The sequence below is a fragment of the Phoca vitulina genome, unplaced genomic scaffold, assembly GCF_004348235.1.
Source record: "Phoca vitulina isolate PV1807 unplaced genomic scaffold, GSC_HSeal_1.0 scaffold96, whole genome shotgun sequence".
Lineage (NCBI taxonomy): Eukaryota > Metazoa > Chordata > Mammalia > Carnivora > Phocidae > Phoca > Phoca vitulina.
Genome location: NW_022589799.1, coordinates 1,915,120 through 2,201,271, shown reverse-complemented (window position 1 = coordinate 2,201,271; position 286,152 = coordinate 1,915,120). Strand labels below are relative to the sequence as shown.

At 43.5% G+C, this 286,152-nt stretch overlaps 9 protein-coding genes across 17 annotated transcripts in view; 7 read left to right on the top strand and 2 right to left on the bottom strand.

Moving 5' to 3' along the window:
- The window catches only part of CIART (circadian associated repressor of transcription), a 3,568-nt gene extending 3,470 nt beyond the window's left edge, over positions 1-98 (top strand). For all 3 annotated transcript variants that reach the window (XM_032397064.1, XM_032397066.1, XM_032397065.1), the window contains one exon: positions 1-98. This exon is cut by the window's left edge. The gene's annotated coding sequence lies outside the window, so the exon portion shown is untranslated.
- Positions 99-5,600: 5,502 nt separating this feature from the next.
- On the top strand, positions 5,601-17,765 carry MRPS21 (mitochondrial ribosomal protein S21). The gene is made up of 3 exons (XM_032397127.1): positions 5,601-5,690; positions 6,117-6,232; positions 17,476-17,765. The coding sequence occupies exons 2-3, from the start codon at positions 6,150-6,152 to the stop codon at positions 17,654-17,656; spliced, it is 264 nt and encodes an 87-aa protein (XP_032253018.1). The 5' UTR covers positions 5,601-5,690; positions 6,117-6,149; the 3' UTR covers positions 17,657-17,765.
- A 10,046-nt stretch (positions 17,766-27,811) lies between these two features.
- Positions 27,812-50,410, top strand: PRPF3 (pre-mRNA processing factor 3). Of its 3 annotated transcripts, XM_032397082.1 has the most exons (17): positions 27,871-27,946; positions 29,108-29,198; positions 30,382-30,571; positions 31,713-31,843; positions 33,828-33,974; positions 37,111-37,194; positions 37,378-37,598; positions 38,273-38,579; positions 39,247-39,413; positions 40,361-40,440; positions 43,129-43,272; positions 43,954-44,053; positions 44,227-44,340; positions 45,391-45,509; positions 45,795-45,878; positions 46,894-46,955; positions 49,530-50,410. In XM_032397082.1, exons 3-17 carry the CDS (start codon positions 30,427-30,429, stop codon positions 49,674-49,676), a joined length of 2,052 nt encoding a protein of 683 aa, XP_032252973.1. In that variant the 5' UTR covers positions 27,871-27,946; positions 29,108-29,198; positions 30,382-30,426; the 3' UTR covers positions 49,677-50,410. The 3 variants fall into 3 exon arrangements, with proteins under 3 accessions (XP_032252972.1, XP_032252973.1, XP_032252974.1); XM_032397081.1 differs by lacking the exon at positions 29,108-29,198 and having other exon boundaries at positions 27,812-27,946; XM_032397083.1 differs by lacking the exons at positions 27,871-27,946; positions 29,108-29,198; positions 30,382-30,571; positions 31,713-31,843 and adding an exon at positions 31,867-33,193.
- Positions 50,411-60,118: 9,708 nt separating this feature from the next.
- Positions 60,119-157,407, top strand: RPRD2 (regulation of nuclear pre-mRNA domain containing 2). Of its 3 annotated transcripts, none has more exons than XM_032397014.1 (11): positions 60,119-61,338; positions 105,999-106,128; positions 126,102-126,202; positions 127,063-127,140; positions 128,417-128,469; positions 129,074-129,200; positions 131,205-131,380; positions 141,391-141,673; positions 143,231-143,491; positions 146,120-146,320; positions 150,459-157,407. In XM_032397014.1, exons 1-11 carry the CDS (start codon positions 61,134-61,136, stop codon positions 153,230-153,232), a joined length of 4,389 nt encoding a protein of 1,462 aa, XP_032252905.1. In that variant the 5' UTR covers positions 60,119-61,133; the 3' UTR covers positions 153,233-157,407. The 3 variants fall into 3 exon arrangements, with proteins under 3 accessions (XP_032252905.1, XP_032252907.1, XP_032252906.1); XM_032397016.1 differs by lacking the exon at positions 127,063-127,140 and having other exon boundaries at positions 150,459-151,640; positions 151,781-151,967; XM_032397015.1 differs by lacking the exon at positions 127,063-127,140.
- Positions 157,408-162,070: 4,663 nt separating this feature from the next.
- On the top strand, positions 162,071-177,621 carry TARS2 (threonyl-tRNA synthetase 2, mitochondrial). Of its 3 annotated transcripts, none has more exons than XR_004298472.1 (18): positions 162,071-162,605; positions 162,928-163,124; positions 163,448-163,571; positions 165,292-165,416; positions 166,444-166,561; positions 166,675-166,739; positions 167,003-167,081; positions 168,223-168,369; positions 168,529-168,627; positions 168,922-169,139; positions 169,615-169,777; positions 170,328-170,465; positions 170,638-170,715; positions 172,708-172,808; positions 173,021-173,118; positions 173,291-173,363; positions 173,973-174,087; positions 177,105-177,621. XR_004298472.1 is itself a non-coding variant. In XM_032397090.1 (18 exons), the coding sequence occupies exons 1-18, from the start codon at positions 162,540-162,542 to the stop codon at positions 177,251-177,253; spliced, it is 2,157 nt and encodes a 718-aa protein (XP_032252981.1). In that variant the 5' UTR covers positions 162,332-162,539; the 3' UTR covers positions 177,254-177,467. The 3 variants fall into 3 exon arrangements, 1 of the variants encoding a protein (XP_032252981.1); XM_032397090.1 differs by having other exon boundaries at positions 162,332-162,605; positions 173,017-173,118; positions 177,105-177,467; XR_004298471.1 differs by lacking the exon at positions 177,105-177,621 and having other exon boundaries at positions 162,359-162,605; positions 173,017-173,118; positions 173,291-173,638; positions 173,973-174,056.
- Positions 177,622-177,981: 360 nt separating this feature from the next.
- Positions 177,982-183,824, top strand: ECM1 (extracellular matrix protein 1). Its single transcript, XM_032397055.1, is given in 11 exon segments — positions 177,982-178,335; positions 179,540-179,602; positions 179,683-179,784; positions 179,935-180,012; positions 180,109-180,189; positions 180,871-181,193; positions 181,458-181,832; positions 182,342-182,562; positions 182,732-182,819; positions 183,230-183,407; positions 183,410-183,824. Coding segments are annotated over 11 exon segments (1,650 nt in total). The 5' UTR covers positions 177,982-178,244; the 3' UTR covers positions 183,460-183,824.
- Positions 183,825-219,767: 35,943 nt separating this feature from the next.
- ADAMTSL4 (ADAMTS like 4) lies at positions 219,768-230,934 on the top strand. The gene is made up of 18 exons (XM_032397136.1): positions 219,768-219,847; positions 222,323-222,428; positions 222,611-222,668; positions 222,972-223,327; positions 223,510-224,191; positions 224,440-224,542; positions 225,276-225,412; positions 225,756-225,960; positions 226,211-226,383; positions 226,534-226,645; positions 226,750-226,935; positions 227,131-227,260; positions 227,834-228,038; positions 228,356-228,532; positions 228,811-229,017; positions 229,130-229,309; positions 229,598-229,742; positions 229,889-230,934. Exons 2-18 carry the CDS (start codon positions 222,409-222,411, stop codon positions 230,023-230,025), a joined length of 3,213 nt encoding a protein of 1,070 aa, XP_032253027.1. The 5' UTR covers positions 219,768-219,847; positions 222,323-222,408; the 3' UTR covers positions 230,026-230,934.
- Positions 230,935-242,930: 11,996 nt separating this feature from the next.
- Positions 242,931-246,499, bottom strand: MCL1 (MCL1 apoptosis regulator, BCL2 family member). Its single transcript, XM_032397074.1, is given in 4 exon segments — positions 242,931-244,543; positions 245,082-245,329; positions 245,679-246,090; positions 246,092-246,499. Coding segments are annotated over 4 exon segments (1,053 nt in total). The 5' UTR covers positions 246,368-246,499; the 3' UTR covers positions 242,931-244,426.
- Positions 246,500-285,156: 38,657 nt separating this feature from the next.
- Positions 285,157-286,152, bottom strand: part of ENSA (endosulfine alpha) — a 7,179-nt gene continuing 6,183 nt past the window's right edge. Inside the window, exon 4 of the mRNA XM_032397021.1 lies at positions 285,157-285,928. Coding sequence (XP_032252912.1) covers positions 285,913-285,928 — 16 coding nt within the window. The 3' untranslated portion in view covers positions 285,157-285,912. The remainder of the gene's footprint in view (positions 285,929-286,152) is intronic.

Here is a 286,152-nt window from a genome sequence, read left to right as displayed (position 1 = left end):
ACTGTGGTTTCTAATTTGTGTAAATATATGTCTCTCTCATATATATTTTTTACTTTTAATGTGTGCATTTGTTTTGAGGGAAGAGAAGTCCTTTTTGATTAAAGAAATTTTATACCTAAAGAGTTTGTTGATTAAAGGAAGTTGAAACTTTCTGCTTGAAATACCAATATTGATCCTCTGAGCAGCAGAGAAGAAAGGGGATGGGAATGTTTGTGACAGTGAGCTCCAGCAAGTTAGAAGTCTGGATGGGATGATAGAAATCCTGTGGAGAGGGCGCCTGGGTGGCTCAGTTGGTTGGGCCACTGCCTTCGGCTCAGGTCATGATCCTGGAGTCCCGGGATCGAGTCCCGCATCGGACTCCCTGCTCGGCGGGGAGCCTGCTTCTCCCTCTGACCCTCCCCCTTCTCATGCTCTCTCTCAAATAAATAAATAAAATCTTTAAAAAAATAAAAAAATAAAAAAAAAATAATAAAAAAAAAGAAATCCTGTGGAGAGCAAATGAGACTCTGCTGCTGGCTTCCTAGGGACCAGTTACAGGGTTCAGAAAACTTCCTGGGACAGTTACAGGGTTCAGAATTGAGCTTGTGTTTTCATTTAGTCTCAGAGACTAGTACCTTTCCCTTTTGTACTCTTCCAGCTGGCCCAGACTAGCAGGTTCTTCTGCTCTGGGATAGCTCTTTGCTTTGATGGGAGCTGTTGATGCTTGTGGATAAATGCATATGTCATCTACTGTGGCCAGAGGAGGGACACAAGAGCCAGGACAGCCACTGTGGTTGCCAGTTTTGAAGAGGAAGGGGTGCCCTAGAACTGTCATAATGGGGAGTCTCCTCACATGCAGAGCCACATCTTGATTCAAAAAGCTGCAGGAGGGGCGCCAAGGTGGCTCAGTTGGTTAAGCTTAAGCATCTGACTCTTGATTTTGGCTCAGGGCATGGTCTCAGGGTTGTGAGATCAAACCCCATGCTGGGCATGGAGCCTACTTGAGATTCTCTCTCTCCCTCTCCCTCTGCCCCTCCCCCACTAAAATAAATAAATAAATCTTAAATTTAAAAAAAGCTTGCAGCTAAACGTGTGCAAGACTAAGGAAAGCTACCCAGTGTTATCGGGAGGCAAACATGAAAGTCTGTGAATTTATCTGCATCTGCCCTTCTCTGTATATCACTCTGACTTATTTGTCCCAGTTTCCACCAAAACTATGTCTTCTCCCATCCTAAGCCTTGGCAGTGTATCAGACTACTTGGTCATTTTAGTTACTGTTTATTGGCTACTTAGCATGTTTCTCACAGCTGGTTACACATCTTTCCCCTATTTCTCAAGTCTTCCGTTCTCAGGGAATAATTGTCTCTTGATTTCAGAGAACATGACCTCCTTTCTCTTCTATTTTATTTTATTTATTTGAGAGAGAGCATGAGCAGAGAGAGGGGCAGAGGGAGAGGGAGAAGCAGACTCCCTGCTGAGTAAAGAGCTGTGGGGCTCAATCCCAGGACCCCTGAGATCATGACCTAAGCCAAAGGCAGATGCTTGACCAACTGAGCCACCCAGGAGGCCCACATGACCTCCTTTCTAAGGCAAACCTCTCCATTTGTGCTCCTGATTACCTTTCTCCTCTGGAACTTTTGCTGTATCATTTATCCCTTCTTTATCTTGTAACTTCACATTGTTCTTGAATTATTTATTTATTTATTTATTTATTTCTCCTACAAATAATATTTATTCCTCCCACAAGTGGGATCAGGTCTCTCCCTTCAGGAAAACATCTCTTGAGTCTGATTGTCCTCTTTCTTATCTTTTCCTCATATTTTTGACAGTCTAATCTTTCTGACTCCTTTCTACCACTCAAGCCTTAGCCTCCTGCAGCTTATCTACTGTCACTCTAGTGCACCTTCCAGAGTCACTAATTATCACACAGAATCAGGTATTCTTTTTTTTTTTTTTTTTTTAAGATTTTATTTTTCGGGGGTGCCTGGGTGGCTCAGTCGGTTAAGCGTCTGCCTTATGCTCAGGTCATGATCTCGGGCTCTTGGAATCCAGCCCTGTGTCGGGCTCCCTGATCAGCCAGAAGTCCGCTTCTTCCTCTGCCCTTCCCCCTACTTCCCCCCACCCCCACCTGGCTCATGTTCTCTCTCTCTCAAATGAATAAATAAAATCTCTTTTAAAAATTAAAAAAAAAGATTTTATGTATCTACTGAGAGAGCGCACAAGCAGTGGGGAGGGGCAGAGGGAGAAGCCGACTCCCCACTGAGCAGGGAGCCCAATGCCAGGCCTTGATCCCAGGGTCCCGAGATTGTGACCCAAAGCTGAAGGCAGATGCTTAACAGACTGAGCCACCCAGGAGCCCCCAGGATCAGGTATTCTAATGTAGCTTCCACCTAATCAATAGCTAGATCCAAGCACAAAGGCTATGTGCTTCATGCCCTCTGTAGCATTTGACACTCTTGATGCTACCTACTGAAACTCTCCTCCCTTGGATCCCATGACAACACACTATCCTAATTCTCCTCTTACCTACCTGGCAGCAACTTCCATATCTCTTAATGGCCCCACTTCTGCCTGCTCTGGAGTGTGGGTGTTCCCTTAGGCTCAGTCCTTGATCCTTTACTCTTCTCTGACTACATTCTTTCACTTAAAGATTTCATCTTTCATGGCTTTATTGCCTCAACTTTGAAGACTTCTGAATCCCCATCTCTAGTCCCACTCTCTCCCCTAGAAGACGTACTGAAAGTTTACATTTCTGCTGAACAATTCTATTTACATGTTATTAACACCTAAATATTGTTGAAAATTTCAGCATTTTAAAGCCAAGAGGTATCATTCACCCCCCTAATTTTTTAGATGAGGAAATTTAGGTGGCTTGTGCAAGACAACACAATGTGGGTACAAAACTCTGGGTTTCCAGTCTGGTGCTTTTTCCGGTGGTCACCAATCAAAATATTATCTTTCCTTTAAAGATGTCCTGTTCTTCCTTTTTATACTCTTTTTCTTCTGTTAACACTGTCTAAGCTACCACTGTTTTTCTAGATAACTGAACTTAAAACTTGGTGCCATTCAGTCACCAAATCCTTTATATACATATATTTATATATATAATATAAATATATATATGTGTGTGTGTGTATATATATATATATTTTTTTTTTTTAAAGATTTTCTTTGTCAGAGGAGAGCACAAACAGAGGGAGAAGCAGGCTCCCTGCCAAGCAAGCAGCCTGATGTGGGACTCGATCCCAGGATCATGACCTGAACCAAAGGCAAACGCTCAACCTACTGAGCCACCCAGGTGTCTCACCAAATCCTTTTTATTCTGTATTTGGAATGTCTCTTAAAATCCATTTCTTCCTATCCATTTCATTGCCACATCTTTGGCCTAAACTTTAATTATAGCAATAGTCTCTCTTACCTCTAATCCCTTCTCACTGATACCAGATTACTTTTCCTAAAACAGTGTTTTGCATGTCATTTCCTATTCAAATCCTTCAAAGGCTCCTCAGTGCTTTGAGAAGTTCAAAGCCTTCACTCAAAGTCTTTGCTTCTCCTTCTGTTCCCCTACTTGATCCCTCTGTTCGCTTTTTTATTTGCCCTTGATGAACACTGTAAGACTTTTTAACTCTAAACTCTTGTTCACGCTATTCACCTTGCCCAGCCTTTCTTGCTTCTCTCAATTAAACCCTACCCTTCTTTAAGAGACTCACTCAAGTCCTTTTCCCAATTATTCTCTCCACTAAACATGATATATAAGCTGTCTTTGGCCCTTTACTCCATCAAATGAGATCATGCACATGAAGTGCCCATACAAGGTTTGGTATATAACAGATTCTCAAAAATGTTACTTTCCCTCTTCCTTTATTTCAAAAAGAATTTTATATTTTATCCCATTTGATTCCCATGACAAATTTTTTTCCCATGACAAGTTTTGTGTGATTGAGTGCAACTACCCAACTCTGCCATTGTTGCCCAGAGCAGCCATATCTAATAAGGCAAACAAATGAGCACAACTGTGTTCCAATAAGGTTTTATTTACAAAAACAGGAGTGGAACTGGATTTGACCTATAGGCAGTAGATTTCGGACTATGGGTTTAAGTGACATAAGACATATGAGTATCAGAATTTGGACAGAAATCAGATCTCTTAACTTCTAATCCAGTGCTTTTCCATCATATTATCCTTTTGCCTATATAATTTATTTTGCATTTATCATATGCTAACTTGTTTTACTATTTAAAGTTATGTCTACTGTACTGTCTTCTGGTGGTCCAAAGGGCACTGGAATGGTATCAAAACACCTAACAGGGGTGCCTGGGTGGCTCAGTCAGTTAAAGTTCTGCCTTCCGTTCAGGTCATGATCCCAGGGTCCTGGGTTCGAGCCTCACATTGGGCTTCCTGCTCAGCGGGAAGCCTGCTTCTCCCTCTGCCCCTCCCCTTGCTTGTGCATTCTCCCTCTCGCTCGCTCTCTCTCTCAAATAAATAAAATCTTAAAAAAACACCTAACAAAGAGTAGGCATTCAATAAAAGTTTGTTAATAAGCCTAATGATGTCCCAGTCTCGCTCTATTTTGGTACTTTGAACCTGGCTTAACTTATAACACAAGTACCTGCTTGTGTTTTGTTGGGTTTTTTTAAGATTTTATTTATTTGTCAGAGAGAGAGAGAGAGAGAGAGAGAAGGCGCACTAGCACAATCAGTGGGGAGCGGCAGGCAGAGGGAGGAAGCAGGCTCCCCGCTGAGCAAGGTGCCCTGTGCGGGACACTTGTGTATCTTTCTTCTTTTGAGCCTTTCTCTACTGTTTTCCAGTAGCCACTAGATCTGAATTTATGTGAATAACCACAGATGGATATGTAGAAGTAACATATGAATAAAAGAAAATCTGTTTCCACAGTGAAGAAGAAACAAAGGAGATATTTCTACTAGGTCTCACTGGGAGGCAAAGGGATAGAAGTTGTCATAAAAGTCTTCAATTCAGGGCGCCTGGCTGGCTCAGTCCGTGGAGCACGGGGCTCTTGATTTCGGGTGGTGGGTTCGAGCCCCACCTTGGGTGTGGAGATTGCTTAAGAACAAAAATCTTAAAAAAAAAAAAAGTCTTCAATTCTAAAACCTGCAGGCGTTTCCCAACTCTTTGTTTAGTAATTTCACTTTATTTAGTGAAATGCCTGGGCATATGATGTTATAGGAAACTCACGGTATGTTCATTTCGTTTCTTTTCCTTAGTTTTTAAGCAGATGAGGGGCGTGAAGCTGTTTTTTCCGGAGAGCAGATCTCAAAGAATCTGTGTCCTTTGAGAAAACAGGAAGCGTGTTCAGGAAGCTTTGCCTATTTCTCTCATTTTCCTTCCAGAAAAAGAAATGCCTTAAATATCTATTACAGATTTGATAGGATTAGGGGGTACGGAATCGCGCTGACCTTCTCAGAGACCGAAGGATGAGAAAACGAGAACCTGTTTTGGGCGAATTTAAGGCAACGAAAATCTTGCTTTGTCAGGTGTCGAGTCCGGGCTGGAGGCGTGGGGAGTCTGGCGGGGGGGCGTCGGGGAAGGGGGCGTGGAGAAGCCATCAACTGGAGCCAGGAAGAATGTTGCCATGGTTTCCAAGCAGTTTTTCTCCTTCCAGCCTGGATTTCTTCGCGCGGCGCAGGAGATGACGTCTTTCCGCTTCCGGCCGCGAGGTAGCTTTGTGGCGGCTGGTTCCTGAGGGAGTTGGGTGAGGATCTGGGGTTGGGGATGGGGAAAGCAAAGCGGGTATGGTGGGAGGGGAAGCTTGCGCGAGAAAGACTTCGTACCCAACTCCCACCCCCAAGCCCTCCTGGGGCGGTGAGCGGTAACTGGAGTACCCTGTGGCGTCCGGATCCTCCCGTGCCCGGCCACGTACATCCCCGTGATGACGCCCTGCTACCATCTCTTTTCTTCCCTATGCTAGGATTGTATTGGCAAAGAGAACTAGGCAGTCTTGATTATGATTAGCGTATGATCTCTAGGATATGAAGAATTCCACGTGCCCCTGTGTCCCTTGTTCCTGGGCACGTTGCTTTTCCAGACCCTGAGTAAGCCATGCGGTAGAGTGTGCATTCTGCGCTGTTTCTCTTTCTTACCTGGTCTCTATACTTTGCCTCTATCCATTATCCTTTAGGTCCTGCAGAGTGAAGATTTAAATTCCAAGGTCATGGCAAAACATCTGAAGTTCATTGCCAGGACTGTGATGGTACAGGAAGGGAACATAGAAGGTGCATACAGGACCCTAAACAGGTAACCAGAATCGTGCCTAGACAAGCTCTCTTGGGAAGTGCTTGGGTGGTTATTCTCTCCCTTCCCCTGTCATAGATTGTTCTCAAACCTCCGCCAGCCCAGGTATTCAGCCTCTTGAAACTTTTCAGCCCCTTAGTTTATTATCTTAAAAATGAAGTTTTTCCCCAAAACCTAACTGTATGGGGTTTGTATATACAGAGCCTGAATTCTCTCCCCCAAGACTTAAGGAACCCAAAGGGAAAATAAAAATATAAAGTTGCTGGGAAGCAGGAACGTAGTACATGATAAATAGAAGGTCGAGGGAAGGATTGGTGTAGGGCAAGGCTAATGGAAAGATGAATTGAGATTTGGGATCTTGGAGAAGGAAGCAAGAGATGGAAAAGTGTATCAGGTTTAAGGGAAGGTTACAGCAAAAGCAAAAACATAAAGGTGGAAATGAACTGGGAGTAGAAGACCTGTTTTGAAAGGTTTTGAATGCTAGACTAAGAGATATAGAAGGGCTGTAATAAAGAATACCTTAACGTCATACGTTCTCAGGCCAATAGTTCCTTAGTCTTCCCTTATCATTGGTTGTAAGGATTTTGACTTTCTGGCTTGCTTCATCATTTTCTGTCCCCAGTGTGAAAGAAACAAATGCTTGTTGAGTTGAATTATCAAAGAATTGTATGAAAGAGATCTTTTTTTTTTTTTAAAGATTTTATTTATTTGTCAGAGAGAGAGACAGAGCACAAGCAGGGGGAAAGGCAGAGGCAGAGAGAGAAGCAGGCTCCCCGCTGAGTAAGGAGCCCGATGTGGGACTCGATCCCAGGACCCCGGGACCATGACCTGAGCCGAAGGCAGCCGCTTAACTGACTGAGCCACCCAGGCGTCCCTGTATGAAAGAGATCTTAAGAGAATATATGAGCTGGCCTTCTGCCTTAAGGCCAGTAAGGTGGTAGCTTTATTACACAAGTAAGGGAAGCTTTGGACATGTAAATTATGTTTCTTGGATTACACAATTATTGAATGGTGGAGAGGAGCATAAAACACACCTTTCTACTACAGTGTTCTTTGCTTTTATGTCACTAGATTGTTTACTAGTTCCTGTGGAAATGTAGACACCTATGGCAGTCATTTTCCAGTTAAGAATCTTTATTTCATTGGATTTATTAGTGGGGTTCTTGGGGGCTGAGAGGATAAATGAAAGAGAAACTAGTTCTTAGCAAAGAGTTTTAGGTGTGGAGGGTTGGATGGCAGAAGACCATAGTTAATGAGGACAAAGATGCTGTCAGAAGCTGTAATTTTGAAGCAGTTGCAAGCTCAAGATGAATTGTGTCTTTTAAGGATCTGGTCTTAGGTCATCCCCATTACCTCATTCAATGTCTGTGCATACCAGTCATATCCTTACACAGAAGGTGTTCCCTAAAGATAATCAGTTAAGTACTATGTGGTAAGATACCCTATATCATTTTTTTCTATCGCTGCTCATTCCCAGCTCTTTCCTATTTCAGACCTAGTGGCATGTCTGTGAGAGGGTCAGAATGTCTAATGACCTTTCTCTGTCCCTATATTATAAGCACAAAAAGAATGTCTTTATAGACTCAGTAGTGAATTAGCTAGTGAGATGAAATGCTGAATTTGGGAAAAGGAAGTCTTGTAGATTTCTCCACCCTTTTTCTGATCTTTTCCTGTAAGTCTTTGTATGATTTTTTTGTGTGTGTGTGGATTTAGATGGGTCTGTTAGCCAGGGTGATTGAGATGTTTGTATTATTGAGGGATGTCAAAGGCCAGCTGTTACTTGATGGTAAAACAGATTTCCAAAGGTTTAGCTTTAGTTCCCCTAACCTCCCCTGTTCCTAAAGTGCAAATAACACAAAAGCAAAAATTTGATTTTTAAGAAATGAGCTACTTTGGCAAGGAATGAAAAAACAATTTATGGTGCAAGATTATTTATTAAACCATTTTTTATATTTGTATCAAGAAAGTAGCTACAACTTTAATACTTTTGACCAAAGCCATGGCTTGAATATAAGAGCACAGAACTCCCTTCCCCGGGTGTCTGGGTGGCTCAGTCAGTTGAATGACCGTCTCTTGATTTCAGCTCAGGTTATGATCTAAGTCTAAAAAAAAAAAAGAGCACAGACCCTTAAGCAGACTGCCCGGTTCAGATAGATCTCTGCTCTGCCATTTATTAGCTTCATGATCTATGGTACGATACTTAATGTCTCTCTGCCTCAGTTTCTTCATCTGTAAAGTGGAACTAGTAATAGTACCTGCCTCTTGGGGTTGATATGAGTATTAAATTAGTTAGTATGATTAAATTGCTTAGAACAGTGTTTGGCACATTGTACGTTAGCTATTATGATAAGTTGGAAGTCATTGTAAGGAAGTTTTTACCCTTTTGGTTTTGCTTGTGGGTGATTTATTTATCTATTTTGAATGGTTAAGTTTACTTTAGCTGTTTTTTCTCTATCTTCCTTGATCATTAGGTTATGCTCAAGGTGGCCTGGAGATGAAAAAATGAGAAAATTGAGCTTTATTTTTTTAGGACAATCCAGTTTGCTGCTAATACTGGAATGACTTTTTTTTTTTTTAAGATTTTATTTATTTGACACACAGAGACAGCGAGAAAGGGAACACAAGCAGGGGGACTGGGAGAGGGAGAAGCAGGCTTCCCGCTGAGCAGGGAGCCCAATGCGGGGCTCGATCCCAGGACCCTGAGATCATTACCTGAGCTGAAGGCAGACGCTTAATGACTGAGCCACCCAGGCGCCCCTGGAATGACTTTTCTTATAGACAGTGATACTTTCCAACCAAGTGTCTTCTATTTAGCCTATTGCTACTCTCATTTTGAAATAATAGCATTTATTCCCTCTGTATGCTCTGCTCTTTCATCTCTATTTCTAGTTATAAAAATTTAAAACCTGAAAAACAAAATATTCCTAATTTCCTGCCTGAAGGAGTTGATCCTCTTTCCATTGATGTCAGACCTGAAGAAAACATTAGACCTTCTACCTTCTGAGACACCTTTCTGATGTCTTTGTCTGGGATCATTCTAATTAACTTAGAATCAAACCTCTATATATCTGCATCTTCCAAAATGCAATATATTTTAATTTTAATCAACATTAGAGTTTTTCTTTTCCTGTTTTTTTTTTTTCTTTTTTTCATTTTATCTAAAAATCCTTCCTGATTCCAGATGCAAGTGGGTGGCAGGTGAAGGAAGAATAAATAAATGGCAGAAGATGAGGCATGTTTGGATTCTTTCTGCCATCTGGCCTGGCCTGGTACTATCTCAGTTCTTGTTCTTAGGAATCTGTTTTCATATCCCTCTCTGTCTCTCTTTTTTTTCCTCTCTCTTTCTTTCTTTTTTTTTTTTTTTTAATTCATTGCCATTGCATCTGTTCTAGGGCTAGCACCTCCACCCCTATTCAAGTTAAAATTGGTGCTCTGGGCAAATGCATCAAATTTATCCAGAGACTTTTGTCTCTGGATTATACCCTTGGCACACTGTCAAATATCCTAATTAAGAAACATGGCATTACTGGGGAGCCTGGGTGGCCTGGGTGGCTCGTTCGGTTAACTGGCAGACTCTTGATTTTGGCTCAGGTTATGGTCTTGGGGTTCTGAGATCAAGCCCCACGTCAGGCTCCTTGCTCATCGAAGAGTTGGCTTGAGGATTCTCTCTACCTCTTCCTCTGCCCCTCCCTCCACTTCTGGTGTCTCTTCCCACCCCACCCCCCCAAAATAAATAGATAAATCTTTACAGAAAAAAGAAACACGGCATTACTTTTTCTTCATTTCAGGGATTAAAACACCAATTTAGGAACAGCTTTTGGGGAAAAATTATATAGTACTTAAAAAGAAAGAATTTGATCAGAAAGAAGAGGAATGGTTGGAAAGAAAAATAGACAAAAAGATTCAAGTCCCAGAGACTCAGGGCCTCAGGTATGATGATCTCTTTTTGGCTTCCTTATGAATTTAGAAAATTCATACTTTGTGGCTGGGATTATCTAGGAAAGCAGTGCAAGATGCGCATGTTGTTGGGGTGCTTGGTGGTCCAGTCAGTTAAGCACCTGCCTTCGGCTCAGGTCATGATCTCAGGGTCCTGGGATCGAGCCCCATGTCGGGCTCCCTGCTCAGCGGAGAGCCTGCTTCTCCCTCTGCTTCTGCCCCTCCACCCGGCTTCTCTCTCTCTCCTCTCAAATAAATAAATAAAATCTTTGAAAAAAGAATTAAAAAAAAAAAAGAGCATGTTGTTAGAAGGTGCCAGGTTGGAGCAAGTGTTACAGTAGTAATTTTTATAGTCTTTCGGGAGGATACTTATTTTGTCAATTGGCGTTCAGTCTTTAGGAAGCTATATTTCTCTTCCTTTTAATCTTGGAGTATTAAATATATATGCTATAAATTGTATTTTAGCTTCAGGGGGAGAAAATGGGCAAATATTTTGCTCTTAGAATGATTCTCTAGGCAAGGAGTTTAAGCATGAAAATGTGAGCCAGCTGGTTCTGGGGTATCCCAGTCTTCCTGTCAAACACAGTATTTTCTGATGCACTTTTCTTATTTTTCTCTGCTTTTTCTTAATGACCTCTCTGGCCACCTTTTCTGTATTACACCTTTTCTGTACTCTGTATTCTGTATTACACCCCAGGCCTCTCCGTATCTCTTCCAGCTTTCTGATGGTTGGTAGTTTAAAAATGAGTTGCATGTCCTGTGGTCTAATTACAACAGTAGGCAGGAGAGCAAATGAGATAAGAGGGAGGTGGTTAAAGCTTTGGTGTGTTTGGAGCACAAAGGCAGTCTTACAAAGGAAACAGCCTATGTGTCTGTCCAGTGAGACCACCACAAAATGCTTGTTGTATAACCAAGAGCCCTGATTCCTGCCCTGAGATAAGGAGATGGAGAGTGGGGGTTGCTAGGAAGCCCTGTATGATTGGCTGGCCCCCAAGCAAGGAAAGGCAAGCACACTGGAAGTGTGCCTAGTTGACCTCTTTTATTCCCGGTAGGCAAGCTTCTGGGCCCAGTGAGTCCTTGTGCATACACGTTATCCTGGCGTAGGCTGGCTACGCTGACATGTGAGTTTGCCACTTCCAACCTCCCCCAGTCCGGGCAGCTCAGCTCCTTTTACATAATCTGATGAATTTAATTAAAATTGGCAGCAGATTTCTCCTTCAGTGTTAGGTTGCCAAGCGCCCAAACTCCAAGCTGATTTGTTTACTCTAAAGCCCTTGGTCTGCTCGTCCTTGAACTACCTTTGGAAGCAGAAGCATCATTAGTAACATCTCTCTATTTACTTCATTAGTTCTACAAAGCTCTTTCTGCATCCTTTTTTATTAGAAGTATATTGAGTAGATGCCTCTACTGTAGGGACTGGAGCTTTTGAAGGTAATCTGTGCTTTTTTAGGATAACTGGAAAGAACTGGGTAAGGCTTAGCTAGTGTAGTTAGAACCATCCAGGAACACCATTTAGCAACCCCGTGGACCATGATCTTTTCATTCTTTCCCTTCCTCCATTCTTAGATCATTTTACTTTTTTCTTATCTTGCTTTTTTTTGGCTAACCACACAGGCATTTACTTGGTAAGGTGATCACTTTTTTATTTTTTAAGATTTTATTTATTTGAGATAAAGAGTGAGAAAGAGAGCACGAGCAGGGGGGCAGAGGGAGAAGCAGGATCCCCACTGAGTAGGGAGCCCCGATACGGGGCTGGATCCCAGGACCCTGAGATCATGACCTGAGCCGAAGGCAGAGGCTTACCGGACTGAGCCACCCACGTGCCTGGTAAGGTGATCACTTCTGTTTCAAACCCTTTGAAACCCCAGTAGGATACCTGACTGAGTATATGTCTGAACTCCCTCTTCCTTTTGCAGTTTTCTTTCATCACACTTTTAAACTGTCTTTGTCAAAAATAAATAAACTGTCTTTGTCATTCCAGTAGGATCCTCTTCCTAGTGAAGTCATATCCAGTGTCCCTGTTTTTTTTTAATAGTCTCTCCTCAAACCCAGTTTCCGTGTCCTTTTTATATTATATATCCAATCTTTTTCTTTCAGAGAGTTTTCTGTTGTTTCTCTAATATACTAGACTAGTCCAAAATGTGGCCTTCATTAGACGGCAGCAAACAAGATCTAGACAAATTAAGGCTTAGATCTTTGGATCATTCCTTTCCCAACAGTGTGCCATGTCTTTGTGGCTCCGATCTTTTTTTTTTTTTTTTTTTTTTAAGATTTTATTTATTTATTTGACAGAGAGAGATGGCGAGAGAGGGAACACAAGCAGGGGGAGTGGGAGAGGGAGAAGCAGGCTTCCAGCCAAGCAGGAAGCCCGATGCGGGGCTCGATCCCAGGACCCTGGGATCATGACCTGAGCCGAAGGCAGACGCTTAACGACTGAGCCACCTAGGTGCCCCTCCCATCTTTTTATCTGGATTCTACTTCTAGCTCCATTTTGTGATCTTGGGCAGGTCATCCTCTCTGGACTGTTTCCTACTCTGTAAAAAGATGACATTGCCTGCTTCTTTAATTTTATAGGATTGTATTAGGATCATGGATGTGAAAATGCTGTCTAAACTCTAATGTGCCATCTTAGGAAAGGTAATATTATTGAGGCTTTCTGAGCTATTATTCCCAAGAACTGTGTCTATAATAAAGCCTCTTAATCCCCTGAGCTGTGGACATGTGTCAGTCACCTAGAAGATTCATTTTTATGAATTCATTTTATGAATCTTTACTGATAATATGCTCTTTGCCTAGCATTATGTTAAATATAAAAATGACTTCATTTTCAAAAATGAATACAAAAATAAATAATTTCTAACCTTAGAAAGCACACACCCCAATAAGAGAGATTTTATTTATTTATTTGAAAGAGAGAATGCGAGCAGGAGGAGAGGGAGAAGACCCCAAGCAGACTCTGTGCTGAGTGCAGAGCCCGACGCAGGGCCCCATCCCAGGACCCTGAGACCGGAGCCAAAATCAAGAGTCAGATGCTTAACCGACTGAGCCACTCAGGCGCCTCAGCAATCTATGTTTTAATGGGTTATCCAGGTGATGGCTGCAGGCTGAAGTTTGAGGACCACTGTGCTTTGGGAACAGAAGGAAGGAGTGATCACACTCTATTGTAATTCTTGTATAATTATCTTCTTTACTAGACTGCAAGGGTAGGGAACCATGTTTAAGCTTGTTTTCTGTCCTCAGCATTTAACACAATGTCTGGTACCAAGTTGGAATTCCATAAACATTTAGTGATTAAATGATCAGTTAGATGTTTATTTCTGTAGTCCAGGTATAAGATGGTAAGGACCATAATTAGAGCTGTGGCCATAGGAAAGGAGAGAAGAAAGAGATCTGAGGTTATAGAATTCTTGGGTTATAGAATTTATAGGATACGGTAAGTGTGGATGTGGGAAGTAAAAGAGAAGGCCTAGTCCAGGAACATGCTGAGATTTTTAGCTTGAGTAATTGCTGATGTCATTAATAGTATAGAGGAGGAAAAATAGATTTTAGGAGGAGACAGTAACTTTGGTCTTTGTAGGGTTTTTTGTGTGTTTTTTAAATGTACAGAACTTTATTACTCAAAAATGCGAACCATCATCTGAGCTTTCAGTGAGTCATAGTCACTGACCACAGATCATGGTCTTTATAGGTTTTGAGGCAATTGGAAATAACAGTCTAGCTCTAAGGTAAGATTGGGACTAGAGATAAAAAGATTCAGGAGTCGGGCGCCTGGGTGGCTCAGTCGTTAAGCGTCTGCCTTCAGCTCAGGTCATGATCCCAGGATCCCGGGATCGAGTCCCGCGTCGGGCTCCCTGCTCCATGGGAGGCCTGCTTCTCCCTCTCCCACTCCCCCTGCTTGTGTTCCCTCTCTCACTGTGTCTCTCTCTGTCAAATAAATAAATAAAATCTTTAAAAAAAAAAAAAAAAAGATTCAGGAGTCAACAGTATCTGTGTCAGTTCTCAGGTGGGGCTCTATATTAAAATTACCTGGGAGTTTTTTAAAACATTTCTAGTGCATAATTCCGTGCTAGACCACTTAAATCAGAATCTTTGAGGAATGGGGCCCAGGAATCAGTACTTTTTTTTTTTCCTTAACATTTAATTATTTGAGAGAGAGTGTATGAGCGCAAGCCCGTGAGGTCTGCGCAAGTCAGGGGAGGCGCAGAGGAAAGAATCTCTAAGCCGACTCCTGCTGAGCGTGGAGCCTCCTGCGGGGCTTGCTCCCAAGACCCTGAGATCATGATCCAAACTGAAACCAAGAGTCAGCTGCTCAACCAACTGAGCCATCCAGGCGCCCCAGGAATCAGAACTTTTTAAAAACCTTTTAGGGGATAATTCCATTGTGCATTAGTGTTGAGGCTCACTGGTAAAGGTTAAGGAAGTCATGTAGAACCAGAAAGAAGGAGGTTTTTAGTCAGAATCTGGAGGGGGGATACCAACATTTAAGAGTAAATTAAGGAAGGGGGGGAATCGGAGGGGGAGACGAACCATGAGAGACTATGGACTCTGAGAAACAAACTGAGGGTTCTAGAGGGGAGGGGGGTGGGGGGATGGGTTAGCCTGGTGATGGGTATTAAAGAGGGCACATATTGAATGGAGCACTGGGTGTTATACGCAAACAATGAATCATGGAACACTACATCAAAAACTAATGATGTAATGTATGGTGATTAACATAACATAGTAAAATTTAAAAAAAAGAGTAAATTAAGGAATAAGGGTAGCAAAGGAGACCCTTTGTGGGCCAGGATATGGAGTCTATTTTAGTTTTTGGTGCCTTACTTCTCTATTGTAAGATTCTAGTGTTGGATCCACATGACTTCTGGGCATGACTATGTTTCCAATAGAACCTGAATTATCTGCTTCTCCTGCTTCTGGGAATTTGCAGTAATTCCCTTGCCCCCATCTTCCTACCACTAACACCTAGACAAACTGATTTATACAAATAATGATTTTCTAGTAGCCTATAAAGCATTCTTGATATTAAACAGCAGCGGCCTGGGAGAGGATCCCATAGGACAGTGGTTCCCATGTCTATTCACATTTGTTATTTACCCAAAGCTCACATCTTTTCAAGTTCATGTTCGATCTATAGTTGTTATCTTGGGCTTTGTGGTATAACATAGCAGCAAGAAATAGGGCTTCCCACTGGGCAGAAGTAGCTGGTGGTTTCTTTTATTTTGATTTTCTTTTTCCTCTATTCCCCTTCTTCTACTTAACCTCCTTATCTCCAACTGTGTTTGTGACTTAACTTTTTACCTGTAATGAAAGAACAGGGTGAGCAGGAGAGGGCCCATGTAAACAATGCCAGAAATGGAGGGCAGCAGCAGCAGATGCCTCTAGACCTCCTTAGGACCGACTGGTGATGGATTGAGAGGGAGCAACAAATTACAGATCGGAGCCAGAGTTCTCAGGAGCCTAGGGATTGAGTAGTTTATAAAAGAAGCTCCAGTGTCTTTGTGGAAGAACAAAGAGGTAAGTTTGAGTTAGATGTGTTATTAATCCAACAAGAGTACCCTATGAGCCAGCAATTGCACTACTAGGTATTTACCCAAAGGATACAAAATATAGGTTCAAAGGGGTACGTGCACCCCTACGTTTATAGCAGCATAATCAACAATAGCCAAACTATGGAAAGAGCCCAAACGTCCATAGACTGGTGAATGGATAAAGAAGATGTGGGGTGTGTCTGTGTTACTCAACCATCAAAAAGAGTGAAATCTTGCCATTTGCAATGATGTGGATGGAGTATTATGCTAAGTGAAATAAGTCAGTCAGAGAAAGATAAATACCATATGATTTCACTCATATGTGGAATTTAAGAAGTAAAACATATGAACATATGGGAAGGGAGAAAAAAGAGAGAGGGAAGCAAACCATAAGAGACTTAACGATAGAGAACAAACTGAGGGTTGATGGAAGGAGGTGGGCAAGGAATGGGCTAAATGATGAGCACTGGGTGTTGTATGTAAGTAATGAATCATTAAATTCTACTTCTTTTTTTTTTTTTTTTTAAAGATTTTATTTATTTATTTGAGAGAGAGAAACACAGCGAGAGAGGGAACACAAGCAGGGGGAATGGGAGAGGGAGAAGCAGGCTTCCCGCCGAGCAGGGAGCCCGATGCGGGGCTCGATCCCAGGACCCTGGGATCATGACCTGAGCCGAAGGCAGACGCTTAACGACTGAGCCACCCAGGCGCCCCGCATTAAATTCTACTTCTGCAACCAATATTATACTATATGTTAACTAACTAGAATTTCAATAAAAATTTGAAAAGAAAAAAATATATATCCAACAAGAGGAACTGCATTGCAAGGAATTGGATGGGCAGGAAAAAACACATTGAGCTCAGTTTTACAGACCCTTAAAGAGTAATAAAACATAGTTTCTTCCTTCAGAGATTTTCAGTCTAATGAGGGAGACATTTGTATAAATAACAGAATGAAGGAATGAAATAATCGTTAAGTAGGTATACAGTAAAATAAATTATTTCCTCTAAGAAGATATTCTTTTTAGAGAGGTGGCATCTAAGTTTGGCATCAAAAAGATGAAGAAAATTTTACTCAGAAGGTTGGCAACTGGAGGTGAGGGTGGCATTCTAGATTGAGGAAGCAGCATGAATAAAGACTTGGTATTAGAGTGTGTTCAGTAGTCAGCAAAGTAGTGTGGTACATGGGGAAAATGATGGGTGAAGCTGTTACTTAATACTCCCATTTGTATCATTGGTGTGATGAAGGCCTCTTCTCTCCTTGTATTAAGTAGGCCCAGGGATATCTCAGGCCTACAGACTTCCCTCTCTCACTGTGTCAGTTGTGTCAGTTAAACTGTAGGGATGGGGTAGCATTTGTCACTAAGGACCAATTAGGAATCACCCCTAATGATTTGTTTTTCCTACTACAAATGACTCACCCCATCTGAAGATTCTGAAATGATCCCTTGGTTGAGAATCACTGCCATAGAGAGCCACTGTTCTTAAGGACTGTGTCACATCCCTCAGGTGTGCTGTGGGAGAATAAAGGTTGAAAATATGACCCTGACTATGAACCCCCCAAGAGCAAGGACTGTGTCATTAATTGCTTTGTTATTTCCCACAAATTCCTATTTGGGGATTGCCTCTATAAGTAGGCAGTTAAAGCTATATAACCACCATTTCACATCATAATTTTTATAGACACCAGTTGTTTGGTCAGTTGACTTCTGGCCATCTGTGAAATTGGAAAAGAATAATAATGAGCCCAGGTTTCTAACTTCATTGCCTGCCTTTATACAGAATCCTCACCATGGATGGGCTCATCGAGGACATTAAGCGACGGCGGTACTATGAAAAGCCTTGTCGCCAACGACGACGGGAAAGCTACGAAACCTGTCGGCGGATCTACAACATGGAAATGGCTCGCAAGATCAACTTCTTGATGCGAAAGAATCGGCTGGATCCATGGCAGGGCTGCTGAGGCCTGTGGATAGTAGGCCCAGTATGAAAATCCCTATCCAGGGGCGCCTGGGTGGCTCAGTTGGTTAAGCGACTGCCTTCGGCTCAGGTCATGATCCTGGAGTCCCGGGATCGAGTCCCGCATCGGGCTCCCTGCTCCGCAGGGAGTCTGCTTCTCCCTCTGACCCTCCTCCCTCTCATGCTCTCTGTCTCTCATTCTCTCTCTCAAATAAATAAATAAAATCTTTAAAAAAAAAAAGAAAATCCCTATCCAGCTGTCTCCTTTCTTTCTCCAATCCCATTTTCTCTTACCTTTCTTATAATAAATTCAATCACGTATGTGCAAGAAGGCCTGCATATATAGAAGCAATCCCATAGTCAGCAGTGGACCCTCTCTTTTATTATGTGAAGGAGAAACTAAGTCAAAAAGTAGTCTAGGAGTAGAGTGGTGGTTGCCAAGGGCTGGTTGGGAATGGGGATTTAGTGTTTAATGGGTACGGAATTTCAGTTGGGGAAGCTGAAAAAGTTCTAGAGACAGATGGTGGTGATACTTGCACAACAATGTGAATGTACTTAGTGCCACTGAACTGTACACTTGCATGGTGAAAATGGCAAATTCCATATATATTTAGCTATAATAAAAATTTTTTAAGTAGTCTAGGAGAGGTGAGGAACTTTTCTAAAATGTAGTGGAATATATCTACCATTTCCTACTCAATTCTTATGAAACCCAAAGCAAGACATTATTGGAAGAGCATCTGTTACTCTTTACTGAATTGTCCCCTCCTACCAACTGTTAGATAAAAGGGCAGGAGAGGAGGCATCTACGTATTTGGAATAAATTTTGCTACTGAAACACCCATCAACCAGACTAGAGTGCTGGAATCCTTATCCAGAGGAATCCTTTTTTTTAAAAAAAAGATTTTTATTTATTTATTTGACAGAGAGAGACACAGCGAGAGAGGGAACACAAGCAGGGGGAGTGGGAGAGGGAGAAGCAGGCTTCCCGCTGAGCAGGGAGCCCGATGCGGGGCTTGATACCAGGACCTCGGATCATGACCTGAGCCGAAGGCAGACGCTTAACGACTGAGCCACCCAGGTGCCCCTATCCAGGGGAATCCTTAAGACAAATCTAACATTCACTCCTGTTTCCTGTCTTTCCTTTAGTTTTCCTAAAGAAGGCTAATGAAGGGATAGTGGAGAAGAAATAAAGCAGTAGGTGGATGGTAGAAAAGAAGGAATGGGCGAGTATTAAGAGATATAAGGGCACAGAGCCAGAAATATCTACAGCAGTGATTCTCAAAAGTGTGGTCTTCAGATCAGCAGTATCAACATCACTCAGTTAATTGGTTGAAATGCAAATTCTAGGACCTACTTTAGACTTTCTGAATTGGAAATTGGGAGTTAGAGCCCAGTAATCTATTTTTACAAGCCCTGCAGGTGATTCTGATGCCTGCTAACATTTGAGAACCCCTGCCCCATCCTACTCCATTTCCAGGCAGAGGTCCCCACTATCACCCCTACTTCTGCTCAACAGGCATTCTTGGGTGTGTGATCTCTGTGGGAAGACTAGCAGCTCTGCTTCCTTTCCTGCGGTCTGTTTCCTTTGGCCTTGCTCCCGTGACAGCCACACTACTAGTATAAGGAGAGTTGGTGCCAGCCCCTGTAGGAGAACACAGTAGGTAGGTGGAGCGACTAGCCCATCTCTCCTCACCCAGGCTCCAGCCCTCAGTGTGGTGTTTAAAAAGGAGGTAAACAGCAGACTGCCAAGCACCCTGTCTCTCCAGATTACTAGTGTTCAAACACTGCCCCCTTGTGGTATAGCTGCATGAAATCGATTTCTCGGTCTTAATTTCAGTCTTTTCAATACTGCTTCTCCTTTTCACAATTACACTTATTGATTAGGCAGGCCTGCGTGAAGATATGCTGGAATCACTGTTCCTTGCCTTTCAGGGCTTGATCATCTTTCTTCCCCTCATCAGTAAAGCCCATGGTGAATAAGGCATATTATAGGGCACTGCATAGAAGTAGCTTAGAAATAGAAGATCTGGTCCTTGCCCTCCAGAAATTTACACTGTGGTTGGAGAAATTCTATATACAGACTGTGATCAATTTTGTTACCTTTGTACAACCTCATTTTCAAATTAGACATTGATCCTTCTGAATCCCTTTCCAGTCTCTGAATTTGGTCTTTATCACTTTTGAGTGATTTTGAGCCGTGGCATTGTTTCACCTCCTGCCAATTGCTGCTGCTGAAGAATAAAGGCCTGGCCTTTGCCAAAATGGTAGGATATGTTTGTGATAGGAGAGCCAGGCCTATTGGCAGTATTCCTCTGAGATTACAGTTGCTCTTGGGCTCCCTCCAAAATATCAAGGGCTGGCTTAAGAGCTGGAATTTCCTTCATCTCTGAAATTATCCCCTGCATGTTCTAGTCATTTTCCTGACCATTGCCCATGTCCCCCAGAGCAGTGAACAGTGATGGGTTTTAGCAGTTGGCCAGTTGAGAGGCTTCTTGTGTAAAGGGGGTAATTGGCTGGCTGCCTGAAGTCCGGTCAGTTTGTGCTGTCATGGCAGGGAAAAAGACCTTCCACTCCCTGCTCTGAGAAGGTAGAAGGTACCTCATGGTCATATAATGAATAGGAATTTCCCTAATCCTTTTATCCCTGCCTTGGGTTCAAGAGAGGGGTGGTTTGGTGTTTGACCCAGCTGCAGAGAGTCATAGATGCAGTACCTCCTATCCTGATCTTAGGCACCTGTGACATTTCTTAGGTGTCCACTGGATTTCCTCTGACAGGTCCATTCCAATCATAATTTAAGGATCTTACAATGTTTAGTGCTCTGGAAACAGTTACCCCTTTAAAATTGGGACTCTGTTGTGAAATTTGACATTGTACTTTAAAGTTTTCAGAAGTGCACTAAGTATGAAGTGAGAGTTTGCCTCTGTGTTAACCGAAAACATTAGGTAATAGTAACTCACTGAATACTAACAAGGTAAAGTAATAATGGAGTGATATGTTAAATGTAGGTGTTTGAAGGGAGAGGAAAATATTGGGACTATGTATCAGTTATCTTACATATGTAGTTTTTTACTTAGATCTGGATTTAATCATGATCTTGGCAAATTGTTTAACATAATATCTAGTTTCCCCTGTAAAATGAGAATAATTGTATATAGGGGTTTGTGGTGAGGATTAAATGAGATCATGCATGTCAAATGCTCAGCATGGTTTCTGGCACATAGAACTTAATAAATGTTAGTGATAATCCCTCAGTTGTGCCAGACAGAAGCCTGATCATTGAGTCTTCCTCCACACTCAACCATCGCTAGTATCCACTTGATCCCTGTCTTGAGGACTAAATGCCACAACCCGAGTCCCAGCTCCCTTCTGGATTACAACAGTCCATTAACCATTTTGCATCGGTGTTGCCTGGCCTTTAATCCCTCCACCCTTACTTAGGTCCGAATGATTGTTCTAAAATGCAACCTTTTTTTTTTTTTTTTAAAGATTTATTTATTTGACAGAGAGAGACAGCGAGAGAGGGAACACAAGCAGGGAGAGTGGGAGGGGGAGAAGCAGGCTTCCCGCGGAGCAGGGAGCCCAATGCAGGGCTTGATCCCAGGACCCTGGGATCATGACCTGAGCCGAAAGCAGACGCTTAACGACTAAGCCACCCAGGTGCCCCCTAAAATGCAACCTTGATCATTTCACTTTCCTGCTTAAGTAGGTAATTGGTTCCCATTGTTTTCAAGATAAAGTCCAAACTACTAGCATGGCATTTAAGGCCTTTCATGATTGAATTATTCTTTTCTGTCTAGCTACTTGTCCCATCCAGTGTACTTCTGGGACATGCTGTTTTCTCCTTCTGCCTGTTTACCAGCTCTCAGTTTGGATGTTCTCTGAGATGACTTCCCTATCTCTTTACCAACTTTTCTTCTTCTGTTCACTTTTTTGTGTCTTGAATTTATCTTTTTCAGCTTAACTCTGTAATAGTAGTTTCTTTCTTTCTTTCTTTCTTTTTTTAAGATTTATGTATTGTTTATTTGACACAGAGCGAGAGAGCGTGCGCGCACACGCAGAAGCAGGGGGAGCAGCAGGCAGAGGGAGGAGAAGCCGACTCCCCACTGAGCAGGGAGCTCGACATGGGGCTTGATCCCAGGACCCTAGGATCATGACCTGAGCCGAAGGCAGACGCTTAACTGACTGAGCCACCCAGGCTCAGTAGTAGTTTATTTCTATATTTGTTGTGATGTATTGCTTATTTGCCTTTCTCTCTCCATTAGATTTTCAGTTACCTGGAGGTTGGGTCTTTGTTGTTGGTTTTGTTTTGTTTTGTTTTTTTGAACCACTATATTCCCAGTGCCTAGTATTATGCCCAGCATTTACATGCTCAATAAATGGGACACCTGGGTGGCTCAGTGGTTGATCGTCTCACTCTTGATTTCGGCTCAGGTCATGATCATCAGGTCTTGGGATCGAGCTCCACGCTTGGCGGGGCGTCTGCTTGAAATTCTCTTCCTCTGCCCCCTCCCCTCCCCCCCAAATAAAGAAATCTTTAAAACAATAAATGCTCAAGAGACGCCTGGGTGGCTCATTCGGTTAAGCGTCTGCCTTTGGCTCAGGTCATGATCCCAGGGTCCTGGGATTGAGTCCCGCATGGGAGCCTGCTTCTCCCTCTGCATGCCGCTCCCCCTGCTTGTGTTCTTTTTCTCTCTGACAAATAAATAAAATCTTTTTATAAATAAATAAAATCTTTTTTAAAAAATGCTCATGGGGCGCCTGGGTGGCTCAGTTGGTTAAGCGACTGCCTTCGGCTCAGGTCATGATCCTGGAGTCCCTGGATCGAGTCCCGCATCGGGCTCCCTGCTCAGCAGGGAGCCTGCTTCTCCCTCTGACCCTCCCCCCCTCATGTGCTCTCTCTCATTCTCTCTCTCTCAAATAAATAAATAAAATCTTTAAAAAAAAAAAAATAAAAATAAAAAAAAATAAAAAATGCTCAATAAGTATTTTTTTTAAGGTTTTTTTTTTTTTTTTTTTTTAAAGATTTTATTTATTTATTTGACACAGAGAGAGAGAGAGGAATCACAAGCAGGCAGAGTGGCAGGGAGCGGCAGAGGGAGAAGCAGGCTTCCCGCGGAGCAGGGAGCCCGATGTGGGACTCGATCCCAGGACTCTGGGATTGTGACCTGAGCCGAAGGCAGACGCCCAACGACTGAGCCACCCAGGCGCCCCTTTTTTAAGGTTTTTATTAAGTCATTTCTACACCCAGTGTGGGGCTCAAAATTTAAAATCCCTAGATCAAGAGTCACATGCTGTACTGACAGGAGCCAGGAGCCCCTCAATAAATTTTTTTTTTTTTTAAAGATTTATTTATTTGACAGAGACACAGCGAGAGAGGGAACACAAGCAGGGGGAGTGGGAGAGGGAGAAGCAGGCTTCCCGCCGAGCAGGAAGCCTGATGCGGTGCTTGATCCCAGGACCCTGGGATCATGACCTGAGCCAAAGGCAGACACTTAACGACTGAGCCACCCAGGCGCCCCTCAATAAATATTTCTTGAAGGAACGTATCACAGTAGCAATGATCAATTGTGCCTGGCACTGTGCTAAATATTTCTTTATTGAAACAAAATATATATAACATGAAGTTTACCATTAAACCATATTTAAGTGTACAATTTAGTGGCATTAAGTATTTGCACAATGTTGTGTAACTATCACAACTATGTATCACAACTATTTCCAAGACTTTTTCATCACTCGAAACAAATTCAGTCATCATTAAGCAATAATTCCCCCCCACTCTCCTCTCCTCCTTGGTAGCCTCTACTCTTTATTTGTCTAATCTAGATACCTCATATATGTGCAATCATACAATATTTGTCCTTTTGTGTCTGGTTTATTTCACTTAGCATATTTTCAAGGTTTATCCATGTTGTAGCATGTATCAGAAGCCCATTCCTTTTAATGGCTGAATAATCCATTGTACATATGTACCACATTTTGTTTATCCATTCTTTTTTTTAAATATTTTATTTTTTTAGAGATTTTATTTATTTGAGAGAGAGAGAGCAAGAGAGAAAGCGCACGCATGAGCAGGGGTGGGGGAGGAGAGGAGCAGGAGAGGGAGAAGCAGGCTCCTCGCTGAGCAGGGAGCTGGATCCCTGGACTCCGAAGGCAGACACTTAACCAACTGAGCCATCCAGGCACCCTGTTTATCCATTCATCTGTCAGTGGACACTTGGGTTGCTTCTACTTTTTAGTTATTTTGAATAATGGGTGTGAACATGGGTGTTCAAAGATCTCTTTGACACCCTGCTTTCAGTTCTTTTGGGTGTTTACCCAGAAGGAAAATTGCTGGATCCTATGCTAATTCTATTTTTAATTTTTTGAGAAACCACCATACTGTGTTCCATGCAGCTGCACCATTTTACATGTCCACTACCAGGGCACAGGGTTCCAATGTCTTTTTTTACCCCCCAATTTCTTTATATCCTCACCAACACTTGTTATTTTCTGGGGGGCAGGGGGTGTTTGTTTTTAGTAGGCTCCACACCCAGTGTGGAGCTTGAACTCAGGACTCTGAGACCAAGAGTCAGACGCTTAACTGACTGAGCCACCCAGGTGCCCCTGTTTTTGTTTTGTTTTGTTTTGTTTTTAATTTTTTTGATAGTAGTCATTCCTAATGGGTGTGAGGTGATATCTCCTTGTACAGTTTTTTTTTCCTTGTGGGTTTTGATTTGCTTTTCTATGATGACTAATGATGTTGAGCATCTTTTCATGTGTTTATTGGCCATTTGTATATCTTTGCAGAAATGTGTATTCAAGTCCTTCACCCATTTTTGAATTGGGTTGGTTTTCGTAAGTTGTTGAATTATAGGAGTTCTTTATACACTCTGGGATATTAGTCCCTTATCAGATATATGACTCACAAATATTTTCTCCTGTGGATTGTCTTTTCAGTCTCTTGATAGTGTCTTTTGTTGCACAAAAGTTTTTAATTTTGATGAAGTCCAATTTATCTATTTTTTGTTATTGTTAAATGTGTTTTTGGTACCATAGCCAAGAAATCACTGCCAAATTTGATGTCATGAAGATTTTCCCATGTTTTCTTCTACAAATTTTATAGTTTTTATCTTTAAGTTTAGGCCTTTGATCCATTTTGTGTTAATTTTTGTATATGATGTGCAGAAGGGGTCCAACTTTATGCATGTGGATACCCAGTTTTTTCTGCACCATTTGTTGAACAGACTGTCCTTTCCCTATTGGATAGTCTTGGCACCTTCATCAAAAATCAACTGGCCATATATGTGAGGTTTATTTCTGTGCTCTCTATTCTGTTTTGTTGGTCTACATGGCTGTCCTTTATGCCGGTACCGCAGTAACTGTGTTTTATACATTGCATTTAATCCTCACAATAGTCTTTTGAAGTAGAGATTCTTACTTTATAACTGAGGGAACAACCTCAGAAAAGTTAATTACCTAAAGGAATCGTAACTGGGAGACTAAGGACTTAAAACCTATCCAATTCCAAGCATTAGAAATAAAATCAGTTCCTAGAAAAACATTTCCCTCTGGGGAATTGAACCCAGACAGTTAAAAGCACTCAAACTTACAACTCTGCAGAGATGGAATCATTAACCCATTCAGCAGACTTTGAGTGAATATTCTGTGAGACGTTGGTGTTAGATGCTATAGATACAATGGGGAAGCTGAGGCATGAATAACTTGAGTGACATGTTGGAGCTCCCTCCGTGTGTTCCTCAAAACCAAGCTTTATTCCATTATGTCATGCTGCACCATCAGAGAAGGTGGGTCTTGGTATGTATTTCTCATACTTCTTTAAAACAAATACTTACCTTCCCTGGGAAATTCTAATAACCTCCCTAGAGAATAACTGCATTTTTGTGATGAGCCTATCATCTAAGGAGACATCTTGGAATTTTAGTTTCTGTAGTTTGTAATCTGATAGAATAGTTTATTTCCCATATATGAAACTGTACCATAATATTGGATGTATTTTTTCCAAACTATACTTTGTCCACATACGTGCTTTTCAGAAGCAGTGGTTTAAAGGGTCAGTAAGGTTTAGAGCCTCATTTTGAAGGGGAAAATACAGGCTTACTGATAGAATGAGAAAACCAGTTCTGGCAGGTCTTACTCATTTATCATTTGTTGAGCCTTTACTTTATTTGATACTATCCTAGGTCCTGGAGATACAAAGACAATGTGACACAAAATGCCTTAAGGCATTTCCATTCCTTAGGTGAAAAACACTTTATAGCAGGTTCTGAGGCCTGCAAGATCTGCTGTTGAAAAATATTCATTCTAGGGGCGCCTGGGTGGCTCAGTCGTTAAGCGTCTGCCTTCGGCTCAGGTCGTGATCCCAGGACCCTGGGATCGAGCCCCACATCGGGCTCCCTGCTCCGCGGGGAGGCCTGCTTCTCCCTCTCCTACTCCTCCTGCTTGTGTTCCCTCTCTCGCTGTGTCTCTCTCTGTCAAATAAATAAATAAAATCTTTAAAAAAAAAAAAAAAAAAAGAAAAAGAAAAATATTCATTCTTTAGTTCAACAAATATTTAATTATACCAGGTGCTGCTGTAGGCATTTAGGATATGTCAATGACAATGATTCCTCTCTTTAAGGAGTTTATATTCTACCAGAGGGAGTCAAATGATAAGCAATAAACATAAACTAGTACTAGTATGGTAGGTGATGATAAGTACTATTGAAAAAGAAAAAAAGAAAATCGGGACTCCAGAGTGCCCGACAGCCTTCAGAATTGAATAGGGTGATCAGGGAAGGCTTCACTGAGGTCATATTTGAATAAAAATCTGAAGGGGATGGAGGAAGCAAATCCTATATCTGGATTAAGAGCAATCCAGGCAGAAAGCATCAAGTCCAGAGGCCTTGAGGTGAAATTATCCTTGGCATGTTCAAGGAACAGAAGGGATTAGGATTTTGGAGCTGAATGAGTGAAAGAGTGGTAGTAGATGAGATCACAGAGATAATGGAGTGGGGCATTTTGTAGGGCATTTTACTCAGTGATATGGAATGCCAAGGGATGGTTTTAAGCAGGGGGATAATAATGACCTTTCTGATGTGTTTACATGATCACTGTAGTACTTGCCATTACTTTGCTTATTGGCTTAGGTGATGAGACTAAAGGGCGGGGGGGGGGGGTTGCAGAGTGGAAGCAAGAGAGAAAGCAGGAGGCTACTAAAATAATCCAAGCATTAAAATGAGTAGTGGAGGTGGTAAGCAAATGGGTCTGTATATATTTGAAAGTAGGGCCAATGGAACAGAGGAGTCCAGGAGGGTTCCAAGATTATTGGCCTGCGTAACTCTTAAGAATACGGTTGCCATTAATTGAGGATGAAGACTAGGAGCTATTCTTTTGGTGGGGGGAGTAGGGGGTGGAATCAGGAGCTTAGTTTTCATCATGTAAATTTGAAATGTCTGTTACACATTTATGTAGGCAATCGACTATTATATATAACGTAGCTTTATTTAACTCTGAGGAGGCACTGTTTTAAATGCATTGCCCTCAGTCATTCTTGTGGTCCTCAGAGCAGCCCAATGAAGTGGATTTTTTGCAGGTGAGTAAACAGGGCTTAAGTAACTTGCCTAATGTCACAGCTAATGAGAGAGAGCTAGAATATAAATCTAGGCAGTCTGACTTTAAAGCCCATGGTCTTAAGCAATATCGATTCTCAGAGGATGCCCGGCACATAGTAGTAGGCAGTCAACAAGTATTACGTCAGTGAATGAATGAAACAATAAAAGGCACAGATGGGGGGCTGCTATCTTCAGAGTCCTCCTATGTTCGTCATTTTTCTTGGTGGTCTCTGACACCACGCTTAAGTAAGGGAGAAAGATTAAAGAGGGGTGGCTAATGCTAGTGACAACGACTCTCAGATGGTTTAGTTTCTACCAGAAAGGCCCCGTTTAACCCGAACGCAGAAGCTCGGCTTTTAGCGCATTTATTCATACTAGGAGTACTGCGAGCAGCCCAATTTCTGCTTCAGGCAACATTAACTTCGCAGTAATCTAGTTACCAGATTTCGCTGGAGAAACCTAAAGAGGTAGGAACTTTATGCGCAAACTTTACAGCTCTCGCACGCATGCGCTCCGCCGAGGGGAAAGTGGTTACTACGGCTGCGCGAATCGGTGGCCCGGCCCTTCCCCGTCACATGTCGGGGGACCGCGGCGTGGCGGCGGCTGTGGCGGTAGCGACGGCAGGCCGTAGGGCGGTCGGAGGGTTTCCGGTTCCGGTGTAACGTTCGGGCTCCGTCTCAGGGGCTGAAGTTTGTGAGGTGAGTAGTGGCCCCGGGCCCTGGGAGGGTATCTTTCTGACTGAGCGGCGAGGGCCAGGGCGCACCCCAAGGGGAGGACCGAGGCGGGAACGTTCAGTGGGAAGGAAGCCGAAAGAAGTACAAGGTTCTGAGGGAGAATGGGTTGGAGTGAGATTGTGGGGAGGAAAAGGGCGGGGGCGGGAAGGGGACGGGGTGGGGAGACCAGCTCTAAGATGAGTTTGGGGAGAACAAGGTGGGGTAGGGAGCCGGTCGGAGATAGGGAGAGAGCAAACAGAAGTATGGGGGTTGCAGGGGGGAAACTCAGGTTATAGCAAAGAAGAGCACGGAGTAAGGAAATTCTTCACAAGATTGGATTCTGCTACCTGCTCATTCAGACATCCTTCTGCCTTCCTCTTCTTCCACCCCCACCCCGCCGCGCCCCAGGCAGTTACTGTTGAACATTTGATTAGTGACAAAGCTGGTTACTGTTTGAAACTTATTTTTGCCCACCGGCTGTTTAGTTTCCTAGAGGATTGGGTAGAAGTTGAATACATTTGTTAGCATGGTACTTGGGCACACATTTCATCTGATAGAGTCGTACCTCATTTGTTGCTTTGGATTTTCAAATTGTTTACACTTTCTAGCCCATGATTCAATTCTAGTGGAATATAAGATCCATTAAGGCGAGAATTGTCTTTTATGTTCATTGTTGTATGTATCCTCAGCACACAGTACACTACTTGAGACCTAGTAAGTATGCAATAAGTATTTATTGAATGATTAAAGATGATTTAGATTTGGGAATTGGCCTCATTTTGTAAAATGAGTAAACTGAGGCACAGAGGAATTACTTGCCCCAAAGCTGGCACATAGAGTTCAGTGTTCCAGATGTTCAGCGTGAACTGTTTCTTCACTCTCTTTGGTCTGAGTATGCTTTTTTTGAGTAATGCACATTTAATATGTAGAGATTTATAGTCTATACTGCTATCTCATGAGAGGTGAGTAGAGCTGCCACAGAATTATTCATATAACATGTCCCTGAGTCACAAAATCTTTCACTCCTATTTTCATGACTAATCTAGCTTCCTATGGTTATACCAAAATTAAATATACTGTTTAGCAACAGGTCTTATAGAAGATAAACCTGCCAAGAAAGTAGAAATTAATCAGACTGTCTTTTAGGAGAAAAGATGTCTTAAAACATCTTGAAAGATTGACTCCCAAAGATCCTGATTTGTAGCACTGCTGGGAGGAAGTTTGCTTGGAAATTGAGGTCAGTGCTGTTTATTGACTTTAGGCACTTACAGAGAAAATCAGAGAAATAAAATTTTCTCTATGCTCATGAGCTTTGCTATTTAAGTAGGAGAGCAGAATGTAAACATGAATAATGTTGAAGAATTACAATAACTTGCATTAAATAATACAGATTTGTTGTAGAAGGTCCTTTATGATAGTGAAGGGAGAGAGGGAAAGTACATCCAAAATGAGGGTATTCTTTTCTGAGCTGAGGGATTAATCTTATGAAGTCTACTGACAGATCCTGTAGAACATGAGAGAAAATGATCTGGGTCCAGAATTTCCACAGGGATGAATATGACTACAGAGAAATGTGACAACATTCTTAAGGATTAGGAGCTAGCTTGCTTGCTTGCTTGCTTGCTTATTTATTTATTTATTTAAAGTAGGCTCCACACTCAATGTGGGGCTTGAACTCACAACCCTGAGATTGAGAGTTGCATGCTCTACCAACTGAGCCAGCCAGGCCCCCCAGGATTAAGAGCTTTTTTTTTTTTTTCTTAGCCGGGGGAAGGCCAGTGGGAAAGGGAGAAAGAATCTCTCAGGCTCCACACCCAGCGTGGAACCGGGTGTGGAGCTCAGTCCCATAACCCCAAGATCATGACCTGAGCCAAAATCAAGAGCCAGATGCTTGACTGACTGAGCCACCCAGGCACCCTGGATTATGAGCTTTAATACAGGATGACTGACCTGGATAAGGCCACCTTTTTTTTTTTTAATTCATCCCTTAAAAGAAGGGAAACCTACAGGTCAAGGCTGTGTTGAGGAATGCCTGCCTGGAAGCAGGAGGAATAGAAAAGCTGGTCTCTGGGTGGGCTTTTCAGTCTTGTTTTCAGGTTATATGTTTGCCAGTCCTTGTTATGACAGGATCAGAAAAGAAGCTAGAACTCATTTCTCAGACTACATTATTCCCAGGGTTTCCTTGTTTATTCCACAGATTTCACTGATCCACTGATACTTACTGAGTTAGGATTACAAACAGAATGTGGTTCTATCTGCTTTGAAGTATGGGTTTTAGGGAAAGTATTTGGCTTGAAATGAAGTGCAGGCACTTGGTTGATTGAGAATAGGGGTGGAGATGGCATTCCTGATATACTAAACATTGCCTGGAATGGTCTTTTCCTACCCTCTAACAGAGCTTTTTCCTGGTTTCTTTTTAGGTGCAGTACTGAATCCCATTTGAGCTACCCTCCTTTTCCTGAAGAATGGCACTGTCTAAGAGGGAGCTGGATGAGCTGAAACCATGGATAGAGAAGACAGTGAAGAGGGTGCTGGGCTTTTCAGAGCCCACAGTGGTCACAGCAGCACTGAACTGTGTGGGGAAGGGCATGGACAAGAAGAAGGCAGCTGGTATGTCCTTTTATGAATCTTTGGACTTAACATATAGCATGATCCTAAACACTGCTTTGAATTTCCCCAAGTTCTCTGTTGGGAGTATCTGAAAAAGATCAGGCCACATTTTATTTTCTCCTGCATTATAGTAGAAATAGCCTAAGTGACTAATTTTGCTTTTTTTCTTATTTTTTACACTACTCGTGACATACTTTTTTTTTTTTAAATGTAACCTCTACACCCAACGTGGGGCTTGAACTCATGACCCCGAGATCAAGATGCCTGTTCTACCAACTGAGCCAGCCAGGCACCCCATTTATGACCTATTTTGAATCTCCGACTGACTTCCTTTAACCAATGTATTGAATTAGCTAAGTTATATTTACTTAAGAAATATGCTAAAGTAGATAGGTATATTCAGATTCAGATTGACATCTAAATATATCGAATTCTCTGAAAAAAAAAAACATGAAAAAAGTTGAGGAAGGTAGAATTTGTTTATGGTAGTCTCCTATAGCTTGCTGTTTGGGAAGAGTTAGGATAACTCTTTTTTTTTTTTTTTTTTTTTTTAAGATTTTACTTATTTATGGGGCTCCTGGGTGGCTCAGATGGTTAAGCATCTGCCTTCGGGCTCCCTGCTTGGCGGGGAGCCTGCCTCTCACTCTCCCTCTACTGTTCCCCCTGCTTGTACTCTCTCTGTCAAATAAATAAATAAAATCTTTAAAAAAAAAGATTTTACTTGAGAGTGTATGAGCAGGGCGAAGGGTAGAGGGAGAGGGAAAAGCAGGCTTCCACCTGAGCAGGGGGCCTCCTGACCCGGGACTCGATCCCAGGTGCCTGGGATCATGACCTGAGCCCAAGGCAGACGCTTGACCGACTGAGCCACCCAGGCGCCCTATTCATCATAAACTTTGATACTCAACCTAAATAGGTTGCTCTGGCTATGCTACTTCCTACTGCAAAAAATTCTAACTGTACTTTTACCTCAAAAGGTAAGGTCATTCAATGTAAAAGGATTTATGGAAATCCTACAAAGAACTTAGGACAACATTTCCCTCCCTCCTGGGGATAAAATTTCAGTGTTGGTATCTGTTATATGCCTAGTATTGGACTAAGTACTCTTATTTTTCAACCCTATCACCCCTTTTTTTCCTGTCAGACCATCTGAAACCTTTTCTTGATGATTCTACTCTCCGATTTGTGGACAAACTGTTTGAGGCTGTGGAGGAAGGCCGAAGCTCTAGACATTCCAAGTCTAGCAGTGACAGGAGCAGAAAAAGAGAGCTGAAGGTAGGTTACAGTTAACTATCTGATGAGCTTAGGAGTGTTTTGAATGGTAACAAAGTTGCTGAGCTTACGTGGCTCACACTTTGATATCCACTGTTAGAATACATAATATTCAAGAGAGGTACTTAGACATTAAAGGAGAGGAGGTGAACTTGTATTATTACCATCTTGTGGTGATGAACTACCTAAGTTCATGGGTTGAAATACTCCAAGGAAACAGTTGGTAGCTTTGTCCTTTTTCATGTACAGTTAGGAGTTTTTGGTTCTTACGTTTCCCTATGTCTCCTCCACCCTCCCCCTTGCTACTACCTATGAATTGATTGCTCTAAGATTTTATTCTTCGGATTACTTGATAACTAATAGATTGATTCAGAACGTGACTCCACTGCTGTAGACCTCATTGTTGCTCCTTTTAGAGGTTTCTCTGGAATGGACCTGTAGATGGGATACCTAACAAAAATTATTATTTACTCTATGTCCTGAGAACCTACTGTTTGCTATATAGCAAATTGCTGGTCATCAGGCCCCATGAGTACTTAAAAGGACCATCATTACTGTCTTACCTCCTTCACTTTTTATTCGGTAATTGCTGATTTGTCATGCCTTCTTTTAATATTAGCAGCTTCAAGTGGCTGATTTCTCTATCTCTTTTCTGTCTCTTCCATTAAAAAAGTCTTTTCTGTGACTCCCATCAGACCTTCCAAAGTGCATTTGATATCTTGGCTATCCTATTGCTTTTCCTGAGGCACAAAGAGTGAATAAGCAACGTCTGCTTGGTCCCAGGCCAGGCTATGGTACCAAGAGAAATAGAGAATTGTGTGCCTTTTGTGTTTAAGGCATTGTAAGGTGTTCAGAGGAATGAGAAATAGTCCTTGCCTTAAAGGAATTTGCAATTTAAGGGAGGGGAACAACAAAATACAGTCACAAATTATAAAATCTAAGTAACAGTTTCATATAAATTTTAGAGTTGACTGTAGAGTCAGACTGACATTGAATTTGTTATGTTTGAGGGGGAATACTTGATCCACAATATACACAGATCTGTGGAGTGAAGTTAGTGCTATAATAGGACATGTGGCTGTGTAAGTAAGTGCTGAGGCATGCTGTGAATGAAGTGACTACATTGGGTGGGATTAATAAAAATGGTTTCTTGAAGGAGGTATCTAGATAGCCTTGGGATATGGGTCCCATTTTGGTCCATTCAAGTCCCCACCCCACACAATATATTATGGGAGAGTCCTTTTTCTTGAACTGTAGGAGTTCCAGGAAGCGCTCGCCCCTGGCCGAGGATATGTCCTTGCAAAACACGAGCCCTCCTAGTGAAGAGGGGATGTCACCCAAAGCCTACCACCGGTGTGTACATTTGCTTTTTCCCATTGTCCCTTCCAGTTGGCCACTCTTGGTCCTGTTAAATTCACCTTGCAAATTAGTCAACATATTTGAGTTCCCATTGTTTGATGAGAACAAGTGTTATTGGGGAATACTGAAGAAGAAAGAGAAAACCCCTGTCCTGGAAGAGCTTAGACTCTAATTGGGAGAAAGTACTAACATTGAAAGACTTAACACTTGGCAAGCAGAATATCAGCAATGTAATTTTATGTAGTATGAACCCAGGTCTTAAGTGCTAAGAGGATGTGAAACAACAGTTTGATCGGAGTGGGATGAGATTATTTATGAGGAAAACATCCTGGAGGAGGTGAGTTTCAGGCAGGATTTGGAATAGGGGTGTGGAAAAGTTGAGGGAAATCATTACAAATGTAGGAAGTAGCATTTATAAAGACCTTGAGATGGGAACCTTTATAAGGACGTGGAGATGAAATTTGCTTGACTGGAGTAGGAGAATGATGAAGTTGGGTGAGATGGTCCATTTGGTGGAGGGTCTAGAGGACTCTGGGAAAAGCCACAAAATGCTGATAGGGACTAGGATGATTCTTCCCTTCTCCCATGGGCAGGGAGACAACTCTTCTTTCGTCTTGGGTTTCCTTAGGAAGTGTTTGGTGATGACTCTGAGATCTCCAAGGAATCATCAGGAGTAAAGAAGCGACGGATACCCCGTTTTGAGGAGGTGGAAGAGGAACCTGAAGTGATCCCTGGGCCTCCCTCAGAGAGTCCTGGTATGCTAACTAAGCTCCAGGTGAGTAATTAGGAACTGAAAGCAGTGACTTTATGAGTTGAAGAAGCAAGAGATGCATGGGTCCAGATTTGTTGTGACCTTAATTTGAATTAGTGGTTAGCATCGGGGAAAACTATTGAAATGAGCACCTGTTATGTGGCGAACAAGGTATATTACATACATCATTTGCCCAGTTGTGTACCTCATTGGATCATTGAGAAAATTAGTGAAATAATCAGAACTTGGCTTGATGGCAGAGGAAAATTTCCAAATATAATGCAGAGATGAGATGATATAATCCACTAAAAATAATTTCAGGTTGACTTTGTTGGGATGTTGTGGGGTTTTTGTTTTTGTTTTTTCTTTAGATGTTATTTATTTAGAGAGAGAGCGCACAAGCAAGCAGAGAAGGGCAGAGGGAGAGAGTCCCAAGCAGACTCTGTGCTGAGCACAGAGCCCAGCACAGGGCTCGATCCAAGAGCCAAAACCAAGAGTCAGATGCTTGACCATCTGAGCCACCCAGATGCCCCGACTTTGTGTTGTTGTTTTTTTTAATAGGAATTACCTGGGGGCGCCTGGATGTCTCAGTCAGTTAAGCTTATGCTTTCAGCTCAGAACATGATCCCGGGGTACTGGGATCGAGCTCCGTGTCAGGCTCTCTGTTCAGCAGGGTGTCTGCTTCTCCCTCTCCCTCTTTTCCTCCCCCAACTCATGCTCTCTCTCTCACTCACTCTTTCTCCCAAATAAATAAATAAAGTCCTTAAAAAAAATTTTTTTTGATACCATTATAAACAGTAAATATTTCTTGTACCATTTAAAATTTCTTGGAAGGGAAATAGAATATATACATATATGTGTATGGATGGGTAGATGAATTTCTTTCTTTTTTTTTTTTTTTTTAAGGTAGGGAGGGGTAGAGGGAGCAAGAGAGAGAGAATCTTAAGCAGGCTCCACGCCCAGCACATAGCCTATCCTGGGGCTCGATCTCATGACCCTGAGATCATGGCCTGAGCTGAAATCAAGAGTTGAACACTTAACCGATTGAGCCACCCAGGTGCCCCTGAATTTGCTTATTTGTACCTATATATGATATTTCTGCAAGGAAAAAAACTGATACTGGTGCTTTATAGAGAAGAGGGGTGGAAGAAATCGTAATATACCCTTTTGTACTTTTTTTGCATTTTGAACTATGTAAATATATCACCTACTCAAAAAAAATGTTTAAAAAGTAAATTCTGAAGGGGCTCCTGGTGGGCTCAGTGAGAAAAGCATGCGACTCTTGATCTTGGGGTCGTGAGTTTGAGCTCCATGTTGGGTGTAGAGATTACTTAAATAAATAAAACTTCAAAAGAAATTAAAAATAAATTTTATTTATTTTTTTTTTTAAAGATTTTATTTATTTATTTATAGGACAGAGAGAGACACAGCGAGAAAGGGAACACAAGCAGGGGAAGAGGGAGAGGGAGAAGCAGGCTTCCCACCGAGCAGGGAGCCCAACGTGGGGCTCGATCCCAGGACCCTGGGATCATGACCTGAGCCGAAGGCAAACACTTAACGACTGAGCCACCCAGGCGCCCCTAAAAATAAATCTTAAAAAATACCTTGAAGCACCTTGGGAGCAAGGTCTCTTTTGGAAAATTAAAGAAGGGTTATTTGACTGTATTCTCAAAGCTTATCATTTTCATATTCTTTAGGACAAAAGAACGGTTTTACAGAGGCTAGGAAGCAGGTCTTTGCTTTGTTGTCTCCAGTTACCCAAAGCAGGCATTCATAAAAAGTATGATAATTTGGGGCACCTGGCTGGCTCAGTCGGGAGAGCATGCACTCTTGATCTCAGGGTCCTGAGTTCGAATCCCATGTTGGGTATAGAAATTCCAAAAAATAAATAAATACACTTAAAAAAAAGTATGATAATTTGTGTGGATTCTGTTAGGAGTTTTGTTGAAATGCTCATAATAGTCTTGTAGTGTAGGTACTGTTTTTACCCTTTTTAGACACTTGGAGTTTTAGAGATTAAATGCCATGTCCAAGGTCATACAAGCATTAAGTGTCAGAGTTAAAAGTCAAGCTTGGGTTTCTCTTAACCTGATTTTTTTTTTTTTTTTTAAAGATTTACTTACTTATTTTGAGAGAGGTAGGGGAGAAGTAGTGGGAGAGGGGGAATCCCAAGCAGACTCCATGCTGAGCATGGAGCCTGTCGCAGGGCTCCATCCCACAGAGATCATGACCTGAGCCAAAAATACGAGTCGGACACTTAACCTGAGTCTTTTTTTTTTTTTTTTTTTAAAGATTTTATTTATTTATTTGACAGAGAGATAGAGAGAGAACACAGGTAGGCAAAGAAGCAGGCAGAGGGAGAGGGAGAAGCAGGCACCCCGCAGAGCAGGGAGCCCGATGCGGGACTCGATCCCAGGACCCTGGGATCATGACCTGAGCCGAAGGCAGCCGCTTAACCGACTGAGCCACCCAGGTGCCCCTTAACCTGAGTCTTAACCATCAAGTTATGTTACTACCTAACATGCTAATCCTTCAATAGGATGATGGGTTGAAAAGTTTCAGTGCTTAACTATATAGCTTATCTTTACTAAATTTTCTAGCCAATCGTACAGGCCAGAATATGATGGGTTCATTCAAAAAATTTTAGTTCTCTAGACCTGAAAGCCTTTTGCATTTAGGAACCTATATAGGAGAAATAAAAAAGATGTTGAGGTGCCTGGGTGGCTCAGTTGGTTAACAGTCTGCCTTTGGGGGGCGCCTGGGTGGCTCAGATGGTTAAGCGTCTGCCGGCTCAGGTCATGATCCCAGGGTCCTGGGATCGAGCCCCACGTCGGGCTCCCTGCTCAGCGGGGAGCCTGCTTCTCCCTCTCCCTCTGCCTCTCCCCCTGCTCATGCTCTCTGTGTCTCTGTATCTCTATGTCTCAAATGAATAAATAAAATCTTAAAAAAAAAAAAAAGAGTCTGCCTTTGGCTCAGGTCATGATCCTGGGATCCTGGGATCGAGCCCCACATCGGGGGGCCTGAGGAGGGGGCCTGCTTCTCCTCCCTCTGCTGCTCCCCCTGCTTGTGCTCTCTCTGTCTCCCTCCACCAAATGAATAAAATCTTTTAAAAAAAGAGAGATGTTAACAGTTTTTTTAACTTCTCTCCCATCGAGAACAGATCAAACAGATGATGGAGGCAGCTACACGGCAAATCGAGGAGAGGAAAAAACAGCTGAGCTTCATTAGCCCCCCTACACCTCAGGTATTATGAAAAGAAGACTCTTTAGCAAAGAATTTCTTGCCGTCCACTCATTTGAGAGTCTGGAAGGTGACTGCATGTTCCACCCCACAATCTACCAGTGTGTGTGTGTGTCTGTGTATTTGTGTGTGACCTGTCTGCCTGTCTAATTCTTCTGATTCTGACTTCTTTTTCTCTGGCTCACAGCCAAAGACTCCTTCTTCCTCCCAACCAGAGCGACTTCCAATTGGCAACACTATTCAGCCCTCCCAGGCTGCCACTTTCATGAATGATGCCATTGAGAAGGCAAGGAAAGCAGCTGAACTACAAGCCCGCATCCAAGCCCAGCTGGCACTGAAGCCAGGGCTCATTGGCAATGCCAACATGGTGGGCCTGGCCAATCTCCATGCCATGGGCATTGCTCCCCCGTGAGTATCTATTTCATGGAACCTCTTGTTACTTCTGAACCTGGAGAAGCAATAATGAAAGTTAAAAAGAACAAACAAAAACCTGGAGCATTACTGATTCTCTTCTTCCAAAGAACCTACATCATTTCTTAGTTTTATATTTCTTACGTATGCTGAATAAATACCAGTTGAATTCTTTTAGCTTCCTTGTTGCAGAATTTATCTTCTTTTTACAATTGGTAGAACTGAGGTTAAGATTATTCATATATTGTTGGAGCTAGGAATAGAACCTGGTCTTCTGGTTCCTAACCCAGAGCCAAATCCATTAAATCACAGTGAGTGATACCAGATCTGAGCATTCTCTACACTGGGTAAAGATGATAGACTTTATTTTTAACACATACAATTGGTTTGGCATATTATGTCTGACTCAGAAATTCAGGAGTGAAATAGGATTGCGAATTCTTATCAATATAATATATATATAAATTCATTTCATCTGATTGTATTCTATACTCAAATATTTAGTTTGATGTTTTGAATCAAGGTGTTACTATTCACTGATGGGCTTATGTTCCCTAGAATTGTGTAACCTATTATCTTTGTTGGGTTTGATTTATTTTATTTTATTTTGGTTTTGTTTGCTTTATTTATTGTCCCATGTGATATTTTTTTCTTTGTGGGCTATTTCTCAGGAAGGTGGAGTTAAAAGATCAAACTAAACCTACACCACTGATTCTCGATGAGCAAGGTCGCACTGTAGATGCAACAGGCAAGGAGATTGAGCTGACACACCGCATGCCTACTCTGAAGGCCAATATTCGTGCTGTGAAAAGGGAACAATTCAAACAACAGCTAAAAGAAAAGCCATCAGAAGACATGGAGTCTAATACCTTTTTTGACCCCCGAGTCTCAATTGCCCCTTCCCAGCGCCAGAGACGCACTTTTAAATTCCATGACAAGGGCAAATTTGAGAAGATTGCCCAGCGATTACGGACAAAGGTACCTGGTTTAGAATATAACCTAGAACTTCGAAGAAGTTAGGAAGGGGACAAAGGAAATTTAATACAGTCCTAAAATACTATCAACCCAGTTCTCTAAGTTTTAGGCAATTAGAAACACAAGTAATAAAGCAATGACTAATTTTTAAAATACTTCATTTATTCCTGGAATACTTGATTTTTAGCTGATTTGTCTTCTTGATTACATTCTGCTTACGTGGAAATAAAACTGAGTTTGAAAACTCATATACAAAGAGTGGAAGGAAACAATTCAGAACACTATGAGTAACTGAGGAAAGCTAGCCTGGTATTAACATTTACTGCAGATAAATTAACTCCACACGTGGAGAGTTAAGAATTGACTGTATATTCAGTGAGTTTTGCTCTTGTTTTCATCCTCTAAGAATGGTGTTTTCATAAAATTCCATTTCCGTATATTTGCTGTAGGCACACACTGGAGTGAAGGGTGGTGATGAGAGTAGTTGTATGTAAATCAACTAAGGATAAAATAAAGTTGAAGGTTCTTCTGAGCTTTCAGAAATTATGAATTCTTTGCATTAGGCATAAAGAGTTCCAACAAGAGAGTGCTTTAAAATTTGGGGTTCTATCATGTCCCTGTTTTCTGTGGTTCCACTTTATCTTCATGTCTTGGTTTATTTTCTCTTCAGGCTCAACTGGAGAAGCTGCAGGCAGAAATCTCACAGGCAGCTCGAAAAACAGGCATCCATACTTCAACTAGGCTGGCCCTCATTGCTCCTAAAAAAGAGCTAAAGGAAGGAGATATCCCTGAAATTGAGTGGTGGGACTCTTACATCATCCCCAATGGCTTTGACCTGTGAGTTTGTTAGTTAATACCTTTTAATAAGGCTAGAGTTTTATTGGGAGAGTACTCATGCATTAAGTAAAATTTTTAAATCCTGGGGAAATAGGTAACCATACACAGACCATGTATTTGTGAAGAATATGTTGTATAGGTTTTTTTTTTAGTTTTTGGGGTTAACGTAGGAAGGAACAGGCACAAATAATCTAAAAGAGAAAGGATGTAAATTTTATATTTGCTTTGGTTATACATAATTATTTGTTTTCTTAATTACATTTTTCTGCTACTTACAGTAGGTTCTTATATTTCTTAAAGATCCAGTCTTAGAGGGGTGCCTGGGTGGCTCAGTCATTAAGGGTCCTGGGATCAAGCCCTGAATCGGGCTCCCTGCTTGGCAGGCAACATGCTTCTCCCTCTCCCTCTCCCACTCCCCCTGCTTGTGTTTCTGCTCTCACTGTCTCTCTCTCTGTCAAATAAATAAATAAAATCTTTAAAAAAAAAAAATCCAGTCCTAGAATAGAGGAAGGATTCTTAATTGATGGGGGAGAGAATGGTAAATAAAACATTTAAGAAACATTTGGAGAGCTTTAATTTTATCTGCTCTTAATTCTGAGATTAAGAGCTTTACGAGACTTTGTCTCAGCGTTTCCCCTTACCCTTCCTCTGTCAACCACTGTCCCAGGGAGCTATTGTTATTAGTGAGAGAATGTGACATCCATCAGGGATGTTAGGGTAGGGAAAAGGTTGAGAATGACTGGTGTAGAGAGTATGTCCAACCTTAGGGGAAGCCAGTTTTCTCATCTTGAAAATTATGTGTAATATATTTACATGTTGTAGATAAATACTAAAAAGTGCTAGAACACATCATGGAGAGTGCATTTTTTCATTGTGTTTCTGAGACTCCCTCTCTCGGAATTGTCTCTACCCACATATCCTGTTTTCCCTTCTTCCTCCAATTTTAGTACAGAGGAAAATCCCAAGAGAGAAGATTATTTTGGAATCACAAATCTTGTTGAACATCCAGCCCAACTCAACCCTCCAGGTAAAGTATAAATTACTCAGTTAAGGGTCTAGAGAAGTATTATCCAATAGAACGTCATGTGATATGAACATGTTCTCCCACCTGTGCTGACCATACAGTACCTACTATCCACTTGTGACTATTGAGCACTTGAAAACTGAGTTGCACTAATACAACTGAAAGACTAAATTTTAAACTATATTCAATTTTAATTAATTTCAATTTAAATAATGTATGTGTGGGGCACCTGGGTGACTCGGTTAACATCTGCCTCTTGATTTCAGCTCAGGTCATGATCTCAGGGTTGTGGGATCGAGCCCTGTGTCAGGCTCTGTGCTGGGTGTGGAGCCTGCTGCTTAAGATTCTCTCTCCCTCTGCTACTCCTCCTCGTATGCATGCACACACTCTCTCTTTATAAATAAATAAATCTTTAAAAATAGACAGATAGAGGGGCGCCTGGGTGGCTCAGTCATTAAGCGTCTGCCTTCGGCTCAGGTCATGATCCCAGCGTCCTGGGATCGAGCCCTGCATCGGGCTCTCTGCTCGGTGGGAAGCCTGCTTCTCCCTCTCCCACTCCCCCTGCTTGTGTTCCCTCTCTCGCTGTGTCACTCTCTGTCAAATAAATAAAATCTTTAAAAAAAATCAGATAGATAGGTAGATAGATAGATAGTGTATGTATGTGGCTATTGGCTACAGTATTGGACAGTGCAGCTCTAGAGCATTGAGGCCTACTCCAGAGATGGTTTCACTGATGTATGTAACAAGTTAGGTTTTAAAAATCATTCTCGGGATGCCTCAGTGGCTCAGTCGGTTAAGCGTCTGACTCTTGATCTCAGCTCAGGTCCTGATCTCAGAGTTGTGAGGTTAAGCCCCACGTTGGGCTTCACGCTGGGCATGGAACCTACTTAAAAAAAATTAAAAAAATAAATAAAAAGCATTCTTATCTTTGACTCCCAACTCCATCTTGTACACCATTACTAAATACCTGTCCTTCTTCAGTCTTCTTTGTCTTTTGTAGCAAAAGCCTGTTGGCTCACTCAGAAGAGATAGGTTTTAGTTGTGGCTGTGTTTTTAACTAGCTGAATCCCTTGGGTAAATAACTTAGAACACAGAACTTTCTCACATGTAGAGATAATATTAACTGTTACGTCTTCTTCAAGAGTTATGCAGAGCGGGCGCCTGGGTGGCTCAGTTGGTTAAGCGACTGCCTTCGGCTCAGGTCATGATCCTGGAGTCCCGGGATCGAGTCCCGCATCGGGCTCCCTGCTCGGCAGGGAGTCTGCTTCTCCTTCTGACCCTCCTCCCTCTCATGCTCTCTGTCTCTCATTCTCTCTCTCAAATAAATAAATAAAATCTTTAAAAAAAAAAAAAAAAAAAGAGTTATGCAGATCATAAAAGATTTTAACACTTTCATCAGATTTGGGATGAACAGAGGAGATAATACCTCAATTAGTAAATTTGGAAAAATAGATTGAGACTTTGACGTAATACAGTGTATGATAATCATTGAATATTACTTAATCAGAGTCTACTTAGATGTCATCAGTGTGGATCATTAGAACATAAGGGATTTTGTTTGTTTTAAAAAGTTGAGAGGCACCTGGGTGGCTCAGTTGAGCATCTGACTCTTGGCTTCGCCTCAGGTCATGATCTCAGGGTCGTCAGATCGAGGAGCACCACGTCAGGCTCCACACTCAGTGGGGAGTCTGCATGAGATTCCCCTTCCCTCTCCCCACCCCTCACTTGCGTGTGTGCACACTTTCTATAAAATAAATAAATCAATCTTCCAAAACTAATGAGAAGTTGAGGGGGTGCCTGGCTGGCTCATGTCAGAAGAGCTTGTGACTCTTGATCTCAGGGTCATGAGTTTGAGCCCTACTTTGGATGTGGACATTGCTTAAATAAATAACCTTTAAAAATAATAATAAGTAAAATTAAATAAAAAGTTGAGTACCTGCTTTGGGAGTCTAGAGGATTTTCCCCAATCCCTATAACTCTAAAATTATAAATTTCATCATCTTAGCCCCACCTACCCCAAATCCTCATACACTGCAACTAGAGCAGCTCTCATTTTGTTTTCTGTATTTGCCACTTTTCAGTTGATTAAAGGGTTCAACTGCTTCAAGAAAAAACAAGTTAGAACACTCTCATGAAAGATAAGAATGCTTTTTAAAAATGTAACATACTACCATTATCACAACCTAAAAATAATAACAGGGCTCCTGGGTGGCTCAGTCGGTTAAGCATCTGGCTTTGGCTCGGGTCATGATCCACACCCCACATTAAAAGAAACTTTAATTATTATTATTTTTTTTTTTTAAGATTTTATTTATTTGAGAGAGAAAGAGCGAGCGAGAGAGCGTACAAGCAGGGGCAGAGGGAGAGGGAGAAGCAGGCTCCCCACTGAGCAGGGAGTCCCATGTGAGACACCTGGGTGGCTCAGTCGGTTAAACGTCTGCCTTGGCTCAGGTCATGATCCCGGGGTCCTGGGATCGAGTCCCACATTGGGCTCCTTGCTGAGCGGGGAGTCTGCTTTTCCCTCTGCCTGTCGCTTCCCCCTGGTTGTGCGCTCTCTCTCTCTCTCTCACAAATAAATAAAACCTTTAAAAAAAATAAAAATAAATAAAATTTCTTTTAATGTGATTGATATTCACCTACATTCCTCTAATAGGCTTATTGCTTTTGTACTTTCATTTCTCTACCTGGCAGTTGACAATGACACACCAGTTACTCTGGGGGTATATCTTACCAAGAAGGAACAGAAGAAACTTCGAAGGCAAACAAGGAGGGAAGCACAGAAGGAACTACAAGAGAAAGTCAGGCTCGGCCTGATGCCTCCTCCAGAACCCAAAGGTACATATCTTAGAGGCAGGGAAGAAAGGGTGGTATGTTTGTTTATCTCTGTAATTCTAGAGGAACTTTCACCTCTCCCTATATTTGTGTGCTTTCCGTTTCTCTGAATCATTCATTGATTCTTTTCTTCCTTTCCTAAATTTCTACAATCTTATTAAGACAGGTCAACATATTCACTGTAGAGGTCATTTAAGGCTTATTTTTAAGTATAAAAATATATAATACTGTGATCTTCCTGGAAAAATAATGGTCTTGAAATTCATGAAGATAGTAGCTGCAGTGTGTGCATGAAGTTGTTTTGTACATAATTATTAATATTTGAAAAATGAAAATACTGTTAAAAGAAACCTTCACTCCTGTAGTTCCCATTATCGTTCAGTAATATTTTGAGTGAGCACTGTTATATGTAGGACCTTTAACTAAATGCTGTGATCAGAGTGAAAAATACCAAAGAAATTAAGTTCCTTATCTTTCATAAATTTTCAAGCAGTGTAAGTAAATGTATACCAACTATTTAGATTGTGTGTCCTTCCACAAATGCTGGGCTTTTCAAGATAGAGGTTTCTGGAGGAAATGAGCTTTGAGCAGAGATTTGAAATAGGTAAACAGTATGAATTGAGAAGAGGTGACAGGTTATCCCAGCTGAAGAATTATTGTTTTCTATCCTCTCTCCACGTGCAGTGAGAATTTCAAATTTGATGCGAGTATTAGGAACAGAAGCTGTTCAAGACCCCACGAAGGTAGAAGCCCATGTCAGAGCTCAGATGGCAAAAAGACAGAAGTAAGTGCCATGGGATTGGGTGGAAACCCAGGGCAAGTACCTTTCCCAGACTCTTCTGGGGGGATCCATATTTGGAGGGAGGGGAGAGTCCTCTGTTGCTCTCTCTTTCCCTCAGCTTTGCCTCTGATCTTCAATGCCTTTCTCACTTGTGGATGTCCTTCCTGTCACGACAGAGCGCATGAAGAGGCCAACGCTGCCCGAAAACTTACAGCAGAACAGAGAAAGGTCAAGAAAATTAAAAAGCTTAAAGAAGACATTTCACAGGGGGTACACATATCTGTATATAGGTAGGTGTCCAATCTGGGCCAGCCTTTGCCTTAGAAATACCAAAAATTTTCCAAGTGCTTGAGGCAGAATCACTGTGGTCTAAAGCACACCTAACATCAGTCCCTACTCTCTTCTGTGACCCCAGCATGAATCAGGAGCTAATAAATCTCTTATAATGAGGGAGGTTTAAAGACTTACTCTTCTATCTCTGAGGCTTTTCAGTGAACCAGTACTAGTTCTGAAGAATGAATGAATGAATGAATAAACCTGTTGAGACCAATCTGTGAACTAAGGATCATCCTTTGTGAAATATAAAATAACCTATTTCTCCAGGAAGCATTCCTTTATTCAGAAACTATATTCTTATCCTCACTTTTGCAGTAATCCTTTTATTTCCACTCCAAAGTACATTTTATACATTGTAAATATTCTCTACCTTCCTGTTGATTTAATATTTTCATTTTATTTTATGTTGAGTGCATGTGTACCTTCCATTTTTTAAAATGTGCTCCTTTTCAATAACTAGCTCTTTATTATGAAAGTGATAAATTATTATAAAAGTAGTGAAAGCTTATTAAATTTTTTTTTTAATCTAATACAACAGAAGGCCCTTACTGAAAAAGTCCCTTCTTACTCTGATCCCTTAACACCGTAGGTAATTGTGACTAACAGTTTTTTGTGTACCCTTATGGAAATTTTCCATGCATAGCATTCTGACTACTTTACATTATAAGCATCTAGGAGACAAAGAATTTGTTGATCTTTATACTCAAGAACAATTAGCTTACACATATTTTTGGATGATGGTAAATACCTCACCTTTCTTAGAGTAAATTTTCATTACCTGCTATTTGTTGTAGGGTGTACAATACTAGTCTTTGGAGTATAAGGCAGTGGAATTACTTCGAGACTCATTGATTCTACCTTTCAAGCATTAGCGTATTTGCTTACTTCAAAGGCCTTTGTTTTTAGAGAGAAAACCATTTTGGATCCATCTGTTTATTTGCCATTCCATTCAGGCAGCTACTGATGCTAAAATAAAAGCCATAACTAAACTTTCCCTTCTCCAGAGTTCGAAATTTGAGCAACCCAGCCAAGAAGTTCAAGATTGAGGCCAATGCTGGGCAACTGTACCTGACAGGGGTGGTGGTACTGCACAAGGATGTCAACGTGGTAGTAGTGGAAGGGGGTGAGTCTGAAAAAACTGAGGGAGACCATCCCCACGCAACCCTAGGCCTTGAAGTGATTAGAATGGAGGGGAGAAAGGAGGAAAAGACAAGACTTTTAGAGCCATACCTGGGTTTAATATCCTGGGCCTCTGTTTCTGTGTTTATCAGAGTAGAAGGACCTAAGATATGGTTCCTGGGATTGCTTCAACTACCACATTAAGGTCTGAGTAACGAATGAGCTCAGAGGTTCTTTCTACTTCATCATCTTCCACAATTCTGGCAAAATTCTCCTTCTCTGTTTCCAGGCCCCAAGGCCCAGAAGAAATTTAAGCGTCTTATGCTGCATCGGATAAAGTGGGATGAACAGACATCTAACACAAAGGGAGATGGTGAATGGGGGTTAGAGGGAGTTTAGTGGGAGGTGGGGATGGTACTCTGTCCATTCATCTATTCCCTCCCAGTGACGCTTGCTCACACTAGATAATGTTTAGGAATTTTATTTTATTTTTATTTTTTTTAAGATTTTATTTATTTGAGAGAGAGAATGAGATAGAGAGCATGAGAGGGGGGAGGGTCAGAGGGAGAAGCAGACTCCCCGCTGAGCAGGGAGCCCGATGCGACACTCGATCCCGGGACTCCAGGATCATGACCTGAGCTGAAGGCAGTCGCTTAACCAACTGAGCCACCCAGGTGCCCAATGTTTAGGAATTTTAGAAAGACCCATTTGGACTATGAACATGGTAGACATTCATACAGTATTTATTATGTGATGATATGTGTGAATGTTAGTTTTTCTTTTGCCTGACCTTTAAGGTCAGGTTTCCCTGACTTAAGTTTTCCCTGTCTGCCTGGTCACTGGTGTGGGAGTGTATTGAGTTTGTGAAAATTCAGCTATAAATACTTTTTTTTTTAAAGATTTTATTTATTTATTTGACAGAAACAGAGCATAAGCAAGGGGAGCAGCAGGCAGAGGGAGAGACAGCAGCAGGCTCCCCGCTGAGTAGGGAGCCCGATGTGGGGCTTGGTCCCAGGACCCTGGGAACATGACCTGAGCTGAAGGCAGACGTTTAACCGACTGAGCCACCCAGGCGCCCCTTAGGACAAGTTTTTATTGTTGATTGCTTGTCTTTTATTTATCTCCTTATTCCCAGTACCTGGGGCAGCTCCTGATATATGTAGGTGCTCAGTAAATGTTGAATTAATTAATATCTCTCCCTGTTCGGAGCTTTCAGTCTAATTTGGGGGAAATAAAAATAAGAGAAGACATTTGACCCTGATACACGGCAGAGGGGGGACAATATTTACAAGAATTGAGATAGACTTTTGAAAACTCTTTGTTTAGAACCTAAATCTTGGTCTCTAGTCTAAGACTAGAGCAAGATTTAGCTATATTGTCTTTTCCAGATGATGAGGAATCTGATGAGGAAGCTGTGAAGAAAACCAACAAATGTGTACTAGTCTGGGAGGTAGGTAATCTTCTGTTAAACATTGAAGCAGAACTTTAGCTAATTCCTGGTTGTTTATACCATTCTACTGGAGCAGTGGAATGGTAAAACTAAGCAATGGCTGATTCCTTAAGTAATTCATTTTTCTTTTTGGAATTCATTGGTAAACATTTGGCCGCAGATTCTTCCTGATTATATTTTAGTTAAATTGATGAGTATATGGTATATGCCATCTGGGGGAGAGTATGGAAAACTGGTGGCAAGAATACAAATTCTCAACCAAGTCGTTTATTTCACAGTCATGGATATGAGATTTGGAAAAAGGGAAATGAATCATTGTGGGATTTTTTTGGTCTGGATATAATGAAAGAAGTACTACACTTAATATAAAGTTGGGAGTCTGGGCAGTACCACTCATTAGCTGTTCAACTGGTCAAGACACTTAACATCAATTACTGTTGGTTTATCTACAAAATGTGGATATTATTTTCCCTTTCTATTAATTCTTTTCTGAGCAGAATTAGATTACTATGTAATAGTGCTCTGTAAAATGGAGCTTGTTTGTGGTTATACAGTTCCCTCATCCCTGAAATCTTAGCGAACCAGTATTCGTTCTGAAGAATGAATTAATGAATATGCTTATTCAGGCCAAGGTGTGAATTAAGGATTGTTCATTGTTTGTGAAGCATAAAATACCATCCTATTTTTCCAGGAAGCATTAAAAGTTTCTTTCTTAAATAATTATATCCTTATCCTGATGTGTTGCAGTAATCCTTTTATTCCCACTCCAAAATACATTTTTTACATTGTAAATATTTTCTACCTTTGTATTGATTGAATGTTTTCATTTTATTCTTTTATGTTGAATACATATATCTTCTATTTTTTAAATGTACTTATGTTTAGTAACGTTCTTTATTACAATATTATTTCAAAAGTGGTAAATGCTTATTAAAATAAATTCTAGTAACACAGAAGAACACTTACTGAAATGGTCCCCTTCTAATTCTCTGATTCTTTAAGACCACTCTTCATAGGCAGTTAATGTTCTTCATGTATCCTTTTTTCTTATCCCAGACTCCTCCAATTTATGCATACAAATTAGATCATAATAACCATTATACACTACCTGCATATTTAAGATCCTAACCCCTTCATCTCTTCCAATTTCTCTTCCGTTTATCTCTGAGAGTCCACAGGAATTGTATTTCAGGTTCAGAAACAAGCCAGGTTCTACTCTAGCTTCTTATTGGAATTTGATCCCTGAGAATCTCTTGAGATAGCACTTTATGACTGTCATTGCTGCTGGTGCCTTTGGCAGGATTGTGGTTACACCCAGTACTGTATGTTTTTCTATTGTAGTTCTCTTCGGGTACCCCCCTCACTGCTCCCACTCCCCTCTTTTCCTCACCTTCATACTGTTCTTGGTCAGTGGGCCCCAAAGCCTCCTGCTTGTATACAGGGTCTCACTGAGGGGGAAAGGCTCTCTCCTTTAAGGCCTAAATCTAGTCCTAGAGGCCTGGTGGGTAAGTGGTTCATCCCATCTCACGCTCCATAGTCCTTCCAGACTTGCTCTTTCATCCAGGTATCAGAACACAGAATTCCTCATCCTCCATTCAGTCAAAAAAACTGAAACCTTTATGCCTCTAAATTCATGAAGACTCACACAAATACCCAAGAGGGTGGAGGTTAGAATAGCTTTTACCATAAAACCATGCTCAGCTAGGCACATTGCTACACAAATGTTACTAGGTTTTAAAGATTCATTTATTAAAGGGGCACCTGGGTGGTTCAGATGGTTAAGTGTCTGCCTTTGGCTCAGGTCATGATCATGGTCCTGGGATCAAGCCTCGCGTGGGGCTCCCTGCTCAGCAGAGTCTGCTTCTCTCTCTCTCCCTCTGCCCCTCCACCCCACTTGTGCACACACAACGGCCCTGCCTCTCTCTCTCAAATAAATAAAATCTTTAAAAATAAATATTTATTTACTTATTTATTTGAGAGAGAGAGAATGTGTGTGCATATGCACATGGGGAGGGGGAGAGGGAGAGAATCTCAAGCAGACTTCCTGCTGAGTGCCAGAGCCTGACTTGATCTCACAACCCTGAGATCATGACCTGAGCCGAAATCAAGAGTCGGATACTTAATTGATGGAGCCACCCAGGCGCCCCGAAAATGTTATTAGGTTTTAGAAAAGAATGTTCTGATTTAAATTAGAAATTGCAGTGTTTTGGGGCACCTGGCTGGCTCAGTTGGTGGAGCCTACAACTCTTGATCTTGGGGTTGTAGGTTGGAGCCCCACACTGGGTGTAGAGATTATTTTAAAAAATAAAATCTTTGGGCGCCTGGGTGGCTCAGTTGGTTAAGCGACTGCCTTCAGCTCAGGTCATGATCCTGGAGTCCCTGGATCGAGTCCCGCATCGGGCTCCCTGCTCGGCAGGGAGTCTGCTTTGCCCTCTGACCCTATCCCCTCTCATGTGTTCTCTCTCATTCTCTCTCTCTCAAATAAATAAATAAAATCTTTAAAAAAAATAAAATAAAATAAAATCTTTAAAAAAAATTGCAGTGTTCTTATTACAGATTTTGTCTCTTTCCCAGGGTACAGCCAAAGACCGGAGCTTTGGGGAGATGAAGTTCAAACAGTGCCCTACAGAGAACATGGCTCGAGAGCACTTCAAAAAGCATGGGGCTGAACACTACTGGGACCTTGCGCTGAGTGAATCTGTGTTGGAGTCCACCGACTGAAACTACTGCAAGCCCTTGCCTCTCCCCTCCTGCCCTTGTCTCTTCAGTCCGCTCATTCTACTTCCCAACCCAGTCCCACATGTGTGTGTGATCTCAGAACTGTGCCAAGCTGACATTGGGACAAAGGGAAAACACCTTAGTCCTTTCCCCAGTCAGCCTGGCGCTGCCCTTTATTCCCCTTATGTGCATATGATTAAAGAGTTATTTTTAAAGTTGGTATGATATTTTTCACACACTTACAGGTATTGGAGTTTGGGTCTTCAGGTGATCTTTTCTCCCAACTTCTAGCAATTGCTGTGGAAAAAGAAAATTTTGTCATTGATACCTGTGTATATATAAATGGATGGATGGATGGATGAATGGATGGATATGTATTTTTGATGTCTGTTGGAAATTTCTCATCTTGGAGCAAGAGTGATAAATACTGTTTTCCTGGAGCAGAGTAAAGCAGGAGGTGTTAAGTGGGTAAAAGAGGGTGGAACAAATGAGTGTCCATCTGTTAACCTTCAATAGAGTCACAGGGCAGATTACCTCTGGTCTTGACTGTAGTCTTAACAGGAAGTCATTGCTTCAAACAGGTGCATATATGAGAATGTGTGTTGTGGGTGAAGTGGGCACAGGGAGAGTCCAAGGAGGATGTTATGGGTCAGTTTGTAAAATGGAATAGGATTCAGGAATTTAGCCTATTTCCTCTCTTTACTAATTAAAAAAAAAAAAAAAACCTTTTTCTAAAAGACAATGCGTAGTTTCTTTTTTCTTTTCCAATGAATCTGACTAGATGTGGTTCTGTTTAAGAATGTAATGTTTCTGGTTTGATTTTAGGAGTATTTAGGTCAGCATAAGTATCCATTGAAGTCCAAAATTCTTACCATATCTACACTTCCATTTCATGTTGCCTGTTGAGGACATACTGGGAATGGATCGAACACAGGAGCCATTAGAGCTCCCATAACTTCCTCTAGTTGGAGTTTACCGGGAAGTGGTGTTGGAAAATGGATACTTGATCGGAAGTTAAAACATTCTTTATTATAAAATTAGCCCTTTTTAAAAAGTTTTATGTGTTTCAGGTCCTAGTTAGAGTTCCAATTTTAAAACAGTATGAGAGAGCTTTAGGATAAAAGAGGTGGAAGGAGACAGGGACTGCTAAAGGCCTTAAGGAAAAACTAGTATGATCTCTTTTTAGAGATAAGTAAACTATAACCCAGACAGGTGAGGTTAACTAATTATTCCTGGAGCAGGATGAAATCTGAAAAGCTCACCAGGCCTCAGCAATGCACTGGGTACTTGCTAGTAATCATCTCTGTATCTGTGAGATGGGAGCCAGAGAATTAAACTTGTTTTTGATATTTCTTGATTTAAGCAAATCCAGGGGAAAAATTCATTGTCCTAGAAATAAGTGCTTTTGCTCATATTAAAGGATTTATCACAATAACGTGTGTAAATAATTTATATACAACTTCAAAAGAGTATTGTTTGCATAAGGCCTAAAAAGGAGTATTTATACTATAATACACGATTGTTCATTGTAAAGTATAGTGAGACTTAACCGGGCCTTGAGCAAGTCTTTAATCTCCCTGTGCCTCACGGTGTTTTTTGTTGTCTTTAAATTTTCATGACCCCATACTGTATTGAGCATTGTGTTCCATAAGCATTTCCTCCTTTATCAGAACAAATTTGAGAACTAGATTTTAGAGATGAAGAATTTGAGGCTTAGAGTAAGTAATTTGCCCCAAGGTTATAGCTAGTAAGTAATGGAGCTTAGTTTCTTTCTCTTTTTTTTTTTTTTTTTTTAAGATTCCATTTATCCATCTGACAGAGACAGCGAGAGAGGGAACACAAGCAGGGGGAGTGGGAGAGGGAGAAGCAGGCCTCCCGTGGAGCAGGGAGCCCAATGCGGGCCTCGATCCCAGGACCCCGGGATCATGACCTGAGCCGAAGGCAGACACCCAACAACTGAGCCACCCAGGCGCCCCTGGAGCTTAGTTTCAATCCAGGTTTGTTTGACTAGAGCCCAAACTCTTAACCCCTACATATGCTGCTTCAGTTGTGAAATAAGGTGGTAGGGACAGCTGTGTTCTTTCAAATGAATGTTATTCCCAGAATAGTTCCTATCTTGGGTTGCTGTTCTCACTTAAAATGCATTGTGAACTTTAGCAATTCCTTTCATAATGTTTGAAAATATGTATATTATGTCAGATATGTTAATATCAGTTATTTGTCCTGAAGAGTTCTGGTAAGAATTTTAAAAGTCATTTGGAATTTATGATAGAGAATTAAGTGAGATACCAAAGTAGAAAATAGCTTTCTTGGTTTAAAAGTGAATATAAAGTAACTGGACTATTTTCTCCTCCCTGTATGTAGCTTACCTTGATGAATTTCCAGAATTATCTTGAAAATGTCAATATCTTTGGAATATAGGTACCCAAGAATTATTTTTGGATAAGACAATTCAGTGACAACACTGGAGCATTTTACAGTTTTCAAGGTTCTTTCACGTGTTATTCAGTGCAATATTCCCGGAGGTAAGACAATACAAATAATTTCACTCAGGGCAGAAAATGTTATTACACAAAAGAGGCAATTTAAGATAGCTCTTGAAAGATGGGTAGAATTTTGATAACAGAAGAGGATGTTTTAGGCAGAAAGAACAGAATTAATTACAAATAGAAAATTACAGGATATATTTAAGGAAAGGAAGAGTTTGGAGCCCAAGGAACCATGGAGGGGAGGCATTTGAGATTATACTGGGAAGTTAGATTAGAACAATTGTGGACAGTCTTAAAAGCCAGGGCTTTTACTTAACAGGTAACAAGGAACACTTTTTATTTATTTATTTATTTATTTATTTATTATTTATTTATTTATTTTTTATTTATTTATTTATTTATTTGACAGAGCCAAGTAGGGAAAGCAGCAGGCAGAGGGGGAGGGAGAAACAGGCTCCCCACTGACCAGGGAGCCCGACTTAGGGCTCCATCCCAGGACCCTGGCATCATGACCTGAGCCAAAAAGGCACCCGGAGGAACAATTTTTTTATTTGTTTTGATTGGAGGGGAATTAAGATGTTCATCTGGTAATGGTGTATAAGTTGAAGAGATAGACTGAGAAGCTGATGGTGATGCTGCTGCTATCATAGTTTATTAGGATGGTAATGATAACCATTAGCAGGTAGAGGGCAAAGGGAAACGAAAAGGAATTCATACAAGAGATTTCTAGGTAAAAGTCTATAGGATTTGATAACTAGATGGAAGAGGTGGAAACAAAGATAACTAGAATATCCAACCTGAATATGTCTGAATGCAGGTGATAAAATTTAATCTTTAGGAGAGGATAGGGAGAAAGATCACAAAAGGGCTAAAAATGGAGCTGGCAAATAGGGTGAGAAGCCATTAATTTAGTACAGTCTGATTAAGGACTGTACATTTAACAGAAGCAAAAGGAAATAAGTTTTAAGAAAAGTTTAAGTGTAAAAATAGCTGACATCATCATTAAACCTTTTCTGACTCGGGCACTACTCTAAGCACTACATTCATTAACTCATTTAAAAATTGTAGCACCATGGAGGTCACGAAATTTACCTAAAATTGCTGCTGGTAAGTGGCATAGCCTGAATTTCAGCAGTCTGGTTCTAGAGGTCTTGCTCTTAGCCATTACACTATCTAACAGAAGAATGGAGTGAAGCCTGTAGATAATAAACTGCAATTGGCAGATTACTAGTGCCTTGTAAGTGGGCGTCTCCTCAGCATCTACTACAGTGCCCACCTATGTCACTGAGAAAAGGAGCAGCTGAAGATAATTTCTGCACATTCTCACCAACAAATCTACCAATTTACCTGAATCTCTTACCTACATTTCCATTTAAAAAAAGGAACTATGGACCTATCACTTGATCCTATCCTCTCCCATCTATTCAAGGAAATCAATCCAGCAATTGTCCCATCTCTATCCTATATCAATATTTAACCCCCAATTTTTCATTTGCATCAGCTACATTTCCCATCTTAGAAAGAGGACTGATTCCTCGATTTTACATTTCCCTCCAGCTTCCGTTCATTTCTCTGCTCCCTTCCTTCCTTCCTACCTTCCTTCCTTCCTTTTTTTTTCAGGTTTTTTTTTTTGTTTTAAGTAGGCTCCATACCCAGTGTGGGGTTTGAACTCATAATTCTGAGATCAAGAGTCACACATTCACTAAATGAGTGAGCCAGGCTCCCCTCATTTTATTTCTTGGAAGAGTTGTCTATATATGATATCTCCACTTCTGTTCTCTCTAGAACCCTCTCCAATCACTTCACTTCCTGGAAACAGTCCTTGTCAAGACCACCAATGATCACCACGTTGCCAAATCCAGTGGTTATCTCAGTCCTCACCCAACCTACACAGCAACATCTGACAATTGATTGGTCCTTCCTTCTTGAAAAATTTTCATTACTTTTTTTTTTTTAAGATTTGATTTATTTGTCAGAGAGAGGGAGAGAGCTAGAGAGAGAGATCACAAGCATGGGGAGTGGCAGGCAGGGAGAAGCAGGCTCCCCGCTGAGCAAGGAGCCTGATGCAGGACTAAATACCAGGATCCTGGGATCACTACCTGAGCCGAAGGCAGACGCTTAACTGACTGAGCCACCCAGGCATCCCTTCATTACTTCTTTCAGAATATTATTCTCTGGGTTCTTCTTTCAGTGGTCATCCCTTTTTAATCTCTTTTGCAACTTGCTCCTTATGTCTTAGTCCTTGGACCTCTTTTCTATCTACACCCACTCATTTCCTAGGGAACCTTATCCATTTCATGGCTTTACTCCTGATAATTCTTTTTTTTTTTTTTAATACTGACAACTCTTTAAAGTTTTATTTATTTATTTATTTTTTAAAGATTTTATTTATTTGACAGAGAGAGACACAGTGAGAGAGGGAACACAAGCAGGGGGAGGGGGAGAGGGAGAAGCAGGCTTCCCGCTGAGCAGAGAGCCCCATGTGGGGCTTGATCCCAGGACCCTGGGACCATGACCTGAGCCGAAGGCAGACACTTAACGACTGAGCCACCCAGGTGCCCCTAAAGTTTTATTTTTTTAGTAATCTCTACACCCAACGTGGAGCTCAAACTCACAACCCTGAGATCAAGAGTTGCACACTCTTCCAGCCAGTCAGGCACCCCTAAATACTGACATTTTTTTTTTAATGCAACATACAGACTTTAACAAAAGTAACAGACAAGGTCATACAAGCACTTATATTAAGAGAAAATCTGAGTAGAAGGATTTTTATCTTATTTTTTAATTTATTTTATTTTTTAATCAGAGAGAGCACAAGCAGGGGGAGTCACAGGCAGAGGCAGAAGCAGGTTCCCCACTGAACAAGGAGCCCAATGAGGCACTCGATCCCAGGACCTTAGGATCATGGCCTGAGCCGAAGGCAGCTGCATAACTGGCTCAGCCACCCAGGCGTCCTAGGAATTTTATCTTAAACACCTTATGGTAACCTACTTAGTGCATTTAACTGAGCTCTGTTGCTGTGAAGAATATAGCTCATGTACAGGTATGGATGAACGATTTGTACATTCACCTTATACATTATACATATACATTAAATATGAAAAACATTTAATTGATGATCACCAGATATGTTTCATATTTGTTGATCTTTTGGAAGAGGTTATCTAAAGAGAAGAATATGTGGTTCTGGCTCATGAATCATGTAATGAACACAGCCTGGACTCTGCTGGACACCAAGTCTCCTCTACTCTTCTTCAGACATCAGATGGGTTTTTGGTACTTCTTTGGAAAGTTCTCTGGGTAACATGCTAGGTCACCATTTGTCACAGAAAAACACAATTCAGGAACAGCCAGATGAAGAGATGCACAGGGCCGGGGATGGGGAAGGGCACGAAACTTCCTTGCCCTCTCTGGGTGCCTCTCTCCAAATCTCCACAAGTTCACCAACCCGGAAGCTCCAATACTGACAATTCTTTTTTTTTTTTTAAGATTTATTTTTACTTATTTTTTAAAAGATTTTATTTATTTCTTAGAGAGAGAGAGAGAACACAAGTAGGCAGAGCAGCAGGAAGAGTGAGAGGGAGAAGCAGGCTCCCCGCAGAGGAAGGAGCTTGATGCAGGGCTCAATCCCAGGACCCTGGGATCATGACCTGAGCCGAAGGCAGCCACTTAACCGACTGAGCCACCCAGGCGCCCCTATTTTTACTTATTTGAGAGGAGAGAGTGAGAGCAAGCAGGGGGAGGGGCAGAAGGAGAGGGAGAGAATCTCAAACAGACTCCCGACGGAACAAGGAGCCCAAAGTGGGGCTTGATCCCAGGACCCTGAGATCATGACCTGAGCCAAAATCAAGAGTCGGATGCTTAACCGACTGAGCCACCCAGGCACCGCCCAATAGTGACAATTCTTTTTTTTTTTTTTAAGATTTTATTTATTTGACAGAGAGAGAGACACAGCGAGAGAGGGAACTAAAGCTGGGGGAGTGGGAGAGGGAGAAGCAGGCTCCCCGCGGAGCAGGGACCCCGATGTGGGGCTCGATCTCAGGACTCTGGGATCATGACCTGAGCCAAAGGCAGATGCTTAACGACTGAGCCACCCAGGTGCCCCAATACTGACAATTCTTAATATGATGTTTCCTACCTAAATCTTTCTCATGAACTTCAGACTCCTATACCTAGTGCCATTTATATATCTGATATCTCAAACTCAAGCTGTCCATGACTGAAATCCTGACTCCTATTCATTTCTCACAGGACTGCTCCTCCATCTTTCTTCCCCTGGTCCATCTGAGAAAACTTCTATTTCATGAATTTTCTTTCTTTTTTGTTTTTTTTAAAGATTTTATTTATTTATTTGAGAGAGAGTGAGAGAGAGAGTGAGCACGAGAGGGGGGAGCGGGAGAGGGAGAAGCAGACTCCCCGCTGAGCAGGGAGCCCGATGTGGGACTCGATCCCGGGACTCCAGGATCATGACCTGAGCTGAAGGCAGTCGCCCAACCAACTGAGCCACCCAGGCGCCCGATCTTATTTACTTTAGAGAGAGAAAGAGCCTGTGCACGGAGGGCGGGATGGGCAGAGGAAGAGGGAGAGGAACAAGCAGACTCTGCGCTGAGCCTGGGGCCATGTTAGGGCTCGATCCCAGGACCCTGAGATCATGACCTGAGCTGAAGGCAGACACTTAACTAACCCAGGCACCCCCCACAATCTTATTCCTTATTTAATTTCTCTATTTGTTTGGATATGACACAAGCAACAATGACATTGAGTTCATGGAAGATATACAAAATGTATGCCAAGTCAATGCTAACAAAACTTTGAGGCTGTGACTGGAGAACTTTCCCTTAATTTTGAAGTTCTGAACACAGGAAGTGGGTCTATACCTGATTTTTTGGCTGTCATGTAGTGCCTTGTGAATATCACGTTTGATTCTGAGTGCTTTTGCATATGACTTGGGCTTTGAGGAGCAAATAAAAATAGTTCGTATTTTATTTGATTCTACTTTTGTTATTCAGTTCATCATTAACTCTGTCAAATGCTGAGAAGGAAAAAATGTCAAAAATATCTGAATGACTAGCTAGTAATTTTCTCATGTCAAATAAAAATTTAAAATTCATTAAAAATTTTGAAGAAAATTTTTTTTCAATTGTTTTGCTGGGAATATAAACAAATTTGAATGATTTATTATTTTTTTTTAAAGATTTTATCCATTTATTCGGCAGAGAGAGAGAGCACAAGCAGGGGGAGCAATAAGCAGAGGGAGAGGGAGAAGCAGGCTCCCCACTGAGCAAGGAGCCTGACAAGGAGCCTGATCCCAGAACCCCAGGACCATGACTTGAACTGAAAGCCAATCGACTGAGCCACCCAGGTGCCCCACAATTTTCAATGATTTAATAAATGATTACATTGCGGGGTGCCTGGGTGGCTCAGTCATCAGGTGTCTGCCTTCGGCTCAGGTCATGATCCCAGGGTCCTGGGATCAATCAGGCTCCCCGCTCCGCGGAGAGCCTGCTTCTCCCTCTCCCACTCCCCCTGCTTGTGTTTCCTCTCTTGCTGTGTCTCTCTCTGTCAAATAAATAAATAAATAAATCTTAAAAAAAAAGATTACATTGCTATTATGTATTTGTGTAAACCACTAATTTGCATATGTAATGGCCATAAATTACAATTTATATGAATAAATAATTACATTAAAGTTTACTCAGCAAATGCAGTTATAAAGATTTTAAATATTAATAGCTTTAATATTAATAGCTTTTAAAATTTTTAATTTTTAACTTAAAGATATTAGTCCTTTTTAAAAAAATATTTATTTATTCATTTTTTAAAAGCTTTTATTTATTTATTTGACAGAGATAGAGAGCACAAGTAGGCAGAGAGGCAGGCAGAGGGAGAGGGAGAAGCAGGCTCCCTGCTGAGCAAGGAGCCCGATGAGGGGCTTAATCCCAGGACCCTGGGATCATGACCTGAGCCGAAGGCAGCCGCTTAACCAACTGAGCTACCCAGGTGCCCCTATTTATTCATTAAGTAATCTCTACACCCAACATGTGATTCAAACCCAGGACTCCAAGATTAAGAGTTGCATGCTCTTCCGACTGAGCCAGGCAGGCACCCCAAAGATTTGAGTACTTCTTAACTCTGCATTGAATAAAAGCACATAAACAGACATACATATGTATCTGTGGCATTAAAATTACGACTGCCTTCGGCTCAGGTCATGATCTCAGGGTCCTAGGATCGAGCCCCGCATCGGGCTCTCCGCTCAGTGGGGAGCCTGCTTCTCCCTCTCCCACTCCCCGCTTGTGTTCCCTTTCTTGCTGTGTCTCTCTCTGTCAAATATATAAAATCTTAAAAAAAAAATAACATAAAATTCAATGTGAGCTGGGTGATTAGGAAAAAATATTTAAAAAGGATCTTTGGTGGCAACAATAATTAAAAAAGACCGAGAAACACCGTTCTAGTTGCTCAGGTCACAAAACCTGGTGTTATACTTGACTCATTTGTTTTTCTCATACTCACCTTAACTCCATGAGCAATTCTTTTGACTCCACGTGGCTTCAAAATATATCCAGGATCTGACACCACTTCTCATTATATTTTTGGTACTACTCTTGTACAAGCCATCATTTACTTGTCTGGATTATTCCAATAGCCTCCTCGACTGGTGGCTCTTAAGTCTGTTTTCAACATAGCAACCAGTTAAAAAGTTACATGGGATGTAACTTCTCTACTTAAAACTCGTCTGCTTTTTTTTTTTTTTTTTAAGATTTTATTTATTTATTCATGAGAGACAGAGAGAGAGAGACAGAGGCAGAGGGAGAAGCAGGCTGCGGGACTCGATCCCGGGACCCTGGGATCATGACCCGAGCCAAAGGCAGACGCCTAACCGACTGAGCCACCCAGGCGTCCCAAAATTTGTCTGTTTAATGAGGATCCCCATCTCAAAGTTAAAAGCCAAAATCCTTACAGTTGCCTTCAAGGTCTTACATGAACTCTCTCCCTTCACCTCAGACCTCATATTCTGCTACTTGTACCCTCTCTTACTCTTCTCCAGTCACGCCGGCCTCCTTTTTCTTCCTCGAATATGTCAAGACATAGTTTCAGGTCCTTTGCACTTGGCTGTTCCTTCTGCCAGCATGTTCTTCTCCCCCTTCCCCATACCTGCTTGGTTACCTTATTCTCAGCATTCAGATAAGTGTCACTTCCTTCCAGAAGCCTTCCTGGATCACCAAACCATTTCCCTTCCCATATAGGATCTCATACACAATATCCTCTCTCTTCCTTAAACTGCTTCATACTTCTTCATAGAACTTATTACTCCCTGACCATATTTGTTTATGGTCTCCCGCTACTAAGCCCCACAGGTAGGAGATTTTTGTTTGTTTTGCTGTTATACTTCCCAGTATCTAGAACTATACTTGGCACAAAACGTTCAACAACTTTTTGTTGAATGAGTGAATGAGTGAATGAATGAATGAATGAATACTAGAGATGAGCTTGGCAAAACAGGTTCCTTGCCTCAAGAAACAACAAGTCCACTGGGGAGAGGTAAAAGACTTAAAATACAGTAATTCCATGTGCTCAGTGGAACACAGGAGCCTCCAAATCTGCCCAGAGGATTTTCATAGGCAGATACGATGGAATGGTTAATCTAGGTTGTGCTAATCAATATAATAGACAGCTAGGGCTCTTTAAACTATAATGTATTATGCAATTGTAAGACTGTTATAACCGGCAAAAGTGAGATCACATCTTCCCTTTTATTCTTTCCTCGTCTCGAAATTTCTACTAGGAAATTTTTCGTTTCACTTCATTTACTTCCTCTTCCTATAATCCAAATAGCCTACTGGCTGTGAATGGTATCGTCCAAGGGGAGTGTAAAATATTGTTTGATCTGGGAGTCTGCGTAGTGAATGGCTCGCTGGAGCTGGCGCATGCGCATCTTTTTGAGGCACTGCAAGATGGCTGCCAGCCACTTTGTCGCGCGTCGATGCCCCGAGGAATTAGCGGCGGCGGCGGCGGCGGCAGCTGCCAGAGAGTAACAGTGACCTCTGAGCAGTGGGAATTACCCGGCCTGTTGTGTGAGCTGGACAGACCCAAGAGGGAGACCTCGCTAGGACGTAAAGGGCGGGGCGGAGCGGTGAAGCCCCTCCCCCAACCTCTTCTTAGTTTGACCAACTCCCTCACCCTCCCTCCTGGTTTTTCCTCCTAGCCCGCTACACGCTGATCTGCTGCGCAAGCGCACAAATAATCGTAGCGCCTCCTTGGCCTTTGGGGCTTGCGGGCTTCTGCGCGCGCTTCTCGTTCTAGTCCTTTGATTGGTCAGACTGCCCCGCCATCACGCCTCCCTCTGCTTTCTAGGTTGAGAAGGAAGCGGGGAGGCGGGGCGAAGCCGCGCGTGCGCGATACTGTTGCTGTCCCTTTGCTGCTATTGCGTTGCAAAAAAAATCCTCACTAGGTAGCCTTGGGCCTTTTCTGTGCTAGAGGAGCTAAAGGAGAAAGATTCCTGCAACTGAAGGGGCAATCGGGTAGTATTAAATTTAAGATATTAACGCCCACCCTTTACAGGAGCGTGGCGATAGGAGTGGGGAAGAGCCTTAGCTTTGAGAGCTGAAGAGTGTAAAACCATTAGTTTCGGGGCCAGGCGTTTTGAAAGGCTTTGCAGGATCTGTTTTCTGCGCATTTCTTCCGTGATTATTGACTGGTTTAAACACAACCCCTTGAACAATTCTGATAAACCTTCGATACCCGCAGCCCTTCCTTACAGCGTGTAGGAGCCACCAGCGTGCCCAGCAGCTGGTCCTCCCGTCCTACCTCTAGAAGAGCCTAGCGCGTGCACCATCCCCACCCCCTGGCCTCCCTCCCCACCTACGGCTTCCACGCACTCGCAGTGATTGTTTTGCCCGCTCCCGCTCCCGCCGCCGCCGCCGCCGCCGCCGCCGCCAGAGGAGCAGCAGCGCTTGTGCAAACCGGGAAGATGGCGGCCGGCGGCGGCGGAGGCAGCAGTAAGGCCTCCTCCTCGTCGGCCTCTTCGGCAGGGGCTCTGGAGTCCTCGTTGGATCGAAAATTCCAGTCGGTAACTAACACCATGGAATCTATTCAAGGCTTGTCGTCTTGGTGTATAGAGAACAAGAAACACCACACTACTATCGTCTACCATTGGATGAAGTGGCTCCGGAGATGTGAGTGTCGGGGGTGACTAGGGAAGGGAAGACTGGGGAAATGGAAGGAAATCCTTCCCGAAGCGCCTGGGTTTTTCCCACGGAGCCACTGCATTCGGTTGGCGTTGTTCACATTAAAGCTTTGACGCGAGTGTTCCCAAACCCAGACTCCATTCCTAGCCACAGTTGTCCTGAACTGCAGGAGGCTCATCATTTCTTGGATTTTTTGTTAGCTACTTACTGACTTGGTGTGTGTGTGTGTGTGTGTGTGTGACCTTGGGCCGTTGGGCCCAGATCATTAGAGATTTAGGTGTTGTTTAAGAGCCTTGTAAGGTGCTGTTGTCTTTACTGAACCTTCGCGGAAATTATCGCGTCCGTTTATTTCTTATAGGCCTTGACGTGCTAATGATTTCTGGTTTTCTTGATGATAGACAAGCTATGGTTTAAGCAGTAGCAAATCCACTTCGTTGGAATATGTTGGACCACTCTATTTTACGCTGAACTAAAACTCGTGATGTGTTATAAGAAGGGCCTCACTTGGGTGAATGTTACGAAGTAACAGGAGCTCCACGTAGAGCTGAGGCGACCACCTGGGAGGTTTCCCTGTACCTGTGTTTGCTGCAATAAAATGCGGGCTGCTTGCTACTGACCGGAAATAACTGCAGTCAGTATCATCATTCATACCTTAAAATGTAAAACATGTCCAGCTACTTTTCAGTCACTCGAAATACCTTTTTAAAGAAATAAGTTTGGCTTCATAGGTAATCAAAACAGGAAATCGGGAAATGGGCTTTTTGAATATATAGTACTTCCTTTCCCCAGTTACTGCTTTTTTGTCTCCATCGGGGATTTTTTTCCACTTTGCTTCTTTACTACAGAAAAGAGGTATATTAAACTGTCAGGAAGCATGGATTGTCTCCAAAACATTTCAAATATTTTAGGAGTAAGTGTGGAGAAGTCGTTGTTGCTTCCTGCTGAGAAGAGAGGGTTAACCCGTTGCTTCTTGTCTATGGCATGTCACCAGTAAGACCCATCATCCAGTTACTCTTATTCCACTTCTGCCGTTGCCCCTATAGTGTTTTGATTTGTGTTTACCTTTGAGGGAACAGATGGACAAAACTTACAAAATCATAGGCCCCAATCTTCAGACTATTTGTCTATATAAAGTTATTGTTGGTAGAGATGTTTTGTGGCACTTTGAGTAATACATACGGAAAAGACTGTAGAACCAAGACAAGATTACCTGTATTTACCAATAGATCAAAGTTACTTTCTTTCCAAGAAGTAAAATTAGAACATACAATATGAACTATGATAACAGTCATCATCAAAGACTCACATATTAAGTATCTGCTATGTGCCCAACCCTTTATTGCCATTTACCATATATGTCTCACTGTACTTTAAAATAACCCTAAGAAGTAGATTTTTTTTTTTCAAAGATTTTATTTATTTATTTGACAGAGAGAGACACAGCGAGAGAGGGAACCCAAGCAGGGGGAGTGGGAGAGGGAGAAGCAGGCTTCCCGCTGAGCAGGGAGCCCGATGCGGGGCTCGATCCCAGGACCCTGGGATCATGACCTGAGCCGAAGGCAGACACTTAACGACTGAGCCACCCAGGCGCCCCAGAAGTAGATTTTTTAAATAATTGATTTACAGGTGGGGAAACTAAGGCCCAGAAATGTTAAGTAAATTGCTTAAGATTACACAGAAAAAGGGTGGAGTTAGGATTTGACTCCACCATATCAGTTGCCAATGACCACATTTAACTTTGTAGTAATGTTTTCAAGATTAAAAGAAAAAAATCTTTAATGTACTTGGTACACCCACCAAGTGTACCAGTGGTACACCCTGGTAGCAAATGCTCATGTAAGTCTGAGAACATACTCTCTTTTCTTGTCTTAAAATATTTGTACAAAATTATACAAGCATTTAACATTTCCTACCTTTGAGCTCTGGTGCTGTAATTGTATGGTTACATCATTTGCAAGACTAAGTTGGTCCCCATCCCTGCCTTGTGGGATTTCAAATGACAATTAGAATTTTTTTTTTCCTAGTTAGCAATAATGAGAAATACTGGAGCCAGAAGTTTTCTGCCTCTACAATTGTTGATATTTTGCCCGAGCTTATTTCCCTTGTTGATATATCGAGTGAAAAAGTGATTGCTCTACTAAAATAATATTAATACATTGCTCTACTAAAATAACTTGAAGTGCATTATATGTAGTTTATGTAGTTAAATACTTTTGGTTTTCTAAAAACTTGATTCCTTTTTTCCTAGTGGAATGGAACTTTCTAAAATGGTTAAGGGTTATTTGTAGTCATTTTGTTTGCTTTTAATGAACATCATCTATTTCAATGTAAATAAAGCCTTTTGAGAGAAATTTTCAGGAGAGTAATGAAGGGCACAGTGAAAATATTTTATACATTAGGCCTCATTTAGTTGCATATTTCTTTCTTTTTTTTTTTTTTTTTAAAGATTTTTTTATTTATTCATTTGACAGAGAGAGACACAATGAGAGAGGGAACACAAGAAGGGGGAGTGGGAGAGGGAGAAGCAGGCTTCCCGCTGAGCAGGGAGCTTGATGAGGGGCTCGATCCCAGGACCCCGGGATCATGACCTGAGCCGAAGGCAGACGCTTAACGACTGAGCCACCCAGGCGCCCCTAGTTTCATATTTCTTTACAGTTGGGATTATCTTAGTTTGAGTTCGGTTTCTAAGTCAGCTTTAGGCAAGTTTGTGAAATAGGTGTCTCTGGCATTACCAGCCTTTGTGTCTGTTTTCCTTATGTCACTTTTGCTTCTCTTTTTTATTCTGGCATCCATTATTTGGTAATTTGTGTTTAGACCTCAGTGTGAGTTTAAGTGTGTTAGCTCATCCAAAGATATTTTCATTTGACCCTTTATTTCATAATGTTGTAATGAGAGACTTTTGTTCATTTTAAAGGAAATAATTTAGAGAAAGCAAGTAGGCTTTTGGAAGATATACTCCATGGGTGGGTTCTAACTGATTTTATTCAGGCTTCTTTTAATTTGTCTTGAAACATTCATTGCCATCATTTTTAAAAGTGATCTTTCTGTAGCATAAACATGTCATTACTGTGTTTCAGAATCCTCCATTGATATCCCATTGCAGCAGGTTAAGATCTAAACTTCTTTTGCTATGATCTACAAGTTCCTACACCATCTGCCTTGCCTGCTACCTCTCAGGCTTCTTCCAATTCCGTTTCCTTATCGTTTAGATTCAAGCTCATGTATTACCTCTTCAGAAAGGCCTTCCCTTATTTGACCTCATTCCAGGTGGTCACTTCAATTGCCTTCTGTCACTTCACATTATTTTCAGTATATGAAATTACATTGCTTGTTTGTCTACATGTTTATTGTATCTTCTCCCACCAGATGACAGAGCTAGGTCTTCTTTGGTGCTGTCTTCTCAAGCAACTAGAATAGTGTTTGGCACAAAGTAAGCAGTCAGTAAATATTTGCCAACATAATTTTGTGTATTAATCAAGAACTTGAATTGTTTTAATTTCTGTTTATCAGGAAGAAATGTTTATAATTAGTGAAAGAAATGATAGCTATGGTTGTCAGCAAGTTCAAGATATGGCTCTTTTTGTTTTGTTGTGTTTGTTTGTAACATATGGCTCTTTCTGGACTTGATGTTCAGTTAACCATATTTTCATTTCTTTACTTCATTTGTCCCTCCCATTTTTAAGGTAAAACGGAAATCAATGTGGAAAAGTAGAAAAATGCAGACTTTAGAATTAGACCTAGATTCAGACCTTAATTCCATCTTTTAATACTTGGGTGACTCTACACTTAAATTGTGAGCCCAATTTCTGATCTGTAAGTAGAGGTAATAAATATCTCATAGAATTGCTCTCTACGTTTAAGAAGATAGCATATGTATTTTAGCATAGGTCCTAGCGTATACAAAACATTAAAATTATTTATTATGATGACAGTGGTGATGTAGATAAAGATTGTCTTTATCCTAACATCCTGAGTATCCAGAATAATTACAGCAGAACTTTTTTGGGGGTACAGTGCTGGAAATTCCCAGTTAGGGGCAGATGGATTGGAACAGACTCTAATGAATTAGCAAGTGCTCTGAAGAACTAGTAGGACAAAATGGAAATTACTGTGTTCATGATATTTCCATGTTGTTTTTCTTTTAAAGATTTTATTTATTTGTTTGTTTGTTTATTTATTGGTGAGACAGTGCGAGCACAAGCAGTGGGAGTGGCAGGCAGAGGGAGAAGCAGGCTCTCCCCGCTGAACAAGGAGCCCGATGTGGGACTCAGTCCCAGGACCCTGGGATCATGACCCCAGCTGAAGGCAGACGCTTACCCAACTGAGCCACCCAGGCATCCCATGTTGTCTTGTTTCTAACCATTGAATGGGTTGGTCTGTTTTAGATGGTGGTGTGAGAATTTAAGTGAGTTTTTGAAGAAAAGTGGGATATAGGAAAATAGAATCATTTGTAGAGCAGGAAATCTGTTAAGAAGTCCCTTCAAATATTTTTTTTCTTTTTTTTTAATAAAGATTTTATTAATTTATTTATTTATTAGGGAGAGAGAGAGAAAGCACAAGCAGGGGGAGTGGCAGGCAGAGGGAGAAGCAGGCTCCTCGCTGAGCAGGGAGCCCGATGTGGGACTCGATCCCAGGACCCTGGGATCATGACCCGAGCCGAAGGCAGGCACTTAACCAACTGAGCCACCCAGGCGTCCCCCTTCAACTATTTTTGATACAACCTAAATATTTACATCCCACCCCTACCTTTACTGATTAATCCACTTCAGTAGTTATCAACTTAATGGCCAATCTTTTTTTCTTCTACTTCCCCTTACTTTTTCCCCCTCCACCTCATTTGAAGGAACTCTCAGTACAATCTGGTATTTTTTTCCCCCACAGGAGAAACTATTATATAAACATGGGCTAGCAAAAAAATTCTCTTTTTACAGGATTGAATTGTTGCAGAGGATTTGCAAAGTGCAGTTACTGTTGTTTTTTTTTTAAGATTGTATTTATTTGACAGAGAGAGAGACAGCGAGAGAGGGAACACAAGCAGGGGGAGTGGGAGAGGGAGAAGCAGGCCTCCCGCCAAGCAGGGAGCCTGATGTGGGGCTCGATCCCAGGACCCTGGGATCATGACCTGAGCCGAAGGCAGACGCTTAACGACTGAGCCACCCAGGCGCTCCGCAGTTACCGTTTTTGATTTATGGCAGTGGTTTCTCAGTTTGGTACTCAGGGATCCTTAGATGGACCATGAAGATGGTGATAATTTTATAGCTAACTTTTGTCAAGTGCTTACTGTATGCCAGGTACCGTTCCAAGTATTTTGCACATATTAATTTATTCAGTCCTCACAGCTCTTTGAAGTAGGTATTGTTATGATCCCCATTTTACAGATGAGAAAACAGAGACACTAAAAGATTAACTTGCTAATAGTTACAGAGTTATTAAGTGGTGGAGCCAGGATTCAGTCCAGACATTCTGGATTTGGGGTGTACACTCTTAGCCACTATATTATACAGCCTTTCTGATTCATAAAATACTCTCTACCATGCAGAAAACCTTTCATTACTTGCTTATTTATTTAAGATTAGGCCATATAGATTAACCAGAATGTTGAAATTTTAAATCTTTGTGGGTGTTTTTGTTTTTGCTTTCTGTGGCAAAACTGATTATCTTGTGTGGATTTAGAGTTCTTTTTTTTTTTTTTTAAGATTTTATTTATCTATTTGACAGAGGGAGACACAGTGAGAGAGGGAACACAAGCAGGGGGAGTGGGAGAGGGAGAAGCACGCCCCCCGCCAAGCAGGGAGCCTGACGTGGGGCTCAATCCCAGGACCCCGGGATCATGACCCGAGTCGAAGGCAGACACCCAACAACTGAGCCACCCAGGCGCCCCTGGATTTTGAATTCTGATAGGCATTTATATTTTTGCTTGAAAACATGTTAGCTATGAAAGCTGACGACTAGATAAAAATCTCTAAATGTGAGGTGTATTTGGATTAAATAATAAAAGGCTTTTCTTTCTTTCTTTCTTTTTAAGATTTTATTTATTTATTTGTGAGAGAGAAAGAGCACAAACAGGGGGAGCGGCAGGCAGAGGGAGAAGCAGGCTCCTCGCCAAGTAAGGAGCCCGATGTGGGACTCAATCCCAGGACTCTGGGATCATGACGCTTAACCACCTGAGCCACCCAGGCAACCCGCTTTTTTTTTTTTTTTTAAAGTAATCTCTATTCCCAACTTGGGGTTGAACCACGACCCCAAGATCAAGAGTCGCATGCTCTAGTGCCTGAGCCAGCCAGTTAAAGGGTTTTCTTGACAAAAAGTTTAGGGTGCAGTACTGGTCCGTGGGGAGTGGAGTCTATCTTATACTTGATATTCCACAAATCTGAGGGTCTGGGACCATTTCTGCAGCTTTGACTTCTGAAATGTAGTTATTCCTTTAACTGTTTACTTTTTTTTGGCACAGATTTAAAAATTATTATTATTATTTTTTAAAACAATAGAGGTTGGGGTGCCTGGGTGGTTCAGTCAGTTAAGCGTCTGCCTTAGGCTCAGGTCATGATCTTGGGGGTCCTGGGGTTGAGTCCTGCATGGGGCTCTCTGCTAAGCAGGGAGTCTCCTCCTCCTTCTCCCTCTTCCTCTGCCCCTCCCCCTGCTCGTGCACATGCTCTCTCTCTCTTAATAAATAAAATCTTTAAAAAAAGTAACAGAGGTCAGCCACAGATGTAGACCTCCAGCAATAAAAGCAGTATCTCAAGTGCCAGATACTTAGCAAATTAGGTTTCCTACCTAATACTATACCTACCTAATAAGTCACAGGGTAATAGTTCTAAGTATCTGTGATATAATCCAAAAGCCTAAAAACAAAAAACAAACACAAAAGCCTAAAAACAGCTGGCACAGTTAACTGTTTATTTTCTTTGTAATACATCCTTTGTAGCAGGTATGTAGGCTAGACCTGTAGAATATATAACATTACTGCCATAGGCATAAAGCTTTTTAATTACATATCATACATATACAAATGAGTAATATAGGTGGACTAGATACAGATTCTTTGAGTATGAAGATGAATTCACTCATAAGTCCCTAGTTTACATTCAGTTCTTTTAACAAGTATTTGTTGAATACCTGTTGTACCAAGCACTGGGGATCACAGCACGTGAACAAAATGGAGAAAAATTTTTGCCCTCTTGGAGCTTATATTCCAGTAAAGGGGAGACAACAAACAAAATAAGTAAACTATTAAAAATATTAGAAGTGCTGTATAGAAATACAGAGTAGGGAAGAGAAATACAGAGTGTTACAGGGGTTTGCAGTTTTTAATTAGGTGGTAAGAGAAGGCCTCACTTGGAAAGTGAGATTTGAGTAGGGAGATGAGGTATTGCAATATAGATAACAACAGTGTGAGGAGAGAATGTTCCAACACAAAGAGAACAGAAAAATACAAAGGTTCTGAGGTTAGAGGTGCCTGGAGAGTTTAAGGAAGAGCTTTTGTGGCTGGAAAGGAGTAGTTACAATGAGATTTGGCAGATGAACTCAGAGATTATGGTGGGTGATGGTGGGGGGGCATATCACAATGTTTTATAGGTATCGTAAGGACTTTTGCTTTCATTCTGAATGAAATGGGGAGCTATTTGAGCAGAGGAATGATGTGAACTGATTTTTTTTTTTTTAAGCTCGAGGCCCAATGTGGGGCTTGAACTCACACGCTGAGATCAAGAGTCACATGGTCTATGGATTGACTCCATGATTTATGTTTTTAAAAGGTCATCTGTGGGGCGCCTGGGTGGCTTAGTCGGTTAAGCGTCTGCCTTCGGCTCAGGTCATGATCTTAGGGTCCTGGGATCCAGCCCCGCATTGGGCTCTCTGCTTAGCGGGGAGTCTCCTTTTCCCTCTCACTCTCCCTCTGTGTGCTCGTGCTCTCTGTCTCTCAAATAAATAAAAACCTTAAAAAAAAAAAATCATTCTGGTTGCTGTAGAAACAGGGATATGTGGCTGTTGTAGTAATCCTGGGGTAAGCTGTTCGTGGTTTGGACCAGGTTGTGGCCTGTGGAAGTGATAAGTAATTTAATTCTGGATCTATTTTGAATGTAGATCTAACTGTATTTCTAGATGGATTAAACATGGGGTAAGAGAGGGAGGTAATCAAGAATGACTCTTCAGGTGTTTTGCCTGACTAGAAAGAGTTGATATTAATTAATATGGGGAAGGCTGTAGTGGAGCAGATTTGGGGAAGAAGATTAGAAATTTAGTTTTGAATGTTAGATTTGTGTTGTTCGTATTTTAAAATATCTTTATTGAGATAGAATTCACAAATACAAAATTCATTCATTTAAACTGTACAGTTCAGTTATCTTAGTATATTCACAGAATTGTGCAACAGCCACCACAGGGTGTGATAGATTGTGTGTAGATAGTGTGTAGATTGTCTTTGGAGCCACAGGGCTGGAAGAGAGAGATCGACATGGGAGTTAAGTACAGATAGAGAAGTAAGTATAGTAAGAGTAATAAGTGTAGATAGAGAAGAGGTCCAGAGAGAAGGCTCTGGGGCATGCAGTATTTTAGATACTTCTTTTGCTTATTTGGTCTAATGTGTTCTTGGCTTAGGTTCTTTTTGAGGTTCAAGGTAAACTTTATTTCAGTTCCCCAAAGAAGTAATAAATCTATTTTGAGCTCTTGAATGTTTCTACTCTTGGTTTAGACTAAATGGCACTTCTGGATTAGTTAGGCAGTAGCCGTATCATAATTACCAACCATAAAATTATTGTATAATGATTCTCTCTCTCCCTTTTGGATACTTAGGTCACTTTTTCTTCATTCCATTGCCCTAAATTCATAGAGATGTAGATAATACTTCATGTTTCCTGACAGTGTTTTAAAACATGAACTTCCTAATTATGACATATAATTACTGTGATGGTATGTACTAAATGAGCTTTTTTACTTGGATTATGAGACTTTACAATCAGTCATTATGTTCTTCATTTAGCTGTGTTGTCTCTCAAATGCAGAAGGGTGATACTATAAACATGGCCTGAGGTGGATTTGAAGCATTATATATGACATAATTTTGTTATACATTCCATAGTAAGCTAAATGTTAAATTATGTAGCAAGTAAACATTCCTATAACTAAAAGTGTGAAACAATATTGACAAACTTCAAATGGTTCTTTGGTACGGAAAGGAAAATTTCATTGGCAGTGGAAAAATACTAATTAAAATTTGCTTAGATAGGTCACAACAAAATTACAGTTTTGTCTGCAGAGAAGGGGTGTGTGTATGTATGTGTATAATTTCTTTTTTTCTTTTAAAGATATTTAAAGATTTGATTTCTTTATTTGAGAGAGTGAGCGGGAGAGAACATGAGCAGGGGGAGGGGCAAAGGGAGAGGGAAAAGCAGACTCCCGCTGAGCAGGGAACCTCACACAGGGCTGGATCCCAGGACCCCGGGATTGTGACCTGAGCCGAAGGCAGCCGTTTAGCCAACTGAGCTACCCAGGCGCCCCAAGATTTTATTTATTTATTTATTTATTTATTTATTTATTTATTTATTTTATTTGAAGGAGAGAGGGAGAGCTCACGCACTCAAGCACACACAAGTGGGGGAGGGGCAGAGGATGATGGAGAGGGACAAGCAGACTCCCTTCTGAGCAGGGAGCAGGCATGTGACATGTGGTTCCATCCCAGGACCCTGTGATCATGACCTGAGCTGAAGTCAGACACTTAACCAACTGAGCCACCCAGGCGCCCCTGTATGTGTATAATTTCTTAGGGAGTAGAGGGTTACTGATTTTATTTTTAGTGACTTGGCTTCCTGCTTTTCATAAACTAATAAATAATAGATGCATCCAAACTCCTTTTCTCCTAAGCTTTTGTCAGTCAGTTATGATACTTGTTTTAAAATTTCAACTATCTGAGAAATAAGGATACAAAAGGTTTTTTAAGGTATAGAAGGAGCTCAGAGACCCTAGTAAAAATTACTCCAGAACTTAATAGTGTTGTACAAACCAGCTAGACTGAGTTTCTCATCTGTTTGTCAAGGAAACAAAAAGTAGTTGGTGTTTTGTGGTGCTTTCAGATCCCACTGCCCCCACAGGTTTTAATTATAGAACATTGGAGAAATGCACATCTTGTGGAGAAAGTAATAGAACCTAGTTACTCTTTTTGGAAAAAGGCAACAATTCCATCTGTGCTTTGGAACATTGAAGTTTTTCTAAGATAAGACAGTTTAAAAAAAACTAATTTTTATTCTTTTCTTACAAACATTGAAATAGAGTCTCTTTGATGAAAGAAATGAAGTGTTCAGTATGCTGGGTTTATTTTGTTTGTGGCCTCGATCTTTTCCTCCTCTCTTCTACTTCACTGTCTAGTGGTTAGTTTCACTTACTTTCACTCTATGGTTCTTTGGTACCCACTAACAGAGAGTGTGTTTATTACCCTTTAGTAAAAGTTGAGCTGTTACAGGGGAAAAGATCTTTTAATGTTAGGAATTGTAGCTTAACATTTTTTTTTTTAATTACTTATTTATCTGTTTAAGTTTATGTATTTAAGTAGTCTCTACACCCAACATGGGGCTCAAACTCATGACCCCAGGATCAAGAGTCACATGCTTCTCCGATTGAGCCAGCCAGGTGCCCACCATTTTTTATTTTAAAAAGACCAGAATGGATACTGTACTGTTTGTGTGTTCCCTTTACCATCAGGATAGTTTTTAAACTGTAGCATAATGTGTTATTTTAAAATGATGATCTCTGTGTCCAAGGGGCAGTCACTGTTACTCAAATTATTAAAATTTATAGTGTGTTCCTATGTCCAAAGGTAGAGAATTTAGAAAATGAAATTAGAAATACTGAGTGCTTGCTCTGTGTAAAACTCTGTATTGGAATTATAAGGAACGTAACCCTTAGTCACTTAGGAATTGAACAAAAATAACTGGTTCTGGAAAGTAGTATGATAGTATGAGGTTTTTATATGCTGTAACAGTTTAAGATTTTTTTTTTTTATTTTGAGAGAGAGAGAGCACAAGCAGTGGGGAGTGGCAGAGGGAGAGGGAGAAGCAGACTCCCCGCTGAGCAAGGATCCCAATGCAGGGCTCGATCCCAGGACCCTGGGATCATGACCTGAGCTGAAGGCAGATACTTAACTGACTGAGCCACCCAGGGGCCCATATATGCTGTAACAGTTTAGAAGAGGGTATCACTTTTTGGTTGGGGTGAAGGTGTCATAGGTATACATATATTACCTATAATCTTGACATCAGCTTTGCGAGATATGAGTTATCCCCACTTTAAAATTTTATAAATTGAGGGAAGTTAATTGCTTATTTGAGGAAATTGTCAGAACATTTATTGCATAGGAAAAGGAAACCAGGGGCGCCTGGGTGGCTCAGTCATTAAGCGTCTGCCTTCGGCTTGGGTCATGATCCCGGACTCCCAGGATCAAGTCCTGCATCGGGCTCCCTGCTTGGTGGGGAGTCTGCTTCTCCCTCTGCCCCTCACCCTGCTCGTGCTCTCTCTCTCTCAAATAAATAAGTAAAATCTTTAAGAAAAAAAAAGGAAAAGGAAACCATACCTGATTTCAGGGTAAGGATAATTTTGGTTGGTTTGTTTTAGTAGGCAGAGGTGAGAGTGGGAGAAAAAAGAAATATAGTGGATTCAAAGCCTGAGTTGCTCACAAATACTTCGCTATTATTTAGCAATGTTCTTTATTAAATTTCCAGTCATTAATAGAGTTAGCTTCATGAATGTCACTAATAGATTTAATGATAAATAGCCAACGGGGCGCCTGGCTGTCTCAGTCAGTAGAGTGTGCGACGCTTGATCTCAGGGTTGTGGGTTCGAGCCCCATGTTGGGTGTGGAGATTACTTTAAAATCTTAAAAAAAATAAATAGGGTGCCTGGGTGAATCAGCCCCTTAGGCGTCTGCCTTTGGCTCAGGTCTTGATCAGAGGGTCCTGGGACGGAGCTCTACGTTGGGCTCCCTGCTCAGCTGGCAGTATGCTTCTCCCTCTCACCCCACCCCTGCTCATGCTCTCTCTCTCTCTCAAATAAATTAAAAAAATCTTTAAAAAAATAAATAGCCAAACAACTCATGAGGTAAGTACTATATATAATTTTTTTTACTGAGTAAGTGTATTAGTAATGTAAATGTAAAATTAGCTACACTGGTGACAGGCAAAATAATAAAACAAATGATAATAAGTGAAGTACCTGAAGTCTCAGTGAGGGAAAATAAATCGAAGGTACAGGGATGGTAAACAGTAGAACCAGGATTCAAATCTAAGCAGTCTTGGCTCCAGAATCTATACTCCACCATTGTGCTAGACTGCTTCCCACTTCTTCCCAAGTTTATTGGTATTTCAGTGTTCCATAGGCAGTACGGTGTATATAGTATAATGGTTTACAAACAGCCTGTACTTATTTTTTCCAGCTTTATTGCGATATATTTGACATATAACATTGTGTAAGTTTAAGGGGTATAATGTGATGGTTTGATACACATATAGCAAAATAATTACAGTAAGGTTAGTTAACATCACCTCACATAATTACCTTTTTGTTGTTTTTTTAAATTTTTATTATTTTTTAAAGATTTTGTGTATTTATTTTATTTATTATTTTTTAAAGATTTTATTTATTTGACAGAGAGAGGCACAGCGAGAGAGGGAACACAAGCAGGGGGAGTGGGAGAGGGAGAAGCAGGCTTCCCGCGACACAGGGAGCCCGATGCGGGCTCTATCCCAGGACCCTGGGATCATGACCTGAGCCGAAGGCAGACGCTTAACGACTGAGCCGCCCAGGTGCCCCTAGTTCGTTCTTATTAATACTACTGAGTGCCCAAAGAATACATAATTTAGAAAACTGTTTACCTGTTTTGATTATTTCAAGCAGCTATTCATATAGGAACATCTTGTAGTTAAGAAACTTTCATGTTTTGGGGCGCCTGGGTGGCTTAGTCGTTAAGCGTCTGCCTTCGGCTCAGGTCATGTCCCAGGGTCCTGGGATCGAGCTCCACATCGGGTTCCCTGCTCAGCGGGGAGCCTGCTTCTCCCTCTCCCACTCCCCCTGCTTGTGTTCCCTCTCTCGCTGTCTCGCTCTCTGTCAAATAAATAAATAAAATTTTAAAAAAAAAGAGCTTTCTCTTAGAAAAAGAAACTTTCATGTTTTTGTAGCTATTGTGCTAACATGAAAATACATCTTAAGGAAAGAATTTCCTTTTTTTAAAATTTTTTTTTTAAGATTTTATTTATTTAACAGAGAGAGCACAAGCAGGGGGAGCAGCAGAGGGAGAGGCAGAAGCAGTCTCCCACTGAACAGGGACCCTGATGCAGGGTGGATCCCAGGACTCTGGAATCATAACCTAAGCAGACACTGAACCAACTGAGCCATCCAGGCGACTGAACCACCCAGCGGCCCTTCAGAAAGGGATTTCTTTTTTCTTTTCTTTTTTTAAGATTTTTATTTATTTTGACAGAAAGAGAGAGAGTGTAAAAGCAGGGGGAGTGGCAGGAAGAGGGAGAGAGAGAAGCGAGAAGCAGGCTCCCTGCTTAGCAGGGAGCCCCATGTGGGGCTTGATACCAGGACCCTGGGATCATGACCCAAGCCGAAGGCAGATGTTTAACCATTGAGCCACCCAGGCACCCCAAGGAAGGGATTTCAAAGGGACAGCAATATCTTTAGTGTTACTGGATCTTAAAAAAAAATAAATAACCTGTTGCTGGGCACATGGCTGGCTCACTTGGTAGAGCATGTGAGGCTTTTTTTTTTTTTTTTTTTTTTTTTGAGCATGTGACTCTTGATCTCAGGGTTGTGAGTTTGAGACCCACATTGGGCATAGAGATTACTTAATAAGAAAAATAACCTGTTGAAAACAAGGGGTTTCTTTTTTTTTTTTTAAGATTTTATTTATTTATTTGACAGAGAGAGAAACAGCGAGAGAGGGAACTCAAGCAGGGGGTAGTGGGAGACGGAAAAGCAGGCTTCCCCCTGAGCAGGGAGCCTGATGTGGGGCTCAGTCCCAGGACCCTGGGATCTTGACCTGAGCCGAGGGCAGACGCTTAATGACTGAGCCCCAAAACAAGGGGTTTCTAAAAATTGAAGTTGGAGTAATAAAGACCAAATATTAATCATATTTTTATTTAAATTTTTAAAATTTAAGTTAAAGATTTTTTTTTTTTTTAAATATTTTTATTTATTTGACAGAGAGAGACATAGCAAGAGAGGGAACACAAGCAGGGGGAGTGGGAGAGGGAGAAGCAGGCTTCCCACCGAGCAGGGAGCCCGATGCGGGGCTCGATCCCAGGACCCCGGGATCACGACCCGAGCCGAAGGCAGACGCTTAACGACTGAGCCACCCAGGCGCCCCAAAGATTTTTTTAAAAAAGAAAATTTCGTATCAAGACAACATTTTGAAAGATCAATTTCACTTCATTTTGTAAGACTTTTAAAATCTGATAATAGAAAAATGAAGTTTTTCAAATCCATTTATAGGGCATTCTTCTACATATATACTGTAGTTAGTATCAGCTAAGTTAAGAGTTCATTTCTGTCCTCTTAGGTTTCTCAGATTGACATGTGTAGTACATATGTATAAACAGATGTGGATAAGATACAGAGAAGATAAAACATGGCAATGAACAAAAATAACAGTATGAATTTGTACTTTGTACAAACTATAGCATTTCTCCAAAAGTGATGTTTAGGTGTCAGTGTCAAAATTTAGGAACTACCAAATTAAAGTCACACCTTGTTTCATGCTGCTGCACTTTAGTGCAGTTAATAAAGTGCTTCATGAATTTCCAAGAGGCATGGGGGATAACATATTCAGCATTTTCCAAACTTACTTGGCCATGGAATCTTTCCTTTTTTAAGATTTATTTATTTATTTGACAGAGAGAGAGACAGCGAGAGAGGGAACACAAGCAGGGGGTGTGGGAGAGGGAGAAGCAGGCTTCCCGCGGAGCAGGGAGCCTGATGCGGGGCTTGATCCTAGGACTCTGGGATCACGACCCAAGCCGAAGGCAGGCGCTTAACGACTGAGCCACCCAGACGCCCCTCTTTCATTTCTAACCATCTCACATGAGTGGTGTTCCATGGAACACCCTTTGGGAAACTTTGTTAAGTTTTTCTAGGAAATCTCCAATTGAAGAACAGAGAGAGGGCGCCTGGGTGGCTCAGTCGTTAAGCGTCTGCCTTCGGCTCAGGTCATGATCCCAGGGTCCTGGGATCGAGCCCCGCATCGGGCTCCCTGCTCGGCAGGAAGCCTGCTTCTCCCTCTCCCACTCCCCCTGCTTGTGTTCCCTCTCTCGCTGTGTCTCTCGCTGTCAAATAAATAAATAAAATCTTAAAAAAAAAAAAACAAAACAGAGAAGAACCCATTTATATTTGTGTATAGTAAGAAAGGCTTCATGGAGGATACAGATGTTCAAAAAAGATGTAAAGTAGGTGAAAGAAGGCATCCCAAATATAAACAAAGGTGTGAAAGAATCAAGCTGGGAGTGACAAGTTAGGATGGAAAAGACAGAGAAGGAATAAAAGGCCTATTTTTTACAACATAAAGGGGGGAAGTATGTTAAAAAAAAAAAGTACATGGGGCACTTGGGTGGCTCAGTCATTAATTATCTGCCTTCAGCTCAGGTCATGATCCCAGGGTCCTGGGATCAAGCCCCACATCAGGCTCCCTGCTCCGCGGGAAGCCTGCTTCTCCCTCTCCCATTCCCTCTTGCTGTGTCTCTCTCTGTCAAATAAATAAATAAGATATTTTTAAAAAAAAGTACAAATCGGTACAAAAGCTAAATTAGATAGTAACACTGGACCAAAATTATTTTTTGTGTTACTGGTATTAGTACTAATTCTGGGTTTTATTAAAGCTTTTATTTTATTTTTTTTATTTAGTTTTTTAAAGATTTTATTTACTTGAGAGACAGTGAGCGAGAGAGCATGAGTGGTGTGAGAGGGAGAAGAAGAAGCAGACTCCCCGCTGAGTAGGGAGCCCAACACGGGGCTTGATCCCGGGACTCCAGAATCATGACCTGAGCCAAAGGCAGATGCTTAACCGACTGAGCCACCCAGGTACCCCTATTAAGGCTTTTAGAATTCAGAAATTGAAATCAAATCTGTGAAGCCAGGAATTTAATATAGTTCATATTTTTAAAATTATCATTAAAACGTAAAGTAAAAATACGAATTTATACAATATTACACATAGATAATCTTCTAATGTAAATCATCAGCTGCTCCTGACTTTGCTGCTTCCTTTGACTTTGGTCTTTTTCCCTGAGACACCTTTATAATTGCCCTGTGTGATACAGTTGGTTGGGTTGGACTTAAGTATCTTTTTGCCAGATTTAACTCCCCTGACTAGTGCTTTGAGAACCATCTGTCTCTGTTCAGTAGTTCAAAATTGCTGAAGTTTTGATTTTTTTTCTTGGCCAGCTTGGGAAAGATTGCCTTAGTGGAGTTCTAAATCCTTTCTTTCTCCTAAGGAGAAAGACTCTTGTGTTCTTGCCCTCGGGTGCAGACTGACCCTATTAGTAGGGGGTGGGGGTGACAAGAGTGGAGGGCACTGACTCAGGGGAGTTTCTTGAGCTGGGTAGTAGAGAGGGTAAGGAGTTTGTGGTGAAAGTGAGAGGGGTGGGGATGGGTGAGTAGGTGAGGAAGAGCTAAAGATAACCAGGAAAGACAAATGGAGCTGCTTTTGTATAATGCCAACCAAAGTGTTGTATTTTGGTATTTAAAATAGCACAGTAATCTGTAATACCTGAAACTGATGTTACTAAAAATAAATAGTGTAGGGGCGCCTGGGTGGCTCAGTCGTTAAGCGTCTGCCTTCGGCTCAGGTCATGATCCCAGGGTCCTGGGATCGAGTCCCACATCTGGCTCCCTGCTCGGCAGGAAGCCTGCTTCTCCCTCTCCCGCTCCCCCTGCTTGTGTTCCTGCTCTCGCTCTCTCTGTGTCAAATAAATAAATAAAATCTTTAAAAAAAATAAAAATAAAAATAAATAGTGTATTTGGGAGAAATGGAAGGAGGCCATTATAATAATGCAACAAATGACCAAGTTTTGAATTCATATAGTGGTAGTGGGGAAGGCTGAAAAGATCTAAGAGGTATTTAGAATGTGGAATTTGATAGAACTGGATGACCAGTTGGATGTTGGGGATAAGAGGAAAGGTTGGAAGACAGATTCTATGGAATCTGTCTTGGGTGGCAGGGAATTTGGGAGGAAGAGGTAGATAATGAAATCAGGCTTGAACATATGGAGTTGGAGTGTCTGGAGAGTATCTGAGAAGAGTTGTTTGGTAGATAATTAGCCATATAGATGGTACTTATAATCCTAATATTGGCTAATATTTATTGACAGTTATGGACTTGATCCTGTCCTAGGAATTTTACATGTATTATGTCATGTAATCTTGACAACAACCTTTGAATGGGTAGATACTATTGTTATCCCCTTTTTTTTAAGATTTTATTTATTTATTTAATTGACACAGAGAGAGAGAGAGAGAGACAGCGTGAGAGGAAACACAAGCAGGGGGAGTGGGAGAGGGAGAAGCAGAAGTGCTGAGCAGGGAGCCCGATGCAGGGCTCGATCCCAGGACCCTGGGATCATGACCTGAGCCGAAGGCAGTCGCTTAACCAACTGAGCCACCCAGGCGCCCCTATTGTTATCCCTTTGTATATGAGGAAAGCATGCTTTGTGTTTGGAAAGGGTCATGCAGTTGGAAATAGGGCTGGGCTTTGAAACTGGCTCTGACTCACTTGATGTTCATAACCACTGTATTGTAGTTGGGAAGGAGCTTTGAACTAGAGGTGTAGACTTGAGAATTGTAAATATATTGGTAGTGATAATGGATGAACACTTCAAGAACAGTGTTTGAGAATAGGGCCAATGAAAGAATCTTGGGAAACACCAGAATTTCAGAGGTTAGCAGAAGGAAAGGTATCCTAAGTAGATGAGAGAATCAGAACAAAGTGATTTTTCAGAAACTAAGCAAAGAAAGTTTGCCAGAGGAATTTCAGTGGAGCATGGTTCTGGGAAGGGGCATGATTATATTGGGTGGAAGTGTAAATAGAAGGACTTCTGTTTCTGGTGATATGACATTAGATTTTTCAGGATCCTTCCAGTAAAAACAAACAAACAAACAAAACTAGATCCTGCAGAAATTGCAACAAATACAGTTTTTAAAAATGAACTTTTAATTTAATTTTTTTAAAAGCTTTTATTTGTGGGGTTCCTGGATGGCTCAGTCAGTTAAGCGTCTGCCTTCAGCTCAGGTCATGATCCCAGGGTCCTGGGATCGAGCCCCCCGTCAGGCTCTTTTCTCAGTGGGAGCCTGCTTCTCTCTCTCCCTGCTGCTCCCCCTGCCTGTACTCTCTGTCAAATAAATAAATAAAATCTTTAAAAAAAAAAAAAAAAAGGCTTTATTTGAGAGAGCATGCGCATTCAAGCAGGGGGAGGGGCAAAGGGAGAGGGAGAGACTCTTAGGCAGACTCCATGCTGAGCATTGGAGCCCAATGTAGGGTTACATCCCACAACCCTGAGATCATGACCTGAGCTAAAATCAAGAGTCAGATGCTTACGGGACACCTGGGTGGCTCAGTTGATTAAGCATCTGCCTTCGGCTCAGGTAATGATCCCAGAGTCCTGGGATCGAGTCCTGCATCAGGAGCCTACTCCTCCCTCTGCCTGCTCCTCCCTCTGTTTGTGCACTCGCTTCCTCTCTCTCTCTCTCTGGCAAATAAATAATAAAATCCTTTAAAAAAAAAAAGATGCTTAACAGACAGGCACCCAGGCGCCCCAGTAAACTTTTTATTTTAGAGCAGGTTTAGACTTACAGAAAAGTTACAAAGGTTGTAGAACCTAGTTTCTGCTCTTTTTAACATCTTGGTGCCTTTGTTACAACTAATGAACTAATATTGATACGTAATTATTAACTGGAGTCTTTATTTTTAGCCTAATGTCTTTTTTTTTTAAGGTGTTTTTTAGGGGCGCCTGGGTGGCTCAGTCATTAAGCATCTGCCTTCAGCTCAGATCATGATCCCAGGGTCCTGGGATCAAGCCCCCCATCGGGCTCCCTGCTCGGCGGGAAGCCTGCTTCTCCCTCTCCCACTCCCTCTGCTTGTGTTCCCTCTCTCGCTGTGTCTCTCTCTCTGCCAAATAAATAAATAAAACCTTAAAAAAAAAAAAAAGGTTTTTTTAATTTAAAAAAATACATATTTTATTTATTTGACACAGAGAGAGAGCAAGAGCAAGGGGAGCAGCAGGCAGAGGGAGAAGCAGGCCCCACGCCGAGCAGGGAGCCCGATGTGGGGCTCCATCCCAGGACCCCCTGGGATCATGACCTGAGCCAAAGGCAGACGCTTAACCGACTGAGCCACCCAGGTGCCCCGCCTAATGTCTTTTTCTGCCTTGGGATCCCATCCAAAATTCTGCATTATATTTAGTCATCATGTTTCTTTAGGCTCCTTTAAACTTCAACAGTTTTAAGGAGTACAGTTCAGCTGTTTGGTAGAATGTCCCTCAATATGGGTTTGTCTGGTATTTTTCTCATGATTAGCTGGGGTTATAGGTTCTGGGGAAGAAGAACACAGAAGTAAAGTGCTATTCTCATCACATAGCAAGGGTATCCTACAACATGACTTATCACTGATGATGCTAACATGATCACCTGACTGAGGCAGTGTTTGTCAGGTTTCTTCACTGTAAAGTTATTCTTTTTCTCCTCTTACCATACTGTATATTTTGCATAGAAGTCACTATACACAGTTCACAAGTAGTGGGGAGTTATGCTCCATCTCCTTGAGGGGGCAGTATCTATGTAAATTATTTAGAATTCTTCTGTATAGAAGGTTGCAAGCATTTTTTTTTTTTTAAGATTTTATTTATTTATTTGACAGAGAGCGAGAGTAGGAACATAAGCAGGGGGAGTGGGAGAGGGATAAGCAGGCTTCCAGCCGAGCAGGGAGCCTGATATGGGGCTCGATCCCAGGACCCTGGGATCATGACCTGAGCCGAAGGCGGACGCTTAACAACTGAGCCACCCAGGCACCCCACAAGCATAATTTTTAATGCATTACTGCGTATGCTCAAAAGTAAGGATGCTCTGTAAGGGTCTGTTCTCACTTATAAAAGTGAAGAGTCAGCTGAAACAGGGCAATGAGCTGTGAGCAAACAGAAAAGGCAAGATTGCCCATATTAGCATGCCCATAATATGGCCGTAAATGCCCATATTAGCACTAATGGGAGACATTGTCTTTAGTCCACAGCAAATGGAAGAGCCCTCTGAGAAGGATGCTAAATTAGACCAAGGTCTAGTTTCCTCCCTCGACTCCACCAGAGCAAATGCAAATACATTTTGAGAGGAAAGCCTTTTCTGATTAAGCTCTCTGAATTACCACAGATAAAATTCAACAAAATATAAACTCACAATAAAAAAAACTACCAAGGGGTCCCTGGGTGGCTCAGTCGTTAAGCGTCTGCCTTCGGCTCAGGTCATGATCCCAGAGTCCTGGGATCGAGCCCCACATCGGGCTCCCTGCTCGGCGGGAAGCCTGCTTCTCCCTCTCCCACTCCCCCTGCTTGTGTTCCCTCTCTCGCTGTGTCTCTCTCTGTCAAATAAATAAATAAAATCTTTAAAAAAAAAAAAAAAAATAAATAAATAAAAAAAAAATAAAAAAAACTACCAAACACAAGGAAATAAGCCACTATGAGTGAGATTTGGTAGAAAAATCCCTAAGTATTTAAACTATTGGAATAAGATACAAAATATAAAATATTTACATTAATAAAAGGTGGAATCTAAAATACAGCAAGAAATGAAAGACTCTCAGACATGGTTATGTAGATTTGTAAAATAACCCCGTGAGATGTTAGAAGTGAAAAATATAGGGGTGTCTGGCTCAGTTGGTTAAGCATCTGCCTTCTGCTCAGGTCATGATTCCAGGGTCCTGAAATTGAGTCCTGCATCCGGGGGCCGGGGGGGGGGGGGGGGATGTCCCTGCTCAGCAGGGAGTCTGCTTCTCCCTATCCCTCTGCCCCTCCCAACCCCAATCATGTGCGTACGCATTCTTCCTCTCTCTCAAATAAATAAAATCTTTAAAAAAAGAGAAATGAAAAATATGATTGTTGAAATCAAAAGCTCAAAGGATGGATTAATTAACTGAAAAATTTAAAGTAATTTCCCAGAATATAATGCTAAGAGGTAAGTTGATAAGAACGATAATGAATCGGGGTGCCTGGGTGGCTCAGTCGTTAAGCATCTGCCTTTGGCTCGGGTCATGATCCCAGGGTCTTGGGATCGAGCCCGGCATCGGGCTCCCTGCTCAGAGGGAAGCCTGCTTCTCCCTCTCCCACTCCCCCCTGCTTGTATTCCCTCTCTCGCTGTCTCTCTCTGTCAAATAAAAAAATAAAATCTTAAAAAAAAAAGAACAATAATGAATCTAACATATGTGTGATTGAAGTCCCAGAAGGAGAAAATGGAGAACAGGTGATAATTTTAAGGAATAATGGCTTAGAAATCTGAGGAATTAGTGAAAGACGTGAATGTACAGGAAGCAGAATGTATATGAAGGAGGTTAAATAAAAAATCTGTAATTGCACACTTTATGGTTAAACTGAAGAATACCAAAGACAAAGAGAAGCCCTTAAAAATAGCTAGAGAGAACAAATAGCTTGCAAAGGAATGAAAATCAGACTGATAGCAACAGTGGAAGCCAGAAGACATAAGAATAAAATTTTCCGGGTGCAGAGAGAAAATAACTATCAATCTAGAATTGTATATTAAGCAAAGCTATTTTTTTAAGAACAAGGGTAAAATGATATTTTCAGAAAGACAAAAGCTGGAAACCAACAAATCTTCACTTTGGGACCTTTGGAAGCAGAAAAATAATCTTAGGAAGGTCTGAGAGATAAAATGCAATGCTGAAAAATAACTTGGTAACCATGAGAGTAAATGTAAATGAACATTATCTATATAAAATAATGTTTAATATGTGAAGTTTTTTTTTTTTTTTTTAAGTCAGAACTAAAATACTGGATAGCATAGGCCAAGAAGAGGTTGACTGGGAATAAAAGTATTTTAAGATCCTTGTATCTTTTAAGGGGTGTGTGTGTGTGTGTGTGTGTGTGTATGGTAAAATATTGAAAGTAGCTACTAAATGACTAGGAATAGAATATGTAGCTTCCAGTCATTACAAGGGGGAAAAGAGAATCAAGAAATAAAAACTTGCCAAAGAGGCATGAAAGGAGAATAGTGAAGCATGACACGTAGAAAATGCAGGGCAAATAAAAATAAGTCCAAATAGGGCGCCTGGGTGGCTCAGTTGGTTAAGCGGCTGCCTTCGGCTCAGGTCATGATCCTGGAGTCCCTGGATCGAGTCCCGCATCGGGCTCCCTGCTCGGCAGGGAGTCTGCTTCTCCCTCTGACCCTCCCCCCTCTCATGTGCTTGCTCTCTCTCATTCTCTCTCTCTCAAATAAATAAATAAAAAATCTTTAAAAAAAAAAAAAAAAAAAAGTCCAAATATATCAGTCACAGTTAAATGTATATATAATGATCCTAGCAGTTAAAAGACAGAGATGACCAATTTGGATTTTTTTTAGCTACAGTTAGAGACATAGCTAAAATGGAAAAGTTAAAAGTAGAAGGCAATTACTAACCCAAAGCAAACAATCAAAAATGTTGAAAACATCACTATGGTAGCTGATTGAATAACAGATGAATGAGATTTTAAGACAAAAAAACATTAGGGATAAAGAGGGTCCCTAAAATGACAAAAAGTTTAATGCACCAGGAAGATACGTCAGTTCTAAATTTGTATGTACCTAATAAAATAGCATCAATATATAAAGCAAACTTTGGTATACTAACAGGAGAATTTATCAACTCCATTGACCTAGTGGGAGAGTTAAAATGTAGCTCTTAATTATTGGTAGTTTAAGGAGGTGTAAAATTTGTAAAAATAAAGAAAATTTATACTACAGCATATCTGATTTAATGAACTTACATAGAGAACCCTGTGCTCTAAAATTAGAAAATATGCATTCTTTTTAAACAAACGAGTATATTTATTTAAACAACTGATTATTTATTAAAAGGTTGATTTAAGCATCTGCAATGGTGACTTTAACCTAGCTCAGTTCTGATGGAAGTAATCTGATTAACCATCTCAGGACTCTGCAGATCAGTGAGTCACTTGTGGATTCTCATCCAAAAAGTATCCCAAGTCTTTTTAAATTTATTTTTATTTATTTATTTTAAGTAAGCTCTAGGGCCCAACGTGGAGCTCATGACCTCAAGATCAAGAGTCACCCCATGTTCTACCAACTGAGCCAGCCAGGCGCCCTGATCCCAAGTCTTACATCTTCACCACAAGGAGTTTTTCTTGTAGTGATTCTCAGAGTCTTGCTAGGCATCTGAACTGGTCCTTTGACTTACTCTTTTCATTTGTGCCTCTGATCGAGCCGGCACATGCCTACTCCAAAGATTTTTACGTTGTGGCTGGTTAGAATAATTCTAATTCGGTGAATTGACACCTCTGATTCCACAGGTGTCTTTCAGTATCTTTTTTTTTTTTTAAGATTTTATTTATTTGAGAGAGAGAGCACAAGTCGGGCAGGGGTGGGGCAGAAGGAGAGGGACAAGCAGACTCCCTGCTGAGCAGGGAGCCCAACGTGGGGGCTTGATCCCGTGACCCTGGGATCATGACCTGAGCTGAAGGCAGACGCTTAACTGACTGAGCCACCCAGGCACCCCTCTTTCAGTATCTTTAAAGGCCAAGGCTGTAGCATGGCTTCCTGAACAGCTTGTTCCTCAGGAGAATGAACAGTGGGAAGTCAGGAGCAGGAGCCAGTGACCAGAGCTCTGCTGCAGCTGCCACTGTCTTCCAAAAACTCAGATATGGAATGTTTAAAACGATTGAGCCAGCCAGGTGCCCCCCATCCTTTTTTAACCAATTCTGATGTTTACTACTGGCCCCTAATGCAAGATTAGTTGTTCAAGTGCTCTGTATCACAGAATCATGTTCTTTAACCATAGCACTATTCATTTAGAAATTAACAAAAAGAGAAAGTTCCAGTTTGTTTGGAAATTAAAATATGCCTTTCCAAATAACTCATGGATCAGAGAAGAAATCAGTGCAAATTTAAAAATACATAGCTCTCGCTGTGTCTCTCTCTCTCAAATAAATAAATAAAATCTTTAAAAAAAAAAGAGGGGGATGCCTGGGTGGCTCAGTCGTTAAGCATCTGCCTTCAGCTCAGGTCATGATCCCAGGGTCCTGGGATCGAGCCCCGCATCAGGCTCCCTGCTCCACGGGAAGCCTGCTTCTCCCTCTCCCCCTGCTGTGTGCCCTCTCTCACTGTGTCTCTCTCTGTCAAATAAATAAAATTAAAAATACATAGCAATGAACAGCAGTAAGAAGACTACATGTCAAAACTGGTGTGACTCGGGGCGCCTGGGTGGCTTAGTCTGATAGGCATCTGACTCTTGATCTTGGCTTAGGTCTTGATTTCAGGGTCATGAGTTCAGGCCCCGCATTGGGCTCCACACTGGGCATGGATGCTACTTAAACAAACAAACAAAAATTGGTGTGACTCACTTTACTAAGTGCTTACTTATGTGTGTGCCATTTGATAATTAAGATTTCTGACCCTGTGAACCAATATTTGGTGGGGAAATGGACAGCCAGCATAATGAAAAAGTAAATTATCTAGTATGATAGAAGATGATAAAGTCATCTTGGAAAAAAGTAAAGATAGAGCAAAGGGCTTTGGAATTAATGATGGAGATTGGGGGAGAAGTTGTAGTTATTAAAGGAAGCACTTAAGATAGGCTTCATTAAGAGTGAGAACTGAGGGGCATCTGGGTGGCTCAGTCGGTTAAGCATATGCTTTTGGCTCAGGGCATGATCCCAGGGTCCTGGAATCGGGCCCCACGTTGGGCTCCCTGCTCCGCGGGGAGCCTGCTTCTCCCTCTCCCTCTGCCACTCCCCCTGCTTGTGATATCTCTCTCTCTCTCTAAAATAAATAAATAAAATCTTCAAAAAAAAAAAAAAAGGTGAGAATTGAGTAAAGACCTAAAGATACTGAGTTAGCCCAGTGGATATCTGGAGGAAGAGGATTCTAGGTAGAGGGCACAGTTCGAATCAAGACCCTACTGTATGAGTATATCTGATATGTTCAAGGAACAGTGTTCTAGCACACTGGCTGGAATGGAGTGTCGGGGGGCGGGGGAGGTGAGGTCAGAGATAAGGGAGATGGCAGATCATGGGCAGTCTTTGGCTTCTACTTGGAGTGAAAGGAGTAACTGTTGGAGGATTTTGAGCAGAGAGTAACATTCACTGACTTAGTTTTGAAAGGATCCTTCAGGGGCACCTGGGTGGCTCAGTTAAGCATCTCACTCTTGATTTCATCTCAGGTCTTGATCTCAGAGTCGTGAGATGGGTAAGGTCTTGATCTCAGGGTCCTACATGCTGGGTGGGGAGCCTATTTAAAAAAAAAAATAAATAAGGGGCGCCTGCGTGGCTCAGTCGGTTAAGCGTCTGACTTTGGCTCAGGTCATGGTCTCAGGGTCCTGGGATTGAGCCCCACGTTAGACTCCCTGCTCAGCAGGGAGTCTGCTTTGTCCCTCTCCATCACCCTCTGCCCCTTCCCCAACCTTTGTCAAGATTGATCAAGGGGAAAAAGAAAAAAGGAAGCACAGATAAACAATATTAGGAGTGGAAAAGGGGGCACACCTATAGATAAAGTAGAAATTTAAAAATTACGTGAACAATTTTATGCCAGTAAACATGAAAACAGACGAACTGAATAGATTTCCTTTAAAAAATATCAATAGTGATCCAAGAAGAGTTAAAAATTTTGAATGGTACTATTACTACTAATCAGATTGAATCAGTAGTTTATAAAATCTTCCTATGAAGAAAATATCAGGCCCATGGAAAGAGCATCTTGGGCCAAAAAAGGAGAAGTTCCTCAAAGATGAATGAGATCATATCAAAAAGATGTAAGAGCTGGCTTGAAGGGGATTTTAAGGTCTAAGTATGGGACAGTTTGGATATCAAAAAGAATAATGACAGTAGTGAATGCAGCAAAAAATCCCTTAGTCTATACTGATGTTCGTTTAAAGAGAGAGAATAAGGAAGGGGCAAAATAGGGAAATTCTTCTTTATAGATCAATGTCAGCTAATAAGTTGCATATGTTTCTTGTATGCTCAATATTAAATGACTAAAATTCCTCTCCTCCTCCTCCTCCTCCTTCTCCTTTTCCTTCTCCTCCTCCTCCTCCTTCTAATAAATAGTGAATGGTAGATGAGGAAGTAGAGATAGCTGACCATTGTAGTAGACTGTTAGTTTCAAATATTTGTTTGGGAAAGGAAGGTAAGAAATGAGAAGGTAGTTGCAATAGATTGTATAGTTAAGGGAGGGTTATTTTCAAGTTAGAGTCACTTCAGTTTATTATGGAGTGATTAACTAGTTTTTTTAGCTATTTTTTTTTTTTTTTTAAGTAAGCTCTATGCCCAGTATGGGGCTTGAACTCACAAACTCCAAGATCAAGAGTTGCATGCTCTACGGACTGAGCCAGGCAGGTGCCCCACTAGTTTGTTTTTTAAACTATTATTATAAAAGTACATGGTAAATAAAACTGAAACAATACACATGTTAAAAATGACTAGTAAGTTGTCTTCCACCTTCTTTCTCTATATGCCCAGTCCCATTTTTAACAATTTCTTGCGTATTTCCTGTGTATGTTAACATTGCTGTGCAACATTACCACCATCCATCTCCAGAACTTTTTTTCATTTCCCCATACTGAAACTGCATACCCATTAAACAATAACTTCCCATTCCTCCCATCCCTTAGCCCCTGGCAACTGTCTGTCTCTATGAATTTGACTGCTCTAGGTACTTTATGTAGTGGAATCATACAATATTTGTCCTTTTTTGACTTACTTCATTTAGAATAAGGTCTCTTCATGGTTCATCTATATTATGGCATGTGTCAGAGTTTCCTTTTTAAGGCTGAATATGTATGTATGATATATATTTTATGATATATATTTTAAGAACAAACTGATATATATATATATTCACATTTATTTATTTTTTAAAAGATTTTATTTACTTGTCAGAGAGAGAGAGAGAGAGTGCATGCATAAGCAGGGAGAGTGGCAGGCAGAGCAGGCAGAGGGAGAAGCAGGCTCCCCCCTAAGCAAGGATCCTGATGCGGGGCTCAATCCCAGGACCCTGGGACCATGACCTGAGTTGAAAGCAGATGCTTAACCAACTGAGTCACCTAGGTGCCCCAACACATTTATTTCATATATATATCACATTTCATTTATCCAGTGTGTTCCTTTTTTTTTTTTCTTAAGATTTTATTTATTTGAGAGAGATAGCAAGCATGAGTCGGGGGCAGAGGGAGAGGGGAAAAGCACACTCCCCACTAAGCAGGGAGCCCAATGTGGAGCTTGATCCCCAGGACCCCGAGATCATGACCTGAGCCGAAGGCAGACACTTAACTGACTAAACCATCCAGGTGCCCCTAACGAATGTGTTCTTAAAAGAGGACTAACTATAGATGTGGAGATTTTAAAAAATTACAAACAAATACGAGTTCAACTTTACATTAAAAATTTTGAAAGTCGGGGCGCCTGGGTGGCTCAGTCGTTAAGCGTCTGCCTTCGGCTCAGGTCATGATCCCAGGGTCCTGGGATCGAGCCCCACATCAGGCTCCCTGCTCCGCGGGAAGCCTGCTTCTCCCTCTTCCACTCCCCCTGCTTGTGTTCCCTCTCTCGCTGGGTCTCTCTGTCGAATAAATAAATAAAATCTTTAAAAAAAAAAAATTTTTTTTTTGAAAGCCTAGGGCGCCTGGGTGGCTCAGTAGGTTAAGCGTCTTCCATTGGCTCAGATCATGATCTCGGGGTCTTGGGATTGAGTCCTGTATCTGGCTCCCTGCTCAGTGGGGAGTCTGCTTCTCCCTCTCCCTTTACCCCTCCCCCCCCACTCATGCTCACTCTCTCTCTCTCTCTCAAAAAAATAAATAAAATCTTTAAAAATAATAATTTTGAAAGCCTAGAGGAAATGGAAAAAGTGTCCATGAAAATATTAACCCTATTGGCGCAAGAAGTAGAAAACCTGAAAAAGGCCTCAGACCCAGCTGGTTTAGCAGCCATACTTATCTGATCCATGTATATGTATGTGATTGCCTTTTTTTTTTTTCTTTTTTTTTTCTGAGAGGGAAAGAGAATCTTAAGTGGTCTCCATGCCCAGTGGGGAGCCTGACCTGGGGCTTGATCTCACAACCCTGAGATCCTAACCTGAGTTGAAATCAAGAGTCTGATGCTTAACTGACTGACCACCCAGCCGCCCCTAAGGTCACTTTTTAAAAAATTATTTTTAAGATTTTTTTTATTTATGTGAGAGAGAGAGCACAAGCAAGGGGAGCTGCAGAGGGAAAGGGAGAAGCAGGCTTAGCAGGGAGCCTGATATGGGTCTCCACGCCAGGACTCTGAGATCATGACCCGAGCCAAAGGCAGACTGTTAACTGACCGAGCCACCCAGGCACCCCCCCAAGGTCATTTTAGATGGAAGGAATAATATGAACATTTTTAAAAAGTTTTGTTTATTTATTTATTTATTGTAAAGTAATCTACACCCAAAGTGGGGCTTGAACTCATGATCTTTGGACTGAGCTAGCCAGACGCTGCAGAACGATTTTTTAAAAATGTATTTTCTTATTTTGTGAGAAAGAGAGAGTGCGCACATTGGGGAGGAGGGGCAGAGGGAGAGAGAATCCCAAGCAGACTCTGCGCTTAGTGTGGAGCCCTATGGGCAGGGCTTGATCCCATGACCCTGAGATCACGACCTGAGCCAGTGCTCAACCAACTGTGCCACCCAGGTGCCCCCTCCCCCGCAAACAATTTTTTAAATCCATGAGCAAACAGCTCAGCTATGTGATTAACCAATATTGAATCATGTATGAGTAGAGTTTGGGTTATAATAACTTTTTAAAACATTTTGCTGGTTAAATGATATGTGCATAGTTATTATTCTGCATAGTTATTAGGTATAAGCAATTAAACAACTCATGTAAAGCTCTATACTTAGTGTTACTGCAAGCAGACCAAACATTTCTGAGGTCAGCTGAGAAAACAATTGATTTGAAGCTCTAAGACTTCTTTGAAGATGAGAGTTCCCAGGTGATTGGTTCTCTGATTTTTTTGGCAGCCTAGATGTTTCATGAGCCTCCTAGATGTTGTTAGGAGCCAGAACAGAGCAAGGGAGCCCTAGGATTGGAGGAGGTAAAAACCATAAAGCCTTTTTCTTTCCATTTTCAGAGGCCAGAGTTAAAAGTAAGAAATATTGTCATACATACTTTAGTTTAATTAGATGGCATTTTTTTCCTGTACTTATCTGATACATACCAGCTTACAAAGAAAGAAAACTGGGAGCAAACAACTACTCTTAGTGAAGTATTCGACTTGCTTTGTAATAGAAGTATGTACTACAAACATATTTCACATATATTATTTATTCCTTCCAAAAGTCTTTTGAACTATTATTTTCATTTTTTAAAAAGATTTTTTTATTTATTTGCAAGAGAGTATGAGAAGCCTGACGTAGGGCTCAGTCCCATTACCCTGAGATCATGACCTGAGCCAAAGTCAGATGCTTAACCGACTGAGCCACCCAGGCGCCCGTTATGTTCATTTTAAGATATGGAAATTAAGGCTCAAAGACATATAATTTTAGTCAAGCTCATGACCCAGTTAGTTACTGAGGTAGAATTTGAATTAATGTCTGTCTGGGTCCAATTTCTGTTTTCTTTCTATAATACCATCCTCTGAAAGGAATGAGAATTCTGATATGTGGATTTGAGACAGGACTATGCTTAGCACCTAAGGTGGGACAGATTAGAGTATTTATTTGATATTCCTCTTTTCATCAGCATTTTCATAATGGTGAAATTAGGTCAAACTTCCAAAGACTAAATGTTATAAAAGAGCAATGGGGCAGATTGTTTAAGGCTCTATAATAATAGACTTACAGAAGATGGACTTGGTTAACAAGGGAAGGGAATAAACGATTCCTTCTCCTTCGCATCTTAAGTCATTCTTTGGTGTCATCTAGGGGACCCCAGAACATTTGGGGTTAATTGATAGGAAAAGAGAAGCAGATAGTTTGGAACAATGGGGGAAGATGAGGCCTGGATGGGGGTGATTTTAGAGGGAAGCCTTGGTTAGTATTTGTTTATCCAATAGAAGGTATTATATGCCTGCTAAATGGTTGATTGGCATTGAGATACAAAGCCACTGTGCTCAAGGAGCTCATGGTCTGGTGGGGAGACATTTGTTAATGGTTATTTTCAGCTCCAAGTGAACAGTACCGTATCTGTGCACAAGGTGTTCCAGCAGTATTAAGGAAGGGCATAAGGTGGAGCAGCATAGTAGAATTTTCTTTCTTTCTTTTTTTTTTTTTTTTTTAAGATTTTTCATTTATTTATTTGATAGAGAGAGACACAGCGAGAGAGGGAACACAAGCAGGGGGAGTGGGATAGGGAGAAGCAGGCTTCCCATGGAGCAGGGAGCCCGATGTTGGGCTCAATCCCAGGGCCCCGGGATCATGACCTGAGCCAAAGGCAGATGCTTAACTGACTGAACCACCCAGGCGTCCCAGTACTTAACTTTGTAAGTTTCTTGGTGGCTTATAAAATGGCGCATGTTTTAAACAATGGTATCTTAAATCCAGTAAAATACAGTAAAAAGCTGGAAGGATTGACAGGAGTTAGATGTAGAAAATAAGGGGAAGGGGCGCCTGGGTGGCTCAGTTGGTTAAGCGACTGCCTTCGGCTCAGGTCATGATCCTGGAGTCCCTGGATCGAGTCCCGCATCGGGCTCCCTGCTCAGCAGGGAGCCTGCTTCTCCCTCTGACCCTCCCCCCCTCATGTGCTCTCTCTCTCTCATTCTCTCTGTCTCAAATAAACAAATAAAATCTTTAAAAAAAAAAAAAAATACTTTAAAAAAAAAAAAAAAGAAAATAAGGGGAAGTTAGAGTCAAAGTCAATGAACCTTTTTTGTTTTCTTCACTTTCAGTATATAAACCATTTTACGGTTTTCTGTATGGTCTTCATATTTGATTAATGGTTACATTAATTTTGTGAATTTAATAAACCAGTTCCACTATTGGTGGATATTTAGATTTTAGTTTTCTTTTGGTTCTTTACAGATCACTGGTAACACTGAACATTTTTCTGTTTAGAATTAGGGAAGGTTTGATTTAGTAGATTTCTAGATGATTGTGTATAATGATATTTAACAAATATCCTGAGTGGCAAATTGCTTAAAGAACTTCTGAGTTGATACCTTATAAATATTAAGAGACTACTTTGAAATTTTTAGATTATATGGGGCTCTTTCAGTGTACATTGAAATCATTTTACTCAGGATTCAGGTTCTAAAATCAGTACTTAAAGAGAAAAGATTAGCCTTAAAATTGTTCACTAATTACAATATTCATGGGTGTGGTTTTTGGTAAAACACCTTGAACAGAAATATATATATGATACTGTAATTGGTTGTATATAATTCCATAGAATGAGTCATTCAGAAATTAAGTCAGTTGAGTGTTTTGATGCTTGGAACACCAGCAAATTTAGGGAGATAAAACTTGTCAGTTCTTTTGTTTTTCTTCATCTTTGTAAAGATAATCTCATTTCTTCTAGTTCTTTGTCAGTATTTATCTATGGTCTCCCAATTTTGAAATTCATTTGCCTTTGCCTTTGAATATTCAACTTTTTAAAAATTTTTTTTTTAAAGATTTTATTTATTTATTTGAGACAGAGAGAGAGCACAAGCAGGGGGAGTGGCAGGCAGAGGGAAAGGGAGAAGCAGGTTCCCTGCTCAGCAGGGAGCCTGATTCAAGGCTCGATCCAAGGACCCTGGGATCATGACCTGAGCTGAAGGCAGATGCTTAACGACTGAGCCACCCAGGTGCCCCTAAGTTTTTTTTTTAATTGGTATTTCATGAATTATTTTAAATTTTTTATTTCTTTTATTTTTTTAAGTAAGCTCTACGCCCAGTGTGGGGCTTGAACTCATGACCCCAACAAGATCAAGAATCGCACACTTTACCAACTGAGCCAGCCAGGCACCCGTGTTTAGCTTTGGTATTGTTTTTGTTCTTAAACTCTGGCTGAGTACTTACAAATGAATTCTTCTGAGTTAAACGTGAATATGATGTGACATCCAGTAATGTATAACTCTTGAGATCTGAAATTTCTGTATTAGGATATTCTTTGCACTTCATGGTGTATAGCATGTGATATTTGTATAAGACTTTTGGTTTGGTGGGATGGCACATACATTGCCAGAGTTCTCATAACCCTGGTATCCCTGAGTCAGTACTTTGTTTCCCCAGTCCCAACAAGTACATTTCATTAAGAGGGAATTTAAGGTACATTTTAAGTTTGTTGATGAATCTGTTTCCAGATAAACTTAATTGTAAAATCTGAGCTCCCAAGCAAAATATCAAAGCACTCTTTTTTTTTTTTAACTTGGTAAACAAAGTAAGCATCTCTAACTTCTAAACAGTCCAGCACTGTTCATTATTTTAAGTTCATAAAAGATAAAGAAAATGGTATTTTAGCTCTGAAAAGAGTGTTAGAAACAAAAGCTTAGGCTAGTTCTTGCTCAGCACTACACATAGGTGATGGGATGGGATCAGCACCCTTTTTACTCTCATAGTGCCCTAGTTTAGATGATAGATGATTGTCCTCAATGTTGTAGTGGAGCAGTGTGGCACTCAGATTTTCTGTGTAGTTCAGTGTTCTCTCTGCTACCTCGATGCTTTTTTCAGATAATTATTCTTTTCTTGTTGACCCTCAACAAATCAACCGAGTGATTTTAAGGAAGTTGGAGGATTTACCTTTTTATTTTTATTTTTTTAAAGATCTTATTTGTTGAGAGAGAGAGAGACAGTGAGAGCAGGAACACAAGCAGGGGGAGCGGCAGGCAGAGGGAGAGGGAGAAGCAGGCTTTCCGGTGAGCAGGGAGCGTGATGTGGGGCTCGATCCCAGGACCCTGGGATCATGACCTGAGCCGAAGGCAGACGCTTAATGACTGAGCCACCCAGGCACCCCAGGATTTACCTTTTTAAAGAGAAGATACAGATTCTTTGGGAAAAAGTATAATTTTCTTCTCTTTAAATATTTGTGGCACTGCCATTATTTGTACTATATATATATACTTATAAATAAATATATTTTTAAAGATTTATTTATTATTTTAAAGATTTATTTACTTGAGAGAGAGAACACCTGCACACGGGGAGGGGAGGCAGAGGGAGAGAAAGAATCTTTAAGCAGACTCCATGCTGAGCACGGAGCCCGTGGGGCTCAATCCCATGACCCTGACATTACCACCCAAGCCAAAACCAAGAGTGGGATGCTCAACCGACTGCGGCAGCCATGTGCCCCAAAGATTTTATTTAATTATTTTATTTTGAGGGAGAGAGCGAGCGCACTCGAGTGAGCAAGTGGAGGGAGGGGCAGCGGGAGAGGGAGAGAATCCCAGGCAGACTCGAGACAAGCATGGAGCCCAGTGCAGGACTCAGTCCCCTGACAGCGAGGTCACAACCTTAGCTGAACCAAAGAGTTAAATGCCCAACCAAATGAGCCACCCAGGAATGCCACAAATAAATATTTTTTAAATTATAGGATATTGAAGCTGAAGGTAACTATAGATAATACGAGTCAGCTATTAACAAGCTATCTGAAAAAAAAAATATATATATATATTTTTTTTTTTTTTTTAAGAGAATAAAGTTTACTTTATTCCACTAAAGTGGAGTTTCTTAAAAAATACTTTCAGGCAGCTTTCCTGCAGCCCCAAGCCCAGGCCTCCAGTGCCCCAAACCCTGTGGGTGTTGGAGCACCCCCTACCCACAGCCTGGACATTGATAATCAGCAGCCGGGAGCAGGGAAGCTTCAGGATTCAGGGTCCCAGACATGTCATAAAGTCCCAGGCCAGAGCCAAAACCACTCTGATGACAGAAGGGGTCCAAGGGCCATGACACCCACACAGGCCTGCTCCCGGCCCCTGCTCTCCTCCTCAGTGGGTGCAGAGGCTGGAGCTAGAACCCAGACTGAAGGCAGGGTGAAGTCCTGCAGGGGGCTCTGCTGCTCCTCCATCCTGGCTCCTGGGGGTTCGGGGGGCAGAACTGGGTGGAAAGGGTGGTGGTTGTGTTCTCTAGATTTCCTGGTCTCACCCCCTAACTGCAGTTTCTCCTCTGTGCCCAGACGAGTAGCTGTTGTGAGTTCTTGTGCCGACAAGCCCCACCCCCTGACACCACTGCCCTCAGCAGGCTGGCTACCCAACCCTTTCCTTCTCCCACCTCCTTCATGAGGCTGCTTCAGAGCTGTGGCCCTCCTGGGGTGACAGAGGATACACGCATTACCATGCTGATCATGGAGGGGGACGCTGAGCGGGCAGCTGATGCCAACAGGACCAGCTGTAAGGCTCCCGCCCCCACCCCATGGAAGAGGAGTGACCCCAGGCAGACTGGGGAAAAAGGCCGCCACCTTTACCCACCGCTCCTCCCCATCAGCACAGCCCACCACTTCTTGTGGGGCGCCGGCATCTGTTTTCCCTAGAGACCCTCTAGCCACGCTCTGTCCCACCCAGGGGAGAGAACAGCCTGGGCGGGACTTCACAGACAGGGGGACCTGGGCATGGGGGATGGGGGCTATAAAGTGATAGCTAGTAACAGCTAATACAAGTCAGTTATTGTATATACTTTCATTTTTTTTAATAAAAAGATCATGTAACTGTATTATAGAAAATGTAGATAATTATCATCCAGTTTTATGTACATTTTAGTACATTTTTCTTTACTGTGTTTTTCTTTAACGCAAGACAAGCATCTCCGTGTTATTTACAGACACCTATTTAACAACCACATGATGTGGATGTACCTTTACAAACTATTTTCTTACTATGATTCTTTAGGGTGCTTCTAGTTTTTCCACAGTTATAAATAATGTTTTTGTCCATGTGGCCTTTTCTTCTTCCTCCTCCTCCTCCTCCTCCTCTTCTTCTTCTTCTAAAGATTTTATTATTTATTTATTTGAGAGAGAGAGAGGGAGTGAGCTCACGCAAGCAGGGGAAGGGAGAGGGACAAGGGGACTCCGCACTCAGCATGGAGCCTGACAACGGAGCTTGATCTCACAGCCCTGAGATCATGACCTGAGCCAAAATCAAGAGTTGGACACTTAACTGAGCCACCCAGGTGCTATCCCTGTTTTTCCTTTCAACATCCTCATTTTACAAATGAAGTCAGACTAAAGCTAATGAAAATTAATCCTTTTCAAGGGTTACAGTTCAGGCCTTCTGACTCATGCTTGTACCTTTTCCATTATACCATAATACTTATTCTCTGTAATGGAAAGACCACTCAGGTTGAAAACACTTTATTTTTTATATCTGTTGCCTTAACCCATTTTTGGAACAAGGCAAGGCAGACATAAAATATTAATATTAACTCAAGTTAAAAGTCATCTAACCCTTCTGGGGTACCTGGGTGGCACAGTCGGTTAAGCGTCCCAACTCTGGATTTTGGCCTAGGTCATGATCTCAGGGTGATGGGATCGAGCCCCACATTGGACTCTGCACTCAGCATGAAGTCTGCTTGAGATTCTCTTTCCATCTCCCTCTGCCTCTCCCACTCGTGCTCTCTCTTCCTCTCTCTCTAAAATAAATGAATCTTAAAAAAAAAAAATCATCAGGGGCGCCTGGGTGGCTCAGTCGGTTAAGCGGCTGCCTTCGGCTCAGGTCATGATCCTGGGGTCTTGGGATCGAGCCCCATGTCGGGCTCCCTGCTCAGCAGAGAGCCTGCTTCTCCCTCTCCATCTGCCTGCCACTCTGCCTTCTTGTGCTCTCTCTCTCTTTCTCTGTCAAATAAATAAAATCTTTTAAAAAAAAATCATCTAACCCTTTTGCCACTAGGTTAGCAGGTTTATTTTGAATAATTTACTTATTTTTTTAAATCAATCAGTGGCCCATCTTTTCCTTTTTTTGAAGATTTTATTTATTTATTTATTTATTTATTTTTTTTTTTTAAAGATTTTATTTATTTATTTGACAGAGAGAGACACAGCGAGAGAGGGAACACAAGCAGGGGGAGTGTGAGAGGGAGAAGCAGGCTTCCCGCGGAGCAGGGAGCCCGATGCGGGGCTCGATCCCAGGACCCTGGGATCATGACCTGAGCCGAAGGCAGACGCTTAACGACTGAGCCACCCAGGCGCCCCGAAGATTTTATTTATTCATTGGCGCAAGAGCAGGGAGAGGGGCAGAGGGAGAGGGATTAGGATAAGCAGACTCCCCACCTAGGGCAGGTTAGATCCCAGGACTCTGAGATCATGATCTAAGCCAAAGTCAGATGCTTAACCAGCTGAGCCACCCAGGCGCCCTGGCCCATCTTTTCCTATTGTCAGTCTCTCTCCCCTTCTTCATAATGATAAAAAGAGGGTTGAGTTCTTAGTTTCTAGATTGTTGAGGAATTGCTGTTGTGAGAACACTGATTTTATACCTAAATGATCTTCTGCAACAACCTCTAGAATACCTAACCGTACCTTAAATGAAGCCTATCCTTTATAGTTACATATAAGCCAGCTGCCCTCTGGGATTACGAACCAAACTGAATAGAAGACTACTCGTTTTTCATTCCTTTTCTTCTTTTCATTGTATTTTGTTCTCTTTCTTTCTAATGTATTCATTCTGAAAGCATACTATGTGTTAGACCAATACAATGGTAAGTAGTAGTTAGAGTTCCAGTTTTTTTTTAATTTGCTAGTTTTAAATCATTTCAAATTTAAAGTTGTGTTATATTGCAAAGACCTCCTGTGTACCTTTCCCCCAGATTCCCTAGTAATTAACGTTTTATCTCTATTTGCTCTCTCATTGCTATCTCCATGTGTCAACGTCTAGTGCGTTGGGGTCCCTGGGTAAGGGTCGCGAAATCACCAGGACACAGGGGATGCAGAGCAAAGGCAGCACTTGCAACTGCATACTGCCGTTTATTTCTTGACATCTTATATACTCTTTACAATCAAAATCTATTGTTACTGATTAACAATGTAAGCATGAAGATATCCCGATACTTCTTTACGCAAGGGAGGACAAAAACAAATCAACTCCAGTTGCACCGTAAATCTCATTTTCTGATTAACCATTGTGCAAGGATACTTCGTGACCCATTCCCCGAAACTACATAAAGATAGAATCAAGTTCTATGCAGGAATCCTGAGACCGGACAACACCCCACATAAGCAGGATGTTATCTGATCACTACACCCCCGCACACGGAGCCATTCTCTCTGGTGGGCGTTACAAGGAACAATGTGCTCAAAACATCATGAGCCATTTCTCAGCTGACCGGATGCCTGCGGCATAGGCACACAACAAGGCGAGGGAGACTTTTCCCCCTCTCAGACCTGGGCGTTCCCGACCTTACCCTGCGTGCACCACAGCGCACAAACAATCACGGCCACAGAGGGCTCACATACCTGTATTAGCCTCATCCATGCACACACATTTTTTTTCGCTGAACTATTTGAGAGTTATGATGCAGACATGATGCCCTATTTAATACTTCATTGTCCATTTCCTAAAAAAAAAAAAGGTATTCTCCTTATAGTTGCATTAATAACCTTGGGTTACCATAATAAAATACCACAGACTGTGTGGCTTAAACAACAGAAATGTATTTTCTTACATTTCTGAAGTGAAATGTGGAAAGCCCAAGCTCAAGGTTCAATACCAAGATCAAGGTTTCTGGTGAAAGCTCTCTTCTTGACATTTATTTATTTATTTATTTATTTATAAACATATATATTATATGTTTTAAGATTTTATGTATGTATTTATTTATGAGAGAGAGGAGCAGGGATGCATCAGCCAGGAGAGGGGCAGAGGGAGAGAATCTCAAGCAGACTCTGCTGAGTGCAGAGCCTGACAGGGCGCTTGATCTCACAATTCTGAATCATGACCTTAGCCAAAACCAAGAGTCAGATGCTTAACTGACTGAGCCACCCAGGTGCTGACTATGGTTAAATTTTACCAGTTATCCCAATAATGGTCTTTAAAGGTCCAGGGTCATGTGTTGCAGTTAGTTGTCATGTCTTATTTTTCTTCAATCTGAACAGTCTTTCCTTATCTTTCATGACCTTGCCATTTTTGAAGGATATGGACCAGTAACTTAAAAACTGTCCATAAATTTGTATTTTATTTTTCCTTATGGTTAGATTCACGTTATGCAATTTTGGACAGACATACTGCAGAAATGATACTGTGTTCTTAACTTATTACATTTGGAGGAATATAATGTCGATATGCCCCATAATAGTGATGTTAACTTTTATCACCTGGTGAGATGGTTTTTGCCTGTGAGATTTCTCCACTGTAAAGTAAATGAGTATTTTGGGGGGAAGTAGTTTGAGACTTTATAAATTCCTGTTCTGCATTAAACTTTCTCTTGCTAGCTTTTTAGCATCTATTGATTATTGTTGCTTGAGTCAGTTCTTAACTGACTCAACTGGTTGCCAAACGCTGTTTTTTTAAACGCCATCATTCCTTTTATATTTATTGGTTTTCATTCGATTGATTATAAGGCAGAGCTTCCCCCCTTCACCTGTTTGTTTACATCAGTATGTATTCATGGATTGCTATTTTATTCAGTGCTTATAATCATTTACTATTATTGATTTTGACACTTGTCCATTCCATAGATTTGGCCATTGGGAACCCCTTGAAGCTAGTGCCTGTGTCCTTCTGACATCATACTTTGAGCACTTTTTTACTTTCTGGTGCAATATGTTCCAAGCTCTTGAACTTTCTTTCCTGGTGTGGAATCAGCCATTTCGCCAAGAAGCCCTGGTTCTTCTTTGAAACCAAGATCTAGATATTAGATATTGGGATATTATTACTTCTAGGCTTGTCAGTGGAGATTAGGAAATAGTTGTATTTACACATATACATATACACACACATTCATCCCCCTTATATTTCTATATTTAACTATGAGGCTTACACCAAGACTTCCAATTACAGTCCAGCACAACAGGGTTTTTTTTTTTTTTTTTTAAGATTTTATTTGTTTATTTGAGAGAGAGAGAATGAGAGAGAGAAAGAGAGCACATGAGAGGGGGGAGGGTCAGAGGGAGAAGCAGACTCCCTGCTAGGCAGGGAACCCAATGCGGGACTCAATCCTGGGACTCCAGGATCATGCCCTGAGCTGAAGGCAGTCGCTTAACCAACTGAGCCACCCAGGTGCCCCACAACAGGATTTATTTTAATCTTCTCCCTTTCCACATTTGTAATTTCCTAAGTCTGTATGTATTTCGAAAGTAGCATTAATGAGATCTGCACTGCGAGTTTGGATGTGGAGTATGAAAGAATGAGTAGTCAAGGATGACTCAAGATTTTTGGCTGAAAAAAGCCACCAGAAGAAATGCCATTTACTGAGATGGAGAAGACTATAGGAGGAGACAGTTTGGAGGAAGAGAGCAGAAGGTCATGTGTTGAATCTGAGCTGTGTATTAGACATGCAAGAGGAGATGTTGGGAAAGTAGTTGGATATTTGAGTCTACGTTGGATATTTGAGTCTATGGTTCAAAGGAAAGGTCCAGGCTGAAATGCAGATTACTTCAAGACAACTAGTTCAACTTTTGGGGCCAAAATGCTTATATTTCCTTATAGCCTATTATGAAAGCAGCAAATATGTATTGTTAGGATTAGATTTAGAATAGAGGCAAGCAAAAGGAAAATAGAGATCAATACTATTAAAAGTTAATTCCATATCCTTTCTGATCTCTTTCACAGATTTTTTTTTCTAATATGAAATCACTCTGTAGTTAACTACTTTTTTCATTTGATGGTTTTTTTATTTCCATTTCAGTAAATTTTCATTTTTTAAAAAAATATTTGAGAGAGACAGAGATAGCAAGTGAGAGAGAGCACAAGTGGGAAGGAGGGGGAGAAGCAGACTCCTCACTGAGCAGGGAGCCCGATGTGGGAATCGATCCCAGGACTCTGGGATCATAACCTGAGCTGAAGGCAGATGCTTAACTGACTGAGCCACTCAGGTGCCCAGTAAATTTTCATTTTATCTAATTCCAGACCATATTCAGATTTCTTTCGTTGATCCAGAAATGTCATTTACAGGTGGTTAGTCCAAACCTATGTGCAATTTAGGGATAGAGATTAATTATATCAGATTACTTTGTCCCTTGAGTCCCTTAATCTCTCCATTACATTTCATGCCACTGATTTGTTGATGAGACTGGGCCAGTTGCCCTGCAGAATATCTCACTTTATAGATTTGTCTGGTTGCTTCCTTGCAGTGTTATTAGCTCTTTTTATTATTTCTAACAATAAAATTATCTGCAGCTTTTTCTAAAATACCCTTCTATATAAAAACTTTTCATGGTTTCTTATTAGCCACAGAGTAAAGGCTAAAACTTTCTTAGCTCAATATTTAGTAACCATCAGAATTTGTTATCTTTGCCTATTCTTCCACTGTTCTTCCAGCCAAACCTTTCTGGTCAGACACAAGTAGAAATAGGTAGTATTTAAGAATGTAGACTTTCGATCCAACTGTCTATATTTAAATTCCAGTTTCAGTACCTACTAGATGTGACAGTTCACATCATTCCATCTCTTAAATGGAGGTAACAGTACCGACCTCATAGGGTTGTTGTAAGGATATCAGTTAATATTAGTATCATCTTTAAAACAGTGTCTAGCACATAGAAAATGCTGTAAGTATTATTAAATAAGCTTAAAAATCTAGCCTAATTTTTTCCCTTCTGCAAAACAAAAGACGCTCATTGCACAATCCTTTTCAGCACCTTTACTCATGACTTGTTCTTGCTGGAGTGCTCTTCCCCTTTCTTCCTGTCTACAAAAATTTAACTTCTTCATCAGACTAATATTATTTGAACACCTGCCAGATACTCAGTAATTGAGGTCATAGCAGTAAACAAGACAGAATTCCAGCCTTTAGGGAGCTTATACTCTAGTGGAAGATACAGTCAGGTACACTACAATGTGATAAGTGTATGACACGTGTACCTTCAGGATGCACTAAAGGCGTCTTACAGAGTCAGGGGAAGCTTCATGGAAGATGTGATATATAAGCTGAGAGTTGAAGGAAGAAAAAGAATTAGTCTGTTAAAATGGGCGGCAAGACAAGGGAAGGAGGTGGGGCTTGGCTTTGAGAACAAAGTATAGTTCACTAAACTGCAGCTTTAAGGGAGAGTGGCTAAAGTTGAGGCTAAACAAGTAAGCAAGAACTAGGTTGTAGAGGGTTTGGAAAAGCATTCAAGATGGGTCTTCTCAAATCCCACTGTCTTCAGGCATCTTCTCAGACTACCTCAGCCAATTTTTCTCATTTCCTCCTGACTTTCTATAGTGATTTGACTATAGAGTGTAGGGTTTGCATTGGGAAGAAGTTGCATTAAAATAGTTGGAGGTGGGCGCCTGGGTGGCTCAGTTGGTTAAGCAACTGCCTTCGGCTCAGGTCATGATCCTGGAGTCCCTGGATCGAGTCCCGCATCTTCTCCCTCTGACCCTCCCCCCTCTCATGTGCTCTCTCTCATTCTCTCTCTCTCAAATAAATAAATAAAATCTTTAAAAAAAAAAATAGTTGGAGGTGGTTTGTTTGGGGAAGAAGTAGTGATAAGATGGGGGGCAAAATCTGACATGAATTAAGTTTAATATTTTGGACTTCTTCTATGGATGAGTAGAAAACACAAGATATTCAGGATGGGATATCCTAGAAAAGGAAAATTCCAAGAGAGAAAGAGAGTCCATGTGCAAGGTTTCTGGGAACTGTATTTCATTAAAGATAGAACTTTGAAAGGGAAGAGATGAGACTGAAAGAGAAGGTAAGATCCAGATCATAAATGGAGACAAAGGTGTTCAGGCGTTTTCTAGTAAGCATTTGGAAATCATTGATGGATTTGATATGAGAAACAAATTGGATAATGTTTGCATATTAGAAGTGAATTTAGCAATTTAGAGAGTAAATTTGAGGAGACTAAGTCTAGAGGCAAGATAACCAGTTAGGAGGGTACTGCAGTAGTAGTCAAGGTCAAAGGTAATGAACCCAGCAAAGAGCAATAGGAAGAGAAGGAAAAGAGGAGATAAATTTTACAGATACTATTCGAGACAAAATTGGCTGGACTTGGAGATGTATCAGATGTGAGGGTCAGGTAGGGAGGAGGAAGAGTCAAGAAAGATTGCTAAAATTCTGGCTAAATACAAGAGCAGTAACAGATGGAAGAGAAGGACGATTACTAATACTGAAAAATCAAGCTCAACGTGCCTCTGAGACTTGAACATGGATGTGTGCTTTGACTGATAAAGGGAAATCCAGGCTTGGTATCCATAGACATGGGAGTCATTGATGCATAGGTGGTGGGAGTTAAAGCTGTGGAAGTGGATGGTTATGCTGATAGCATGTCATTTTCTATGTGCTAAGCACTGTCCTGAATGCTTTATATACATTGTTTCATTTAATTCTTGTAACAACCCTGTGAGGTTGTCATTTTACAAAGAAAAAGAAAGTGTCATATAGAAGAGTTAAGTAGTATTTAAAGCTAATAAGGGACAGAGTCAGGAGTGGAACAAACTAACTTAAAACCTGAAATCTTAAAACATGATGCCACGGGTGAATGGAGAAGAGTGCTCAGGAGAGAACGCTGGGGAACTTCAACATTTAAAGGAGGATGGTCACAGGTGGAGCTGCCTATCTGCACATGCTCACCATGTATATATGGAGAAGGAATCGGAGAGGTAGGAAAACCAGGAAAGTGGTTATGACAGAAACCAAGAGGAATTACCATAACAGATTATTCTGTGTGCCAAAAGCCACAAAGAAATAACATTTTAAAAATTTTCATCAGGTTTAATAAGTTGGAATTTATTGGTAATTCCTGTTTAAGTGGAGCGGTGGCAACATAAGTGAGATGGCATAATTTATATAAAGCTCTTGAGCATAGTAGATTGCATATTTTAAGTACAAACAAAAGTAGCTCCTATAGTTACGGAGTTAATAGGAGTTAAAGTGGGGACAGTGAGAACTCTTTGAGATACTTGAATCTGAAAGATCTTAACTAACTCAGGTAAGTTGATTTGGTTGGGTTTAAATATGGATACATTTTTTTTAAAGAGAATAGAATTTCCATATGATTTCTGATAATAATGAAGAACATATGGAAGGACTATAGCATTGTAATGTTGAGGGCCCAGCTGAAGGAGACTAGATTTATATGGTTTCAGTCCTCCTGGTATGATTTTTCTTCAGCAGAACCCAGGAGTAGAAATAAAAGTCAAGTAAAGGCATTCAGTTAGGTTGATCTAGATTTAGGATTTTGTTGAATGCATGTGATAGAAAGGCTAAATCGGGGGGAAGGGGGAGGAAAAGAGAATGAAGGTTTTAATAAAAGAGTATTTTAATAGTTTAAGGGGTGCTTGGGTGGCTCAGTAGGTTAAGCGGCTGACTCTTGATACTGGCTCAGGTCATGATCTCGGGGTTGTGAGATCGAGACCCGAGTCAGGCTCTGTGCTGGGCATAGACCCTGCTTAGGATTCTCCGTCCCTCTGCTTTCAGGCACGTACATTCTCTCTCTTTCAAAAAAAAAGTGGTTTAAATAATAGATCAAAGACTGTGGAATTGATAGAGAAAAAATTGAGTACTAAAAGTGACTATAAAGTTAGGAAAAATTTAGAACTGAGATCTTGATAAAAGTGACAAATATGGTGACTAACATAACATAATAAAAAAATAATAATAAAGTGACAAATATAAGGGGAATGAGAGGCTGTGGTCAAAAAAGGGGATTTTAAAATGTGCAGAGGAGTGGTTTTTGGAAGTCACTGAATTTAAGATCAAGATTTTGAGAGACTGGAAAACATGATGAATCATCCAAATGGGCATTAAAATTGTCGAGGATATAATGAAACTTGGGGTGGTTTTGCCTGAGGTTCCAGAAAGCAAATTGATTGGGCCTTGTTTTGGGCCTTTGAAAAACTTGACCTTCGTGTGTGTATGTATGGGATCAGATTACTTATTTCCCAGGACCTAGTGCTGGAGCAGAGTGTTGCTTCTGGTTAGATGGCAGGATTTAGGTGTACCTGAGTAGTATCTGGACTAGTTGATGAAAAGAATCTATCTACAAAAATAATGTAGAGGAGGTTAAGCAGTTTGCCTAAGGTCACATTCTGGGTGGTTCTAAAGCCCATGCTCTTTCACTAACCCTAGTGTTTTTGCAACAAGGTGAGCTGCTTCAAACATTCTTTCCAAATGTTTGGGAGAACAGTTTTGTTTAATTTTAGCTTCTCCAGAGTTAATGAGTTTTTTAGTGCCAAACATCTATAAAGTGAAGTGGAAATCTATTCAGGGAGCACCTTGAACAGAAAATTAACCTCAGTGTTTTTAGACACTAGTTTCAATAAATTGATCCATTAGTTCATTTGTCTGTTTATCTATTCTCCACCCATGTAATAGTGGTTACACAGTTTGAGAACACTGTATTTGGAATAAGTTGAACAAAGTATAATTTAACTCATTTGGTTTTATTTATTTTCTTTTGTCATCTCTAGCTGCCTATCCCCACCGTTTGAATCTCTTTTACCTCGCCAATGATGTCATACAGAACTGCAAAAGGAAAAACGCAATCATTTTCCGTGAATCATTTGCTGATGTCCTTCCTGAAGCAGCTGCTCTGGTGAAGTAAGTAAATTCTTACTGCTTTTGGGGATCTAAGCTTAGATTATTAAAAATTTTAGTTTTCCTTTTTACCTGTCAGTAAGAACTGTTAATAGTTGTACATGTTTGAAGATCCAAGGATATTTTGCCCAAATTGTTCGTGTAACTTTCCCACTAATACACACATTTTTCTTTTAAAAATTCTTTCTTCTTTCTCTCTTTTTTTTTTAAGATTTTATTTATTGGGGCTCCTGGGTGGCTCAGTCGTTGGGCGTCTGCCTTCAGCTTAGGTCATGATCCCAGGGTCCTGGGATCGAGCCTGCATCGGGCTCCCTGCTCCGTGGGAAGCCTGCTTCTCCCTCTCCCACTCCCCCTGCTTGTGTTCCCTCTCTCGCTGTCGCTCTCTGTCAAATAAATAAAATCTTTAAAAAAAAAAAAAGAAAGCTTGTTATTTAGTCTCTGTCTCTTCTCTCCTACCTTGACCATATATATCTCCTGGTTATACTCTTTGGTTGGTACTTCTTTCCAATTGCTTCTTTTGTTTTCATATTTTTTTTTACACATTTCCTTTCTTCTTTCAGTCTTCTTGAAATCTTGCCCCCTCTATGATTCTGTGTAATTAAAGAGAAGTGGAAATTTTTATTCCGAACTTCATATTGATTTATTCCATCCTTAATGAAATTGTCCCCAGCATTTCCCAAAGTGCTGGAATACTTAATTTGATGTTATTTTTACTCTATATTAATAGTGTCTTCCTTGTGTTTCATCCATATTTGCAAGTTGTTTATTTGGTGCAAGAGATATACATACATGATTGGAGGATAAATAATTATGTAGAACAATCAAAATTGCTAAGTATTTCCTCAAATTATATATTGATTAGCATGTTATATATTTATATAAATATGTGAATATTGTACATTATCTGTCCATTTGTTGGTACTAACCCATTCAAAATTGAATGATCCTTTTTCCTTCCTTTGGATTATTAACTTGAGGTGTTTATTTTGGTTCTACGTGAATGTACTAAAAGATTTATACACATGTCAGAAGAACATAAAATAGGGGTGCCCACCTGGCTCAGTCGGTAGAGCATGGGACTGTTGATCTCAGGATTGTGAGTTCAAGCCCTACATTGGGTGTAGAGATTACTTAAAAATAAAATCTTTAAAAAAAAAAGAAAAGAAGTACATAAAATAATAACAATAACACCTAGTGTTTATTGAACACTTGTAATTGACCAGGTATAATACAGAGTGCTTTGTATGCTTTAAGTCATTGAATCCTGAGAGCAACTTTTTTAAAGTGGCTACTGCTGTTGTTCCCATTTAAGGAGGAGGAAAGTGGTTTAGAGAGATTCAGTAGCTTGCCTGAGTTCTCACAGCTGGCAGGGTTGGGGGGAGGGAGGGACAATTCCCACCCAAGCCTGTCTAGACCCCAAAGCCCACTTTCTTTGCCATTTAACCACAATCTGTGTTATTTCTTTGCATATATAAACCCAGTATAATTTAGAGTAAGAAAAGCAGTATGCTGGATGGTCTCTACTTAGAGTTTCTGCTGTAAATATCACTGTAGTCTTTTTTTTTTTTTTTTGAAGATTTTATTCATTTGACAGAGAGACAGTGAGAGAGGGAACACAAGCAGGGGGAGTGGGGGAGAGAGAAGCGGGCTTCCCGCGGAGCAGGGAGCCCGATGTGGGGCTCAATCCCAGGACCCTGGGATCATGACCTGAGCCGAAGGCAGACGCATAACGACTGAGCCACCCAGGAGCCCCTCACTATAGTCTTTTTATAACTTAACCTAGTGTTTCCTAGACTTAGACTTTGTGACCGAGTTCATGGGTTAATATAGGGTTGTCAGCTTTTATTTTACTAGGCAAAGATATTTTTTAAAACAACTGCTTTATATTACTGTAACTGATTTCACAGAAAAAGGTGGAAGGACATAAAGTTCAGTCCTTTATTTTTTTATTTTTTTATTTTTTTTATTTTTTATTTTTTTTAAAGATTTTTATTTATTTATTTGACAGAGAGAGACACAGCGAAAGAGGGAACACAAGCAGGTGGAGAGGGAGAGGGAGAAGCAGGCTCCCCACTGAGCAGGGAGCCCGATGCAGGGCTCGATCCCAGGACCCCGGGATCATGACCTGAGCCGAAGGCAGACGCTTAACGACTGAGCCACCCAGGCGCCCCTATTTTTTTATTTTTTAAAGATCTTGTTTATTTATTTGAGAGGGAGAGGGGCAGAGGGAGAAGGACAAGCAGAGACTCCTTCTGAGTGTGAAGCCACACACAGGGCTCCATCCCAGGACCCTGACCATGACCTGAGCTGAAGTCAGACACTTAACCACCTGAGCCACCAGGCACCGCAAGTTCAGTCCTTTAAATTAAAATTTCAAGTGCTGAAAATGTTGTTTGTTTGTTTGTTTAAGATTTTATTTATTTTGAGAGAGCATGAGCAGGGGAGGCAGAGGAAGGGGGACAAGCAGACTGCCCGCTGAGCAGAGAGCCCAACTTAATTAAGGGCTCAATCCCAGGACCCCGGGATCATGACCTGAGCCAAAGGCAGATGCTCAACCATCTGAGGCACCCCAGTGCCAAAAGTGTTTTTATTTTTATTTATTTATTTATTTATTTTTTAAGGTTTTATTTATTTGACAGAAAGACAGCCAGAGAGGGAACACAAGCAGGGGGAGTGGGAGAGGGAGAAGCAGGCTTCCCGCAGAGCAGGGAGCCCAATGCAGGGCTCTATCCCAGGACCCTGGGATCATGACCCGAGCCAAAGGCAGACACTTAATGACTGAGCCACCCAGGGCCCCCCAAAAGTGTTTTTAACTCAATGAGGGTATCTTCAGAAACCTGTAGTAAACATAAGACTTAAGAGTGAAACTGTAAAAGCATTCCAAGACAGGGATGCCTTCTGACATCATTCATATTGGCCATTATGCTGGAGATCCCATTCATTTCTAAATAAGTAAATAAAAAGAGTACATTCAGAAGAGACAGGATTGTCATCATTTGCAAATAATATGATTACCTACATCAGGGATGGGCAGCCTTTTTCTGTAAAGGGCCAGGTAGCAAGTATTTTAGGCTCTGTAGGCCATAGGATCTCTGTTGCCACTACTCAGTTCTGCTAGTCTAGCATGAAAGCAGCTATAGATAGCAGGTAAACAAGTGGGTGTGGCTGTGTTCCAGTAAAACTTTATTTACAAAAATAGGCAGCTGGCCTGACGTTCATAGTTTGCCAACCCTGGCTCACGTAAAAGTGAACTAATAAGGGAGGTAATTTAAATAGTTAGATTCAAGTTCAAGTGCTAGCTGTAACCAATTTAAAAATGTAATTAGGGGGGCGCCTGGGTGGCTCAGTCGGTTAAGCATCTGCCTTCGGCTCAGGTTGTGATCCCGGGGTCCTGGGATCGAGCCCTGCATATCGGGCTCTCTGCTCCGCGGGAGCCTGCTTCTCCCTCTCCCTGCTGCTCCCCCTGCTTGTACTCTCTCTCGCAAATAAATAAATCAAATTAAAAAAAAAAAAAGAAAACCTCCCTTTAAAAAAAAAAATGTAATTAGGAGAAAAGATTCCTTTTGCAACAAAAAGTTCTGCCCCTCCCAGAATAAAAGAGATCCCACTCAAGAATAAATGTAATAAGTATGTTGAGGGTTTTATAAAGAAAGCTTTTGGACTTTACTAAAGGGTATTAAAGATCTGGATAAAAGAGAAGATACATTATGTACCATTTTGAAGAGAAAGATTTGGTATTGTTAAAAATATGATTCCCAGTATATAATCTATAAATTCATTGTAATCTCAGTCAAAATCTTAATAGGGTTTAATGTGGAAGGATAAAATACATAATTGTTTTAAAGAATAGTAAGGCTAGATTTCCCCTATCAATTATTAATGTATATTTTAAAACTCTAATAGAAGCAGAAGTAGAAGACTATATCATTGAAACAATATATTCTTGGTTATAAAGAAATTAATTACACAGTATATGATAAATGAGGGGAGAGTAAGATATGACTTTTAGTATTCCATAAACATCCCCATCCCAACCACTACTACCCTCTTTTAAATTTCTATTCACAAATATACTTTAGATTCATTTCTACCCTCTTGTGAATTCTTTTCTCTTAAGACTGTTGTTTTAATCCCTTTAATTCAGGAGGGGCAAATGACTAGAGGTTCCAGGCAGGTCACATAGATGAGTGAGGTGGGTTGAATTGAAGAAGAACCCATCTAAAAGGAGCAGCAGGGCGCCTGGGTGGCTCAGTCGTTACACATCTGCCTTCAGCTCAGGTCATGATCCCAGGGTCCTGGGATCAAGCCCCACATCGAGCCCCACATCGGGCTCCCTGCTCCGTGGGAAGCCTGCTTCTCCCTCTCCCACTCACCCTGCTTGTAGTCCCTCTCTCGCTGTGTCTCTCTCTGTCAAATAAATAAAATCTTAAAAAAAAATAAAATAAAATTCTCTTCTTTATTGAGCTGAAAAGTGAATTTAGACTAGTTGTTATCATTAGAGCTTAATATATTCTTTTGACTCTTAAGGGTGTAGAGAAAATTGCATGCAGGTCTGACCTTTGTTGGGAAAAGATGTCATGACAGATTTGGGGGAAACAATGAGCTTGGTACTCTGAAGTAAACCCACCGTAAGAACGGATTCTGTCATAAAACCACTTGGGAGTTTGGATTTGGGCAGTTTTTTCTCTTTCTCTCTCTCTCTGTCTCTCTTTTTAAGATCTATTCATTTTGAGAGAGAGAAAGTGCGCGTGCATGTGCACAAGTAGGGGGCAGGGAAGGGGGCTGTAGAGAGAGAGAGAGAGAATATCGCAAACAGACCCCGTGCTAAGCATGGAGCCTGACTTGGGGCTTGATTTCATGACCCTGAGATCATGACCTGAGCCAAAACCAAGAGTCTGACGCTTAACTGACTAAGCCATCCTGGTGCCCCAGTTTTCTAACTAAACTGACAGCTGCATTTCTTCTCTCATTACATGCATTCTCTTGGAGATTTATCTACTCATGGATTAAACTCTTGCTCATATTATCCTAATAACTACTATAACTGCATCTAGATTTTTGATGTTTTGTTTTTAAAGGTTTTATTTTTACGTAATCTCTACACCCAATGTGGGCTCGAACTTACAACCCCAAGATCAAGCATCACATGCTCTACCAACTGAGCCAGCCAGGCAGCCCCCCCCCTTTTTTTTGACCATGTCTTCAACTTCTTTTTGTGAATTACTACCTCATTATATGATGATATTCAGCTCAGAACATCTAAAACAATAATATACCTTACATTTGCATAAAGCCCTGCTCCCACAGTTTGTGCGAAAATAGGTTATAAATTGAAAATTGTTATACAAATGGTATTTGAAACTCACAGTAACCAACTTTGCAGGTAAGCAAATTGGATTTTATTCTTTCTTTTTACAAAATGAGAAAACTGAAGCCCAGAGCAGTTAAGAAATTGTCCAAAAAGAAATTGCCCAAAGTAAAATGTCAATTTAGTAAAAGAGGTGAGAATAGAACTGAGATTTTTCTGACTCTTAGTCTCCTGTTATTTCTTTCTTTTTTTTTTTTTAAAGATTTCATTTATTTATTTGACAGAGAGACACAGTGAGAGAGGGAACACAAGCAGGGGGAGTGAGAGAGGGAGAAGCAGGCTTCCCATGGAGCAGGGAGCCTGATGCGGGGCTCGATCCCAGGACCCTGGGATCCTGAGCCGAAGGCAGACGCTTAACAACTGAGCCACCCAGGCGCCCCTAGTCTTCTGTTATTTCTGTTTTACAATACAGTCTGCCCCTTAGTAAATCTTAAATTCTTGTCCCTTCATTTCTTAGTCACTTACCAGAGACTGTTTCTTTTCCTGTTTCTTTCTCCTTTTCTTTTTTTTTATTTTTTATTTTTTTAGATTTTTATTTTATTTATTTGAGAGAGAGAAAGAGCACAAGAGGGGGTAGAGTCAGAGGAAGAAGCAGACTCCCTGCCGAGCAAGGAGACCAATGCGGAACTCGATCCCAGGACTCCGGGATCATGACCTGAGCTGAAGGCAGTCGTTTAACCAACTGAGCCACCCAGGCACCCTCTTTCTCCTTTTCTCTCTCTCTTTAAATTTCCCATTATCATCTCTATTTGATATGTTTATATTTTTATAATAGCCTTCTAACTACTTTCTTATTGTCTGATATCAGCCTCAGTTGTTTTTTTTTAATCTGTATAAATCTGCCAATAATAGTACCCACCCCACAGAGTCTGGGAACTACTAAATGAGTAAATACTGTGATATAGAGTGAATGCTTAGAATAGTGAGTGGCATATAATAAGCACCTAATAAATGTTAGCTGCTACTTTGATGATGAGGTTGATAATGATGATTACTCCTACAATTATTATTAACAAATTCATGTTACCAAATCACTGTTCTGATCATTCTTTTAAAAAATGTTTTCATATTACTATATAATTTAACAAATTCCTTTCCATGTTATTTTTTTTTTTTAAGATTTCATTTTATTTGACAGAGAGAGACACAGTGAGAGAGGGAACACAAGCAGAGGGGGTGGAGGAGGGAGAAGCAGGCCTCCCGCCCAGCAGGGAGCCCGATGCAGGGCTTGATCCCAGGACCCTGGGATCATGACCTGAGCCGAAGGCAGACGCTTAACGACTGAGCCACCCAGGCGCCCCCAAAAGAAATTTTTTTAAAAATAAAAGACTGGTTAATGCCTCTAAAAAATAAAGTCTATTAAATTAAAATTATTACTTATATGATAATAAAAGCTAAAGGACAGGACAAAAGAAAAAAGGCTGGTTAATGATAACAGTGCATTTTAGCAAGTAGGTGCATTTGCAAATAGGGAATCCAGGATTGAGATTAATGAGGATTGACTGTGTGTAAAAAAATCTTAGCAAAAGTTGTGTAAGATCTCTATGGAGAAATTTATAAAACATAATTGAGAAACATTGTAGAAAACCTAAATAGGTATTTGTGGATAGGGAACACTCAGTATTTAACAATGTCAGTTCTTCCCAATTGATTTATAAATCCAGTGCAATTTTTTTTTTTTTTTTTAAGATTTTACTTTTTAAGTAATGTCTACACCCGGCATGGGTCTCAAACTCACAACCCTGAGATCAAGAGTCAACATGCTCCACGGACTGAGCCAGCCAGGTGCCCCAATCCAGTGCAGTCTTAATTAAGATCTCAGTAAAGGCACCCTCCCCCCTTTTTACAGATTGGCTCTGAATTTTATGTGGAAGTGCAGAGAATTCTCCTTCCCCTCCCCTGGAAAGAGAAAGCCAGAAACTGCTAAAGAATAACAAGGTGGAAGGACTGGCTTTACCAGATTTCAAGCCTTATTATAAACCTGTAATAAATAAAGCAGTATGGTATTAGCCTGAGATAGCCACAGAAACTCATAGAACATAATACAAAGTCTAGACACAGACCAATGTATGTATATACTAGATCTGTGTATGAAACTATAGGTAGTGGAAAAGGAACTTTTTTCTTACAACTATTGCTCAGGCAATTGGCTATTTATGTATATGTATATAAAATTAGATCCCATCTCTATGTGTATATATATAAAATTAGATCTCATTCATACCATACACATACCATACACAAAAATTAGTTGCATGTTAAAGACAAATACAAAAGAACTAGGGCCGCCTGGGTGGCTCAGTCAGTTAAACATCCAACTCTTGATCTTGGCTGAGGTCTTGTTCTCAGGGTCGTGAGTTCAAGCCCTGTGTTGGGCTCCATGCTAGGTGTGGAGTGTACTTTTAAAAAAAAAAGAGGAACTTAAAATTAAAGGAAATTTAAAAACCTATAAATCCTTTTGAAGGAGAATATCTCATGACCTTACCTCAAAAGATGGATAAATTTGACTTTTTTTTTTTTTTTAAGATTTTTTTTATTCATTTGAGAGTGAGAGAGAGACAGAGCACAAACAGCAGAGGCAAAGGGAGAGGGACAAGCAGACTCCCTGCTGAGCAGGAGCCCGATGTGGGGCTTGATCCCAGGACCCTGAGATCATGACCTGAGACCCAAAGGCAGACGCTTAACCATCTGAGCCACCCAGGTGCCCCTAAATTCAACTACTTTAAAACAAAGACCTTTTATTTATTGAAAGACACCATAAAGAGTGAAAAGACAAGCCACAGAGTGGGAGAAAGTATCTGCAGTGCAGTCAACAAAGGGCTCATACCCAGAAATACAAAGAATAACAAAATAACACGAAAAAGACAAAAAAAAATTAGAAGGTTTTACCTGGCACTTACCATATTAGAAATTAAAACAGAAATTGTTTAAATATTAATCACCTTTAAAGCAATAAACAAATAATTGGGGCACCTGGGTGGCTCATTTGGGTAAGCATCTGACTCTTGATTTTAGATGAGGTCATGATCTCAGGGTTGTGAGATTGTGCCCCGAGCCTGCTTAAAATTCTTTCCCTCTCCCTCTGCCCCTCCTCCACCTCTCAAAAAAAAAAAAAACAAACCAACAACAATCAAGCTTTTTAAAAAAATTTTAATGAGGGGTGCCTGGGTGGCACAGTTAAACGTCAGACTGTTGATTTTGGCTCAGGTGGTGATCTCATGGTCATGGGATCAAGCCCTGCATTGGGCTCCACGCATAGCAGAGTCTGCCTGAGATTCCCTCTCTCTCTGCCCCTCCAGCTTGTGTACTCTCTCTCTCTCTCAAATAAATAAATAAATCTTTAAAAATTTTTTAATGAGAAGAGCTCATTAAGAGCTAGTGTTTTGCATTTTTTGCAGATCTCTTTAATATCTGGTAGTAACAGTATACAGTTAAATTCTCTTATCTGCTTCTGTATTCAGTCTGTTGTGATATCACATCATATAGTCTTAGAACTGCTGAGATATGTATATCATTACATACGGTGTAAGTCAAGTTCCAATCAGGAGAGGGAAACCACACACCAGTAATTTAAATAAGGAAAGTTTTAATGTAAAGAATTGGTAAAATGTATTGTAAAATGTAACGTAAAGAATAGGTAAAAAGTAGCTGACTACTACTAGAAGGAATAAGGGAACTCTAAGGTGTAATGGGATATTATGTGCTGAAAGCAGCTACTACCTGTGGACCTGAGGGAAAAGTGAAGGAAGAGCCCTCCTCTCCTCCCAATTGAAATTCAGACCTGAGGAAAGAGTGGATTGCTGCAAGAATATGCTACCCGCCATTGTAGCGGCAGAGACTGGCTGGGGAGCACTCATCACTGACTGCAAGAGCAGCAACATTCGGCTGTGCTCAAACCCTGCCAGGAAGCCTATATGCTGATCCATTTAAGAACAGAACACCAGAAGAATCCCAACTGCTTCTTCCAGCCTGTCAATGAGGCTCTAGGGACCTCTATTGGCAGAGACTAACACTGAGCCAAGGGGAAATAGAGTTTGCAGTCTGGCTCCTGTACCACAAAAATGGGTGAGAGGCAGTAAATTAATAACTAGCACATTTATTTGCCAGATAGGGCATACATTTTAAAGTCCACCAATACCAACATTAACATGACTGTGGCACAGTGGAAGCTCTCATATACTGTTGGTTTAAGGGTTGATTGGTATAAAATAACCTCCTTTTGAAAAGTTTGTTATGTACACACTATGATCTTTGGATTTCACCCCAAGGCTTTTACTCCTGAGAAACTTGCATAGATACAGCAAAATCAGTAGCAGAGAATTTTCATAGCAACATTGTTCCTGGTAATAAAAATTTGGAAACAATAAAGATGTTTTTCTGCAGTAAAATGAATGTGTTGTGGCATATTGGAATAACCAGATAGCAAAGAATATTAATGAATTTCAGTTACATGCAACAACATAGATAAATCTCACAAAATATTGATTGCAAGTACAAAGGAATATTTATGCATATATATGATTCCTTTATACAAAATTCATATTTGGCAAAAATAAACTATTATTTATGCATACCTACATGTTAGAACCATAAAGAAAAAACAATTACCACAAAAGTCTGTCATCTTAGGTAGTTCAAAGGGATTGTGCTTTTGAAGGGGCCCTTGAGTCTTCTGGGGAGCTGGCAGTGCTTTATTTCTTATGATTACCTGGGTATTCACTTTTTAATTATATGTTGAATAATTTTATATATATGTTTTAAGCAGGTTTTCTGTCATGTTCATTTCATAATCTCAAAATGGAACCATTTTTTTTTCTTTAAGATTTTATTTATTTGAGAGAGAGAATGCAAGCGGTGGGGAGGAGTGGAGGGAGAGGGACAGGCAGACTGTGCTGAGCACAGAGCCTGACACGGGGCTTGATCTCATGACGCCAAGATCATGACCTGAAGCTGAAATCAAGTCAGACGCTGAACTGACTGGGCCACCCAGGAGCCCCACCACTTTAAAAGGTTGAAATAGAGCACAAGAAAAGACTTACTTGGACCAAACCTGAATTTTAAATTGCAGTATTGAGTAAATAGAAGAAGTTGGTTCCTTTTGAAAATTGAATTGGCAGCCTATAAGTACAATTTGTATAAGAAACCATAGAGCAGTGTAGTAGTCCCACTTAGGTGATAAGCTCTGTAAGATTTTGCTTACTCCATCCCTTCTTTGAGATTCAGTATCAAGAAATTTTCCCTTCCTGACTTCTTTGTTTCAGTCTGGATTAAGGAACTTTTACTCTTTGCTACCATTATACCTTGTCTCTTCTATCCTGGTACCTAACACACTACATTGTAATTGATACAAGTGCTTTTTATCACCAGTTTCTGCCCCCCTGACTTTGAGCTTCTGCTCACAGCAGAATGCCAGGCACTTCCTAGGTGATTGGTAAATGCCTATACAACGGATGACTGATGATTGGATGGGATGGAGATACTGTGGAGTGCTGAAAAGCAGTGTGTCTTTAAGTACAGGCCCCAGGTATTCTTAGGTGGGTCCATGGATGTAGTTTAAAGGATCTTAGTTTATGAGAAATAAATTTTTTAATTTTATTTTATAATAATTCAAAAGTAATTGAATTATTTAGTATAGTATTTAGTATCAGCTGTATGATTATCTTATATTAATAGTTCTGCAACTCGTTTTCAGTGGCTGTGTTAATGTGTTTGTGATTGCATTTTTTTCCTTTGTTTTTTGGGGGTTTTGTTGTGATTGCATTTTGGCATGAGATATTATTTTATGAGAAGCTAATGAGAACAGATTAAAGATGGCTTTAATATATACATAATTGTTTGCATCAAGTGAAGGCACTAATGTTTCACCATACACTATGAAAAATATTTCCAGTAGTTTCTATGGAGAAAAATGGTGAAATAATTAAATAGTAAGGGTATTATAGGGTTGATAAATTAAAAACAATGTATACATTATCATGCTCACATTGTAATTTGTTTCAACAAAATATCATTTATCCCTTTAATGTCAGTATGAATGGTATTTGCCTTATACTTAATTTGTAAATTCTAATTTGTAGTTGTTGAAGAACTATAGAATGTAATCAGTAGGATCATATAAGGGTAAAAAGATATATGGAGACTGATCTTCGTAGGAAATCCAAGAGAATTCACAGACTAAAAAAGATTTAGCAGGGTTGCTGGGTACAAATCAACATCAAGAATCAGTATCATTTCAATACATAGAAATAACCTATTAAAAAATATAATAGAAGGGGTGCCTGGGTAGCTCAGTCGTTAAGCGTCTGCCTTCGGCTCAGGTCATGATCCCGGGGTCCTGGGATCGAGCCCCACATCGGGCTCCCTGCTCCGCGGGAAGCCTGCTTCTCCCTCTCCCACTCCCCTGCTTGTGTTCCCTCTCTCACTGTGTCTCTCTCTGTCAAATAAATAAAATCTTTAAAAAAAACAAAAACAAAAAACAAAAAAAATATAATAGAAGAGCAGATATTATTAACAGTAACAACAAAAGCTATGTAAAGTATCTAGAATAAAAGCGTGTTAAGACCTTTCTGGGGAAAATTACAAACTGTTACAAAACGATGATAATCAGCATGTAAATACAGTACATTTTAATAAAAATCCCCATAGGACATTTTAAGAAACTTGTTATACTGATTCTAAAATTCATATAGGGTGCGCCTGGGTGGCTCAGTCAGTTAAGCGTCTGCCTTTGGCTCAGGTTGTGATCCTGGGGTCCTGGGATCGAGTCCCACATCGGGCTCCCTGCTCAGCCAGGAGTCTGCTGCTCCCTCTCCCTCTGCTCCTCCCCCTGCTCGTGCTCTCTCTCTCTCTCTCTTAAATAAATAAATAAAATCTAAAAAATAAAAAAAAATAAAATTCATGTAGAAGAGTCAGTGTCTAGGAGTAGCCAAGATTGTTGATAAACAGCAAGCTATTTGGCTATTATAATTATAAAAAGAATGTGGTATCGGTATAAGGACAGATTTAAGGAACAGAGAAAGCCCAGAAATGGACCCAGGCATGTATAGGACCTTTGTAAATGGTAGAAGGTGCGTTACAAATCATTGGAGGAAAGATGAACTCTTCAGTAAGTGAGTCTGGGACATACGCTTTCCATCCAGAAAAAATACAGTTGTTAAATGTTTTTCTATACCATATACACAAATATATTCCAAATGAATTTACCTTAGTGTATAAGACAAAACTTTTGGGGCGCCTGAGTGGTTCAGTCATTAAACGTCTGCCTTCGGCTCAGGTCATGAGCCCCACATTGGGCTCCCTGCTCCACGGGAGGCCTGCTTCTCCCTCTTTCCACTTCCCCCTACTTGTGTTCCCTCTCTCGCTGTGTCTCTCTTTGTCAAAAAATAAATAAAATCTTTAAAAAAAAAAAACCTTTAAAATGTTAGAAACAAATGTTTTTATGACCATAAGGGTTAAAAGCTCTTTTAGAGGGCACCTGGGTGGCTCAGTTGGTTGAGCATCCGACTCTTGATTTCGGCTCAGGTCATGATCTCACAGTTGTGAGATCGAGCCCCAAGTCCAGCTCCACACTGGGTGTGGAGCCAGCTTGAGATTCTCTCTCTCCCTCTCCGTCTGCCCCTCCCTGCACTCCCTCTCTTCAAAAAAGGGGGGGGGGCTCTTAGAGAGAAACAAAAGTACTTAAGAATTTAATGACATCAAAATTAGACTTCTGCATTATAGAAGACACCATAAAATTAAGGACAAGTAACACTACGGAAGATACTTGTTATAGGCAAATAAAAAAGCAAAGTTGTATAAATGGGGATCACTTAGGAGACAGGATAGCAAGTTTTTAGAGATAAAATCTATCCAGTTTCTGAGCTCCTAGGTTTTTTAAGTGTTGACTCTTTCCTTAAGTTGACCTATTATTTAGTCTTCCATACAGTTAGTTAGCAAATATTTACTAAGAACCTATAAGACAAATGACATGACATCCCAGAAATAAGATTTTGGTAAAGAAAAGATATTCTCCTGAGTGAGGCACAAGATTATGCTGTTTAGCTCTGTTTATTTTAACTGTGATACCTGGGCACCTCCCCCTGTACTCTTCATTAGCTTTACACTTTGAAATAATTTGTTAATAACTTGCTGTTTTATTTTTTTATTGTTTTTTAATTTTTTAAAATTTATTCATTTGAGACACAGAGATACAGAGAGAGAGAGAGAGCATGAGCAGGGATAGAGGCAGAGGGAGAGGGAGAAGCAGGCTCCCCGCTGAGCCAGGAGCCCGATACGGGGCTCGATCCCAGGACCCCGGGATCATGACCCGAGCTGAAGGCAGACGCTTAACCATCTGAGCCACCCAGGCGCCCCATTATACCTTGTCGTTTTAAAGGCAGAGGTGAGGGTGCTAGCAAAGAAAGCATCTGTTGAATATCTTAGCACTTTTACAAGGTCAGCCAATTGCTTGTTACTTATAAGTCAGCAACAAAGTTTATAATTAATTTTTTATGTTTTCTATGTGGTAATAATTGTACATGCTGTAGAAATTGATACTGTGATCAGTAATGGCTAAAATAGAGACCTAGAATAACAAGGTAAGTAAAACTGCTATTCTGGATTTTATTTTTGTTCTATTTTCAGAGAATTCCTTAATATGAGAGATGGTTGAATTGTAGATGTTTGAGAGTTCTGAGAGTTTTTGTATAAATAAGGAACAGATCTAGCTAAGAATTTTAGAGCTAACAAATTTTCTAGTAAAACCATTTTTACAAATGAAGAAACCTAGGGGCGCCTGGCTGGCTCAGTTGGTAGAGCATGTGACTCTTAATCTTGGGGTGGAGTTTGAGCCCCCGTTGGGTATAAGGATTACTTAAAAAATAAAATCTTAAAAAAACACACACAAAAACAAATGAAGAAACCTAGCCCCCAAAAGACTTCTTACTGAAACAGAACTAAAACCTCTAGTTTCCCCATCTAGTGCTACTTTTACTATGTTATACCCTAGTCTTAATTATATGTTTTCTTAGCAGTTGCTGTTTTTCCAGCATATTTTACTTGAGGACCTCATAGAGAATAGTTTGGTTTGACAATAACAAAATCCAGTTGTCATTTATTCAGTTACTATTTAGTGAGCACCTTGTTAGGTGCCAAAGAAACAACAATAAATAATTATCTCTGCTGTGAAGAAGCTCTGTAGTCTAGTTGGAAAGAAAGACAGTTATAGATATTTTGATTTGACTTCTGCCCAGATGGCCGATCATCAATTCCAAAGAGTCCTTTTTTTTTTTTTTTTAAAGATTGTATTTATTTATTTGAGAGAGAGCCCAAGAGAGCACGAGCTGTGTGGGAGGGGGGTTAGGGCAGAGGGAGAAGCAGACTCCCTTCTCAGCAGGGAGCCCAATGCAGGGCTTGATCCCCAGGACCCTGAGGTCATGACCTGAAGAAAGTCAGATGCTTAACCGACTGAGCCACCCAGGCACCACCAAAAGGTCATTTTTTTTTTAATAAAACAGTTACATTCTTGACAAAATATAAACTGCACCAGCAACAATGGACATATTAGAAAATCAGAGCTGACATTAACCAGTATGCCTATGTTAGTAGTACCATGCAGTCTGGCAGTTAGACTAGGACTCTAGAGAAAAGGGGTAAAGTGGTTTTGAGTCATAAGCCACCTTGGCTTCTGATTTAAATTTTCTCTCAAGGAGTACATTTTCTATCTAGACCACCAGGAATCTCAATAGATTAAGATCAAACAAATATGTGCTTACAATCCAAAAATCACCAAACACTTTAGAAAACAAACCACCATTAAGGAGAATCAGCAGATTTAGGTCCCCCCCCACCCATGAGCTTCAGGTGTTAGAATTATCAGACAGAATATATAAAACAACTATGTAAGAAATGTTAAAGATGAATGAAATGAACAATGGATAAGATATTTGGACAGATTTTTAAAAAAGAACCAACAGGAATTGTAGAGAGAAAAAAGATTAAGCTAGAAATTAGTTCTGAAGAAATTAGAATGTAGCAATTAGTGAGAAGGAGGTGGAAAAAAGATCGGAATGAGAGGCCTAATTAACATCAAATTAGCTTCCAGGAGGAGAGAACATTTGAGTTCTGAGGAGGTAATAGCTGAGAACTCTCTGAAAGTGATGAAAAACATGAATCTGCAGTTACAGCAACCACAACATATACTAAGCAGGATAATTAAAAAAGAAATTCACACCTAGTTATTGTAATGAAATTATAAAACCAAACCAAACCAGAAAATAACAAGTATTAGGATGGGGGAAACTTCTGTTTCTGGTAGGAATGTAGAGTGGTGCGACAGCTATGGAAAGCAGTTTGATGGTTCCTCAAAAACATAGAATTTCTGTATGATCTAGCAGTTCTGCTTCTGGGTATATACTCCCCAGAAATGAAAGCAGAGACTCAAACAAGTATTTGTAAACCAGTGTTCAAAACAGCATTATTCACAATACCCAAAAGGTAGAAGCAAACCAAGTACCAATTTTCAGAGGAATGGATATGCAAAATGTGGTATATACATAAAATGGAATATCATTTAACCTTAAAAAGGAAAGAATTCTGGCATATGCTACAACATGGATGAACCCTGAACACATTATGCTAAGTGAAATAAGCTAGTCACAAAAGGACAAGTGTTGTATGATTCCACTTAGATGAACTACAGTAATCAAATTTATAGACAGAAAGTACAGTGGTGGTTGTTAAGGGAAAAGGGGAGATGATGTTTAATGGGTATAGAGTTTGAGTTTTACAAGGTGAAGAGAATCGTGGAGATTGATTGTATAACAGTGTGAATGTTGTATGTGAATCCATAGAGACAGAAAGTAGATGAAAAGTTGTCAGGAGCTGGGGGAGGCAGTAGTGGGGAGTTATTATTTAATGGGTACAGAGTTTCTTTTTAAGAGAATGAAAAATTTTGGAAATAAATAGTGGTGGTGGTTGTACAACATTGTGAATATAATTAATGCCACTGAGTTGTACATTAAAAAAAATGGTTAAAATGGCAAGTTTTATTTTACCACAATAAAAAATAAACAAAAAACAGTGCCAAAGAGAAAAGACAGATCACATACACAAGACTACTATTAGATTGATAACACACTTCTCAATAGCAACTGTGGAAGCCAGATGGCAGTTATGAAAAGTATTTCATAGCATTTATAGAAAATAGCTGTCAATATAGATTTGCATACAAAGCAAAACTACTTTCAAGAACCATTCAAGGGGCACCTGGGTGGCTCAGTTGGTTAAACGTCTGCCTTTGGCTCAGGTCATGATCCCACGGTCCTGGGATCGAGCCCTGCATCAGGCTCCCTGCTCAGCGGGGAGCCTGCTTCTCCCTCTCCCTCTGCTGCTCCCCTGCTTGTTCTCTCTCTCTCTCTCTCTCTCTCTGACAAATAAATAAAATCTTAAAAAAACATTCAAACCATATAAAGTTAAAGCTGAGGTAAGTTACGATCAACAAACTTCTGAATCAGTTTGAGTGTGAGAAGTTAGTGATAAGGAGGGATGGTGAGTCATACTGGCAATAAAATATATGAAATATCTAGGAATAGCCTTAACAGGAATTATGTTGAAAACTTTGTGAATAAATTGTATTTGGGAATGTTGAATATAAATTCATAAATATTAATGTTTTGCTGTAGTGAAGAATAATGTATTGATACCATATATCAATGTTATATGTAATACTTTCTCCAAATTAATATATCAGCCTAATATAATTCAAATTAAAAATACCAAAATTTCCTCTTTTGGAACTTAACATTAAATTTACTCTGGAAAAATAAGCAAGTGAGAATATAAGAAATGTTTTGAAATGCAGTTGTAATGAGGGAAGATAAGCTACAGTTTTGAAGATAGTACAGTTGACCCTTGAACAACATGGGTTTGAACTGCTTGAGTCCACTTATACCTGAATTTTTTTTCAATTAGTACAGTACTGTAAATGTATTTTCATTATGATTATAATATTTTTTCTAGCTTTATTATAAGAATACAGTATATAATACATATACAAAATATATGTTCATCAACTGTTTATGTTATTGGTAAGTCAACAGTAGGCTATTAGTAGGTAAGTTTTTGGGGAGCCAGAAGTTATGCGTGGATTTTCAACTGCGGGGGATTGGGGTCGGCGTCCCTAACCACCCCCTACATTTTCAAGGGTCAACTGTATAATGTAAAAATGGATTAACAGAATTTGCAGCATGGAAAAAGATTAATAATTGAATACATGCTAGTGGAAGCAGTAAATCAGTGAGGAAAAGAGAAGTTATAATATTGGAACAATTAATAGGAAATCTGTTTAGATTAGAGCTTGATTTTACATTCTATACCCAGTAGATTTTATTTTATTTTTTATTTTTTTAAAAGATTTTATTTATTTGACAGAGAGAGAGATAGCCAGAGAGGGAACACAAGCAGGGGGAGTGGGAGAGGGAGAAGCAGGCTTCCCGCGGAGCAGGGAGCCCGATGCGGGGCTCTATCCCAGGACTCTGGGATCATGACCTGAGCCGAAGGCAGACACTTAACAACTGATCCACCCAGGCGCCCCTATACCCAGTAGATTTTAAATGAATTATGCAGCTGAATTTTTTTTTAATGTTAATCATTAAAAGAGCAAAGAAAATAAGTTATAATTTTTTAAATCTCTGGTAGGCTTCCTATACTTAAAAAGTGGCAGTAGAGAGCAATTGTATTTTAACAAGTCTACATTTTAAAATTATATGTTTTAAAATGTAACTTAAAGTGCAAAGTGGGGAAACATTTGTAATGTTGGAAAACCTATATATATATAATTATTTACTTCTTAGATAAACACTAAAATGCTAGTGAGTAGATAGGCACAGTTCACAAGAGAAAGTACTGCTTTATTCCATTGTTCAGGCTTAGTGTTATTAAAGATGGGATATCCAGAGATTGTGTATGTCCTGATGGGATGCAGTATGAAGTATATAGTATCGTTTATTCAATATTTGCTCCCCGAAATTTGTGAATATGTATATAATCCAACTAATTTTCGTCTAGAGGAAATTCAGGCATTAATGGAACAAGTTAAAATGGCAGCAAATAAGTAAAGCTAGAGATTGTGGAATGTTCTGCTGGACAGCCAACCCCTGGACTGCAATATCAATGAATGGAATGGGAAAAATACTGAGAACAATTTAATCTGATTGCTCTAGATTAAGAGATTTAAGAGGCATAACCAAATGCAATGTATTGACCTTCTTTGGATCCCATTTCAAACAAACCAACCTTAAATTTCTGAAACATTTAAGGAAATTTTTAATGTGTTGACTATATTTCAATTAAAAATAATAATAAAGTATGTCAACTGTACTTCAATTTAGAAAAATTAAAATCCTGGGGCACCTGGATGGCTTAGTCATTAAGCGTCTGCCTTTGGCTCAGGTCATGATCCCAGGGTTCTGGGATCAAGCCCCGCATCGGGCTCCCTACTCAGCAGGAGGCCTGCTTCTCCCTCTCCCACTCCCTCTGCTTATGTTCCCTCTCTCGCTGTGTTTCTCTCTGTCAAATAAATAAAGAAAATCTTTAAAAAAAAAATCCTGGGATCGAGCCCTGGGTTGGGCTCCCTGCTCAGAGGGAAGTCTGCCTCTCCTTCTCCCTCTGTTCCTCCCCTCAGTTCGTGCTCTCTCTTCAGCACGCTCTCTCTGTCTCTCTCAAATGAGTAAAATCTTAAAAAAAAAGATTTAATTTTATTAAACTTACCTTACCTTACCTTTTAGGATGCCAGTTGTATCAATGAACACATTTGACTAACCCTCATAATACCATATGCATCAGAAAGCTCAGTGTGCTGTCGTAGCCTCATGTACGTCATTGATAAAAAGTATTCATTAAGAATGTTTTAAGATTTTAAAGGTTTTATTTATTTATATTACTTGAGAGAGAACGCATTTGTTTGCATGTGTGTGCAAGCTGGGGAGGGGCAGAGGGAGAGAATCTCAAGCAGACTCCATGCTAATCCCAACACAGAGCTCCATCTCACAACCCTGAGATCATGACCTGAGCTGAAACCGAGAGTCAGATGCTTAACTGACTGAGCCACCCAAGCATCTCAGAATATTTAAGATTTTAATGTGTTAACTATACTTCAATTAAAATAATAAAAGTGTGTCAAATGTATTTCAATTTCAAAAGATTGCAATAAAAAATTTTAAAGGGGTGCATGGATGGCTCAGTCGGTTAAGCGTCTGCCTTCGGCTCAGGTCATGAGTCCTGGGGTCCTGGGATTGAGCCCTGCATTTGGTGCCCTGCTCAGTGGGGAGCCCTGCATTGGGTGCCCTGCTCAGTGGGGAGCCTGCTTCTCCCTCTCCCTCTGCTGCTCCCCCTGCCTGTGCTTTCTCTCACTCTCTGTCCTGCTTTTGTCAAATAAGTAAAATCTTTAAAAAAAAAAATTTTTTTTAAAGAGTTATTAAGATTTTAGTCCTACTAGACACTGTAGAAAAAAAATGTCTTGAACATCAAAAGACACTTGGAAAATAATTTTGTTGACAACTTTATTTTAGATTCTAGTTTGAGATAAAATTAACATTTTTATATGTCTGTGTCACTTTTTCTTTATCCTCAGGGATCCATCTGTCTCTAAGTCTATAGAACGAATCTTCAAAATCTGGGAAGATAGAAATGTGTACCCAGAAGAAATGATTATGGCATTGAGAGAAGCTTTGAGTAAGTGTATTTTCTCTCCTAAAAGAAAAAATTGAGTCCTTGACTCTTTAAAATTATAGATATTTTATAGATCTGGTCCTGTTGCTTAATAATGAAAAATAAAGTTCTGGATTGGGTCCTACTTATTTAAAATTAAATATTTAAAAAATCTGTTTGAATTAAAATTTAAATAGAATTGGTTTGGAGAGGGTTGGCTTTTGTTTGTATTTATTAGAAAAAGTCAAGCATATTAAGTGATGATGGCTATCTGATTATTTTCCTGCATGTTTTACTTTGAGTGTTTTAAACTATTCATTTTTTTTGTATGTTTAATAATTACTGCCCTGTCCTCTTACTGTTGGAGAATTTTTTAATGGGGTTTCAGTTTCCACTAAATTATTTTATATTAAGCATATATTGGCATTCTTTAGTCTTTGTTTTGGTTTAGATTTGCAGTAACTTGTGTACCTGTTTTTAAAAAGTTACTTACTTCCTGTGTATTAGATGCATGTAATTGAGTCATTAAATAAAAGTTGGTGGTGATATCTGATACCATGACCATTATTTGACAAGAAATTTGCTTTAAAAATAGCATCTTCTAAGAAGCTGTTAAATTCTTCATTTGAATGCATTAACTAGTATTTTGTGCCCTATTCTTCTTAAAATCAGTAATTTTATTGATAATAGAAATCATGTTTATTTGACAGCTTCTTAGATCTGGTGGGTGTTTTTATTTTTTTATAAAAATGAAAGGAAAAGAAAGAAAGAAACAACACACAGTCTCGGATTGCCTTTTTTCAATGCTACAACTTTGACACTGAAGTGGACAGACAGAACAGCTTCCCATAATGCCAGATTGCAAAAACTGAAATGTTTTCCAGGTACCACTTTCAAAACTCAGAAGCAGCTGAAAGAAAATCTGAACAAACAACCGAATAAGCAGTGGAAGAAATCACAAAGTAAGGAACAAAATCTCAACTAATATAAAATTACCTCCTCTTTTTGGAGCAGAAGAAAATGTAGACCATTTGACATCGTACCTGGCATAAACCATGGGGAAGCCTGTGTTTTCCAGGTCTGGGAGAGTGACCCAGTGATTTATACTAAACAAGCCATCATGGAGTTACTTCTTTAAAAAAAAACAAAAACAAAAGAAATGCAGAAAAAGGGTTTAAATGAGTGAAGATTCAAGAGTAGTTGGGGGAGTGAAAGAAGAAAAAAAATGCTTGATAGTGCCCAGGCTAACTCTTAGGTTGAAAGATAGAAGAAGTTAGAGGCAGCTGACATTAAACAACAGAGCTGAAGAGGAGACTAGGCATTAAGAAGCATTTCTTTGGGAGCCATGAAATCCTTCAGATTTGGGGATACACTCTACCAGATTAGACATGGGCCTCAAATCCTGGCCAGAAGCTCAGTCTCTAACGGGAGCTCCTTTTATGTTTATCATGTTTACCCAGCATGAGATCAAGGGAGTGGAATACTGCATGTGATAGGCTGCTGTGGGCCAAACTGAGGAATATTGAGAAAGACTTGAAGGTGTGGAGGGAACAAGGTAGAAGACAGTGAGAATTGAGAGGTAAAACAAGACACTTGGGATGGTTTTACTACATCAAGCATATGATATTCATCATGATTAAGGGAGTCCTCTGACATCCTTTTGGTCATAAGTTGCATGCTTAGGAACAGCAAGAGTCAACATTTCAGCCAAAGTTGAACCACAGTGGTAATGTACTTAGAACGTTCCCTGCCTGTTTTTGCTGTGAATTGAGTGAGCAGAAAAAGAAATCCAAAGCTAAATCATAGGAATAGAGTTGATGTTTGTAAGTAATTTTCTTCAGCCAGTGCTCAGGATTAATTGGATGTCGTGCTCCTGAACACTCTTTCTTAATTTGAGGTATTGAGATCCTCTTAAATTCAGTCAGACTGGGAAAAAAGGTACTCCATGTATCTCAGTATCTCCAAATCAATAATTCTAGGACTTTATGACTTAAAGTGTCTGTTGGAGGTAAGTAGGTTAGATCTATCTAAATAGTATATTTTTATATTGACCACACTTGGGAGTGTTTAAATTTCATATTCTAGGAATATTTATTCTAGGAGTTATATTATTATTTAAATGTGTATATTTGACGTATGTTCAAAGTGTACACCCTTAACTATAAAGCTGAAAAATTACCTGAATATTAGTTGACTTTTGTGTCTGTATTCTTAATGACCTTTTGTTTAATTCAACAGCATCCGCGAATCCAAAAGCTGCTCTCAAGTCTAAGATAGTTGCAGAATTTCGAGTAAGTTATTAGAATACGTTTAATATGCCAAAGCTTTATTCACCCCTTTTGTTACAGTTCCCCGTATAGTCCAGTAAGATTTATTTTTATTCAGTTGTACATAAATTATATTTTAAACAAGTTTAAACTGTTCTGAAAGAATCCAGATTGGGATCAGATTACTTGGAGTTTTATATGTTCCCCCAATGGAAGAATTAACCTTCTTCCAGAATATCTATTACCAGCCAAGTTCTGTATTGAACTCCCCCCAACAATGGGTTCATCCTTCTGTGAAGCTCTACTAAATTAGAATTTGCTTAGAGTTAACATAATAAGACTATATTTACCTAATTAAAATTTAAAGAATAAGTGGACCTTGTCTTAGTCTTAATCTTATATGTTCAGTTAGCCTTGAATAACTAAGGAAAGGATATTTTAAAGTATGTAACTAAAAATACGGTTTTGGCATGAAAATTGATAGTGCTATCCCCAATTATGAGGAAATGCAAACAAAGGGTTTCTTTCTCTTGGTTTTATTAGATTTTAGACATGTTTTATGTTAATGGGGGAAGGTAGAATAAGTGAATGTTTTCATAAATAAAATACGACTCTGGTCTGTATTCAGTCCCAGGCCCTCATTGAAGAACTGTTGCTGTACAAGCGCTCAGAAGATCAGATAGAATTGAAGGAAAAACAGCTGTCAACCATGAGGGTGGATGTGTGCAGCACAGAAACTCTCAAATGTTTAAAAGGTAATACTTATTTTTATATAGAATACCTCAGATTTTCTTCTCAGCTCTGTCATTTTTAAGTCATCAGACTGGCTTCTCCCATATAGAGAACCTTAGGATTTAGAGAGCAGTTGTGGTACCTGGTCTTCCAAGTGGTGATTTCATGCATATAAATTTCATAAGTAAATTCTTGTCTTTCACATTGCACACCTTAAACTTACACGATGTTATATGTTGATTGTATCTCGATAAAGCAGGAGAAAAAAAATCTTAAAAAAAAATCTAAAAAAGTAATTAAAACAAATTCTGCCCTGTCCTCATTTCTAGTGCTTTCTTGATATATTGGGTTATATAGAGACAGATGTATTTCACATGCGTGATAGATAATGTGGCTTGGGTATGTTCTTTAATAAGGTCACCATAATGCCCCATAAAATCTAGTTAGTTGCTCTCTTTTCCTTAGATTGTAAATTAAAAATAATAATCGTATTAATAAATTATTAGAATGTAAATCTCATGAAGGTAGAAATTATCCTTATTTATTGCTGTATCCTAGCGCCTAGAGCAATGCCTGATACATAATAGGCATTTGATAAATATTTTTGAAATCATGAATAAATGGCTGTCGGCTGTTGATTTGGGCACCTGTTTTGTTCTTGCCTTGTACTTTAAATTTAACCATTGTTACCTAATTTAATCCTCACAACAACCCAGAAGCATATTAAAAACCTCCATTTTGTACATGAGAAATCTGAGGCTTCATAAGGAGATGAGTAGCTTTCTAAGCAAGTTACACAGTTGATAAAAAGCAAAGCCAAAATTTGTACCCATATTTGAAGCCATATTCCAGTAGTCACTGGGAAAGATGTATACTTAAAAGAGTAAGTAACAGGGGCGCCTGGGTGACTCAGTCGTTAAGTGTCTGCCTTCTGCTCAGGTCATGATCCCAGGGTCCTGGGATCGAGCCCCACGTCGGGCTCCCTGCTCAGCGGGAAGCCTGCTTCTCCCTCTCCCACTCCCTCTGCTTGTGTTCCTGCCCTCGCTATCTCTCTCTCTGTCAAATAAATAAGTAAAATCTTAAAAAAAAAATTCTTCTTTCCTATCTGAAGAAGATCCCTGATAAGAGTACAAACCATGAATTGTTTTTTCAACAATAGTGATATTACCAACTGTTAGTTACTCTTCTTTTTTTAAGATTTTATTTATTTGAGAGAGAGAGCTAGTGAGAGCAGGAACACAAGTGGGGAGTGGGAGAGGGAGAAGCAGGCTTCCCGCTGAGCAGGGAGCCCGACGCGGGGCTCGATCCCAGGACCCTGGGATCATGACCTGAGCCGAAGGCAGACGCTTAACAACTGAGCCACCCAGGCGCCCAGAAAGAAGATTTTTTAATGTGATACATACAGAGGTCACTTTATGTTTACTTTTCTGAACCTCCATTTTCTCACATTCTGTGGTGAATCGAAGTGAACAGAATTGAGCCTCATCCTGTTACTCCTAATTAGCAGCTCAGCCTCCGATTTGTGAAGAAAAGAAATCAAAAGAGTTTCTTTTAGTTGAACTTTCTTTTCTTTACCTTAATTTTAGGTGCCTTCGTGATATACTCTTGGCTACACTCTAGCAGATTAACGTGAATTGTTTTAATAATCTGTTTTGTGGGTTTTGTGACTTGGAGAAGCTCCTTTAAGGTGAAACTGAGACTAAGGCAACAAGAACAGGTTCACAGATTATGTAAAAGGGGTTTTCTTCAAAAGATTAAATTTTTGGGGCGCCTGGGTGGCTCAGTCCTTAAACATCTGCCTTTGGCTCAGGTCATGATCCCAGTGTCCTGGGATCAGGCCCCGCATCGGGCTCTCTGCTCAGCGGGAAGCCTGGTGCTCTCTCTCCCTCTCCCACTCCCCCTGCTTGTGTTCCTTCTCTCGCTGTGTCTCTGTCAAAAAAAATAAATAAAATCTTAAAAAAAAAAAAAGATTAGATTTTTTACATATTCTGTTTTATCCTGAAATGAATACTTCTCTGTTATTTTAGATAAGACAGGTGGAAAGAAGTTCTCCAAAGAATTTGAAGAGGCAAGTTCCAAGCTCGAGGAATTTGTGAATGGATTAGATAAGCAGGTGAAAAATGGGCCCTCACTAACAGAAGCACTGGAAAATGCTGGAATTTTCTATGAAGCACAGTACAAAGAAGTAAAAGTGGTGGCCAATGTAAGTAATAATTAAAGCTATCTTATATTGATTGCTTACTATAAATCAGTGATTTATAGTTCATATGAGTTCTCTGACTCTATGAGGGTAAACATTATTACCTCCAGTGCATTGATGAAGAAATTACTTTTGAAGAAGGTCAGTAGCCTTGTATAAGGTAATAGAGCCAGCAAGTGGAGGAGTCTAAATTAAGACCTGGCTCTTTTTGACACTAAATAAAGCTCATGGATACCCTGACCATTAAGCTTTACTAAAGCTTTAGGTTTTAGCATTTCAAAAGGAATATACCTAATTATGGTTACAGGATATAAAAATTGGGCAGAAGTAGAGGCACCTGGGTGGCTCAGTCGTTAAGCGTCTGCCTTCGGCTCAGGTCATGATCCCAGGGTCCTGGGAACGGGCCCCACGTCAGGCTCCCTGCTCCGTGGGAAGCCTGCTTCTCCCTCTCCCACTCCCCCTGCTGTGTTCCCACTCTCGCTGTGTCTCTCTCTGTCAGGTGACTAAATAAAATCTTTAAAAAAAAAAAAAATTGGGCAGAAGTATATATACTTTATTGTTTTACCAGAAAGCTAGATGGAAACATTCTGTTACTAAAATTTTGTTACGGGGCGCCTGGGTGGCTCAGTTGTTAAGCGTCTGCCTTCAGCTCAGGTCATGATCTCAGGGTCCTGGGATCGAGCCCCGCATCGGGCTCCCTGCTCAGCAGGAAGCCGGCTTCTCCGTCTCCCACTCCCCCTGCTTGTGTTCCCTCTCTCACTGTGTCTCTCTCTGTCAAATAAATAAATAAAATCTTTTTTTTAAAATAAATAAATAAAAAAAAATAAAATTCTGTTACTAGTGTCCTCTAAAAGAAACTGTTGTATACTAAATTTTTTACAGTTTTATTTATTTATTTTTATAGAGGAGAGAGTGGGGGGAGGGGCAGAGGGAAAGAGAGAGAGAGAATCTTAAGCAAGATACTTAACTGACTGAACTGCCCAGGCACCCTGCATTTTTTTTTTATAGCTTTAATCACTGTGTATGGTCATAAAAGCAGATGGTAGAGTAGATCCTACCAGTCCCACTGGTAAGGAGCAATCTAGAAGCAATCTTCTAGAAGCAATCCCTTTAACTCATTTAGCTCTTTTTTTTTTTTTGGCTTTTGCCTTCATATTTCTGAATAATATGCCTGTGTTGTTCTTTCTTGATTTATCCTATTTAAGAAATATCTTTTGACTTCTTGGTATGACAGATGAGGATTTAACTTATACTCCACTGCCTTCCTCCTTCTCCCAACAGCATTATATAACTATTTTAAATCTATTGATCATCTTCGTACATGGTAGTAGTATATTTGATATTTTTTGACCACTAACTCTCGACTCTTCACTGTGTAAAATGAGGTTATTAACGTCCCTCTCCTTTCCCATTAGTTTTCATTTATCCCTTCAGTTTCCCGACTTCAGTAAACTGTACTTTCACATTGTCAAGGTTGATAATATTTACATTCTACTCTGTAATCATAATTAAATGTTACTTCCTTAAAGACTGAAAATTAATAAACAAAGATTATAGTACAGCTATGTAAACATTGTTCGCTGTTATGGTCTTATGGTAGGTATGGTTATATTAGAGGCTTTTTTTTTTTTCCTAGAATTTTTTTTTGCATTGTTTGCTTTCTCATAGCCTTTTTTTCACTTTCTCAGTTCTCTATCACATCGAATATTCTGAATTCACATTTTCCCCAGAAACCTCCCTAGCTGAACTTTAAATCTCCTGTTCCAGTTTTAAGTGTCTGGATCTCATTCTAGGACTACCTTTTACTGATATTCTGAGTTGAGCACTCTATTTTACAGATTCTGTGTCTTCTTTTTTTGGTTTTCTCTCTTGTTTTGTTAATTTCCAAAAAAGGGGGGCTTATGAGAGGTAGATTTTCTGAGTCCTTAGATCTCAAAATGTCTTTATACTGTTTTCACATTTGCTTTGGTAAAAGTTTGTCTGGTTGAAAATCATTTTCCCTCACAGCTTAAAAGGCATTACTTCATTGTCTTTAGTGTTACTGATGTGAAGACTCTGCAAGATCATTTGTAGGTAACTTTTTTTTTTGCCTGGGAGCTTTTAGGGACTCCATCCATAGTGTCCTGAAATTTTTACAATGGTGTATCTACGTGAGGTTTTGTTTTTCATTCATTAAGGGTTACATGGAGGGCTCTTTCAGTCTAAAGATTGGTGTTCTTCAGTTGTGGAATAATTTCTTTCTCTTCTATGTTCTCATATTTTCTCAACCTTATCTTTTTGTTCTGCTTTCTGAAAGATCTTGAGTTTCGTTTCCCCTCTAGTTATCTTGGTCTTTCTCTTTTATGATTCTGGCTTTCATCAAAAATCAGATAATATCTCTGTCCATTCATATTTAAGAATGAGATATGAAAAAATTGAGAAGCTCCCGGTACATAGGTAGGGGTTATTTACTGTTGGGTTTAGTAAAGTGTGTGTAGGTCAGGAACTGGCTGTTATTCAGGGCAGGAGGAGTGCTAAATATTAGAAGGCTGGAGTCTTTTTGCCAGAATATTTTAACTTTTTAGAGAAGTCACGTTTTTGCCCGAGGCCTTGGCTGCCAAGTGTGGAGATTGCAAGGGAGGTGGTATTGAGTGGTAGTCACGCTTTTAATTAATTATCCTGATTTCAACCCCACCACTCACTCCACCCTTCTGTAGTCATCATGCCCTAGATAAAAGCAGCTTAGGGATTCTGCAAGTCAGATCAGCTCCTTTCCCAGATATTGCTCGCCTTCTGCACACTCCTAACCTCATTTTTCTCTCCCCTGCCTCATCCCTTCTTTATTACTCTTTCTTCATCCTCTTTCTGTTTTCTAAATTTTGTAGAAATGTTTTTTCCAGGTATGCTTCTGGTTATTTGTTATACCTTTGTTTGTTGTTGTTTTGTTTTTAAGATTTTATTTATTTATTTGACAGAGAGAGACAACGCGAGAGAAGGAACGCAGGGGGAGTGGGAGAAGGAGAAGCAGGCTTTCCGCTGAGCGGGGAGCCCGATGCGGGGCTCTATCCCAGGACACTGGGATCATGACCTGAGCCGAAGGCAGACGCGCTTAACGACTGAGCCACCCAGGCACCCCTGTTGTTGTTGTTCTTAACTATTCATTTTATAGGAGTCCCAGGAGGGAGAGACAGTGAATGGGTGTGGTCAGTTCACCATTTTGCCCCAAAAGACCATTTAATAATTTTTGAATACTGATCTATGATCTGTTATTTAGGAAATCATTTAGTCTGCTTTAGAGGATCTTCAACAAATGGCTTGGGAGAGGTTTATTCCGGAAGCATTTGTTGAATACACATAATTGCAATTCTGTATGATAAATGCTATAATAGAGGTAACTGTAGGATGCTATGTGAATAGATTGAATAGGTGCTTTAGTTATTTGGGAGTGGGAATGGAAGATATGGAGAAAAATTTCTCAAAGGAGCTAAACTCTCATATTGCAGTAATTAGCTAAATGAAAAACCCATATTCTCTGAAGAGCATAGTTGAAAGCATGCAAACATAAGAGTATGGCAAAATTGGTGGACCTGAGAGTAGTTTCTCATAGTAGGTGGGCATGTACGCAGAAGGTGGTAAATAGAACTGGAGAGTTACTTAGGAACAAGGTTCTGAAAGGTGTGTGTTCACTGGAATTGGTCTTGGAATTTTACCCCGAAAGCAGTGGGAAGCAGTTGTAGGATTTTGATTTTGCTAATGATGTGATCAAGTTTGCATTTTAGAATCAGGAGAACAGGATGGAAAATAGAGTATTAGAAGCAGGGAGATAATGGGTGTGTGGGTGGCTCAGTCGGCTAAGCATCTGCCTTCGGCCCAGGTCATGATCCCAGGGTCCTGGGATTGAGACCCATATCAGGCTCCCTGCTCAGTGGGGTGCCTGCTTCTCCCTCTGCCTCTGTCTGCCACTCCTCCTCTCCTCCTGCTTGTGTGCTCTCTCTCTCACTGTGTCAAATAAATAAATCTTTAAAAACAATTTTTTTCTTTTATTACCTAAAAATGTTAATCTGTCTGGCTTCCCTTGTAATGAGAAGTCAACTGTGCCTAGATGTATTCTTTGTAGTTATCCTGCTTGGGGGTTCACTGAGCATTTTGGATCTATGGTTTGGTATCTTTCATTAATTTTGGAAACTATTTGACCATTATCTTTTAAAATATTTCTTCTCTTCCATTCTCTCTCTTCTCCTTTGAGGATTTTAGTTACATATCCCATGTGGTCTTAGATTTCTGCTGTTTTATTCATTCTTTTTTCCCTCTGGACTAATTTTGGCTAATTTATACTTACCAGTCTTCAAGTTCAAATATTCTTTTTTTTTTTTAAGATTTTATTTATTTGACAGAGAGAGACACAGTGAGAGAGGGAACACAAGCAGGGGGAGTGGGAGAGGGAGAAGCAGGCTTTTCACTGAGCAGGGAGCCCGATGTGGGGCTCGATCCCAGGACCCTGGGATCATGACCTGAGCCAAAGGCAGACGCTTAATGACTGAGCCACCCAGGCACCCCAAGTTCAAGTATTCTTTCTTCTGCTGAGCCCAGTGTGCTTCTTTGTCTTTGGTTTTCAGTAGTTATGCAGCAGTGTGTCTAACATGGTCTTCTTCGTATCTGGTTTGGGGTTTGTAGAACTTTTTGAATCAATGATTTATTAGTTTACTGGGGCTGCTGTAACAAAGTATCTCAAACTGGGTGGTTTAAACATTAATTTGTTGTCTGTCTCATAATTCTAGAGGACATACATCCAAGAACAAAGTGTTAGCATGGTTGATTTTTTAAAATACTATATTTGAGAGAGAAAGAGAACGTGCATGAGTGGGGGGAGGGATTGAGGGAGAGGGGCAAGCAGATTTCCTGCTGAGCAGGAAGCCCAATGCAGGGCTCAGTCCCAGGACCCCAAGATCATGACCTGAGCTGAAGTCAGACACCCAACTGACTGAGCCTCCCAGGCACCCCAGCATAGTTGATTCTTTCCGAGGGTCATGAGGGAAGGTTCTGTTCCTGGCTTCATAGTTTGACTCGTAGATGGCCATTTTCTCCCAGTATCTCTTCACATTGTCTTTTCTCAGTGTGTGTCTGTGTCCAGGTTTCCCCTTTCTCTAAGGATACCAGTCATTTTGGCTCAGGGCCCACCCTAATAACCTCATTTTAACTTGATTACCTCTGTAAAAACTTGTCACATTCTGAGGTGTATAGGGTTAGGACTTGAACCTATGACTCTGGAGGGCCACACCCCATAACAAATTGCTTGATGTTTTTCACAAATTTTGGAAAATTCTCGACTGTTATCTGTCAAGTATTATTTCTATTCCATTCTCTCTTCTCTCCTGGAATTCTACTAATACGTATATTAGATCTCATCACTGAGTTCCAAGTGTCTTTTTATGTTCCTTTCTGTATTTTCCATCCTTTCTCTCAGTGCTTCCTTCTAGATATTTTCTATTAACCAGTCTTCTAATTCATTAATTCTCTCTTCTGCTGAACCTTTATCTATTGTTAAACCCATCAATTAATTACAGTTGGCTTATTTTTCAGTTCTAGAATCACCATTTGATTTTTTTCCCCTCCCCTTCCCTGATTTCTTTTTAGAAAGAATCTGATTTTCTGCTAAATTCTGTTGATCTTTTTTCTTCGTCTTTTCCTGTCTTTCATCTTTTCATTCTTTTTTAAATTGTGAAATATTCTCAAACTTAAACACCTTAAGTACATTATGAAGACATTTTTTTTCCTGAATCATTTGGAAATAAGTTGATGTCCTATCACCCCCAAATATTTTCCTGTGTGTTTTCCTGCCAGACCGATATATTCTCCTTCACAACCATAAAGTATAGCCGTTTAATCAGAAATCAATTCATACAGTGACATACTATTATTATATAATACTTAAACCCTATTCGGATTGACCAGTTTTTATAGCAAAAGATTCTGTCCAGAATAACAGGTTGCATTTATTGCATTTCTCTTTATTTTCCTTTGATCTAAAATAATTCCTCAGTATTTTCCTTGACTTTCATGTTCTAAATATGTTTGAAGATTATAAGTCAAAATATTTTGTCCCCCAGTTTGGATTTATGTGATGTTTTTTGTGATCAGATTTAGGTTATGCATCTTTAGTTGGAATATCACAGAATTGATTGTGTTCTTCTCTTTGCATTTTTTCAGTTATCCCACAAGTTTGATGTCTTCCACTACCTGTTATATTCCTGTTGATATCTTATTAATGTAGTATCTTCCAGGCTTGTCCATTGAGAAGTTTTCACTTGGTAATTGCTATGGATTGAATTGTGTATCCCAAAAAGATGTTGAAGTCCCAGTTCCTGGTACACATAAATGTGACCTTACTTGGATGTAGGGTCTTTGCAGATGTAATCAAGTTAAGCTGAGGTCATTAGGTTGAGCCTAATACAATATAACTCATGTGCTTATAAGAAGAGGGAAATTTGGATACAGACACACGGGGAGAACATCATGTAACAACCAAAACAGATATTTTAGAGATGTGGCTACAAGCCAAGGAACACAAAGTGTTGATGGCTACCAACAGAAACAAGGAAAAGGCAAGGAAGGATAGGCCTGCTGACACCTTGATTTTGGACTTCTAGCCACCCGAATTAGGAGATAATAAATTTCTGTTGTTTTAAGCCTCCCAAGTTGTGGTACTTTATTACCACAACCCTAAGAAAGTAATAGAGTAATTAGTAAGTGTTTTATGGGGAGGTATTTTTGAAACGATGTAAATAACTTATTCATCATCAAACTTTCAATTTATTCATTTATTTAAATCAATATGGACTCATAGAGTCTTATTTATTCTATGTTTTAATTAATTACTATCAGTAATTATTGTGATGCTCAAATTGTCCCAGATTTGGCCAGTGGGATCTTCTTTCAGGCTGCTTTCTGTGTTCTTTTACATGTCCCCATCATTTTTGGAGCATTTTGGTACTTTTGGAACAAGGTGTTCCATCCCATCTTGCCTGGCCCTCGAATCAGTCATTTCTCCAAGGAGCCTGAGTTCCTTTTAGTGAAAAACCATTTAGAAACCATCTGAGTGGGGTTCCTGGGTGGCTCAGTCAATTCAGCATCTGCCTTCAGCTCAGGTCATGATCTCAGGGCTGGGATTGAGCCCCACATCGGGCTCCCTACTCAGCGGAAGTCTGCTTCTCCCTCTGCCTCTTCCCCTCTTGTGCTCTCTCTTGCTCGTTCTCTCTCTCTCAAAGAAATAAATAAAATTTTTAAAAAGAATCTGAGTATTAAGTATACTCATTGATGTTGGGATATCACAGCTGCCAAACCACATCAGTGTACAGAGCTAGGAAATAGATGTGTGTATATACATACTTAACCGATATGTACACACACATTTACATCTATATTAATTTATGTATCTGTCTATATATATTGAAAACCGTGAGTTCACATTGTTCTCTCCAATCCTAGTCCAACACCACAGGATTCATTCTAGTTTTCTCCCTTGCCCTGTTTGTAATTGCTTTTTCGAGCAATGCAAAACCTTGTCCCCCTTATCTTCAATATAATCACTTATTTGATCAATCCCTGTGTGTAGGGGCGCTTGGGGGGCTCAGTCAGTTAAGCGTCTGCCTTCGGCTCAGGTCATGATCTCAGGGTTCTGGAGTCGAGCCCCGCATCGGGCTCCCTACCCAGTGGGGAGTCTGCTTCTCCCTCTCCCTCCACCCCTCCCCTCTGTTCATGCTTGCTCTCTCTCAAAAAAAAAAAAAAATCCCTGTGTGTAGCCAGACTCCCAGCACTTCCATCCCTCCTCACCCACCTCTGGGCTTTCTCTGTATCTTGCTTCAGCATCCCACGCAATGCCTTCCTCATATTTTCCTCAACCCATTTTGGCTCCATCATCTTACTCTAGGCTACCAGGTCTTTTTTTTATCTCCAGCTAATGGATTTTGTGCTGAAGTGTTCAAGAAGGGATTTTTCTCTATTTTCTTGAATATGTGAAACATAACTATTTGGTTTTTGTCAGATAATTCCAATACTGGCTTCACTTGTTACAAGTCTGTTTCTAATGTCTTTTTTCTTTTAGGTCATTTGGTCTCATCTCTTGGCATGCTGGCTAATTTTGTATTGAGTGCTAACATTGTATATGAAAGTGTTTATAGAGTCTCTAGATGATTTCTCTTCCTCCAGAGAGTATAAACCCTTTCCCTTGCTAGGGTTTGCAGATATTGTGAGAGCTGATCGTGTTAATCAGATCTGAAACTGAACTGACTTGGGCTGAATTGCAGTTTGGGCATGACTTTGTCTTCTTCTGGTTCTTCCCAGCTTCTGGCATGTAGAGTTTTCCCACTGAGAGGCTGGAGTGATCACAAGGGCCCCTCTTCTACTGCATGATTTGAACTCTAATCCTTGTCTCCTTAACACATGAGACTGTGTTTAACTACTCTTTTCAGAAGTTTTCTGCTTGGCTTCTTAATTCCCTCTTCTTCAGAATTGAGGAAATAATCTTGAAGAGCTAAAATAACATATTGTTGAGCCATTTCTGTCCTTTCTGTTTCACTAGAATCTTGGCCTTTCAAGTCTCTAATTTCTATCTCTATAGACCAGCAGGACTGTTAAAAAGCTCTGCTTTTTCTTCATATTTAGTAGTGGCCCTCTGCCTTGTCCTTATACCTGAATTCTCAAATTCTTACCTGCCTCCTCCAAATCAGCAGAACCCTGAGAAGAAAGGTAGTTGCAGAATGTCAGCTTAGCTCTCTTTCCTCATGGTTTCCCCTGCTGTAGGATTTGCCACTTAAGTTTTGGTTGCCTCAGCACTCCCCAGCACATTGAAACGTGTGCATGAGCGCATGTATGTGCAAGTGTGTGTGTGTGTATATATCTGGCTTTCCTAGTTGTTCTTGGTGGGAGCATTGCTCTACTACAAGCTACTCAAGTATATCCAGAAGCAAAAGCTCAACTCTAGTGTATTCTTTTCTGTTCCATTCCTTTTTTGTTCGATCCCAAAATGATTTTACAATCTAATGATCCAAGACTCTTAACCAAAAGAAAAAGACACACTGTTTTAAGGCATTAACATTAAGATAATCAGATAATAGGATTTCAGCCAAGTGATGAAGGGTTAACATCAACAATGGTATGTCGTATTGATTATGTGTACCCTTGATATGACATGATAACAGTAGCGCTTTACCTCTATGGTCTTCCTCCCAAAAACCTATAACCCCAGTTTAATCATGAGAAAAACATCAGGCAGATCTCAAATTTGAGGGACAGTCTGTAAACCTGACTGGTACCATCAAGGTCATCAAAAACAAGGAAAATCTAACAAGCTCACAAACAAGAGGGGCCTAAGAAGACATGACTATTAAATGTACTGTGGTTTCCCACATGGGATCCTGGACTAGAAAAAGGACATTAGATAAAAACTGAGGAAATCTACCTGAAGTATGTGGACTTTAGTTAATAATAATTATCAAAATTGGTTCATTAATTGTGACAAATGTATCATACTAATGTTAGAGGTTAATCAAAAGGGATAATTGGGAACTCTCTGTATAATCGTCACAGTAATTTTTTATACCTAAAACTGTTCTAAAATTAAAAGTTTATTTCTTAAAAAAATCCATACTATTTGACTTCCTAGGTTATACTTTACTTATGGATTTGGTTTTTGTCTGTCTTCTTAGTCATTGCCATATCTCCAGTACCTAGAAGATTGGCCAGCACATTTAGGCCCTCCATAAATATTGGGTTGGTTAGATTGGTAGAAGAGAGCAAAGGAGGATTAAGTACAGATAACCTCTAAGTTTCTAACTTGGGCAACTGTGTGGATGGTAATATTCATTTAGGGGGTACAAAAAGCAGAGACTGAGAACTATTCCATGTTTGACAGATGATTTTTTTGTTTCGTTTTGTACCGGGGTATAGTTAATAATAATGAGGAAATCTGGTCAAAGTCAAAATGGTAGCATCTTGGTTCTTTTCTCAGAGGAATAACTCTTCTTTTCCTCTTTTAGGCATATAAAACCTTCGCTAATCGAGTGAACAATTTAAAGAAAAAGCTGGATCAATTGAAGTCAACCCTTCCTGATCCTGAAGAATCACCAGTCCCTTCCCCAAGCATGGATGCTCCTTCTCCAACTGGTTCTGAGTCTCCTTTTCAGGGAATGGGAGGTGAGGAATCCCAGTCACCAGCCATGGAGAGTGAGAAATCTGCCACACCTGAGCCTGTGACAGATAATCGTGATGTAGAAGACATGGAACTCTCAGATGTGGAAGATGATGGGTCAAAAATCATTGGTATGTCCTTATGCGATTAATAGGCAACTTGTTCCTTATCTATTTTGCTTTCCCACCAATGAATCTATCACAGGTTGGTATTAAAAGATAGTTCAATCCTTGTAAGATTAGAACAGCAAGGTATCATTATCCTGGTTCAGGATTTGGTATGCCACATGGGCTAAAAATCATTGCTCAAGATCTGGTCCATTCAGTATGGTAGGACTAGCTACATGTGACTATTGAGCATTTGAAATACGACTTGTCCAACTTGAGATGTGCTCTAATTAAAAAATACACAGGGGAGTCTAGAAACTTAGTACCCCAAAAAAGTAAAAATATCTCAATTATTTTTGTATTTATAGCATATTGAAATGAAAATATTTGGGAGATACTGAGATAAAATACATAATTTTACCCATTTCTACTTTTTTTTAATGTGGCCACTAGAAAATTTAAATTTGTGAGTTACATTTCTGTTGAACAGCACTGTTCTGGAGGGGGGGGCACTTATGCTGGAATACCTTATTCTCTGTCATTCTTGACCTTTAAGATTCCAACGCCACAGTTTCTTAATTATGCTTTCAAAATTAACCTGGGGACACCTGGCTGGCTGAGTGGGTAGAGCATGTGGCTCTTGATCTCAGGGTCGGGAGTTTGTGCCCCACATTGGGTGTAGAAATTACATACATACACACATACACACACAAACAAACAAAATTAACCTGGATCGGTGCATTGTTTCTATGACACCCCCAGCTTTTATAATTATTCTTAGGCAGTTGGACTTCTGTTGAATTTAATGCATTCTCCATATATAGTGCATAGCCTTTAAAGTATTAAAAGGAGTATATTGTTTTTGTTTTTTTTTTTTTTTTAAAGATTTTATTTATTTATTTGAGAGAGAGAGAATGAGACAGAGAGAGCACATGAGAGGGGGGGAGGGTCAGAGGGAGAAGCAGACTCCCCGCCGAGCAGGGAGCCCGATGCGGGACTCGATCCCGGGACTCCAGGATCATGACCTGAGCCGAAGGCAGTCGCTTAACCAACTGAGCCACCCAGGCGCCCTAAAAGGAGTATATTGTAAAGGCAATTTATTGCAGTTTCAAGTTAGTGCCTATATTATAATTGTATCCCCCAGTTAGGCCAATTTCAGGAAGTCAAAGAAAAATACAAGAAAGTATGTATAGAGTTTCTATGTCTTAGAAAGCTTTCAGGTTAATTGAAAAGAAAGGACAGGATAATTTATGACTATAAATATCATTACTAAAAGAACACAAATGTGTACCAAATAATAACATGATCCCAGAAATGTACAAATTTAATACACAAACGCTAAGAAAATGCAAAGAAATCTCTGAAAAGATAAAAAATGAATTTGGGAAATTTATTTTAAGCAGGAGTCGAAGGTGAGAAGGAACATAAAGAGTATGACTTACTTAAAAATCATGAAGTGAATGATTTTTCTCTAAAGCATAGTGCTTTATACCGCAAAATCAGGAACTAGTAGGACATGTTTCATACTGGAAGCAGAGTGTGGAAAGCAGTAATGCAGTATCACCCCTTTTCTTTAAACAGTAGAGGACAGGAAGGAAAAACCTGTGGAGAAGTCAGCTGTATCAACTTCTATGTCTACAAAGCCAACAGAAAGTATCTCAAAGGCCTCTTCATGTACCCCAGTGCCTGTGACCATGACAGCAACCCCACCTCTTCCAAAGCCTGTGAATACTTCTCTCCTGTCCCCTTCTCCAGCGTTGGCTTTGCCAAACCTGGCTAATGTGGATCTGGCAAAGATCAGTTCTATCCTTAGCAGCCTAACATCAGTCATGAAAAATACCGGTAAGTGAACCCCATAAAGAGAATAAAAAGCTTATTTTCATCTTTCTAATTGAGCCATCAGTCTGGTTTTTTGTTGTTTTTTTCTTAAATTAAAAGTAATTTTTTAAATCAAAAAATAAAACCAATACATGGTTATTATAGAAAAATTAGAAAATAAGAGAATAAAATAAATATCTACTACCCCAGAGGACACCACTTGTGTCCAGCCTGTGTGTGTGTGTGTGTGTGTGTGTGTGTGTGTTTGAGAGAGAGAGAATGTTTTGGTAGATTAAATATTTATAATAATTTTTCTTTCAATAATTGAAGTATATTATATATGAATTTATTTAAACCTTTATTACTGGGCATCTGGTATGTTTCCAGTTTTTCACTATTATAAAGAATAATGAACAACCTTGATGCTAAACTTTATGCACAACACTTCCTAAATGATTGAGTATATAGGGCTTTTTTTTTTTCCTTCATGGAGATTTTAATGAAAATATATAAAAGTAGAGCACGTCCCATGTACTCATCACTCATCCTCAGCAGTAGAAACACATGGCCAGTCTTGTTTCTGCTATGCCTTACCCAATATTGATTATTTTGAAGAAAATCCCAATTATTTAATTTCTTTATAAAAACTTAAATATACTTTTCTAAAAGACAAAGGCAAAAAAATGTAGGTTTTTATTCTTTTCATGTTAAAACTAAAATGATTACCAAAAATGTACTACTTTATGTCCAAGCACATGAAAGTTCCCATTGTTCCTCAACCTCTATAACACTATTTTGTCTTATTTTAATACTTTGTCAAATTCAGTCTTAAAAAGTCATTTATTTGGGGATGCCTGACTGGCTCAGTCAGTAGAGCATCCAACTCTCTCTCTCTCTCTCTTTTTTTTTTTTTTTTTAACATGTAATCTCTACACCAAGTGTGGGGCTCGAACCCACAACCCTGAGATCAAGCGTCCCATGCTCCACTGACTCAGCCAGCCAGGTGCCCCAAGCATGCAGCTCTTTTTTTTTTTTAAGACTTTATTTATTTGTCAGAAAGAGAGAGAGAGAGCACAAACCGGGGAAGCGGCAGGCAGAGAAAGAAGCAGGCTCCCCACTGGGCAAGGAGCCCAGGGTGGGACTCTATGCCAGGACCCTGGGATCATGACCTGAGCTGAAGGCAGACGTTTAACTGACTCAGCCACCCAGGTGTCCCAGCATGCCACTCTTGATCTCAGGGTTGTGAGTTCAAGCCCCATGTTGGGTGTAGAGATTACTTTAAAAAAAAAAAAAAAAAATCCGGCACCTGGTTGGCTCAGTCGGTTGAGTATCCAACTCTTGATTTCAGACCAGGTCATGATCTCAGGGTTATGAGATAGAGCCCCATGTTGGGCTCCCCACTGGGCGTGGAGCTTGCTTAAGATTCTCTCTCCCTGGGGTGCCTGGGTGGCTCAGTCATTAAGCATCTGCCTTCAGCTCAGGTCATGGCCCCAGGGTCCTGGGACCCAGCCCCAAATCAGGCTCCCTGCTCAGCAGGAAGCTTGGTTCTCCCTCTCCCACTCCCCCTGCTTACGTTCCCTCTCTCACAGTGTCTCTCTCTGTCAAATAAATAAAATCTTTAAAGAAAAAAAAAGATTCTCTCTCCCCACCTCCCTCTGCCCCTCTTGCCCCCCCACTCTCTCTCTCAAAAAAAAAAAAAAAAAGAGAGTCATTTGTTTTAATTTACATCTCTTTGATTAAGATTCGGTTAAAACTTTTTCATTTGTTTACCATTTAGTTTTCCTTGTGAAATACCTGTTCATATATTTGGTCATTCAAAAATTATTTTCTCTTCTTTTTATATACTTTTATTCTATATTAAAAATTAACCCAGGGGCACCTGGGTGGCTCAGTCGTTAAGCGTCTGCCTTCAGCTCAGGTCATGATCCCAGGGTCCTGGGATCGAGCCCCGCATCGGGCTTCCTACTCCGCGGGAAGCCTGCTTCTCCCACTCCCCCCTGCTTGTGTTCCCTCTCTCACTGTGTCTCTCTCTGTCAAATAAATAAAATCTTTAAAAAAAAAAATTAACCCAATGTTTTAAAATATAAAGATGTAGGGGAACCTGGCTGTCTCAGTCCCTGGAGGGTGCAACTCTTGATCTTGGGGTCGTGAGTTCAAGCCCCATGTTGGGTGTGGAGCCTACTTAAAAAAAAATTAAAATGTAAAGATGTAAAGGAAATTGCTTACATGATCTCATTTTAAAGGCCATTTTAAAAGCAACGTATTAATCACATAGAATTACGCAGTGGCTAAGTTATACAATTGTAATGGCTATGGTCGTAATCAGCCATTAAATACTTACCGAGCACCTACAGGACTCTGAGGTATAGGTTACATTTGGTAGAGAAAAATATACGTTCCCTAAATTTCTTTCTACTGGCTCTTAAAACTGACAAATACATATGAAAAAAAAACTTAATACTGTTTACTTTAGGGGTGTTCCAAGTTGACAGAAGCAGATTTTAATCTAATTTTCAATTTTTCCTTTGTACAAGCCATGATATGCCTTATTTGTGGGTCTGTCACAGAAACATTCCTGATTGAGTGGAAAGTATCATGAATTTACCGGTCATTTTGAATTGCATTTTCTTGAGTTAATCTTTCTGCCACCAGGGGTCAGTCCTGCATCAAGACCGTCTCCAGGAACGCCTACAAGTCCCAGCAACCTTAGCAGTGGCCTGAAAACACCTGCACCTGCCCCGACAACATCTCACAATCCTCTGGCAAATATCCTCTCAAAGGTGGAGATCACCCCAGAGAGCATTCTGTCTGCTCTTTCCAAAACCCAGACACAGTCAGCCCCAGCACTGCAAGGTAAACTGACATATGCCAGAGGGACTTGAATTGTGAGTGTTTGCCTCTGGCCTAATCCTGGATTCCATTTCTGAAGAATCCAAAGCCATGGAATGTGTAGTACAGTTAATTATCTTCTTTGTATGTATCATCTGTAAGCTGGCACTAATAGAATTAGAAAATGTCAAAGCTAAAAGAGACCTAATACCATCTAGTTTAATCCCTTCCTTTTCAGGTGAGATTAAGGCTAATGAGGTGATGTGATCTGCTTAAGGTCACACATTGATCTATTCAGTAATGAACTGAGACTAAAAGCCAGTTTTTTTGACTGGAGTCCAATGTTCTTTCACCTACACCATGAACCCCCCTCCTCGGGGGGTTGCATTTATTCCAGCTCTTATAGTATATATATTGAGGTTTACATTTTTAGTGTTAACCAAAGCTAAAGATAGTAAGAAAGGTCAGTCTACTGTCAAAAATCTTATGAGACGGGGTGCCTGGGTGGTGCAGTCTGTAAAGTGTCTGACTCTTGGTTTCGGCTCAGGTTGTGATCTCAGGGCTGTGAAATCAAGCCCCGAGTCAAACTCTGCACTTAGCGCAGAGTCTTCTTAAGACTCTTTCCCTCTGTCCCTCTCCTCTTCTCTCTCTCTTTCTTTCTCAAATAAATAAATCTTTAAAAAAAAATCTTCTGGGGCGCCTGGGTGGCTCAGTCGTTAAGTGTCTGCCTTTGGCTCAGGTCATGATTCCAGGTCCTGGGATCGAGCCCCGCATCGGGCTCCCTGCTCCGCGGGAAGCCTGCTTCTCCCTCTCCCACTCCCCCTGCTTGTGTTCCCTCTCTCACTGTGTCTCTCTCTGTCAAATAAATAAATAAAATCTTTAAAAAAAAAAAAATAAATAAAATAAAATTAAAAAAAATCTTCTGAGGGCGCCTGGCTCAGTCGGTTAAGCATCTGCCTTCGGCTTAGGTCATGATGCCAGGGCCCTGGGATCGAGTCCCGCATCGGGCTCCCTGCTCAGCGAGGAGTCTGCTTCTCCCTCTCCCTCTGCCTGCCGCTCCCCCTGCTCATGCTCTCTCTCTCTTCATCTCTGTAAATCTCTCTCAAATAAATAAAATCTTTAAAAAGAAATCTTATGAGACATAATTTTCTTTTTTTATGTCCTGATGTTTTATAGAGGCCTCTATTTATAGGTATAGCACATCTTTTTTGTGTTCGCCTACCTATAATCTCTACCTTATTTGAACCTCTCTATTCAGCTTTGCTAATTATCTGTTCTTTGTCTCAAACTGTCTGCTTCTAACATTTTTTCATAAGGCTTACCTGCTCTCTCTTCTCCAACCTTCCAGATACCAACACAGTCTTTATTTAGCACCTAAGTGTAATTATGCAATGAATTACAAATATCAGAGCAGTATCTTCAATACAGCAATTTAACTTTGTATAGAGGCTCTCAGCCAGGAACCTCCAGGGGACATTTGGCAGTGTCTGAACATATTGTTGTTTGTCACAACTGTGGTGGGGGGGGAGTGCTACTGCATCTAGTGGGTAGAGGCCAGGGGATGCTGTGAAACACCCCACAATACAGAGAACAGCCCTCACAACAAGCAATAATCCAACCCCAAATGCTGGTACTGCTAAAGTTGAGAAACCCTGCTTTATATGAATCTAGAGCAGAACAGGTTTCTATTCATTTTATTTCCTAAACTCTTCTGTAAGTGGATCAGCCAAGGACTAGATTATAGTGAACTCTGCCTTTAGATAAGTTGGAGAAGATTTTTGTTAGACACAATTCAGTGCTATTAAATAGTAATCCATAGCTACCATATATTGGCAACAGCAGGCAAGGATTAATGATATACTACAGCATATCTAATAGTATGAATTTTAGAGATAATTAGTTTGAGGGATCGGCATGGTTACAATTTCTCCCTTCTAGGCCCGCTTCTGTCACCATCCTACAGTTACAGACAAAAATGTTGAACTCACTTGTTTTTATTAGCCTCTTATATGGGTATAATAACATTTACAGCTTTTCCTTTCAATAGATTATTATACCGTGTCTTATGGACTTTCTCATCAGGCAAACTTTGAGTAGAACTAGGTGTGTTCTGACAATGTTTTTCTGGAGACCCCAGAAAACAAGCTTTGTGGAGTAACAGGGTAGTTCATCACCTTCCATTTTCTTGTGGAAAGTAGAATTCTTGACTTTTAAAAAACTGTAAAAGGAATCTCTTAGAATCTCTGATTGTGTCACCCACAGCTATCGTTGACAGGTTTTCAACACAAAAGAACAACTTCAGTGGGCACAAGGGCCATAGAGTATAGCCTGTTAAGATTGAAGAAAAGTAATATTTAGTGGTAAGAGACCACTCACCTATTACCAGAAATCTGAGTAATGTCTATCTTAACAAGATTTCATCCCACAATATCTGAAAGATATGCTGAAATATCTTTTAAAAATTATGTGACATCATGTATCACATTCTATTGCTTGAGGACTTCTGGTTTTGGTATGAACAGTGGCTACTAAGAATTAAATCAAACTGTTAGTGGCGGTAAGTTACATAGCCAGAGAACTTTTCGGAAATGGAACGTGGAGTTTATTTTTCAAGAGGATAATTGAAATAAACGATATTTCAATTATTCAGATATTAGTGAATATTGGATAACAAAAATCATACACTTATTATGTAGAAATTGTTGGCAGTTAAAAATGTTCCAAGGAGGGGCGCCTGGGTGGCTCAGTCGGTTAAGCATCTGCCTTCAGCTCAGGTCATGATCCCAGGGTCCTGGGATTGAGCCCCACATCAGGCTCCCTGCTCAGTGGGGAGCCTGCTTCTCCCTCTCCCTCTACTGCTCCCCCTGCTTGTGCTCTCTCTCTCTGTCAAATAAAATCTTAAAAAAAAATGTTCCAAGGATGGGGGCACCTGGTTGGTGCAGTCTGTTAAGCGTCCTACTCTTGGTTTCTGCTCAGGTGGTGATCTCAGGGTCATGATCTCAGGGTCATGAGATCAAGCCCCACGCCACCCTCCATGCTCAGTGCAGTCTGCTTAAGTTTCTCTCTCCCTCTCCCCATGCCCCTCTCCCTAACTTACTCTCTAAAATAAATCTTCAAAAAAAAAATGTTCAAAGGATGGAGTGATCTCAGAATTCTTCAGAGCTTAAGTCTCTTAGTAAATATTGGATTAAAATTAAAATTTTGAAAAAACATTAATTAAAGTATCCTCTGAAATACTGTTTTCTTTCACCACCAGAAATTGGGTAAATTTTCCAAAATATTGAATTTATAGGACCTCCTATTTATCTCTTTGTCAAGTATTTTTCTAAAAAATTTTCTACAGGAGCAGTTTGCTTTGGTGGACTTCAGCCTTTGCCCCAAAGAATTCTTTCTCAGAGCTTCTGAGGTTTTGTCTATCAATGAGTAGGTGTGAATCTCATCAGTGTCAACCTGGGTAGATGCATAATCCTTGAATTTTCCAAGCTATAAGGTGGTCTAGCTTTGTAATTCTTTGTGGTGTGTGTTTGTATGTTTACTACTGCTACATTTTACAACCAAAAATGATAGCTAAAAGCGCTGTTTCCCCAAAGCCTAGCAAGAGACACTTGAAAAAAGTGTGACCCTGTTGAAATAAATTTCAGCAATGTGCATACACTGGTCTCTCTCTTGAGAATTAACAGTGTATGTTAACTTATTAGAAACAGTTGTGGAGGCTGGAAAGGAAGGGTTGAACAGAATATCTATTTGCATTTAGAGAAATAGTACCATAGATCAGATGTTAAGACAAACTAGCTTAAAGTGTTATTTTAAGGATAATTTTGCCTCCTTTCTTTTCCTGCTTTGTCTTGTTTTAAACTATGAATGATTCTGACACTAAAATCTCCCCCTTCCTGTTGCCTTTTATTGTGCCATGTTGGACTTGTTTGATGACTGTACTAGAAACATTTCAGTAATTTGCTCTCTTTATATTGAGAAATAGGTCCAGTATTTTCTATGACATTTAGTAGCCATTGCTTGTTTGGTGTGGATTCCCTTTGGCCTCATATTTTAATGTCTATCTGGTTCCCACTGGAATGAATGAGAATATCCGATTAGCCTACGTTGTTTTTCTTGTAAGGTAGGCAGTTGTTCTTTTTAATTCCTCTAATCTGTGTTTCTACAGGCCTGTCATCTTTACTTCAAAGTGTTACCGGGAACCCAGTCCCAGCCAGTGAAGCTGCATCCCAGAGCACTTCAGCTTCCCCTGCCAACACCACAGTCTCTAGCATAAAAGGAAGAAATCTGCCCTCCAATACCCAATCCTTTATTCCCAAAAGCTTCAATTATTCTCCTAATTCATCAACTTCTGAAGTCTCTTCAACATCAGCCAGCAAGGCCTCAATTGGGCAAAGCCCAGGGCTCCCAAGCACTACTTTTAAGCTACCATCCAACTCTGTTGGGTTTACAGGAACCCACACTACTAACCCTGCTGCCCCACCTACTGAAGTTGCCATGTGCCAATCTTCAGAGATCGCCAAGCCAAAGCTGGAGTCTGAGTCCACCTCTCCAAGCCTGGAAATGAAGATCCACAACTTCTTAAAAGGTAATCCTGGTTTCAGTGGCTTAAACTTAAACATCCCAATCCTGAGCAGCTTGGGGTCCAGTGCCCCAACAGAAAGCCACCCCTCAGACTTCCAGCGTGGCCCTACTAGCACGTCAATCGACAACATTGACGGAACCCCTGTGCGGGACGAAAGGAGTGGGACGCCCACCCAGGATGAGATGATGGACAAGCCCACATCCAGCAGTGTAGACACGATGTCCCTGCTTTCTAAGATCATTAGCCCTGGTTCCTCAACACCCAGCAGTACAAGATCACCACCCCCTGGGAGAGAGGAAAGCTACCCCCGGGAACTCTCCAATTCTGTACCTACATATCGACCTTTTGGCCTGGGCAGTGAATCACCCTATAAGCAGCCTTCTGATGGAATGGAGAGACCATCTTCCCTGATGGACTCTTCGCAGGAAAAGTTCTATCCAGATACTTCTTTCCAGGAAGATGAGGATTACCGAGATTTTGAGTATTCAGGGCCTCCACCCTCTGCCATGATGAACCTAGAGAAGAAGCCAGCCAAGTCTATCCTGAAGTCAAGCAAGCTTTCTGATACCACCGAATACCAGCCAATCCTCTCCAGTTATAGCCACAGGGCCCAAGAATTTGGGGTAAAGTCTGCCTTCCCTCCATCTGTAAGGGCCCTCCTGGACTCTAGTGAGAATTGTGACCGTCTGTCCTCTTCCCCTGGGCTATTTGGTGCCTTCAGCATAAGAGGGAGTGAACCGGGGTCTGACCGGTCACCATCACCGAGTAAGAATGATTCATTTTTCACCCCTGACTCCAACCACAGTAGCTTGTCTCAGTCTACCACTGGGCATCTCGGTTTGCCACAGAAGCAGTACCCAGACCCTCCTCACCCAGTCCCACATCGTTCCCTTTTCTCTCCGCAGAATACCCTTGCCGCTCCCACGGGCCACCCACCCACACCAGGCGTGGAGAAAGTCCTGGCCCCCACCATTTCCACCACGTCGACGATTGAGTTTAAGAATATGCTTAAAAACGCCTCCCGAAAGCCCTCAGACGATAAGCATTTTGGCCAGGCACCCAGCAAGGGCACTTCGAGTGATGGTGTCAGTCTCTCAAACCTCGCCCAGCCCAGCTTGACAGCCACTGAGCAGCAGCAACAAGAAGAGCACTACCGCATAGAAACCCGAGTCTCCTCCTCCTGCTTAGACTTGCCTGATAGCACCGAAGAGAAGGGGGCCCCTATAGAAACCTTGGGTTATCATAATGCATCCAATAGGAGGATGTCAGGGGAGCCGATACAGACCGTAGAGTCCGTCCGAGTTCCTGGGAAGGGAAATAGAGGACACGGGCGTGAGGCTTCAAGGGTGGGTTGGTTTGATCTGAGCACCTCAGGCAGCTCCTTTGACAATGGCCCCTCAAGTGCCTCTGAGTTGGCATCCCTTGGGGGTGGGGGCAGCGGAGGCCTCACTGGCTTTAAAGCGGCACCATACAAGGAACGGGCACCCCAATTTCAGGAAAGTGTCGGCAGCTTCCGTTCCAACAGTTTCAACTCAACATTTGAGCATCATCTCCCCCCGTCCCCCTTGGAACATGGGACACCCTTCCAGAGAGAGCCAGTGGGGCCATCATCTGCCCCACCTGCCCCTCCTAAGGATCATGGTGGTATCTTCTCTCGAGATGCACCCACTCATCTACCCTCTGTGGATCTTTCGAACCCCTTCACAAAGGAGGCGGCCCTGGCCCATGCCGCCCCACCCCCTCCTCCTGGAGAGCACAGCGGAGTTCCTTTCCCCACCCCACCCCCTCCTCCACCCCCTGGGGAACATAGCAGCAGTGGTGGGAGTGGTGTTCCCTTTTCTGCTCCACCTCCTCCTCCACCCCCTGTTGACCACTCTGGGGTTGTACCCTTCCCAGCCCCACCACTGGCAGAGCACGGAGTGGCGGGAGCTGTGGCAGTATTTCCCAAGGACCATAGTTCCCTCCTTCAAGGGACCCTGGCTGAGCATTTTGGGGTGCTCCCAGGACCCAGGGACCATGGGGGCCCCACCCAACGGGACCTCAACGGCCCTGGCCTTAGCCGTGTACGAGAGAGCCTCAGCCTACCCTCCCATTCTCTGGAGCACCTGGGCCCAGCCCATGGAGGAGGAGGTGGGGGAGGCAGCAACAGCAGCAGTGGCCCCCACTTGGGTCCCTCACACAGAGACGCCATCAGCCGGAGTGGTATGATTTTGCGGAATCCCCGGCCAGACTTTCGGCCTAGGGAACCTTTTCTCAGCAGAGACCCGTTCCACAGTCTAAAGAGACCCAGGCCACCTTTTGCTAGGGGCCCTCCGTTCTTTGCACCAAAACGCCCATTCTTCCCTCCCAGGTACTGATGGAAACCAAGGGAAAAGCATTTTGAACAGTCTAGAGAGCATTGGACGTAGGAGTTTGGTTTATTGTTGTTTTTATTTGTTTTCCTTCCTTTGATTTTTTTTTTTTAATGACAAAGGGCCTCCCTTCCAAATTAAAAAGTCATACATTCTTCCATTTCACTATTCCATCCAGTCCTCCTTCCCACTGCACTTACCGACCTTCCCCCAAGCTACTTGTATTTTAAGGGGAGTGGGGGGGGGGCAAAGAAACACAACCAAAGCCACTTCACTTGGCTGGGGGTTTGAGGGGTGGGGAGGAAAACAAATCTTATTTTACCCCATTTATTGAAGAGTATTATTACATTTGAAATAAAACTTCCATCAGTACAGAGAATAACATGTGCAATGTTGGGATGTTATTTTGGGTTTGGCTTATCACGTAGTCAATGGAAGGACTCCTGTCCCCTTCTCTCTTCCATTAAGTAACTGCTGTGACCAGCGTGGCTCCCTTTCCTGTGTGCTCTGTGCGCTGCTGACAAGCCAAAAGATGTTGCAAGGGAAGATAGGTGGGAGACCATGGACCTGTCAAGTTTGTTTGTTTTGTTTTTAAAGACATATTGAAGTTGGGTTCTTTACCTTTCTCTTAAAATCTTAATTAAAAAAAAAAAAGCAGCCTCTTCTAAAGGACTATCCATCATTAACTTTGAGGGAGATACAGATCTCATTCTATCCTAGTAAAAATTACTCCTCTTTATCCTTGGAATGAAAGAGCGGGGACTGGATATAATCTCCAGGTTAAAATAAGGTATAACTCCAATACAGAGTAGAGAAAGGAACCGGTAAGTGGTGCAGTGTGACCTGCCCATCCCTCATAAACGAGAATGGGAGACTTTTTGAGGTAGTTTGATACGTCTTGCACCAAGCTCTTGCTTCATGTCTGTCTTTCTTGCTTGACTTTTTCTCCCTCAGTTTTCACTTCTGCTTTGGCTGGAAAGAAAGTCATTACAGGTGACAGTTGATACAAAGACGCAACTAAAATATTATCCCTGTATTTTTTAATGTAAAAGGTAGACATTTTTACCATGGTGCCTCCCTAATGTAAGTGATAATTGTTGGTGGTTTTTAGCAAGGGTTAACTACTAGGGAAAGGGAGCTATTGGCCTGTATCTTTCTTTCCTCCTTGCCCTAGTCCTGTATTTAGCCCTGTTCTTGGTATTTCAAAGGAGAGGTTCAATAGTATCTTTCAATGCTTTACACCTCTTTAGGTGTGTCTTAATGACAAGTGGATATCACTATACATATCTTTACAGAGAACCAGGAGGACCTGAGAAACCCAGATTTACCCCATTCTACAGCCAGCACATTTCAAGTCTCAAGCCTTATCCTCACCTTCCACTCCCAGTAGGAAATAAAGATTTCTGCCCTTAGTCATTTTACACCAGAAGGGTGTGCTTTCCTTCTCCCCAAACTGAAAGAAAGGCTTCTTTGTATTTCTACAACTAGTACTGGGAAAAAAGACAATCAGTATGCTTTGAGTGTTTATAACTTTGTATCTGGGAATACTGAAAAGCAAAGATTGCTTTACTATTATTTTGTGTTATTTAGTGTCTTACCCCAAGATATACACACTGGTAATCTCCAGCTAGATAAGTAAAAAAATATGTGTTGTGGGTTGGTTTTTTGTTTTTTTGTTTTTTGTTTTTTAGGGAATCCTAGCAAGTTTCATATTTTCTTCCAAGTGAGCATAGAACTAACTGTAGGAAGTACGGGGATTATTTTGGATTCCTCTTGTGAAATATTAAAGATGGGGGAGAGTGGACAACGTAGTGACAGAAGATGATTCTTTGTGTCAGAATAAACGTGCTTTTCAGATAAAGAGCAGCTTAAACCAGTTGTGCGTCATGGTTTGGGAGTTTTTGTGTAATTTATTCCATGTTATTTATTTGGGCTCACCAGGTGTTCTGTGGTTAGGAGGCTGCAAGTCCTTCAACTTCCTGATGCATTTCTGGTCTTAAGTCAACTGTTCTTTCTTTGACCCTCTCCAGCCTCTCTGCCCTGTAGCTCTCCCCACAAAAATGCATGATACCATGACCTTGTGTGTGGGATGGGGTATATAGTGTAGCAAAGCAAAGAAACAATATAGTTACCTTGAGTCCTGAGACATTTGTTTAGGGGAAAGTGTGATCGAGAGTAAGGGTAGGGGTGGGGGGGGGAGGGTGAGGGAGAGTTCTAATTGATTCAAAATTGAAACTTTTTTTGCAGAAATTAAGTGGGATGTTTTTCATTCTAGAATAAAAGAATGTGAATTCTTTCTGCTGCTCTTGTTTAAGCTAAAAGTAGTGTTTACTTGAAAAGGCTCTCTGACCGTTTGATTTTATCAGAAAATGTGGGGATGTCAGGGAAGTGGCTTCCTGAATGTTGGGGCAGGGTAATTGTCCTCAAAAGCATGATGACTAATACATGAAAAGAAGACCTTGTTGTACAGTTTAAAAGATGGACTTTAAAGGGTTGTGGGTTTTTTGCAGGGTGTTTTGCTTTTTAAACTACAAAATCCTCATTGAGTTTGTTTCGGGATGGAAGTGAGGATTTGTATGTGACTGTCAGCTGTTAACTTTAAGGAAATCTGTCTACAGCAGTAAACGAAGACAACAATGTATATATGTGATATAGTGAAACAAAAAAGACAATTCTGGTATTCATAACATGAAACAAGGGGGTTTTATCCTTTCTGTGTCTGTGATTTAAAACTCCGTGCCCATGCTCTGACTTTTGTATTTCAACCTGAGTTTAAAAATATAATAAACAAATTTTTTTTTTAAGAAAGCATAATATAGTGTGTCTTGGCAAGGACATGATTTATATGAAAGCAGAATATGCGAAGTTGTTACTAAGGTCCTTGGTGCTCACTGTAAAATCACAGACAGAGAATTGGGGGGGGTCATGAATACACTGGTACCACTTAATTCAGTGATAGTATCAGAAATCAAGTCCTTAAGTATTGTATAAGAGTTTACTCTTCAGTCAGCTTAGATGAGAGCCCTCTCCCCGCTCCCCTCTGCCCTCCCAAAAGATGAGCATAAATAGATTTTGGGTTGATGCCAGGGAAGGTAAAATGATCAGAGAGTAGGACTTTTATCCTTTCCGATCCCAGGAATACAATGTTTGTGATATACATGGTACAGCTAACCTATCTAGATAATGTGAATATGCTAGACTTCCTAATTGCAGAATATTCACTATCCTGAAGTTACCGGTTCATGCAGAATTAAGCTTCAGCTGTTAATTGTTTTGAAGCCGCTGTAAATTACTGCTTTTCCCCTTTTTTCCTCCCCCACCCCTTTTTTTTAATGGGCGGGGGTGCCTGTTAAGATTAAAATTAGATATGTTGGATGATATTCTCACGTGTTCGGTGTGGAAAACAACAAGTACATGCTTTAGAGGCAACAACAATGAAATCCTTTTGAAATGTGTATTAATATCATTTAATAAAATAACTAGTTCTGAAGGTTTGACATTTTTCTTTGAGATTTGGGGCTTTGACCAAAGGCTCCTGACTTCTGTGGTGAGCGCAACTAGGAGGGAACGTCTCCAGGACCTGAAACTGCTGCTTTATGGAGCAGGCCTATGGTTGGAAAATCTAAATTTTCTCCAGCAAAGACCCTTCTACGTGACTGTCCAGGGCTGAAGGTGAAACCCAACGACAGGATGCAGAAAGGAAGCCTGGATATATCTCTGAAGATCTGATTGTATTGGCTTTTGGTCTAAGTGCGAGGGGGATCGAGGGGACTGTGTATGCTCCTGCACATCTCTGAGGCACACCGATATCACAGACCACCCGTCTTGTCCCTTCCTTGTGACCACTTACACTTGCCTCTCTTCCAACCTTTCCTTTTTTTTTTTATCTTTGTTCCCAATAGTATGTTTTTGTTTTCCAGTTTAATAAAGTATGGTTTCCTTTGTTGTGTGGTTGACTTTCCCCCTCTCACACTGATCTTACCCAGGTGTCCCCTTTGACTTAAGCATTCAGTGTCACTGAAGGCAATCTGAGCCTCTCAGATCCCCATGACCTTGTGGGTTTTCTCTTTGATCCTTTGTGTAATTCAATTTTGAAAAGGGATGATGGGTGGGGTGAAGTCAAGATGTTCAAGGAGTGGTTGGTAATGAAGTGGGATATATTGTATGGATAATTATTTGTGTATGTCTTCAAAAAGTTGTACAATTTTTAAGTGAAGAAGCATTTTTAAAGCAAGCATAGAGGGGGCGCCTAGGTGACTCGATTAAGTGTCCAACTCTTGATTTTGGCTCAAGTCATGATCTCAGGGTTGTGAGGTTGAGCCCCACATCGGGGTCCACGCTGGGTGTGGAGCCTGCTTAAGATTTTCTGCCCCCCCCCCCAAAAAATAGATTTAAAGCAAGCATAGAGTTGGGGGAGGCAGTGTTGGTAGGGTTCCTTCTGATCAATTCTTTACCCGCATCTACCCTTCTTGCTGCATGTTGGCAATCTTATCATACATAAGCCACACTTAACCCCCCTGTCTTGCCCCATCCCTTTTTCATACTCCAGTGAAGCTTAATAAATGGAATGTTAGCTTTAAGGGGTAAAGAGAGTCACTGCATCCTGGCCCCGCCTGGGTCACTGGCAGGGAAGAAGGCTGTAAATAGCAGCCTTCATTACATGAAGCTACATGGATGTGTCACCGGACACTTCAGAAATAGCAGCCTAGGAACACACCCAGTATGCAGGGTGTACAATTGTACTGGCTGCTTATGGAATCTGGCTCACCTTTTTCCCTGTCCCCTCTTGGAACTTTGACTTGCCCAACTGATTTCTTTCTCCATCTCCAAGGAAGCAACAGCTTTTAGACTTCCACATTCGTCTTTCTGGGCATGTTGAAAATGCGTAACTTCATCCCCTGGAATTGTTTATATTTAAGCCAATCTTGTATAAGAGGGATGAGTTACCCCCTTGTGTATGTAGACAGTAACACAAACACCATCCAAATGGGTTTTGGGGTATTGGGGCGTTTCTCATACTTGTTTATGAGTAACTGTATAGACAAGTCCGGTCAGCTGCTGTTCACAATTGCTGAGTAATAACTCATTGAGGCTGCATAGACAAAGCCACAAGAGATTAGCCCGCAAGTGAGATAGCAGCTCTTAAGTAAACATCCTGTTCTCCCTTCCCCCTTGTAGAAGTAAGGAGAAGCACACATGCTTTAAAGGAAAGGAGCAAGTGCAATGTAAAACTAAGAATCAAAATTCTGACTAACTGGGCCGGGCGGGGGTGGGGGGGGACATTTTATGCTTAGTTACAAGTCTGGGGGAAAGGGCATAAGAAGGCTGATATCTATTTGATATTGCAGTTACCTCATGGCACTATGATTTTATTTTGTTGTTGTTTTCTCTCCCTTTGTTACACAAGAGTCAAAAGTTGAAAATACAGATGTGGGTGGAGGGGCTAGTGACCAGTACCAACAGAGAAAACAAGTATGGGCTGCAGGGTTTTGTTTGATTCAAAAGGGTGCTGGGTAAACCAGTCTGCCCTGAGTCTGTTGGGTTCATAGCAAATTAGATGTTCCAGCAACTTTACTTCCTTCCTCATCCCCGTTCTGTCCCCTCTCTTTTTGCGAATTACTCAAATCCTTTGCTGCATAATTTGTGGGAAAGAGGAGCTAAGAGAACTTGAAACTTTTTGCATTTTCCTTGCCATATTTCAGTTGGAATGGGTAGAAAGAAAGGAGATACACAGCGTCCAGTTCCTTGGCTAGGAATCCTTTACACTTAGGTGAAACAACAGTTCACATCCTGTATCTTCTAGATAGCCAATCATTGCCAAGGGCAATAGAGCTTAGTAAAGGATTAATTTGAAATCTTGATTATTGGGTAGTGGACCTTAGTTGTACATTGCCTTCTAGAGATGTATCTAGGACTTTCTTTCACAGTACTTTGCTCTTGCCTTTGTTTTTTACTTCAACATCAACCTAAGCTGACACATCCCAGCACTGGCTCCTGTGTTTGGCCTCACCTGACAAATCAGGGTCATTTAAGGGGGGTGGGGGGGCGGAGAGGATGGAGATGGCTTTGTTTCTCTTCTACAGACTCAAGAGTTGTCTTGGAGAAAGGAAGTCATAGTAGAGATTCTAGGTAAGCCGAAGGCTTTGTTTTCAAAACAGAGTTCAACTCATCCCCATGCCCTGGTAGGAAGCTTCTCCCTCTTTTTTTTTTTTTTTTTAATCAAATGTGGCTAGACAAAGTTTTTTGGCCTCTTAAAGCAAAGTTAAAAGCTTGGCCCCATCCTACATCTTCATCACTAAGTTGTGGGGGGTTCTGTTTGTTTCGTTTTGTTTTTAAATAAATCTAACCTCCCCACACCTACTGTACTTTTAGCCACTTGGCCAGTTCTCTGGGCTTCAAAAGCATTTGGTGACAATGACAGAAACCTTTCTTTATATATTTTACCCTCTTAAATTTCTCTTTTTTACCTCTGGCATCTTTACTTCTTAGGTGCAGGGAAATTTTGTGAAGAGCTAAGATAGATTTTGGGTATATGTTGATCCTGATGACAAGTGGAAATGTACTTTACCTTCAATGGAGAGCATTCTTACATACAGTTTAGGAATATAAAAATAATACCTGTTCAACCGAAGCTTTAGCTAACTTGTGATGTTTATTCTAAAGGTAGAGTAAAGCTGAGAATTTCCCAAAGTGTGACCAATAGCATACCCTTAACTGAGGATTGCCTTTTCTCTGGACTTCTCTGAAATCTGCTGGCATGATTTCCTAAACACTTATTTTTCCTTAACTTTGGTTAAAGAAAATCTGATAAGATACTTCTTTTCTTGGCTTTTTATTAGACCCCTCTTTTCACTCTATATTAAAGGCCTCTTTGGCCCTACAAGTGATGTACCCTGCAGAGAAAAAGGGAGCTCTGCTACCAAACATGATGCATTAGGGCTATTCTGGTTGCTGAAAGGCAGCATGGCATAACACAGGCTTTGGATTCAGATGGGCTAGGGCTTGACTTCTCTGAGGATCGTTTTCTATGTTTTAAAGGGAGCATAAGAAGAGCTATTACTTGTGAGGGTTGTTCTTGGAATTAAATAAGATAGGGCGTAGCATTTGGCACATAGTAGGTGTTTGGTGATATTCTCGGTGGAAGGTAAGAGCAGTTTTAGGGATAGATGATTCCCAGACAGACTAATGGGTTAAAATTCCCTGAGGCTGAGACATGGTAGTCACAAATCAGAAATTGTAGAACTGGTGATAAATGAATCGGCCCTAGCTGGCTTGCTCTTCTTTGCTTGCTGGCTGGCTTGTTTCCAACAAGAAGAATGGAATAACTCCTGACACTCCTTCCTTCCTCCACTGCAACACAAGTTACATAGGTGATGATGTAGTCATTGATTGATGGGCATCCCATGAGCCCTCAGTCCAGTGCATTGCACAAAGTAAGTCAGTACATGTTTGAGGGATGAGTGCAGGGAGCTGCCATAACAGTGTAGCCTGTTTATTCTACCAACCCTCTACTATCCTTTGGAGTTTTAAGTCAATACAGTGATTGATACATTCTTAATTCAATGATTATTGAGAACCTATCATTTTGTTACCTGTAATATAAACTTCCCATCCCTTTTGGTGCAAAGCCATGGGAAAAGTTTTGCCTGTTGTCACAATTTCTGAATGTCATTTTTAAATCCTGTCTGCCTTTTTCCAACCCTCCAGACCACCCCTCCCACACACAAGTAATTTTCCTTTTCCACAGTCTTGTCTATTTTTTTGTATTTCAGGGTGTCAGGAGATGGAACCAAGATCCGGAGTGGTGCCTGTGATTCAAGTCAATTGCTGCCTGCCCCAGAAAGAACCTCGGGCCTCTGGAAGCCTAGATTAAACAGCTTTCTCTGACAGCGCTTCCTCCACAATCCTTGATTCCACTACCATTGGAAACTTGAGAACCATCTCTTACCATCCCCACCCCCAGGTGAGGGGACGAAGGGGAGTTACTGAGAACCTTACAGCTGCCCCCAAGTCCATTTCTACTCATACTTTACCACAAATGTGACCGTGTTTCAATTTTTACTGTGTAAAATAAATCAAACATACCTAGTCCTCTGTCCTAGATAATGCAGGGAGTGGGAAGAGAAGAGCTAAGGAAGTGGAGAGCTAGGATGGGAATGAGAGGCAAGGTCTTGTGTAGGAAGCACACAGCTAAGATTCTAGGGTCAGGCACCTCTTTCTGAAGTGATGGGGGAGTATATTGGAAGTAAACTCTATTGCTAGAGAAAGCATGGTGTGATAGGAGAGTGTAAGGCTTGGATTCAAAATCTAGCATCAGCACTTACTGTTTTACCTTAAGTCACTTATCTTCGACCTTAAATTCTTCCATGTGTAAGATTAAGAGGTCTCTAAGGTCTCTCTCTCTCTTTTTTAAAGATTTTATTTATTTATTTGACAGAGACACAGCGAGAGAGGGAACACAAGCAGGGGGAGTGGGAGAGGGAGAAGCAGGCCTCCCGCCGAGCAGGGAGCCCGATGCGGGGCTGGATCCCAGGACCCCGGGATCATGACCTGAGTCGAAGGCAGACGCCTAACGACTGAGCCACCCAGGCGCCCCTCTAAGGTCTCTCTTAAGCACTAGGACTATGAAGAGATTCCATGAAGTGCCCTCTGCAGATTCTTTGCTCCCGCCCCAACGCTGTTAAATTCATTTATTCTAACAGCTTGTCGCTATTGTAGCCCATTACCGTGTACCACGCACGATTTACATGAAATTAACTTCAACAATTGGGAGTGTTGCTAGTATTATTCCCATTTTATAGATGAGGAAACTGAAGCTTAGAAGAAATTAAGTAATCTACCTAAAATTACACAGTGAATGGGAGATAGATCCAGGATTTACGCTGTTTCCAAAGACTATGCTCTTACCTGTTTCCTACCTGCCGGTAAAGACTATGTAAAAGAAAACCTATGGTTAAAAGGAAATGACTATTTCCTGTCCGTTTTTCTCCCACTCTCATTTCTCAAGAGTTTTCCTGCCCCAGTCCTCAAAGCTGCAAGATAGGTTATTGCTACTTTGGGCTGAAACTTCAGGTTTCGGGATTGCGGGTGTGTGTAACAGTTTAGGTCTTCCGCTCACCCGGAACCACCCACACCGCTGCTCGTGCTGTGTGGGGCGTACCTCTCCGGAGTTCCTGGAGGTGGTCCCAGGCTAGAGTGGCAGCTATAGGAACCAGTAGGCATGGGAGTTGTTGGGCCGGAAGCCAATGAGGAATCCGGTGAAGGAGAAACAACGGTAATTTGTTTAAGGATGTAGGCACGCGTCTGAAGGAACATGGGGTTTTATCAGAGGTGGCGGCAGCTCCGGCTCCCAGGCTTGCAAGCCTGCGGGCTACACACGGTGCGTGAGGTACCCAAAATTTAGGAACCGTGTCGGACCCAGTCCAGCTGAGGTCCAAGGTGTAGGCTCTCAACGGAGCCTGACAGCCCATACCGTAGCTGCCGTGAGTCCCTGGACCCGGCTACCCTAAGCCCTTCGTTGCAGCCATCTTTTTCCTAGGGTCAACAGACTGGGCAGCATAGGACTCCAGCCCAGTATCACCCAGTCTTCTTACAGACTAGGGTTAGGACCAAGATCACTTCAGTATTCTCACCTCCCACCAGGCCCAATCCCAGAAAGGAATGATGGGACCCGTGTTTCCTTCTAACCTCTTTCCCTCCAGGCAGCTGTGCCGACCCCTCCACACTGGTTGGCAGAGCGGCTTGGCCTTTTTGAGGAGCTGTGGACTGCTCAAGTAAAGAGGTTAGCAAGCATGGCACAGAAGGAACACCGGACTATTAAGATATCACTCCCTGGAGGCCAGAAAGTGGATGCTGTGGCATGGAACACAACCCCTTACCAACTAGCCCAGCAGATCAGGTACCAGACCCATTTTATACCTGCCAGGATTATCCTTCTTCCTCTGTACTTCGCAGGACTTGAGCAGGGAATGAAAATTCTGCTTGCTTCTATTCCTTCCCTATCAAGACTGCCTTTTCCTGAGGATTCATTTTTATCTGCATTGGTTTCAGAGTGTCTACCCTTCATTTATTATCCATCAGGAAAAGAAATGATAGGTTTTATTGCTCTGGTGACACCTTTCCCCATTTTCAAGTTTGGAGTTGTTGAGAGATTAGTCCCTCTCTTCCCCTGTGGATTGTAACCATGTCTTTTTCTTTATCCTCACCACTCCCCTCGCCAAGTTCAACAGTGGCAGATACTGCAGTGGCTGCTCAGGTGAATGGAGAACTTTATGATCTGGAGCGGCCCTTGGAGACAGATTCTGACCTCAGGTTTCTGACATTCAGTTCTGCAGAGGGCAAAGCAGTAAGTTTCTTCCTTTTCAGGAATACCGTGGGAACTAAACTAAGGGATATATATGTATATATATTTTTTTTAATTTTTAAAAAGAGTTTTATTTATTTGAAAGAGTGAGCGAGAGAGAGGAGGGGGCGGGGTAGAGGGAGAAGCAGGCTCCCCGCTGAGCTCGATCCTGGGATCATGATCTGAGCCAAAGGCAAGACACTCAACCGACTGATCCACCCAGGCGTGCATATATATATATATATTTTAAGATTTATTTATTTATTTGAGAGAGAGAGAGAGTGTAGGGGGTGCTGTGGAGGGGCAGAATGAGAGAGAGAAACCCAGCAGTCTCTGTGCAGAGTGCAGAGCCCAACACAGGGCTCCACCTCAGGACCCTGGGTTACAACCTGAGCCAAAACCAAGAATCGGACTCTTAACCAAGTGCACCACCGAGGCGCTCCTAAACTAAGAGATATTTAAGTGGGCATATTTCTAGTATTTCTTTTGCCTCAGTTTCTCCATTTGCAATTGGGAGAGAGACATACCACAGACTGCTGGTCTTAACTAGCCCTGGCTAAGCTAGAAACTTATGATGAAAGTTTTCAGCCTAGGTCTATTAAGTAGACATCATTGGTGCTAGTAAAAAGAGATCATAAGCTGAAAATAGAAAAATAATATGCCAGTTCAGGGATGCCTGGGTGGCTCAGTCAGTTAAGCGTCTGCCTTCGGCTCAGGTCATGATCCCAGGGTCCTGGGATTGAGTCCTGCGTCGGGCTCCTTGCTCACTGGGGAACCTGCTTCTCCCTCTGCCTCTGCTGCTCCCCTTGCTTGTGCTCGCTCTCTCTCGCTCTCTGACAAATAAATAATAAATCTTAAAAAAAAAAAAAAATGAAAGAAAGGTAATATGCCAGTTCAGTCCCTCAACTCTGCAGACATTATAAGTCATCTGTAGCATATATTTTTTAATTCTTTTTTTAAAAGATTATTTATTTGAGAGAGAGATATAGCGAGAGAGAGCACGAGCAGGGGGAGAGAGAGAGAAGCAGGCTCCCCGCTGAGCTGGGAACCAGACATGGGGCTCGATCCTAGGACCCCAGGATCATGACCTGAGCCGAAGGCAGATGCTTAACCAGCTGAGCCACCCAGGTGCCCCTATATTTTTTAATTCTAACTTGACTTCCACAGCTGAGCACACAACTGGCCTCCTTCCCACTTTGTCTTCTTCATATCAGCTTAGGTAATACGGACCTCATCTATTAGGATCCAGAAAAATGGAATTTTGTCACCTACGTATAAATGGTGACTAAATCCTAGAGGAGGGGTTACATCAAACTAGATTCCTGGGATAGAAGAAAATAGAACCAAAAGACCAAACAGAGCCCTTAGGAACTACCATCTTAAGTAGGTAGTTTACTCTGAAGCCCTAAAAGGGGATGTTATAAGAGTAACAAAAGAAGACTGAGCTCCTGCTTCTATGCTCTAGGACTGGGAAGCACTGAGGAGCAGGGCTGGGGGCTACTCTCATCCGTGCATTGCTTGTACTAGCCTTTTGTTTTCTTTTCTATTCAGTTTTTGTTTTTTTCTTTTACTATTTAATGTTCACCCCCAAGGTGAGGTTCCCCATTTTGTGGTAGTTATTTGTAAAAGAGCCAAACTGGTTTCACACCAGCTTCTCTGAGGAGAGGATCGGAGAGTGAGGGGTTAAAGGAGAAGGTTATGAACTCCTTTCTTGTGAACCCAGGTGTTCTGGCACTCCAGCACCCATGTCCTGGGGGCAGCAGCTGAACAGCTTCTTGGTGCCGTCCTCTGCCGAGGTCCAAGTACAGAATGTGGCTTCTACCATGATTTCTTCCTGGGAAAGGAGCGGTGAGTAGTGCAAGGAAAGGGAATGATTCCGGGGTGCTTTCCTTTTTATATATTTCACCATATTTTATTTCATTTTTCAATTTTTTGGAGTATAACTGACAAAGTAACATATTTAAAGTGTACAATGCTCGCTTCAGCAGCACATATACTAAAGTGTACAATGTGAGGGGGGCCTGGCTGGCTCAGTCAGAAAAGCACGCGACTCTTCATCTTAGGGTCGTGAGTTCAAGCCCCATGCTGGGTGTAGAAATGACGTAAATAAATAAACTTTAAAAAAAAAAAAAAAGCTCTATATCTAAAACTAATGATGTAATGTATGGGGATTAACATAACAATAAAAAAATTAAAAAAAAAAAAGCGTACAACCTGGTAATTTGGTGTTTGTATACATTGTGAAAGGATCCCCACAATTGAGTTCATTAACACATTCATCACCTCACTTCTTCGTTTTGTGTGTATGTGAACCCTTAAGGTTTGCTCTTACAAATTTCAATATATACAATATGGAATTATCAACTGTAGTCACCATGCTATACATCAGCTCATCAAACCTAATTCGTTTTATAACTGAGTGTGTACCCTTTCACTAGGGTGGTTTCTGCCCCCTTTTTCTGGGGCATCAGGCATGTTCAATTTGGAGGAGAAAGTTTAGGGAAGGGCCTCTCCAGGCCTCAACTGTGATATCGGTGCCATTTTCTCCACTAGTCCATGTCTTTCCTTTTTCTAATTCGGCTTGAAACTTCTCTAGTCTTTGTGAATTAACTTTTTACTTCATCCTTCATTACTAGTGCCCTAATTTTGTCCATCCATGTTGCCTGAATCCAACTTTTAATTTCATACATAGAGCTTTTGCTCCTGCTGGAAAATTTATACCTGATTTCCTAATTATGTTTTCTCTCAGTTTGTCTGTCTTTGCCAGTAATTCTAGATGTCTCTGGAGAGCAGGATTTCACCCCTTAGCCAACAGGTTTGGCACCCAGGTCATGCTTCTCAGCAGATGCAAGCCAACCAACTCTCATCTTTCCAGGACAGTCCGGGGCTCAGAGCTGCCTGCTTTGGAGCGGATTTGCCAGGAACTTGCAGCTGCTGCTCAACCCTTCCGGAGGTTAGAGGTGTCTCAGGATCAGCTTCGCCAGCTATTCAAGGTGGGGTGGAGGTGCACACATTTAGGAGGAAGACCCAGAAGCATGAGGGAAGGGGTAGCTCTCTCCCAGGACATCTATATAGGAATAAAAGCTTATCCTCACTCTCCTTCCAGGATAACCCCTTTAAGCTTCGCCTGATTGAGGAGAAAGTGACAGGTCCAACAGCAACAGTCTATGGGTGAGAGCTGTCAAAATGGAGGGAAAGAGGGAGAGGTGGGATGCACCAAAGAAGGCCAGAAATGGGATGAGGGAAAGAAGGTAGAAGGTAATCTGTTGCTCCAGAAAAGGAAGAGGAAGAGGAAATAATTTTATCTCCCATTGCTCTTGCTCTCTCTGTAGAACAGTTCTTCATTTTTTTTCTGTCTGCTGAAGGCCATGAGAGGGAGAACACTAGAAGCTCAAAGATTTGGAAACCACTAAGTGGCCTCTTCTTTCTCCCAGGTGTGGCATGCTGGTTGATCTTTGCCGGGGCCCCCACCTTCGGCATACTGGACAGATTGGAGGACTGAAGCTGCTAACGGTCAGTTGTAAGGGCAAGGTTAGGTTGAGACTCCTGTGTTCACTGCGATGAGCAGGGGAATGGGAAGATGATCTCTCAGCCCTTTCTCTCCTCTGATAGCTGAGCGGGGAATCCAGGAGAAAGATTTTTAGTTCCTCCCTTCTGCAAACTCCCAGTCTGATGGCAGATGCTGGACACCCTGCCAGGGTCCAGAAGCCAATTCACATTCTGTAGTTGAACTTCAGTGTTAGGGAGATGGAGAGGGAGCGTGTAAACAGGTTGGACAGGGTCACATGGGGGAGGCTTCTGTGGAGAGAGGGTGTATAGAACACCATTTGACAGGTACAGGGAGAATATGATAAGTCAAGGGCGTGCCTTTTATGAAAATACTGTTCCTGGGCCAGGTGAGTTATTTATTAGGTGGAATGGGAGCAGGGAGCAAGGGGAGAGGCAGGTATACACAGCCAGAAGCGCTGGACTGAAAACCCAGCCATTTGTGTTTAGTCCTAGCTCTGCCACCAGTGAAGTATGTGGCCTTGGGTAAATCTCCTTACCCATTTTCCCCATCTATAAAATAAGGTTGTTGTTAATTCCTGTCCTGCCAATAAATCCCCATCACAGAGACAAAGTCAGCTAACACAGGAGAAAGTGTTTGAGGAAAAGCTAAAAGTGCTATAAAACATAGGCTATTTCTTGTTAAATCGTTCAAGAGAAGAGCAAGCAGAGGCATTTGAATTTCATGTGGCCGGGAGTAGGACATAGTGTGGGAGATTGATAAGTAGATGGGTAGACTGACATTTGACCAGAGCTTAAGGTTACTCCGGTGAGCCGTCATTGATTAGAAGTGTGTGGGGGGAGCGGGGGGAGGCCCTAATTACAAGGGTGCCTATGGGAGAATGGGTAGAAAAAGAGGTGGCAGGATAGTTAGGCTTGAGTAGGACACAAGTCGGGATTAGGAGTCCAGGCGTCTCTGAAGCTATAAACGTGGCAGGGGGTCTGGGCGGATAGTGGAATCTCGCTGGTGGAGGCAGTGGGAGACAGGATGAGCATGAGACGGGACACTATGGGGCTTAAGCTCAGTATCAGATAAGCATCATCGAAGGAGAGCTTAGGTACCTGCAGTCCCCCCATCTTCTCTCTGGCTTCCTGTGTCCTCCCATAGAACTCCTCATCCCTGTGGAGGTCCTCGGGTGCCTCAGAGACACTGCAGCGAGTGTCAGGGATCTCCTTCCCCACAGCAAAGGAGCTGAGGGCCTGGGAAGAGTGGAAGGAGGAAGCGGAGTTACGGGACCACCGGCGCATTGGGAAGGTACAGAGATTGGGAGAAGGGGAATGGGTGTGAAGGAACCTGATGGTGAAGTTGGGAGCAGATTATGAATCCAAGAGATTGAGCTGCTCCATCAGTTGTTTCTTCTGGGTCCCAGAGTCCCCAGTTTGTCCCTTGAGTGATGCTGCTTTTCCTGCACAGGCACAGGAGCTCTTCTTCTTCCATGAACTGAGCCCTGGGAGCTGCTTCTTCCTGCCTCGAGGGACAAGGGTGTATAACGCACTGGTGGCTTTTATCAGGGTAAGGGGGACCCAAATCGAGAGGAAGGAAGACCAGGGAGGAAATCAGGGCCCAGAAGATGCCAAGTGTTAAAAGAGGGGGATTAAACATAAACAATGTGAAGTGCTGGTGACCTTTAACAAGGTCCTAGGAATGTGTGGTTCACAGGGTCAGGGTCTAGAGAGAGAACATGGTACTTAACGGATTGTGGCTGACATCAGCATGACCTGAGGTCTCGGGAGAATCGCATGCCTGCCACCCTGCCGCCTCTCCCCCAGTCCTTCTGACATTCCATGTCGGTACCCTCCTCTTCAGGCCGAGTACACCCGCCGTGGTTTCTCAGAAGTGAAGAGCCCCACGCTGTTTTCTACGAAACTCTGGGAGCTGTCAGGACACTGGGAACATTATCAGGAAGACATGTTTGCCCTACAGCCCCCGGGCTCTGACGGCCCCACCAGCTCCCCGAGTGACCACTCTACCAGCCATCCCACAGATACACTTGCCCTCAAGCCCATGAACTGCCCTGCGCACTGGTGAGCTAGGAGCCCGGAGTCCTGGGTCCTCTCAGGGCTGGGGTTGGGCAACCGGGTTGCCCAGTATGAAGTAATAGAAAGCACCTTGGCAGAGCACTGGGACACCTGATTTGAGTCTTGAATCTGCCCTCCAGCTAACCATGTGAATTTGGGGAAACCATCTACCTCTCTAAGCCTTAGTCTCCTTGTGTAACATCAAGGGTTTGGAGTTGCTGCCCAAAGTTCCTCTTTCATCTCAGAACACAGAATAGGGGCGCAGTACATGCTGCTGCTGTTCCTAACAAATGTACTTTCAGTCAGGCGGGGCTCCAGTTGTGCTGAGTGGGATGGACAGGACTCAGTGGGAGGGCAGGCTAAGGCTGGACAGGGTGCTAGCTGATGGCACAGAGAAAATAAGCAAGCACATTGGCTGGAGGAGCAGTCTGCGGGGGCTACTTTTCCCTGTGGCCCTGACCTTTCCGTACCCCATCCTCAGCCTGATGTTCGCTCACCGGCCCAGATCCTGGCGAGAGCTGCCCCTGCGACTGGCAGACTTCGGGGCCCTGCACCGGGCCGAGGCCTCTGGCAGTCTGGGGGGACTGACCCGGCTGCGGTGTTTCCAGCAGGATGACGCACACATCTTCTGTGCACCGGACCAGGTGGCCCTTCCCCAACTCCACCAAAGCATTTCTTTTTCGTTCTTTTTGTGTGTGTGTGTGTGAGTAAAGCGATAGAAGTTTATTAAGTGAAGATACAGAAAAAGCTCTGGGGGGCACCTGGGTGGCTCAGTCATTAAGCATCTGCCTTCGGCTCAGGCCATGATCCCAGGGTCCTGGGATCAAGCCCCACATTGGGCTCCATGCTCTGTGGGAAGCCAGCTTCTTCCTCTCGCACTCCCCCTGCTTGTGTTCCCTCTCTTGCTGTGTCTCTCTCTGTTAAATAAATAACTAAAATCTTTTTTAAAAAAAAGTTCTCAAGAATGAGGGGGTCCCAACAGGTTGCCCCGGCAAAGCATTTCTAAACCACTTTCCATTCTCCATATGAACTGCCAATGTTCCCAATTTCCAGTCTCCCTCTTCATATACTACAACTCAGTTACATGATAGCCTTAACTGTCCTCTATGTTTCTGCCTTGTGTTTCCCCCAAACTCCCATCACTCCAGAGCTCTAGGTGGCATACAGCTCACCCACTCTATTTTCTGCCTCCAGCTTGAAGCAGAGATCCGAGGCTGTCTTGATTTCCTCCATTCTGTCTATGCCATCCTTGGCTTCTCGTTCCGCCTGGCACTATCCACCCGACCGTCTGGCTTCCTGGGAGAGCCTTGCCTTTGGGACCAAGCTGAACAGGTAAGTAGGTGAAGAGGCAGATAAACCACTCTCTGATGGGGGAGGGGAGATGGGAATCAGGGTCCTCCTTAGAGGCATATGCTAAGCAGGTCATTTGTTGGGGACTGGAGGGATCTGTTGCTCATAAAGTCTAAGATGACACATTCCTGTCTTGTCTCATCCCCTCTTAAAGGTCCTTCAGCGGGCCCTGGAAGAATTTGGAAAACCCTGGGACCTCAACCCTGGAGATGGTGCGTTCTATGGACCTAAGGTAAGTTGGGGACCTTGCTAAGAGTTTTATTTATTCATTTTTTGTTTTGTTTTATTAGATATTTAATAGACACAAAGGAATATTTTTAAACTTGTGTAGGATATAAAGAGCAGTACATTTCCTGCCCCCATGAAGCTTGTGGTGTTGTGTAGGGTGTGGGAGCTAAATAGGCATTTTGGAGCCACGGAATCCGCACTGTAGATACCAAGGGAGCATGTCACTCAGGAGGGTCGGGAAAGGCTTCTTGCAGGATTCTCTTTCTAACCTGAAAGGTCATTGTTGGCCAAGTACAGAGGAGTTCTGGGTGGGAACAGTACAGGCAGAGGCTGAGGGCAGGGTAAAAACTTGCAGGGCAAGTTGGAAAAAATGGAAGAAGTTGGGAAAAAAAGGACTGGCAAGTGTCTGCTGGGCTCAATGAAAAGGCTGTTAGATTTTTTTTTTTTTTTAAGATTTTATTTATTTATTTGACAGACACAGCGAGAGAGGAAACACAAGCAGGGGGAGTGGGAGAGGGAGAAGCAGGCCTTCCGCATAGCAGGGAGCCTGATGCAGGACTCGATCCTGGGACACAAGGATCATGACCTGAGCCGAAGGCAGACGCTTAACGACTGAGCCACCCAGGCGCCCCAAGGCTGTTAGATATTGAAGGACCAGGGCACCTGGGTGGCTCAGTCGGTTAAGCTTCTGCCTTTGGCTCAGGTCATGATCCCAGGGTACTGGGATCGAACCCCACATTGGGCTCCCTGCTCGGTGGGGAGCCCGCTTCTCCCTCTGCTGTTCCCCCTGCTTGTGCTCTTTCGCTTGCTCTGTCAAATAAATAAAATCTTAAAAAAAAAAAAAAGATATTGAAGGAACATTTTTGGTAAAGTGGAGGCTGGGGTAAGGGGGCTGGGTAGTCGAGAGATTTTGATGAAGGGAGAAATTTGAGAATGTTTAAATGCTCTGATGAAGGAGAGCCTATTTGGGTCAGGGAGAAGCTGAAGTTGTAGAACGGTTTCAGTGGAGGGAATTTCTTGGGGAGTTTTGAGGGGTAGGATTGAGAGCCCACAAGAGACTACCTTTGCCATCGTTCTGGAGGCAGGAAGAAAGATTAGGGGTACATGCAAGGAAGTCTGTAGATGTGGTGACAGGAAGTTGAGACATTTTTCCATCTTGTGATATCATTATCTGATTTCCCTGTGAGATGGGAGTAGGGCAGAGGAGAGTTGTCAGTGAGAGCAGTGAAGATAGGAAGAGGAGAAAGCTTGAAAATCCTTGAGAACAGGACACAAAACTGACTAGGGCAGCAAAGGATTGCTGACAGTAGCAAGGGCGCAGTTAAAGTTCAAAACAGGGACCTGCTTGGTGGCATCAGTCCCGACATTTATGCATCTGTGTGGTATGGGACATGGTGGGCAGCTCTGGGCAGTTCTGTTGCAGGGCCAAGGAGGTGGGAGGCCAGAGTGCCACCAGGTTGGGGTTTTGCCATGGGCATGTGACAGGAGAACAATGGTGGAAGGGAACCAGGGAGAGTGGTTCCAGCTGCATGGGGAAAGAAGGAAAGGTGGTAGGGGCTGTGAATGGGAAGGAACCTAGAAATTGAAAAGCCATTAGTAGGAATAATTGTCAGAGCCAGAAGACCAAGAGACCGTAATCAGAGCAGGGTGTTGTGATGCACTGTTCCAGAGGTGCAGCCGTTCTGGGCAATGACAAGATGAAGGCTATAGCCATGCATGAGTACATGTGAAGATCTCTGAGCTGACGAGCTCAAGGGATTCAGAGGCCAGGGTGTGGGTGAGTCATTCATGTCAGTGTTGATGTCTCTTAAAGTTATACCACTACTGAGCAGAAAGAGCCACTGCTGGAATGCCCAGTGAGTGAAGTAGAGTATGTTACAGCTAGGACACGTCTCTCAAAACAGCCTGGGATGTGGGTGGGTAGAAGGTGGGTGGTATGTTCAGTAGAGGCTACTGCTTCTGGTTGTTCTTATGCCCTCCTATCTGTCTCCTCCAGATTGATGTGCACCTCCATGATGCCCTGAGTCGGCCCCATCAGTGCGGGACAATCCAGCTTGACTTCCAACTGCCCCTGAGATTTGACCTCCAGTACAAGGGGTACAGAACCTTGCCCCATCCCCTTTTCCCTTGGCTGCCAGCAGAATAGGTGGAGAGCAACTTCCCCTCTATCTTTGTCCCTAAAAATGAAACCCTAATCCTCTACCCTTTGCTGGAGCTAAATATTTCTGGAAAACCAGAAGGTGATCTTGGGTGTGCATTTTGTGACACTTCCTCTATTCCATCCATCCCCCTCTTTCCCTCCAAGGCAGGCGGGAGTCCTGGAGCGTCCAGTCCTCATTCACCGAGCAGTGCTAGGTTCTGTGGAAAGGATGTTGGGAGTGCTGGCGGAAAGCTGTGGAGGAAAATGGTGAGACCTCTGGCCCCAGATTTCTGTTCTGGTCCTCAGACCAGATAGTGCATGCTCCAGATCCTGGTCTCCTCAGATTCCCTCTTCTATTTTCCTCTCAAATCAACTCTCTGCAGCCACACTATGGTCAGAGCCAGAGTATTTGTTTGCCTTCCTCTTCTCTCTCCACCAGGCCATTGTGGCTGTCCCCGTTCCAGGTGGTGGTCATCCCTGTGCAAACTGAGCAAGAGGAATATGCCAGGGAGGTGAGGAGAAGCTGGGCAGTGTGCACAGGGGCTGAAGCAGGACTACCTGGAGTCCAGGGCTGAGCAGTGGGTGGGAAGGGGTCACACAGCATAGTGGAAGGGAAATAGCACTTGGAAACACAAGACTGGGCTCAAATGGATGCCGGCCTTTATGCTGGAGATTCCACATCTGAGAAATGAGACTGAATTCCTTGCCTGTGGAGATGCGTGAAAATTAAACAAATTAACAAATGTTAAATGCAGACAACAGAGCACTTGGCAGAAAAGGGGCCTGGGTAAGTGTTGGTTTCATGTTTCCTTTCTAGAGAGAAGTAAAGATATGGATGGTACCAGAGTCAAGTAGCTGGTTGAGTAGCACTGGGGCTAGAGCAGGCAGAGTCGGGGAATTGGTGGCTGGCTTGGCTCCAGTAGGAAGCAGACAGAAACTATGGGGGGCTGGGGAGGGGCCTCAGTGCAGAGATGAACAAGGAAGGGTTGTCAATGAGAAACAGAGAGCCTTGAGGCAGAGGATGGGGGAACAGATCCAGGGCATGGGGAAGATTGGTATCAGACTATTCTAGCTTCTTAGCCTTCAGTTCCTGGCATCAAACCTCTGCCCCTCTGCCCCAGGTACAGCAGAGGCTGCAGGCTGCAGGGCTGGTCTGTGACCTGGATGCTGACTCAGGCCTGACCCTCAGCCGGAGGGTCCGCCGGGCTCAGCTCTCCCACTACAACTTTCAGTTCGGTGAGTGACCAGCAGCGCAGGCCCTCAGAGCCCTGCACTCTCCACCGACTTCCTGTGCTCTTTTTTCCTATTAAATTTGCTTATCTGCGTATTTGGGTTAATTGGGGTTCATTACCTGATCTGGATTCAGGACACCTGAGCCATTTGGGCCCTAGGTTCCTTCACCCCCTGACAAGCAGTTCTCAACCTCAGAAGAGTTTCCTTTTTTTTTCTTTTTTTGTACTACTAATTTATTCTTTGCATTTGTGCTGAGTCATAGAGAATTACGTCCCAGGCACGAAAAGCACTTTTTTTTACCAACATCTAGTACAAAATAATATTCTCAACAGAACAAAAAAAGTACAAAATCACAGACACTTGAGAAAACATTTGATGAGATTTAGGTTATTACAACATATGGTAGAAAGTGAGCACCTTCAAGACTAGGGGTTTGTGTGTAGCCAGCCAGTGTTTGAATTTTACCTGCTGGGCCCGTATTTTCAGACATCTCCACTAAAGTGCCCCTTGAGACTGAGGTGGGAGAGTGTGAACCACATTGGCTCTGGGGATATTGCCCAAGGCTCAAAGTATTTTGATGCAAAAATAGCATTTCTTTTTAGACTCACATTTTATCCTTATAATTTTTATATGTTTTGCCATTTATTCCTAATTATATACATAGTAACTTTAACATTAATTTCTTTATTTTTTAAATTAAATTAAAAAAATTTTTAATTGATGTATAGTTGACACACAATGTTACATTAATTTCAGGTATACAGCATAGTGACGACACTTCTATACATTACTTGGTGCTCATCACAATAAATGTAGCTACCATCTGTCACCATACAATGTTATTACAATATTATTGACTATATTCTTTATGCTGTATTTTTCATCCCTGTGACTTACTTATTTTATAAATGGACATTTGTACCTCTAATCCCCTTCACCTATTCTGCCCATGTCCCCACCCTGCTCCCCTTTGGCAACCACCACTTTTTTTGTTCTCTGTGTTTATGAGCTTGTTTCTGGTGTGTGTGTGTCTGTCTGTTCATTTGTTTTTTGTTTTTTGTTTTTTGTTTTTAAGATTTTATTTATTTGAGAGAGAGAGCACAAGCAGGGGGGAAGGGTAGAGGGCGAAGCAGGCTCCCCACTGAGCAGGGAGCCCGACGTGGGACTCAGTCCCAGGACCCTGGAATCATGACCTGAGCTGAAGGCAGACACTTAACGGACTGAGTCACCGGGGCACCCTCATTTGTTTTTTAGATTCCACATATAAGGGAAATCATATGGGGCACCTGGCTGGTTCAGTTGGTAGAACATGTGACTCATCGATCTCAGGGTTGTGAGTTCAAGCCCCATGTTGGGTGTAAAACTTTAAAAAAAAAAAAAAGTGAAATCATATGGTATTTGTCTTTCTCTGACTGACTTCACTTAGCACAGTATCCGCTGGGTCCATCTATGTTGTTACACATAACAAAATCTCAACTCTTTTTTTGGTTGAGTAATATTCCGTTGTGTGTGTGTGTGTTTGTACCCCCCACATCTTTATCTGTGTATCTCTTGATGGACACTTGTGTTGCTTCCATATATTGGCTATTGTTGATAATGTTACAGTAAACATAGGGGTGCATATATTTTTTTTGAATTAGTGTTTTCTTTTGGCCGGGGGTGGGGGGTGGAGGGTGGAGGGTAAATACCATGCAGTGGAATTACTAGATCATATGGTATTTCTATTTTTAATTTTTTGAGGAACCTTCATACTGTTTTCTACAGTGGCTGTACCAGCTTGCATTCCCACCAACAGTGAACAGGGTCCCTTTTTCTCCCCTTGCCAATCCTTGTTATTTCTTGTCTTGATACTAGCCATTCTGACTGTTGTGAGATGATAATCTCATTGTGGTTTTGATTTGCATTTCCCTGACAATTAGTGTTGTTAAGCATCTTTTTATGTGCCTGGTGGCCATCTGTATGTCATCTTTGGAAAAATGTCTGTTTAGGCCCTTTGCCTACTTTCAGATATGACTATTTGTTTTTTTGGTGGGTTTGTTTTTTTTTGTTTGTTTTTTGTGGTTTTTTTTGGTGTTGAGTTGTATGAGTTCTTTATATGTTTTGGATATTAACACCTTACCAGATATATCACTTATGAATATCTTCTTCCATTCAGTAGGTTGCCTTTTCATTGTGTTGATAGTTTCCTTCGCTATGCAAAAGCTTTTTAGTTTGATGTGGTCCCAGTAATTTTTTTTTGCTTTTGTTTCCCTTGCCTGAGAAGACATATCCAGAATAAAGTTGCTAAAGCCAATCTCCAAGATAATACCACCTGTGTTTTCTATTAGGAGTTTTATGGCTTCAGGAAAACAGTTTTCTTCTGACCCTCATCCAAGCTCTTGGTGTCTATTAGGTTAATTAACCAAATGAGCTTTAGAGAGAAAGGGACAGGAAGGATTAATAAGGTGCTAATTAGTTAGCTTTGTTTATTCTGGACCCAGATGGAGTCAGCCCTAAGGGATGATCAGAAAGACCTTAAGAAGAGTCAGGCCACCTTGTTCCTTTTTTCATTTCTCCACTCAGAGCTCTGTCTTGAAGACAAGGAGCAGAAACTCCTCTTGTCAGATTACTCAGTTCTCTCGTTTTATACACCCACTCGCCCATTGGCATTTAGAGTAAGTTGCCCCATGGGTCTTGTATTCTTGCCACCCTCCCCTCTCTCTGATGTCCACACACACACACAGTTTCTCTCTGGGTCTGCTTCTTAGTCTGTTTGTCTCTCTCTGGGTGACCCTACTATCGCCGACCCTTAGGCTCCTGACTGGAAGTGATAAGGCATAGAGAGCATGTCTGGAACATTTCCTTATCTCATCAGGATGATCAGGGAACTGGAGAGCAAGAGGCAGCTAAATATACCCTTTTCCTGAACTGTATCTGGGCTGTGCTCTCACCCTTCCTAAAGACATAGATCTCTTGAATTTTTGCATATCCCATGTGGATAAATGTGCCCTAACAGTCCCAAACCTCCTCTCTTCCTGCAGTGGTTGGCCAGAAAGAGCAGAGTAAGAGAACAGTGAACATTCGGACTCGAGATAACCGCCGACTTGGGGAGCGGGACTTGACTGAGGCTGTGCAACGGCTGCTGGAGCTCCAGAACACCAGGGTCCCAGATGCTGAGGAAGTGTTCTGAGCTTTTGTGTACAGATGTGGCAGGAGCCACCAGCCTCCCTTCACGTGGGAGACCTTGACCTAACTGCCAGAGTCTGGAGTCCCCCAGACCCTTCAGAATTCATGTGGAGGCATGAGTTTGCTCTCCTGGAAAGACATTTGATCTGGGGGAAGCTGTAGCTGTTTGGATGTGAGGAGAGTGAAAGTATAAAGAATAAACTTGAAGCTCTCGGGTATGTGTCTTCATCTTCATCTCTGACTCCTGAGCAGGGGATAAAAGCGAGTTTGACTCTGTCTCCGTCTCTTTTGTCCCGGGGTGCTGGGGAAACAGAAAGGGGGCAGCCCTGGCCTCTCACTGGTAGGGGAGCTCCTGGGGTAGCTGTCCTGTCCCCCATCCTGGACTCTTTAGTGCCCTGTTTCCCCAACCCCAATTCAGGAGGCTGTACCTCTCCACGGTAGGCAGCATGAAGACAGAGGAACCGAGGCATAAAATAAGGTCTCAACATCTCTTTTTTTTAAGATTCTATTTACTTGAGAGAGAGAGCATGAGCAGGGTGGAGGGGCAGAGGGAGAAGCAGACTCCCTGCTGAGCAGGGAGCCAGTTGTGGGACTTCATCCCAGGATCCTGAGATCATGACCTGAGCCAAAGGCAGATGCTTAACCAACTGAGCCACCCAGGCGCCCCAGTTCTCAACATCTCTTACTCCATGAGTCTCAGAATCCGTTTCTCTGGGGATCATAAGAATGCTATCCTCCCCTCAGCCCTGTTCTCTTCAGTCCTCTTAGGAGACTTCAGGGTGAATTTGGGAGGAGTGGCTGCCAGAGGAGGAGCAGCTGGGACTGAGTCATGGCAGGAAATAGAAGGGAGGGAGTTATCCCCAGATAGCTGTGTAAAAGGAGAAGGAACCAGCCCTGAGGTTCACAACAGCCGTAACAGCAACTGGAGAAGCAGGCTCCCAGCAGCCCAGCCCTTCAAATCCAGATCTGCCTGAGACGATCCACCTTCTGGTGCCATGACCAGTCTTTGCCCCAGAATGGGGACCATGTCCAGAGCAGCCTTGGTCTTGGCCTGTCTGACTGTTACTTCTGTAGCTTCTGAGGGAGGTGAGTTGGGATTGGAGCCAGCGCTTGGGAAGAGGCCCTGACCAGTGTGGGCCTGGGGCCGGGGTCCAGCCATCCTCTAAATGGCTCATCACCAGCAGGGTGATTGTATCCCCGGCCTTGCATTTCTGAGCAGACTGAAGGTGGGCCTGGGCACTGGAGCCTTTAAACAGGGAGGGGAGCAGGTGCACGGGAGGAGAGGGGTTCCTAGAGATTGCTGCCAGGAGACATAAAATTGGGAGTCAAACGGACAACTCTTCAGTGGGTGGATTACCAGAGTGAGGGGGTTCTGCCTCAGGAAGATGTATATATGGGGCCTATCAAGCAGGGGAGAGAGAAAGAATGGGGCCCCCAGGCTGCTCAAAACTGGTTTGTTGACCCAGAGAGCCTTGACTGACTCCTTGCCCGGTTAGAATAGTCCATCCCCAGGGTACCAGACACAGTCACTCTATCTAGCACACACACATCATCTGCTGGATGCTGGACAAAATGCTACCAAGGGATACTGTTGAGATCTGGTCTCTGTAAGGCCTGTCTCATTGTCCCTCCTAGGCAGATCAGCTATAGGCGATTCCTTTCCCTGTGGCTGTGGGGCGATTTGCCTCAGGAGTCCTGAATCATCCCACTCCCCAGGTCCTAAATTGAGACCTAAGCTAAGGAGGATCTGGGACCAGCTGAAGGGGAGGCACTTAAAGTTCGAGGTGGGCTTCTTATTAGAAGGCCCACAGATGTTTAAACAGCCTAGAGGAGGTGAGCAAATGAAGCCCTAACCAGTTCAAAGTCCAGACTTGCTCCTCTGGAAAACTAGAGACGCATCGTAGCTCAGAGGCTGAGAAGAAGAGACCAGAAGCCCTGAGGGAGAGACACTGACAGGAGATTAGGGCCTCCACCACCCCACTCCTCCTACCCTCAGCCCCTTATGTCACATTCCCTTCAGGCCTGGACTCAGGAGACCCAAGGCTTTGAGCCTGGTAGAAGTGAGCCTGTCAGAATATCATAGCTTTCTCAGAACCCAACTGGTCACGTCTAGGTGTGTTTGGGGGAGGGGGTGGATTCATTAGGGGACATGGGACAGGAGCAATACAGAACAGCTTCTGGTGTCTTGGTCATCTTGCCTATACCCTTGATATCTACTGCCCCCACATCCTGTGCTTAGGGCCAAGAAAGGGCTCCTCAACCCACCCCTGACTCACCTTTCATGTTCCAGGCTCCAAGGCTCCAGGGCAGAGGGAGCTGGGGCCAGAGCCCCTCACCTACCACACTCAAGAAGGTAAGAGTTTGGGGGAGCAGCATGGGTTGGGGGGGCTAGAAAAAACTGTCAGCTCTGACCATCTCCCCTCTTACCTCTAGTTGGCTATGCAGCACCCCCCTCCCCACCCCGGACCCAAGACTTCCCTGTGGATCACTCTGACACCCTTCAGCATGGCTCTCACTTTGAGGGACAGAGTGAAGGTAAGTCCACCATGCACCCTTCTCAGCCCTCCAGGTTTCTAGTCTGGCTTACTTCCCGTTCTTTAGATGGGGAGGGGTGAGAAGGCCCTGCCAACTCCTTGCCCTGGCTGGGAGAAGGGGTGGTCTACTCACATACTCCCCCTTCTCTAGTGCAGCCCCCTCCTTCTTGGGAAGCCATCCCTGCCCAAGAGGAGTTGCCCCCTCCCCAACTCCCTGTGGGAAAGAAAGGTGAGTGCTTGCCCATTTCTTCACCCCCAGACCACTACAGTCTTGCTGACATCAGTCTGATCCTTGCTTCTTTGTGCCCTCACTCCTCTCTTGTAGTGGATCCCCCTCTTCCTCAAGAAGCCATCCCCCTCCAAGAAGAGCTGCCCCCTCCCCAGGTCCCTGTTGAACAGAAAGAAAGTAAGTGACTCCCTCTCCTTGTTACCCTCCTCCTGCCTACCCATGGGCTTTGGGGGCTCTGCCATTCGCTAGCTGTGTAACTTTGGGTAAGTTGTCTCTCCAAGCCTTAGTTTCCTCATCTATAAAACTGGGGAAATAAGACCTATTTTATAAAGTTATGAGATTAAGTGGCAAAAAAGTAGCATTTATTTTCACTTGCTTCTATACTGACTTCCTCCTTATGAGTGGCAGCTGGCCAGGTCCCCCCTCTTCTAGCCCATCCCAACATGGCTTCTGCTTACACTTCTCCTATCCCAGTAGACCCACCTTTCCTACATCAGGAGGAAATGACCTTCCCATCTAAGCAGAGAGAGGGTGAGTGACAGCTCTGGTCTGTCCATCCCTCTGCTTTAGTGCTTAGGACCCTGAGGAGGGAGGCAAGGAGCCTGAGCCTTGGGAAGCAGCACAGGGACCACGCCTGATTTGTGGGGGCTATAAGGGGACACCTTTCATACCCCCGTTTTCTTTCCTTTCCATCGGTCATTCTGAAGGTAAAAGCCACAAGTTCATTTCTATCTCTTTCCCCCCATATCCTCCCAACCCTTTCTCCTCCACCCCAAGTTCTTTCAATCCTCCCAGCTCATCCAGACTTTCTCTGTTCCTCTACTCATTCCCCTTCCCATTCTGTTTTCTCCATTCTAGAAAAGCCAGCTCCTTTCATGGACCGTAGCCCCCCTGAGCCTGAGTCTTGGAATCCAGCCCTGCACTGCCAACGGGGCAAATCCCGAGGGGGCTGGGGCCATCGGCTTGATGGCTTTCCCCCTGGGCGGCCTTCTCCAGACAATTTGGACCAGATCTGCCTTCCTAATCGTCAGCATGTGGTGTATGGTCCTTGGAACCTGCCGCAGTCTGGCTTCTCCCACCTTACTCGCCAGGGTGAGATCCTCAATCTGCTGGAGACTGGATATTCCCGCTGCTGCCGCTGTCACAACCACATAAACCGCTTGGACTGTGCACAGCTCGTGGTAAGGGTTGGGCTCTTGATGCCAGGGCTGTCCTTTAACCTCCAGACAGTACGTGTGTGTTTGAAGGACTTCTAGGCCTGAGTATGTAGGAAACTCAGGACCTTTTTCTTGGCCCTACCTTGGGCCTCCCCAGTATGCTGGGAGGGCAGAGGACAGCCTCTACTTCTTTCTTATCTACCTGCCCCGGGTCCTTTTCTGGAGCCTGGGAGGAAGACGGGAATGTGGACAATGGGCTGCTGGGCTGATCGATCCCTCTTGCTCTAGTGGGAGGACGCAATGACCCGATTCTGTGAGGCCGAGTTCTCGGTCAAGACCCGACCCCACCGGTGCTGCAAACAGCAGGGGGAGGCTCGATTCTCCTGCTTCCAGGAGGAAGCTCCCCGGCCACACTACCAGCTCTGGGCCTGCCCCAGCCACCAGCCTGGTATATCCTCAGGCCCCGAGCTGCCTTTCCCCCCTGGGGTGCCCACACTGGACAATGTCAAGAACATCTGCCACCTAAGACGCTTCCGTTCTGTGCCACGCAACCTCCCAGCTACTGACCCCATCCAAAGACAGCTGCAGGCATTGACCCGGCTAGAGGGGGAGTTCCAGCACTGCTGCCGGCAGGGGAACAACCACACTTGTACACGGAAGGCCGTAAGTGGGCGTCCCGGTCAAGAGCCTGTCTGCCTGCCCGCCTGTCTCCGACCTCTCATCCTGCTCATCTCATCCATGCACCTTCCCAGTGTGAGCACGTCTGCCCGTTCATCTGCTTGCAAGTGTCCGTCCATCCACTGTATTCGTCATTTGAGTCTGTTCATCTTGAGCCTCCATCCTGCACTCCTGGCCTCGTCCACCCATGATTCCACACATGCACCCATGTGCCATCCATCCGTGCAGCTCTGGCCTTGTCTGACCCCCTCGTCTGCCATTCCAGCTCATGTCCTGTGGCCAGCTCCAAGCCTCATTGGTGCTTCCATCCTTCCACCTCCCCAGCACCATACATCCACAGCTGCCCATCCTTGTCCTCTGGTTCCTTGCCCTTCCCTTTCAGCATCTGTGGCCAGGTCCCTCATTTCATAGCATAGGGCAGTAAGGGAAGCAGAGGGTCAGAAGAGAAGGGGCCAAGTGTCCAGGCTTCTGACTTCCCTCTCTCTGGCCCACAGTGGGAGGATGCCCTTGATGGATACTGTGATCGGGAACAGTCTACCAAGACCCACCAGCACTTGTGTTGCCACTACCCTCCTAGCCCTGCCCGCGATGAGTGCTTTGCCCGTCAGGCTCCCTACCCTAACTATGACCGGGACATCTTGACCCTTGACCTCAGCCGAGTTACCCCCAACCTCATGGGCCATCTCTGTGGAAATGGAAGAGTTCTCAGCAAGCAGTGAGTCTTGCCCCGTTCTTCCCCAACTCTCTTCCCTTCCCCAAAACCTCCCTTCTGGGGCACCCTCTGAGGCACTCTTGGTAAGAGCAAAACCATGGTCTCCAAGCACCATTTTGATGCCTAGGGATGCCTAAAGACCCTGACCCCTTCCCCTTTCCCCCCAACATAGTAAACAGATTCCTGGGCTGATCCAGAACATGACTGCCCACTGCTGTGACCTGCCATTTCCAGAGCAGACCTGCTGTGCTGAGGAGAAGGTGAGCGGGGGCAGCAGGAGGTCATAGTCTCCAAAGAAAGGCAGGGGAGGGGGGAGAGAGGGCTAGAACTGCTGGCTACCCCTTCTCTTTAGTATCTCAGACCAGCCCACAGAAATAAAGAGGACTAGTGGGAAAGATCTTTCTTGATTCCCGAAGTCATTCCTTACCTGATCTGCTCCCCCACCTCTAAGTTATTATGCCTTTTCTGGGCCTCAAGCTTCAGTCATTTCCAGATGTGCACATATGTCTGTCACAAGGAATCTAGCTGTGCAAGGCAGCCTGGAACTCTCTCTGGGTCCCAGGGAGACAGCACTAGAAGCTGAGGGAAGAGGGACTTTGAACACCCAAGTATTGATGCTTGACCTCAGACACCCCCTCCCCATCATCTCTGCTTTACTTTTCTCCTTCAGAAATCGGCCTTCATTGAGGACCTGTGTGGTCCCCGACGTAACTTCTGGCGAGACTCTGCCCTCTGCTGTAACCTGAATCCTGGAGATGAGCAGACCAACTGCTTCAACACTTACTATCTGAAGAATGTGGCTCTAGTGGCTGGAGATGATGGGGATGACAAGGGCCAGGGAGAGAAGGGCCAACTCGGGGAAGAAATACCAGCCCCACCCCTGAGCCCAAGGAAGAGTGAGTCACCCCAGAGCCTTGGAGGATCAGATTGGGGGAACCCCACCCTCCTTGAACACTCATTACAGTAAACACCTCTTGGATTTGGCATCCTCATTGTCTTTAACATCTCACATACAAACACACCCTCCTAAGCCTGCTTGGATTTTCTTGAGGGACTGGCCCCTGAGGCCCACTGCCCTGTTCCTACTGACTGAACAGAACTATTCCACAGGCTATGATGGTACCATAACTAAATGGCTTAACTTCACTATTTGTCATCTTGAATTTATTCACGTATTTGAAAAGGAGTGTCACTTTGTTAGCTATCATCATTTAAAGGGAAAAAAAAATACGGTTTAATGTCTTTGGTGAGCCCCAAAAGTACCACAGCCCAGCCTAATCTTTTAATTTAGTTTAATTTAATTCTATTGGGGGGGGCAGAGGGAGAGAGAGAGAGAATCTTTTTTTTTTTTTAAGATTTTATTTATGTATTTGACAGAGAGAGACACAGCGAGAGAGGGAACACAAGCAGGGGGAGTGGGAGAGAGAGAAGCAGGCTTCCCACTGAGCAGGGAGCCCGATGTGGGGCTCGATCCCAGGACCCTGGGATCATGACCTGAGCCGAAGGCAGATGCTTAACGACTGAGCCACCCAGGCACCCCGGGGAGAGAGAATCTTAAGCAGACTCCGCACTCACTGAGGGTGGAGCCTGATGCGGGGCTCAATCTCACAACCCCGAGATCATTACCTTAGCTGAAATCAAGAGTCCCACGCTTAACTGACTGAGCCACCCAGGCACTCCCTAGCCTGACATTTTTAAATTTTCACTTTTGATCCTTGGAGTCCACACCTTGATTCATCCAATACCCATTTACTGAACAGTTACAATATGCACTATGTTAGGCCAGGGGATACACATCCAGAAAACATGCAGCCCCCTTCTGTCAAGTTGGTCATATCCCAGGAGCCTAGCAGGTGTGATAAGTGGTGTTGCATGGGGCTGCCAGCTTGCCAGTATTCTCTGGGTACCAGATAAGACAATCTGAAGTGGGAGTAGGGCTGAGGGCAATATGAGTACACTGGGAAAGCCTCTTTGGGGTTGAGGTCAGAGCTTCTCCAGGAGAAGTAGAAGGTGCAACGGGCAGGTACAGCCCAGGCAGAAGGAGGGTTCTAACTGGCAGAGAAGCACAACGGCTGGGAGGGCCTGAGGCTTTGGTGGTCTCCTTCGGAGATGTGGCCGGAATGGTAAGCAGGAGGTCCCCACGAAAGCCTCACCCGCAAGGGTTTAAAGTGGATCCTGGCGCCTCTGCCCACGAAGGCACTGGCGGCCTCAAGCAGAGGTGGTGTTCAGATTCGCCTTTTCCAACCTCTAGTAGACAGAGAAGCAGGAACCTGGAAGTCCAGTTTGAAGAGTATCGCGCCCATGCCTGAGGGGAGGGGGCTGGACCACAGGGTGGCAAGGCTCCTCAGCCCTTGGAGGCTGCCCCCAAGAAACCGGAGCCGAATGAATCGAAATGAAGACTCGTGAGGACAAGTCCTCCGTGATTCTGCCGTCAGGATAAGTCTCCAGAAAGCGGGATTTCCCAGGCTCCAGGCGGAGGAGGGTGAGGCAAGGACCGCCGCCCCGACCACCTAGGACCAAGTTGAAAGGCAGATTGAGCCACTCAAAGGTGGATTGAGCCCAGAAGCATCGATAGGATTGCTGTTAGTTACCAAGAAAAGGGGAAAGTGTTAACATTTGTGGCAGTTAGTTGTATAGATAAAATATTAAGATATAATTTATTAAGCTCAAGGGCAGTGAATAAAGGAATCAGACACCTGCCACTCCCTTCTCCCTAGCCTATTATTTATATACTTATTCATACTTAGCCGGACGCCTGTTTCTAAACAAGCTGCGTCTTAGCCGCTCCTTCGCCTGTCCATCAGCACGGGGTTCAATGAGGGAGTGAGAGCCGCGTGTGTCCCGCCCCCGCGCCGGCCACTGCGGCCTCGCGCTTGGGTCACATGCTCGGAGAGCGTCACCGCGCCTGCGCGGGCGTCCGGCGGAGGTCTCGCGATCCTCCGCAGCCGCTGGGACTCCGGGACTAGGCAGGGAGAGGCCAGGCCCGCTCTTCCCCTCACACTTCCCGTGCGCCTGCCACGGTGCCCGGGGTTGGACTTGAGCTCGTGGGGAGAGGGCGGAGCCGCCGGCAGGGACATCTCTAAAGGGCTCTGTCCCTTCAGGAGCTTCCCGGAGATGCTTTAGGGCTGCATTTGCAAAGCGCAGCGCCTCCAAGTGCTGGTGGGGGAGTCAGAAAGGTAGGATTGCCCTCCCAGCCCCTAGAAGGTTACCGTCTAAGGAATGGACCGGGAGGGGACCGGGACCTCGGTAGTAAGCAGCGATAATGAAAGACTCTCAGGTGCTAAATAGACTGTAAGCATCGTGAGCTGAGAGTTAAAAGAAGTAATTCTCTCTAGGAATCAGGGTAGTTGGCTGTGGATTGAGCCCAGAAGCATCGATAGGATTGCTGTTAGTTACCAAGAAAAGGGGAAAGTGTTAACATTTACGGCAGTTAGTTGTATAGATAAAATATTAAGATATAATTTATTAAGCTCAGGGGCAGTGAATAAAGGAATCAGAGCCCCTAACTACTTGGAGGGACCCGGGGAAGCTTCAGGAAGGAATTCAAGCTTGAGTAGGATTTTGCAAGAACGGAAAGGGAGAGTGTACAAAGTACTGGATGTATACAGAGTTCCCCTAAAGTAAACAGAATGTCTGTTTTGTGTTAGGCAGAGTATTCTTAGGTAGTTAGTCTAAGTATTCTGGCCATAGAGAAGACTAAAGTACCGCCCTCAAGGATTTTTATCTTTGTGGAGGCTTGTATATCTAATGATAGATATCCTCAGGATTCTGTGGGAGCCACCTAGCCTGGCTTTCAGGGAGGTCTTCGTTAAGGAGGCAATAAAGCAAAAAGTGTGGTTGGTATATTTGAAGCGCCAGTAAGTAGTAAAAATGGTGTGGGTGAGTAACTAGGCATGAGGTTGTAAATTTGGGCTTAGTAATGCTTTCTAGCAGATCTTGAAGAACTATGGAAGTCATACTAACCTGGGTGTAAGCACCTGTAAAAGATTGTAAATGAAACTAATGATGCACTGTAAGTTGGCTAATTGAATTTAAATTAAAAAAAAAAGATTGTAAATGAAAAGTGATGTGACAGACTTTTTTTTTTTTTTTTTAATAGGCTCCACACCCAGCTTAGAGCCCAGTGCGAGGCTTGAACTCACAACCCTGAGATCAGCACCTGAGCTGAAATCAAGAGTCGGGTTGTCGATCAACTGAGCCACCCAGGCGCCCCAGTGAACAGACTTTTTTAAAAAAGTAAATTAGATGGATAGACAGGTGGACCTGAATAGATACGCCAGAGAAAGAATAGAGACGGGGACCAGTTCAGAGGTTGAAATTGTAGTTCTTTGATAGCAATAAAATTTTGAGAAATTTTGAGATCCAGAACTTTAATGGTGCAGGGGATGAAGATGGAGAGAATATCTTTTAAAGATATTTAAGAGGGGCACCTGGATGGCTCAGTTGGTTAAGCGGCTGCTTTTGGCTCAGGTCATGATCCCAGCGTCCTGGGATCAAGCCCTGCATCGGGCTCCTTGCTCAGCAGGGAGCCTGCTTCTCCCTCTCCCTCTGCCTGCTACTCTACCTGCTTGTGCTCTCTCTCTCTGTCAAATAAATAAATAAAATCTTAAAAAAAAAAAAAAAAGATATTTAAGAGATGGGATTGACAGACCCTGCTTGCTGCCTGAGATATCTTAGGATGACTCCCACATTTGAGGTTTGGGTGCCTGTAAGGTAGAATGTACAGGAGGAGGAGCAGGTTTTACAAGAGGATGATAATGAGTTCAGTTTTGGAGTCTTCAGTAGTCAATGTTCTTAGTGAAAGCACCTTCAGAAGGAATATAGAGAATCCCACATCAGGCTCCTTGCTCAGCGGGAAGCCTGCTTCTCCCTCTTCCTCTGCCCGCCACTCCCCCTGCTTGTGCTCTCTCTGACAAATAAATAAAATCTTAAAAAAAAAAAAATTTTTTTATTTATTTATTTGCCAGAGAGAGAGCACGCACAAGCAGGGGGAGCGGCAGGCAGAGGGAGAAGGAGCCCGTTGTGGGACTCGATCCCAGGACCCTGGGATCATGACCTGAGCCAAAGGCAGATGCTTAACTGACTGAGCCATCCAGGCGTCCCGCAGCCTGCTCTTTTTTTTTTTTTTTAAAGATTTTATTTATTTGAGAGAGAGCACGAGAGGGAAGGGGTTAGAGGGAGAAGCAGGCTCCCTGCTGAGCAGGGAATCCTGATTTGGGACTCGATCTGGGAACTACGGGACCATGACCTGAGCCGAAGGCAGTCGCCTAACCAACTGAGCCACCCAGGTGCCCCCGGCAGCCTGTTCTTTAAATGTGCTTCTGTACTCTGAACCAGTAGCCTACTAAATATGACACTTGGAAATCGCTTAGATACCATAAATTCAGTTATTCAAAAATGAACTCCTCTGGGTATGTGGGAAGATATGAAAAAGAAGATATAACAGTAAGTGAGTTGTAGAACCTAGGTGGTAGGTATATGGATGTTCACTATACAGTATGTCAACTTTTCTGCATTTTGGAAATTTTTCATAAAATATTGAGAAAAATAAGCGATCGTCTCTACCCTCCAACTGTTCCTGCCCCAGTGGGCCCATCTCAATAAGCAGAACCACCATCTACTCAGTTGTTTAGGCAAGAGATCTGGGAATATCATTCTTCAATTAATCACTCTCCTTCTTCCTTCTATTCCAGTCAGTCACCAAATCTCCTAAATATCTCTTAAATCCATCAACAGTGGAGTTGTACCTTACACCAAGGTTAGGTTCTAAAGTCAGTACAGAAAGCAAAAGTTGCATAGTCAGCATAACCTTTGGAAATCCCTTAAATCACTCAGAAAATATAGTGGCCATAGTCTTGTGTGCATAACTATGTACCCACAATGTATGTACAAGTTTATATGGTAGGGTACAGTATGTCATAGGATATACAGTATAACATTAAGATATTTTTAACTTCATAAAAAAAATGGAAGATAGTACTCATAGTTGAACAGAGTTATGAAATGAACACAAGGCATAAGGACACAATATTCCTCACCTCTCCAGTGCCTCCATCCTAGTCCAAGCTTCTACCAACCCTCACAATTATTGAAATGGCTTCCTAACTGGTCTCCTGGTACTGTCCAATCCATTCTCCACAGTCCAGGCAGAATGACCTAACTGGTGGGATCGGGCCACTGCTTTAAAATACCTCAGTGATAGGGCACCAGGTGGCTCAGTCGGTTAAGTGTCCGACTCTTGATAACGGCTCAGGTCATGATCTCAGGGTCCTGGGATCAAGATCTGCATAGGGCTCCCCACTGGGTGTGAAGCCTGCTTCAGATTCTCTCATGCTCCCTCTGCCCCTTCCCCCTGTCTCTCTCTTTCTCTTTCACTCTAAAATATAATATAATATATATATATATGCCTCACTTATATCCCACTGTTCCCTTATGACAGTGTCTGACACACTCCCATTTGGCTGCCCAACCTTCCACCATCTGGCTTCTGCAGTCCTCAGACTTCATCACGCATACCTCTTTCCTCTTGTTCTCTAGGCCCCCTCAGAACTCAGCTTGTTACCTTTCAGTTCCTCAGGCTTACCACATTCTTTTGTACTTGGGGGCTTTCACATGCTGTCCTCTGAACAGAACTCTCTACCCCTCTCTATAAGACGGGTAAGCTCTGTACCCCTGTGGCAGACGCCTCTTGCGTACTCAACAAGCCATCCTCTTCCAATCCCCCAATACTTTGTTCTTGATGAATTTTAAATTAAAAAAACATTGTGTAAAATAACACACATTTAAAAATTATACTGGAAATAAATGTATAGTTCAATGGATATAAAGTGAAACTCCTTGCAACAACCACCTAAGTCAAGCAAGTGGACACTGCCAACACCCAAAAGCCCTCCAGAATGCTGCTTTCTGTTCAGACTCCTCACCCCTGTAAAGGAACCACTCTCCTCCTGTGATGACATTTATTGTAATCATTTACTTGCTTTTTCTTTATATTTTTACCACCTAAATATGAATCCTAAAGGGGCGCCTGGGTGGCTCAGTCGGTTAAGCGTCTGCCTTCGGCTCAGGTCATGATCCCAGGGTCCTGAGATCGAGCCCCGCATCGGGCTCCCTGCTCAGCAGGAGGCCTGCTTCTCCCTCTCCCTCTGCCCCTGCTTGTGTTCTTTCTCTCGCTGTCTCTCTGTCAAATAAATAAATAAAAATCTTAAAAAAATACGAATCCTAAAAACATTTAGGGTTTTTTGGTGGTTGTTTTTTTTCATTTTTTAAGATTTTATTTATTTGACAGAGATAGAACACAAGCTGGGGGAGTGGCAGAGGGAGAAGCAGGCTCCCCGCTGAGCAGGGAGCCCAATGTGGGGCTCCATCCCAGGACCCCAGGATCATGACCTGAGCTGAAGGCGGATGCTTAACTGACTGAGCCACCGAGGCACCCCTTTGGTTTTTTGTTGTTTTTTTTTTAAACAATCATTTGGTGTTAAGAAAAATTATTTTTTAGTACAGCTGACACACAATGTTACATTAGTTTCAGATGTACAGCATGGTGATTTGACAAGTTTATACATTGTGCTGTGGTCACCAAAAATGTAGCAACCATTTAGGTTTTTTTAAAAAAGCTTTATTGCCCACCTCCTCCCAGCCCCTGGTAACCTGTCATCCACTTTCTGTCTCTATGACTTTGCTTACTTTAGGAACTTCATGTTAAGTACTTCAGTAATTGGAAGTACTTCTGTGTTTTGCTTATTTCTTTTAGCATATGTTTTCAAGGTTCATCCATGTTGTAGCATGTATCAGAGCTTCATTCCTTTTATGGCTGAATAATATTCTATTGTATGGATATACCACATTTTGTTTATCTATTCATCTGTTGATTGACCTTCAGGATGCTATTGTGAAGAATGCACAGTCGCTTAATTTTACCTATTTTTGAACTTTATAAGTGGAATTACAACATATTTTTTGTATGTCTGGCTTTTTAAGCATGCATTCATGTTATTCTGTATACCGTAGTTCATTCATTTTCATATAGAATTCCATTTTAGAAATAAACCACAATTTATCCATTCTCCTGTTGATGGATATTTGGCTTGTTTCCAATTTTAGGCTATGTTAGCAAATATGCTAACATCAAAAAAAAATTGCATGCATTTTTGTTGGGTATACAGGGCAGCTAGGAGTTGAATGTCTGGGTCAGAGTCTCTTCAGCCTGACTAGATATTGCCAAAGTGGTTGTACTAATTTTTACTCCTATCCACAGGGTTTGAGAGTTCTTGTTACACATTCTTACCAACTCTTAAGGTTGTCTGTTTAGCTATTCTGGTGAGTTTGTTTGTATTGAGTTTAATTTGCATTTCCATGTCTATAAATGAGGTAGAACACTTTTTATATGTTGATTGGCCATTTGGATATCCTCTGTGAGATGTCTACTCAAGTCTCTTGCATATTTTTCTACTAGACTTTTCCATATTGATTTGTAGTTCTTCCAGGTATGAACTCTTTGGTAGGTAATATATTGGAAATAGTGTGCCTCTTCATTCTATTAACAGTGTCTTTGATGAAAAGATGTTTTTAAATCGAATGTAATTGGGACACCTGGGTGGCTCAGTTGTTAAGCGTCTGCCTTTGGCTCAGTTCATGAGCCTACAGTCCTGGGATCGAGCCCCGCATTGGGCTCCCTGCTCAGTGGGGAGTCTGCTTCTCCCTCTCCCACTCCCCCTGCTTGTGTTCCCTCTCTTGCTGTGTCTCTCTGTCAAATAAATAAATAAAATCCTTTTTAAAAAAAAGGAAGAAGAAGAAGAAAATATCCAGACTCAATTATACCCAGGAAGAGAAACAGACATACTTCCGGACCCTTTTATTTTATAGCAATAGTGTTACAGGCTGAGATAGACCTATCTACTGAACTTATTAAAAACCTTGGGAACTCGGGCGCCTGGGTGGCTCAGTTGTTAAGCATCTGCCTTCCGCTCAGGTCATGATCCCAGGGTTCTGGGATCGAGCCCTGCATCAGGCTCCCTGCTCAGCGGGAAGCCTGCTTCTCCCTCTCCCACTCCCCCGCTTCTCCCTCTCCCACTCCCCCTGCTTGTGTTCCCTCTCTCACTGTGTCTCTCTCTGTCAAATAAATAAATAAAATCTTTAAAAAAAAACCTTGGGAACTCTCAATCTGCTCATCTAATACTGACTGTATGTTAAAAAGAATGCCAGTATAATATTAAAACAAGTCTCCCTCATTGAATCAGCACCTACGTTTGGCACAAAATAATACACCAGTAATTTTAGTGACTGATAAGATTGAAAAATTTAGGGAATTCAACACTTTTATGATTCTCACTTATTAACATTGCTTTCAACCACTTTTTTTTTTTAAGATTTTTTTTTTAAGATTTTATTTATTTTTTTGATAGAGACACAGTGAGAGAGGGAACACAAGCAGGAGGAGTGGGAGAGGGAGAAGCAGGCTTCCCGCAGAGCAGGGAGCCCGATGTGGGGCTCGATCCCAGGACCCTGAGATCATGACCTGAGCCGAAGGCAGACGCTTAACCGACTGAGCCACTCAGGTACCCCTTTTTTTAAAGATTTTATTTATTTATTTGACAGAGACACAGCGAGAGAGGGAACACAAGCAAGGGGAGTGGCAGAGGGAGGGGGAGAAGCAGGCTTCCCGCAGAGCAGGGAGCCCGATGCGGGGCTTGATCCCAGGACCCCGGGATCATGACCTGAGCTGAAGGCAGACGCTTAATGATTGAGCCACCCAGGCGCTCCCAGTCTGTAGCTTTATAACAAATTTTGTTATCTATAAGGCAAGTCTCCTCCTACTTAGTTCTTTTTCAGGAGTGTCTTGGCTATTGTTTAATGATCAGTATCAAACGTTAGGAATAGTCTGTACCAATTATTTTATGTAAGCATTAAAAATAGAAAGCCCATGTTGTAATCCTTTCCTGAATAGTTATTCCAATGACTTTCCAGTTTAGTAGCTGGCCGTGCTGTCCAACACAGTAGCCACCAGTCACTGTGGGTAGTGAGTACTTGAAATGTAGCGGGTTTCAATTACAGTGTCCTGTAAGTGTAAAGAACACCAGATTTCAAAGACTCAGCATGAAAAAAGAATGCAAGTATCTCAGATATCTCATTAGTAATTTTTGTATTGATTACATGTTGACATGATATTTTGGGTATATTGTGTTAAATGAAGTAGATTATTAAAATTATTTTCACCTGTCTCATTTGACTTTTTTAATTCCAGTATAGTTAACATAAGTGTTATATCAGTTTCAGGTGTACAATATAGTGATTCAACAGTTCTAGACATTACTCAGTGCTGATCATCATAAGTGTACTATTTTATCCATTCCCACCCACCTCCCCTCTGGGAACCATCGGTTTGTCCTTAACTATAGAGGGTGGTTTTTTGGCGGGGGTGCCTGGGTGGCTTAGTCATTCTTTTTTCCTTGCATTCTTTTTTCATGCTGAGTCTTTGAAATCTGGTGTTCTTTACACTTACAGGACACTGCAATTGAAACCTGCCGCATTTCAAGTACTCACTACCCACAGCGACTGGTGGCTACTGTGTTGGACAGCACGGCCAGCTACTAAACTGGAAAGTCATTGGAGTAACTTAAGTGTCTGGTGCTTGATTTTGGCTCAGGTCATGATCTCAGGGTTATGAGATGGAGCCCTGTGTTGGGCTCTGTGCTGAGCTTGGAGCCTGCTTAAGATCCTCTCTCTCCTTTTCCACCCCCCACAAGTAATAAAAAATTTTTTTAAAAAGAGTCTCTTTTTTCTTTGTTTATTTGTTTCATAAATTACACATAAGAGTGAAATTGCATGGTATTTGTCTATCTCTGACTGATTTATTTCACTTAGCTTTATACTCTGTAGAGCCATCCATGTTGTTGCACATGGCAAGATTTCATTCTTTTTTATGGCTGAGTAATATTCCAGTGCGTGTGTGCACACACATGTATCTTTATTAATCTATTTTTTATAGAATATTCTTTTTTTAAAAGATTTTATTTATTTATTTGAGAGAGAGAGTGTTCTCAAGCACAAGCAGGGCAAGAGGCAGAGGGAGAGAGAAAGGGAGAAGCAGACTCTCCACTGAGCAGGGAGCCTGATGTGGGGCTCAGTCCCAGGCCCCTGGGATCATGACCTGAGCTGAAGGCAGATGCTTAAGTGACTGAACCACCCAGGCACCCCTCATTCATCTATTGATGGACCCTTGGGCTACTTCCATAATTTGGTTATTATAAATAATGCTGCAGTAAACATAGGAGTACATGTATCTTTTTGAATTAGTGTTTTTGTATTCTTTGGGTTGACTTTTTAAATTTTTTTTTCATTTTTAAAATTTAAATTCAATTAATTAACATATAATGTGTTACCGGTTTCAGAGGTGGAGTTTAGTGATTCATCAGTCTTACATAACACCCAGTGCTCAGTCTTATATAACATCACGTGCCCTCCTTAATGTCCATCACCCAGTTACTACATCCCCCACCCCCCTCCCCTCCAGCAACCCTCAGTTTGTTTCCTATGAATAAGAATCTCTTATGGTTTGTCTCCCTCTCTAATTTTGTCTTGTTTTATTTTTCCTTTCCTTCCCCTATGATCCTCTGTTTTAAACAGTTTCTTGAATTCCACATGAGTGAGATCATATAACTGTCTTTCTCTGACTTATTTCACTTAGCATAATACCCTCTAGTTTCATCCACACCATTGCATATGGCAAGATTTCAATTTTTTGATGGCTGAGTAGTATTCCATGTTTGACTTTTTTTAATGTGACTACGAAAATATTTGGAATTATAAGTATGGCTTGTATTTGTGACTCACATTGTACTATATTTGTATTGGAGAGTGTGGTGGGCTGATAAATGGCCCCCAAAGATATCCAGGTCCTAATTTCTGGAACCTGGGAGTGTTACCTTTACATGGCAAAAGGGACCTTGAGATGGGGAGATTATCTTGGATTATCTGAATAGACCCTAAATGTAAATCACAAAGGTCCTCAAAAGAAGGAAGCAGGGTGGGGCGCCTGGGTGGCTCAGTCAGTTAAGCGTCTGCCTTGGCTCAGGTCATGATCTCAGTGTCCTGGGATCCAGCCCCGCATCGGGCTCCCTGCTCGGCAGGGAGTCTGCTTCTCCCTCTCACTCTGCCCACTGCTCCCCCTGCTTGTGCTCTCTCACTTTCTATCAAATAAATAAAACCTTTAAAAAAATTTTTTTAAAAAAGGAGGCAGGGTGAGATATGACATCAAAAGGGGAAAAGGCATTTGACTATCAAAGCTGAGATTGGAGTGATGTGAGCAGCTACCAGAAACTGGAAGGAACAAGCAAAAGATTCTTCCCTGGAGCCTCCAGAAGGAACCAGCCCTGCTGGTTGCCCCTAGAATTTGTCTCTTAAAGACAACTATACTCTCGTCTTGGATCTCCCTCTCAGAATGATGTGCTGTCCTTCACATCTTTGACAGTGGTAGTTTAGTTTTTCCTAATACCTTTGATAATGTGCTATGAAAGCCTGGAAATTTTTATTGAGTAGATGGTGTGTATAGTATTAACATTTAAATAATTTAGAGGGGCATCTGGGTGGTGTAGTTGGTTAAGTGTCAGACTCTTGGTTTTAGCTCAGGTTGTGATCTCTGGATTGTGAGATCAAGCCCCACATTGGGCTCTACGCTCAGCAGAGTCTGCTTAAGACTCTGTCTCCCTCTCCCTTTACCCCTCCCCACTGTGCTCTCTGTGTCTCTAACATAAATTTAAAAAATACTTTTTAGGGGCGCCTGGGTGGCTCACTCCATTAAGCGTCTCCCTTCCCCTTGGGTCATTGATCCCAGGGTCCTGGGATCGAGCCCCGCATCAGGCTCTCTGCTCAGTGGGGAGCCTGCTTCTCCCTCTCCCTCCGCCTGCCGCTCCCCCTCTTGTGCTCCCTCTGTCAGATAAATAAAATCTTTTAAAAAAAAATTGAGGGGCACCTGGGTGGCTCAGTTGGTTAAGCGACTGCCTTCGGCTCAGGTCATGATCCTGGAGTCCCGAGATGGAGTCCTGCATCGGGCTCCCTGCTCAGCAGGGAATCTGCTTCTCCCTCTGACCCTCCCCCCTCTCATGGTCTCTCTCTCTATCTCATTCTCTCTCTCAAATAAAAAAATAAAATCTTAAAAAAAAAAAAAATTGAGTGGCTGGGCGCCTGGGTGGCTCAGTCGTTAAGTGTCTGCCTTCAGCTCAGGTCATGATCCCAGGGTCCTGGGTTCGAGCCCCACATCGGGCTCCCTGCTCAGCGGGAAGCCTGCTTCTCCCTCTCCCACTCCCCCTGCTTGTGTTTCCTCTCTCGCTGTGTCTCTCTCTGTCAAATAAATAAAAAATCTTTAAAAATAAAATAAAAAAAAATTTAGTGGCTAAAAGGGACGCCTGGGTGGCTCAGTCATTTAAGCATCCAAATCTTGATTTCAGCTCAGGTCATGATCTCAGGGTCATGAGATCGAGCCCCACATTGCGCTCCATGCTGGGCATGGAGCCTGCTTAGGATTCTCTCTCTGCTGCTCCTCTGCCCCTCCCCCTGCACTGCTCGCCCTCTCTGTCACTCTCTCTCTCAAAAAAAAAAAAAGGGGGAGAGACAATTCTACTGAAAAACAACATGGGTGTATATCCAGAAGAAAATATCAGAACTCTTACACCTCAATAAAAAGAAAACAAACAATCCAATCAAAACATGGGCAAAAGGGCAAAAGATGTGAATAGACATTTCACCTAAAAAGATATAAAAATTGCTGATAAGCATATGATGAGATACTCAATATCATTAATGATAGGGACATACAAATCCAAACCACATGCAAACCTTGTCAAACCCACCAAAATGGCTATAATAAAAAAATCAGACAATAACAAATGTTGGCAAGGTGTGAAGAAATGGGAAGCCTCAGACTTTGCTGGCAGGAATAAAAAATGATAGAGTCACTTTGGAAAACTGACAGTTTCTCAAAAGGTTAAACATATGACCCAGCAATTCTATTTGGTATCTACCCAAGAGAAATGAAAACATATCCACATAAGGCCTTGCACATAAATGTTCTTTTTTTTTTTTAACATTTTATTTATTTATTTGAGAGAGCACAAGCAGGGGGAGCGGCAGGCAGAGAGAGAGAGAGAAGCAGGCTCCCCACTGAGCAGGGAGCCCAACGTGGTACTCGATCCTAGGACCCTGGGATCATGGGATCATGACCTGAGCCAAAGGCAGACGCTTAACTGACTGAGCCATCTGGTGCCCCGCACATAAATGTTCTTAGCATCCTTATTCATAATAACCAAAATGGAAACCAAATTGGAAACATCCTAAGTGTCCATCAATTGGAGAATGGATAGACCAAATGTGGTATGTCCATACGATGAACTACAATTAAAAGGAACAAAATACAGATACATGCTATGGTATGGATGAACCTCAAAGCCATTCTGCTCGGTGAAAGAAGTCAAGAGACTTCATATTGTATGATTCTGTGTATATAAAATATCCAGAAAAGGCAAAAGTCTCCCCTAATTCAATATGCCCCTAATTTATGGTAGTATAGAACAAATCAATAGCCTCATAATAAACCAAGTTTACATTTACCTAGATTTGTAAAAAATCATGAGGTGAGGTAGAATTTCCACCTTGAAAATTTCATTTTTAGCTACTAAAAAAACCCTAAAATTTCATTTCTAGGGCTATTAAAAATATGCATTTACGAAGTAGTTTCTAAACTATTTCGAAGGGAGATACGAGGACCACCAAAAACCGTGATGTAAAATGTCCCAGATTTGGCTTCCTATCTCCTGCGTACCTCCTCATTTTCAGTGTCTCCGTTCTCTAGTGGGTCTTCCTTCCCTCCTCCTTCCTTTCCTTTGACATATTCACATACCATTCTTGGTTTTTGTTTTGTTTTGTCTTTTTTTTTTTTCTTATTTAACTGTCTTTTTTTTATGTTAAGACTTTTTTTGGGCACCTGGGTGGCTCAATCTGTTAAGCGTCTGCCTTCGGCTCAGGTCATGATCCCAGGGTCCTGGGATCGAGCCCCACATCAGGCTCCCTGCTCGGCAGGGAGTCTGCTTCTCCCTCTCCCTCTGCCTGCCACTCCCCTTGCTTGTGCTCTCTATCTCTCTCTCTGTCAAATAAATAAATAAAATCTTTAAAAAAAAAACCTTTTTTTCATCTGAAGACTTATCCTGGGGCGCCTGGGTGGCTCAGTTGGTTAAGCGACTGCCTTCGGCTCAGGTCATGATCCTGGAGTCCCTGGATCGAGTCCCACATCGGGCTCCCTGCTCGGCAGGGAGTCTGCTTCTCCCTCTGACCCTCCCCCCTCTCATGTGTTCTCTCTCATTCTCTCTCTCTCAAATAAATAAATAAAATCTTTAAAAAAAAAAAAAAAAGACTTATCCTTTCCTGTCTTTTTTGACTTAGCTTCAACTTTTTCAGAGCAACCTTGTCCATCCCCTGAGGAACTCTATCTCCCCCTCAGTGGAACGTGCTCTCAGTGGAACTGGCTTGTGAAGAACTGCAAGATGAGAGCTGACACTTGGGCATCCTGGGGTTGGCTGTGAGAGAGGAAGATGGGTCTTAACTGTAGAGTCTTTGGGATTTTCTATGCATATAGTCATTCTCTGTAAATACCAATAGTTTTGTTTCTTCATTCTAATCATTTTGCCTTTTTTTTTTTAAGTAGGCTCCATGCCCAATGTGGGGCTTGAACTCATGACCCTGATATCAAGAGTTGCATGCTGTACTGACTGAGTCAGCCAGGTACCCCAAACATTTTGCCTTTTATTTCTTTTTCTTTTTTACTACTCTGGATAGACCTCCAAGTAATGTTGATGGGAAGTGGAGACAGAGGGCATCCTGACCTTGTCTTGTTCCTGATTGTGGTAGCCTGCCTCCAAGATGGCCCTCAATGTCAATACCTCCTACTGGTCTTCACACCCTAGCATAGTGCCTCTCATATTGTTTGTGTGACCAATTGAGAGCATGGTATAAGTAAGGGTATGTCACTTCTGAGACTAGGACATACAAGACATGGGGACATTTGCCTCTCTCTCTTGGAAACTAGTTCGAGGGGAAGCCACCTACCATCTTGTGAGGAGAGGTCCACGTGGTGAGAAACTGAGGACTCCAGCCAACAAGTAAAGATCTGTGGCCTCCTGCTAACAGTCATGTGAGTGGCCTTGAAGGGATCCTCTGACCCCACTCAAGTCTTCAGATGACTATAGCCCCAGCTCACTTCTTGACTGTGAGACCCTGAGCCAGAGCCACTCAGTTAAGCCACTTCCAAATTCCTAATGCACAGAATCCATGAGATAATATATATTTGTTGTTTTAATCCACTAAGTGTTGAGGTAATTTGCTACACAGCAATAAATCACTGATCTCAAAGGAAAAGCTTTCAACATTTCACCATTTACATGATGTTTGCTACTGGTGCTTTGTAGTATCCTTTGTCATATTAAGAAAGTCCCCTTTTAGTCCTAGTTCACTAAGAGTTTTGTTTTGTTTTGTTTATTTTTTTAAAGTAATCTCTACCCCCAACATAGAGCTTGAACTCACGACCCTGAGTTAAAGAGTCACACACTCTACCAACTGAGCCAGCCAGGCGCCCTCGCTAAGAGTTTTGTATCATAAATATACGTCAATTTTTTTTAAAGATTTTATTAATTTATTTGACAGAGAGTTAGCAAGAGCAGGAACACAAGCAGGGGGAGCGGCAGAGGGAGAGGGAGAAGCAGGCCTCCCGCTGAGCAGGACCCTGGGATCATGACCTGAGCTGAAGGCAGACGCTTAACGCCTGAGCCGCCCAGGCGCCCCTACGTCAAATTTTTATTAAATATTTTTCCTGCAGCTATGGAGATGACCTATGATTTTTCTTGTTTGGTTTGTTAATGTGGTGAATTCATTAATTGATATTTTAAAAAGTTAAACTTAGCTTGCATTACTAAAATCATAATAAACACAACTTGGACATGATGTGTCATTCTTTTTTATATATTGCTGAATTCAACTTCCCAATATTTTCTTTAGAATTTTTGTGTCATTGTTCATGAATGAGATTTACCTGTAATTTTCCATCCTCATAGTGTCTTTATCAGGTTTTGGTATTGAGATTACATATTTTGTGGTTTTTATGAGGTGGTCGGTCAGGTGCAGCCACAGAGGAGACAGAAAAGAGCAGAGGGGGAAAAACCCCAAAAAACACACAGGTCCTAGAGACAGGAGACACGAACCCATTTTTGCTGATTAAAAAAAAAAAATTTACAGAGCCACGTTGGAAAGACACCAGGGTGGTCAGGAAGCAGAAGACAGTGGAATATGGGAAGATTTAGGCCTTTATTGGGGTTTCTGGGGAAAAGGCAAGGCAGGGAAGGGTTTAGGACTGGCTAGTTTGAGTAATTTTGGCTGCCTTTGGGTTACAGGGTTGGTCCCTAGTTGCCTGGCACCTGGCCCTGGGATGATTAAGGCAGAGGAGTATTGCCTCCCGGGATGCAGGGCCAGACAGAGGAGGGACCGCCCTGGATGACGCTCCCAGCTGGGCCCTTTGCCATCTCTTAAGAATTGTTTCTCCCAGGGCGCCTGGGTGGCTCAGTTGGGTAAGTGACTGCCTTCGGCTCAGGTCATGATCCTGGAGTCCCGGGATCGAGTCCCACATCAGGCTCCTTGCTCAGCAGGGAGTCTGCTTCTCCCTCTGACCCTCCTCCCTCTCATGTTCTCTGTCTCTCATTCTCTCTCTCGCAAATAAATAAAATCTTTAAAAAAAAAATTTAAAAAAAAAAAAAGGAAGAATTGTCTCTCCCAAGCCAGGAAAGGTTTTTTTAGGATGTCAGAACATAGTAATATATAGAAAGTTTCAGGTTATTTACACTGATGTGTTATCTAATTGTATCTGTGGGACAAGGTGAGCTTAGGGTCCTCCTATTCCTCCATCTTCCCTTTCTTCGAAAATTTAAAAAATATATATATTTACAGTACATTGTACTAGGCTCAAAATGAGTTGGCAAAAACTCTCTGAAAGAGTTTGTACAATATTAACTTATATCTTGCATAAATATTTGATAGAAGTTGCTGATCAAGCCATGTGGGCCTGGAACCTGCTTTGTAGGAAAAATTTTTTCCACCTTTATTTATTTGTTTGTTTTACGATTTACTTATTATTTTGAGAGAGAGAGAGTGAGAGAAGAAAGCACAATTGGGGGGAGGAGCAGAGGGAGAAGCAGGCTCCCCAATGAGCAGGAAGCCTGATGGGGGACTCCATCCCAGGACCCTGGGATCATGACCTGAGTGGAAGGCAGACACTCAACCGACTGAGCCGCCCAGGCGCCCCTGTAGGAAAATTTTAAATTAGTGTTTCAGTTCTTTTGAGTTATTGGTCTACTCAGAATTCCTGTTTCTTCTTTGGTATTTTATAAACTGTCTTTTTCCTCCTTGGGAATTTATTCATTCCATAAAAATTTTCCAATGCTTTAGCGTAAAGTTCGTAATATTCTCTTGGTTTCTTCTGAAAGTCTGCAGGGATTATAGTAATGCCCTGTTTTTCATTCCTGTCAGGGTTCATCCCAGCCTTCTCTCTCTCTTTTTTCTATTTCATTTCACCAAAGGTTTATCAGTTTTATTAGTCTTCTCAAAGTACCAACTTGTTTTATTTTTATTCTATTGTGTGTGTGTATGCTTTCAATTATCTTTATTATGTCCTTATTTCTAATTTCAAGTTTAATTTGCTATTCTTTTTCTACTTTTTGATGCATGTTTAGTTCATTAATGTTTTCTGATTTAACTATGTAAGGCTGTAAATTTCCATCAAGAGAATAGCTTGTGGGGCGCCTGGGTGGCTCAGTCGTTAAGCATCTGCCTTCGGCTCAGGTCATGATCCCAGGGTCCTGGAATCGAGCCCCACATCGGGCTCCCTGCTCAGCGGGAAGTCTGCTTCTCCCTCTCCCACTCCCCCTGCTTGTGTTCCCTCTCTCGCTGTGTCTCTCTCTGTCAAATAAATAAATAAAATCTTTAAAAAAAGAAAAAAAGAATAGCTTGTATCCCACAACTTTTGATATGTAGTGTTTTTAAATTATTTATTTCAGACTTTGTAATTTCATTATAATTTCTTCTCTGATTCATGAATTATTTAAAAAAAATTTTTTTTGATTCATGAAATACTTAGAAATATATTGTTTTATTTCCAAACATCTAGGGTTTTCTAGCTGTCGTTTTGCTTTTTTTTTTTTTAAGATTTATTTATTTGACAGAGAGACATAGCGAGAGAGGGAACACAAGCAGGGGGAGTGGGAGAGGGAGAAGCAGGCTTTCTGCGAAGCAGGGAGCCCTATGCGGGGCTCGATCCCAGGACCCTGGGACCACGACCTGAGCCGAAGGCAGACGCTTAACGACTGAGCCACCCAGGTGCCCCTGTCCTTTTGCTTTTTAATTCCAGTGTAATTGCATTGCGACTAAAGATTAGCTCTGAATGATTTTAATCCTTTGGATTTGTTGAAACTAGCTTTATGGCTTAGTATATGGTCGATTATCTTAAATAATAAACTCTACCTCCAACATGGGGCTCACGACCCTGAGATCAAGGGTTGCGTGCCCTACTGACTGAGCCAGCCGGGTGCTCTTTCTTTTCACTTTCTTGATGGTATGCTTTGAAGCACAAAAGCTTTAAATTTTCATATAGTCTAATTAATCTATTTTTTCTTTAGTTGTTTGTGCTTTTGGTGTCCTATCTAGAGAACCAGTGCTTAACCTAAGGTCACAAAGCTTTACTCCTATGTTTGTTTTCTTCTAAGATTTTTATATTTTTAGCTCTTATACTTAGGTCTTTGTCCCATTTTGAGTTAATATTTGTATATTACATGAGGTAGGGGTCCACTTTTACTTATTTGTATGTGTATATACAATTGTCCCAGAACTGTTTGTTGAAAAGACTATTTTTTTCCTGTTGAATTTTTGGCACTGGGGTTGAAAATCAGTTGACCATCAATGTGAGGATTTTTCTGCACTCTGAATTCTATTCCATTGACCTGTATGTTTACCCTTATCCAATACCACACCGTCTTAATTGCTGTAGCTCTGTAGTAAGTTATTTTTGGGGTTTTTTTTTTAAGACACTGACTTTTTTTTTTTTTTAAGATTTTATTTATTTATTTGACAGAGAGAGAGAGTGCACAAGTAGGCAGAGCGGCAGGCAGAGGGTCAAACAGACTCCCCACTGAGCAGGGAGCCCCATGCAGGACTCGATCCCAGGACCGTAGGCTCATGAACTGAGCCGAAGGCAGACGCTTAACTGACTGAGCCACCCAGGGCCCCTGTAGTAAGTTTTGAAATAGGGAAGTGTGGGTCCTCTGAATGTTGTGGCTTTTAAAGGTAATTTGTCTGTTTCACTCTGACTGCTTTTACTATTTTCTCATTGTCTTTGGTTTTCTGCAGTTTCACTAATGTATAAGACAGTGAGTTTCTTTTTTATTTATCCTGCTTAGGATTTGTTAGATTCTTAAATGTATGATTTAATGTGTTTCATCAATTCTGGAAATTTTTGAGCCACTTTTTCCCAAATATTGCCTAAGTCCATTCTTTCCTTTCCTTATGGACTCTTCTTAGACCTTTTCATTGTGACATCCATGTTTCTTACCCACTCCTCTGCGTTTTCTTTCTCTTTACTCCATTATGCATCATTGTGGGTATTTTCTTCTGACCTATATATTCCAGTTCATTAATTTTCATTAATTTTCTCTTATATTATTTCTAATTTGCCGATAAAACTCTCAGTTCTCAATTTTGGTTATTGTGTTTTAAGTTCCAGAATTTACATTTTTTTCCCGTTTAACATTTACAATATCATTTTAAAAAATTTCTATTTCCCAACCAAATTTTCCATTCTTGGCTTGTGTTCCTTGAACATAACAAGCATAACTGTTTTGTAATCTATGCTGATCATTTCAGTATCTGGAGACCCTGTGAGTCTATTTCTATTACCTATTGTACCTACTGTTCTTATTTGTGCTGTCTGATATCCTTGGGTTATCTTTGTGTACTGGACATTGTTTTAGAAAATTATTTATAGAAATACCCTGACGTTCAAGATAATATTGTCTTCCTCTAAAGAGAACTTATTCTTTTGCCAGCTCCTGAGGGCACTAGCAGTGGGAACCACCTGACTTTGAAATTTCCACCCTAGCCCCTGGAGGCTGCCAGAATTGCAGCTCAGCCTTTTCCAGAACAAAGTCCCAGGGCATAGGCCGCCTTCAGAGGAGGCTTCACTTCTCCACTTTCCCATGTCTTCAGTATCTCAGCATCTCATTTCAGCAGTTCCTCAAATCTTGTTACTTCTCTGATTCTTTTTTTTTTTTTTTTTTTAAGATTTTATTTATTTATTTGAGAGAGAGAATGAGATAGAGCATGAGAGGGGGGAGGGTCAGAGGGAGAAGCAGGCTCCCTGTTCAGCAGGGAGCCCGATGCGGGACTCGATCCCGGGACTCCAGGATCATGACCTGAGCCGAAGGCAGTCGCTTAACCAACTGAGCCACCCAGGCGCCCCTGATTCTTTTAAGATGACTTTTATAAGTTTGTTTTTATTGGTATGAAGGTTTATTTATTATTTATTATCTAGGAGTCCATATCCACAATTGGTGGACCCTTTGATTCTCATTTGAGGGATCTAATAGGCAGCAATATCTCCAGGAGAGGTAGGGTCCTCACTGTGCTATGGGATCAATCCTGATTGGTCTGTGTCAATCATGGTAACTCCTTCTCTCTATGCCTGAGGTGGGCATATAACCCACTTTTGGGAGAAAAGACACAAGAGGAAAACTCCTGGGAATTTGTGGATGAATTTTTGTGCCCGTTTGAAAGCTGCTTGGGAACTAGAGCCCTTTCTCTTCTTTGTCCTCTGAGAAGATGTTATGTAAGGAAGTCACACTTGAATCTATGGCAACCCTCTTATGACTGAAGGAAAAACCAAGAAAATTGTAGGGATATCAACTCATGGCTCTTGATATTGTTGAGCCGCCTAAAAGCGCTGAAACTCTTTGCTTCCAGGCTTCTTAAGGAAATAATAAACATCCTTATGGTTTCACTGTTGGTCAGATTTTCTGTTGTGTGCAGCCCAAAGCATTTCAAACTGACATATCATCCTTCGGGACTCAGCTTGAAATGCCACTTCCTCAGGGAGGCCTTCCTGAAACCTCCACATCAACTCATTTGATATAATCTCTCTACTTTCCTTTTAGTGTCCCACATCATATTTGTAATTATTTGTGGAATGATAGTCTTTCTCTCTGGGCTGTCCGCTCCATGGGAACAGAGACTATGGTGGGGTCCTAGAGCCCATCCCAGTGCCAGGCATGGTAGCCTCTAAATCAGTAGTTATCCAAATAAACAAACAAAAGAAAAGGTCAAGAGCCCAAGTAGAGGGAGATACTGGATAAAAGTCCTGGCGGATGTGAATTAAAATTTGTGCAGTCGTGCCTCTAACACATGAAAACTTTTAAAGCTCAAAGAATCATTATAGAAGGGTTGGAGTGGCCATCGTGAGCATGGGTGTGAATGTTTATCTGGCACAAGTAAGAGCCGCCAAGTTGTGTTAAAGACCCAGCTGGGATTAGACCCCATAAATGTGCATTGGCATAAATCGGCAGAATTATGAGATTTTCTTCAGCAGTGTTCAGCTGACTAGATGTGTGAGACATATTGGGTAATTAAGTTGATCCAAAGATGGGGACTCTCAGGACAGGCTGCTTTCTTTCTTTTTTTAAAAGATTTTATTTATTTATATGAGAGAGAGCACAAGCGGGGGGAGGTGGAGGAGCAGAGGGGGAGGGAGAAGCAGGCTCCCCACCGAGCAGGGAGCCCAACTCAGGGCTCCATCCCAGGACCCTGGGATCATGACCCGAGCCGAAGGCAGACGCTTAACTGACTGAGCCATGCAGGTGCCGCGGACAGGCTGCTTTCTGTTCTGTTTTCTAGTGAAGTAAATAAAAGTAGCTATGGAATTTTATTTCCACTCTCTCAATAAAGTAAATCTCTTAGAATTCAAAGTCTTTTGACTTTTTGTTGACCTTTTGTTCCAGACTGGAGAATATCCCCTGGCTGAAACACTCACCCCAGAAGTCTTCCCCCATCACCCACTTGCCATAGAAAGGCTTGAGGGGGTACCTGAATTTCCTAAGGGGTGTCGGTGTGTGCATGTTTTTCTGGGGAGAGTGTCCAGAGAGGCAAGAAGCACTGACTTGGGGTTGGCTCCTAGCCGTGGAGCACTGTGTGGGTCAGGGCTCGATGGAGGGGGAGTCATGGCCCTGCTTGTTGACAAGAGGTGGCCGCACAGTGGGAGGTGCGCAGACTCCAGGGACAGAGGCATAGGCTATGCCACGTAGCTCCTCAGTTTTCTCCTCCGTAAAATGGAAATGATAATCACAGTTCCTCACCTCAGAGGGCTGATACTAAGATGAAATGAGTTAATATATACAAATGCTTAGGGCCATGCCTCACACTTCATAAGAGCTGATTTTTATTATAGCTAATTGTTAGCGATGCATCGGAATGCACAGTATGGCCGAAGACATTGAATCAGGAGCAGCAACTGAGAGTGCACGGTTGTTGATGATGTTGTGCAAAGCACACAATCGAAGCATTCTCTCCCCTCCAGCACTTAGGGCAAATTCCTTAACTGGCCTGTGTGTCTGGGATCTCACCTGCTATGGAGATGATAATAGTAACTACCTCACAGGACTATGGTAGGGGTTCTAGGCAGGCTCAGAGCAGTGACTCCAACTCAGTAGATGATAGTATTGTTTTGTTTTGTTTTAATTTTTAAGTAGGCTCCAACGTGGGGCTTGAACTCACAACCCTGAGATTAAGGGTCACATGCTCTACGACTGAGCCAGCCAGGCGCCCCTCTGCTGCCTAGGTACGTTCAGTCTCCTCATTTTGATGAGAGAGGCCCCTTCCAGGCGATTCCCACAGCCTTCCCTCACGCCGAAACCTTCACAACTCACCCAGCACCTTCATGCTCGCCATGTCCGCCTCCTAGCGGCCCTACGCAGAGAGGAAGTGACTAACCTAGGCCCCTCCACCTGCCCCCTGCCTCGCCGTATTACCTTCCAAGAGTCCCCCTATCTCTCCCCAGTTCCCATCTGTAGCAAACCCACTCCTGAAACCCCACACCGACCACCAAGCCTTCCCAGCTGAGAATCCCCATGCCGAACCAGTCCTGCGAGATGTGTGCGTCCCTCCTCCCGGCCAGTCCTGCTCCCCTGCCTGCGCCTCTCGCCGTGACTCCGCGCACAGCCAGCCCTTCGCCAGACAGCTGCTGAATGAAGGAAATCAGGCACGGGATGATTCTACTACCCCAGGATGTGCACATATTGGAGGGAAGGAAGGAGGAGCCACCGAGAGACTGATCTGCACTGTAGACTAAGACTGAACACATAAGCAGTGGCCAGAGCAGATGGAAAGACAGAACTCCCACCCAGGTCCTGCAGAAACCTGCCCAGCAAACCAACTCCTCATCAACAAGAAAACACCCAGGCGATCCGTAGGTCACATTTGTAAGAAGACAATCTCTAGTAACGATTCAAAAAAGCGAAACACCGACTTTCTGGAACAATTGGCTCAAAACAGCCAGAACTGACAACTTCCCCAAGTTTTGTCCACATTGCAGCTTAGGACCAACCAGCAAAAGTCAAATATGCACCCCCAACCAGTCACACAGGACGCCCGGCTTCTAGGTACCTGCCTTACAGCTTCCCCACGCCCACAGCCTCCAGAGAAGGCACATCCGAATCCTTTCCTTTTTCCTGCTATAAAGCAAGCTTTCCCGCCCCTCTGCCTGCCCTTGAGTCTCTTTGACAACAAGTGACCAAGGCTGACTGACTCCCTTGCTGTAGCAAGCTTTGAATAAATAGCCTTTGCTCTTCTCTCATTTGGTTGGTCTTCATTTATTTCCCCAAGGCCCAGGAACGGCAGCTCAGGGAGCGAGGCTCAGACTATCCTCCGTCAGTACCCTCGGTCCCCCTGGGGTGGAGCTCGAGCCCTCAGACAGCAGAGTTGCTGGCTGGTCCACTGGAAACGCTGATCAGACCTTTGGACTCAGCTGAGCCGGAGCTGGAGAAGCCAAATTGACTCAGATTAAATCCCCCAGGCATAAAATCACAAAAGAGTTTTTGTTAGATGCTGATTGGGAAGGAGGGGCCCCAGAGATCTGGGAAAAGGGTAGGACATCTGGGAATAGAGAAATGAGGGAGAGGCAGGAACTTCGTGCCTCGAACAGGAGCCAGGGATCGCCTGGAGCTGCTTTGGTGGGATGGAGAAGTGAGTCCAGATTCTTATCTAACCTCCACCAAGATCCTTTATTCAGTCCACAGACGTTTACTGAGCACCTAGGGTGTACCAGGCCCAGTTCTGGGTGCTGGAGATGGGAACTCACACCCTAGTGGGGGAAGACAGTAAATGGCTAAAGAAGTAAGATAACTTCAGAGTGGTAAGTGCCCTGAGGACAATGGGATGGGATATGCCTGGAGGGGACACGCCATGCCATTAGGAGGGGCGGCTGGGGAGGGCCTCCCGGAGCAATGACCTGAGGGAACCAGCGGCACAGCTATCGGGGAACCAGTTTTCCAGGCAGAGGGAGCCGCTGACGCACAGACCCTGAGGGGAGACCTGGCTCTGACACGTTCAATAAGGAACAGAAAGAAGGTCGCTGTGGCCAGAGCTGTGTGGGCAGAGGGTGAGCATGGTGGGATGAGACCAGGAGGGATGTTCAGGGACACTGGGAGTGAAGGGCCTTCCGAGTCATTCTAAGAGTTGAGAGTTTATTTTGGTCTCAATATAATAGGAAGTCACTGAATGGCTGGCTTGCTGAGGCTATTTTGTCAAGGCCTTCGAAGCTCTCCTTTGTTGAAATCTTGCCCAGATCCGGGCAGGTAGGGGGTGTGTGAATGTGGGAGACAGTGTTAAGGAGGGAAAATATGGGTCAGACCCAGTTGCTACGAGTCACAACCAGAACCCCTTGCTGAGCAGGACAAAAGTGGCCACGGAGTAAACCCCTGAAATTATACATTAATTTTGTGTGTGTGTGTACCCTATTTTAGGGGGAACCCAGAGTTTTTCCAGACTCTCAGAGGAGTCTGCCACCAAAAAAGGCCAGAAAAGGAGACTATTGACCTATATGCTTGCATACGCATGTGCCCCCTCAGTGAGGACGTGCGCGTGTTGCCCCGCGAGGGGGGAAGGGGGCAGGGCAGGGCGGGGAACTTCGCTGTGTACCATGTGCTTTACCTATTTTTAAAAGTCCACTTCAGCGTAAAGGACCGAAGCTGGAGAGGAACGGCTGGGGTGGGGAAGAAGGTGCCAAAGTCTTGGTGTGGCCCAGGAGGGGCAGAGACACATGGGCTGATCCTAACTTGACTCCCCCAGCCCAGGCCTGTGCGCACACGCCTCACACACGCTCACACCGAGCGGCCGTAGGCAGGAGGGCCTCGCCCTGGGCCCGCAGAGGGCTCGGCCGCCCAGTGAGCACCAACTGCACTGTCCTGGGAGAGTGACAGGAACAGCTCCCCCGGAGATGCCCTTTGCTCAGGTCACCGGAGCCACTGTCCTCCTCCGCCCTTGTCCCAGGCTCCTCGGATCCCCACACCTTCAGAGAGAGAGGCCCCAGGCCTCCTAGGCACCCTGCTGGGCCCCCCAGGAGCTCTTGGCTCAGATCCGAACACACTTCCGTTCCCTACGTCTTGGTTGGTCATTTTGCTTTGAGTAAAAGTTCGCTGGCTCTGCCTGGGTTCGTGCCGGGCCCTAGCCAGGCAGATGGAAGCTGAGATGGGGCTGTTTTCCCGAATTCTCTCCAACATGAAAGATATGCTTTGCCTCCCCACAAATAGGTCTGGCTGGGCCTTCAGGACCCAGCTGTTCTCAACCATCAGCCAGGGGGTAAGGACCAGCCTCCCCTGGGTATTCCGATCCCCGGTAATCCGGGGCCACGAGTCAGGGAGTGGAGTCAGCCGCTGATGACAGGTCCCTGGCAGGACGCAGAGCAGGCCAGGGCCTCCTGGTCCACACTTGGGGAGGGTACCAGGGTGGCCCTGTGCAGGTCAGTTAAACCCCAGAGCTCCTCTCCTGCCATGGAACAATTCAGACCTTTCCATACCTTCCTCCTGAGGCCTTTGGACCACACCGGGAACCAGCACAGCCACTTCCACTTGCAGAGCCAAACAGAATTTTACTGCCCCTTCTTCTAACTCTAGAATAAGTACATAATAACGTCAACCAATATTTGTGGGGAGTCACTGTAGCGAGGCATGATTCAGTGAAAGACTTTATGTGTATCACCTCCTTAAAAATCCTGCAGAGGGGCCCCTGGGTGGCTCAGTCGGTTAAGCGTCTGCCTTCGGCTCAGGTCATGATCCCAGGGTCCTGGGATGGAGTACAGCATCGGGCTCCTTGCTTGGCAGGGAGTCTGCTTCTCCCTCTGCCGCTCCCCCTGCTTGTGCTCTCTCTCGCTCTCTCACTCTCTCAGATGAATAAATAAAACCTTAAAAAAAAAAAATCCCACTGAACCCTGAGGGATGTCCCCTCGGCACATAGCCAGTGAGCCAAGCTGCGATGTGAAGCCAGGCAGTCTGGGCACACTGCACTGGGGGCTGCTTGCGAATGAAAACAAAAGGATCCGCAGAAGGGCCCCACAACCTCGCACCAAATGGGATCCAATCCGCAGCCCAGGAACCAGGGAACAAAAGCACGGGTCCTTGACGGTTCCACACACTGAGCTCGGAGCACACAGTGTGGGGCGCCTACCGGCCTGGAGTAAGAGCCCCCAGGCTCGCCCACCTGCTCTGCACTCCGGGACCTTGTGGCCCAGGGCAGCTCACGACCTCCTGGGCCCTTTCTTCTGTGTGTGAAATAAGGGGACAGCCTATACTTCTCCGGCCCTCCCGGCTCCCAAAGGCTGCTCATCACTTTGGATGACGGTGTCCATCGGCCCCTCCTGCAGGGGTGCTCCTAGCTAGAAATCCTCCAAGCCTCCTCCCTGTGCCATGTGCCAGGCAGGTGCCGGGCCGGCGGGGTAGGAGACCCAAGGCCTGGCTCCAGTTCTGCTTGGCGGAGTGCTTGGCGTATCCTGCCTCATTCTTCCCATCTGATACATGGAAGGAATGTCCACCAGCACGCCCCCACTTTATAAGCTTTTGGGGGAAGATCAAATGAGATGATGCATCTGAAAACCCTGTGGAGACCGTGAGGCCCAGGACGTGTTCAAGAATGTGGGCGTGCAGTGTGCCTCTTAGCCTCTCCCTGCCAGCCTTTGAGGCGGGACAGGAGGTGCAGGGAGAGGACAGAGCGGGGCTGGGCATCACTGCCCCTCCATTACCTGCCTCTGCCCGGCAGCAGACCCTTCCTGCAGGTGAAGGAAAGCAAGACAGCAGGTGCGAGTGCCTTCGGGCGGCCAGGGTGAGGCACAGACACTGAGGAGGGCTGAGGAGGAGCTCGGACACAAGGTTTCCTCCTGACACCCACCCTTGGGCTCACTCCCAGGGCTTCCAAGGAAGAGCCTCAGGGTGCTGGCCCCAAATAAGGCAACTCGGTCTCAAACACTGTAGTCCTGGAGGTGCTAGGTACCCGGCGCAGGAAGGCAAGCTGCAAACTGCCCAAGGCGGAAGGCCTGCTGCCGAGGTTAGCGGCGCAGGGGCACTGAGCCTGTGGGGCGGTGGGGATGGGGACGGAGCAGCCGGCGGAGGCCAGAGTGGGAAGGCCGCGGAGCCTGGCTGAAGTCCGCAGCCAACAGGAGGTCCCTGAGCAGGGGCCAACACGCTGCTCGGCCCCAGGAAGGGCAGTGGTCACCTGAGAGCCCTGGAAATCCCCTGGGGGCAGTGGCACATCCGAATCCAGGTGCACCTGTGCATCTGTGGGTGGGTGACCCGGGCCCCGGGCCACAGGAGCTGACTTACGTCCCCCCCGCAGCAAGCCTCCACCCTCCCGGCTCTGCCTTTCCGTCCTCAACGTGTTCGGTCGTTCCTCCTGTTCTGCGACGCCTGCCAGACTGATGCACCCCTTCCTTCTGCCCAGAAAGCTTCCACCACTCTTGGAGCTCGCTCACCCTACACAGCAAACACTTCCTTCTTGGTGTGTGTCCCCAGTTCTTTCGGACTAATGTCTCTGTGGCCATTCCGAAGCATTTTGCTAAAGTTTCCCCTCAGCATATGCCACACACAAGAGGTGACTGAGAGTTTATCACGTATCCTTAACGCTGGGCCCTGCAGGGGAAACCAAGAAGTCTAAAGCAAAGCCCCTGCCCTGAGCACTGGATAAGCCAGTTATTGGAAAGCAAACAGCATAAAGACGTAGCCTGCTTGCCGTCCTGCAGGGCCGGGAGCTGCAGGGACTAGCAGAGCCCAATGCTGCGAGCGGAAGGGAGGTCAGGCCAGACCAGCACGGGCTACCTGGGAGAGGTGCTGTTTGAGCTGACCTTGAAGAAGCGTCGGGTGCGAGGAAGGGGGAGGCGAGAAGGCATTCTGTGGATGCTGTCTATGAGCACAGTGTCACGCTTCTGCGTTGATCATCTGTGTAGCTGGTGAGGGGAACTTGATGAGGTGGTGGCCACGGAAAAGATGAGAACACATAACTATGCGAAGGACAGGAAGTCAGTCTTCGGGCTCAGAGCACTGGATTTCGTCTGTGACATGACCTGAGGTCTAACTCTGGGTTTGCCACAAGCTCTTCACGTGTAAAACGAAGGACTGGGCAAAACGGCTTGAAGTTTCCACACTATTCTAGAGCAAGGAGAGAAAGGACTAAGATGAGTCTAGGATTTTGAAGGACAGTCCCAACAATAGGAGGTGAGAAGTCAGGAGAGGAAGCAGGTGTGGGGAGAAGGCTTCAGTGTTGAGTAAACGGAGGGGACCCCACCATGACCCTTCCTTCCACTGGGTTCTCTGTCACCCTGCCACCCTGGCTGACCCAGTCTGTCCTGCTGGCGCATCCGCGGCACCTCTCCTCTGGGAGTGTGACCCTGGCGGTAGCAAGGTCAGAGCAAGGAGGAGGAACTAGCCTTTGCTCCAGGAGATTTGTCAGCTTCTCCCATGGTGAATAAACACCCTGTCATCACCAGCAACGTCGTCTAGAAGAGGAGCCAGTGCTGCTGAGGGCCCAAAGCCCAGGGTGGGATCCCCTAAATTGACAGTTAAGTTTCCATCACCGCAGGATTAAGGGAAGCTTGAACAAGAAATTATTGAGAAATAAACTGAAATGTGGTTCCTCCATACCCAGGTTCCTGCACCCACATTAGTACCTGGTTCACAGGCAAACCTCCCAATGGGTGGTTTAGATGGGGGCGACACGCTTGGGCGTGCACACAACCCCTGTGGAGTTCGGGAACAAGATCCCCCAGGCTGGGGCCCCAGCCCCTGTAATTTAATAATTGCCACAGGCAACTGTCAGGGGACCTAGGTGAGAGGCTCCCTGGCCTGGAGAGAACTGCCACGGCCAGGGGTTTGGGCCAGGAGAGATGGACAGAGATGGTCCTGGGAGACAAGGAGTTGGCTCAGAGAGACTGAGCTGGGGCTTGGGGGGGTGGATGCTCCAAGCGCAGAGGGGAGGTAGGGCAGAGGGCACTCCAGGCAAGGAGACATACAGGCCCTGGCTGAGGGGCTCAGCCTGTCTGGGGGGCGGCAAAGCTGGAGAAGCAGGCTGCGGCCACAGGGCAAGGCTCTGAATGCCAAGCTCAGAGCCAGAATAGATCCTGAAGCTGCCAAGAGCAGGGAAGGCTGTGAGCAAAGAGGGGAGACCCTCTCCAGCACCAGGCGCAGACGTGGCCCTTGTTTGTCCACTCAGGGCCCTTGAGGTCCCCAAATGAGCCGCGGCCTGTGGTCAGAGGGCAAGCCCACACTACCTCCTGCCTCGACTCGCCTTGCCTTCACATCATGCCCCGACTCTTCTATTTCTGACTTCAAGGCCTTGGTATGTATGAAATTCTTGCCTCTCCTTTGGCAGCCCTGCCCGCCTCTCTGGCCACAGTTTTGAGTTTGTACCCTTATTCTTACCCTTTTATGTCTGCCTTTCTTGGGCCTTCGGCACAATCTGTCAAGATTAATTTGACACCAAACTGGCTTTCTCTAGAAAGGCAGGGAAATTTCTAGGCACGAGAGCAAATTCATGTGGGAAGAATTACCATGGCCCCTTCCATAAGGCAGTTAGAGTCCTCTGTGTCCAGTGACAACCCATTGGAGAAAGAAGCCATTTCTTGAGGTGCAGGTAGAAGAAATAACTTATTCGGATTCTGGCCCATAGAACCTGGCGCTCCACCGGACCTTCCCTGCTCTGCTCTGTAACTTCCTCAAACCATGAATAGGAACCCCATCACTTCCAGAACCTGCATTCTCTGTCTACCTCTGCCCTGCTTGGAAAATTCTTAATTTGCTTCTGGAATTAGGTGAGGGGTTGGTAATTGGGTCCAATTATCACATGGACCTTTATTCTCTTGTAGGAGCCTCTTTGGGCTGGGAAGATGGGTTTCTGTCACCTTCCTTACTTTGGACAACATGCACTATTTCCTGCTCTTAATTCACATCTGTAGTTGATCTTGGAATTGGTCACAGTACTCTGTGTGGCCAGGACACTGAGTGCACTTCCAGACTCAAGAATGAAACAATAGGTTGCTCTGTTTTCTCAGAACACTGGGAGTCCTGAAGCCTTGTTCCCACCACCACTAGGCATGCCTGCCCTTCTTTCTGTATCCTGGCCCGTCTGCCCAGAGCATCTTTGCCCTCAGCTGCTGCTGAACCCACACAGCCCACAGCACCTCACGCTCTTGTCCAGGAGCGCCAAGACAGCAAGGAGCCTGCCAAGCCGGGAAAACGTCACAGAGCTCAGTCCTGGTGGTGGCTCTGCTGCCAGATGTCTCAGGAAGGAAGACAGCTTCTGCCTAGACAGCAACATCACTGTTTTCCCCAATCCCTGGGGCGGAGGCTGGGCCCCGGTCTCAAGCTGCTGTGAAATCACACGATTATGTCCGCTCTGTGTCTGGCAAGTCCTGGCTGAGTCCTGCTGGGCCCTGGGAGCCCCTGGGCAGAGCAGTCCGGGCATTCCGACGGGGCAGCTTCTAAGTCTTCACACAGTGCCGAGTCTTGATCTATGTGGCACATCAACTGAAGAGCAATTTGAACAGCATCGTTAACCATAACACTGACTGACTTTCCTACGGGGCTCTGCGCTTTCACACGCATGCTATCATCTTTATTTTGGTTTTCACGATAACCTATGAAGTAGATAAGCTGGGTACTGTTGTTAGTCCATTTTTAGAGATGACAAAGCTGAAGCTGAGCATGCCTGAGGCCACACGGGTCCCCAAATGGCAAAACGGGGACTGGAGTCTCGATCGGTGCTGGTTCTCCCGCACTTCGTCTCTGCAGGACCCGGTGCTGAGCGTCCCCACCTCGCGGTAACAGTAACAGCTCGGACCACCGTGGCTCCCCGAGGCCTGGTAGCTGCAAGGGCACGTGGATACTTTTGAATGTTCCCTAAGATCCTAAAGACAAGGCTGAGTGGAAGCTTGTGTCACAGGGACAGGCCCTGGCCAATTGTTCCCATCCCTGGGGAGAGGTACCATTTTATTAAACCTGTTAAATCGGTTGTGTGGAGACTGTAACAGAGGATATGGCCTAAGAGATCTTCCAACTTAGGAGACAGTGAATATCGCAAACATCTCGGAGGCCTAATCCAGAAGCCCTAGCGTTATGGCCATGTCTCGCAAACACATATGGAAGAAGATATGCACATGAGCCCAAACCGCGTAACACAGTTGTCAAAGTACTGACAATATTGTAAACCTAATGGCTGCCACGGTTGTGTCCAATCAATTCACTCGATTCCGCCGTTTACTGAGCGCGTCCTATCTGTGGAATGCCGGTGGACAGACAGACACATGCTCAGGGAGGTACTGAGGTAAAGTCTGTCACCAAGGACCCCAGGACCTGCCTGAGGGGTACTATTAGATTGAAATATGGAGATCAAATCAAGAAGAATTTGGATCTTGGGAGTTTCTGACCACATTTAATGTCTCCAGAGCAGAGACCAGGAAACCAGAGTGTCCCATCGTGTCTTGGTCCTCATTTACCAGACAGGACACATTCTGTTTCTGCATCATTTTACTACCCTAGAGCCAGCGGGGCCACGCTAGGACAAGACAACCACCAGAAAGTGCTGGAATGTGGCCAGAGCTGAGACGGTGCTCCCTACTTCTCATTCATGGGCTCATCTCATAGGCTTTTTTTTTTTTTTTTTTTTAAGATTTTATTTATTTATTTGACAGAGAGAGACAGTGAGAGAGGGAACACAAGCAGGGGGAGAGGGAGAGGGAGAAGCAGGCTTCCCGCTGAGCAGGGAGCCTGATGCGGGGCTCGATCCCAGGACCCTGGGATCATGACCTGAGCTGAAGGCAGACGCTTAACAACGGAGCCACCCAGTTGCCCCTAAATTTTTGTTTTGTTTGCAAACATTCTGTAATCTCATTACATTGTTCTTTTTTTTTTCTTTAAGATTTATTTGAGAAAAAGAGAGAGCATGAGTGGGAAGGGAGAAAGTGGGAGAAGCAGACTCTCCACTGAGCAGGGAGCCTGATGTGGGGCTTGATCCCAGGACCCCAGGATCACGACCTGAGCCGAAGGCAGACGCTTAACAACTGAGCCACCCAGGTGCCCCACTTCCCAAAAATGTTTATTAAATGCCCACTATGGACAAGGTGAGGTGGTGGATATAAAGGTAAACACGGCCAGTGGTCCCCACCCTCCAGGTTCCTTGCAGAGAACAGGTCACAATAGGCTGTTTTAATAACTTGTGGGAAGTGAGCTAACTGGGCCAAGGCAAAGCCTAATGGTCAGAAGAATGGCATCAGTGAAAGAAAACAGCATGAACCAATGTGATAGGACATTGGGAATCAACAGCTGGAGACCAGCCTGGTGTGTAGCGATTGGGAAAAGAGTGGCTCTTCTGGAACAAAGGAGTTGAGCAAACCATGATTCCGAGAGGCAGAAAAGCCAATCACCAGGCTTTCTGAAAATGGTTGCTATGACCACAAACCAAAAGACAGACGGTTTCATATGGGTTCCTGGGCCCCACCTGTACAAATCAGCATTATCTGAAATAGGGACAATGTCTCACAGGAAACATTAGTTAAAAATGTTACTTAACTCAACACAAAACTCCCTTAACCTACTACCAGAAAAAAAAGAGAATGATTAAGCAAACTCAGCTAAATTTCTCAAAAATCTGTATATACATACATATACAGATAATAGCTTCTCCCTGTGAGATTTGGGGCAAAGTACTTCATTTCTCTTTGTGTCTTTGTTTCCAAATCCGTTAAGATGAGCACTGTGCACAGACTAAGTGCTGTACACATACATGTTCGCTATATTATCATTGAACTGCTGTGTTAAGTTCAAAGTCAGACGAATACTCAGCCTGTCCCCCTCTTTTTCTTTTATCTGTCCTATCTCTAGAGATACTTTTGGGTGAAATCTAATTATCACATAACCTTTGAAAAACACTTCTTTTTATCCTCGAGGCAGTGTCCACAAATTTAATCTGGTACTTCACAAGTTGCTGAGGCATAGGAAAGTCTTTCCTTTGTACGGTGTATTCAGACCACCGAGTCACGGCAGGGGACAGCTGTAGTAATCTTGCGTGCTCTTCAGTCCACCGCCACTTCTGAACGGAAAGGACTATTTCTGACCTTCAGTTCATGGCAGTTGCAAATGTCAAAGGCAGACCTTTTCCCTCCTCCCAGGCTCCCTCCAGCTCGGCTGCGCTCTGTGGCACCTTCCTGTTCAGCGGTTTGCCTCCTCCTAGATAAATGAATGCTGATGGGATATCATTCCCAGGGCACTGAAAGGTCCCAGACCTAAAATATCTTCTTCTGGTCCCGTGGGCTGGGCATTTCGTCACCTGCATTGTGCTCTGAGGTCTGAGCAAAGGGGCTTCCCCTCCAAACCCAGGACTATAAATATGCCTCTGGGTGGGGGCTGTATCAGCAACAGTCCCTAGATAAACTAGCCCTCCTGGGAGGGCAGCATTAACCCATTGTCTCCGCAAGCTCTCTAGGAACACAGGACCATCGCTAAAGATGTTTTAAGGAGAGGCACACACTCGAGGCTTGTAGACAAATCTGATCAATAGTCATGTTTTGTGGAGTGTACTTACTGTCTTAAGAAATTTTTTTAGTGACTTTTCCATATATCCAAACCAGGGTATAACTTCTGAAAAACAAAAACAAAATATAGACGCTCTACCAACATTGTCTTGCATCCCCAGAAAAATCACAGGGGTCCCTGGTGTCCCCAGCCTGCTTACCTACTTGCCCACAGGCCTCTGAGCTTGGGTGGAAAAGTTGGGAGAGCAGGCCTGGGCACCTGGGACTCGTTTATCTGTTCTCTAACATTCTAATTCAAATATTTATTTTAACCCTACAAATACAAACAAAAACAAAAACAAAGCACAAATACAAAGTATGAAAAAAACACAGATGATACAAAGTAGCCTAAATAGTCTTTGTCTGGAAAGAATGTAAGGATTTATTGAGAAAACAAAATATGCATGCTGAACTTCAAATAAGGAAATAATTCTTGCATTTTAAGAGCACTTTATATTTTCACTTCCCTCATCTTTTCCAGATAACATTTACTTCTGTTGAATCCAAGTGCTTAGTTCCCCATGGCTAGCTGTCTCCAACTAGACCCAATTCCTTGAGGCCATAGACTGTCTTCTGGGTCCTCAGCACCAAGTGCGAAAAGGTGCTTGAGAAGCGTTAGGTGGGAGTGTCTGAGACCCGGAGATTTCGTGGGGATGCAGGACGATGTTGCTAGAGCTTCTATTTTTATGTTTTTGTTTTTCAAGAGAAGCTATGAAATACCTGGTTTTAAAATATTGACAATTCAATGTAAAAAACAAAAGCTTGAAAATACTGAGCACCTGGGTGGTGCAGTCAGTTAAGCCTTGGACTCTTGGTTTCCGCTCAGGTCAGGATCTCAGGGTCCTGAGATAGAGCCCGGAGTCCAGCTCTGCACTCACCACGGACTCTGCTTGAGTTTCTTTCTCCCTCTCCTTCTGGCCCTCCCACTCAGGCTGTCTGCCTGTCTCTCTCTCAAATAAATAACTAAATCTAAAAAAAAAAAAAGAAGAAGAAGAAGAAAGAAAATACTGAGTAGACCCAACAATGCATGACTGTGGTTCATGAGCAGATGGCATTTAAAAATTTTAAAGAGTAGTGACCATTTATTATGCACACTATGTCAGCCATTTTGTATAAATTATTTATTTATTAATATAACTAATAACATAGATAACGCTTCTGGGTGAAAATTCAAACAATATATAGGCATATGGAGTAAAAAGCTTTTTTTCCTCCCCAGGTGTTGCCACCCATTCCGAGTTTGGGGTGCATTCCTCCAGATACGGATAGACAGACCTATCTCCAACCTTATCATATGTATCAGATTAGTCCCACTTTACAGATGAGGAAACTGCAGCACAGAAAAGGTTGAAGCCTTCATCCAAGACCAAGACCTGGTACGGCAGGGAGCTGAGATTCAAATCCAGATCCTCTGACTCATAAATCAACGCATTCCTTCTGCTACACCCCGCGTGTAAAATTTTATGGATAAAGAAACCGAGGCTCACAGAGGTCCCTGAGCTGTCACACCGCACAGTTCACAGCCCAACCCCGGAGAGGCAGGGGTGACCGGGCTCGCACGAGGGCTGCGGGGAGCCGAGCGCAGGGACGGCCGCGGGCCCGGGGTCCGACGGCTCGGCTCGCCGCCGCGCGCAGCCCCTCCCCGCGCGGGGCTCGCCCCCCCCCCCCGCCGGCCCCCTGGCGCCCCTCGCGCCGCCGGCGCCGAGCCGGTCGGGAGGCAGGGGTCGCGGAGTCCCGAGCCCCAGCCGGGCCCAGCGCACCGGCCCCAGGAACCGTGCCCGGAGCGACGGCTGCCTCCCAAGCGGGCAGGGACCGCCGCGGCTTCGCCCGAGCCGTCGTCCGGTGCCCAGCACGCAGGGGTGGTCGAGGCCCGCAGCCCCGGGGTGGGTGGCCCCGGCGAGCAGGGGGTGGGGGGCCGCCGAGGGGCGCGGGCCGGGCGCGTGGCGGGCGGGGCGCCGGCGGGCGGGGGCGGGCGCGGGGGCGGAGCCGCGGCCAGAGGCGGCCGTGTCCCGAGCCCGGCTCAGGGGCCGGAGTGGCCGCCGCGGAGCCAGGCTGCCTCCAGGGAGCGCCCGGGCACAGAAGGGTTAACGGGCCGCCGGGGCCCGCGCAGAGCAGGTACAGACCCCTCCGGGACCACCCCCTCCCCCGGCCCCGGCCGCCCTCTCTCCCCGGTCCCGTTAGAGCCCCCGCCGCGCGCGCCCGCGCCGCCCCCCCTGCTCCCCGCGCCCCGCGGTCGTGCCCCAGCCGCGACCCCGGCCCCAGCTCTGTAGCCTCGCAAGATCTTCCAGTTCCTGGGGTCGAATTCCTGGGGAGGGGGCTCTGATCCTGTGGAACTGTGGCCGCATCACCCGGGCGGAGAATCAGCCAAAATTCCTACTAAGTCACGGAGTAAAGTTGGAAAACATACCCAGGACCTCCCCGCACGCGCCGGCGCCTCCTGCCCTCCTCCTCTAGGAGGGTGCTCCTTCGAGGATGTGTGCCCCTGCCACCCCTTTAAGTCCTGGAGTTGGGGCCAGGGACGCTGGGAGGGTTGCCGAGGGGTGCCCTTGATCCAGCTCAGCCTGATGACTAGAAAGGAAGGACACCTGTTTAGATGGTCCTCCAGGACCCAGGAATGGAGGGCACAGTGAGGACCAAGGATTTCTGCCCCAGGACAGGGACTCTCCAGCGAGCCCTGAAACATGCCGTCCCACCCCCTCCCCCTGCAGCAGCAACCCATTTCCCAGGAGTGGGTCCCTCTGGGGGTGAAGGGGTCAGCCCTGCCCAGGCCTCTCGTCCTTGATCCTCACCGGCCAGTGTGGAGGTATGGCCAGGAGGAGCCCAGGTTTGTCCAGACCAGTGTCCAGCCTGGCAGGGGGGTGACCACTTCTGACCTCTCCTTTCCTCACCCTGGGCAGTGAGACACACCAGATGAGGAACATGAAAAGGGGTGAGGAGCACAAATGTGTGTCTGTTTCTGTGGTGGAGGGGGTGTCAGTCCCCTGCCCAGCTGTGCAGGGGGTGGGGTAGGACTTTTCTAGAGAGGGAGCCAGGCCTAGCCAGGGCTCCAGGAGTTCTCGTCACCCCCACCCCCCCACCCCTCACTTCTCCAGGGAACTGCCAAAGCCAAACCCAGCTCAGGACAGGATTATGTGTACTGGGTAGACCCATAGAGAGAGACAGCAAGATACAGACCCGGGGCGGGGGGTGGGGGTGGGGGGGCAGAGAGAAGCAGAGGCCGAGAGGGAGTGCAGAGGGTACCCAGTAGTAGAGAAGGGGCAGACAGTGACCATCACCGCCATATCTCCTCTTCAACCTCAAGCAACAGAGTCAGGCAGAGAGCTGAAGGTTTGGGTGGACCGTTGGCCCTGCTCTGGAGCCCCTACGCCCCCATCAGGGTGGAGTTGCTGACCTCAGTGGCCAGCCCAGCCAGGGGAGGGAGCGGCCATCAGCAACCCCTTCCCAACCCAGAACAGCTGAGGTGGCCCTGTGCATTCAGATGCAACCTCTGCAAACCCTCCCTCAAACTTCCAAGTCTTGGGGTCTCAGGGAGGGGAGTGGGGCTGAGAGTGTTGCTACCCCCAAGTACATTCCTGCCCTTCCCTCTGTCATTTTCCTGCCCCTGAGCTGGCCCACCTCGGCATTAGCTCCTTGGATTCCTCTCCCGGGTGCCTTTCAGATCCAACAGAAACATTTTTTTTTTCCTGGAAAGCAGAACTGAGAGCGGGTTGGGGAGTGGGGGTGGGAAGGGCTCACGCTGAGCAGCAGGGGGCTTTGAGACCAGGGTAGGGTTCCCAGCTCCACTTCCCTGATGATGAAAGCCAGACTTCAGGATGGACTTCCTGGCTCCCCCAGAATGATAGGCCTGTGGTTGGGGAGCAAGGGCAGCTCTAGCTGCATCTCTCCTTCCCAGGTTCCCCCAGCCCATCATCATTGGCCCTGAAATAAGCCCTCATTGAACCAATGTCCAGGGACTCTGGCCCCTAGAGGGAGGTTAAATAAAATGGGAAAATCACCTGCTTCTCTAGAGATTAAACCATCAGCCCATTTAGTTTATCTCTTGCTAGAAAGTGTTTTGAGGAGGGCAGAGATGCGCCCGAGTGTTCCAGAAGGAGCTTAGTTAAAAAAAGGAAGAAAAGCCTGGGAGGCGAGTAAGAAAAGGAAAGCCCAAGGGGGTTCCGGTCAGCTCCTCAGAGTGGGTATCGGCATGTACTCAGCCATGCCTCCCTCAACTGTCCAGGACCTTTGGAAGGGCAGGAGGCAAACCAGATGAAAATCGTCTTAAGGAAGACGCGTGTGCCTGTGTGGCCTGAGCCGGCCTGGAAGCAGGCCCCAGCGGGGAGGAGGGAGGAGCTGAGGAGTTCCTGCAGGCTGAGGGGAGGGGACTGTGCCCCTGTCGGGAGGCTGAGGTCAGACCCCCACCCTCTAGCCTCAGCGGTCGGGAAAGGGCAGCATTCCTTCCCGCTCTCACCCTTAGGGTCATAAAGGGGTGGGCCAGCCTTCCCCCACCCCTCCATCCTCACTCGGAGATGCCCTTCTGAGGAGCCATCCCCGCCAACCCCCAGCTTTCTGGAGACAGGAGAGGTAACCACCAGGCTTCTGTCCCCACAGAGCGTGCCCCCTCCACACCCAGATGCCTGAGTAGTGTGTTTACTTCCGGTCCCCTCTCCCCGGCCCGGGGCGTCGAGGGAGGAGCGATGGAGAAGTGGGCGGGCAGGTAAGTGTGGGGCTGCCAGCCGGAGGGGCGGCTCTGTCCCTGGAAGGGAGGGAAAGGCCATTACTGGGCGGGGCGGGGGCAAGTGATGGGAAACTTCTGCTTTTTGAGAAGCTGGCCTCAGGATGTGGGGAGCCTGCTGCGGGGGAGAGGGTGTCATAACACCTCGTCTGCCTGGTTTGCAGGCCCCGGTTGTGTCTGATGCTGCTTCTGTCCCTCCCTGAGCTCTGCCTGGATCAGGAGGTAAGCCAGGGACCAGAGGTTGTGCTCCTGTCATCCTCCCTGGCGCCCACCTCACTTCTCCAGGCCAGGCGCCCGATTGGCCATTCGCGCAGCTTCTGATGAGCCATGGCGCCTTTCACATTTGCCTTCCTCCCACCCTCCAACTCACTGACTCCTTGCCAAATTACGTCAAGTCTCACCTCTGCTATTGAATGTGACCTTGGACCAGTAACAGCTGCCCCGACCCTTGGGTACTGGACTAGATACCCTGTAGAGTTCCCTCGAAAATCCTTCTAATTTTGTCTGATCTTTTTGTCCACACAGGTGTTGTCTGGACACTCTCTTCAGACACCCCCCGAGGAGGGTCAGGGCCCTGAGGGTGTCTGGGGTCCTTGGGACCAGTGGGCCTCTTGCTCCCAGCCCTGTGGAGTTGGGGTGCAGCGCAGGGGCCGGACCTGTCAGCTCCCTACAGCTCAACTCCACCAGGGCCTGCCCTTCCCACCCCGGCCCCCAAGACATCCAGAAGCCCTGCTCCCCCGGGGTCAGAGCCCCAGACCTCAGACTTCCCGAGAAACCCTCCCCCTGTACAGGCCACAGCCTCGGGGAAGAGGTGGCCCACGTCGAGGTCCTGCTTCCCAACTAGGGAGAGCAGAGGCCCGGGAGATTCCAGGAGCTCGGAGGTGAGGGGGTGGGGCTTCGAGGGGAGGGCGGGGGCTCGGGTGAGGGGCGGGGCTCGGGAATGAAGGAGAGGGAGCAAAGGTGCTTGGCTTAGGGAGGCTTATCTTTGGTGTTAGGAAGCAGGCTGGGGAGGTAGGTCCGAGTCGGCCAGAGCTGTGACCCCATGTCTGCTACACCTTCTCAGGCCCCAGGTTCGAGACTCCATCAAGCCCGGAATGTTTGGTTATGGAAGAGTGCCCTTTGCTTTGCCACTGCATCGGAATCGCAGGCACCCCGGGGGGCCGCCCAGAGCTGAGCTCTCCCAGGCCTCAGATCTTCCATCCCTGACTCCAAGGACAGAACCAGCCTCCACAAACCACACAGCTCAAACTCAGCTCCCTCCTACAGAACTTTCTGCCCACTCCCCACCCCCCCCAGCAGAACCCCCAAGCCCTGAAACTGCTCAGACGGAGGTGCCTTCTAGAACCAGGCCTGCCCCCACACGGCCCCACCCCAGAGCCCAGGCCTCTGGCACAGAGCCCCCCTCGTCCATCCCCTCCCCAGGAGAAAGTAGCTCCTTCCACGTGTCCCCTCAGCCACGAATGCCAGATTCCCAGGGTTGGGCCAGTCTCCGGGTGGCCGAGAGGCACCCTAATCCTTTCCTTTCTGTCCCTCGGGGCAGAGGCCACCAGAGCCAGGAGCACTGGAGACCTGGGGGGAATCTTCATGGGTCCCTCATGGAGTCTGCCCCCCACTACCCAGATGGCTGGTTGCCTCTGCTGAGTGATGGCCCCCACTCCAGTTCCCTCTGGAGCCTCTTTGCTCCCAGTAGCCCTGTCCCAAGATGTTCTGGGGAGAGTGAGCAGCTGAGAGCCTGCAGCCAAGCGGTGAGTTCTTCCTTGGACCATCCCCTCCCCAGACTTGCAATTCTGCTTCCCTGACCCTAAGTCTGGGTCCTCAGCTTGTCAGATCTGGACCTGAGGGCGAAGGGCCTTGGCATCTGACCTCCTCAGGGTAGGGGCCTTGGAGCTCTTCCACAGACCTGACCTCCCCTCCCACACCCCCAAATCCAGCCCTGACCCACACCCCCATTTTCCTCCCCAGCTTTGACTCCTCTGTATCCCCCCCACCTCAGCCCTGCCCCCCTGAGCAGCCAGACCCCCGGGCCCTGCAGTGTGCAGCCTTTGACTCCCAGGAGTTCATGGGCCAGCTGTACCAGTGGGAGCCCTTCACAGAAGGTGAGGTTTCTAGCCCACCCCCCTGGGAAGGTGAACTGGCTTCAGACTGGGGGATGATGGGGAGAGGGAGACACCAGCCCCTCTATTTCTCTTCTGTAGGCCCTTGCATTTCCCCTCTGTGTAACATTTTCTTTCTTATTTCTCAGGGTTGGGGTGAAGAGACTGCACAAGCCGGGAAAGGGGCGTGGGTTTCAGACAGGGCCCAGCAGTCAGGTGGTGCTGGATAACCCGGCAGAGGGATCAGGCTGGGAGAGGGCATGCCCAGAGGTGCCCTTTGGCTGGCTGCCTCTGGGAAGAAGCCCGTCCCAGGAGGTGGGGCGGGCATGACACGAGAAGGGCATGGTCAGAGAGACCCTGTCCGGTGGTGACAGCAGGGTGGGGCTGGCTGGTGGTAGGCCACTTGCTCCCAAGTTACTGTCCACTTGATTTTCAGCCTGTGTCAACCCGATGCCAAGAAACCCCTTCATGAGCTTACATAATCATAGGTTTCGGGTATCTCTTCTCTCTCACGGCTCACAACCCCTTTGCTGATCTCAGTGACCTCAACTGACCTCAACTGACCTGACTCAGCTTTTGTGTGACCCTCAAAGCAACATTTCAGAATATGGAATTGTCCTGTTTCCTTCATCCATGGAGATGTAGGCGAGCTCAGGATGTTCCATAGCTAAGATGGGACTTTTGTCAGCCTCCCACCAGGGACCCCCACTAACCACTCTCCCACCCTGTTTCTTAGTTCAGGGCTCCCAACGCTGTGAACTGAACTGCCGTCCCCGCGGCTTCCGTTTCTATGTCCGTCACACGGAAAAGGTCCAGGATGGGACCCTGTGTCAGCCTGGAGCCCTAGACATCTGCGTGGCCGGACGCTGTCTGGTGAGAGAGGGTGGAGTGTGTGTGTGTGTGTGCACACCCATGCACGCAGTCTCCTTAGTCATCACCACAGAAACAAAACACCAGGCTGAGATTGCAAAAAGGAAGGTTCTCACCTGCCCAGCTGGAGGTGAGAGCAGAGCCGGGAGGTGAATTGCCGGAAGAAACCCCTCAGGCACCTCCCCGCTTCCCTGAGGCTGGCTGGGGATGGTGGGCTGGCATAGGAATATCCTCTCACTCACAGTGTGAAGATCCAGATGCAGGGTGAGCTGGAGGGTCCCAAGAGGACCAGGCGGGGGTGCGGCGGTGTTTGGCTTCCGGCAGCCCCTGCCTCACTCTCCCCCAGAGCCCCGGCTGTGATGGGATCCTCGGCTCTGGCAGGCGTCCGGATGGCTGTGGGGTCTGTGGAGGGGATGATTCCACCTGCCGCCTCGTCTCTGGCAACCTCACGGACCGGGGCGGCCCTCTGGGCTATCGGAAGATCCTGTCGATTCCTGCTGGGGCCTCCCAGCTCCAGATTGCCCAGCTCCGGCCCAGCTCCAACTATCTCGGTGAGCTCTCCAGATTCTCCGAGTCTTGGGTCCCTGTTCCAGTCTTGGTTTCTTGGTTCAGCCCTCCACACCCCTGTTGAGCACAGCAAATGGGCCAAGCAGAGAGAAGTCAGGGGCTTCTTCCCTTGCGGAGGTGGGAGGTGGCGGAGGAAGCCGAGAGGGTTCGGGGCATCAGGGGCTCTGTGTGGCTAAGGGATGGGTGGGAGGAGGACAGTGTGACTGACCTCGTGTCCTGACCTCTGATCTCCAGCCCTTCGAGGCCCTGGGGGCCAGTCCATCATCAATGGAAACTGGGCTGTGGATCCCCCTGGGTCCTACTCGGCCAGCGGGACTGTCTTCCTGTACAACCGTCCTTCTCGAGAGGAGGGCAAGGGGGAGAGTCTGTCAGCCACAGGCCCCACGACCCAGCCTGTGGATGTCTACGTGAGCTTGGGGCCTGGGGAAGCTGGACTGCTGGACATGGGGGGCCTTTCCCTCTGGGGGCAAAGCTGTGGGCCACAAGGTGGAGGAGAAGGCTAGTGGTATGCGCCCCCTTACCTCCCCCAGACAATTCATTATCTTCTCTCTCCCCAGGTGATCTTTCAGGAGGAAAACCCAGGCATTTTTTATCAGTATGTTATCTCCTCACTTCCTCCAAACCTTGAGAGCACCACCGCAGAGCCCCACCTCCCCCAGCTCCAGCCGGGTGAGACTCTGCTCCCCAGACCTAGGAGGCGGGGAGGGGCTGAAAGCGGAGCTTCAAGGCAGTGGGGGTGTATTTGATTTGCCTACTCAACTGTCCCTGCACAGAGATTTTGAGAGTAGAGCCCCCACCCGCTTCGATGCCCCGCCCTGCCCGGACCCCAGGCACCCTCCAGCGTCAGGTGCGGATCCCCCAGATGCATGCTCCACCCCATCCCAGGACACCCCTGGGGTCTCCAACTGGATACTGGAAGCGAGTGGGACACTCAGAGTGCTCAGCATCCTGTGGAAAAGGTGAGACTTCAGGCACCAGCCTGTATTCCTGGCACCCTTAGCCCAAATCCCTGACTTGGCACTCTTGATCCCACACCCTGGATTGTGGGTCCATACCTTCACTCTGTGCCAGGTCAAATTCCAGTGTCTGGGACCCCACTGACACTGGGCTCTGAGCCATCCTGCCTCTCCTGGCTTCCCTCTCATCCACTTCAGGTGTTTGGCGCCCCATTTTCCTCTGCATTTCTCGTGAGTCAGGGGAGGAACTGGATGAACACAGCTGCGCCATGGGTGCCAGGCCCCCAGCCCCCCTGGAGCCCTGCCATGGTCCTCCATGCCCCCCATAGTGAGTATGACCCACAGGGAGGGCTAGGGTCCTAGGAACACAAGAGTTGTCCCAAGCAGACACATCCACACTGCCTTAGGATCTCACCCTGGACTCTGCACCCAGCACGCAAGATCTGGCTGCGGAGGGACAGTGTTTGATTAGAAAGGCTTGCATTCCCAGGGCGCCTGGGTGGCTCAGTCGGTTAAGTGTCTGCCTTCAGCTCAGGCCATGATCTCAGGGTCCTGGGATCGAACCCTGCATCAGGCTCCCTCCTCAGGGGGGAGTCTGCTTCTCCCTCTGCCTGCCTCCCCCCACCCCCGCTTGTGCACGCACACGCCCTCTCTCTCAAATAGATAAATAAAATCCTAAAAAAAAAAAAAAATAGGAAGGCTTACGCTCCCCAGACAGGAGGAAAACCCTGGCAGCCCGAGCCCCACGAGGGCACTCAGACTCCAAGTGATGAAGCTGCTCCCTCTCCTCTGTGGGCCCCCCCACCCCGGGGCTGTGGTCCCTCGCCCCACGCACGGCAGCCCTACCCATCTCGGTTTTCCTCCTCTGTGTCTCTGCCTCTTCTGGCCGCCGCGCCCACAGCTGGGAGGCGGGCGAGTGGACGTCGTGCAGCCGCTCCTGCGGCCCCGGCGCCCAGCACCGCCCGCTGCTCTGCCGGCAGGAGTTCGCGGGTGGCGGCTCCTCGGTGCCTCCCGAGCGCTGTGGGCATCTCCCTCGGCCCAGTGCCACCCAGCCGTGTCAGCTGCGCCTCTGTGGCCACTGGGAGGTTCGCTCCCCTTGGAGCCAGGTGAGCGGGACCCGGCGGGGAGGCTGCTGGGGCGGGAAGGACCCTAGATGAACGGGCACCAGTGGGCGAGAGCAGTGGTCTCTCCAGTCCTTTTGAATCAGCAGAAGCTTTTTTACTATAACAAGATCTCGTGTGAAACCCCGGTCTGTAAATCCGGTAAGACACTGAACCAGGGGCTGGGGGCCCAGAGCCACCTGTTCCGCCTGCCCCTCAGCCCATAAAGCCGTGTAACCGCCGAGTCAGGGACCAAAGGCAGGGCCTGGTTCGCAGGGGGGAAGCCGGGGAGTCGGGGCGCTCAGAGGCTCTCCTCCCCTCAGTGCTCAGTGCGGTGCGGGCGGGGCCAGAGGAGCCGGCAAGTCCGCTGTGTGGGGAACAACGGTGACGAAGTGAGCGAGAGGGAGTGTGCGGCAGGCCCTCCGCGGCCCCCCAGCAGAGAGGCCTGTGACATGGGGCCCTGTATCACAGCCTGGTTCCACAGCGACTGGAGCTCCAAGGTGGGCCCCACACCCCTTCTCCGAGTCGTGTGTCCTGGTGCCCCACACCCAGGACCTTTCGGACACATTTCAGTATACATTTACCGAGCAAGCCCTATTATGTGCTGGGTGCTGCTGATGCTGGGAACTCTGGGATAAGTGAGAAAAACCCACATCAGGGTCCTCGACCCCCAGTACAGCTTCCTCTTATCTGGCTGGTACCCGGGACACTCCCTAACTGGGGATCCAGGATGCGCCACCCTCAGCCCCTCCTCCTCAATCCATCACCTTCTCAACAGTGCTCCGCCGAGTGTGGGACAGGGATCCAGCGCCGGTCTGTGGTCTGCCTCGGGAGTGGGGAGGCCCACGGGGCGGGCCAGGAGGGAGCAGGAGCAGGGACCGGTGAGCAGAGCTGTGCAGCAGGAAGCCGTCCCCCGGACATGCGTGCCTGCAGCTTGGGACCCTGTGAGAGGACATGGTGCTGGTACACGGGGCCCTGGGCCGAGGTGAGCCAAGAGCCTGGGAGGGGGGTGTCCATCAGTGGGATTCCCTGTGGGCTGGCGGGAGTGATCCCTGTTCTCCCTTCCCCTTGCACACCCTACCCTTCCTCTGTATCAGTGCTCCTCAGAATGTGGCTCTGGCACGCAGCGTAGAGACATCATCTGTGTGTCCAAACTGGGTACTGAGTTCAACGTGACTTCTCCCAGCAACTGTTCCCACCTGCCCAGGCCCCCTGCCCTGCAGCCCTGTCAGGGGCAGGACTGCCAGGACCGATGGTTTTCTACACCCTGGAGTCCGGTGAGTGCCTGGCTCCCTTGTCCTACTAAGCACGGACTGCCAGGGAAAGGGAGGCTTCTCTCATGGTGTCCCCACTGTGTCCCAGGAGAAGGCCAGCTGCAGTTGGTTCATCATTGTCCCACTTCCTGTAGACGTGGAGGACAGGTGGGGATTTCACAGTGTTCCAGGAGAGGCCCCCCCCCCCCCAGCACACACATGCACACACTACTTTCAGAGAAGTAGGTGGCCTGGGGTTCAGGAGGAACCTGGTCATAGCGAGGGTCTGATTTGATAGCGGGGTCTCCGCAGTGTTCTCGCTCCTGCCAGGGGGGTACGCAGACGAGGGAGGTCCAGTGCCTGACCGCCAACCAGACCCTCAGCGTCCGATGCCCTCCTCACCTGCGGCCCTCCAGGAAACAACCCTGTAACAGCCAACCCTGCAGCCAGCGCCCCGGTAAGGAGCCCTTTTCCCCCCCAGCCCCCAGTACAGTGGAGTTAACTGAAGTATGGGAGAGATGAGAGAGGACCAGTGGGAGTGGGCACTGCATCTCCGGAGGGAAGGGTCTGGGTGACATGCCCCCTGGCCTCCTCTGTCCCCAGATGATCAATGCAAGGACAGCTCTCCACATTGCCCCCTGGTGGTACAGGCCCGTCTCTGCGTCTATCCATACTACACAGCCACCTGTTGCCGCTCTTGCGCCCGTGTCCTGGAGCGTTCTCCCCCAGAGCCTGCCTGAAATGGGCCCAAGAGACCTTCTCCTCATGGTTTCCTCGTGCCACCATCAGTCACCCACCCATCGGCCCACTCTGTACTCTCTGGCTCTCCAGCCTGCCCTAGTCTCATCAGGGACGCCCCCTAGGGTGGTTGAAGGTGGCAAGGTGACTATCAAGATGTGTGGTTGGGTCTGTGTGTGGTGTGATGGTGTGTGTGCACACAGGCCCCCAGTGTGTATCGGGGCCCGGCATATATGGCATGTGCTCCTACACGTATATTACTTCCCCCAAAAAAGAAGTGAAACAGACTAAAGAGGAGTGGAGAGGGGACAATGCCTGTTGCCCTGAGACTTTTCTAGGCTGAGAGGAAAGTAAGTTTGCAGCTCCTTAGTAATCCAGACTGCCTAGCAACTGGCCTCCCCATCAACCCCAACTTGGTGCCCTAAACTGCAGTTCTCATGTTGAGGCCTCACCTCTTCTAAACCACCATTATCGTCTGACCGCTTCTCCCCATACTTAGTCTCTCTATCCCTACCTCTCATCATCAGCTAGGGATGATGGGGGTCAGCCACCGCCAAGTCCGCCTTACCCCAGGAAGAGAGGCTACCTCCCCAGAGCAGGGACGCTGGGCAGAGGATGGAAAAAAGAAAAAATAGAACAAGACACCCTAGCCCCTGCTCCCACTCTGCACCTCCTAAAATGGTTCCCATCCCAGAACTAATTTATTTTTTATTAAAGATGATTATGACAAATGAGAAACAGGCTCTTTATTGCCCTGATGGGAACCCAGCCACCTGGGCCACCTAAACAAGCAGTGTGAGGTCAGAATGAGGGGTGGGAAGGGGGAATAGCACCTATAGCCCAGGCGGAGAGAGTCTGGGCCCAGAAAGGCTATTATGTGAGCCCCAATCACGGGAGAGGATCCTGGCCAACCGTAGGTTGGTCATCGACCACTAGAGGTCACCACTTCTCCCACTTTAGGTATGGAGTTGGGAGCTTGGTTCCAGAGCTGAGGAAAAACTGCATGGCCTATGGTGGGTTTCTCCGTAGGCTGAGTCTTTCTGTAAAGTCTCTTAGAATCTAGTAGCCCTGCTTTCAGTTTGGGGCTGAGTTGAACAGCGGTTGGCTTTGCAGGGGTCTTTTCTCCTGTTCTCTTTCTTTGGCCCTCCCTGCCTGCCTCCCCCGTCCTTTCCGCTGTCACCCATTTCCCTATTAAGCTCTTGGTTTATTGCTTTTGCTAAGGTGGGGGGGAAAGGAAGTGATTTCTGCCCCTCCCCCCTGCCCTCAGCGGAAACGCCCGGAGGAGGAGGAGCCTGGCCTGGCTCTAGGGGACTTAGGGCGGGGTCGGGGGTGGAGCCAAGGCAGTACTGGATGTCCTGCCAAAGACGCATTCTTCAGAGATGTATCATCCTAGTCTCCTTCCCTTCGCTCTTGTCATCTCTCGAGGTAAAAGCTTGCTAGAGGTGATATGAGAGCGGGCAGCCTTTTCATAATACAGATCCTTTCCCTGACCCCTGCAGTTCTGAGGTCTGAGTTCCAGGTCTCTGCTTCTGGAAGCCAGATTTCTTGGGGTTCCCTGTGTCTAGGCAGATTTCTTGGGGGTCCCTGTGTCTAGGAGAGGAAGGGGGGCAGTGCAACAGAATCAGACTCATCCCCATTGGAAGCATCCCTCCCCCATCTCTGCACCTCCACAAGTCTGACCAAGTAAGACCATGAGTAAAGGCCTGTGGTAACAGTTGAACTCAGTGACTACTATTTCCTTGAACACACCAAGACCCTGTGAAGGATACCAGAGTTGCCCGAGGATATAGGATTTCTACTCTAGCAGCAAACTGGGGTCATGCTGTTACCTTGGGACGTAGACTTTTCCTGGGTTGGAAGTGGCTGAGAAGGAAGACTTTGGACAACGTTTTGGGAGGACAGTGGGTGACGAAGGAGGCCAAGGGAGTGGAGAGAGAGGAAAATGAAACTGACGAGCCCTGGGGAAGGAGTGAGGAAAAGGGCAAGGCAAGCCCGGTCTGGGTGTCTCTGCTGAGCCTGAAGACGAGGTATTAGACATGTTCTTCTCTCTCTGGTGAACCTGTAAGGGGATCAGAGATGTGGGGGACCAGGGAAGTGGGACCTGAGCCAGCCCAGTAGATAACCAAGGGCTGCAGGCCGAGTCCTAAGACCAAGGGAGGGGTGGCAGTGAATAGCTGGGGCCCTCCCAGCGATTCCTGGAAGCGGCAGCCTGGGCGGTGGCCCCAGCTCAGCTGACTTCTCTGAAGTTCCCCTCCCTCTTAGGGCCTCTCAGGGCTGTTGCTGGGCAGGTTTGGAGTTTGGCCTGAGTCTGAGAACCAATCACAGGTGGGGAATGCAGCCACAGCCCCTCTTAGGGCACCCCCAGCTTCAGCACCTCCTTGCTCTTTGTGGTTGCCCCTGAACTCCCTCACAGCCACCAGCCTCTGACTTCTCAGGATATGTGGGTTTTCGTTTGGGGGGGTTGCCCCCTTTCCCCTTCCATTTTAAAGCTAGGATGCAGTGCAGCCCCTAAGGATTCTTCCCTCTGGTCACTGAAGTCAGTATGGGGTCAATGTGGAAGCTTTCAGGAAGGGGAATTTGACCCGGAGCAACCCCTTGTCCTAGTTCCTTCGAGGGGAGTAGTGTGGCCAGACACCTCTCCTTTGACCTCTGAAACCCTCTAGAGGGACTTGGGAGAGAGGAAGCTGCAAGCCAAGGCCAGAGAGATGTGGTGGAGGGGCCCCAAGGTTTGGCGCACTGGGGGCAATTTAGGGAAGGACACAGAGGAACTGGACCCCTGAGAATTGAGGTGGGGGTGGGGTAGTTATAGGAACAATCTTGATAATGCACGAGAGATCAAGCGTGCAGAAACCAGCCAGTGTCTTGCTGAGTGCTCCTCATTTCTGAGTGTTTGCTGGGGGAAGGGGATTGTGGTTCTCTATCAGTGTACTTGGGGGTGAACTTGTGAGGTCTCAGTTCAGCGGGGTCAGAATTCCTCTCCCCTCCCCCCTCCCCCCTCCCAGCTTCCCCAGGGTAACTACCCACCCAATTAAGCTGCAGCCTTCAGACTAAATTTATCTCTCAGACTTCCCCAACCCCCTGGGCCTCCCTGCAAGCAGGTGTTCACAGCTGCAGGGGTGGGTCTGTGGAGACCCACACTCTTCACTCAGCCAGCTTCAACCTTCCTGCTAACTAGGAGTGAGGCAGAACGCAGGGCCCACTGGCTGGCCCGGGGCATGTTCCGGCCTTGAGGCTCCCTCTCTCAGTAGCCCTTCTGAGCAGAAATATGGTTGGAGGGACAGAGTGGGAGGGATAGAGTGAGAACAACATGCAAGGAGAAGCTCCCCTCCAGATTCTCTCCAACCAGATCCTCTTTCATTTTTCACTCTCCCCTTCTGCCTTGTTTTACAGATAGAGACTTCGTTTTATTTTTATTTTTTAGAGACTTCACTTTAACTTAACCTGCTCCCCGACTAGAGTGAACTGAATCAGGGAGCCCTCCCCTTTCCTTGAACCACAGAGAATCAGGCTAGAGATTGTAGTTTGGGTGTATGTGGTAGAGGTTCCCACGTTCCCACCCTCTCCTACCAACACCCCTCAAATCCACCATCTCTGGTGCTGGGAGGCAGCTGGGTGGGAAAGTTAGAACAGAGGGGGCTTATTTGTCACAGGCAGGTGATGAAGAGGTGTTAGCTTTCAAGGGCGGGGACGGGGCATCTTCCACAGGAAGTATCTTTCTTCAGGAAAGTACCTAAGTCTGAGTCTTTCAAGAGCAATAAACAGTTTGGGTTAATCTCAAACTAGACAGCACAAGTTCTGAATCTGACTTTGGGCCCTTAACCCAGGAGACTGGGGAAACTCTAGAGGGTGTTTTGGGGCTGAGGTCTGAAGGTAGAATTTGAGGGACGAATGTGCAACACTAGTCCAAAACAAGGTACGCATGAGGCATGGCAGTCAGACCCTAGGGAAGCAAACCGACCTATCAGCTGAAGGGGAGGTGCAGAAGGAAGTGGACAAACCAGGGCATTTCCTCGGGCAGCACCAGAGAACTGTTGGAGTGGCCTGGGGAAGGACCTCAGTAGAGGAGGGATGGGCTCCACTTAGGAAGATCCCTGGTTGGGGTTAGGATGTGCAGTGCTGTACCTTCTGTGCCTTACCTCAGTCTCTTTAAGACACAGCTCTACAGGGGCACCTGGCTGGCTCAGTCAGTGGAGCATGTTTGGGGTCGTGGGTTCAAGCCCCACATTGGGCATAGAGCTTACTTTATTTTTTTAAAGATTTCATTCATTTATTTGACAGAGAGAGATATTGCCAGAGAGGGAACACAAGCAGGGGGAGAGGGAGAAGCAGGCTTCTGGCTGAGCAGGGAGCCCGATGTGGGGCTCGATCCCAGGACCCTGGGATCATGACCTGAGCCGAAGGCAGACGCCCAACGACTGAGCCACCCAGGCGCCCCCATAGAGCTTATTTTAAAGAAAAAAAGACACAATTCTACAGAACTTTGAATGAGGAGGAAACGAAACCAGGAAAGATGGTAGGGTTGCTCCTAAAAAGGAGGAGACCGTGTCCCTAGGATCCCTGGGCTAAAAGGTATGGTGGCAAAGGCCCTGCCATTGATGAGAGGGACAGAACTGATCTGCCCTTGGAACCAGAGTACCCCTCCTTTCTTTCATCTCTCCCTCCCCACCCTGCTACTGATTCCTGGTTGACCTGCCTCTTTCATCACATAATGTGACTCCTTTTTGGCTCTGGTAGAGGAGTAAGCAACCTTTTCTCTGAAGGACCAGAGAGTAAATATTTTGGGTTTGCAGGCCATAGAATCTCTGTTGTGACCAATCAACTCTCTTGTAGCACAAAAGCAGCCAGAAACAACATGTAAACAAAGAGGCCATGGTTGTGTTCAAACTTATGACACTGAAATTTTAATTTCATGTAAGCTTAACATGTCACAAAGTGTTTTTCCAACCATTTAAACATGCAAAAATCACACTTAGCCGGCTGGCCATATAGGCACTCAGGCAGATTTGGCAGGTAGTTTACTGACCCCTGGGATTTTTTCCATCTGGCTGAACTTCTGCTCCGCCTGGCCATGGAGAATCCTGTTTGTGTTACCTCTGGCCTTCCCAACATAGCTATAGAACCTTTTTAAGGTCCTATCTACTGATGTCTGCTTCCTAGTGGCTTCTTCCAGGGAATTCAGTGACTTGGAAATGGCTAATAGAGTAAACCCTTAAGCGACATTTCCTAACATTCCTTATGTTTTGTATAGTGCTTTAGGGTAAAGCAATTGTATATATTCTCTTTAAATTATCACAATAATAAAATAGGGTACAGGGGAGAAAACAAAGGCCTGAGACCTAGGGTAGTCTTTTCACTCTTTAAATTCTACCTAATTCCTTTGTTCTGTTGCTCAATTTCACTCCCGTAAGGCACCCTTTATCAAAATACTCAGTAATTTGGGCCACAGTGATCCAGAACCAGGATGGCTGTAAGTGTTTTTGTTGTTTTCAAATGCCTTTCATGACTTGCCAGCATTTTAGGAAAATCCTAAGTTTTCTTTTTCAACCCAAAGTTTCAGGGAATTAAAAATACTTTCAAATGTATTCAGCATTTGGGGCACCTGGGTGGCTCAGTCGGTTAAGCGACTGCCTTCGGCTCAGGTCATGGTCCCAGCATCCTGGGATCGAGCCCCGCATCCGGCTCCCTGCTCAGTGGGAAGCCTGCTTCTCCCTCTCCCACTCCCCCTGCTTGTGTTCCCTCTCTCGCTGTGTCTCTCTCTGTCAAATAAATAAATAAAATCTTAAAAAAAAAATGTATTCAGCATTTTAGATCCAAGGAAATAATATCCATGGTCTTTGTTTAAGGTACACTGTCATAAAACCTACACTTAGGTATTACTAGAGTCACCGTTTTGTCCCTAAGACAAACTTTATCACTCAAAGTCCTGTACTTAAAAGCAATGCAACTGCATTTCTTTTTAAAATAACCTATATCTGGGGCACCTGGCTGGCTCAGTCAGTAGAGCATGTGACTCTTGATCTTAGAGTTATAAGTTTGAGCCCCATATTGGGTATAGAGATTACTTAAAAATAAAACCTTTAATAAAATAAAATAACCTATATCTGGGATTGCTTACCAAATCCTTATTGTCTTTGGAGTTTTCTTTCATTCAGTAGCACTGATATATCCTTCATGGCTCGTCATGGTAAAGGAAGATACAGAGACCTTTTTTGTTGCAGACCTGACCCCAACTACCGAACTCTGAGGTGGGGGAAAGGTCAGGGAAGCAGGAGCAAGAAACCTTCCTCCCCATTATTACCAAGCTCCTCCAGAACTGTTGTTCCTTAAAGCTGAAAACAAGCCACCTCATTTCAAAACACACACGCACACACACGCACGTACGCACACATGCACACAACATGCACATGCTCACACACAAAACATTTCGACACGAAAGTTATTTCCCCCTTTCTGTTTCTCTACTTTGCCTGATGAGGGATTTCTGAGAAATGAAATGTCACCTCCCACAACCTCAGTCTGCAGTTTTGTTTTTCGAAATGAAGAGAGGGTTAGAGGAAAGGAGCATACTGCCGTAAGCATACAGTATTAATTCAAACTTTACCACAAAAGAGAATTGCCCTTCCCAAAACCCTTCAGCCTGGGTGGGCCCACCTTGCCTTAGATCTGGGCTTTCAGGGTCTAAGGAAATAAACAAGCTATCCTCTCAGGAAATCTCAGTAACAAAGCAGTGAAACCCAACAGCTGCTCTCTGCAGCAGCCCAGCTGCCCTCCTCCCCACGGTCCCACCAAGGATAGGGGAGGGGTAGGAACTGCTCCAGGCGACCTCAGAAGTGGAGGTGTGAGCTGAGGATGGGGATGCATAGAGATCTGGGCATCGAGATTCAGGAATGAAATGCACACAAAGGTAAGGCTTCCCAGATAAAACCCCTACCTCCCCGTGAACTCTGAACACTGGAGAGTCAGAGCAGCCAAGTAGGGGAGACTGAAATGGGTAGCAAAATTTTTGAAACCAGCTCCTCCTACTAGAGAAGAAATTAACTTTTTTTTTTTTTAGGGGCACAGAACTGAAGGCATTTCTTAACCAAAATAAAGTGGAAAAGTGATCAAATCCCGGTTGAAACCCAACAGTTAAACATTCTTTTCCTTGTCTGCTTCCTTGGCTGGCTTTCCCAGCACACCTTGTCCCAGGCTAACTTGAATAAACACACACATGTGACCACATGAGGGCGGGAAGAAAACCAAGTGGGGGTGGCGAAATTCTGAATGGAATGCAGCCCCAGCTAGTTAGGGGGCCCAGGCTGAGTCCTCTGGCTCTGGCAGTGGATTTATACAGACAGGGAAGCCAAAACAATGAGCTCATGGGCAAGAATGCAGCCCGTGGGGAAGTCTGGGCAGTCAGAGCAAACTGGTTTTTTAACCAGGATGGGAATAGCTGTAATTGAGTCTCCCACGGGAATAGGATTAGGGAGCATGGAGCCACCATTCAGTATCTTGGGCTCCAGTTTAATAACTTTTGAGGGCTGTCCTTTATTCTAAAAGTCTGTTCTGCAGAGAGCACAGCACTCTCCGGTCTGTATTCAAGTTGGTTCCTTTCTCTGGTTATGTGAGATGTGTGAGGGAGCTACCTACTCTAGGTGAGGCTCTTAAGACAACCTTATTCAAAGCAACTGGATCCAAAGCAGGTCTGCCAAAGCCAGCTCTTACACCAAGATCCAGCAATAGCTATGACCCCAGAGACTGTGTATTCAGGGCTGCCACTTTAACATGATAGAGGAAACAATCAATGGCGTCTGTCTTCTTTACTTCCCAAATAAACACCATCCACCCAGCTGTGTGTCATTTACACCAAGTTCAGACTTTCAAGACCAAAGACACATTTTTTTTTTCTCCACCAGTGTTTTTCACTATTTTTATGTAAGGCCCCAAAAGGAAGAAATTGAAGAGATACTACTTTCAGTGGCTATGTATGGTGAAGGGGAAGGAAGGTAGGGAGGGAAGAAATGAGAAGAAAAAAAATTATCTACATCTCCCCACCCTACACTCCTGGAGGTTCTTTCCCAAGTCCGTGCTTTTGTGCATTTTATTTCCTACTCATTAAGGTTCATCCTAAAATGTGTTTTCTTGTTTTCTTTTTTTTTTTTAAGATTTTATTTATTTGACAGAGAAAGACACAGTGAGAGAGGGAACACAAGCAGGGGGAGTGGGAGAGGGAGAAGCAGGCTTCCCGCCGAGCCGGGAGCCCGACGCAGAGCTAGATCTCAGGACCCCGGGATCATGACCTGAGCCAAAGGCAGACGCATAACGACTGAGCCACCCAGGCGCCCCTAAAATGTTTCTTTTGAGGCCTTGACCATATCTGCTTCCATAAGTGGTCACCCTGCTTTGTCCCACTCCTTATCTTAGAATATCTTTATCATAGCACTTTATGCAATGTATTTTAATTATTTTTTGTCCATGGTTATCACTCCTACTAGACTGCAAGCTTTGACATCTTGCCACAATTGCTTTCTCATTATATGATTCTGTGATACATTCAGCTCTTCAGCATGTATCCCCTAAGAACAAGGACATTCTCATATAATCACACTATAATTAAAACACTCAAATTTAACACTGATACAGTACCATTTAACATATTGTCCATATTAAAATTTCCTCAATTGTACACATTTCCCTTAGAGCTTTTTTCATCTAGGATCCAAAGATCATTCTACAATTAGTTGTCATGTTTCTTTCCACTGTTCCTTTCTTTTTTAAGTAGTCTCCATGCCCAATGTGGGGCTTGAACTCACAACCCTGAGATTAAGAGTTGCATGCTCCACTGACTGAGCCAGCCAGACACCCCAATTCCCTAGTCTTTTTTGACCGGGTTTCTTGAGGGGAAGAATTCTTCCCTTTAGAATTCCAGTGTCCAACAGTGCCTGGTAAAGAGCAAGCAGTCCACTGCCATGTGATGAATAAATGAAGAGACTCAACAAACATCTGGCTGCCTAGAACTCATTAAATGTCCCGGCTCCGGTGCCTAGGTGGCTCAGTTGGTTAAGCGACTGCCTTCGGCTCAGGTCCCGATCCTGGAATCCCTGGATCAAGTCCCGCATCGGGGTCCCTGCTTCTCCCTCTGACCCTCCCCCCTCTCATGTGCTCTCTCTCTCATTCTCTCTCAATAAAATCTTAAATAAATAAATAAATGTCCCGGCTCATTGCAGAGTTGAAACGTTCTTAATAAACTTAATAAACTTGAACAGGAAATGAGAGCAGGCAAAGTGAGTAATACAGAAACTAACAGCAGAAACAAGCCATGAAAATGGATACTTGTAAGGGGTAAAACCTGTAGTAGTATTCTTGGCCCTAAGAGATTGCCCACCAGTGAGGAACCATTATTCTATGCAGGTAAAAAAAAGGAACTGCAAAGGGAAACCAGGTATAGTGTGGGAACAAAAGCCTGCCTTATGTATTCTTTTTTTTACCTCACAAGAATCATTAGTAAAGAACACTGAATTCTCAGGGCACTTGGCTGGCTCAGTTGGTAGAACATGTGACTTTTGATCTCTGGGTTTAAGGTTTGAGCCTCATGTAGGGTGTTGAGATTACTTAAAATCTTTATTTTTATTTTTTTAAAGATTTTATTTATTTATTTGGCAGAGAGAGACACAGCGAGAGAGGGAACACAAGCAGGGGGAGTGGGAGAGGGAGAAGCAGGCTCCCGCTGAGGGCAGCCCGACCCGGGGCTCCATCCCAGGACCCCGGGATCATGACCTGAGCTGAAGGCAGACGCCCTGGGTGGCTCAGTCGTTGGGCGTCTGCCTTCGGCTCAGGTCATGATCCCGGGGTCCTGGGGTGAACCTGGCATCGGGCTCCTTGCTCCGCAGGAAGCCTGCTTCTCCCACTCCCCCTGCTTGTGTTCCCTCTCTCGCTGTGTCTGTCAAGTAAGTAAATAAAATCTTTTAAGAAAAAAAAAAAAGAAGATGTATTTAAGTAATCTCTACACCCAACATACGGCTCAAACTCATGACCCTGAGATCAAGAATCACATGCTCCTCTGACTGAACCAGCCAGGCACCCCCCTTTTTTAAAACTAGGCTCCACGTTCAACCTGGGGCTTGAACGCACAACCCTGAGCTTGAGTTGCATGCTCTTATCAACTGAACCAGGTAGGTGCCCCAAAAATAAAGTCTTAAAAAACAAAACAAAACAAAAACCCACTGAATCCTCAGAGGTCTGTTCCATCTGCCTGGAAGCAGATTCCCAACCCCCACCTTTCCACATGCCTCACATAACTCAGATAACACTGTAGCAACTCTGAAACTAAAGCTGGTCCCGTTAAATTTTCAAATCTTGAAAATGAGAAGCCTTTGAGCAGTGTGGGAGGGTTCAAGAAGACAAAGTTCTGTAATCTTTGAACAAGTAGGGCCAAAAAGAACTAGGGATAAATTAAGACACATCATTTTGAACTCCAGGAATTAACGGCCCATGCTCTGAGCATCTGGCTGGAGCCATGCTACACACCAGTTGTGCAAGTTATTTCACTTTTTGTAAAATACACCAGCTGTCACAACTGCTTTAACATTTTCTGAAAGGAAACAGTATGAAGCAAGAGCTCTAAAGTCGCAAAACAGGAACTGAAAGACAAAGTCTGGTTGTGTCAAATGAAGGGAAGTGTTGATTACTTTGACTCCCTCAGTGACTCATGTTACCTAGTTACCATTTGAGCCGAGTTTTTTAAGGTGTTAAACTAAGGAACATGACCGCAGAAATGGCTTCACATCACAACCTACCAATGGGAGCAACTGCAATGCACAGAACTCGAGAAGGGCCAAAATTTGGACCCTTGGATCCTATACTACCCTCGCTCCAACCCTCTGCTTAGGAGTGCACTAGTATGTAACAGCTTTGTAATGATAAGAAGTTGCCCTCTCCTAGTAGTTAGGCTTCAGAAAAAGAGGGGCTTCCAAGCAGAAATGAACTTTTAAATGCACAAAAGCACAGAATCCTGTTTGTACAATTAGCATTTGGTGCTCAGGGCTTGAAACCAATATGCAAACTTCGTATTTGCACATTTCCATGGTGATTCAGCTCCCTTTCAAGGCAGCTGAAAATAAAGACAGGATAGGGTTTCTGAAATTAATGTGCTTATTCTCACCTTTGTTTTTGGGAGAAGGGGGAAAAAAGTACCAAGAACCTTATCAAAACTATTAACTATGGGTGTTAACTCTTCTAGCTCCTTCATCTAAGAAGGTGAACTGCAGCAATAAACCAGCACACGGTGACTAAAAGGTGAAAAATCAGGACAGGGATTTTGATTGTTAAAATGTACAGGAACTACTCCGAAGTACAGCAGTAATACATTTCAAAACCCAACACCTCTAATTTGAATGAAAGAAGGGTTTATTTGGAAAGGAACCATCCTTGCTCTAAAGCAAATCGGCTTTACCAGGCTTTTGCTTGTTAACTCACCTGTATTTATTTGCTCAGCTGACTTCCCTAAAAGGCTCGTCTAAGTAGGGGAAGGAAGACAGTCATCGATTAGAAAACACCCGTACCACACCTTGCATTTGAATAAAAGATTTATTATTTTCTTCTCAGGAAAAACAGGAAGTTAGGGAAACATACTACATTTTACAGCCCACATTAATTTGTAGTTGGTCCTAACCCTTCCTGGCACAGCTGTCAACAGCATTAGCTGTTTAACCAGAACCAAGGTGTTCACCCCCAATAGAGTGTGCATGGACACTAGAGGATTGCATGTTTTTCCCTGAGAGAAGCATAAGACAAGTTGCTGAGAGCCAGCTTTCCAAGGAGCCCCTCCCTTTCCATTTTGGAGGATTTGCTTAAACTATGCAAGCCAGTCAGCACTTAGAACACGTGCCTCCTCTCCCTAGAAAACCACCTACCCTTCCCTAAAGCACTTGGGCTCCCTAAGCCCTGATAGCCCCCGACACAAAGTTTCAACTAAGATCCTCCTCTACATTTCAGCAGTCACACCTAGTAAATTGGGAAGTGGGTTCCCTAAACTCCTCCAATTTACATCTATGCGCTTATTTCCACAACTGGATATGGGGAGATAGGCCTTTTATTCATCTTTACCAGATCTTAAGATTAATTAAAAACTACATAAAGTGCTTTTAGGTCCTTAGAGATAGACAGGACATAAATAAGTGGTTCATGATCAAGAACGATAAATACATAGGTAAAAATAGCTCTAGCTAGATGACCTTATGGCTCGATGATGGGCAGGCAGGGCAATCCTTCCCTATTACATTCTTAGTCATTTTATTCATGCCTATTTTCATCTGGAGTCCACAGACTAAAGGTCATGTTCTGCGAATGAAGCTTTAAAATGACCCTATGTCTTCTATAGAAGCTTTCTTCAGTTTACCAGCAGTAGCTTTTACATAACTCTTAGAGGTTTAACAGAGCCCATCTCTTTCTACAATTTTAAATGAGCATTTTTGAACGCAAAGGAACATAATTTGTTGTCCCTCCTCTGAAAATTCCTAAAGGGACTTTTAAAACTTTCCCCCCAAAAATAGGATCAATCAACAACTGAAAAGGTACCAATCCAAGGAAAAGGGACTCCCACCACATGACTGTTATGGTCATGGCACCCACTGTACTACAACCTCCAATAAAATTCATTAAGGATGAAGGTCTCTGCTGGGGTGAGGGGTGTGGGGGGGTTACGTAGGGTTCATAGTGCCAAAAACTAAAAGGGCTAGTAAGAGTTCAGGGATGGAGGGAAGGATGTAAGAACTGAAATAACTATCTGTAGAGGGAGAACAAGCAGCAAATATTTCAAGGGAAGACAGAAAATAAACAGTTAACTAAGTTTGATAAAATGTCAAGTCTGAAATCCAAAGAGATGCCAATGCAAAAATCTGAAACAAAGTGTGGGAATCATTAACAGAAATGAAACGTAAGTATTTGTTTTATTGATATACTAGGCTTAGACCTGTGTTTAACAAGCAAGCCTAATAATAGCACCATGGTTAGACTATAAGCCTGCTTTTCCAAGCCATCATTTTACAATTTATTAAGCAAACAAGGGATCAAGTATCTCTCATCCACTGATGCGATCTTTTTATATACATACTGTCAGTAAGTCCCATTTGGAACAGCTGAAAATCTTTTAGCAAAAGTTTTGAAGATGAGCTCATAAACTCAATTTAAATTTTACCAGTTAAATTAGGTCAAGTGGAAGGAACTCAAATGAGTAGCTTACTCATCAATCAGAGCCCATTATTTTCTAAGTTATCAGCCCACATGCGCCCCCTGCCCAAAACTTAAACTCCACCTTGACTCAATTATTGAAAACCCACATGTAAGGCGGTGAAAGGATGAATTCCCATTCCTCAGTTTCTCAATCCCAGGTTTTAAAAAAACAAAAACTAAGGAATACTTACCAACCAGATAGGAAAATTAAAGGCTGCATAGTTATGAATCAGAATTGTTCCATTACAACCAAGTTGTGTACAATTACACCAATTGGTTCTGTATACAATCTAGAAGACCAGAACAATATTTAGAATAGAAAAGCTGTTAAGAAATAGATTCCTAACTACAGAAGTTCAAACGGGTATGCAAAAACTGATGTATTTCGAGACTCTTCATCCCTTTACATTTCAAAGAAATAGACTTTCTGTAAAAATATACACAATTTTTACAGACAAATACATTTACAAGATGTTTTTACCTTAAAAATTGAGGATATTCTCATATTTGCAACTGTAATTATTGAGCCTTAAGTCAAGTATTCTTGGCCATCACTAGGCTAATAAACTAAACCACTCAAACCAAGCCAAAGTAGAACAGGTTTAAAAGTCCTGAGCAATTGGACTTTCTATTCAAGAAGTATACCTGGGAAAGCTAATTACAGAGAAAAAGCTTCCCTTCACACTCTGTTGTACAGTACTGAGGCTTCTAGTCATAGTTATTACCTGTAGCTTAAATCCATTTTATACAGATCAATGCCATTGTTAGTGCTTCTCTTTTAACACTATAAGAAGTTAATTAATTCAGTGGACATATTTAATGGACTCTATGACTAGCCTGGCTACTGGCCACTCTCCTGTTCTAGACAAGGAAATTAAGTCTCTTCAACCCTACCATCTCCACTAAATCTAAAAGTCCTCCTCCATGGCCTCCCAAAGTTTGCCTGTTGCTGAAACTGAACTTTGCTTCTTTTAGACAGTGACTCTTCAAGGGGGACTACTTTTCCCATGTATTTATTCCTGTTAGCCATAATCCTCTTGCCACTTGCTGTTCTACGTTGCTAGAGTAGAACTCTTGGAGCTTACAGCCTGGACAGCTCAAAGTCCAACTTCATAAATACATTTGATTTCACAGCAGTCGTATGTGGTTTTGGTGCCTAGGGTTGGTTAAAAGTCAATTATTGCACTTAAAAGGCTATCTTATTAGATATGCCAAACCAGCTCCTACTCCAGCAACACCTGCAAAAGCCAGCAGCACATTTCTGATGCCACCTTCTAGGTCCTCTACATGGAAGAACTCCACAAACCCATCCTAGGAAACAAAAAAGAAAAGCACATTTTCAAGTATGGGTTTCCAATGGCTTAAAAACACTATTCATAAAGAAAAGATGAATTAAAAAAAATCTAAAGTTCCACCCCCCTCAAAACATAATAAACCAATTATTATTTACCCAGGTTACAGAAGACACATTATTCAATTAAGGGGGGGGAGGTTGCAGCACAGCTCTCAGAAATATAGTTTACTATCATCCTCAAGTGATTATTTTTTCATAATTTGAATCCACTGAAAAGTATCCAGCTGAATTACAATACCAAAAGCAAAAGACTCAACAACCGTGAACAGCCTACAGAAAACCGGATTTTTGATGCAACAATTCAAGAGAGTCATACCACACTATCTCTGTGAACCCACTACTTAAATCAACGTTAGGCAAACAGAGATCCTAAGTTAGAGCCTAAAACCTGAGTTGTGCATCATAAAAAGCTTTAGATAGCCCCAGACTTTCTCTATAAAATCCTTCATTCCATTTCCACTCCAAGACCCCTCTTCAACCTTAAAACAAACTTACCCAGCCTCTTTGTTTGACTAGCCAGTCTCGTTTTGTCCTTACGAGAACATCTGTGATGCTTTCTGCTAATGGTTCGATGCAGCTTTCTTGGTTTATACTCTTCAAGTGTTTGGCCACAAAGGCACCAAAAGAAATAAGAGTCACAATCCTGCCCCAGTTTGTTACTCCGTCACTGAAAACATGGACCATCACTCGAGACAAAGATTTGACATCGTCTTCGTTTTTGATGTCCAGTTTCCGAAGCATGCCTGAGAGGAAGAAAAGCATGCAGGTTCTCACGGCCTCCTTTGTCTAAACCAGGGCATGATTTGTCTGCCCACCCACGGCGAGGGATATCGCTATTTGGGGTCTATAGAACTCAGGCCGACCCCAGTTGAAAATTGACATCCCACCCTTTCCGGGCTTTGAACAGAGCTGCCATTTCCAAAAGAATTAGGATGGGCGGAAACAATGACTCACGGCCAGAAAATTCTGGTTTCAGAAATAGATTGCGAGTCATTTCAACAGACTTGTTTTCGGTTTCCACCCATCTTTGGCGGGTGAGTCCTGGGTCAGGTGAAACAAGGCAGTGCAGCCTCCGCGACTTAACCCCCTTACCTTGGAAGGCCGTCTCGTGGTTGCGCTGAACCCCGTCCCCGACCCGTCGGAGGGTCTCTAACGCCTTCCGGCTGGCAGCCCCAGACCCGCCCAGTGGTTTCGCGTCCTTGGCGCCTGTTGCCTGCTCCCGAAGGTACCGAGAGATAATCTCCAGCGACTGCCGGTACAACTCGTCTTCCTCCTCCTCTGCTGGGGGTGGCGTCGAGGGCAGTGAGCCGTCCCTGCAAGGGCCACTGCTGGCCTCCCCGACCAACTCCAGCAAAGGCAGGACAGCCGGCCGCTTCCCCAGAGGTTCCGGCTCGTACCCGTCCAGCTCCTCTTCGGGCGACATGATGGCGTCGGCGGCTGGGCCTTCCATCTCTTCAGGCGGCGACGCGCGGCGGGTGGGCTCGAAGAACAGCAGCCTCGGGGGGGGTCGCGGTGACGTCGGGGCCCTCGGCGCCAATGGGCGAGGGCCGCGCGACCCTCCGGGCGTCCGGCGCAATAGTGGCCGGGGCACTCGCGCCGGCGCTTCCGCCAATCACCGCACCGGCTTCCCCTCCCCCTACCTCCCGCCGGGCCGTGGCCTCCTTCTCCGAAGCCAAAAGCCGCCCTCCCGAAGAGGAGGCCCCGCCGCTACCGGCCCCTAACCCGGCCCCCCCACAATAGAGGTTGAGTCCAATTACTGCGTTTCTTTTGAGGCCAAACATCGCAAGCTGCCGCGCCGCCGCCGCCGCCTCCTGGGTGAGAAAAATGGGGGAGGCCCTGATTCCTCAGTGGAAGGAAGCGGAAGTAGGACTGTGAGAGGAGCTTCTATATCATGGTTTTAGGGCCAGTCCTATGGTGGCGTCAGCAAGTTAAAAAAAAAAAAAAAAGTGTAGTCCCATAAAAGGGGAAAGGGGCGGAAGCTTCCGGAGAATTGCGCACGGCACCTCACCGGCCGGTAGGGGTAGGGGCGGGGCTTAAGGGCTGGGCGGGGTCTTCCGGCGCTCGAGGGCAGCGCGGCCGGTTACGTAAGGGCGGCTCGGGCGCTAGGGCTGGTGGGTTCCAGTTCTTCCCAGGTGCCGAAGTGGGCTTGCCAATGGTTTTCTCGCTGCTTCCAGAGTCCGGGTTTCGAGCCCCCGCTGTTGTTTCTGTGGCAAAGGGTTTTTTTTTTCTGTACCAAAGTCTTAACCCATTGAATCACTCAGAGACTGAGGAAAGGGGCTGGGCAGTTCTGGCGTGGTTGGGGAACAACGGTCTAGATAATACGGGTACTTAAGAGGGCACTGTTGGGGACCTGCAGTTATTTTGCACAACCTTTGCTCTCAGTCCAGCAATGTTTGGAAGTGGGGACGCTCCAAGAACTGCCCTATGGATCATTTATATGTAAGTTGAGTAAATGAAATTGTTCTGCCCCTGGTAAGTTTTATTCGTGCCTCCCCACTTAACTTTCTCTCATGCCCCATCTCTACTCCACAGTTTCTGGTTATTTACGTGTAAGCCTTACCCTATTAGCACCTTTTCTGAGACTCCTGACACCTTTTATTTATTTTTAAGATTATTTATTTATTTACTTGACAGAGAGAGACACAGCGAGAGAGGGAACACAAGCACGGGGAGTGGGAGAGGGAGAAGCAGGCTTCCCGATGTGCCGGGCTGGATCCCAGCACCCTGGGATCATGACCTGAGCGGAAGGCAGACGCTTAACAACTGAGCCACCCAGGAGCCCCTGATACCTTTTATTTTTTTACTAAGTATGAGGCACTTTTGATTCTAGTGGTAAAACCTCTTGAGGACAGGGATCCTGCTATATGCCATATATGCGAGTTAACGTTAATGGAAACAACCCCCCCTTTTTGTTTTGTTAAAAAGATCTGTAGAAATAATAATAGCTAAAATTCAGGAGCCAGGTGTTTGAGGGACATAAGCTGGAAAGGTGAGCAAGGTTCCTGTTCCCCAAAATATCACAGTTTAATAAGGAGATATGGCACCCATATCACATAATTATGTGGCAAGACCTAGAACCATGGGGATTTATAATATGTGAGAGAGAGGATGGAGAGAAATATCCTGTGGTTGTAATGAATAAGACAATGGTTTCTCTAAACTGGTGCAGCCACTCTGGAGAACAGTATGGAGGTTCCTAAAAAAACTAAAAATAGAACTACCTTATGATCCAGCAATTGCACTATTAGGCATTTACCCAAAGGATATAAAAATACAGATTCAGAGGGGTATATATATATGCACACTGATGTTTATAGCAGCATTACCCACAATAGCCAAACTATGGAAAGAGCCCAAATGTCCATCGATTAATGGATGGATAAAGAAGATGTGGTATATATATACACAATGGAATATTACTCAGCCATCCAAAAAATATGAAATCTTGCCATTTGCAACAATGTGGATGGAGCTAGAATGTATTATACTAAGTGAAATAAGTCAATCAGAGAAAGACAAATGCCATATGATTTCACTTATATGTGGAATTTAAGAAACAAAACAGATGAACATATGGGAAGGGGGGGAAGGAGAGAGGAAACAAACTATAAGAGACTTTTTTTTTTTTTTAAAGATTTTATTTATTTGACAGAGAGACACAGCGAGAGAGGGAACACAAGCAGGGGGAGTGGGAGATGGAGAAGTAGGCTCCCCACGGAGCAAGGAGCCCAATGAGGGGCTCGATCCCAGGACCCTGGGATCATGACCTGAGCTGAAGGCAGACGCTTAACGACTGAGCCACCCAGACGCCCCACCATAAGAGACTCTTAATGATAGAGAACAAACTGAGGGTTGATGGAGGGAAGAGGGTGGGGGATGGGCTAGATGGGGGATGGGCATTAAAGAGGGCACTTGTGATGAGCACTGGGTGTTGTATGTAAGTGATGAATCACTGAATTCTCCTGAAACCAATATTGCAGTGTATGTTAACTAAAATTTAAATAAAAGAATGGTTTCTCCAATTTAAGAAACTTCTAATCTTGCACAGTACTAACCATGTGAGATGGAATACGTGCTCTGTAGGAGGCATCAACAATTTATTTTTGGAGTTGAGAGGTTGGAAAAATCACTTTGGGCTAGGAGAGCTATATGACCTTGTGGAAGTAGCTTTTTTAGTGGGCTTTCTAGAATGCAATTTTATCAGATAGACAAGGGGAGAGAGATTGAGGAAACAGCAAGTGCAAACGCTTTTTCTTTTTAAAGGCTAAAAAAGGAAATGCATTGCTGGTTTCATTTTAAGTTTATAGCTAGAAATCTCAAGTGCTCAGCATTCCTATTGCATTTCTTCAGTTCACTCCCTTATGTCCAAGATGACTATTGCACATCTTCTCTTCTGTCCCTAAACCTCCAGTGTTCCCTCTTGCCCTCCTCATTCTCAGCTGTTTAACTTACTTCACTGAGAAAATGGAAGCAATCGAAGAGAAAAACTTCATTTCTCACCACCGAGTCCACTAATTAACTGCTTCCACCATTCTGCCTGCTTTTTGTGTGATTAAAATAAATGAACCTTTCCTGCTATCTCAGATCAGCTTCTTCACTTGTGCATTGGATCCCACTTCTTTGCCTCAAGTACTTGCAGTTATCCCTTTATGTTTTTTTTTTTTTTTTAAGATTTTATTTTTAGAGAGAGAGTATGCACGTGTGTGAGCGAAGCAGAGGGAGAGGGGGAGGGAGAGGGAATCTGAAGCAGAGTCCACACTGAGCATTGAGCTCGATGCAGGGCTTGATCTCACTATCTTGAGATCATGACCTAAGCCAAAATCAAGAATCAGACACCTAACAGACTGAGCCACCCAGGTGCCCCTATCCCTTTACATTCTTCTATCAGTTTCTCTCTGTTGAATCATTCCTGCCAACATACAAACCTGATGTTCTCTCTCACATCCTCAAAAAGCCTTCCCTAGAACCCAAATTCTTTGATTCTCTCCTTTATAGCAAACATCTTCAACCTCCTTACCAGCTTGCTTTCTTGAACCCACCCCATTCAAGCCTACATGCTCACCATTCCACTGAAACCATTCTTGTCATGTCATCAATGACTCTCATGGGCAAACTCTAGGGGTCAATTTGCAGTCCTCATTTTACTTGACCTTTCACAGTATTTGATGTGGTTGATCATTCCCTTCTTGAAACACTTTATTTATGTGCTTTTAGGGCACCACACTCTCCTGGTTTTCCTTTTTCCACCCTGGCTACTCTTCAGTTTTATTCATCTCTTCCACTGGCTGTCCACTTAATGGGGACATTTACTGTGTTTCCCTCTGTAACCCTAGCCATGCCTAGACACTCCATTGTTGAATGGATGAATCTGAATGTTCACTAATATGGGATATATAACGGCTAGAAAAGTGGGATGGGGTGATACTATTGAGGGCTTTGAGAGCCAAAGAGCTTTGAACTTTTCTAGGCAGTTGGGATCCACTGAGCACTAGAGTACTGTGATGTAGGCTGTGATTTAGGTTCAATATTCTAATTGTGGGTTTTAGAATGGATTGAGGGAAAAAGGTTTGGAAGCAAATAAATTAGGAGGTACTACAATATGATAGGCAAGAATTATAGGTGAACTGTGCTTAGGTGATGGTAGTGGAAATGAAAAGGATGACATGGAGAGACACTGTGGAGGCAGAGTCTATAGTGCTTGATGACTAAGAGGATGACAGAACAGTGTGTGACATTATCATAATGTAGGCATCCATATTACACAAGATTAACAGGTAGACCCCCTTACAGACTCCTGTGGACTGCCCTAGCGAACCACTAATCTCACCAGTAGGGGGAAGGGTCTGTACGGCTTAGAGGCAAGGAGTCAGCCTATTCCAGGATATCTGGGAGGTCCTGTCAGGGAATTTGAGTTCACTTAGGACTTCTGATCCCTAGTATTGTTCAGAGTCAGAAGTAACCTCTGGATTTATGTACACACCCTATCAAGAATGGTTCTTGTTCTTAGGATAACTGCTTTGGCCACAGTCCTGACCCTCAGTAGAAAAGCATTGTTGACATCCTGACTGTGCCACTCTTTTTTTGTAGGCGTATATTAAATCCTTTGAAACTTCCCCAAACTGTGAGCACATTTCCTCCTCAAAATATGCCTTTGTTTCAGAGAATTCATTTACATCATTTCTTTTAAAATAGAAAAAAAAAAGGTCCCAGTGTAGGAACTAAGATGTGTTCTTTTTTTGTTGTTTGTTTGAGAGAGTGCGAGTTTGGGTGGGGGGCAGAGGGAGAGAGAATCTTAATAAATAAAATCTTTAAACAAAATGAGGTGCCTGGGTGGTCAGTCAGTTGAGCTTGGACTCTTGATTTCAGTTCTGTCTTGATCTCATGGTTGTGGGGTCGAGCCTCACGTCGAGGCCCACATCGGGATCCATACTTGGCACAGAGTCTGCTTAGGACTGTCTTTCCTCTCCCTCTGCCCCTCCCCTCCCCCGCTGTATCTCTAAATAAATAAAAATCTTTAAGGATTTACTTAGAGAGTGGGGGGAGGGGCAGAGGGAGAGAGAGAGAGTGAGATCTCCAGCTGAGTCCCTGCCAAGTGCAGGGCTCGACCCCAGGACCCTGAGATCATGACAGAACTGAAATCAAGAGCCCCACACTCAACTGAGCCACCCAGGCGCCCCAAGAACTAAGATGTATTCTAATGGCCTTGTTCTCCATCTTTTGGGGCCTGAAATTGGGTATACTTAATATTTCATGTTGCCTTTCCTCTTCTGTAATGAAAAAACTCTTGCTCTCATCCTTATTACCTCCCTTATTCATCCCTCTTTTTTTTTTAAAAGATTTTATTTATTATTTGACAGAGAGAGAGACAGCAAGAAAGGGAACACAAGCAGGGGGAGTGGGAGAGGGAGAAGCAGGCTTCCCGCTGAGCATGGAGCCCGATGTGGGGCTTGATCCCAGGACCCTGGGATCATGACCTGAGCCGAAGGCAGAGCCTAATGACTGAGCCACCCAGGTGCCCCTAATTATTCATCTCTCTTATTCCTCAGCCTGGGAAAGCAGTATTTTTGTTTTTGTTTTTGCTTTTAAAGATTTTATTTTATTTGAGAAAGTGAGAGAGAGAGCGAGAGAGAGCGAGAGAGAGAGAGAGAGAGAGAGAGCATGAGCTGGGGGGAGGGGCACAGGGAGAGGGAGAAGCAGGCTCCCTGATGAGCAGGGAGCCCAATGTGGGCGGGGCTTGATCCCAGGACGCTCCAATCATGACCTGAGCTGAAAGTAGATGCTTAACTGACTGAGCCCCGCAGGCACCCTCCCCCTTTTTTTTAGCCCTATATATAACTTGAATTTTGGGAGGATCTCAACTCTGCTGATAGAAATTTCCAGAATTACTGGAGCACCTGTTCTCTTCCACTAAGGTGAGGCTAATCTTTTGCCTTTCTAAGGCCTCTTTATGCCATACTATTTCTTTTTTTATACATTTCAAATTTTTATTTACCTCAATAATGAAGAAATTAACACAATGGCAAAACTGAATCCATGAAGATACGAAAATCTGAGATTTGTATTATTAGAGAAAGAACTGCTGCAGGATGCTAAATTAGGTACAAAAGCAGTTAATGTCCTATAGGGCAATAAACTATAACTTTTGGGGTTATCTTTTTTTTTAAGATTTATTTATTTATTTTTAGAGAGAGAGCACAAGCTTGAGGGGCAGAGGGAGAGGAACAAGAATCTCAAGCAGACTCCGGGGTGAGCATGAAGCCTGCTTCAGGGCTCAATCCCAGGACCCTGAGATCATGACCTGAGCCGAAACCAAGTCAGACACTCAACCAACTGTGCCACCCAGGCACCCCTGGGGTTATCTTCTTTAGTAGACGAGAAGAAAATCACTGCATATTACCATCTAATTTTTGAAGGTTGTAAAACTTTCAAACAAAATTATATTCCCCAAGATAAGTTGGTGACCCTCAGGCGGATTTACCTGAAAATGCTCTAGCATGATATTAAAAGATCACTTAGTCATTTTTTTGGCCTTATTTCTAAGGTGTGCATAATTTTTCCTAAACAGTCCCCCCCCCCGTGACCATATTCTCTAATGGTTATTCTTGCTTATACACTAAAATGGTTGATCTCCTGGTTTTTGTCAAAATCACTAATTGAACTTGTCGCTTAGTTGGCCATTTTCTATACTCCGTACCGCACATCATAGTCTTTCACGCCGCGCCTTCAGCATCAGTATTGTCCAGCCCTCCCAGCACAACACCGTAATTGCCATCTTTGCCTACAGGATTACAATTTCAGACCCTAGTCCCCACAGGTTAAACTAACATATAACTAGGGTTCAGTAGCCTCTCAGAAGGTGTGACAAACATTGCTAGTTGCCTTATCCAGTATTCATTCTTCTTCCTTTCTGACAGAACCCAAAGTTGGCATGGTGGTTCCATTATGATTAGAAACTCCTATTTCTTCTTCTTCTTTTTTTTTTAAGATTTTATTTATTTATTTGTCAGAGAGAGAGAGAGAGAACACGTAGGGGGAGAGGCAGCAGGAGAGGGAGAAGCAGACTCCCAGCTGAGCAGGGAGCCCAATGTGGGGCTCGATCCCAGGACCCTGGGATCATGACCTGAGCCAAAGGCAGTTGCTTAACCAACTGAGCCACCCAGGCGCCCAGAAACTCCTATTTCTTCTAATATGTTGTTTTGGTATCCTCATGTGTGCTTTTTTATTTCATGGTCCAAGATGGCTAGTTTCACCCATGTTACCTGCATTCCAACTAGCAGGAAGGAGAAAAGAGAAGGCAAAGGGTATCTAGTTTCCTTTAATGACACTTCCCATAAGTTGCGTACTATTTTTGTTATTATCATGTTAGCCAGAAATTAGTCACATGATCTCTTACCTGCAAGGGAGGCTATGAAGTATAGTTTGTTCTGAGTGTCTATGTGCCCAGCTAAAAATTGGGGATTCTGTTATTATAGAAGAAAGGAAGCACAACCAGCAGATTCTACCACTATGTGCAAAACTATGTGGAGAAAATTATAAAACTCTACTGAAATACATTTTAAAAACCCAAATAGAGACATAAACCACGTTCACATGTAGATGGACTCATAATTGTAAAAATCAGTTCTCCTTCAAACTGATACACATATTGAATGCAGTTCCAAATAAGGAGCTGGGTAAGTTGATTCTGAAACTTATAGGGAAGACCAAAGGGCCAAGATTAACCAAGACACTCTTGAAAGAAAAAGGAAACAAAACAAAACAAAACAAAAAACAATAAGGGAAGTAGCCATGCTGGATATCATGACTTACAAATCTATAGAGAAAAAAAGTGTGGTATTAGTAGGGATACACCAACAGATTAATAGAATAGAGAACCCACAGGTAGACTTATATGTATATGGAAACTTGGTAACAGAAGCCGCATTGCAGATCAGTAAGGAAAAGACGGATTGCTCAGTACATGGAGCTAGGACACTGGATATTTTATATGGAAAACAATAAAGCTGGATCTCCCATATATAAAAAAAATATTCCAGGTGGATTGAAACTGAAAACATTATATATAGGAGAATATTTTATTAACTCAGTGTAGGAAAAGAGTTATTTATTTTTTTTTTTTTTAAAGATTTTATTTATTTTTTTGACAGAGAGAGACATAGCGAGAGCAGGAACACAAGCAGGGGGAGTGGGAGAGGGAGAAGCAGGCTTCCGCAGAGCAGGGAGCCCGATGCGGGACTCGATCCCAGGACCCTGGGATCATGACCTGAGCCGAAGGCAGACGCTTAACGACTGAGCCACCCAGGCGCCCGGAAAAGAGTTATTAAACAATATAAAAAGCAGTAACCATAGAGGAAAAAATTGGCAAATACAACGACATTAAAATGAAAACGTGTGGTATCAAAAGTAGACTTGTAAGCAAAATACATAAGCACCCAGAGGAGGGAACAATGCCTTGTTTAACTTTGCCTTGGGAGAAAGTGATTTTTTTTTTTTTAAGATTTTATTTATTTATTTGAGAGAGAGAATGAGAGAGAGAGAGAGAGCACATGAGAGGGGGGAGGGTCAGAGGGAGAAGCAGACTCCCTGCTGAGCAGGGAGCCTGATGCGGGACTCGAACCCGGGACTCCAGGATCATGACCTGAGCCGAAGGCAGTCGCTCAACCAACTGAGCCACCCAGGTGCCCGAGAAAGTGATTTTGAGGTAGGTTTTGAACTGTGTGTGAGTGTTCACTGGGAGTACATGAGGCAAAACATCCTAAGCAGAGAGAAGAACCTATGCAAAGGTACAGAGCCAAAACAGTGTGGTGTATTCAAGGAACTACCATAATGAAATATACAGTAGAGAGGGGCTGCGTGACAACAAGCCTTTCAAATCATATCAACTCAGCTCTGCCAATTACCACATCAGTGACCTTGGGCAATTATTTAGTTTCTTTTTTTTCTTTTATTTTTTTAAAGATTTATTTATTTATTTTAGAAAGAGAGTGTGTGCATGAGCGGGGGAGAGGGGCAGAGGAAGATAGAATCTCAAGCAGACTCCCTGCTGAGCGCAGAGCCCAACATGGGACTTGATCCCACGACCCTGAGATCATGACCTGGGCCAAAACCAAGAGTCAAACACTCAACCAACTGAGCCACCCAGGTGCCGCTAGTTTCTTTTTTTTGTTTCGTTTCTTTTTTCTTTTTTTAACAAATTAATCAATTGAAGTATAGTTGATATATTAGTTTCAGGTCTGCAACATAGTGATTTAAAAATCATACACATTACAAAATGCTCACCATGATAAGCATAGTTATTTTCCATCACCATATGAAGTTATTACAGTATTATTGACTATACTCCTTATGCTGTACTTTTCACTCCCGTGACTTACTTATTTTATAATTGGAAGTTTGTACTTCTTAATCCTCTTCACCTCTTCACCTATTTTGCCCATCTCCAACTCCCCCCCTCTTTGGTAACCACCAATTTGTTCTCTATATTTATGAGTCTTTTTCTGTGTTTTGTTTTGTTCGTTCATTTGTTTTACAGATTCTACATATAAGTGAAATCATATGGTATTTATTTTTCTCGGTTATTTCACTTAACTTAAAAACTCTAGGTCTATCCCTATTGTCCCAAATAACAAGATTCTTTCTTTTTTATGGCTGAGTAATATTCCATTATGTACATATACCACAATTTCTTTATCCATTCAATCGTTGATGGACACTTAGGTTGTTTCCATATCTTAGCTATTGTAAATAATGCTGCAATGAACATAGGGGTGCATATATCTTTTTGAATTAGTGTCTTTGTTTTCTTCAGGTAAATACTCAGAAGTGAAATTACTGGGTTCTATGGCATTTTTACTTTTAATTTTTTGAGGAACTTCTACACTGCTTTCCATAGTAGCTGCACTAATTTACATTCCCACCAACAGTGCACAAGGGTTCCCTTTTCTCCACATCCTTGCCAACACTTGTTATTTCCTATCTTTTTGTTAGTTTTAGTATTCATGGTAGAAATAGATTGATTTCCTGTCTTTTTGATATTAGTCTTTCTAACAGGTGTGAGGTGATATCTTATTGTGGTTTTAATTTGCATTTCCCCAATGATTAGTGATGTTGACTGTCTTTTCATGTGCCTGTTGGCCATCTGTAGGTCTTCTTTGGAAAAATGTCTATTCAGGTCCTCTGCCCATTTTTTAATTGGATCATGTGTTTTTTTGGTATTGACTTGTATGAGTTCTTTATATATTTTAGATATTAACTCCTTATCAGATATAGCATTTGCAAATATCTTCTCCCACTCAGGAGGTTGCATTCTCATTTTGTTGATGGTTTCCTTCATTGTGCAAAAGCTTTTTACTTTTATGCAGTCCCAATTGTTCATTTTTCCTTTTGTTTCTCTTGCCTGGGGAAAGATATTCAGAAAAATATTGCTAAGGCCAATGTCCCAAGAATTTACTGCCTATGTTTCTTTAGGAGTTTTATGGTTTCAGGTCTTACATTTAGGTATTTAATCCATTTAGAGTTTATTTTTGTGTATGTTGTAAGAAAGCAGTCCAGTTTCATTCTTTTGCATGTAGCTGTCCGGTTTTCCCAACATCATTTATTGAAAAGAGTGTCTTTTCCCCATTGTATATTCTTGCTTCCTTTGCTGTAGATTAATTGACCATGTAAGTGTGGGCTTATTTCTGGGTTCCCTATTCTGTTCATTTGGAAACATTTGGAAACATTCCTTCCTCTTTTATTTTTTGGAATAGTTTGAGAAGGATAGGTATTAACTCTTTAAATTTTTGGTAGAATGCACCCGTGAAGCCATCTGGTCTTGGACTTTTGTTTCTTGGGAATTTTTTGATTACACATTCAATTTCTTTATAACTAATCGGTCTGTTCAGATTTTCTGTTTCTTCCTGAGTCGGTCTTGGAAAACTGTATGTTTCTAGGAATTTAGCTATTTTTTCTAGGTTGTCCAATTTGTTGGTGTATAATTGTTCATAGTAGTCTCTGTAGTATCAGTTTTAACTTCTCTTTTATTTGAGTCCTTTTTTTTTCTTAATGAATCTGGCTAAAGGTTGATCAATTTTGTTTACCTTGTCAAAGAATTAGCACTTAGTTTCATTGATCTTTTCTATTTTTAAGTCTTTATTTCACTTATTTCTACTCTGATCTTTATTATTTCCTTCCTTCCTGGGAATTGGTATTTTCTCAAAAATAAACAAAGTGAGACAGTCACTTTAAGGAAAACAACTAACAGTATTTGTACCAATGATAAAATTTGAGATTTCAAGCAAAACTTTTAATTTTGGAAAACTTATATCTACTACAGTGAGCATGACAGCTTCCCAGCGCTTAAAGATTTGCTGATGGGATTGGCTGTGATTTTAATGAATGTGTTTTTAAATTTATTGCTTCCTTTCTCTCCCCTTCTCCCTCCCTCCCTCCCTCCCTCCCTCTTTCTCTTCTCCCTTCCCCTTCCCCTTCCCTTCCTTCTTTTCTTTCTCCCACCCAGCATGGGGCTTGAACTCACGACCTTGAGATCAAGACCTGTGTGCTCCTCCGACCGAGCCAGTCTGGTGCCCCTTAATCAATGTTTTTTTGTTTTTGTTTTTTTTTGTAAAGATTTTATTTATTTATTTGACAGAGAGAGACAGCGAGAGAGGGAACACAAACAGGCAGAGTGGGAGAGGGAGAAGCAGGCTCCCCGCTGAGCAGGGAGCCCGATGCGGGCCGATCCCAGAACCCTGGGATCATGACCTGAGCCGAAGGCAGACGCTTAACGACTGAGCCACCCAGGCGCCCTTCTTTTGTTTTTTAATTGGATAATGAAATGTGTCAACATTTGGAATATCTGCGTAACTGAGTGAAACTGTATTTTCCAAATGACCAAATACATGATGTATTAAAGTCATGCCTGGGTAAAAGATTCATTCAAATTGCAAGATATGGGTGGCTCAGCGGGTAAGCGTCTGCCTTCAGTTCAGGTCATGATCTCAGGGTACTGGGATCAAGTACACATCCGGCTTCCTGCTCAGTGGGGAGTCTGCTTCTCCCTCTCCCTCCGCCCCCATTCCCTCTCTCTCAAATAAGTAAATAAAATCTTTTTTAAAAATTGCAAGATACACCAATGGGTTTTATTTATTTTTTTTTTTAATTTTTTTAATTGTTATGTTAATCCCCATTACCAATGGGTTTTAATTAACAGAATACAGAAAGTTCACTGATAGGTTTCAAATACCACATTACAATTCACCTTGAAGAAACTACCACTTGTGTTTTGGTGTACTATCAAAGAAGAATACCCAAAATTATCTGAAAAAGGTAATAAAATTCCTCTTCCTTTTTCCAATTACTTATCTATATGAGGACAGATTTACTCTAAATGCTTCAGTCAAAACATTAAATGCATAAACAGATAAGAAAATCAAGCTGTTTTTAATTAAACCAGATATGAAGAGATTTGCAAAAATATAAACATACTTTTCTTGAAAATATGTCATTTATATTAACCTAAAATTGGTTTATTTTTTTATTATTATTATGTTTATTATTGTTGTTTTAAAATGAATTACTATTTTATTTTATTTTATTTTAATTCTTTTTTTAAAGATTTTATTTATTTATTTGAGAGAGAGAGAATGAGAGAGAGAGAACACATGAGAGGGGATAGGGTCAGAGGACGAAGCAGACTCCCTGCCGAGCGGGGAGCCTGATGCGCGACTCGATCCCAGGACTCCGGGATCATGACCTGAGCCGAAGGCAGTCGCTTAACCAACTGAGCCACCCAGGTGCCCTACTATTTTATTTTTAATTTTTTAAAAATTAAAAATTTTTTTTTATCATTTGTTTTTGTTTTAAGATTTTATTTATTTATTTGACAGAGAGAGAGATAGCAGAGCAGGAACACAAGCAGGGGGAGTGGGACAGGGAGAAGCAGGCTTCCAGCCAAGCAGGGAGCTCGATGTGGGGCTCGATCCCAGGACTCCAGGATCATGACCTGAGCCGAAGGCAGATGCCTAATGACTGAGCCACCGAGGCGACCCTGAATTACTATTTTAGAGGCACCTGGCTGGCTCAACCAATAGAGCATGCGACTCTTGATCTTAGGGTGTAAGTTCGAGCTCCATATAGGGTGTAGAGATAACTTAAAAATAAACAAATCTTTAAAAAAAATAAAATGAATTACTATTTTATTTTATTATTATTATTTTTTAAATTTTATTTTATTCTGTCAGTCACCATACATTACATCATTAGTTTTTGATGTAGTGTTCCACGATTCATTGTTTGCGTATAACACCCAGTGCTCCATGCGATATGTGCCCTCCTTAATACCCATCACCGGGCTAACCCATCCTCCCACCCCCCTCCCCTCTAAAACCCTCAGTTTGTTTCTCAGAGTCCATAGTCTCTCATGGTTCGTCTCCCCCTCCAATTTACCCCCCTTCATTTTTCCCTTCCTACTATCCTTTTTTTTCTTTTTTTTTTTTTAACATATAATGTATTATTTGCTTCAGAGGTACAGGTCTGTGATTCATCAGTCTTACACAATTCACAGCACTCACCATAACACATACCCTCCCCAATGTCTATCACCCAGCCACCCCATCCCTCCCACCCCCCACCACTCCAGCAACCCTCAATTTGTTTCCTGAGATTAAGAGTCTCTTATGGTTTGTCTCCCCCTCCAGTTTTGTCTTGTTTCATTTATTATTATTATTATTATTTTAAAGATTTAGAGAGAGAGGACATGAGTGGGGGGGGCAAAGGAAGAGGGAGAGAATCCTCAAGCAGAGCACCCCTTACCCTACTGAGTGAGGAGCCTGACATGGGGTTTGATCCCAGGACCCTGAGATCATGACCTGAGCCAAAACTAAAAGTCAGACACTTAACCAACTGAGCCACCCAGCCGCCCCTGAATTACTATTTTTAAAAGTTTCTCAGCTTTAATTTCTAAGGTAGTAACTATCAGTAGATAAAGCCAAAATAAACACAGAGGTCTTTGGGGTCCTCAATAACTTCTTTTTTTAAGTTTTATTTATTGAAGTAATCTCTTCACCCAACGTGGGGCTCAAACTCACCACCTCGAGATGAAGACTCACATAGTCACATGCTCTTCTGACTGAGCCAGCCAGGCACCCCAATGACTTTTAATAATATAAGAGGATTCTAAAACCAAAAAGTTTGAGAACCACTGGTCTATGAGAGTACATATACATATCATATATCACAGGATCTGGCATATAAGCACTCACATAAATAGTAGCTGTTAATATGTAGTAGGAAGGAGCACCAGGGAGTGGCAGGAGCTAAGACTGAAGAGATAGTTAGGTGCCAGATTGATTGTGAAGCGCCATCGATAGCATTTTAAGCAGGGGATGACATGACTGAATTTTGTACTTTAGGAATCTAATCTGAGAGCAGTAGGCAAGAAGTGGGAGAGATTAGTTTCTGGAAATCTAGCTAGGAGGTTATTGCAATTGTCTGGGAAAGATTTGACAAGGATTTATTTATTTTTTATTTTTTTATTTTATTTTTTTAAAAGACTTTATTTATTTGACAGAGAGAGAGAGACACAGCGAGAGAGGGAACACAAGCAGGGGGAGTGGGAGAGGGAGAAGCAGGCTTCCCGCTGAGCGGGGAGCTCGATGTGGGGCTTGATCCCAGGACGCTGGGATCATGACCTGAGCCGAAGGCAGCCGCTTAACGACTGAGTCACCCAGGCGCCCCTTGACAAGGATTTAAATGAATGTATCTAGAATAGGAAAGGAGGAAAAGACCTAGATTTGAGAAACATTTCTCAAGATAGAAGCAGCAGGATCTGATACCCGATTGAATGTGTGACATGAGAGGAAAGAATCTGGGATAACTGTAAGATTTTTATAATGGGAGACTGGGTAACTAGTATGCTTTTAATAAGATAAAGGTATTATTTGGAAAACAAGATTTCTTGGGGAAGATGATATATATATTGAGCCTGAAGTGCCTGTGAGGCTTGTAGGTTGGGCATCTAAGAGGCAGAAATGCAGAATTGAGGCTACAGGAATTGTCAGGGCTACAGATACTGTTTCAGGAGTTATTAAGAGACAGATTGCAGCATAAAAGGGAGAAAAAATCATATTTATTGTCTGCTACATGCTATACACTCTGGTAAATGTGCATGGGCAGGGCACTCGTAATTGATGGCCCCAGTTTTCCCTGAAAGGGAAACCATATATGAGGGAATGGAGGGGTGGGCAGCCACATGGACTTCTTGAGAAGAGTTTGGGACTGCTCCTCTGGCCTTTAACCACTCTTAATCATTCTCACAGAGAATGTTCCTGTCTTGGCTGAGGTTCTTTCCTTCTGATGAAATAGAAAATTCATTGGAAAGGATGGAAATTCCTTCTACTTTACCTTAAAATTTAGCTGTATTCACAGAGCATAGGCTTTGATAGCAGATAGATTGGATTTGAATGTGCTTCTGTCCCTTACTAGTTGAGTGACTCTGGTCAAGTAATTTAAACTTCTGGCCTGTTTCTACATCCATGAGATGAGTAAAATAGCTACCTTGCTGGGTTATTATGAGATTAAGTGAATAAAGAGGGTAAAACAATTATTAGCCCAGTCCTTTATACATAATAAGTACTGAACAAACAGTACTATCATTATCTTCCTCCCAACAACTCTGTGAGATAAATATTATCCCCATTTTTACAGAAAAAGAAAATTAAATATAGATTCAGAAACTTAACTACAGTTGACTTTTATTATTTTTTTTATTTTTATTTTTTTAAGATTTTATTTTTTTTTAAGTAATCTCTACAACCAATGTGGGGCTTGAACTCACAACCCTGAGATCAAGAGTCACATGCTCCTCTGACTGAGCCAGCCAGGCGCTCCTACAGTCATCTTTTTTAAAGATTTATTTATTTGAGAGACAGCAAGAGCATGCAAGAAAGTGTGCATGAGCGGGGGAGGGGGGCGGGGGGCGAAGGGAGAAGGAGAGAGAATCCTCAAGCAGACTTCCTGCTGAACGCAAAGCCCCTCTTGGGGTTCAATCCCAGACTCTTAGATCATGACCCGAGTGGAAACAAAGAGTCAGACACTCCACTGACTGAGCCACTCAGGTGCCCCCCTACAGTCAACTTTTAAATGGTGGCTAGCATTTGAATTCAGAACTAATTTTAGAGCCCTTCCCCTGCAGAGAAACTATATAGAGTAAGAGAGGAGAACCATATAGAACTCTGAGGAATACCAAAACTTAAGGGGTAAACAGGAAAAGAGATATCATCAAAGAAGAATCAGAGATAATAGTTTGTTAGGGCTGCCGTAACAAAGTATTCTGGGCTTAACCAACAGAAGTTTATTTTCTCACAGATCTGGAGGTTAGGAGTCTGAGATCAAGGTATTGTCAGCGATGTTATTTCTGAGGTGTCACTCCTTGTTACATATAGCTGTCTTCTGTCTTCACATGGTCTATACTCTGCACATCTGTGTCCTGATCTCCCTTGGTAAGGACACCAGTTACATTGGATGAAAGCCCCCCCCCCCCCGACCTCATTTAACCTTAATTACCTCTGTAAAGATCCTATTTCTAAATATAGTCAAATTCTGAGCTACTGGGGATTAGTACTTCAACACATGCATTTGGGGAAAAACAATTTATTATGTATTATAGCATTCTTAATTTTCCTTCACAGCATTTATAACAATTTTAATTACGTGTTTTAACAATAATTCTAAATTATTTATTATATGTTAAATTTCTAGATCTTAATTGTACCTTTTAAAATCTGTCTTGCCATTTTTATAGTCTTTTATCCTTCAGTCATACTTATATTTCCTTTAAATTTATTAAACATACTTATTTATATGCTGTATTATGATTCCAATATGCAAAGTCTCTGTGGGCTTAGTTCTGCTATTTATAATTTCTACTCATTCTCATTCATGGTGCCTTATTTCCTGTTGGCTTGTTTGGGATTTTTATTTGTGAGCTCATATTTGAAGAAATTTTAGGGAACTTTTGAGGTCTGGATTGAAGGTACCTTTCTTCAGAGAGGATTTGTATTTGTTTCTTTTCTTTTCTTTCTTTTTTTTAAGTAGGCTCCATGGCCAGCGTGGAGCCCAATGTGGGGCTTGAACTCATGACCCTGAGATCAAGACCTGAGCTGAGATCAAGAGTTGGACACTTAACTGACTGAGCCATCCAGGTGTCCCTGTGTTTGTTTCTTTCAAGTGCCTGGGGATACTACCAAGTTGTAAATTACTTTAAAATAAAATCTGAGCTTAAGTTTTTCTGTTTATTCAGGTAATGTGAATTTAGGCTATAAACCCATGAGAGGACTAACTTGTGAATTCTAAGGGGAGATCTTTTTCCCCTCACTCTGGGCCAAGACTGAGATAAGGATTTTTCTTTTCCATCTCTCTTCCCAGGGTGGATATTTTCTAGTTTGCCCTTTCACTGAGAGTGGAGTCTGCAGGAGTCCTAGCCTTATTCAGGGGCATTCCAATCCAGGTGTTCTTTTTGCACAAGCCCTAGGCTTTGTCTGCTATCCCTTGAGAAACCATTAAGATGGAAAGCTCTGTCTCTGGGGGTTAGCAGATGTCTCTAGAACAGCCAATGTGGGGCTTATGTTTTTGGATTCATGTCTGCTACATGAGTAGCAGCCTTATGTTTTTGGATTCATGGTTTTGCTTTTTATATTTGAGCTGGTGTTTTGAGGTGTTTTGTTGTGGAATGGTTGTCAGGGTATCTGGTCTGTCATATTGCTAGAATGGAAGTCTGATTCTTTGTTGAATGTTGGTGCCCCGACACCCTCCTGCCTCCCCAACTACAAAGTTCCATGAGAGCAGAGGGTAGGTCCATCTTGCCACTGCTATTTTCTGGCACACAGAAAGTGATCGATAAATGTTTATTGACTGTATGAAAGTGGAAAGAAAGGAGTTCCCTGAAAGGCAAGAGGGGAAAAAATTCAGGTAAGGACTGAAAATAGGCCATTGTACTTAGCAATTAGGTCATTTTGAGAATAGATTTTGTAAATTAATGAGGGCAAAAGCTGAATTTCACTGCGTTAAAGAGTAAATAGTAGTTGAAAATTTCTTTACCGAGAAATTTTAGAGTGATGAGAAAGCAGAGGGTGGTTGGGTTGAAGAAAGAATGAGTTTTTTTTAGAATGAGGGATTTAAACATTTGTAGGTTAGGGAGAATGATCTTCTGGCATGAAAGAAATTACAAAGGAGAGAAAGGGGGCACCTGGGTGGCTTAGTCAGTTAAGCGTCTGACTCTTGATTTCGGGTCATAAAATTGGTCATGATCTCAGGGTCATAAAATTGAGCCCTGTGCTGAGCCCAGAGTGGGGCTCTGTGCTCAGTGGGGAGTCTGCTTGAGATTCTCTCCCTCGTCCTCTGCCCCTCCCTCCCCTCGCACACTCTCTCTCAAATAAATAAATCTTTTTTTTTTTTTAAGATTTTATTTATTTGAGAATGAGAGAGAGAGAGAGACAGAGCACAGGGAGGGGGAGGGGCAGAGGGAGAGGGAGAAGCAGACACCCCGCTGAGCAGGGAGCCTGATGTGGGTGGGACCAGGATCACGAACCGGGCCAAAGGCAGACGCTTAAACCGACGGAGCCACCCAGGTGCCCCAATAAATAAATCTTTAAAAAAAAAAAAAAAAAGGAAGAGAGAAGGGGCAATTGATAGGGTACAGTATTCCAGAAGAGACAGATGGGAGGGCAAAGTTAAAGCCTCTATAAGGAGATCCTTTTATTTAACTAAGCAAGATGGGGTGCCCATTCCTTTTTAGGTGGAATGCAAGGTCGTCTACAAAAGCCAGAGGCTAGGACTAGAGTGAGGTACTTGAGGAGGACAGCTCTGGGAAATTCACAAGGAATCTAGCTTTCCATACGGACTGCCAAGTTAAGGCTGCAAATCACACATGAGTACTAGTTCTGACTCCCATAAATGCTATCCCATAAAGCAGCAGCCTATAACCAGAAGTAGAGAAAACACACCTCTATCCCCAATACCTAGAACAACTCTTGGCACATCAGTAGGCAGTTGATAAATATTTCTTAATAAACAAACATAAAGATTAGATTCCTTAGCACTGGGGAGTGGTGAGGTAGTTGGGACCAAAGAACAAAAGACAAAGGTAATTGAGGGTGTGGCAAAAGTGTCTTGAGATAGATCATTGTCCCTGGAGCCTCAGGTGGACAGGGTAAAAAGTGAAGCCACAAAGGATCTGATAGGCTGGAACTGTAGTTGGTCCCAACTCAAGAGATACAACATTGAAGAATGAATGACACTTTCTTTTTATAAGATTTTTATTTATTTATTTGAGAGAGACAGAGAGAACAGAGGGAGAGTAGGAGGGAGAAGCAGACTCCCGCTGAGCAGGAAGCCCGATGTGGTGCTCGATCCCAGGACCCTGCGATCATGACCTGAGCCGAAGGCAGCCTCTCAACAGAATGAGCCACCCAGGAGCCCCTGACATTTTTAAAAAGATTTTATTTATTTATTTGAGAGAGAGAGGGAGGGAGAAGCAGACTCCCTGCCGAGCAGGGAGCCTGATATGGGGCTTGATCCCAGGACCCAGAGATCATAACCTGAGCCAAAGGCAGACAGTTAACCGACTGAGCCACCCAGGCGTCCCTGAATGACATTTTCTATTTTTTTTTTTTTTTTTAAGATTTTATTCATCTGAGACAGAGAGCACAAGCAGAGGGAGAGGGAGAAGCAGACTCCCTGCTGAGCAGGGAGCCCAATGCAGGACTCGATCCTAGGACCCTGGGATCATGACCTGAGCTGAAGGCAGATGCTTAACCGACTGATCCACCTAGGCGCCTCCATTTTCTAAGTGTTTAGAAAATCTGTAGATTCTGAAATGGAAGAAGAAGATCCTTACATAAGCTGACCCAGATAACTGAAGCCTAGGAAAGGGGTAGTAAACTTGGTTTACTACTCAATTTCAATGTTTATCCTTTTGGCCTGGGACATGGAACTCAGACTGACTTCTCTTCTTTAAAGTCTGACAATGGGACCTGCAACCGCAGGTTCCAACTGAACCAAGCTCCTGATTGCTATAAGGTGAAAAGGCAATGTGAGCACTATCCAGAATCCCATTAACTAATAATAGATTAATACCAAATTAGAGGTCTCTAGAACATTCCACCAGGCTCTGACCTGGGAGCTGTCTTGCTCAACGTTTGTACAAATGGTTTATTTCAAGAACACTGATGACAGTTGCACCTGGCTATGATGGTCTACAGTTGGTAGAGCATCGACTCTTGATCTTGAGGTCATGAGTTCGAGTCCCATGTTGGCTGTAGAGATTACTTTAAAAATTAATTAATTTTAGAAAAAAGAACACTGATGACAGATGATCACACTTATAGATAGCAAGAATATGGGAGGGGTAATGAATATATTGTTGGAGAACAGAATCAGAATGCAAAGAAATCTTGGTAGGCTAGACCAAATCTAACAAGATTTAGTTTAAATGGATTAAATGTAAAGTATAGCACAAAGGTTATGTGTGTGTGTGTGTGTGTGATATAGGAGATATGGCATAATATGTTTTGAAAATTACTTAGGAAACTGAATAGAAATAAGGGCAGAGTAGAGGGAGCCTGGGTGGCCCAATCGGTTAAGCCTCCGACTCTTGGTTTCAGCTCAGATGGTGATCTCAGGGTCGTGGGATCAAGCCCCATGTCAGGCTCTGTGCTTCAATGCAGAGTCTGCAAAAGACTCTCTCTCCCTCTCCCTCTGCTCCCCTCCACTCCCCCCGGACACTCACACTGTCTCTCTCTCCCAAATAAAATCTTTTTTTTTTTTAACATTTTATTTATATATTTGAGAGAGAGAGAGCATGCACAAGAGAGCAAGAGAGAGCAGGAGGAGGGGCAGAGGCAAAGGCAGAGGGAAAGGGAGAAGCAGACTCCCCACTGAGCAGGGAGCCTGATGCAGGGCTTGATCCCAGGACGCTGGGATCATGACCTGAGCCGAAGGCAGCCACTTAACCAACTGAGCCACCCAGGTGCCCCTCAAATAAAATCTTAAGAAAAAAAAAAAAAAAGAAAGAAAGAAGGGCAAAGTAGGCAATTAAAATAGAGGACATACAAATGGCATATACATATATATACACTTATACCTACATATATATACATACATATACATGTATGTGTGTGTTATTATATGAGATAACTGTTTTTTTTAAAGATTTTATTTATTCACTTGAGACAGAGAGAGAGAGAGAGCATGAGCAGGGGGAGAGGCAGAGGGAGAGGGAGAAGCAGGTTCCCCACTGAGTCAGGAGCCTGACGTGGGGCTCGATCCCAGGACCCCGGCATCATGACCTGAGCTGAAGGCAGACGCCTAACGACTGAGCCACCCAGGCGCCCCTATATGAGATAACTTTTATTCATCTTTCTTATTGGCAAAAATTTAAGACTGCTAATACCAAGTGTTAGCAAAAGTATGGGGAAGTATCCAAGGTATTCACACAAGGTTGGTGGGAATATAAATCATTTTAGGGCAATTTTAAAGTATATATTAAAATTTTAAAAGTACATATCCTGTAACCTAGCAATTGAATCTTTTAATATTTACCCCAGAGAGTTTCAGTTGGTTAAGCATCTGACTCTTAATCTCAGCTCAGGTCTCAATCTTGCGGTTGTGAGGCCTGCGTAGGCGCCTACTTAAAATGTTCTTTTTACCCCACAGAGATAGTCCTGTATAGCACTGAGAGTCATAAAGAATTTTCACTGAGACATTGTAATAACCAAGAAAATGGAAACACTGTGTGTGCAACAACAGGATGGTTAGACTGATACATCCATACTGTAGGATACTAGATGGCAGTTATAAAAGGGAGATAGCTTTATACCTACTGGTGTGAAGAGTTCTCTGTAATGTGTTAAAGTGAAAAAAGATGTAGAATAGTACAAATCGTTTTACATATTTCCACATGTAAATATATACCCATGTAAATATGTAGGAAAAAGTCTGGAAGGATACATAACCAAAATGAAACAGTATGTATCTCTGGAAGGAAAAGACCAGGATTTGGGATAATGGTCAAAGAAAACTTTGGATTTGTCTGTCATTTTTTTGAATAAAGATTTTGATCCCTATTATTTACATGTTTTACAAAGTAAATGCATTCATGTTATTCATGAAGTCAAAACAAATTAAAACAACCCCACCTCACCCAATAATTACACCTGTAGGTTTTCTGTAGTAACAGTTTTATTTATTTATTTATTTATTTAAAGGACTTTATTTGACAGAGCATGCACAAGCAGGGGGAGTGGCAGGCAGAGGGAGGGAGAAGTAGGCTCACCGAGCAGGGAGCCTGATGCGGGGCTCGAACCCAGTACCCTGGGATCATGACCTGAGCCAAAGGCAGACGCTTAACCGACTGAGCCACCAAGATGCCCCTGTAGTATCAGTTTTAATGAGTCAACAGTGTGGAGCACCTGGGTGGCTCAGTTGGTTAGGTGTCTGCCTTTGCCTCGGGTGGTGGTCTCAGGGTCCTAGGATCGAGCTCAACGTCAGTCTCCCTGCTCAGAGGGGAGTCTGCTTGTCCCTCTGCCCCTCCCTCTGCTTGTGCTTTGTCTCTCGTCTCTCTCTCTCAAATAAATAAAAATCTTTAAAAAAATGAGCCAACAGTGTGATAGGGTAGGCAGTGAATCTAAGGATGCCTAAGGCTCTCTTACAGTCCAAGTCCACAACCAAGCAAGTGATGGTTTAGTTCTTGCTCAGTCAGGCCCCATCTGGACCAAACTTAGGCACATTGACATATTTGAGCTCTTCCAGAAAGCAGCCAGGGTCATGCCAGGAGTGCACATCACACATCAAGGAGAAATAACTGAAGGAAGGGAGAATGTTTAGACTAGTGAAATGAGATGTACAGAGATGTAGAGCATTTGATACTTGAATAGTTTTAAAGATTTATTTATTTGAGAGAGAGAGAGAGCGAGAGTGCACACGCAACGAGTCGGGGGAGGGGCAGAGGGAAAGAATCTTCAAGCAGAGTCCCCGCTGAGTGAGGAGCCCCACATGGGGCTTGATCCCACAACCCATAAGATTATGACCTGAGCCAAAACCAAGAGTCATACACGCAACCAACTCAGCCAACCAGGCACCGCTATACTTAAATAGTTTTAATGAGGATGAAGATAGTAGTAAATTTCAAGACACTGGAGTTATTCAAGAAAAGCCTGAATGATCACTTGTCAGGGATGCTGAGGAAGAGATCAATTCAGGAGGAATTAGTTGGAACTAGATGATATTCAAGGTTTCAACTAACTTTAAGAATTTATTTTAGGCGATTAACATAACAATAAAAAATTAAAAAAAAAAAGAATCTATTTTAAATTCCCTTGGCCTCAGCCATATTTGCCAAACCCCAAATCCCTAAAACTCCTTTCTTTTGAGTTGTCTTATTATAGAGAGGATGTTAACTTTTCCTTTTTTTCTAAGATTTTTTTTTTTTAAGATTTTATTTATTTATTTGAGAGAGGGAGAATGAGAGAGAGAGAGCATGAGAGGGAGGAGGGTCAGAGGGAGAAGCAGACTCCCCGCTGAGCAGGGAGCCTGATGCGGGACTCAATCCCGGGACTCCAGGATCATGACCTGAGCCGAAGGCAGTCGCTTAACCAACTGAGCCACCCAGGCGCCCTCTAAGATTTTTTTGTTGTTATTTTATTTTGTCTTGTTAAGGAGGCTCCAAGCCCAGTGTGGGGCTTGAACTCAGAACCCTGAGAACCCTCTTGACCTGAGCTGAGGTCAAGAGTCAGATGTTTGACTGAGCCACCCAGGCACCCCTTTAAGATTATATTTTTAAGTAATCTCTACACCAAATGTGGAGCTCGAACTCACAACCCCAAGATCAAGAGTCTCATGCTCTACTGACTGAACCAGCCAGGTGCCCCAGAGGATGTTAACTTTTCAAAGGTACTTTGTTTGGCATACTATGAACTGGAAAGAATAGTCTCAATTCCATGAGTGCCAATTAAATGCCTCAAAGAATACAAAGATGATTATAATTGGAATGCTTAACAAGTACCAACTGAAGGGATGTAATAAAAAGTAAAAGTTTATCTCCCCCTGCCTCTGCAAAATTTATTTCAGTGGGAGAGGTTTTCCTCTGACATGGATGAAAATTCCAGCATCCCTCCTATCCTTTCATTACCTTTAGGTCACAGTCTTGCAATCACTTTAAGCAAAAGACACTCTTGATTCAGAAATATATTAAGAAACACATGAGTCTTCATCATATGTGAGGATTTCTCCCCCCCACAGCTAGGCCTGCCTTTATGGAAGAAGGGTGGTTGGCTTCTCCTCCCCTTCTGCTGCAGGTCCTTCTTTACTTCCTGGGTGCTGACACTGTGAGCTCTAGGAGTGGAGCGGAAGGGAGACAGTGAAACGCTTCCTAGGCCTGGCTGATGGCAAAGGCTGATGGTCTCATGGGCATTTGTATGGATCCACCAGAGGCTTCCCTGCTGGGCCTTTCCAATGGCAATGTCAGCTTTCCTGACACGGAGATGACGCATTGTTTTTCTACGGCCACCACATCCCCTCTCATCTTTTTGTTTTCCAGAGGTCCGTCCTATGCAGAACCCTTTGTGAAGAATCCCACTATGCTTCCACAAAGTTCTCTTGAGTAGGATTTAAACTGGCTCCATACTTGGCTTCCAGGATTAATGCATATTTGACCTTTTGTCAGAAGGGAGTGCAGTTACTACCAAGATGTAGCTGTTTACTTGGTTATCTCGGGCTTTGTTGCTAGTCAACCTTTGCCTTGAATTTTCTCTGCCATGAGTCACACACAGTCTAATGACCATCCTCTACCCAGAGACAAATATCAAATGCTTCAGTGGTTCCCTCAAGGCCTCCTTCTAGGCTTGAGGAGAAGAGAGAAGTGCTCCTGACTGCTTCTCCTTGGGATTTGGTGCAGCTCACAACAGGGTAGTAGCTGTCTCCAAAGAAATCTCTTTTGAAAACCCTGTGTATCTACTTTTTATATGAATAGAATTTCATATCTATTATATCTCGGTACCCCAGCTGAAACATCCAATTTAAAATCTTTCTTTTTTTAAGATTGATTTGAGAGAGGAGCGCCTGGGTGGCTCAGTCAGTCAAGCATCTGCCTTTGGCTCGGGTCATAATCCCAGGGTCCTGGGATCAAGCCCCGCATCGAGCTCCCTGCTCAGCGCAGAGTCTGCTTCTCCCTCTCCCTCTGCAGATCCACCCCCCTGCTCGTGCTTGCGCTTTCTCTCTCTCAAATAAATAAAATCTTTTTTTTAAGATTTTATTTATTTATTTGACAGAGAGAGAGAGAGAGCACGAGCAGGGGGAACGGCAGGTAAAGGGAAAGGGAGAAGCAGACTCCCCACGGAACAGAGAGCTGGACTGGGAGCTCCATCCTAGGACCCCAGGATCACGACCTGAGCTGAAGGCAGATGCTTAACCAACAGCCACCCAGGCGTCCCTAAATAAAATCTTAAAAAAAAAAAAAAAAAAGATTTGAGAGAGTGAGAGCGCGTGTGAACATGAGTGGGGGGAGGGGCAGAGGGAGAGAACTTCAAGCAGACTCCCCACTGAGAGTGGAACCCGGTGTGGGGTTCGATCTCATGACCCATGAGATCATGACCTGAGCCGACACCATGAGTCAGTTGCCTAACCAAGCCACCCAGGCACCCCCCAATTTAAAATCTTACTAAAGGGCACCTGGCTGGCTCAGTCTGTAGAGCATGTGACACTTTTTTTTTTTTGTACGATTTATTTATTTATTTGGGGCGGGGGGGCAGAGGGAGAGAGAGACTCCAGCAGACTCCCTGCTGAGTGAGGAGCCTGACGCTGGGCTGGATCCCACAACCCTGAGATTGTGACCTGAGCCAAAATCAAGAGTTGGATGCTTAACTGACTAGGCCACCCAGGCGCCCTGAGCATGTGACTCTTGATCTTAGGGGCCTGAGTTCAAGCCCCACATTGGGTGTGGAGCTTACTTTACAAAAAAAAAAGAAAAGGGGTGCCTTTGGCTCAGGTCATGATCTCAGGGTCCTGGGATCAAGCCTCACGTGGGACTCTGCTCAGTGGGAGTCTGCTTCTCCCTCTCCCTCTGCCTCTCCCCCCAGCTTGTGTGTGCCCTGTTTTTCTCTCAATCTCGCTCTCTCAAATAAATAAATCTTTAAAAAAGAAAAAAAAGAAAAGAAAAGACAGGTACTCTAAGTGCCTTGTCAATAAATAAGTAAGTAAATAAAACTTTATTAAATATAGGGGCCCCTGACTGGCTCAGTTAGTGGAATGTGTGACTCTTGTTGATCTCGGGGTTGTGAGTTTGAGCCCCACACTGGGGTGGAGATTACATAAAAATAAAATCTTGTTAAATATAAAACATAATCTGCTTTATCAATTCTGCTTTACAGCCTTCCCTGTTTCCTACCTGGGGTCTATGTGATTCAGTCATACTTCACAGGCCAACTCATAGGGTAGTCAGCAAGTTGTTCTGACATGGTCTGGGCATGTTCCCCTTTAGCGATAAAAAAAAAAGAAAAGCCAACCCAGGGCCTAGGGCTATACAACAATTCCACTGCCCATGAGATGGAAAGTCGAGGACTCCCTCCCTGATCTAAACCTAGTTCTCCATGAGGGTTGAACAGAGGGCATTGTGATTTGGTAGAACAGCCATGGATTTTGAAGTCTGTCAATTACCAAGTGACCTTAGATAAATTACCTTTTTTGAGCTTCATTAAAGTTTTGTAAAATATATAATAGTCTTTTAATTCAAAATTTAATTTTTAATTACACAATACATATTCTCCTTGGAAAAAACAAAACATGACAGATGAGACTAAATTTCCTTTGATCACCACCTTCAAACGCACTCCTTTTTTTTTTTTTTTTTTTTTAAAGATTTTGTTTATTTATTTGAGACAGAGAGCATGAGAAGGGGGAGGGTCAGAGGGAGAAGCAGACTCCCCGCCGAGCAGGGAGCCCGATGCGGGACTCGATCCCGGGACTCCAGGATCATGACCTGAGCCGAAGGCAGTGGCTTAACCAACTGAGCCACCCAGGCGCCCCAAACGCACTCCTTAACCCCCTCCACAATGGCCTCCCCGAGGTAACCACAATTCTCAGTTTAGTATTTATCTTTCCAGGCCTTTTTCAATCAAAAAAAAATTTTTTTTTTTCTTAAGAGAGAGGGGTGGGGGTGGGAGGGCCAGAGGGACAAGGGGAGAGAGAGAATCTTAAGCAGGCTCCACAACCAGTGTGAGCCTGATGTGGGGCAGGGCTCGATCTCACAGTCCTGAGATCATGACCTGAGCCAAAATCAAGAGTCGATGCTTAACCAACTGAGACACCCAGGTGCCCCTCAATCAAATCAGTTTTACCTATAAAAATAGGATAGTAATATCCATTCTGTGAGATAGAACAGTGGTGAAAATGCAAGTGCATAATGTTTTCTTCTTTCTGTTTCCTCAGTGTGTTGGAAGGAGCTGAGACCTCCTGCAGGAAGAGAAATCTTACCTATTTCCGGGGGTGGAACTGCCTGCCCTCTATCTGGTATTAGGTCTATTCCACACCCCCCAAAATTCAACAGACATCATGCACAGAATCTACAGTAGGAACAAGTCTCAGCTTGTTACATTGACAGACCCAGCCTCTTCTTGAATAGGGGTCTGCTGAAGGAGGGTAGCCAGAGCCAAAGGTCCAGACAGTTTTTTGTCTCCTTTTTATTCTTCCATTTTAGCCAGGCAAGGATAAGTTAATGTTTTGTGTCTTCTCTTCCCTGTGGCTTTCATTTTAAACTGCAGAAAGGAAGAGATCATACGCCCAGATTTTCCCTCCAAAACAGCTTTCTGAGTACAAAGACAAAGCAACCCCTCGCCCCCCAATTCTGCTCTGCTATCACTCCACAGGACAAGGGTTACTCCCACAATAGCTTTTTCCTACTATCAGGGAGGAAGCACAAGCCAAGATTCCCAAAGGCACTAGGGGTTGGTTCCCAGGTGCCCCAGAGCAGGATTTTATTTTAGCATAAGAACAAATTCCATTTACTGAGCATCTACTTTGCCAGCCATGATACAAGTTTCTTTACATATACCTAATTAATTCTAACAAAGCCATATGTTTTGTATTATAATTATCTTCTTATTACAGATGAAGGGACTGATGCTCAAAAAGGTTAAGTACTCTGGTTTTTTTGGGGGGGGGCAAAGGGAGAGAGAGAGGGATTAGGAATCTTAAGCAGGCTCCATGCTCAGCACGGAGCCCAACGCAGGGCTTGATCTCACAACCCTGACATCACAACCTGAGCCAAAATCAAGAGTTGGAGGCTTAACCGACTGAGCCACTCAGGCGCCCCCCCCCCCAGTTCTTCTGTTCTTAAACTGTGACTTCCTGAGGCAAAGGAGATATTTAAGAACAGTACTTGTCAGTAGGAAATGGTATTATGGAAGCAGGAATGAGAAGCATGGAAATCTGTGGAAAACAGAAGAGGTAGGGTAATAGCAAATTAAGAAAAATGCATGTCCCAGCAAGAACTGCCATTCACCCCTACCACTCAGTCTGGGCCATGCTTTAGGGGTGTGTATAAACAAATCTCTATAGCAACCATCTGGTTTCTGTCTTTCTACAACAACACAGGCTTGCATGTGTCTAAATATGGGCACTGGTGAGGATGAGTATGGCTGGGGAGGGGAAGTCGACGGCTGAGTCAAGAGAAAATTGTGCAAAAAAGGCAGATTCCTTTGGTATGCCGTCATCTACCTCTCCCAGCCCAACCCCAAGGTAGGAAAGGGCTTAAGGCCCTGATCTCTCCTTGATTCACAGTCACAGTTAAGAGCTAAGCCCTGCATACATTTTGTCTTATTTTAACCAAGTATGTAAATTCTCATGCAGTCAGGGGGATCCCCTTGGTGCAAGAAGGGGAGGGTAGAAACTTTTGCTTCCCATTTCGCCCCAGGTGCCACTTTCGGGGCCAGTGAGGGTAGAAGTTGAAGGATCCCATCTGTTGAAGGCATGGTAGCCCCAGAGGGAAAGGTAAGAGAGAGAAGCCAGGCACAGGGTTATAGGAGTAAGGATAGGCACTGCTGAGAGGATTAAATGGGACCAGGACTGAGTTACAAGAGCCCCTTAAGTCAGCACAGGGGTTCTCAACCAGGGGACCCCAGGGGACATTTGGCAATGTTTGGGGACTTTTTTGTTGTTCTGACTGAGCATCTAGTGGGTAGAGGACAGAGCTAGTGTTAACATCCTAAAATGCACAGGACAGCCCCCACAACAAAGGTGTGTCTGGTCCAAAATGTCCATAGTCTCAAGGTAGAGAAACCCTGAGTTAGAAGAGCCTTCTCCTTGGTCCACTGCAGGACACCATCATATGTTACTTGACGGGGATACCATGGATGCCAGCTTGTTCGCCTGGGCCTTGAGTTCCTCTCAGACTTCCAACCCAAGTATTTAGTTTGTTTACTTCTAATAAAAGTAAATGAAAACCAGAGTCTCAAATTTGCTGTGAAATCAGCTTCTATTTTTTTTTAAAGATTTATTTGACAGAGAGAGAGCACGCGAGCGAGCACAAGCAAGGGGAGCGGGGGAGTGGCAGAGGGAGAAGGAGAAGCAGGCCTCTCGCGGAGCAGGGAGCCCGATGCAGGGCTGGATCCCAGGACCCCGGGATCATGACCTGAGCCAAAGGCAGACACTCAACCGACTGAGCCACCCGGGCGCCCCTGAAATGAGCTTCTAGAGAAGAGAGTCTTGGGTGTAGGAAAAGCCGCCTGATAGAGGTTGTGCAACTAGGCAGAAGGTACCACCATCTCTTGGCCTCAGTTTTACCATTTGTGAAATGAGCACACTGAACACAATGACCTCTAATGTCCCGTTAGTTCCAAAACTTGTCCTTCTGAATATTTCCCATATGTAGTTGTACCAGTTTAGGTCATTGGAAAAGGAAATGACTCAGAAATTCGAGAAGGGAAGTCTGAGGGTGACTCAGACTTTCCTAATCAAAAAAGGCGTTTCAGACATGGCCCTTTAATGCTGAGCCAGGACTCCTGATCCCTGAATGATGCCAGGACTTCCCTTTGTGTATCTGAGTAGGTGGTCTCCTCATGGGGTAACTTTAACAACAGTAAGTTGCTTCTGCCAACTGCCCCCCCCCGCCCCCTGCCAACAGGTCTGCTAGTGCATGAGAGTTTTCTTTCTAGTTGAAAATATAAATATCCTAGCATAAGTATCCGTTTGATGTTACCAGTTGGGTTTGAGGCTGTAAGGCAGGTAGCTGGCACAAGATCAAGAATGGTGCTTGTTCATGGATATGCAGTCCTAGCAGTTAATCTGAATACTTTGAGAGAAGTTCATATACTGTGTCAATTCTATTTAGTTCGAGCTTTTCAACTAAATATTATAAGAAAGATTTAATAACAAAGAGTTCATATTTTGTATTAATCTCTAGTATCTACCTATGATAAATATGTCAAAACAAGGCTCAAAAAAAGTCCATCTAAATACACTAAGTGCCTCTATCACCAAATGTCCATTTATATCAAAACTTTTTTTTTTACCTGAAGGGGCCACTTTACCACAGTGTGGTTATCGGTATTGAGTGCTCTCTTCCTGTCATAAGGAGACCTTTCAAGGTCTTGAAGTTCAGAAGCTATCCTGGGTTGATGAAGTATTTGGCTCTTACTTTTTTTTTTAAGATTTTATTTATTTATTTGACAGAGAGAGACACAGCGAGAGAGGGAACACAAGCAGGGGGAGTGGAGAGGGAGAAGCAGGCTCCCCACAGAGCAGGAAGCCTGATGCAGGGCTCGATCCCAGGACCCCAGAATCATGACCCAAGCCGAAGGCAGCCGCCCAACCGACTGAGCCACCCAGGAGTCCCTTGGCTGTTACTTGTTCTGAGTCATGTGGCTCATCTAAAAGTTTTCCAAAAGAGAGGCCCAGCTTTGTTTGGGGAGTAACCTTCCAATGCTGTTCTCCCGTGAGAGGTTTCATCTCCCTGCTTACCCACTCCAGCTGCGGTTCAGAGACTGCCGCCAAGACGCCAGACTCTTTGTAATCTTTTCTGAATAGTGACAGACTCACAATGAACAATTCCGTCCTTCAACAAATATTTATTGAACACATATTATGTGCCATTCTTGATGGTGGGGATATACCAGTAAATAAGACAAAGTCCTGGTAGTTCAAGACGTACTTGTGAAATGAGTGAAGGACCCCCTTCCAGTTGTTTGCTTTAGTCTAGCCTGCTTGTTCCTCTTTGTAATCAGTTGAAAACTGCTCCATTCTCTTTTCTTCCCTAGGATGCCTTCTCAGAGGTGCAATCCTTAACCTACCACTCAGTACCTATCACTCAGGCAGGCCTGAGAAGACTGGGCTTCATAATCCTCTGGGGTCTTCAGTCAAACGGATACCAAACAGCTTGTAAACCAAAGTTGGGAACCTTAAGGCTAATTCATTGCACAAGTGGTTCTCATCTTTCTATAATCTTTGGATTCTGCCCGAAATGCAGAACTCTCCCACTCACTTATGCCTTCACCCCTGGTCTACACATTTCTCTGATGCCTCACACAGAAATTCTTTAGAGAATTTCCCTCAACCCACTCATTCAAATTACATCTGGGTTTCCCCTAAGACATTGCTTTGTTTGCAGCCCTAGAGGTCCCCCCCACCTTCCAATATCAGAAAGTGGGGAAACTGAGATACTTCTAGCTCCCTAAGGTCATTTTCAGGTCATTATTCTTCCAAGATATTTACATGCCATTCCTCCTGCTTTGGAGTTCATTCCATCAGGCTAAACTCTCTTTTATGTTCTTTGCTAGTCTTGGTCACTTCTATGCCAGGATGGTACTAGGCTTCATCTTTTCCCCAATCCCGAATAATTCTGGATTCATTCCAACAACCTGATTTGCTGATCCAAACATTCCATGCCCATAATTCTTTGTTGTTGTTGTTTTCTAAGCTAAATGGTTTAATCTTTTATTAAAAAAATGCAGTTGGGTTTAACAAGAGATAACAACAAAACCACAAATACATGAGCCACCTACCTTTGCAGCTGGATGTGGGAACTCCCTTGTTCTTTAACACTCTAATGACCTTTACTTTTACTCCACTTCAGACACCCATTCCTATGACCCATATTGTTACATGGAAGAGTTCCAACTCTAAAATCTTCAACTCTTAACGTCATTCTGACTACCAGGTCCCGAGCTTCCAGCTTAATCACTTCTTTGACTTCTAAATCATCAGCTCTTTGACCTTATCAAGACTCCTCTTGACCAGAGTTGAACATACCTTCCTTAGCCTACTTTCTTACCCGGTCTGAATCAGATGGATTTCTTGGACTCTCTCCCCAGCACCTTTCATTCCCTTATTCCCTTGTGAGTCCACTCCCTGTGTCTACAAATCATGATCCAGGAGCTAAATGGTAATGTATCTTCTCTGCTTTTGTACCCAGGCAGTTGGGTGTTGCTAGAGAAAGTAGCAGAAATATATAGACTGGTAATCATTCCAGTAGCTTACACATTCCAAGGATTATACATTCATGGTTTCCAACCTGTTAGGCCCTTGACACTGTTCCCTAAACCTTTTACTTAGTATTATTGTCAGCTCTCTTCCGTTCCCCTCCCTTTCATCATCTCTTCTAAGCTTCCCTGGTGGTCTAGTGGTTAGGATTTGGTGCTCTCATCTCTTCTAAACTATGGCCACTCAAAAAAGCCCCCTAACTCCCACCTCTCTCTCAACTAGCAACTTTACATCTCCACAAAGAACAATGAAGCTGTCAGACAAGGACTCCCATTAATCACCGACTCCCAGTCACAAACAGCTGTGAGTTTACCCATTGTTATATCTTCACCTTGAGTCTCAAGCAGGATGCAGTATACATCTTCCTGCTTGAGACCAATTTCCTACTTAGCTCGCTTCACACTAGACTAACCCCAACACCTCCCCTTGCATAGTGGTTGGCGCAGAGTAAGTGCTTAATAAATGTTTGCTGAAATGTTTAATTGACCACATCCACCTGAACTCATTTTCGTCCACTCCTCATTCTGTACTGAGCTTCAACTTTTACTTGTTCCTTTCACTCAGTCAATAAATGTGCCTAAATCATTCCCATCCTAAAACAACAACAATCTTCCCACACTACTCAGTTCGATAGGCAAGATTCTACCTCTACCAATCCATTGACACTGGTGGATCAAAATGGTTACTAACTGCCAAATCAAATGGACACCCTTTAGTACGTTTTTTAAAAAAACATTTTGAGATTTTTATTATTGTTTTTAGAATTAAAGTGACCTCTATCAAATATACGCTCATTGCCAAAATCTTAAAAAGTACAGAAAGTGGACATACATGTATACTCTAAATTATATTCCTGACCAATAGTTACCCACTATTGTGGCACATTTCTTTCTTGACATTTTTGGGTACTTTTTATTACAGAGGTGAGATAGTCTAATTTTTTGCTTCATCAACCTCCAATAGCATTTTACATTATTGACTGACCCAGTTCTTAGAATAAACTTTGTCACTGGGCACATCTTCCTGATTCTCCTATTTTGTTGGGCCCTTTTCTTTATTCCCTTCACATGTTAGCTTTCTTTCTTTTTTTTTTTTTAATATTTTATTTATTTATTTGACAGAGAGAGACACAGCGAGAGAGGGAACACAAGCAGGGGGAGCGGGAGAGGGAGAAGCAGGCTTCCCACAGAGCAGGGAGCCCGACGCGGGGCTCGATCCCAGGATCCTGGGATCATGACCTGAGCCGAAGGCAGATGCTTAACCACTGAGCCACCCAGGCGCCGCACATGTTAGCTTTCATCAGGGTCAGCCCTCCAGTCTTTCTGCTCTATATGCTTTCACTTCCATGGTTTTACTAAGTATATCTTGAAATCCACAGAATCTACATTGCCTATTTTGACTTCTCCAACCTCTAGACTCATAAATCCAGTAACTTCCCAGTCATCTACTCTTGGATGTCCTAGAGGCACCTCATATCATCCCTTCTGCAACACTGAACTCATTATCTTCCTTTTTAAACTTGCTCTTCCAGTAGTAGTGTCTCCCTAGTTATGACATCATCCTTTACCCAGTAACCCAGGCCAGAAACCTAGGAATTTTTTATTAGAGTCCTGTCTCTTCCCAAGTCACACACCCCGCCCCCCCATCAAGTTCTGCTGATTGTACTTTCCGTGTATTTCTTGATTTGTCCACTCTTCTTCATCCCCACTGTCCTTACCTTCTTTAGTTCCTAATCTGTAGCAACACAATAGTCTGTCTTACTAACTAGCCCACGGTAACAGTTAACTAAGTGGAGTGTCCGCACTTAGGTGTTGCATTGCTACTTCGAATTTATTATGCCACAAACTGAATCATCATCTTTCCCTTCATAACAACCAAATCCCTTAACTTTTCCATCCTGTTAACAGCCCCTCTAAATACATCAATTTTACCCTCTCCAGTCTCTTGCCCACACCGTGGTCAGAAAGATTCTTCTAAAGAGCCAATCTGATCATGTCATTACCTTGCTTAAAATCTCAGCAGCTTCTCATTGCCTCCAGGATCAAGTCCAAAGGGCCCTTTGTGATCGGACTCTCCCCTCCCTCCACCCATTTCTTTGCACCCCATCTGCTGTTTGGTATGCTACAGCTACTCTCAATTATTATTATTTTTTAAAGATTTATTTATTTTAGAGAGAGAAAGAGAGTACACGAGCAGGGGGGAGGGCAGAGGGAGAGAGAAAAAAAATCTCCAGCAGACTCCCCACTGAGTGGGCCCGATCTCATGACCCTGAGATCATGACCCAAGCAGAAACCAGAAGTCGGACACTCAACTGACTGAGCCATCCACGTGCCCCTCAATTATTTTAAGTTCCCAGAACACAATACCTCTAAATCTTTTCACATGCTGTCCTTCCATTTGGAAGACCCCCTTTCCCAATCTAACCCCTTTACATGACCATGTCCTACTACTCCATCAGATTTCAGCTTACAAGCTACTTTCTGTGAAAGGATTTTCCTGACTATTCTTCCACCTCCCAAATTAGGTGAGTGCTTTTAGAGCATTTTGTGCTTATCCCATCTTTCCCACCTTGTATTCTGTCTGCCTACCCGTCTTTATTACATCCCCCTATAGTCTGTATGCGCCTTGAGGGCAGAAACCATTTCTTAGGTGCTGTTACATCCCTGAAGGGCTTTACACACCTTATTTTGTTTAATCAGCACAACCACCCTTTATGGTAGGTACCACATCATTCCTATTTTACAAATAAATAAACTGAAGCAAACAGAGTTTAGGGAACTTGTCCTGAGTTACCAAAATATATCAAAATCAGAATTTAAAACCAGACGGCTTGACACTAGAACCAGTCCATCCCTAAATCCTTCACCTTTAATTTAAAGCCCTTCACACAATTTGGCAGTAACCTACCTAAAACACAGATCTGACCAGGTTTTTTCTCTGCCATCCCCTCAGAGGTCCCTGGGCCTGCCTGCCTGCCATATCCTCTGTAACCTAGCTCCTGCCTGCCTTCTTGGCCTTGGACCAGCCACTCCCTAGGACCTGATACTGCTGCTGAAGCACCACCCATTCCACACTGTCTCATCCTTGTCTAAGTGTTGGTCTGTCTACCAAAATGCCCCTGATCACCTTATCTTTCTGGAGAAATCCTGCTCCTCTCTCAGAACTTACTCCATGAAAGTATTCCTGATTACTCTTTCCTGAACCCCTTGTAGGCATTGGAGTGACTCCTGCCTCCACTCTCAGAAGCTGTGTGACTTGGGCAAGTTATTGTTTTAGTTTCCTCACTTGTATAATGGCAGCAGTCTGACTGCCTACTCATAGAACTGCTGTGAGGAATAAATGAGAGGGTGTAAGTTAAGCACTTAGCATGGGGCTTGACACATCCTAAGTACTCAAAACATTTAGCAATTATTTACTCATCCTTCTTTCTCTATGTAGCTAGGCCTCTACGACCCAAGTTTAACACTATAGTATGGTTTCTTCATGTGGAAAAAGAAAGCACCCACATATCACTTATATTTTAGCACAGTGCCTGGCATATTCTGGGCTCTTATTAAGTAACTGAACTGGACTATTCATTTATTATTTTTTTGAAGATTTATTTATTTTTAGAGAGAGACAGGGCAGGGGCAGAGGGAGAGGGAAAGTCTTAAGCGGATTCCATGCAGAGCATGGAGCCTGACCTGGGGCTAGATCTCCCGACCTGAGCCGAAACCAAGAGTCAGAGGCTTAACCGACTGTGCCACCTAGTGCCCCTCGAACTGGACTATTTAAGTACTATCCAACTTTCAAGGCCCAGTTCAATCTCCATTTCCACCAGTAATATTTACCTAATGATTCCAGCCCTTTGGATTTTCCCTTCTGGGAATTTTTTAAGATTTTATTTATTTATTTGACAGAGAGAGAGCACACACAAGCAGGGGGAGCAGAAGGCAGAGGGAGAGGGAGAAGCAGGCTCCCCGCTGAGCAAGGAGCCCAATGTGGGGCTTGATCCCAGGACCCTGGGATCATGACCTGAGCCAAAGGCAGACCCTTAACCGACTGAGCCACCCAGGCGCCCCTGAGATTTTTTTAAAAAGATTTATTTATTTGAAAGAGAGAGAGAGAGAAAACCCAAGCGGACTCTGGGCTGAGCATGGAGCCTGACACACGGCTCAATCTCATGACCCTAAGATCACGACCTGAGCCGGAACCAAGAGTTCGTTGCTTAACCGACTGCGCCACCCAGGCACCCCTCAGAATTCTTTTACCACAGCCTGACTGATGCTATGCAGTCTTGCATCATATGTAGAAGTTTTGTCTCAATGAGGCTTCAAGTTCCTCCAGGGCAGACACCATTTCTTATTGTCTATCTGCCCAACAATAGCTAATATTTCTAATTGCAAAGTGTGTTCAACAGTTACATGTGAATGAACATATTCTTGCCCAAGCATGGGAGGCCTCACCTGATCATTAGTAAGTTCCCCATCTCTAAGAAAATTTCAGCTAACAACTCCTCTCCTGACTCTCCTTCCCTTGGCTCTTGGCATTCTGCGTAGAACTACATGAATTTGCATTTATTTGTATGCCTCTGTCATGGCTTAGCTTCCCTTTCCTTGGTAACTCCCTCAAAGGCCCAGCAGAGGGCACTACACACCCGAGGGCTGCTTGCTCACTGCAGATATTCTCAATGGTGACTCTCCCAAGTTAGCTTGCTTTTGCCTGCATTTTCCACGCCCAGGCCACATTAGCTTAAAATAAATGCTGCTGGACAAGAATCATGGTGACTTCATCCCTGCCACCCTATGTATCAGATGGCTGAGAGGCTTGTCAGCAGAATCATCACTCAGCCATGTTGGGAGGAATGGAAGAACTCTTGACTCCACTCTCTGGAATATGGGCAGGAATCGCCATTTGGAGCAGTGCAGAGCAGTCTGTTCTGGTTGCGTGGCCCCCGCAGTATGGGAGTGAGGGAGAAGGAATGGCAAGGTTTTACACAATAGAGATTGCCACAATCCTTTCTTGGCACCCCAGGATTCCTAAGACTACAGCTTAAAACTAAGGACCAGGAAAACCAGGAATAATGGAAAAGTCATATAAAAGCCTAGATATGGGACGCCTGGGTGGCTCAGTTAGTTGAGCGTCCGACTCTTGATCTCAGCTCAGGTCTTGATCTCAGGGTCCTGAGTTCAAGCCCAGGGCTGGGCTCCATGCCCAGCGTGGAGCCTTCTTTAAAAAAAAAAAAAAAAAAAAAAGCCTAGATACTATCTCAAGCTCTTCAGCGAACTAACTTTGCCACCTTGTAAGTAATTTATTTCTATACTTCAACTTTACCTGTATTAAAAACGAAACTGCACTGAATGATCCCCCCACATTCAGCCTCACTGATCTCACTCCCCAGCTGTATCCACGTGGCAAACATACACTAGGGATGGCATACTCAGAAGTAATGGGATTGGTTTAAGGGGAATAGGAGGGTTGAGAAGACTCACTAACCCCACCACAGTAAACATTCTACTAATTTGTGTATGTGTAGCTCCTTGCTTTGAGTTTATAACTTCTGAAGCATGTGAACTTTTGCATAGCTTTTCTTCCACAAAGACAATAAACCCCACAAAAGTAGGGAATGTTTTTAATGTATCTCCATACCACGGGCTCACTCAGAAAGGCCAGTGGTTGGGAGGCATCACAATCCCCTGGCTAAATCAGGAGAGCGCAAGTCAGTAACATCCTGAGTAGCTGAAAACATATTTGGAAAACTTCTGATTAAGGATCATTAAGAATGAGTCAGATACTGAGAACAACATTCCTAGTCCAGTTTAGAAGTGCCCTTCCCCTTCAATAAGATGGAGAGTTCTCTGGAATATCTATGTCTACTGGACCTTGTTTATCTTCCTTGATGCATACTCATTTGAGAAGCCAATCACATTTGGGAAAATATAATATACCCTCCTCAAAGTTGGGCAAAATAGGCAAAGAGACACATGTCAATGTTGGTGTGTGTCGGGGAGACAGGTGTGAGTTTGTTGGTAACATTCTTTTCTATAATACATTCACAAGCAGTTTGTAACTTCTTACAGTCGATGCTTGGGAGGTGGGGAGGAAAGAAGTCACTCTGCCTCCTGCTGGCCACAAGCAGAAAGGCTTGAGTTCCTTTTGGCTTATTACTAGAGGTCACATTTCTCCTTCACAGACATGAGAACTTGTGAAGGAATGGAAGACTGAAAGGGAAAAGGAAGAGTGGGCTTCTCTTTTTTGCTTAGCCTGAACTAAGCTCTAGGTGTTAATAAACTATTTAGATCAAATTCTTCATTTTGTGAGCCAAAACCTGAGGTTGATGCATCTTCTACATTAGCTACAGAAACAAAAGGATAGACGGGAGTCAGGAAAAGCCCAGATCTATATGCTAACATCCCTACTCGCTCTCCCTGAGTGATGGAAGTGGGAAGCCCAGTCACATCCCCTATTAAGGGCCCCTGTTCCTCAGAACTCAGGGCTCCACACCAGCTTCTCCCCTGAATGGTGTCTTCAGTTTCATTTTCTTCCCTTTCCCCAAACCCCAATAAAACACACCAACTGCTTCAGAATATTTCTGGGTTGTGTTTTTTTGTGGGTCGTCTTCTTTTTTTTTTTATTTCAAATACTGAAAAAGTCTCCTGGGCTCTGTGGGGCTCCCCACGCTCATGGCCCCCTTTCCCCACACTCACTGCCCTTCTCCCCACAGTAAATCTATTTCAAGGACAGCACTTTTTTCAACGAACAATTAACATTAATTGTGTTCTCAGCTTGCTCTGCAGAACCAGAGGAGCTGTTTGCATCTGTCATATTTAGACGGACAGTTTCTTTTATCTGACACCAGATTCCCAGCCACATCCAAGCAAACAAGGCATTTCTCTACAGAGCTGAATTGGAACTCCTCATCTGGAGTCTACTCCACTCCTCCCCCTCACACCCATCCCACACCAGCCACATGGTTAGGAAGGAGGATAGTCAGGCATGTTTTTATCAACTCCAAGCCCTATTTCATATCCCCCCCAAATTTCCCACCCCACCCTCTCAAACACCACACCCGCGCCCCACCCACCCCCTCCCATCCCCGCCAGGATTTCACTGAGATTTCTCCCAACAGTTATTTGGAAAAAAGGTAAAACAAAAAAGGTTCAGGGTCTTGGTGCTCAGCCCAAGGGGCCCCATGCGCTGGGACACCGCCGGGCAGGGGCTTCTGCCTCTCCAGCCCGCGCCCGAGCCACCTCCTGACCCCTGGCTGCAAAAGCAGGGAGGGGCAGGAGCCAGCACAGGACCCAGGAGGGCAGCGTCTCAGGATCTGGCGGAGCCCCGGGCAACATCATTCAACTTGGCCGCTGCGGACGAACACAGAAGAAGAAAAAGAAAACACTGTCAAGTAATAAGGGAAAAAACCCGAAGTTCCATCCCAGTCCCTACCCCGTGACTCTTCCATATTTAACAATCATTAGGCTACCTGGCACAAGCCTGAATCCGATCCGCAGAGAGTTGGAGAGAGACAGACAGAGGAGAGAGGAGGGGAGAGGGGGGAGGGGAGAGGGAGGAAGAGAAAGGGAGGAGA

Coding starts and splice junctions, on each gene's coding strand:
- MRPS21 (XM_032397127.1), top strand. CDS start 6,150: ATGGCAAAACATCTGAAGTTCATTGCCAGGACTGTGATGGTACAGGAA. Junction 6,233..17,475: donor GCATACAGGACCCTAAACAG/GTAACCAGAATC, acceptor GCCTTTATACAG/AATCCTCACCATGGATGGGC.
- PRPF3 (XM_032397081.1), top strand. CDS start 30,427: ATGGCACTGTCTAAGAGGGAGCTGGATGAGCTGAAACCATGGATAGAG. Junction 37,599..38,272: donor GCCATGGGCATTGCTCCCCC/GTGAGTATCTAT, acceptor GCTATTTCTCAG/GAAGGTGGAGTTAAAAGATC. Junction 45,879..46,893: donor ATCTAACACAAAGGGAGATG/GTGAATGGGGGT, acceptor TGTCTTTTCCAG/ATGATGAGGAATCTGATGAG.
- RPRD2 (XM_032397014.1), top strand. CDS start 61,134: ATGGCGGCCGGCGGCGGCGGAGGCAGCAGTAAGGCCTCCTCCTCGTCG. Junction 131,381..141,390: donor AAGTAAAAGTGGTGGCCAAT/GTAAGTAATAAT, acceptor TTCCTCTTTTAG/GCATATAAAACCTTCGCTAA. Junction 146,321..150,458: donor GTCAGCCCCAGCACTGCAAG/GTAAACTGACAT, acceptor GTGTTTCTACAG/GCCTGTCATCTTTACTTCAA.
- TARS2 (XM_032397090.1), top strand. CDS start 162,540: ATGGGGTTTTATCAGAGGTGGCGGCAGCTCCGGCTCCCAGGCTTGCAA. Junction 166,740..167,002: donor CCAACAGCAACAGTCTATGG/GTGAGAGCTGTC, acceptor TCTTTCTCCCAG/GTGTGGCATGCTGGTTGATC. Junction 173,119..173,290: donor GAAAGCTGTGGAGGAAAATG/GTGAGACCTCTG, acceptor TCTCTCCACCAG/GCCATTGTGGCTGTCCCCGT.
- ADAMTSL4 (XM_032397136.1), top strand. CDS start 222,409: ATGGAGAAGTGGGCGGGCAG. Junction 228,533..228,810: donor ACAGCGACTGGAGCTCCAAG/GTGGGCCCCACA, acceptor CCTTCTCAACAG/TGCTCCGCCGAGTGTGGGAC. Junction 229,310..229,597: donor TTTCTACACCCTGGAGTCCG/GTGAGTGCCTGG, acceptor GGGTCTCCGCAG/TGTTCTCGCTCCTGCCAGGG.